The sequence below is a fragment of the Lonchura striata genome, chromosome 20, assembly GCF_046129695.1.
Source record: "Lonchura striata isolate bLonStr1 chromosome 20, bLonStr1.mat, whole genome shotgun sequence".
NCBI classification, from domain to species: domain Eukaryota; kingdom Metazoa; phylum Chordata; class Aves; order Passeriformes; family Estrildidae; genus Lonchura; species Lonchura striata.
In genome coordinates, this window is record NC_134622.1 from 7,521,990 (window position 1) to 7,778,992 (window position 257,003).

Below are 257,003 nucleotides of genomic sequence, written 5' to 3' on the forward strand. Positions count from 1 at the left end.
GTGCCTTCCCCACCCAGGTGTCGCCCCTAACCCCTCCTTGTCACCCCATTCCCACCGCCCTGGAGACGAGCAGAAGTTCCCAATTGTCCCCCTACCCCATCTTTGCTCCCCATTCCTGCTGCCCCAGAGAGGGATCGAGGGCTCCCAGTTGCCTCGCTACCACAGCCTGCCCCTAACCCCTCCTTTTACTCCAGACCCCCCATCTCAGAGCAGGACAGGGGTTCCCAAAACCCCCCCTTTGTCTCCCCAGTCCCACCGTCCCCGAGCAGAACAGCAGCTCCCAGGTGGTGGCACCTACCTGTGGGGGTGGCACTGGGGCTTTGTGGGGTGCTGGATCTGCACCCGCCTTATAAAACCTGCTCTGCCTCATCTGCATATCTCACATCTGCACTGCACAGCTGGATGGGGCCCTTAACCCCTTCATGCCCGGGGGGGGGCACCGCCCCGAGCAGCTCCCCCCCCCAGCCTGGCATTGTCCATGGGGGGATGTGGGGTTTGAAGGGGTCACCCCCTGCATCTTCTACTTCAGGGTGGCCTCACAAATGCCCCATCCTCCTGTGGTGAGCAGGATTATCCCTTCCCATAGTTGTGGGGACCCTGAGCTGGGAGCTCCCCACTGCAAACTGGTTCCTGGACAGTTGTTGGACAGTGGTGTTGGACAGGGCAGGGGATGGGGCCCAGGAGGGACATCTGGGAGTGGGTATCACCCTACACAGGTCACCCTTCACAGGCACCCTCAGGTGAGGCACAGGGTACACCTGTGTGCAGGGAGCCTGTGTCCCCTGGGGTCGGTGACTTCTCTAGTGCTGTGCCCTTGGCCATATTTGCTCTTCCGGGGGACATGACCCCTAGCAGTGTGTCCCCAAAAAAAGGATTTGCCCTCCTGCCTTTAGGGACACTTGAAACATATTCCCCCACCCACGGGGATGTGACCCTTTGAGGGATTTATCCCCCAGTTAGGTGTCCCCAGAGGACACGCTCCCCTGGCCATCTGTGTCCCCTGGAGGGGTGTAACCCTTGGCTGTGTCCCCCCGAGGGCCACATGTGTGCCCCTCCTGACCCCATGTGTCCCCAGGAAGGCTGTGTCCCCTCATTGCACATGACCCTGGCCATACTTGTCCCCTGACCACGCGTGTCCCCAAACGGCTCCACCCCCTGACCACGAGTGTCACCTGCCTGTGCATGACCCTGGTCACTTGTGTCCCCCAGCCCTGTCTGTCCCCACAGGGCCACATCCTGCAGCCAGCGCTGTCCCATTGTGCCGGGTTGTTTGCTCCAGGACAGGATGGCATTCCTGGAAATCGGCTGGGGGGAGGTGATAATCCCCTGCAGGCCGTGTGTGCTCAGGGTCCCGATAAGCAGCAGTCTCTGGCTATCAGGGACCCTGCCCTGCCACACAAGGTGTCCCTGGAGCCACTGTCCCCTCTGGGTGACAGGAGCAGGGGCAGCACGGCCCACCCTCCCCCTGGCCTGGACAGACCCTGGCAGGAGGGGACACAGGGTCAAGCCCTGCTCTGAGCCTGTCCCAGGGCATGCGGCTGCGGGGACTTGGGGCTGCATGGGACCCCCTGTTTTGGTCCCTCTTGTGACCCAGAGCGTCCTGGAGCCCCCAGCGTTCCCCAAACTGTGGCACAGGCACCCCAGCATGCAGAGCAGTGACACGGGCAAAGTGTCCCTGAGCCCCTCCAGTCCTGGCCAGCTCCAGGTGAGCCCCAGGGATTGTCCCTGTGGGATTATCTCCACGCTGGCTGCCAGCCCTGCTGCCTTGCTCAGCACTCCAGGGCAGCCCTGCCCTGTGGCCTTGTACCCCATAGTGGCAGAAGGGGCCTGAGTGTCCCCCAGGCTGGTACCACAGCTGCTGTGGGAACCCCCAGGTGCCACAGGAGACCCCCGAGTGCCACAGCCCTCCCAGCAGCCAGGCTGCCCCAGGGCAGCGTGCCTGCCTCCAGATAAGGAGGCACTGGGGCTGCAGAGCTGTCCCCACCCTGCCTATCTGCAGGGCCACCCTGCAGGACACATAGGACAGGGCCTGTTGTCCTGCCCTGGGTTTAAGGGGACACGGAGGGCACAAAGAAACCATTTTCCCCAGGGAGGGCAGTGCAGCAAAGCCCTCCATGCTGGCTGTCACTGGTCCTGCTTGCAGGGTCACCTCGAGCAGGACAGGTACCCCCAGAACCACCCTGCTATCCCTCGGGGCAGGGAAGGGTGTGTGGAGCTGGGAGAGGGCTCCGGTGGCAAGGCAGGGGGACATGAGCTGCTGCCACCAGCCTGGCTGCTGTGACACAGTGCCTTCAGCTCCTGCCAGCCCTTCTCCAGACCCCAGGGTGCCACTCTTTGGGGTGCCCTGCACAGGTCACCTCCTGGGCTCACACGGGCCCCGCAGCAGAGTTCACTCGGTGGCTCCACACTCATCCCTGTGGGCTCACGACAAGGCTCTATGCCGAGGAGTGCTGGGACACAGAGCCCACGGGGACACGGTGACCATGGGGAAGCCACCAGCTGCCAGGAGCCTTGGAGGAGCAGCGTGAGCTGGCACCCCACCTGCCCACGGGACCCCTCCCGGGCCAGCAGCCCCCAGCCAGCCCAAGCCACCCAGGGGAGCCAGGGCGGGACGGACTGGAGTGAAGGACGACACGAGCCCAGGCAGGAGGTGACAAGGGTTTATTATCTCGCAGCAGCGGGGTGGCGGCCACATGCAGATAGGGCCCGGCCCGGCCAGCGCCAGATCCGCGCCCGCCGCCCACGGGCCAGCGCAAGCCGGGGCCGATAACGCCGCTCCCCCGCCCCGGCGGCAGGGAGGGCGCAGGGGGGCCCCGCACACCCGCCATGGGTCACTCCTGGCCAAGGACAGCACCGGGAGGGACCTGCAGCCATCCCATGGCACGGGGTGGGGGCACTGAGCTGGGGGTGCAGGATGCCCCCGCTCCCAGCAGTGCCAGGCTGACTTCACACACTGAACTGTGCCAGCCACACTGAACACAGGCATTGAGACAGGCAGGGAAGGGGCACGGGCCAGCACAGGGCGCTGGTGGCACTGTGGGGAGGACTGGCACACACGGGGGACAATGTCTTTCACATTGTCACAAGGCAGCGAAGCCACTGGCCGTAAGAGGCAGGGGAAGGGAGGGAGGCTGGGGCAGCTGTACAGGCTGTGCTGGAGGAGCCTGTCCCCACCTCAGTGTCCAGCTGGTCCCCCACCCACCTCTGACCACCACTCTGCTCGAGTAGTTGTGGGTTGCGAAGTGTCACAGCACCTGGGGACAGCCACAGTGGCTTCACTGCCCTCTCAGGGGATGGGTGGCTTTGGCACAGTGCTACTTTTTGGTATTCGTGGCGGTGAGATGGCACCAGGCCTGAGCTGGGCTCCCTCTGACCCCTGGAGCTCTCCCTGCTTCAGATCCTATGAGGAGAAATCCCCAAGGGGAACCAGCACGGGAGAGAGCAGCACCCACTGCTATTGCTGGATTGTCACCTTCCTGGGGAGTTGACTGCCACCCACCCAGCCTAGGCAGGGCTGCTGGCACTGTGGGGGTCCTGAGGGTGAGGGACAGGGAGAGCCAGCCACAGGGACAGCTGTGGGCAGAGGCAGGGCTGGGACAGGGCCCAGGAGGGTCACTGAGAGAGGGCAAGCAGCCCAGGGGAGGGGGGTCCTGGTTCTCTTCCTAAAACTCCCCATCCCAAGCCTGTGCTCCACATCCCAGGTGTTCACCCCAGGGCAGAGAACAGCAAGGCACAGGGACTGCAACACCAGACAAGTTGCCAGTCACAACTGGGGATGGGATTGGCCTGAGACAACACAAAGTTAATTAGAAAATAAATCCTCTCTCAGCCTTGGAATAAAAAGAGCAGCAGACAGGACATGCATCTTTCTGGCCCTACAAAATAAGGCACCAGTTACAAACGAAACTCAGATTGTCTTTGATATAAAAGGAATTCCCATGTGTTGAAGGCAGTTGATGTCTGAGTGCATAACAGGGAGTGATATTCACGAGCTTTGGGTTGGCCAGCCTCATTCCTTGGCCTCGGTGGCTTTCTGGAACAGAGGAAGCTGCAGGAGGGGAAGAGAGAAGCTGTTAGGGCTGCAGGAGGGGGAGGCAGGGCACTGCCTGCACTCTGCGCTGGTCAGGGCTGGGGAAGGAGAGGCTCCCTGGGAGTCTGACAGCTTCCAGGCAAGTCCCTGTGCCCTAAGAGCAGCTGGCATTGCCAGCTGCCAGTGCCCAGCTCACCTTTGTGAGATCCACACCGGTGATGGCACGCACAGAGGTGGGGATCTCAGCCAGGAGACGGTTCACATCAGACATGGTGCTGCCTTTCTCTCCATTGAGAATAACGATCTCATCCACTCTGGAGAGGGGAGCAGACACTTTGGCAGCGATCTGGGGAAGCAGGGTGAGCAGAGAGTCAAGGAACTGCCCAGCAGCTCACTGGGAAAGGTCCCTACAGGGCCTTGCTGTGATCCCAGGACACCTAGCCCAGTCTGGGAAACCAGCCCACCAGGAGCAGGGGAAAGCTGCCCCCTCCTCACCTCAGGCAGTGCATCGAGCACAAGAGACAGCTGGGCAGCTTCTCCGTACTTCTGGAGTGCTTCTGCTTTCAGCTTCAACCCCTCAGCCTCCGCCATCCCGACGGCCTCGATCACAAAAGCCTCGGCCTCTCCGATCTTGCGGATCTTTTCCGCCTCTGCCTGAGCAAGGAGGATTTGCTTCACCCTGGAAAGGGAAACGCAGCCCTGCAGCAGCCTGGATCCCTGCAGAGAGCCCAGGAGCTGGGGCTGAGGGCAGCACTGCACTCCCTCCTGCCCAGCCCAGGGCAGGGGCTCACTCACTTCTCGCCCTCAGCGATCTGCTGGATGCGATAGGCTTCGGCCTCGGCCGGCTGCTTCACGGTGGCCACCAGCTCCTTCTCCATCCGGACCACCTCCTTCTCCTCCACCTCGATCTGCTTCTTGCGCTCCACCACCTCGATCTCGATCTCCTCCTGACGGATCTTCTGCTGCTCCCGGGCGCTCTGCAGCTCGTAGGCCAGCTGGGCCTCTGCAGTCTGCACGTGGGGGAGAGGGCAAGAGGGGTCAGGGCCACGAACTTGGGTACGCAGACATAAGGACCACAAAACCAGACACAACTCCTGCTATTGAACCTTTTCCCAGTGGTAACATCCCAATCCTCACTACTGCTCTTCCCACAGCACTTAAGCCCAATCAGGTCCAGGTTCAACTCTCCCCATCCTTTCCTCTTCTTCAAGTCCCACTGAATTGCTGCAAACAGGAGAGGAATCTGCTGCAAGGAGCTCGCAGTGACACAGACTTGGGCTCTCCACCCCCAGCTCTCCTAACAGATGCAGGAGGAGGAAGCTGACAAGTCCCAGAGTCAGCAACACCATCACAGACCCTCCAGGGAACAGCAATGGGCTGTGGGATACTCTCACCTTAATGTTGACCTCCTCAGTGAAGGCAGCTTTCTGCAACTCAAAAGACCGTTTGGAATCTGCTATTTTGGTATCTGCCAAGAACTTGACATCCAGCATTTCTTTCTTGCACTGTGCCTCCTGCAGAGAGGGAACAGAGAGCAGAGCTTCAGGGCATGCAGTTGGAGCAGAAAAGGCTGCTCCAGAGAAGCTCAGCACGTCTCCAGACTCACCCGAATGCCAGCATCCCGCTCGGCTTCTGCCACTCCAATGTCTGCATCCCTTTGGACAGCTGCAATCTGAGTCTTCCCCAGGGAGCTCAGGTAATCCACTTTATCATAGACATCCTGGGGAGGGGAGATAAGTCATAACCACTTCAAATGAGTGACTCCATCTTGCTCCCTTTCCCATTGAAGTTCAGAGTGGTCAGGCCAGGGTCAGAACGCGTCACGTCAGCTGCTCCAAACAAACAGGGAGGGCAGGGAGAAGGAGGCCATCCCGACATCTTCCCTCTCTCCCAGGAGGCTGGGTTATCAGCCAGCTCTCTCCACGAGCCTGTTTACAGAGGCAGCTACCCGGCTGCTCTTGGCCCAGCTGCCTGGATACAGGACATGCTGCGGCGGCTGTCATGGAAACTCCCGGAGGGCTGGACAGCCTGTCAGCCTCAGCCTTCCAGCTGCAGCAGGGGGGTCAGGGCCAGGCTCTCTCCATCTGCTCCTACAGCCCTGCCTAGAGCAATGCCCAGCATCTGGGTGTACCTTGATGGTAAAACTCAGGATCTCGATCCCCATGCGACCCACGTCGGGAGCTGCCACCTCCCGCACCAGCTTGGCAAACTGGTCTCTGTCCTGGTAGATCTGCTCCACTGTCAGGGTACCTGCAGAGGGGAGGAAGGTGAAGCACTTTATTTGGAACAGGTAACACACAAAAATGTGGGTCTAAGCTCAGCAACATCCTTGTTGTCCCTAATCTCTTCAGGCCTGGGCACAAGGGTGTAATCCTCTGCCACAGCAACATCTCAGTCTCACAAGTGCAACCACCACCCACATGTGCTACCTGTGGCCCTTGGGGACTCAGACATCTCTCTCTGCAGGCACCGAAAACTCATTTATCACAAGGCCCAGCCACGCAGAGGGAGCTGCTGGAGGGGAGATGCCACCTCTGCAGGCAGCACAGGAAGGTCCTGTGTGGCTGCGTGGGGGCAGCGATACTGCTGGGACCAGCCAGCTGAGAAGGGACAAAGCCACTCCAGATGCCTCCAGGGGATGAGCCCCTCCATACCTAGGATGGAGCGCAGGTGTCCCTCCAGAGTCTGCAGCACCACATTCTTCACATCCTGCACGTTCTTCCCCAAGAACTGCTCACAGGCCACAGCCAGGAGCTCCTTTTCGGTCATTATCTTCACCTAGAGACAGGAGACAGAACCAAGGGGACTGAGGTGCCTGTCCAGGAGGTGCAGGCACCCCACAGCAGCAGCAGCAGCAGCAGCAGCAGAAGCAGCAGTACCACCACCAGGCTGCCAGGCCCCCATGCTACTGATGTTCCAAAGGACCACACTGAGCTGTCACCAGGCTGAGCCAGGCCACTGGACCAGGCAGAGAGCCCCTGCTCTCTGTGCTGCTGTCCAAACCCTGACAGCAGCTCAGCGTGGAGGTGCTCAGCAGTGGGGACAGAGCCTGGCCCTACCAGTCCCAACTAACAAAAACCCTACAAAAAACCCTGAAACAGCAGTTTAGCCACTGCACCAACACCAGAGACAGAAGAAAGCTGGGTATTAACCACCTCTGGCCAAAACCCATTTTGTTACCTTCCTCTTCCTCCTCTTTCACTAGAATGAATTTTTCTGAGCCCAAAAAGACAAGAGAATAAGAAAGAGTCTGACATGCCCAAAAAGCAGCTTGGGAACAAGGGCTCCATTCAGTGTTCCCTGGAAGGAGAGATGAGAAAATAAGGCCACTGGTTTGTCCTGCCTGTAACTGGGAGCTCCCAGGCATCCTTTGCAATGACCCTAATGTGCCATGGTCAGGACTTGGCTCTTCTGCTCCACATGGTCAGTCTGGTGCCAATCCCCAGAGCTGGGACACAACCACCCCAGCAACGTTTTCACCTCTCTCACACCAGAGCCAGGCATAAAAGTGCCCCCATTCCAGCCAAGCCAGGGTCTTAGAATAGTCCTGCTGGTCACAGGGCTGCTTTTTAAAGGCAAAGTGAATTACAAATCCCTGTGGAGTGTGTTAGGCAGTGGGGATCTGTGCTCTACAACACCCAGCTATGAGGAGTGCAACCCACCAAGACAACAGCTCCTGGTGACCATGTCCAGTCTGAGGGCTCAGGCAAAGGCTGGGCACAGGGACATTCTGTGCCTGGCAGCACCAGAGGAGGAGCAGGTCCAGAGCAGCCACACAGCTTTCTGGATCCTAGAGCACCCTCTCATGGACACAACTGGCCTGGGCAGTGCCTCCTGTCCCACAAGGAGCTGGTGGCACCCTGAGTCCTGCCCCAAGGGCCTTGTCTGGACCTGGTTTCAAGTTTTCCAAATCACAGATGTTGTACAGGGGCCCTCTGAGGGTCCCAGTGCGCACGACTGAGGGATTCACAGGCTACAGCCCTCATCCTGATACCTTCTAGCACTTTCAGCTGCAAAAGCAACACAACTCTTTCTTGAGAGCCTTGTCTGACAGCCCACACACACAAAATGATCCCTCCAGAGCCAAACAGCAGCACGTGGCCCAGGCACTGCCAGAGAGCAGGACAGCTGGGACTGACTGTCATCTTCTAAGGAGACAGGAGGTGGACCATGCTAGAGAGAGTGAGCTGGCCAAAACTCACCTGCCACAACCCTGCCCCTTGTAACGTGAAGAAACAGCAACCCAGGCTGTTTCCTACTGCTGCTTCCCAGACTGGGTCTCCCAGTCAAAATGTCAAACAACTTCAGGCAAGTGTGGCAATCCTCTTCCGCATTGTCCCCACAGTCTCTTGGGGTCCTTTCAGGGCCAATTCTGCAGTAGTTTTTCTTGTCCTTACACCCCAGGCCAGCAGTGTGCTCCTCCCACACAAGGGGGAGTTGAGAGAGCTGCTCTGGAGCTGCACCCAGGAGTGTGAGCCCTGCACGAGGCTCCTCTCACAGCTAATAGGAGATTTTTGCAAGTATCAAAAGCAATTAGACTCAGCAGCGACATTTATGGTGAGCATCTGCCAGCAATTCCACCTCTTCAAACAATCCCCACCCTCGGGAGCTGTGGGAGGACAGAGCACAGGGCAGGATGTTCATTAGGAGAATCCCTGCAGTACTTAGGAGCAAGGAATGATTCAGCCTCTGGATAAAGCCAGGCAGCCTCCACTGGTGAGCTCTGGCCAGCCCACGGGAGCCTGGCTCTGCACGGAATACAGATCCCAACCTCCAAAGCAAAGGCTGCACAAAAGAAACCAGAGTTGAGCAATTTGTGCTCAGCGTGTTTTGCAGGGTTTCAGGCAGGGCACTGCGACACTCAAATGTCATTCCCATCAGAGGGAGAGCCCTCGGCTGGCAGGGGATCAGAGAGCTTCCATCCAGCAATCCCCTGTGCAGGATCGATGCCACCACACCCTGCTCCAGCCAGCTGCACTCGCAGTGAGGGGTGAGCACAGAGAATCCAATTAGCTGGAGGCTCAGGAAAATGCTACAGAAGGATATAGAGCCCAGCACATCCCAGCCGACATGGGAATGAGGCTACTGGTGAGCACTCATTACATCCCTCCTCAAGAAAAGAACAGCATCCTTATGCACATTAAGCACTTCTACCATTGCAGCAAACACTTAAAAATCTGTTTCTCTAGGAATAATTTGTTTGGGGTTTTTTTCCTTTTTTTTTTTTTTTTTCTCAAGCTCTTAACAGAAAAACGTTTGCCTCAAAAAGTACTTTGCAGAATTAAGGTAATCTCTGCCATGCACATCCCCAACAGCCTTGAGGCTGCCTTCTGTATGACAATTCCTTGGATCACAGCTTTAAAATTAACTGTCAGTGGAAAAAAAGAACAGTGAGAAGAGAGAATAACATGAATGAGATGAACTGGGGTCTGCATTTTCAAATCAAGGCACCTAGTGATCCAGCCCTCTGCTACCAGACCATTTTACAGGAAGGATTTCCCAAAACTAGGACAAAAGGGAATGCTGGCTTTAGAGAAATACCAAATACAGAAGGAAAAGCCTACAGATTTAGGAAAAGAGTGTGAAGGGAGAAATGGGTGCACACATTTTTGCTAACCGTGCAAAGACCATTGGGGCTATATGACACCTTAGCAGATAAATAGATATCAAGAAGTGGAAACTAAGTGAAAAATGGATATAGAGTATTGAAAAATCGAAACCAAGGGTGCTGAGTCCATGAGGGATTTTCACTCAACAGATCCCCTTGGCTCCAGAGCTCCAAACAGGGAATGTGGCAGCCACTTGTCCTGTGACAACACACCTGGACACACAGTGACCACAGCCTTGTGTGCACTGAGAGCCATTCCTGGTTTGCACACCCAACTGCAGAATCAGCTGTCAGGAGTAATTTTCAATCACAGCACCCAGCTGCCTATTTGAGGGACCAAATTCCCTCAAAAACTAGCATCCCCCTCCCAGCATTCTCTCCAGGGCAGGACCTGGCCCCAAGGACAGACTATACCAGGACAGCAGACCTCAGACTCCAAGAAGTGCAGGGTTTTGGTGTGCTGCCACAAGCAGCAAAAGCAGGTTCTTACATTTGAAAAAAGCTGTAGAGAATAAAAATTCAATTCCAGCCAAAAATTTCACATGCCAGTTTTAGTGCCTGGAGGGACTAAATTCTTTTTTTCAAGCTTTAACTTACCATGAAGAATTACAAGGCCCATGTGCTAACAATAATCCAAAGGAACAAAATGCTCGATACCATCTCAGGAGGTTATGGGTCAGTCCTGTGGGGTCACACACAGCTCCAAGGGCACCACAGCACATCAGCATTCCACAAACACATCAAGTCACCCCACACACCTCATTTGCCATGTGGACAAATGAGACACCAGAAAAAAATTAATTCTGGGGAGAGAAGGAGAAGTCACAACCCCCTTCACCAAATGGAACATGCTGGAGAGTGCTTGTACCAACAAGGACAATGTGATTTGGTACAAAGATTTATTCCAGAGCAGCTGGTTTCTCTCCCTGGACAACAGCAACCTCTTCAGAGGGAAAACCAGATGTAAGGTAGAGACATGCATTCCTGAAATGATGTTTTGGAGTTACTGTACCTGTGCCACACCTGTGACAGTTATAGCTACCCCCTCCGCCGTCTCTACGTCCTCACACCTGGGCTGTAACGTCATTATCTCTAGGGAAATCCTGCCAAAAAACGTAAAATATTTGCACGTTTCCACGTTACACACACTCAGCTCTTCCCTTTGCATCTCCTGCCCCGGGCTACCTGCTGCACTCATCACAGGTAATGCAAGGCAGGCACAGAATGCAGCCAAGGGACCACATCTGTGACTGGAGACAGACAGGGCATTGTGGCCAAGAAATAGATTTTCAGATAATGCTTAAAGGTAATTTATTATTGAAGGGTGGAATCCAGACTGGAAATTACCTCATGGCCCTTTCCCTCCTGCTGGGTTAGTGAGGAGCCAGAAGCTGCAGGGTTGGAACCCCAAAGGGCCCTCTGTCAGAGGCTCATTGTGCCATGCTGCCCAATGCCATGGCAGCACGGGGAGGTGTCACTGGTTTGAAAGCACAGCACAGAACTGGCATGCTCCCACCCACCTGACATGAATGCTGGTGCTTGGCAGAACCTGACACTGATTCTATAGAAGCCCGGGATTAACCCTGCCACAGACCTACCCCCTGATCTGGTTCACCTCTGGAAATGAGTCTCCAGCTCTTTATGGCCGCACCTGCAGAGTATCAGGTGCCCAGGAACAAATCCTGCAGCTCCAGAGCTCTCTCAGTCACTCAAGGTGGGCTCGAGGTACTTTGGTCAGTCCCAGCAATCTGCTGACAGGTCACAATTTGGTAAAACAAGAGACATCTTTGGCTGTGGCAGGCTCTACTCCAGGAAGCCAAGCCTGGCTCCTGTATAATGAGCCAGAGAGACGTTGGGAGTCAGGACAGGGAGCCATGGGGCAGAGAGTTTGTGTCAGTGAACATCAGGTCAAACATCTGAACCATGAAGGGGCTGCCCTGGGCTGCTGTGTGCACACTGAGTTGCTCTAGGATTGGCTGGAAGTGCTGAAACCTATCCCTGCAAGTTTGTGCCTGCCTTGGCCACTGTCCTAATTAAACTGGCACGCAAACTGAGAGCTGATAAAACACATCCTACTGTCCAGGACATGCACAGGCATTTTTTGCCATGTGTTCACAGCTTTAATCAGACACTGCAGGATTTCAGCCTTCTGAAGGCCTAATCTAGACTTGGGATTTAATTTCCAAACTGTGCTGCTTCTTAGTTCCGTTCACTGGGATATTTAGTCATTACTGGTTCATAATGCCAGTCTTGTTGTGGTGCAATTCATCTGAGGTCTCTGTGCTGTATTTTCAAAGGTGACAACATCCAAAATGGGCAGAGTCTCCATGTGGAGGAAGAAGGCCTGAGTGGGAATCCACAGCCAACACTGCAGAGCCAGACACATTTGCAATTTTGAAATGGCACAAAACCTGCCTTCCCACCTGTCCCAAATGCTGTACAGAATCCAACCTGGCCTGCCTGTGCCTCCACACAAAAGTGTGCCTCCAGATGCTCTTCTGCTCTCCCCCAAGCCCCCAGTGGAGACAGTGCTGGCAAGGAAAGGGTTACAGCAGGAGCAAATGTTAGGTACAGCAACGCTGAATTTGGAATTTGCCAGGAATGTACCTGTCTGCATTACCCATGAACTATGGAGTGCCACAGAGCAAGTGCTGGAGAAGGGGAAGGAGAGGAGACTATAGAGATTTCAGCTGTCCTGTTAGAAAACCATTGGTTTTTATGTTATGCTGCTGCTGCTGCTGCTGCTGCTCAAAACAGAGGGATAAAGAGTTAGACAGTGTTTTAGGAAGCTGGAGGATTATTACCTGTGCAACCCCTGTTACGTACAGTGGGACACCCTCCGACGTCTCAACATTCTCGCAGCGACAGAGGATGGTCAAAACCTCCAAAGACACTCTGAGCAGGGAGGAGTAAGGGTAGGACAGCAAATACACAGAGCAGTTACCAGAGAGTAAGACACTCGTTGCAAAGGACAGACGAGACTTTCAGGTTTCAGCTTTTCCCTGGTCAGTTTGCCTTTATCCCACTGCCTGCTCCCAGGGCTCCATAATCAGCTTCCCTGGTCACGGGAGGGAGTTTACAGCATCCAGCAGTTTCTTTTAATGAGGATAAACAGACTGGGGGCTCGTCCCCACCCTGCACACAAAACTGTGCCATCCTGGTGTCAGCTGGAGTTCTCTGTTGAAGTAATCTTTACACAAAGAAAAATTCCTTTTGGTAATAATTTAGATGCTTCCACGTCAGTATTTAAGAGAGGACAGATAAATGAAAACACCAGGGACCTGGCTACCCACCCCTGGCTAAGGCATTGAGGAGAGAAACCACTTCCAAGTGCTGTCCTGGGAAGCTGAATTAGCACCATTTGGCTTCCCCAGAGGCATATTAGACCACACTGTCTCTCTCACTGCTTTCATTTCTGACTCCTAAACAGGGACAGCATTTTTTCCCCTTGTTTTTCCCCAGTGCTCAAGGTTGCAGCAGGATAAGTGCCCAGCACCCTGCCAGTTCTAACTGTTCCTTTTGTTCCCAGGTTAATGCTACCTGGCGGGATGCCGCTGACAGCAACACAATTGCTCCTGTCTCTCTTGCTTGCAGCACTGGCAGTTCCAGAAAAAATGTCCTAATTTCAGAGAAGGAAATCTGTCTCACTCTTCATGTTAATGCAGCGGGCTCCATCTTGGGCACAGCTTATGGCATGTGACAAAGGAGACGTAAGCCCCACATCCCACGGCACGAACTGGTATGGATTTTAAAGTAGAATATTTGTTTGGATGCTGGAATTCCTGTCAAGAGTCCCACTTGCTAAATAATGCCCAGACCTCTATCATATAACAGCTCGTTCCTGGCAATCCAGTTCTTGGCCCTGGATTCAGCCTATCCTTAGCTTAACAAATCAGCCTCCCAAATGTGTCTGATCTTCTGCACTGGACAGGTCAAGGTCCTGTACTGCTCTTTGTGCTTCTCACAGAAGAAGAGAAGTGAGAATCATTTGTTCAATTAACAGTTCTCCCACCAAAATCTCACAAAAATTTGGGAATGAAGCTTGTCTGGCTCAAATGCAGCCTTTAAATACTGAGCCCACAAGCTGGGCTTTTCGTTCCTCTCCCACCTCCCATCATGTGCAGAGTGAGGGCAGCCACATGCTCACTTTGCTGGTGACAACACAGGTACAGGGAAAAGAGGTTGGAAGAGGCTGTAAGGGTTAACTACAACCTCTGGCCATCACTCAGTGTAAAACTCAAAAGTCACGTCTTTATCCTTTTCCCTCTTATTTTTTTTTTTTCACAGACAGGGGAAGCCTGTCAATGAGCATGAGGGATGTATTGGAGCATTCCTACAGATCCTAGAGACAAAGAGCTGTATTAGCAGGACAGCAGCACTACCACAGCATGTCAGCTCAGAGACCAGACTGTAAGCAGCAGCAAGCAAAATCCACAGCTGAGGAAAGGGAGAGAAAGGAAATCCCGTGGTTTTAAATTGGAACAGTCTGCTCCCAAGGTGACAGCAGTCAGCAGATCTTTACAAAGAGAGACTTGAGGAGCAGAGGGGGGCACTGGTGCACTGCAGGCCACGAACTGGTTTGTTACTGGGTGAGGGGTTGGGCCATACTGGGCAGAGCTTGGCTCCTCTTGTGGACAGAGGCTGCTGAAAAGCAATCCAGCTGAAAGCACGTGATTTCTTTTTTTGTGCGTGTCTTTTGCACTGTGGCACTCAGCTGTCCCCATGCCAACAGCCAGCAAAGAACTCCTGATGCTCATCCCTGGTTTCATACACAGTGCCTGATCCAGTGTTCCTAAAAATACTGCTGACAGCCCCACTGGCACTGGGATGATTTTGCCAAATTTCCACTCCAAAAGCCCACAAATAACAGGGGTCTCCTTACCTTTGGGTGTCAGTAATGCACCACCAAGCCCAGGCCCAGCCTCCATACACATATTGCTTCTCATCAGAGCCACAGCAGCCACCTGCAGCACAGCAGAGAACACAGAGACATCAGGATTACACACATGCACATGCTCTTGGCCAGGGAATAACTTACAAGCAGAGGAGTTCCTACTCTTCCTCCTCTCCATGGGCTTCACATGGCTGTTTTCCCAAGGCAACCTTTTTTGGAATTGTCTTATAAAGTTCAAAAATAGTATTTGTATAATTCACTATGACCAACAGTAACACGCAGAAATACCTGTTTGTCAAATCAGGGCTTTATTTTAGTTTTGTTAAGCCCTTTTAGCAGCCAGAATCAGTATCAGTATCTTCAACTGTGATGTTAATTGCTTTGGAAAGCCACATATGAAATCCACCTCCATTCCCTCACACCACCCTTAAATTCTCACAGAAGCTCTCAAATCAGCATTGGAAGAGAAAATAACCTTTGAGCTCCCAAAAAATACCTTCTAATTCTGGCTTATGCAAGTAGCACAGTGTTTAATGCTTTGATGGTCCATCTCAGAGTTGGATGTACCCAAGATTCAGACAGCCTCCAGAACTCTCCTGACACATTTAAGATTTGATCCCGGTGAAGCTGGAAGATGCTGCCTGGATTTTCATATCTTTGATTTAAGGAACAAGACACCTGCTGCCTTTCAAGAGAGCACCCTGCCAGTGATCAGATGAATGGCTGGGAAGGGAGGAACTCTGCAGCTCCCCGGCTCGGACCAGGGCTGGGAGCTGCTGACTCTCAGGCAGAGTGAGCCAGAATTCCCTCTCCCAGCTGCTCTCCATAATCACTCTTACTACAGCAGTGCCTGAGGCCCTCAGCAAGGCAAGTGTTGTACAAACAGAGCAGCAGACAGCTCCAGCCCTGCGGGATAGATCTATGCAGGCAAGACAGAGCCAGCATAGAGGAAGAGTAGGAATGCAGAAAACAGAGTGGCTCTGGGAGCTTTGGGCTGTGGGAGGGGAAAGGGACAAGGATGAAGCCAGCAGCCCTTCCAAGAGGAATGACCGGTATCGTTTGCATAAGTCAAAATGAAGAGCAGAAGCAGCACACATCCAGGCCAGTGTGCCTGCAGGGCTCTCCGACTGCAGGAGGGGACTCTGTTCTCCTTGTTCTCCTCTTCTTGCTCCAACCCCTCACATTTAGCCATCTTCTGCCTGCTTCCAGACACTGCCTGCTTCCAGACACTGGCCACACACTGCCTGCTTCGCTGGCTTCCATGCAGTGGCTGACAAACCAGCAGATCTGCCCATCTACAATTCTTCACCCTTGCATTTCAGTAAGAATTAAACGCAAACGGGAAAAGGCTTCACACACTTTTTCAGAACTCCTGTGCTGCATAGCCTGGAGGAATATTCTCCTGTCACCTCCGAGCTAGCCTTTGGGTAGCTTTTTCCCATAGCTGGAAGGCTATTTCAGCCAGGCAAACGTTACAGAAGCTGATGACACAACATCCTGCAGTAACCACAACGCCTTTAACATTTCTTGGAGGACGTCAGCCCGGTTAGCTCAGCCTTTCAGCCAGGCCCTGGTTTTCCAAGAACAGGAAGGGAGGTGTTCCTGGCACTCAGGAAAAGCAGCATCACATGGAAAGGTATTTTATTTCCCAGGGTCTATGCAGGCTTTACTGAACCTCTGTTAATTTTTTCTTAATAATATCCTGAGAAAGCTCGGCACCCGAAACCAACCATTGTTACAGGAAAGTGCCTCTCCACACAGATGCTCCTCTCCTTCTGTAGGAAATGCAAGGAAATACCTTATTTAGTAACACACACAAAATGAGCTCCACATTTGCTTCCCGGTGCTACACAACACAGCTGCAGAGTATGGTCTACTGAGCTAGATTATATGTCAAAAACTGTTCAAAGCCTAAAAAAAACAGGGAAAATGAACACATTAAGGAAGAGTGGGATGCCAGCCAGCTGCTTTCACACATGCTGGACGTCTGAGCGCAGCAGAGCTCCATCCTGGCAAGACTGAGGAGCTGAGGGCTCATTTTCCATGGCAGTCCTGCCACCTCTTTCTCAATTCTCAGGCTGCAAGTGAAAAAGGAACCAACAAAGCAAAATCTTTGCAAGGCTAAAGAATAAACCCTCTTGCACAATGAGATTTGGCAGAGAAATTGCCTTTCCCAGCTATAATACGCCCACTGTTCCAGCAGACTGGGTCTCACAGTCGCTTCCACAAACATCCAGCGTGCCTCTTCCGGGGCAGTGTGCAGGGCCACAAATGGAGGATTCATAGCCAGGGAGCTGCCAGCCAGCTTGGCCTCTTCCCAATGAAGGGGTCCCATGTTCAAGCAAGAATTCCCAGAGCCAGGAGAAAGTACGTTGTCTGTTGGGTTGGGGTTTTTTTATTATGAAATAAGATTAATCGCTTGGGAGTTGGTAGATAAAAGGAGCTCTCAGCAGATGCAGGAAGTGAGTGAGGAAGAACATGAGTCTCAACAGTTTTGGGGACACAGGGTTCAAAACATCAAAGCTGGGATGATCTGAACAAGCTCTGTGTTGTTTGCTCTCCCAGGTAACTCAGGCACTAAGTTACCTCTCTGGCAGGAAGTGGTGAGCTTTCCAAAATCAGGTCATGGTACACAGGCTGCTGAGGCCAGACAGACCAGGAAAAAGTTGGTAATTGAAAACAGTTACTGACAAAAGATAATGCAGAGATAGAGGAAGGCAAAAGCATGCATAAAGAAAATGATATCCTAGAGCAGTGCCCAGACTAAATTCAGTGTCTGGTTTTTAGGCCTCTCTGTGTGTATAAATTAGGCTTTGTTCATGTAGAAATGGTACAAGGTTAACAAAAATTAATTTAAAAAGATGCAGGGTTCTGAGTTGAATCCATAAAAGCCTCTGATGGTCACTGCAGCAGATGAAAGCAGATTACACTGGCTATCTTGTTCTGGATGTAATCTATATGAAAATGACTTAATGAGTAACAATGCTATAAAGTGAGTTTAAAAATACATTTAATAATTCATCTCGTAAACAACTAAGAGAAGCAACTCAGAAAAGACAAACAACAATGAAGCTACACAACAAAATCACTGAGATACTTCCCCAAAATTCCCTTGGGAAACCAAAAGGAAAGGTCTGAGGCTTTCCACCTCCTAAGAGGCTTTCCAAAGGGTAGTTTGCAAGTCCTGGAGATTTAACAAGCACATGACAAAGGAAACTTTGAGCCCTACCATGTGTGAAGAAGCACCTCCTGAGAAGGAAAGATCCCAGATGAGCTGCCCTTTTGAGGGGCCTTTTGAACACTCATGACCAGCTGCAATGCTGCACTCTGAGCAAACCCTGAGCATCACAAGCAGTGAGAAACCAACCACGGGGAAAGAGTTTTGGCTTGCCAAAATGACAAACCAAAATCTGCAGGAGCACTCAGTTAAACCTGGCAGGTGACCACCAGTGCCACTGCAAGCTTCCTGCATGGCTTGCCTGGTGCAAGAGGTGGAACCACAACCCTGGAAAACAGTTTGAACTGTATGAACATAGGGCAAAACCTCCTGAGACCCAGCTGAAGCTGCCTGCTCCTTCCCACGAGCTCCTATTTCTTTTGAGGCTGAAGAACTGGAATTACAGCATCAGTGTGAGGGTTCAGGTGGCTCTTGCTGCCCACTACATCTTTCCACAGGACATGGCCTGGACCTTCTCATTCCATTTTCATGCAATAGACTCTTCTCACCTAAATGTAACTTTTACATTTCTCCTTCCAGAACTGCACTGGGTTTTGTTCAGCTCATTGGGTCAATCTCCAGAGTTTGTTTTGATCCTGATCCAGCTCTTCAAAGCTCTCGAACCCACCCCCAGCTTAGTCTGCAAATTCAATAAGCACATTCTCGATTCCATTATCCAAGCCAAAACAAGGAACTTACTCGATAAATTCTTTCAGCTGAACAGTGAACTACTGTCAAGTTCCCTGGCAATGATCTTCCAGGAAGTTTCATATTAATTTCATAATATCTGAGAAACCAGTTCCTTCTTGCACTATGGACTGTAGGTCTCTTGCAGGAAGGGCTTCAAGAACCTCAAGAAATCCTTATTTCAGGCTTTCAATTAGAAAAGTAACATGAAAATAGCACATGAGCAGCTCTTGAAGGGGTAAGAGGGATGCAGTAACAGGATGGAAGAGCTTAGACCAGCTCTGGAAGGGTTACACACCCCTGACTGCTGGCATGCAGCAGGAAATGTCTACACAAGACTAGAATTAACTGCTAGTTCTTCCTTTACTTTGACAGACATCAAGAAGCCCCAGAGAGTGTTACACCAAACTAAAATTTAAGAAACTGGGCTGGAGCATATTTCTGAAGCTGATTTCAGCTCACCTTGGAGGAATCAGATTAGCTGAACATGGCAAATACTTCCACTTGTCTTCTTGTAGGTGTTACAAGCAACAAGCAACACACTTGTCTCAATAGTCTCCTAGGAGATAAAGATGGGTTGGCTGGGTTGCACTGCCCTGATTTTTTTCCTCCTTTCACTCCCTAAACTTCTGCTGTAGTAGCAGTTTGTTCTGACAGAACAGGGAGGGCTGTGCTCACTTCCCCCGTCATGTATTTCCAGGTGTTCCCCTCAGAGCTCCTCTGCTGCAGCCCTTGCCAGCCAGAAGGAAAATGCTTCAAGTGTAGAGATTTAAGCAACACTGTTTGGTAACTGTTAGCTGAATATGGCCACTATAAATGCAGATTTCCTTACTGTGACACTGTGGAAATATTATAGCGCTGTATTTAAAATCAGCAGATCAACTCTTAGCCACAAAAACTGCCTTTAACCAGATTGCAACCCAAACCCAGCATTTCACAGCCTATTTGGCTGGTGGGAACATTCAGATATGGCGATGAACAGGTACTCTGTGTACCTCCCTGAAAACTCCACCAGTTCCAGTTGTGCTCGGAGTGGGTTCAGTGATGTGCCAGGCCAAAACCTCCTCAGACCTTGCACCAAGGGAATCTCCCAGAAAAGTCAGGCCCACAATTTGGGGAGAGTCCTTACAAATCCTGGGCTCCACAATTCACAGATGGATCCATCAGCAGTGCAGTTTCTTAGAAGGAGGTCGGTGTTGCTCAGCAGGGGAAGGACAGCAGTGCCAGCAGAGTGCTGAGCTTCCCAAATAAGGCTACAGAGCTCCACGTTCCCAAGGCACAGCTGGCTGCTTCTTGAGCACTGGAGGAACTCGAGTGTCTCACAAGAAAGTGAAAAGAAAGAACAACCTTCCTCAGAAAAACCCACAGCCAGGGGAGGCCCAGGACTAAAGGCCTTGGGGCACAGGCTGAGTAAAGAAAATAAATAAAGAAAACCCTCCCACCAAGTGGGACAATTCAAGACTGAATGCCAAAGGCCTGCCTCTAATAATATTTGGTTTATTTAAATTAATTTAACTAAAATTTATTTAATATTATTTTGGCTTAATGGTAATTATTATTAGTTTCTACTTCATTTCCCCTCTCTCCCTAAATCCAGCTTAGTATCACACAAATTAATGCTGGGCCACGAGATCCTCCCTGCTTTTCCCTGAAGGAACATGGCTCAAGTTCCTGGAATTTCAATGTCTTGTAGCTACAACCTCTCACTAATGCCCCAGAGGAGCTGCAGGGCCCTGCAGAGCTCTGAGCTGGTGCCCTCAGGATTCAGCAAGTATGTGCAGACTACACTGGGCAGCAGCTGAGGAAAACCAGTCTGGTGGCAGCTCCAAACCCCATCCCAACTGACAGAACCCTGGGTGATCTCTGCTCCCTTCCCAAAACGCAGCTGCACGACGAGGAGTGTCCTGGGCTCGCTGCTCCTGGCTGTGGAAAAGCATCACGCCTGGAAATGCAAAGCAGATGCCACAAATTCCTGCTGGCTCATCCTGGAAGCTGTGTTTTGTAAACTCCAGAGCTGAACAGAAGCAAAACCAAGCTTTGAGACTGAAGGGCATCCCAGCACAGCTTCTCAGTCTTCCCATGAATGTGGCATTTCACCAAGCAGTGCCAGTTTTGACAGGGCTCCCTTTGGAGGGAAGCACAGCATCAGCTTAGGATCCCACTGGGAAGTGCAGACCAGGAAAACTGCAAGGAATACTGCTGCTCTGGGCAGCTGCTGGGTGGGGTTTGTAACTCCTTAGAAGGCACCAGCAGTGTGGGCATAATTGTTTCCAGAACTGCAGCCTGCTCCTGGCATCTCCTCAGGAATTCCCACAACAGGTCTGTCATCCAAGAGAGATGAACTGATAACAGATCAACCACAGCTTGCTGGAGGCTTTGGCTCCAAAACCACAATAACATAGTTGCAAGCGTGGCAAAGCTGTGACTAGAGGCACATCCTTTATGTTCACATGCATTTTCTGCTGGTGCTCATTACCTTGCAGCGGGCCTCAGTCTGTCACAGAGTGAAGCTCCCATCCTTCACATCACCTAACAATAATTAACTCATCTAACAAGAATGAATTAATAATAATCCTGCCCGCACAAAGCCTGGTCCATGCCAAAGTGCAGCCTGGAGCTGCAGCAGCTACAGGTTGAATCAGACATGGGGGATCTCACTGCTGGTTTGTTTAAACCTCAGCCAGAGGCTGGTGACATTCCCCATGTCCAGTGGGCATCACCTGCATCCAGTGGCAGCACCACTGAGCGTGCAGGTGTGTTGGTGAGGAAGCTGCAGCAGGATGTGGTGGATGAAGATGGGCACTGCAGGAACAAGCCTCAGCTCTGCCCCAGGGGGATGCTCACACCCAGCTCCCCTTCCCTGGCAGAGCCAACCTGTCTCCGGGAACAGGAGGGTTCCCTGGCAATGCCAGCCAAAGCCTGTTTGAGCTCTGCTGGTGCCAGTGCCTGACTTCACCTGGCATCAGCAGCACCCGAGGCGCCGCTGCTGTGGCCGGACCCACCCCGCAGCCTCAGCTCCATTACAGCATCCCCCATCTGTCTATTCCCAAATTTCTCAGGGCCCTCCTACCACAGGGATCCCTCCTAGAATCCCTTCGGAGCCCCCTCACAGCCAGCACCCCTCAATTCCCCCCTCCTTTCATAGCCCAGCACAGAGACCCCACAACTCCCACAGGTTCTCTCCATGACAGGGACTCCTCAAGCCCCTCAGAGTCCCCTCACAGCCAGGACCCTCCGACTCCCCTGTGCCATGAGGCTCCACCACGCAGACACCCCCCAGTGACCGCGACCCCTCAAATCGCAGGACCCCCAAAACCCCCTCCTAAGCACCCCGCATTAGAGACCCCCCCGCAATCCCTCAGGATCCTCCCGTGACAGCGACCACTCAAACCCCCGACAGTCCCCTCACAGCCAAGACCCCCACTCCCTCAGGGCGCCCTCCATGTCACGCCGCAGCCCCTCAGTCCCGGCCGTACCTGACACCACCAGCGCCTCGTTGGGCCCCACCGTGTGGCAGTTCCCCATGATGGCCCCGCCGCCGCCGCCGCCCCCACAACCGCCCGCGCCTGGCGGGGCGGGGGCGCGGCCGGCGGGCGCCGCCATCTTGGGGAGGTCGGCGCCGCGCCCGGGGGCGGGGCCGGGCGCGCCGCCATGTTGGGAGTCGCGCGCGGGGTAACTGGGGGGTGTGCGCATGCGCGGTGCGAGAGATATATCTATCTATCTATATATATATATGTGTGTGTGTGTGTGTGTGTGTGTGTGAGACAGTGTGTGTGTGCAAGGGATGTGTGTGTGTGTGACACTGTGTGTGTGCGAGGGATGTCTGTGTGTGACACTGTGTGTGCAAGGGATGTGTGTGTGTGTGACACTGTGTGTGTGTGACACTGTGTGTGTGACACTGTGTGTGTGACACTGTGTGTGCAAGGGATGCGTGTGTATGTGACACTGTGTGTGTGCAAGGGATGTCTGTGTGTGTGACACTGCATGGGTGTCCAAGGGATGTGTGTATGTGAGTGTGTGTGACACTTTATAGGTGTGCAAGGGGTGTGTGAGACACTGCACGGATGTGCAAGGCAGGCTGTGTGTCCTGCAGCGTGTGCGCAGAGCCGGCTGTGCTGCTGTGCACACCCACCCTGCACACCCCCACCCCCCTTGCACACTCACTCACTGTCCCCCTCCCAGCTCTGCTGCTCGTGGCGGGTGTACAAGCCGCGGTGCCCCTCGCTCGCCCCGTTCCACACGCACACGGCACCCCCGGCTCCCTGGCCGCCGCCATCGCCTTTATTGCGCCGTGAGAGCGGCAGGGCCCTGTGGACATCCCTGCCCGCATCCCTCACGCTGTCCCCCGGCCGTGCCCAGCCCCACCAGGCGCTCGCTGGCCTCCCAGAGCACCCGGGCCAGGCGGTCGTCGCGTGCCGCTGCCCACGGCAGCCGGGGCCCGCGGTGGGTGAAGTAGCGGCCGCTGAGGGGCTCGAGGCCGTCCCGCGTGGCGCAGTCCAGCACCGCCCGCGCGCCCTCGGACGCCTCCAGGAACAGCAGCCGGGCCAGCGGCAGCAGCAGCGGCTTCAGCCACAGCGGCGCGTGCCGGAACAGCGACGTGTTGACGAAGCCTGCGGGAGATTGGTGCATGTGGGGCATCCCCCTGTGTGTGCCGGGAGATGGCCGGGGTGGCCTTGGAGAAGTTGTCCCCCCCAGGTGCTGCCATGCTTGTCCTGCCTGTGCTGGGTGTGCCTCAGGTGCCACAGGTGCAAAGGGAGGTGCCATGCAGGTGAAAAAGGACAGGCTGTATAAAGGGATGTGTTGTGCACAGGGACGCTGTGAAAGGAACACGCCGTATCAGGGAACGCAGTGCAAGGGGACAAGGTCCAAAGGGACATGGCAAGATAAGGGACACGCTGTGAAAAGAGACACTGTGCACAGGGACACGTGCAGAGGGACCGACCGCATAAAGGGACACATGCAAAGGGCCACACCACATAAAGGGACACATGCAAAGCACCACACTGTGACGCTGACGGGGAGAGATGCTCCCCGTGCAGGAATTCCCTATGAAAAGGCCGCAAAGCAGGACGCCACCCTGCACAGAGGGCCGCCACGGGACACAAAGGTGTGCAGATCACAGACACCAAGGGTGACCCGGCTCCTACCTGGGTGCACGGCGTAGCAGGTGACCTGCGTGCCCTGCTCGCGCGTGGCCAGCTCGCGGGCGTGCAGCACGTTGGCCAGTTTGCTGTCACAGTAGTCCTGGAAGGTGGAGAAGAGCCCCGAGGGCGGCCGGCCCAGGGCCTCGGGGTGCAGGCGGCCGGCACAGTGGGCACTGGAGGCCACGATGACCACCCGGCTGGGAGCGCAGCTCCGCAGCCGCTCCAGCAGCAGCTGGGTCAGCAGGAAATGGCCCAGGTGGTTCACCTGGAAGGGGAGGCTGAAGCCATCCTCGGTCGTGCCCCCGGCGCTCACCCCTGCGGAGTGAGGAGGCAGTGGCAGCCTGTGGTGGTGCCCCAGGGGCGCACAGGGGATTTGGGGTCCCAGCACTCACCCGCGTTGTTGATGAGGAGGTGCAGCTGGGGCTCCTGGCGCAGGAAGGTGCTGGCAAAGGCTCTCACTGAGCGCAGGCTGGCCAGGTCCAGATGCATGAACAGCACCTCGTTGTTCCCAGTCTCCTGTGGGTGCAGGGGGGCTGGGGCAGGGCCAGGGGCCAAGCCGGGGGTGTGCCCTGCCCTGGGTGGGGGCTGGAGCCAGCCAGGGGCAGGGGGATGTTCTGGGGACTGGATCTGGCCCAAGGGCTACAGTGTGCTGGGACCCCCAGCATGGGAGGCTGTAGCCCCTCTGTGGTACAGTGTGCCCCAGAGAGTATGCCCCACCTTGGAGAATCTCGGGGTGCCTGGGGATGTCCTATGGGAGTGTCTGAGGGGTCATTCTTGGGGTGTGCCATGGGGCACCTGGATGTACCCATGGGCACGTTTTGGGGATAAATCATGTGATGCTTAGAGATGTTCCGTTGTGTGTTTTGGATGGTGTCCTCGGGGTGCACAGGGATGTCCTGGGGGGTCTCTTGTGGGCATCCCTGGGCTGCTGAGGGGATGCCATGGCAGTGTCCTCAGGGCACCCATGGAGATATCTGGGGGAGCTCATGTCATATCCACGGACACCCCGCGGGGGGGTGTCCTGGAGCTGCCCGCTGGGTGCCAGGGGTACCCTGGCGGTGCCATAGGGTTCGGGGATGTCCCGCGGCCGGGAATGCCGGGGGTTCCCCGGGGGTGCCGGTGCCGGCTCTCACCCTGCGGATGCGGCTGGCGGCGGCTTCTCCCCGCCGGGCGCTGCGGGTCGCCAGGATAACGCGGGCCCCGCACCGGGCGAGCTCCAGCGCCGTGGCCGCGCCGATGCCGCTGCTTCCCCCTGCGGAGCGGAGCGCGGGGGTGAGCGGCGGCCAGGGCCGCAGCGGGGCCCGTCCCGGTTCCCGGTTCCCGGTTGCCGGCGCTCACCGGTGACGATGGCGGTGCGGCCGCGCAGCTCGGGGCGGGCGCGGGGCCGCGGGGCGCTGCGCAGCCCGTGCCGGAGCAGCGCGCACAGCGCCAGCAGCAGCCCCACGCCCAGCAGCGCCCACCCCATCCCGCCGCCGCCGCCGTTCCGGGCAGCCCCGGCCCGCCCCGCCCCGTCTCCCCGCCCCGGCGGGACGGGCCCGCGGGCGGACGGCGCTGGGAGAGCCGGGCTCGTGGCGCCGGTGGGAGCAGGGATGGAGAGAAGGGTGAGTGCTGCCCCCCGATCAACGCCCCGAGGGGTGGGAGATCACGGAATATCGGGAATATCCGGTGGGAAGGGACCATCGGAGGTCATCTAGTCCAGCCCCCCCCACTCAAGCAGCGTCCTCTAGAGCACTGAGAACTATGCCTAGACAGCTGAATATCCCCAGGGATAGGCAATCTGCCACCTTTTGGGGCAGCCTGTTCCAGTGCATGGTAAAGGTCTTCCTCATGCTCAGGTGTAAGTTCTCTTGCTCCTATTTCTGCCCTTGCCTCTCCTTGTATTGCTCAGCACCCCTGGCTCTATCCCATCTGCTGACACCCCTCCTGCACATGGATGTATTTGCGAATAAGATCTCCTCAGTCTGCTCTTCCACAGGCTACCCAGGCCTCAGCTTTCCCTCATAAATGAGCTGTGCCAGTCCCTGATCTTCCAGGACACTTTCAGACTGTCGCTCCTGTCTTGAGGGGCCCAGAACTGGAAACATTTGAGGTGAGGTTGGGCCACAATGAGTTGAAGATGTCCTAGCACGTTGCAGGGGTTGGACCTTCAAGAGTCCCTCCTACCTCAACCAATTCCATGATTCCATCACCTTCCAGGCCTCACCCTCTTCCCACCAGCATGCTCCCACATCCCAGGCAGGACACCAGGGTCCTTCCATCCCACCCCAGCCTTGTCTCCCAGCTCAGGCTCCTCTGCAGTCAGACACTCTGGGGGAAGCTCCAGGTTGTGGTGACACGAGTGAAGACAGACAATCAAGAAAACAGAATGTGAAGTATTTTTTTTTTATATACAGAATACAGGAAAGTTTCTGTAAAGTCTAAAACGTTACAATTACTATGTACAGTGGAACTAGCTGTTCTGCTGCGGGGAGGTGGCAGAGAAACAAAAGAGACAGACAGGTTACGACAAAGGATCTGCTACAATAGACAATTTGAGGAACGTCATACCACATGTAGCACTGTACACAGCTTTAAAACATTGAAAAATGCCATCACTGATGTATTTACACAGAATCCAACACTTTTCCTTATCTGAAATAAAAAATAGGATGGACACCAGGAAAAGAACTCGTTTCTCACTTCCCATAATACACAGTAGCTACTTGTAGTGCAACCATAGCAGGGAGGGATGGGAAAAATAACTGCGGGAAGAAGAGCGCTTCTTTACATTAAATAAAACAATGATATTGTATAGATTTGCTGTATGAAAACTGTATTTCTCTTTTAATATAAAACTATTGTCACTGGCACAAAATAGAACAAGTTTCTGATTATTTTACAACTGCATGGGAACTATCTGTCAGAGAGAGTCCTCGAGTCAGACAGCGGTCACCCCTCGCTCTGACACGTCCTGCTCTCACTGCAGTTTTCCTTTTAAAATGAAATGTATAGTACAAATATATGTGCAAATGCCCCTAAAACTTGAGCAAAAAAGAAAAATTAAAAAAAGTTAAACGTTCTTTATTTCATGCAAACGGCGTGTGAACAGTCTCTGGGCCGACACAGAAAAATCCCACCTCGGTTTGTACATTTTTGCATTGTAAAGAGTCTGAGGGCGTTTTCCTTACTCCAAAAAGCTCTCTTCCTAAAAATTCCTAGGGAACTGAGTTGGACCGCAGCACGGGCACCTGGTGGGGTTTCAGAGAAAGCTTCTCCTCCAAGTCCATATCTTGTACTAAGGCAGTGTCCCCCTTGGGCTGTTTGGTCGCAAATTCGGTGATGCTGAAAACAAACTGCAGGCAGCCCAGCTTGATGTAACTGCCGTGGTGGAGCAGGGCCGTGCCCTCCCAGCCAGCCCCGCTGCCCCCGATCAAACTGGAGCTGCTGGCTTTGCAGTTACAGGGTTTTCGATGCTGCCCTTGTGCCTGTGAATTCATCACAGCAGCTTCTTCATGCGCCTCCTCTTCCTGTTTTCTGCTTTTATGTCGTTCTGGAAAAGAATAAAAAAAAAAAATGGTAAGGTTTGGGCAGGTCAGTAGCAGCTTGTTTTTATCAACAGGGGTTACTGCTGAGGTGCCTCATGGGTAAGATTCTCCAGCCATGAGGGATTTCAGTCTGCAGTGAGCAGCTGATCAAAGGGAAATGGGAATCTCCTCACAGCCCTGGAGAAGTTGAGGCATTTACATATCTATTTTGGCAGCCCAAGAAGAGGAAGCTGATCAGGTGGAGAGCAGGAGTGAGCCACGCAGGGACAGAATGCCTGCAGCACAGCCCAGACCATCTCACAGCCTGGGAAGGGAGGACATGCACAGGGAAATGCCTCAGGCCTGCTCCAAACTGGCTGCTCACTGGGACTGGAGCTTGGTAATTCCTGCACTGGAGGCTGGAGTAGGGTTTAGGTCAGAGCACAGAGCTCCCCAGGCTGTGGAGGAAGGTCTTGTGTAACCCCAACTGAGGGCTGTGGCAAGGCTCCCCTTTGAGCAAGGGGTGGACCAGCCTGTGCAGAACAAGGGGCATCAACAAGGAATTGGTTTCCACCTGCTCCTGCCCCCTCTCAATTAACTCCCTATGGTGGTGGTACAACACTCACTTATCACACTCTGCACTTTGGCAACAATACTGCTGGGAGGAGTGGGTGTCAACTTCTCCGAGAAGTCACATGAATACAGGACATTGTCCACAGTCGTCCCATGCTCACTGTAGTTCAACAGCTCGTAATGCTTCGTATTCTGAAAAGAAAGGGAAGAGGAGGGAATCAAGAGAGGAAGTTATAGAATAGTTTGGGTTGGAAGGAACCTTAAAGACCATCTTGTTTCAGCCCTGTGCCATGGGTAGGGACACCTTCCACTACACCAGGTTGCTCCAAGCCCCATCCAACCTGGCCTTGGATTGGGGCAGCCACAGCTTCTCTGTGCAGCTTGTCCCAGGGCCTCACCAGCCTCACAGGGAAACATTTCTTCCTAATATCCAATCTAACCCCACCCTCTGTCAGTCAGAAGTGCTTCTGCCCATACACACCTCTTTGGAGCACTGAAAGACAACCCCTTTTCCTTGTTGCCAGCAGTAGTCAAATAATAGGTGGTAAATATCTTCCAGCTTCAGAGACCACCAACCTGATCCCACAGCTCACAGAACAACCAGCAGAAGCTGCTTTCTGGCAGAGGTGGGCCAAAGCAAAGTAGGTTTTACCTACTGCACTTGAACCAACACATCTTTTGGGAACAGGATATTCAAGCTGATGCTCGCAAAAGCGAGCATTTTACAGGCCCACCTGATGCAAGCTTGGCTCGAGACCTGTGCCTAGCAGGAAGAGATGAGCTTTGGAAAACAAGCACAAGATGGCAAGAGGGATGCCATGTGCTGCAGCAGCCTCAGGACAGAGGCAGTCTGGGATTCACAGGCCCTGTGCAGGCTGAAATGCCAGCAGACATTACCGTGACATGCAGCGTTACACAAGCGGCGTCACGCTCAGCTGAGCTTTGTGCAGGATGTTGACAGAGCAGAGAAGATTTCAGGTTAGCTCACAGAAATCATCTGAGAGCTCAAGACCTCGTCCCTCAGGCACTACAAGGCTTTAATCAAGTTACAAAAACTCCATGTGCACATGGGAGTAGGTTTTGAAGTAACCTGCTAGACTGCAGCAGGAGAACCTGCAGAGAGAGCTCCAGGAAGGGGAATTCTCCCTCTCCAGAGTGACTACAGCCATAGGAGGGCCAAAGGTCAGTGCCTGGAGCCTGATTTATGACTGACCACTGTGAAGAGATGCTTCCACACAAATTTATGGTCAGAATCCCATTACTGAGTGTGTCTGGTAGCTTGCAGGGCACTGGAGGAACGGCCAAAGCTGGCTGTGGGTTAATCCTGGATCCTGCTCTGGAACTGGTTGACAAATGGTGATATAAAAGACTCGATCTTGCTTCAAAGACTGTTTCCATGCTAAGAGACATCTCCAGCAGTGCTGTTACTAGCAGGCCTGCTGGTCTGTTTACTTCAAGAACAAACTAATCTCTGGGCTGTAGCTAAGTAGAAACTGTAGGTTTCTGTTTATGCTGTGAGCTTAACTGAAGTTTTAGCTAAATACATAATTTATAGAGAACTGCAGATGCTATGAATGCTTTGCTCCCCCATCACCCTTGAAAACAAGGGACTCAGAGTAGTTCCTTGGTTTGTTCCAGCTGAGGTTCCATGTTGACACAAAGTTTAGCTTTTATTAACAACACATTTGGATCAAAAAGTATCAGACCACATCTATGTCCTTTTCTTTCCCTAGACACCAGCAGTGACAGCGCTGACTTGTGGCTAGTCCTTGCCCACAGGCAGTCAGGGAATCGTGCTGGCAGAGCTCTGTGTTTCAGAAAAGGGTTTGACAGAAAATGCTGACACAGCCTCCACTGGAGTGAAAAACAGCTCTTACTTTGTAGTCCACAAAAGGAGCACCACACAAAGACAACCTGCTGCCTGCATCTCCAACTCCCATTGCCATGCACACCAAAAATTAAAAATAATAATAATAATGAAAAAAAAAAAATCACTCAGGCACTCACCTCATCATAGAATATGCAGGCATGTTTGCCAGACACATAGTTACAGTGACCATAGCTTGTAAGGCACACATCCATATCAGCTCCTGTCATGGGGGAGGACAAAACAGGCTCAGTTTGTATTGGGGAAAAAAATCCAAACTGTCAGGCACCAGAGAACAACAGACAGAATTAAACTTCAATTAGCAAAACAACAGGGGAGCAACTGCTTTTGTCCTGCTCCCAGGACTGCATGAATAATGCTTCGATAAGCCACCAACAAAGTTTCAGTGGGGGAAGGGAGCCAACAGTTCCACAAAGGTTGAAGAGCATTGCACTGCTCCTGGGTCTACCCAGAGCACCAGAAGAATCTAAGCAACAAGAAACAAAACCTGCAAGCAAACCATAACTTTCCTCTCCATCAGTCAGGCATTAAAACTCCAAGACACCTGTTCTAGTTATGACACCAGGTGACAGAGCTGCCCCCCACACGGATTCGTGCAGATGGGGGATTTCCACACTTCTTGGTAGTGCAGAATCCCAGTGCAAGTGGCCACAGTGAGTCTGTTTCCTTTGACACCCACTTGGCAAAGACCTTAGGGAGGGTTCAGGGAGAACCATCCTGATTCTGAAAGGTTGGGGCAGGAAAAAGCAACTCACCTGTCCCAATGTAGAGGGTTCGATAGCACATATTGACTGCACCCCCCAAGCCCATCAGAGGATAGAACACTGCCCGGGCTTGCACTTCCTTTCTTTGCGCTGCAAGATAAAAAGAAATTACTTGAACAATGTTATCAGCTGGGAAAGCTGCTTGACCCCAGTGTCCCTAGCTCAGAAAGCACAGAACCTGAGGAGGATGCAGTCAGCTTTGGCCTAAGCACCAGTTCCCAACCCTCTAGGAATGTCTGTGCATTAATCCTCTTTTTGCCAGTCAGAGAAAATTGCTTTCTCATAACCCACACAAGCCATGCAAATGGGGAGCATTAACACTGAGTGTGCACAATGGAGCCACGCTGAGGAACACACAAGCCTTCTACCCCTGGCTTCTTTCCTAATCTCTTCTACTCTGGGTAATCGGAGAGCTCAGTCTTTTTTCTCTAAGTGTCACTTAAAAAGAATTGGTGCTGGTGAATTCACCAGCTTCACAGCAGTGATTTCATTTCTAGTGAAGCTGCAGGAAAAACACCTGGGCTGAATGGGGCTTGGCAGGGACAAACCCAGCTCCCAAGACAGGATGATTAACTGAGTGGACTCTTTTACCCTCAGGTCAGTCCCTATGGCACACTTGACAATGGCTGGTCCAAGGCTGAGCCTCCAGAGCAGTTCCAAGTTCAAATCACACACTCCATGTTAACTGGACAGAAAATCTTCTGTGGAACAGATATTGAACTCCATTGGGCTACACTGGCCTAGCCACGATTTCAGCACTGTCTTTTGGAGGAAAACCCCTTATACATAGAGTTTAAGCCTCTCCTGATATCTTATCTGCAGGATGGCGTTACCGCAAGAGGGTGAAATCAAAGAACAGAACATGAGGATTATGAAAGACTGCAGAGGTACCTACATCAGTAATAGTGGCCACACCAAGTGGCATCACAAGTTCCACCTCTGCCTGGCTGCCCTGCATGAATCCTTTCAGCTGCCTGGCTCTGCGGGGCTCACTAAGGGCTTTGGATCTAACATTTCATCAGCAATGCTAAGCAGCCAGTTGGATGCATCATTCCTGCCCAAAAAGGGTGATGGGTTAAGACAGAATCATTCTGCCTTGAGAAAGGCAGACTGCTGAAGAATTCCAGACCAGGAAGGCAGCTCATACCACAGCCTGCTGCTGTGTCCTGCAGCAGCCATCACAAGAAGACTGACAAAGCATTTGGGGAATGCTGTGATGCTAAAGCAGGCAAGCACAGAGCTTCAGAAAAAGATTACTGACTGACTTCCAAAGATCTTATCTGGGATATTTACCCCCAGGCCTGGCAGAGGGGGAGCAGAGAACTGCTTCCACAGCAAGGCTCTCCAGTTAGTGTTTGAAAGCAGATTAAACTGACTGGGGCATGCAGAGGAACACGTTCACCCTGCAGCTTTAGGTGATACCAGTGGTAATAAACAAAGCCAAACTCAGGAATCTGGAGATTTCCAACAGAAACTCCAGTTGTTTTCCATTACTGGCATTTGTAGTGGTTTCAGCTTGATACTGACATTCTGAACACGCAATGACAATGTCACACATATATTCTGTGCTCCAGTTTCTCCTGTTTTTGTGCTTTTATCACAACCAACTCCTCCAGAAAGACAGAGCAGGAATTCACAGATTTCTCTTGCCCATCTCAAAGGTAAAAGTGCAAAGAAAAGCCACCAAGCACCTGAGATGAACCTTCTCATCTACTGCTAATTCTAAGATGAATAAAACACAACTTCACTACACATTTCCAGTAGGAAGTATGAAGGTACTATAAGTATTCACATTGCTCAAATTTGTAAATAATTAAGTAGAGGATCCTGATGGAGTTTCTGGTCAGTGGATATCCAGAGCAGGGGATGAGAAGAAAGAAAAGTGAAAGGCAGCATCAGATACCAGAAGAAGAGGGAAATCTCCTTCAAAGAATAGGCAGTAGCAAATCTATGGCTCAACATAACCCAGCTATTCTAGGGCTGCTCTTACCTTCAATGTGGTTTCCCACAGGAGATTGCTGATGGGAATTGACACTGCTCACTAGAGACTGAGCTTTGGGAGGAAAGAGCTGATGTATTCTCTGCAAGGCCAGAAACTTGATCAGCTGCTCATCCAGCATATTTATCTCAATCTCTGTTAATAAACAAAAAGCAATTAGTAAGTTATTCAGGGAAAGAATGCAATCTGAGCTGCAGCGGATTTAGCTGTCCCACTTTCAAACCTGCTGTTTTCTTAAACAGCAAAGACTTGACCAATTCTGCAATATCAAGACTCCTACACATAGGTGAGCTATTATTTCACATCACTTCCTGTGAACAGAGTGTGAGGACAGTGCCAGCCACAGCTGGAGAGCTCCAGCTGAGGCAGCAAACAGAGGTTTGAGGGAACTAGGGTTGATAAAAGCTGAAAATCTGCTGTTTTGGCCCAGAATCAGCAGGTCAGTAGAGATGGCCATTGCACTCCTTTGGACAGCATATTGGGTCCTTCCTCTGAAGCTCTGCTACCTGGTTAGAAAGTCCAGCCCTGCATCACAGAGACCTGTAACCCCCTTTGAAGCTCCTGCAGGCTCAGTAATCTGCTAACAGGCACTCTGCTAACATTTGCCATCTCTTGCCAAATGCAACAAAAGGAAATAAAAACCAGGCCAGTCTAGGAGACTGACAGAAGCAGAAATTATAAAACTAACAGACCCACTGGAGCATCACCACTCAGGTGACTGCTCTACTACATGATCTATTGCTGCTGGACTTCACATCTGCCAGGAGCAGCTCTGGATTGCAGCTAGCACCACAACATGGCAGGGCTGCAGGTTTCTGCATGTGAATTCCACCTGGAAAGCAGCCCAGTTGTGATTCTTCCCCAGAAAAGCTTCAGGCAGAAACACTTTCATTGGCCTTGCTGCCTTGGCAACACTAGGAGCAGGGAAGCATGTGACATATTTAAGGTAATGTACACCCAGCCCCTCCCTCACCTGACTACAACCCTTCTTTATCTCTGGAACTTTCCCCTAAGCAGGGATGGAATGCTTTAGGGAAGCAAACACACATGGCTAACAGAGACTGGTGATGAATTAAATACTCACCCCCGTCCATGAACGCTTTCAGGGAACCAGTGAAGTCCAACATAGCTGCAGAGTTTGAAGTGAGTGATGAGGGTAGAGTTAAAGCGCTTCCTATGGATAAGGTGCTGGGACTGACCTTACCATCTACAGAGAGAGGTGATGGAGAGATGTCACTGTGACGTTCACCAGACATGCACCCAGCCCTCAGCCTGCCCTTGGCTGCCAAGCTACTCCAAAATGACTCATTTTGCTCATAGTCATACTTTGAAAAAGGCCTGAACTAGAGGCCAGGAGCTTTCTTCTGCTCATAGAAAGGCTTCTGTGTGCCTCCAACACAGAGCCAAATGTGACTTCTGCCTCGTCTCCAGCTGCTGGAGGAATTTTTGACCTATACATTTAATCTCCTACTCCCTGTGGTGACACTGGAAAGATGAGCACCAACTCCCCAGGAGCTTGAAGAATTTATTAAACATAAGAGACATTTGCCAAGAAGATTGTCTATGTTTTAACACGAATAAAAAGCACAACTGCCCTGTTTTTTTTTCTACACCGTTATAAAGTCTGGGGTGCACATCACTGTCCAGAAGGAATATGACAGTCATAAGCAGATTCTATTATTTACAAAATAAAATCCTCCTGCCTTGGAAGTGACCATGCAACTGAAAGAGGCAATGGCAAATGCCAGGAAACAAAAGCCCTGTAATGTGTTGTCAATACCAGATCTTCTTGAGCTGGTTTGCTTATAACTACTGAAATTTATGGCAAAAAGTCATGAGCAATTTGCATTTTTGTACTCAGCAGCAAAATTTCTGCACCACAATTTTTGTTATAAATATATAATCCATCGTGTTAGATGGAAAATTTAAATGTTTACACCTTTCCCGAGAGACAGTACAGCAAGTAATGATTTTGTAGAACACAAGCTTTGCACCAGATGCAATTATTTAACATCTTAAGTAACTGCAAAATTATGTAGCGTTTGAAGCGCTCTTCAAACCACAAGCACGAAGTTTTCTATAATACAGTCGCATTTCCTCCACCAGAACTTCTCCCAGCCTTGCATTTCTAAGCAGGGCATGGTCAAATCAGCAGCCTCAGAGTAACCAAGTTTATTCAGAAGGAGGCCAAATACCCTGAGGACTGCTTCCAAAGGCGAGGCAAAGCTTAGAAGTTACTCATTGAGAAATATTAGAAAGGATTATAAAAATATGTTGCTCTGTTGCTTTACAACCACCAGACCTGAGCCACTCCACACAAGCCTGACACTGAGCAGGTTGGAACTGCATGGGAAGTGACATACAGATATGTCACGTGCTTTTCAGTGACTGCTCCCACCCAACCTGCACAAAGGGTTTGCTGGTTTGAGTCTTGAGCTGCTGTGGGGAGAGGGAAAAGGAAGAGAATGCCATATATGAACATTTATTCTAGCAAAATTTGAGCTGTGGGCAGTTACTCCAGCATCCATCAACATCTCTGACTTTATGTTTCTACACTAAAAATGGGTATATACACTCTCTTGTATACCTTGCTATTATTTAGCAAGTTTTTTGGGTACAACTCAGGATCCCTGGCATATCCAAGTCCATAACTACCCTGTGTCAGACCAACAGATCCTAAGCAGACTACAGCTTCTCATGCCCACATTTCTCCAACACCAAGGCTGTGCACATGAAGACTCCAACAACACCTGTAGTAGGGGACACAACCACTGCCTGAACAGTTACTCTGGATTAGATCCCAGAGAGCTGCTCTTGTGAGAAGGACTGACTACCTTGCAATCCAAATGGCCATTTGAAACAAACCAGTGGTTTTACAGCAGCGCTGGGGTTTTAAAGCAGCAGCTGTTGAAACAACGAGACAGCAGCCAAGTGATATAAAGCTACTGTTGCTTTCAAGAATTCAACTGACCTACTATCCTGCTTGTCAGGACAGAAATCCCCCCTCAAATAGAGACAGCCAGCAAAAATACATTCCATGGCTCCCATAAAGAGACCTAAGACAGAGGAGACCTGAGAAACTTCAGCCGGCTCTCCACAGAAAGCCCAATTCCCAGTCAAACAAGGATACACTGCTACAGCCTTGAGATTTTGAATGAGGTTTAGCCTGAGCTTTTCTCAGCCCCAGGGCCAAGGTCAGTGGCTCAGCACGTACCTGAAGGTGGTGCTGGTGAACAGAATCTGTTTGTGGACCCAACAGCTGAGATGCCATCTCCTGCAGCCTGGGGAGGGGTGAGAGCCCGGGTGGCACTGAGCGGGGAGCCCCCGGCCCGCAGCTCTGCCGTCAGCGGCGGCCCGATCTGCGTCTGCACATTCTTCCTTTGCAAAGTGCTGGTGGTCTCCAGGCTGCCACAGGAGCTCGATATGGACGTAGGCAAACTCGTGACCGGCGCAGATCCCCTTTGTGCACAAGAAACGGGTCCTGCTACGTTCTCTGTTTTGACAATGGTTCCAATGGTGTGATTCAGAAGTCCGCAACTCGCTGGGGGCGTGAGGGGCCGAGGCCACGTTTGCCGATGAGACAAAACAGGTATTGTGTTCCCAGAGCCCGTGAGCCTCTGGGAGTCAGTCAACTGTGCTGAGGATTCGGATGAAACGCCGTAGAAATGAGGCCCGTTCACTTTAATGTCAGAGGCTGTCGGCCCGTTCGAAGTCCCGCAAGAAGACGCCTTCTTGGATTTATCTATACAAGAGCTGCAGTTAACATCTTCCTGTGACAAAGTCTGCTGGGATTGCGAGGAGCTCAAGGAATTCTGGGTGGTAATCCCTGAGGTGCAGGATGACATGGAATAGAGGGAAGGTGTGGGTGCCTTGTCAGCTGCCTGGTAAGGGTTGGCGAGTGAGCCATCTGCCACAATAACAGGCTTAATATCAGCCTTCTCTGTTTGTTCAGAGTCCCAAAGCGAAGTCATCTGCTTAGCAGATAAATGTTTCAATATGCTGCACTGGAGCGCAACAACACTACAGAGCCACTGGAAGGGAGAAAAAAGTGCAGGTTAGCTCTGGAGGCAGCAGTGCTCCAAACCTCTACAGTTGCTCCATCATTCACCCAGCTCGAGGAAATCCAGATGCTGACTGCTCAGATGCAGTGTGGAACTACAGCATCTGCTCTGGAGTTCATCTACAATTAAGAGAAAATTTTGTGCAGAGGTATGGAAGTGCAACCAAAATTATGTACTATTTATCTCTACGCTGGAGGTAGGACAGAGAGGGGCAGAGATTTAAGGAGGGAGAAGGCAGCATTTCCTCACCTCCAAACTCCTTCTCGTCTCTTGTTAAATGCTGCAACTCTTCAGGTTACAAACACACTTTTCACTAATTTGGGCTTCTAGCCAAACACAACCCTCCAACTTACTCTACAGCATGTTGGAAAGAAATGCTGCTCTACCTCAGATATAGGGAGTAGAAAGCTGGGAGTAAAAAACTTTTACATAAAGTGGAGGAAGAGCAAAAGATTTATTCTAAGTTTTAAGCTCCATGGTGGATATGCACCTGCCACATAAAATAAACTTGTCTGCACTAAAGGAAGGACTTGATTTCTCCACTGACTGCAACTTAACATGCCCTTACACTGTGGAATCTGGCCAGAAGTTTCATACAAGTTTTAAACACTCATTTGACCTTGATTTACATGTCCAATTCCATCCGCAATAAAAAATGACCCAGAAATGGGACGTTAACTTATAAATAAACGTGTCAGAGAGCAGCCTTACATAATCAAAGTGCAAAGTATTTCCCCTCAGTCACGAAATAAAGATGACTTCTAGACAGAAGGCCCTCGACTCCATTCTTAAGGCCAGAGGACTATAGCACCACTTCCCTGAAGTGTCAAATGAGGAATTTTACATCTCACCTGGAAAGTCAAAGTGAAGTTTTAATGCACAAGGGCGTCAGAGACAAGACAAGCTATCACCTTCACACACGAGCTTGAGATTGGTTTCCTAGACAACTGCTCCATCATGACTGAAGTGGAAGGGGATCTTTGTACCAAAGCAACTACACACACAGAGTCCAAGCATTTGACTTAATTTACCTCCTGTTGTTCTGTCTGGCTGGCTAAGTGCTCAGTGTTCAAAAGGTGCTTCTGCAAGGGTTCCTCAGGGATCCCGTTACAGATCAGCTCGCCATCTCTAATTGCTGCAGGCGCGAGTAACGGGGGTGGAAGCCGGTATTGGGACTTTATAGCATCAGGAACCTACATTGTGGAGAAAGAAGATCACACATGAGAACAATTACTCAAGAATGACTAGTTAAACCAAGTGCCTGATCAGCACTAAACTTTGCATTTGATGTTTTCTCACCCAAAGGAATCCTGCAGATACATTAGAAGTATCAAGGACTGAGTACTTTAAATTGATGTAGCCATGCTGAAATTAATAGGTTTTATTCCCTTAGTTCAGACATGACTTTGGTACAACATGGTGGCTACAGCATAAGAGAAGTCAAGAAAAAAACTGTATGGCAGTTTTCAGGCATCCTGGCAACAAACAGAGCCTCAAATCTGACTGTAGGGCCACCTTCAGGAAGTTTTGTGTTGTACATTCTATGCTTGTGCTAGATTTAAGTGCTTATTTACAATAATTGAGCCTTATAGTTGAAGGAAAGAGATCTTCTTAAATCCTACAGGTAGCGAGTGTTGACTCTCAGATCTCTCACCCACACAATTATTCAGACTGTCTTCTTCCTCCTGCCCCAAGGAGTACACTGGTTTCCCTTCCAAACTAAACCCCATACACAGGGGTCTTCACCCACCACTATTTGTTACACATACCTTCAGACCTTTCCTCTTCACTGACTGAAGAACTCTGCGATTCGGAGGGTGTTTCTTATGGATTCGGTTTAAGAAATCCACTTTGACAACATGCTGGGAGATGGTGTCCTGGAACCGGTCAAATACTCGGCACCGATTACTCAGGGTCAAATTCTTCTGGTTCAGCTGGGTGATCAGATAATGCCACAGGAGTTAGGGATCTGCAGGTCACTCTAAGGTACCCTAAGACTTTCATAATGCCTCGGAGCACTGGCAGTACAGCATCAGCTCAGCTTTAGACTATTTGTTTCCTGCAGCACTAACAATTTCTGTTAAAGGGCACATTGCTGGAGATGAATACAAAAGCATTTAGAGGCCGACTAAGCAGTATCAATGCTCTCAGAAGCAGTTTGTGTGGGGAAAAAACTCTTTGTTTCAGCCCCCTGTTTCCTGAGTATTTAAGTCTCAAGTACATTGCTTTTCCAAAAATGAAAACTCCCTCTTGGAATGAAACTTTTTTGGGTTAAGCATGCAAAGAATTACTTCCCCTATTTGTAGCACTGTGCTGCTTTGTATCCCAGTTCTGGAAGCTCATCTAGATCTTAAAGAGTCCAGTCAAAAACTAGACAAGCTGTCAGTGAGCCACAATCTGAGCTGTCAGCTTCAGTTACAGGAAGGAGTTCCCCCATCTTTATATCTTATTGCAGAGAGCAGCATCATATTCCTTTGGAGAGTGTGTTGCTTGCAGCAGGAGCTTTACAAGCGTTACAGGGAGCAATAAGAGCTCAGAAGCTGTTTTACATTTGTTGTGCCTTGTCCTTTAATAGACCTGCCAGGTTCCACTCCAGCATCCGGTTACCATACTGCAATCATAGTCAGTCCTGCTTACCACCACGTGTTCTATGTGATTTGGGCACATCCATCTACCCAGAGGCATGGCAGTAAGCGGTGGCTCCAGACAATCCATGTGGAACAGGAGTGGGCAATAATCACACTGGATTAGAGGTGCCACTCTGCAACTCCTGAGAAGAGAAAACCAAGTCTTATTCCCTGTAGAGAGTATAAGTAGAACATTCAGGCAAGCTTGGCTGACCACTTCAGTTTTTCCTCTACACTGTTGTTTGCACCAAAAAGCAGGATTTCTGATTTGTAACTTGATCTGTATAGACCTTCTTTAAGATCCACTCGAGGGAAAACCTTTATTTGAAGCAAAATTCAGAGATCAAAAGGAAATCTCAGATTTAAGTAATTACAAGTTTCCTTAGAGGAATCATGAGTGTCGCTGAGACGTGTACATCAACAAGGTGTTCTCGGAACAAGTCTCAAACTCCAGAAAATCAACTACATCTCAATCCCCAGGCTTTAAAAAAGCCTTTGCTCTTGACAAAGTCATCAGTTGTTCTCCACAAAAGTCCACCTGAATCCCCATTCCACATCAAGAAATTCACTCTGACTGAGTTTCTGAAATAAAGGTTTCATTTTCACTGACATTTTGAATTGGGGTTGATCTATGCATTTTTTAATGCAGTGTTACAAAACCCATCCGTATTTTGTACTGGTTTTCAGATTTACAATTTCAGCACAATATTCCTATTTGCCTTGGGCTTATAAATCTCTCAGTAGATTTCTATTTCCTAAAGGTCACCTCCTCACACACTTCCTTCACAAACCATAAACAAACATCACCATTTACTAAGCCACCATCACTTTAGAGTATTTCTTTGCAGAAAAACATTGAAGACAAGATGGCTCAATCTTGTCAATCTTCAGGCTACATTTCAGAATGTACAGCTGGACCTACACTTGCTGTGGTTAAACACCTGTTATTTAGCAAAGATGAATATTCTCCCATTTGTTTAGAGGATTGTAAGTAATGAAGGAGAATGGAAAAGGAAACAGGTAATCTACTTTTTTCAGCAAGAACTTGAACAAGTACCTGTTGCATGTGAAGCAGACCTTCACTGGCAAGGGAACCAAACCATTGTGGTCTAACTCGTGTTGTGCTTTCTTGACATTCTTTCCTGTGGTTTCTTCCTTTCTCCTCCTCTTACTAGTACCTGAAAAGGAAATTTTAAAAAGCTTTGTGTTATCCACATAGCAGAGGTTTGCCTTCTGGTAGATACATATAATCATCTCAGAAAAGTCAAAGACTGCTGCTTAAGGAACCTCCATCAACCACTAAATCTAGCCTTAAGTGACAGAGACTGTCTTTAAAGGCAGATATATTTCACACTTAGTAATTTCAGTGACACCCTACACATTTAGTCACTACTTTGTTACTATTATTGCATCATAAATCAAAAATCAAGTATTTTGACAACTGATTTTTTCATATTGATGATCTAGACCAAGGTGAGAACAACAAGCATCTATCACAAGTCCTCATGGACATGGTGTGTAGTTGCAGAGTCCCCACAGATTTGAAAGGCATCTGCTGCTAGGCAGCTGGAGGACAGCCAGAGGTACCTCTGTTTTCACCAGCATGCACCACTGCAGCCACAACTGTCAAAGAGTCAGGAGGGAAAAGAGGAAAGATGGCAGCAGGATGCAACTGCAGACATCTTCACTAACAGCAGACGAGGCCCCGCTCACCTGGAAGTGCTGTGGTGCAGGTCAGTTCATTCGGCAGCTGGAACTGCGTTGGGTTCCTTTCCATGGCAGCAGCAATAAGAAGCTCAAAGGGTCGCTTCAGCTGGGGCTGCCCACAGTCCATTTCTGCAATGGCAGAGTCATCATCCACGTCAATTATGTCCTCATCGACATCATTCTGCTCTGAGTTGGGGGTCTCGGTGCTGGCATTGGATGTGGGAGTGCCAGGCCGGCTCGCTCTCCTTTCCAAGATCCTGGCATGCGCATTAGCCCTGATGCTGCTGCTAGACCTGTCCAACAGGTCTGCGTCACTGGTGGGGGAGGTGGTCCTTTTCCCAGATTTGTCCACCAATCCATTTACCTGCCCCAGCTCTTTCTTCTGTTCTCGCTTCTGCACGACATGAATAGGCAGGCTTATCATGGAGGCCACAAACAAAGCACATCAACCTTGACAAATATGTGATTGAAGACAAACAGCATCTGAAAACGCTTGAGCCACGCACTACAACTTCCCCCTTGAAGTCATTAGAGCCTCGATCAAGAACAGTCTGATGGCACCTAAGGTACAGGTGACAGAACAGCTGAAGAGAACCAAGCATGGGGAAGAACATTACCATATGTCTCTCCTTTCAGGGTAGCTATACTTGAGTCCAGATCAGGGCAACATTTCACAGCATCTAGTCCTAAACATGTGACAAATCACACAACTGTTTACTTTGCTACCAACACTGAAAAACTTCACAGCAAACTGTTCACTGTTGATGCACTTTACTAACCCTGGCACTGCATACAAACCCATCAGGGGTTGAGAAGGTCAGCTTGAGAATACAAGCACAACATACAAACAACACTCTGCTATCTCCTGATGACAGGAATCTCGAACAAGGTGCAGCAAAGGAAACTATAGATTGCCAACACCACAAGATCCATTTTTCAATATAAGGAGATGCTGCATGGCATGGGGTGGGCAACTGTGCACGGTTTCAGTGCTTAAAGCACCACCCATATGGAGGAACCAATATACTCCATCACTAACATGGTCTGCAAAGGGAGCAAAGTGTTTTCAGGCAATTTTTAATATAGAAAAGTTGGGGATTTTCTCATTTTCTTTCTCTTTTTATTTTATTATTTGTTTTTCGATTTGTGACCTTCATTTCTATTGTTGGCAGATGGCTGAACAGTACCCTGGAAACCTAACAAGGCAATCACTTCAGGAACAAAAGGCTGAGCACACAGTTTTCTTCCAATCTGTTTTGGGTGTCACTTCAAGGGAACAGTTGCTAGATAGCTTGGTGCAGTTTCTAAACCCTCTGCTAAGCAGCCCTATGTGGTCACAGCAATAAGATGTTTACATTGTGCAAGACAGCTTCCTGGAGAAAGAGCATCAAGGCAAAAAAAAAAAAAAAGACAAGTTACAATATTGCCCAATCACCTCCTTCCTATCCTGTTCAACAGCTCAGGAAATCATAACTCACTGTGATTTCACCCTCTGCTGATGTACAACTGCTGTGAAGTCACTCTTCTAAAAAACACATATTAAGTAGAATCAGAGCCCTGATGGCAAAGCTGTATTAATGTGACTCCCATTCTGTCTGTAGACAGCTCACCTCCTCAAGCACAGGAGCCATTCCCATCTCCTCTGTGCCTCAGCTCTCCCTCCTTTCCAGAAAGGGGAAGGAAAACAGTTTAAAAGGCACAGATTGACAAGAAGGTATCAGGCCCTTCAGTTTTATTTCTTAGTGGTGATGTTAAAATATCGTGAGGGTCTCACCAAGACTCCTTCAGTTTCTTTAAGCCCTTTCCTAACAAAACCCTTTGCAAACGTGAGCACAAAGAAGCAGCTCTGGTTGTCTGAGTACACACGAAGGGAGAGGCAGGTATAAACCACAGGATTCAGGTTTCAAATGGCCATTTGGAAGGGCAGGGATTGTGTCTGTTCTGAGAGGCTTTACCTTGCGGCGCACGGTGCAGCGGTGGCACATCCACTCCCCCGGAGGCAGCATCTCCTCGCTGAGTGGAGGGTTGCTACAAGAGAAACACAAAGCAAAGCCTTACTGTTATTTACTGTCATTTCTGGAACTCTTCTCACGTACACAGCCAGAGTCAGGGCAGCTCTGCAGTTCCACTCCCAGGCACTTCCTTTAATTTATGGTGAAGCTCCCTGGATTCACTCTCCCATACATCCACTTAGCCAGACACCGCCAAGAAGCCAGTCTTCCATGACACCATCTCAGCTCCACGGTTTCAGAGCACCCTCAGACTCGAACAGCAAAGATAAATAGAAGATTCACTGGTGTGCCACACACATGCCTCCCCCCACCCAAACACCACACCTCCTTAAATAACTTGATTACTCCATGTGAGACCATAGAGATTTCCATGAAGCAAGCAAGCACAGTCAGTCATACATCCAGTCATTTCCATCCCTTGGATTTGCAGTGAGTCCAGCTGAACAAGCTGCCAGGAGGTCTACCCACCACCTCCCATGTACTCCATCCCTGGGCACACTTACTTAATGGTAGAAACCACTTTCTATCTTAAGACAACCCAAATACTCTTAAAAATGTCACCATATCCAGCTTGCCTTGGCTACGAAGCGCAGGATACATCCTACTCACAGGGATCTGCACTTACTATAAAAGCTGTATCACAGTGAAATGACATTCTCATTTTGATGCTAGAAATAAACCAAAGCAAATTAGAGTAAGGAAGACTATTTTGAGAAACACTTTTCCTCAGTAAAAGGCAGAGCAGCATATGTTAGATGATACACACTTTCCTTACAGATCCTACTACTAACTCAAGTACTTTCCAACACCTCTTTATCATTAAGATTTGTTATTTGAGCAAACTGCTGACTGTGGCAGGGAAAATGTACCTGCTGGCAAAAACCAGCCATTTACCATGCAGTGTGGCTTAAGATAATACTTTTAAAAGTTCTCCTGACTTTTGCTAGAGGCAGCTCTTAGCAAGTCTGCTCTCTTGTGTTGAACACACAGATGCACTACCACAGGCTCTGGAAGCTCCATTTCCTACTGACTGGGAAACATATTTCAAGGATCCACTGGGGCTGACTGGGTTACAAGGGGATCAAGAAGTACAGCAGCTTATAAGACTGGCCCAAGAAAGCCACACAAGCATGGGAAGCTAGATGTTGGTTCATGGCAGGAGTCTCTATACTGTTTATTGCACCTACAAATACCAAACCAAATCCAAGTTAAGCTTTCCAGTCTCCAGCCCTGACAAGCCAGGGAGGATAAGATACGTATTTGCTGGCCAGGAAGAGCTGTGCTTTGCAGCAAAGGGAGAGGCTGTCTTCCTCGAGAATCTTGCTCCTAGCACAGGGAAATGGCACAGGATCCCAGCCCAGGCTTGGGAGCCTGGACTGTGAAAACAAACACACTTCCTTTGTTTAAACAGAGTCCCTGCGAGCCTTGCCCCGAGCTCGCCTGTGTGCCAGCAACTGCCTCTGCAGGTACTGCAGCCATCCGGGGTCACACTCCCTCTTGCAACACTGTGCCTGCAAGACTGAAGGAAGAGCACAGCAAGAACCAAGCTGGTAATAACCTCAGCATTTCTGGTGTCAGGCTCTGGGGAATTCAGTAGAGCCAACACATCTGGCAGCCATTTTGAGGAGGAGTGCAGGGTTTCAGAGGCCTCCGTGTTCCAGGCGCTCCAGAAACGCAGCGCTCTGCATATATGCACTGACATACCTGCAGCTTATGTTTCTCATTTCCTGGAGGGCTTGGATGAACAAGAGATCAGGCTCTAGATGAGAGCACCAAAGCCTCCACTACTGGCTGCTTCACCTCAAATGCTTGGATGAAGCAGTAACTCCCTGCCCCAAACTAATCTTTTGCTAACAGAAGCAGTGAGGAGGGGGTGGAAGGAGGAGAGTAACAAATGATCCCCGTGTGCTTGCTGCAGCATAAATCCATGCTGAATCCTAACATGCATCCTGCAATAGCTCAGGTTTTACTCCTGCTAGAAAACGAGCTCTTAGATTCTCCATCTACAGCAAGTATGGATTCATGTGGCCCATTCCCCTCTCCCCTCCCAACACCCCAGGGCAAAAAAACCACAGACTTTGATTTGCTCCTAGTGAAATTTCACCCTCTGAAGCTCCCGACGAGCATGCCTGAACTGCTGGGAACACGTCTGCCCCATTCCGACGTGCGGCGTGCCAGGGATCCACACGCTGCCAGATGCCTCCGGTTATTTGTTTTAACTGTTACCTCAATCTTACACATTTTACAATGAAACAATTAATACCAAGGTGAACCTTGAGAGACGCCTGGAAGAGTCAGAACAGGTTTCTTCTGCGAGTGTGTATGTTATTGTCCCATTTGCTGGGTTTGAACCATGAAATCCTACATACACCATATTATTAAAGAAGCATTTTAATGAATGCTGCTACCCAAAGGCCTGTGGAAGGAGGGGGAAAGATTCGTTTCAGAGCAGCAGAAAGGTTTTAGTGCTCAGACAAGCCTCCTGAGGTTTTCTGCTCACTATCAGGGCCTAGCTGCGATAGCAAGTGTATTAAAAGACTGATTCTGCCTCTCCTGGTTAATGAACTGTTCATCAACGCAGCTCACCATGCTAACAAAGACTGATGAAGGCTGCTCCTGCACTGCTGGCCTCACAGCAAGCAGGGAGCACTGCCTGGGTCTCAGCAGAAAGCCAGGGAAGCGCTAAAGAATGCTGTTTTAATTGACTAGGTATGACCACATTCTTCAACCTTTTACTGTAAGCATAAAAGAAACTGATTTTTAAATCTGAGCAAGATACTTGATCTTCATAAGCAAGGTAAGAATTAGCACTTTGGCAGGAGCACCACGGCCCTTTTCTCCCTATCTTTCATGGGCTCATTAGCATGCACAGCTCCAGCCGCCAGTGTTTGCTGCCAACAGGACCTGGAATTGTACAGCTCCCACTTTATCTTCGGTTACAACACATCTCCTTTCAACCACACACCAGTCAGTTGCACTTTTCAGTACATTTTCACTAACCCTTCAATTCAGAAAGTTTCCCCTCCTGTCATCACAGACAAGAGTGGTGGCCTCTTGCTGCTTACCTGGGGGGTTTGGTGTGACCCAAATCAAACCTGCTCAGCAGAATGTGTTTCTGCATTTATAACAAAGACACCCCTGAAAAACACAGGCTGACTTAAAAACAACTGGAAGGCTAACTCATACAAAGCCTCTGAAAATTGAAGGAGATGTTTATCAATGCCTAGTTAAAAACCACTACACTGACTATGAAGTCACTTGCCATATAATATCTGTCTCATGGCTTTTTCTCAGAAAGTTAACTATCTCCTGAAATTCCTATCAGATGCATTGTCAAGCATTGCTTGGCCATGGCCAAAACACAATGCTCTAACCCTTAAATAAAACTTAAATGGCTATGACAAAAAAAAAAAAAATCTTCAAGAGCATATTAGGAGTTTTTATCAAGCAAACAATAGCATGAAGCCACTTAGCTTTTCAATTTCACACTCTGAAGCTCTCATACATCAGAAGCCTGTTGTCAAGTCTAAATCCTGTAATTACTCCTCACTTTGCTGACCTCAATAAATAGGTAAACAAGTGCTCCAAGGAATGGCACCTTCTCCAATACAAACTGGGCCGTAGCTCTCAAAGGAACCAGTTATAAGCAGACCTGAGGTTATTTACACACTGCATTCCTGCCCATCTTGCGTCAAAGGCACGTTGACACTACTTTTGGACCCACCAGGATACAGCCAGCTACCAGCTGAGATAATGGTGGCAGGAAAACAAACCAGTCCCTGGTGAAGCTTTCTTCAATAACTTCTCTTTCATGTCAGTTGTTTTCAACAATTGGACTTAAATATTTTTTTTTCTGTGCAGAGGAAAAATAGTAACACCAGGAAAAAATGTAGGCAAACACATTTTTTCCTTCTCAGGAAACTTGATTAACTGACCAAGACTCAGTGACAGGATGATAATGAAGGATGTTAGATATGTTTGCCAGATAAGGGAAGAAGGCTTTCAACTCTTCTATGGGACTCCTATTTATCCCTGTGATGGATAGAGCTACAGCTGTTCTACCAGCTTCATAAAGAACAAGGCTCCCTGGCTTCCTACAGCAGGGCCTCAATGGCAGCTAAAACAAACCAGGAAACCAACCTCACTGTCAGGGCATTACAAGAGCCCCATTGAGAAACAGGGAAAGTTGCATCATTTACAAATTCAGCTTTTTGGAACATTTTTACTGTGCCCAAGTTACATACTTCTGCTCACAGCTGCTCCTAAACCCGGCTGGAGGAGGACACCTGGAGCCCTGAGCCTCTACCTTAGACAGAATAAAACCACACCAAACAAGCCAACAGCTGCAGCCCGCGGCGAGTTCCTCCCCACTGCAACTCCTTTACCTTCCTCTTTTACTCTTGCATCAACACAAAGCTTCTGAAGACACAAGTCAGATTTCAGTTACCTCAGAGGTGGTTATTAGGAAAGCTATCAGCACCCTCCTCTCCTCCACTCTTATTCCTCAAATTATTCAGTGAAGTCTCCAAGTTCTGTTCATTAACATGGATAAATTGTGACACTCAGCTGTACAACAATAATATTCCTGAAAAAGCCAAATACTTCTCAAGTACCAATGCAGAGACCACCAAACTTCAGATTCATCTGGAATGCTGCATGTTCTTAGCGCACATCTTTCCAACAGCATGGCCAAAGCTGGAAATAAGGGTTCAGCAACAGACAGAAAACAGAAGCAGCATTGAAATACCATTATATGGGCAGACAGCAAGGAATAAGATGTATCCAGTGAAAAAATAAAGGTACACTACATTATCTACATGATGCTACAAGAGTGGAGGAAGACTTGAGCTCTTCGAGGTTTAAGCAGCAGCTTTGCTGGGTATGCCAGATCCCAAAATTTCCTTCACTGTGTGCTTATTTTTGCTATCTAGACCTGCCAGTGTTCAACATTTCAAGGGCTTGGCCAGCAGTCCAAGGCTCTGGCAGCAGCACCACTGTGCTCCTAAGAACCAGGTACCATTTAATGAGTGTATCATAAGTTTTGTGAGTAATGTGTGAATTTCAATGCCAGTGAACTAATTTACTTGAATCCATCAAACCACTCCTGCTAATCCCATCCTGGGAAGAGGACATCATGGAAGCAGGTGTTTATCTACCTTACCTCAGCTCCCTTCCTGCCTTCACTGGGGTCCTGCTTCCTCCCTATTCCCTCATGCACAGGCAATCCTCAAGTTCATGGAGAAGCAAAGAAGTATCCACCAAGGCACAAAGCAGAACTCTTTTGCCTCCAACCTGATGAGCAGGAGGGTCCAATAAACTGGATAAGCTGCATGTAAACATGTGATCACCTGATGTAATTAGTTACTTCTATTTATAGAAAGAACCTGGCCCACAGAGACCATTCCCTAGACAACCTGTTAGTTATTACCCTCATTAATGTCCAGCTGACAAAAAATTAAAGGAAGTATTGTGTTTAAGATACCAAACTTCCACATATAGGTAAACACATACATATATAAAAATAAATATGCATTAAAGAGTGTATAGTACCACCAGAACTGCAGTGAGGGTTTTTGATTCTTATTTTTTTATTAGTTTGACTGGTTATGAACTCTGATATTTGAATCCAGCTCTGTATTTATAATCAGAAACTATGGAAGTTGATGGAAGAATTGTTGACTTTGAAAAATGTGGGTCAGACACAGAAATTCAGACATTTTGCACATCCTGACTCCAGTTTCTTTCCCAGGCATCACTCATGCCTGTGCTGCAGACAATAGCAACAATAGCCTGAATTCAATGTCCAGGTTCATTATTAAGTGTTCAGGTCTTTATAGCACCATCTTCTTAACAGATTAGAAGTCATCTTCTCAAAGCAGGATGACACATAGGGCAGCATCAGGGAAAAGAAAGGAGGCTGAGGAACAACACAGCCCTGGTGAGAATCACTTCATCCAATTCTGTCTTTAAAGAACAATAAATGAAGAGACATCTCTGGTGGGAAAAAAAATAATCAAAACACAGGTCTGAGAGGTTTCTGAGAAGTGAACACATTCAGCCCTGGCCATACTGAATGTGTTCAAAGGAGACAGGGGTGAAAGGACAGCAGCAATAAGGTGGAAAAAAGGAAAGCAGCACATCAGAAGAGGATGAAGGGCAGACCCATAAAAGCAAAAGCATGATTTTGTCTTCACACAGGCACAAGTGAAGTGTAATTCTGACATCTACATGTGGACTAGGCTTTCCCAAGAACGCTGGGGAAGAGAGAAAAATGAGCAGAGACAGAAATATCCACCAAAAAAAAAAACCCAACAAAAAATCCTTAGAGCAGGGCATACATTCTTTTCTGCCTTTTCCAGATCACCTTCATATCTTGCTCCTGTTGCTATTCTAGACAGAGATCACTGGGAAGTTCACATGATGCCGTGCCCAAAGTCAGAGGCTGTACAGGCAGGTGTTTCACACCAATCACTAGTGCTTGCCAGAAATTCAGCATGGGGTTTTCAGCCTGCTAAATTGTATCCTCAGGCCAGTGCTTTCTGCAGGGTTCAAAGTCGGTAATCTCCAGCTCCATCTAGTTTGCTTCCAGTGATCATGCAGAGCAGACGTCAGCAGAAATGGGCTAGAGTTGGGTTCAGGCACTCGATTCCCCCCAGCTGGCTGAGATGCTCTTTGCCTTTTGTGCTCAAGATCTGCTACACCAACAGGAAGAATGATTTATACAACCTTTTTTTTTTTTTTCTTTCCCCCCCCCCTTCATTTTTGGCTACAGGAAGCATTTACTCCATACCCTAAAAAGGTATGTGGTTGCATTACAACTGGTATGTGTCAACCCCTTTATTAAAGGGAAGCTACAACACTATTTTTACTCAGCTTACAGAGTTACTGGATACTGCAGTGTTCCTTCGAGGAAGCTGGGCAGACATCTAGCGAGCAGTGGAGCTGGAGACAGCACAAATCGATTACTATAAGAAAGAAAAGCCAGCTCTGACAATCTGTGTCACAAAAATCACAAGTCTAGCCAGTAACCTGACGTGGCAAGATGCTTTTTGCTTGCACTCACTTCTTTCATACCCCTGTAACAAAGCCATGTTATATCCCCAGATACATTTGCATTTTCACAAGTCCAAAAGAACTTCCTGAGTGGTTTAAAAAAACAAAATGGGTACATCCTTCTCACATAATTTATATTCCAACAGACAGCACTTCCTAAATATTCAGACTGTCACACTTGCTTTCAGGGAGATATACCTCTTTCCTGCTCTGGAAGTAAATGCTCCCTTTCTCCACAACAGATTCCTGCTATTTGCTACTGACTCAAGGATTAAGAAAGGCTGCAGAGCACAGGAAAAACTCAAAAACCTGACACATACCAGTGAGTCAGTCTAGCAACAAAAGCAGTTTAACATCCACTGGTGTGTGGGTCAATAAATAGAAGAATTTATGTTAGTGTTGAAAAACTGTTTCAGTATCGATGTTACAATTGAAATTTCAAATTGACTCAATCTTACACAGGGAAACACAGGAGCAGTGCTCTCCTGCAGGTGTTCCTCACACCACCACAACAGCACCTACATCCCATAAAGGCCCTTTTTGGGAGGGATGAAATGCCTGTTTGGTCCTGATTCTTACTAAAAATACACAGTTCTGTCACTGACAACTGCACAGAGGCACTCCCCACCCGGGGTGTCCTTCACACCCATGGTAAGAGAAGTACAGCCGGATGTCAGACATGCCAATTACCACTGCTTCCCTTTTAGTACCCCACCTAAACAACACCGTGAAATGGAGAGAGAGAGAGGAAAGAATTATGAGCTTTATAAGATCTTGTGTAATAAACACAGTAGTCGCCCATTCCCAACTATCAGATCTGCTGGCGGCAGTACAATCTTAACAACGCTGAGCTTGTATGTGATAAAAAGACATAAGGCAGCTAAAGGAAGGTGAATATATTTACAAGATAGTGCCAAGATCTCCATAACAAACAGTCATTAGCAGATTAGTATTATGAATCTAATCCAATTAAGAATTTCCTTTGCAAATGCCTGGAGGAGCTGGAATTCCTCTGGGAAGACCTTTCTGTGTTGTGAAAGGCTCCCATGAGTCATGCCTGCAGGCTTACATACCAGGAAAGACCAGCTCTGGAGCAGCAGGAACAAAGCAGTGAACCCCACCTCGAAGCAAACCCTGCAGCCTCCTGCTCCTGAAGAGTCAACTCAAAAATGGACCTCACAGTGGCACAAAAAAAAGATTTCTCAGTTCCACAAGTCGTGGTCAACATAAAACTGGCACTTTCCCAAGCCAAGGTACGAAACCACGGAGAATTTTCCTTGTTCACAGTCTCCCACTGTGCCATTTTAAACAGCTTTGGAACAAAGCAGGTGTTTGATGAAACACCAGTCCATGCAGCAGCCACGTCTTGAAGGCAAAGCCTAAGTCAAGTTGCTAAACATCCCCCTCCTCAACTTTGAATCCTCGACTTTAGAATCCCAAAGCCATGCCCCTATCACTCCACACTGATGTTGGGAACTGCAGCAGAGACCCACGGTTCAATCCAAATCCCCAGTTCTTGCCCACAGTGCAAAATCTGCTCATGCGCAGTTTAACACGAGCAACATCCCCACACCCAGGTGAGAGTGGTGGCTTGCCAGTCACCCAATCACGAGTTCCTCAAATTCGTACTGTGAATGATTTGCTGAAGCCCCCAGCTGAAGTCCATAGATTTAGGCTGACCTTATCTGCCTTTGCACAGAGAGATTTAGGACAAAATAAGGAGAGTGAAAAATCTCACTGGTACAACTTTGCTGAGCAGAGCTGCCAAGACTGATCATGTTACCACATCTGCAGGCGCACACGCAGTGACCCTCTGCTGCCAGAAACTCAGCCAGGGCAATCACTTCCTCCTGCCTCAGGATCCAGCCTAGGCTGGCCCCAAGTCTCCCAAAATATCAGAACCAGCGACACATAAAAACAAAAGTCGGGGTTTTTTTAAAAGCACATACTTAAACCAATATTGTTTTAACAAAGTATCGGTGAAGATAGATACATTTAAATGTTGGGAACAGAACAGCTTACTCTGACCTTCAATATGCAATTACATAAACATTAAAGTAGGGGTTTGCCAATCATTTACTGTTAAAAAAACCCAAATAAACAGAAAGCCTCATAATAAAAGCTTCCTCCACTTAAAATGACAAGCTTTTTTGAAGCTGTGATGTAATTTGATGTACTGAAACCCGTTCCTAGGCACTATTAGGTAAGAAGTTTGCCTCTCCAGCATCTTCCTGGACATCCTGCTACTCCTTGCAGCAGGAGATGCCTCAGACCATTCTAAGATTCACCTGGAACACCTGAGGCAGGCCCAAGATGACCATTAATGGAAGGATTAACTGAGACAACAGACTGGCCATTGTTTTTCTCCACTCACAGATGGCATATTCATGTAAAAATCCAAAGCTGGAACAAGTCAACAGGGCATTTTAGGCCGAATAAGGTGAGGAAAGAGTTATTGATGCCCTACCAGCCAAACACAACTTTTTTCCATTCTTTGTTCGAAGCACTTAAAACAAGGTGACTCATAGAAAATACCAAAATGCTAGTTTAGCTTCCTCTGCTGCACTTTGCAGCTCTGTTACTCCTGTTCTTTGACACCAGCACTTGGGTGAAGACTGCCAAATCGGAGGGGAAATGAGCCAAACACTGCAAATATAAACACAAGGAGGTGCTGCAAAAAGTTTGATGGAGGTAGCAGGCCCTGGTACGGACAGAACACACTTCTCCCAGCACAGCAGTGAGGAAGCCCAGCTACAAGGAAACGTTTTGCTGAGCCGTGCCACAAAACTGGCACTGTCATTTACGTAACTGGTGAGCTTTAAGGGACTGAGGTCACTCTGCCATGCCAGCAGAGCTGCACAGCCAGCGGCATGAGATTTTTACAAGAGGGACTTGAACCGCAGCATTCAGCGAGGTTTGTGCTTTTGGGCTCCTCCAACCAGAAACTCAGGCAGGGAGACTTTTTAAAAAAACAAAAAGAGGGAGAAAAAAAAAAAAACAAACACAAAACTGTTCTGTGTTGGTTCTCCCTCCTGTTGTCACTCCCCTCCCCCAGCTTGTTAACTAAACTTTTCCTCTCCCGGGGATCTTTCTAATCCTTCGTAATGAATTTGCAACATCAGTCACTTTGCAAACCCACTTCAATGTGAATCAAGTTTACTACAAGCTCAAGAAAACATAGGGAATTCTAACAATCACATTGCCAGAAGGAGGATATAAATGGGAAAGAATAGAAGTAGCACTGGAAAATTGGTTTTCAATCATGTAAAGAAGGAGTATGCACCATTCCTGGGGGCCTGGGCTAAGGCAGAACATCAGGATGGAAATGCACTCTGCACTGTTACCCAAAGCAGCAGATTGTGGGCAAATAGCAGAACAAGACAACAACTTCAGAGCTAAAAATCCCATGTCCTGTTTTCAAGAATTCCTAGGGACCCAAAAAACCTTCCTCTGTAAATTCAAACTTGAAGAGAGTCACCTGACTGTGATATTAATCCAAGTATGTTGAAACTAAGTATCTGGCAGGGATTTCACACTTTCCTGTATCCCTCCCACCAAGCCAGTTTATCTCCAGCCAGGCTGGAGTCCTCTGGCTTCTCAGAGCACCCATAGCAGCTTTCCTGAACTAGTGACTCCAAAATGGAGTTGTGGGAAAAACTGACACCCCAACAGATGAATTGGGAAGTCACTTCCACCCACGTCAATTCAGGAGAGCAGTCGTTCCACAGTGTACCAACAACACTTGTTATTTACCATCTCAGATGTGTAATACTATCAGACTCCAAACGTTTCCGGAGTTTTGGCCTCTGCCTTCTGTTTTCCACAGAGGACAACGGGTTCAAGTGCTAAACTGAAGTTAAGGCAAACTGCTGAAGTTTGAGGGTCACACACCTAGCAAAGCCAACTTACTCACTATAGCCTTAAACATCTTGATACAGAAGAACCTTCTCTACACAGGAAGGAGCAACACAAGTTCCTGCGAAGCTGAGCTGGGTTTGTCTCCAGCTGACTGCATGACTTGAGCCAATCATACCCCTGAAAATCCTTTTCTTTTGTAATATGGCCTCTCCCAGACAGTTGAAATCAACTGCTCATATACCCTAGACCAATTAAAAGCTACTTTTTTTTGTTGTGCTATACTGATAATAAATTCAACTTGGTACTAAAGCTCACAATAAATATTCAGAGAACAGGTAAGTTGTTGACACGAATCAGTTAAGAGTGCTCCAGCAGGGCTATTCAAGTGACTTAAACCGAGCCTTCCAGTACAGCTACTATTCTTTAAATAAAAAAAAAAAAGGAGGCAGAAAGGAAGTTGCAAGAGCTGCCTTTCTTTATGCCTAAGTTTATATCCAGAATGGAAGTTTACTTTCAGCAAAGTGTAGGAGGTAATAGGAAGACACATGAAAACAAAACCTGAGCATTCCTTTGAGACAACCTAGGTCACCTGAAGGCCATAGCCAAGGGTCCAACAAAGGTTCAGGAGGAGGGAGGCAGAACCAGACCCAAGCTGGAGGCCTTTAGACAAAGCCTTTCCACACTGTGCCACCTCCCACAGCAGGGTCTGGGCTACTGTCAAAGGGATTGCTTGAGAAACCCCAGAAGAGGCAACAAATGGAGTGAAAGAGAGTATTTAGAATTGCTCTTTCACTTCTGTTCTGAAGAGTGACTAGTTAGCCAAAGATATATATATGTATTTTTTATACAATATTTTTATATAAATTCTTATACAATTATAATGCAACTAGCTCAGGTACAGTGAAAGCTTTTCAGGTATCTGATTTACCTGGTTGTTCCCTACTCACTAACTACAAAAACAACGCCAACTTAAGCCATGAAATTTAGGCAAAAAGTGGTGTCATTTATGGTCAGACTTAGCTAGGATTCAGAGTTAACTCTGCAGCCTTAGGCACAGCTCTTCCATCCCAAAATGGGAAGTTTCAGCCTCGCTAGGAGAACGCTCAGGACGCGTTTGGCTGCATCCAAAAACAACTACGCCCGGCAGAAGGAAAAAACCACCCTTAAATTAAAACTCATCAAGGACACTGGATGAAAAATAATGATAATTACTATCCTGCTAGGAAATATTAGAGGATCTGCACTACCACCAGTAGCACTTCCTCAGGGTAGGAGGGATGATGTCATGGCTGCATGCTACAGCATTGTCGGCTTTGCCTGGCTACATGCTGCTAACGGGACACTCCCTACAGGACTGTGACCGCACACTCAGCTTCCCTGCTATCAGCAACCAGTTTAGTAAGTGTTCTGAGACCCTCAATTAGCATAGAAATACAGAATAGCCAGCAAGCAAATGGAAATCAGAAAAAAAAAGCAAGGAAAAAAAAAAACAACAGAGAGAGGAAAAAAAGCGCAGAGGAGACAGCTGTAACAGGGTGGCAAACAAAGCTCCAAAGCATGAAAGAGAGAAAGGAATGTGGTTAAAAAATCTCCCCTAAGGAAGAATACTCTGTACTCCCAAGCTCCAGCTGTTTGACTTGCCCCGCTCCCTCCTCCACTCCATTATCCTCTCTGGCAGTGCTAATTTAACACAAACCGCCCGCCTCTGTCAACTGTTGAAAGGGGGGATTTCAGGATGCATCCAAGCTCCGGGTGCAGAAAAAGGAAAAACTTTGGGGCGGAAAGTTGAGGCGCTTTTGGCGTGGTGTCGCTTTGTGCGGGGAGAGCTTGGGAAGCTGTGAGGGAAGGCAGCAAGAGCCCATCCTGCTGCAGCCTCCAGCACCTCGAGCTCTGCCACCGCTTCCACACGCACCTCGATTCCCAGCCGGCAGCCAGATCTGCATGCAGAAAGCTCTGCCTTCATCAACAAAGCCACACAACTCCCAGCAAGAGCACCCGGCAGCCCCCCAGTTCACGGCAGACACCCCCACGGAGCAGGCAAGCAGGTCGGAAGAGCAAGGAGGAAGAGAAAAAAGGAGGGAAAGGAATAAACCCGGCCAACGTTAAAGCCTGGAGGCCTGGATTTCCACGGGGAAGGTATTTTCACGTTTGAGATACTGTGGGGAGTGTTGCGAGGGTTTGGAAGTCATATATGCAGCCAAAATGGCGCTGAGAATAAAAATATAATTTAAAGGAAGGTCGCCATATTGTAAACAGTGAGGCAGGGAGACACAGAGACAGCAACCTCCATTATTCCCAGCAGCTGCAGCAGCACGGAAGCGCTGGGAACGTCAGGCCTGGTGCGGAGACGCCACCAGGGTTTCCCCCTCTCCAGCTAGAGCCCTCCGGAGGGTCTCCCACAAGCCAGGCACCCTTGGAGAGGGGGGAGTGGGGAAGGTTCCCGCTGGGGAGGGCGGAAGGCCGGGCAGGGGCAGCAGCAAGGCAGCCAGGCCGCGCAGCCAGCGGCCTCGCTCCTCCTCCAGGCCTCTCGCCCGCTGCTCAGCACAAAAAGAAAGGAGGAGGGTGGACCCCCAACCCTCCAGAAAGCAGCCAGAGGAGGGTTCAGCTCGGCCGCCGTGGGTTAAGTCTGAGGAGGGATGGACCGAAGCGGGGTTTGCACCTCCTTTTTGTTCCTGTCTGCTCCAGCCGGCCCCACGTCCCCCCCCTCCCCGGGACCTAACGGGAAGCGGGAGCGGCCGGAGGGAAGGTGCTCTGGGCAGATCCGGAGGGAGAGAGCGCCAAGCCTTACCAGCACTGGAGGTGGAAAGCGGCGGGGCAGTGATCGCAGCACAGCAGATCCCCTCCTTCCTTGCAGCTATCGCAGCTATCGTGGTTAGTGGCCCTGCCACTTCGCCTGGGCTCCTTCTCGGGCCTCCTGCTCTTCTTCTCCCCATCTTCGCTCTTGGGGGGAGCCAGGAGGGCCTGGATTTGCTGCACATGCACACACAGACAGAGCGGGCTCTGAGGGGCTGCACGGACGCTGACCCAGCGCCCTTCTCCCCGAGCCCACCGGGGGGACAGCGACCCCGGGCCCTCCGGGAGGGGATCGCGGGGGGGACAGAGCCCCGGCCGGGCCCGCCCCGCCCGCCCAGTGTCCGGCAGGGCCTCTCCAGGGGCAGGGCGAGCTGCCTCCGTCCCTCCGCACTTCCTTCTAAGGCCACGGGGCTCCGGGCTGGGGGGGTTCCCTCGCCATCTGCCCCCCCGGCCCGGCTCCCCCCGCCGCGTCCCGGGCCTCACCTCCATCAGCCCCCCGGAGGTGTCCAGGTCGTAGACGATCGTCTTGGTCTCCATCTTCTCCCACATTCATCCAGCCCAGGAGCGGCCCCGAGAGCCCCCCCCGGGCGAGAGGGAGCGAGGCGGGGACGTGCGGCGGCCCCTCAGCGGCGGCTCCGCGTCGAGTCGGCGGCGGGGGGGGGGGGGGCGCGGCGCGGCGGGGGCGGGCGGGCGGCGGGGCCTATCCCACGGGCCGCTGCGGCTTGCGCGTCGCCCTCCTCCTCCTCCAGCCGTGCCCGGGGGCGGCCACGGGGGGCCCGACGCCCGCTGCCATTGCCGCGCAGGGGGTGGGTGTGTGAGGGAGGGAGGGGGCGGCGGCCCGGCGCCCGCCGCGGCCGCTCGCGCACCGCGCACGCCCCGCGCACAGGCGGCGCCGACGCTCCGGGCCCCGCGCGCACGCGCACTCCGCGCCCCCGCCCCGCCCGCCCCGCGCGCGCCTGCGCGCTCCGCTCCGCCTCCCGCGCGCGGACCTGGCGCGGCGGCGGCGGCGGCGGCGGCGGGGGGGCGGCGGGACGCACGCGCAGTGGCTCCGCCTCCCCGCGCGGCTCCGCCCCTCCCCGCCCCTTCCCCGCCCCCTTCTCGCGCAGGCGCGTGGCGGCCGTCACGTTCCAGCGAGTGGGCGGGGCCACCGGGGACGTCAGTGACGTAACGGCGCGGGGCGGGGCGGCGGGGCACGCGCCCGTCGGCAGGGGGCGCGCGGCGCGCGGCCTCTCTCGTGACGTCACCCCGGCAGAGACCACGCCTCTTAAAGCGGCAGTGCTCCCCTCCCGGAGCGCACCGGATAGGGGGCGTGGGGGTCGCGGTGTCATGGGGGTCGGGATGAGGTGGGCTCAGGGCCCACGCTGGGGTGGGGTGGGGGGGGTATGTGTGGGTGTATCCCCGTTCCAAGCTGCCCGGCCCCGCTGAAGAAGACGCCATCGCTTCTTCTAAAACACCATTTTTTATTAATGAAACAACCAAAAGATGGGGAGGGGGGCGGCGTCCCCTCCAGACCGAGGGGGCGGCGGGGGCCGGGGCCACCAGCCCGGGCGGGACGCGGCGGTGGGAGGCGGCACAGCCATGCCCGGTGTCCCTGCCCGCCCCGTCACTCCGGGTGCCGGGACGCGCCTTGGGGACACGCTGGTGGCGGAAGGGACCCCCCCGGTGAGGGCGAAGCAAGCGGGGGCCGGGGGGACACGCAGCATGCTGGGGACACGGGAGGGACACGTCCCTGCGTGGCGGCGCTGGGAGACACAGGGTCGTGGGGAGACCAGCCCTGTGTGCTGGGTGGGGGGCGGGGGGACACCCACATGGCCACCCAAGCCCCTCGGCCACCCCCGGGGCTTTGTCCCCTGCTCGCTGCAGCTCCGGGGAGCCCTGTCCTTACCTGTGGGTCCCCAGAGCGCCGCTCCCCCTGCCCGTGTCACTCCTCCGCCGCACGGACTGTGGGGCTGCTGCTTTCCCCCTGCGGGGTCTGGGGGAAGGATGGAGCCCGAAGGGCAGGGCAGGGTCCGGGGACCCCCGCTGGCTCAGGGGGCAGGATGGGATCCGGGGACCCCCGCTGGCTCAGGGGGCAGGATGGGATCCGGGGACCCCCGCTGGCTCAGGGGGCAGGATGGGGTCCGGGGACCCCCGCTGGCTCAGGGGGCAGGATGGGGTCCGGGGACCCCCGCTGGCTCAGCCTCTCACGAGCCCAGTGCGGGGGGCTGGGTGACAGTGGGGCTCGGGCAGATCCCACGGGGGTCTGGGTGAATTGGGGGTGGCAGGGGGGTGGCCGGTGCCCAGGTGGGTCCTGCCAAGCGCTCGGCTTGAGTCTCCTTGGGAGAGGTGTTCCCAGCCCGTGCCGGGGGCCGGTGGGCACGGGGGGGCCCGGGAGGGGTGGCTGCAGCGCCCAGCTCCACGCTGCCCACACCTAGATGGACACCTCATATTCCCTCGTGTCCTGCAAAGAAAACAGACTGCAAGGGGCTGGACACTCGGCAGTGCAACGGGGTGCCTGGGACAGGGATTGGGCATCTCCCATCCCGTAGAGACCTGGGGGCACATCCCAGACTACGACAGCCCTGGGGATGCATGTCCCATCCCATCCATGGGTCCTGGATCAGCGTCCATCCTGTACATGGTCCTTGGATGGATATCCCAGATAGTGTGTGTGATCCCTGGATGGTTGTCTGAACCAATGTGTGGTGCCTAGATGGATATCCCACCCCACATGTGGTCCCTGGGTTGATGTCCTGTCCTGTGTGTGGTCCCCAACTGGATGTCCATCCTGATATACATCATCCCATGGGTGGTCTCTGGGTGCATGTCCCATCCCCTGTGTTGTTCCTGGATGCGTCTCCTAAATAATGTGTGGTTCCTGGAACACATGACCCCATCCCACACCCGTCCCAGCCCATGCACAGCCCCTGGCACAGGTGGCCCATGCAGTGCAGGGTCCCCAGGGTGCCCAGCCCCAGACGGGGGGCGTGGAGGCCAGTACTTACTCCTGTCTCATAGGTGGGATTGTCAAAAGCCGACTCCACGGTGATATGGTCATAGGGGTGGGAGCCAGCAAGGGGCAGCTGCAGAGCCGGCTTCCCCTGGAGCCTGTGGGGAAAGGGCAGCTGGGGTGGGTAGTGGGGGGCCATGGGGCCGCATGGGGTGACAGGGGCCAGCGGGCCACTCACTTGGAGAAGTAGAGGTAAATGCCCCCGATGAGCAGGGCCACCACCAGCACGGGCAGGAAGACAGCGATGGCAACGTTGGTGCCCTCCAGCGTTGTCCCCGAGGGCACGGCCTTGGCCACAGCTGTCCGAAAGGGACATTTGGGGGCTCACCCAGGGGACACCCCACATCGGCCGCACCCTGGGTGCCCCTCCACGCTCTGGCACCCCAAAACACCCTCGCCCTTACCATCCAGGTTGCGGTTGCTGTAAAACTCATCGTAGGAGGCTGGAGGAGGCGGGAGAAAGAAACCAACACCAGGGGTGAGAAGTGGGGTGCTGAGCGGTGCCGGCGGGGTGCCGGGGTGGGGGGTGGTGGTCTCACCCGCCTTGCAGATGGGAGGGGAGCCGCTCCAGCGGGAGGGGTGTCCGGGCAGGCAGCGCAGGCTGCTCTCGCCCAGCAGCGCCCGGCCGGCGGTGCAGGAGAAGCGCAGGGTGGCTCCCGCCGGGTACAGCCGCCGCTCCGGGCTCTGCCGCCCGCCCGCCGGCACGCCGGGGTTGTGGCAGGGCTCGTAGGTCTCCGCTGCGAGGCAGGGGTACGGCGGCGTCAGCGCTCGACCTCGGCTCGGGGGATATGCCCGAGGAGGGGACACGCAACTCACGGATGCACTTGGGGAGGCGGTCGCTCCACTTGGGTCCCCCCGCAGCGCGGTCATGGCAGGTGAGGGTCCCAGCGCCCGCCAGGACGTAGCCCTTGTCACAGACGTACTGCACGGTGGCTCCCACCGGGAATTTAGGGTTGGAGACCACCCTGCGGCTGTGCTCAGCATCCCCAGGGTCCCGGCAGGTTGTCACTGCAGGCAGGAGTGACCGGTGGTGACAGCAGCTGGGGATGCGCTGCAGGGCAGGGGGTCACTGGTGGGCACCACTCACCCCGCTCGCAGGAGGGCAGGTCACCGCTCCACGTCAGGTCCCAGTGACACATCAGGAGGTCCGTGCCAGTCAGCTGGAAGCCGGGGTAGCAATGGAATGTAACCACAGTGCCATGGAGGAGCTCTGGCTGTGAGGACGTCTTCCAGCCATTTGCAATGTCTGGCAGCTCAGGGCAGGTGTCATTACGGGGAACCTCTGTGGGCATGGAAGGCTGAGCAGGGCAGTGGGGACACTGGGGACACCAGGGGTGTTGTCCCACCACGGGCCTCACCGGAGAAGTGGATGACAAAGCCCTGCCTATAGGCAAAGGCACCGGCACCGGGGTCGGACTGGAACTGGACGGTGACATCGGCAGTGGATGCGTAGAGCTTGAAGCGGCCACGGGCGCCCGTGTACTGGCCCAGGATGCGCGCCGTCAGGTCGTCCCCGTCGTAGAAGGTCAGCATGTCCCCCGAGCCCAGCCGCAGCCTGGGGCAGTGGGGCCGTGAGGGCAGGGAGTACACAGATCCACCATCCCACCATCCCCATCCCGGCCCATCCCAGCACTCACACGCGGACGTCCAGCATGATGCGCTTGTCCTCCTCCACGTGCAGCCCCCAGATGCAGTCCTGGCCCTTGCCGTATGCCTCTGGCCAGTTGGGTGACAGCACCACTCCAGCCGTGTCCGTCAGCTCCCCGCTGCACACCGCTGTGGGCACACACCGGGTTTGGCACCGCCACGGGGCACCTGCCACAGCACCCGCATCCCGCACCCACCATGTCCCTCAGCTCCATCACACTCAACAGCACGGTGGCTGCAGTATCTCTCATGCCCCTTACACAGCAACCCCCAGCACCTTCTAGCACCAGCACCCACCACGGCACGCTGGTTCTGTCTCGTTCCACTGTGGGTCACTGGGGTCGACGCACTCGATGATAGTGGAGCCCTGCTCCAGCGTGTAGCCAGGGTCGCAGCTGAACTCCACCGTGGTGCCCACGGGGTACCGGGGATCACTGGTCGTGAAGTTCCCATACTTGACGAAGGGCTCATAGCAATGCCCTTGCTCGAAGGCTGCGGGCACAGGGGCAAAGGTCTGCAGGAGCCAGGTGGGCACAGGGATGTTTGGGTCACCCGCTACACCCTTGGCCCCATACCCTCATAGCGCAGCGCCATGCCCGCAGCGGCCCCGCTGCTGTCAGTGGTGAGCTCCACGAAGAAGTGGCGCCCGGTGCTGAGCAGCCCCTCGATGGGCAGGTACTCCACCTCGTAGGAGTCATACACCGGCGGTGCCTCCACGTTGTTGCCGTTGCGGATGATGAGCCTGACAAGGCATGACAAGGCCAGGGTGCACTGCTGGCCATGGCCAGCAGCAGCCACACTTGGGCATGGATGGTAGCCTCCAACGCCAGCCATTCCCAACAGCACCATCCTTGGGTATGGCCAGAAGTTATCTTCCTTGAATGTGGCCAACAGCACCTTGACTATGGCCAGTGGCCAAAGGTAGCCACACTTGGCCATGGCAAGCAACACCCATCTTTAAATGTGACTAACGGCACCCATCCATGACAGATCCTATCTTAGGATAGGGCCAATGGCACCCATCCTTGGATATAGCCAAGAGCACTCATCCATGCACATGGCCCCGTGAGGGGCTGCCCCAGGGTGCCCCCACACCCCTAGCCCCCCCAGTCTGTGCCAAACCTGTCATCGTCCTCTGCCAGTGACACCTTTTCGAAGTGGAGGTGCAGGCGGTGGCCATCCGGCGCTTCCAGCAGCCAGTGGCAGGTCAGGTTGTTGCTGTAGTTCCCGGGAAAGCCGGGCGAGACAATGCGTCCCACCGTGGCATTCCGCACCACGCCGCCACACGCCGCTGGGGGAGAGGGACCATCAGCGGGTGATGCTGCCGTGCCAGCCGTCCCGTGTCCCCGTGGTGCCCGTGCTTACCGAGACAGAGGGGCTCACGGGCGCTCCAGAAGGGGCGAGTGGCGTTGCGGCAGACGAGCCGGCGGGCGCCCTGCAGCTGGTATCCCGTGGAGCAGCGGAAACGGGCGTCCCCGCCAGGGTGCAGGCTGCTGACCGAGACCTCCCCGAAAGCCGGCCGTGCTGGGAAGGGGCAGCTCAGCAGGTAGGCTGGGGGCAGGTGGTGGTGTTACCAAGGCTGAGGAGCAATGGAACCCCTCCCAGAACCCAGAAACTGCCTCCTCAGAGCCCTGGAAATGCCTGGGTGTGGCAGGGCTTGAGTGACACAGTGCCTATGGCTGCTGAGAATTATGCTCAATTAATCTATAACTGCTATGGCCAATTAGCTCTCCGTGAGCGTTCCTCACCTAGTCAGTGCCCACTTAAAACACAGATAAACTCCAGGTGCTTCTCCACAATCCAAATTAGCACCACGCTGGCAGGGAAGCTCCCAGAGGATACAGAGGGGCCTGAGCCCCATACCTTGGTAGTGAAAGTGGTAGGAACCAGGGCTGGGGGGCCGGGGGCTCTGGAAGCGGAGGGTGAGGAGGTTGGCTGGGCTGCGGATGACCTGGCCCCGCAGCAGGAAGGACTCGTTGGCCAGGAGGTTGGGCTCCAGGCCCCCCGCACTCTCCACTGTCAGTGTCTCCCCTTCTGCCAGGCTGATGTTCTCTACCTGCAGGGGACACAAGTGTCACCACCACAGCATCACCTGCCTTGGAGCTGGTCTTTGAGTGGCTTCTCTGCGGTCGATAGCCCACTGGAGCTTGTCTGTGCAGGGCAGCACCTTTCAAACATGGTTAGCAGTGCCATAAATCATCCCCCACGCCAAGAGCAGCAGGGCCCAGCCGGCGGCTCTGCCAGAGCACCACAGCACAGCCCTGCAGACAGCCAGCCTTGCCCTCTGGAGCAATTTGCTATTAATGATGCTAATTAAGCCGTGCTGCATGGTGAGGAGCAGCAGGACTGGTGAGTGCGGGCTGGAGCGGGGCTGGTGGTGGACGTGCTGCCTCTGGCTCACCACCAGCCACTGCCCTGCGGTGGCCTCAGCAGAGATGGGGACACGTGGCCATTTGCCACTGCCAGGAGCAGCACAAGGCCTCAGCACAGCAGGGTTTGCTGTCAGCCTCTGCTCCTGGCAGATGGGTGCTGGGTGTTCCTGACCCTGCAGCACAGCATGGCACCTGCTGGCACTGCTCACACCTTCTCCATTAGGGCTTCGTTAATTAAATCTCACAGCACTTCTTTGTGATGGGTGCCAGCCACAGCAGCTGGTGGGCACAGAGCATCCTGGGGCATCCCACCAGCTCATGTACCCACATCCCTGTGCCGGGGCCTGAGGGTAGGCAGTGTCCTGAGCCAGCTCTCTTGGCATGGGGACACAGGAATAGGGACAAGGACAGGGACAAGACCACGTGTTTGCTGCACCCTGCACAGACACACAGCCATGGCACAGAGTAGGGAGCACACCACACTTGTCTGTACTTGTCTGGCCCACCCTCAGCCCTCAGCTCACCTTGAGCTCCACACCATAGCCAGGGTAGACAGAGATGCTGTAGGTGCAGTCCAGGCTGCCATCATAGGGGACACCAGTTGGTTCTGGGGACACCAGCCAGCCCTCGGGACCCGCCAGCGTCCGGTTGCAGGGAGCTGGTGACAGAAGAAACCCCAGCTTAGCCTCACTTCACCCTGGTTCCACCTGACTCCCTCCCTGGCTCTCACCTGGCCCCTGCAGTGTGGTGACAGTGGTGGTGGTGATGGTGGAGGTGGTGGTGGTCCCCTCCTCATCCCCAGGCACCACGGTGGCCCCAGCTCGGGGTGCCAGGGATGTGCTGGCCGTGGTGGAGGCCTGGCTGGGGGATGCAGTGCTTGACTCTGGCACCCCAGACGGGGACCACGAGGGGTCTGCACCTGGCACAGCCCCCCACGCCTCCCCCCACGGCCCGGGGCGCCCCGCTGGCGTGGTCAGCGGGTCAGTGGGGAAGGCAGGCCGGGGCAGGGCAGGGGTGCGGGGTGAGGGCTCAGGTTCTGGGGGGCCGGGGGCAGGCTGGAGGGCGCCAGCAGGGAGGAGAGGGCCCGTTCCAGCAGGCAGGAATGGCGCCTGGGCCAGGTAGTCCTTCTTCAGGAAGGCTTCGTGCAGCAGGTCCTCCAGCAGCGGGTGGTGGTTGAGGATCTTGAGCGTGGGCGCCGTGCTCACGAAGCGAGCCTCTGCCTCCCGCTCCGCCGGCGTGGGCAGCGCCGTCGGCTCCACCTCAGCGCTCTCCCCTGTCTTCCTTGCCAGCCCATTGAAGCCTGGAGGGAGGAAAGAGTTTGGGATGCTGGGGAACATGTGGAGCGATGCTGTGCTGGGGACTGAGAGGGAACGGGGGACTGGTGATGCACCAGGGGGTGATGCTTCATCACAGACCAGCACTGTGCCCTCAGTGGCACCCGGGACCAGGGCCTGGACAGGGACTGGTGCTGTATCAGGTGTGGATGCAGCTCTGGGGAGTGATGTTGCTGCACTGCCACACACCTGTGCTGCTCTGGGGACCAACACTTCCCATGGGCCAGCCCTGCACCACAGCCCAGCGCTGCTCCAAGGGCCAACGCTTCCCTGCACACCAGTATTCCCCCAAAACCAGGCTGGCAAACAAATGCATCAACCACACACAGCGGGACTGCGACACCCTCTCCCCAGCATACCCTTCACTGGGGCAGCCCTAGCAATTAAGCCCCGGCTAATTAAGGCACATCTGCAGCATGTACCATGTGAAGGGCTGCCCACCCCGGATGGGGACAGCCCTGGGGCTGGGTATCCCTGGTCAGAGATTATCCTTCACCGCAGAAGTGGCCATCCCGTGCCAAGGTTCTCCTGGGTCTGCACATTCCCAAGGTGCAGATATGCAGGTGATTACCATGACCACATGTGCCAGGAATGTCTCGGGAGCCTGGACACTTGCACCCCTCTCCAGGCTGCCAGAGAGCTCAGCCTCTTCCCAGGCAGGCTGTCCCTGAGCAGTGTGGGTCTGTCGGGAGCCCCCCATCCCATCGATGCTCCCCCCTCTCCCACCCACAGCCATAGGGATTCCCCTGTCACCCCCGTGTCCCTCCCAGGCATTAGTCCCTGAACAAATCCCCAGCATGCCCAGCCCAGCAGCTTACGGCCTTTAGACCAAAAATAAAAGAATTTAATCAGCCCTAATGAGTCACCCAGCATCTCCCGCTCCTGGATCCGGCACAGCACCGTCCCCTCTCCTGCTGGGCACAGCTCAGTGCCACCGGGGTGCCATGGTGACACCCAGCATCCCTCTGAGGCCACGGTAGTGTGGGCACGTCTGACTACCGTGCACAGGCACTGATGACACGATACTGCCAATTACCGGGTAATTATCCCTATCCTTAGCAGGGCAGGGCCCCGCGAAGATTAATTACTCTGCGACTGCTGCTTTTAAGGGACTATTAAGAGACATTATCTTGGGTGTGCAGCGTAGTGGGGAGCTGCTGGGTGCTGGCAGGCATCCTCACACCGCTGCTACCCACCCCTTGTCCCCAGCACCCCCCTGCCATCGTGCCGGGACTATGATAATGCCCTGGGCACTGAGGCACAGCAGGGACACCTGCCCTCACCAGCTCCAAGGGGTTTGCTTGCACCCCAGCAAGGCCAGAATTATATTTTAATGGGTTCCGTTTATTAGAACATAAAAGTTAATGAGTTTATACTGAAGGGCACCAAAATCTCTGTTGGGCTTTAATAGCAGATCAGTGCTCAGGGCTGGGCCCTGCACCACCAGCACTGCCCTGTGTGGTGCAGGCTGGGCTAGAGGTGCCCACCCAACCCCTGGACACTCCTGTCCATGAGCATGAGTGCTGGGGGGCATGGTGGTTCCCATGGAGGCTACTGGCTAAGGTCAGCCTCACAGCAAGGACCCTACAACAGGTCCCACCTGGACACTGAGGGCCCTGGGCTGGGCAGTCTTGGCACCAGGCCCTGCCCTGGGCTCTGTGTGAGGCTCTGGGTACCGCAGGATGCTCTTGGCACCGAGGGGATGCTTGGGACTCTCGGTCCTCTGGGGATGCAGGATGCTCAGGACACCGTGGGAAGGCAGAGGGTGCCCAGCTGCTGCCACCCATGCCCCGTGAACACCACAGTCTTAGATCCTCCGCAGATGTCTCTAAGCAGCTTATCTCCAGTGCCACAGCTATGTTCCTCCCATGTCCCCAAGGTGACCAGGGACTGCTGACGTGGGGCTGGCTACCCAGCACACACCCCTCTGGGCCCTGCCCCCCAACAGCGACCCCGCTGAACTCGGGGTGGGCAAAGGGGCTGCCAAGCCCCCGGTAGCCATGTACCTGTTGGGGTCCCTCAACATGCTGGCCACGGTCACAGCCGGGATGGGTCCTAATCCCTCCCATTGGCTTTGGCGGGCAGGAGTTTATTAACAGCAGCCGGGAGATGCCAGAGACTAATCCGGCCCCCCCGGCGGGAATCGATGCTGCCTGCTGTCACAAATAAATAAATAAGGCGGCACGCGGCCGCCCAGGGAGCCCCGATCGATGCTGCCCGCCAAGACAGCAATAACAGAGTGCCCGACTCAGGGAGGAAACAGGGCAGGGCCCTTGCCGGCCCCAGGAGCATCACAGCACCCTGGCACAGCGGCGTTCCATGCCTCAGTTTCCCCATCTGTAGGAGGGGGCAGGTGGGAGGTGCAGGCAGGCGGGTGCCTGGCACGGGGTTGAGGGCAGGGCCTCACAAGATTCTAGGTTTATTTTCTAATTTAGAATCCAATCCAGCGTTGCCCCCATGGTCAGGGCCAGCAGCTGTGATGAATGAGCTGTCAGGCAGCCGACACCATGCTCCCGCACCCACAGCCTCCCCGTCCCACCGCCCCCGGCCCCCACAACAGCAACAGGAGAGGGAACACACCTTATTGATGTCAGATCCCTCTCTGCCCCCTGCCCTGGTGGCCCTGAGGACCTCGGGCAGGGAGCAGGGCTTGCTTCCAGGTGTGAAGGCAGCGTGGGCAGGAGCAGGCAGGGAATACGGGTGTGTGCAGGTGGTGGGAGGGCAGGTGTAGGCAGTGTGGGAATTCAGGCATTGTCGGGATGCAGGCGTGGGTGGGCGGATGCAGGCAGGGGCACACAGACCGTGTGAGGGCGAAGGCAGGGGCGGGTGGGCACGGGCAGGACAGTGCAGCAAGCTCCTCTGCCACCCTGCTGTCACCACGGACAAACCCATGGCACCGATGCTGACATCCACATCCTGCCACCCACCCCATGGCCACCTCCACGCTGGCGCCACCGCTGACCCCAGATGCCCACGACCAAGCTGGGACTGTTGGAGCAGCTGGAGCGGGGACCCAAGGGGCTGCCCCGGTGCCCGGGGACGCTGCTGGCGGGTGCGGCCGCCAGCCCTGGCAGCTATCGGAGGAGCTCAGCTTTAATATTCATGGCAGCGCTGGCGGGGAAGCGTTTGACCTTGTATGTTTTGCAATTCTCCTTGAATTGAACAGTCATTTACCCGCTGACACATGTCACATCACCGCAACTGGTTCCCTGGAGCATCGCGGCGGCCGAACGCCGGCTGACACGCGGAGCACCACCGGCACTGGCTGGGCACCGGGGCACCAGCTGGGTGCCCATCCCTGGGGCATTCCTCCCTTCCCACCTGGTGCATGCCAACGGTGCCCTTGTCCCCTCCTGGCCACGCACAGCCCATGTAATCCCCTTCCCCGCTCTCCCTGCGGAGCTAATGGGTTTCTACAGCAATTTCCCCGCGTGGCAGCAGCGGTGATAAATCGTGTGTCTGCTGCTATTTCAGACCCAAGCGCTGTGCGGTGCCATGTCCCCCTTCCCTGGGCTCACAGCACCTAAATCTGTCCCTCCAGCCCCTCCCCTGGCATTTCCTGTGATGAATACCCCACGGCTGGGCAGCACTTTTCTCTGTGCCACCCCGCAATGGCCATGATGTAGGTGCCAGGCCCCCATGGAGCTCTGTGCAAGCTCTGATCTCCCCCAGGACCCAGCACAGCTCATCCCTCTGAGCAGCAGAGGAGCACCCAACCCTCGGGGCACCCTTGGGTGCTGAGGACGCCTTCCCAGCATGGGCAGGAGTCAGGCAGGGTGAGCAGGGCCACACTGCCCACCCAGCTCCGTCTCCCCTTCCCTCCGCCCACTGCCGGAGACAGTAATTGAAATCGGTTGCGGGAGGCGAGCGAGAGCTGCTTGTCGGGCTCTGCGTTGGGTTGCTCAGCCATGTCATACTTCCTGCAGACACCATCCCCTCCCATCGCCGCCTGCTCCTGCCACAGCCAGCATTCCAGCTGCCCCCAGCACTGTCTCTTCAGCCAGCCCCACATCCTGCCGAAGCGCCGCTTTCCCTAGAGGATGAACCAGCCAGTTCTAGAAGCCATTCAGGCCTGATCTTACAGCCAACATTGCCCCTTGCTGCCACCCCCCAAAGGGTATCTGGGGACCACCAGAGCCTGCCCTGCCCAAGCATCACCTCTCTCACCACCCACCACTGGCTGATCTGGCATTTCAAGCACCTCTCTCCATTTTCACAGGGTCAGAGCAGCGCTCTTGCAGCTGATTAATATTTGATCCCTTCAGCACAGCTCGTTACTGCATTTAAATTATATATGTAATAATTCCTACTGGCACAGCGAGCGTGCAGGCTGGCTCCTGCCGCTTCCCCCGCAGGCTGGGGGCCGAGCAGATCCTGAGCCTTGGCCGATGGGACCCCCAGACACCTTGGAGGATGTGATGAGCAGTGGCAGGTCTCAGCACAGGGCAGGCTGGCAGCAAGCCAGGCAGATAGAGGCATACCCATCTGCCTCTGAGGGGTCCAGCCAACCCCTTCACCCACCCGAGGTTACTCGTGGTGGGAGCAGTGCTGGTCCTCCAGTTGTCCCCATCTCCCCAGCAGAAGGAGGAAGGGATGCTGCCACTCCCGAGCTCCTGCCTGTGACTGGAGGGAATCCATTACCTCCCTGGTTATAGGCAGCTTTCAGAGGCAATCTTTCAATTGTGCGCATTTAAAGAATTGATTGGAGGCGAAATTATCCTCTCCCGTCAGAGCCACTGGAGACACAACTTCATCTGCCTCCCCCGGGGGCTGTTGGTGCTCCCAGGGGACCCTACAGCCAGGTCAGCCTCAGCCCCCACCCCAGCAGGGGCTGCACACAGGGAGCGACGCTCCAGGAGCCCCGTGCCAGCCTGGGGGTCCCACCAGCAGCACAGGTAGGGGTGGGGGCTCTCTGCTGCTCCAAACCAGGCCTGGGGGTGCCCTTGTCATGTCCTTGCCCAAGCTTCTTTGCACCCCATTTCCCCAGTGCCTGGCAGCCCCGCCTGGCACAGCACCCTGCGCTGAATTCATCCCCGCCGCTGCAAACCCACGGACGATCCCTGCGGCAACCAGGCTGGCTCCCGGGCAGTGGTGGGGGTGCTCGGCTCAGCCTGCGCCCCACATCCCCTCGGGACAGCCCTGCCCTCCCGCTCCCTGGCTTAAGAGCATTATCCAGATAATCCCGGCCTGGCGGCACGGCAGCGTGGCGGTGACGAACTCCTCCGAGGCACGCAGGGCACGAGCACACGCGCCGGTAATTACTGGAGCAGGGTCTGCCTCCTTCCCCAGCCCCCTCCTCACACTGAGACCCCAGCCAGCCCCCACAACCCCAGGGACACCGTGTCCCCCAAAGGCATTACCCCTATGGGCACAGTGCATCTGGGTGATGCTGGATGCTGTGGCACAGCTCATGGGGGCACAGCCAGGCCCTGTGCCCCCTGCCACAGCCTGTGCTGCTTCCTAATGCCACAGGCTGACAGGACCCCAAATTACAAGAAGTTCCTTCCAGCGTGGTTAAGATGACCTTCACAAAAAATGCCTGGCCTGCCATAGCTTTGGAGAGCTGGGAAGAAGGGCTGCAGTGGGTCAGGATGGATGGAGCTATGCCTGGCACCGTACCCCTCAGCTTCACCAGTGCCTTGAGGTCCAGACCCCACTTTCTGCTGGGGCAAATCCCTGTGGACACCAGGGGCTGGTGGTGCCCCACAGTTGGGGCAGGAGAGACACAGGATCAGACCCTGCACTGCCACCTCTCAGATCACATCATAAAGCTCCCCAACCTGGAGGAGAGGTCCAAGACTCCCTGACCCCATGTCCCTCTGACCCACAGCTCATCCCCATCATGCACCAACCCATCGATGCCAAGTCAAGGCCACAGTGACACTGAGCATGGCACTGCTGCATGGAACCCCTGGGAGGATGGAGGGTTTGAGGCACGAACCACACAGGCAGCTCCCAGTACATGGTGAGGGGATACAGGGTGGACAGGACCCCATGGGTCCCAGCCCTGGGAAAAGCTCAGCATCTCCCAGGGCATCCCTACATTTAAGACTCTGGGAAATGCACATGCAGTGTTTAATTAACTTTATTGATATTCAGAAATTAGGGGACTGACTAGAGGTAATTGCTCATTAGAAATCATTAAACTGACACAGTAAGCACCAGCCTCCCTTGGGGGAAATCTACCCTACTCCCACGACAGAGCCAGCGGTATGGACCCCCCATTCCAGTTTTGCTGCCCCCCCAGCAGGGCAGGAGATGGGGGTGCCGTGGCTTTGCCCCACTTGCTGTCTCCATGCGCTCCCTTTCCCAAGAAAGAAGGCTGTGGCAGCAGCCCCAGGCGGCAGAGCGAGCTGGGAATAGCAGCGGGCGCGGGGCCACGGCGCCCTTCCCCGGCTGGGCTCCGCCGCCAGATGGGGAGTTTATGTAACTCCCGCACGGCTGCTGCCTGCAGCCGGTGCCCACATCCCGCATCCCACCGGGGCCAGCAGGGCTGGAGCACGACCCGCCCATCGCCCCATGCATGGCCACAGTGCTCCGGGGCACCCCAATCCCTGACACATGTCCCCAAGTCTTGGAGGGTCCCCGAGCCTATTTTTGGGGCAGCGGAGCCACGAGGCATCGAGACTGCCGGTGCCCCACGGGTGGCAGAGCCAAGGAGCCGAGCTGGGTGTTGGCTGCTCTCCTTGGCAAACCAGCACCCGCCACTCCTGCGTCCCCCGTGTCCCCCGCGGAGCTGGAGGGGTCACCCCAACAGGGGAGAGAGGAGGAAAGAACCAAATGCCCCCGGTGCCCCCCACGGGGCAGCGGGGACCGCACGGAGGGACCGGCTCACGGCATAGCCAGCTCGACGGTGGCTCGAAGGGCTCGGTGACCGCGGGAGCGGGTCCGCCGTGCCTGCCCAGCCCCCGGTGCAGCGATGCTCCCCCCGCCGGTAACACCGGCAGCGGGGCTGCCGCCGGAGCCTGCCGGGGGCGGCGTTGCACCAGCCCGGCTGCAAAGCGCTGTGCGCGTCCCCGGAGGGGCGGATAACGGAGCGGGGGTGGGGGGGGATTCTCGGTTCACCGGGGGAAAACGGGGGAGCGTCCCCTCCGCACCGGGGGGCGAGCACGAGTTGGCAAAGTTTGACGGCGACGGAGGCGGGTTGAGGCCACCCGGTAGCCAAGGGTGGTCGGTGTGCACGGCGGGGATGACCGGGGGTGTCGGTGGGCGCTTACCGTGTGCCGGGGCGCGGAGCAGCGCGGCGAGGAGCGGCAGGAGCAGCGCGGGCGGCGGGCCCATGGCCGGCGGCGGTCAGCACCGCGGACAGCTCCGCTGCGGGCGCGGCGGCGGCGGCGGCGGCGGCGGCGGCGCCCCGAGCGGCGCCCGCCGATACCGGGGACGGCGGAGGGGGGGGGCCGTAATGCTCCGAGCGCGGCGCACACCAATGCAAGGAGCGGGGGGGCTCTGCCCGCCTCCCTCTCAGCCCCCCCTCGCCGTAATGCTCCGAGCGCGGCGCACACCCAACGCCGGGGATGTGGGGAGGGGGGGGCTCTGCCCGCCTCCCCCTCTAATCCCCCCCCGCCGTAATGCTCCGAGCGAGGCGCTCGCCAATCCCAGGGACAGGGCGGGGGGCCGGCCGTAATGCTCCAAGTGAGGCGCTCGCTAATTCCAGGGATGAAAGGGGAGGGGGGGGCCTCCCCCACCCACCCCTCGCCGTAACTCTCCGAGCGAGGCGCCCTCCAATCCCGCAGGCTGGGAGGGGGGGGCTCCTCCCTGCTACCCCACCCCCACGCCGTAACTCTTCGAGTGCGGCGCCCGCGAAAGCTGGCGATGAAGGCTGGGGGAGGGGGATCGCCTAACCCCCTCTTCCTCCCCGAATCCCGGCAACCCTTCGGGACGGGAGGCACCCAGGCCTGTGGGAAACGTGCTCGGTGCCCACCTCACCATATCCTGCCTCCCCACCCTACAGCACTCTCAGCACAGCCACCTCCCTTCCCCCGGTCTCCTCTTCCACATCCCTAAATAGCCCAAATTAGGGCTGGGCTCATCATCCTCCAAGCAGAGACACCTGGACCCGGAACGGCACAGAGCGGGGTCGGTGTTCTTTATGGTGGGTACCAACAGCCCCTCCCCAGCCCGCTGCCTCGGGGTCCCGGAGGGCAGCCAGCCCTGCAATGGGCAGATGGTGTTGGCACCGGCACCGAGCAGCTCCGTGTTGGCTGATGGACGGCTCTTGCGGGTGTTAAAAATATACTAAAAAAAAAAAAAAAAAAATCTCTTTGTTTAATAACCCCCTCGCCATCCCTCCAAAAGCCCAGATGGCTTCGCCTCGCCGGATCCCCCGCAGCCCGGCCAGCCCCGCCGCACACACAGCCCACGCAGCCACCTCCGGCGGGGGTTTCATTTTAATCCCAGGTCCTGCTTTGCTGACATGCATCATTTCTGCCCTGGAGAATGGCATGGCTTGGCATGGGGAGCCGAGAGCAGAACGGCAGCCAGCCCCACGTCATGGGCTGCGTGCCACCAGACCTGTGGCACTGCTCATTGTGCCACCAGCCCCACGGCTGTGGTGGGAGCGGGTCTGGGAGCGATGTCGGGATCCTTCTCATCCCGGGGGTGCTTCCGGCTCTTCTGCAAAGCACTTTCAGCTCTAAACCCAAAACTTTGATCCGCCAGTAGAGCCATCAATGTTTAATGCAGCAAAGCCCTGGTAGGGCTCGGAAGATGAGCATTTTGAGGCCAAATTGAAGTTTCTAATATTATGATATTCAAATAATTTTAATCTGCCTGATGCATCCCCAGGCATGTACCTGGACTGCTAATGAGGGGCTGACTTCAGCCGCTGTTGCTTTTGACAGAAAACAAACAATTCTTTGCAGGTGCCATCAAAGGATTGGGAATGGAGAGGTCCGGGGAGGAAAATGGGGGTGAGCGTGCGTGGAGCCAAAATGTTGCAGCTGGGAGAGAAGGATGCCGTGTTTGCCTCGGCCCCCTGGGGAACAGCATTGCTCCCTAAATCTTTTTTAAGTGTTGGTTTGTGCTTGGTGAAAAATGAGGCCAGCATAGATGGATGATGGGATTTTGGGATACGTCTGTCCCACTGTACAGTGGATGAAAAGGGTGCAGTGGGTGCAGTCTAGCACCTTTCAAATTGCATCTGATCCTTGCCCAGCCTCGGCCAAAGTTCCTTGTTTCCCATTTTTCCAGTGCCACGTGAGTCTGAGCTCCACAGCCTGTGCCAGGCAATTTCCCAAGCCCCCATTTCCCCCTCCCCATGCCATTGCCAGCCCCGAGTTTTCCCATCCATCCACCCAGCCCATAAAGGGAATATTTCATTTTTACTGAGCTCTTCTGACCTACACCAGCTGTTTAGGGAAATGGATTTTTTGCTGCCACAAGCACTGCCTCCAGTCAGTATAAACCCAGGTGAAGAGGACATGGCAGGGATGATGGAGACCTTGGCACAGGGCTGGGGGGACCCCCCCAAAAATACACCCTAAGGCAAGTTGAGGTCCTGCAGCTGCTTTTGGTCTTTGGGGGTGCAGACCTCCCTGATGCCTGGGTTTAGCACTGGTTGGAGTCACCTGCAGAACAAAAGCAATGACTTGAGGGGACCCACAGAGCCCTGGGGATGGTGACTCGTGTCCCACCAAAGGTCTCACCTTCTCTGGAACCTCACAAGCAAGGCTTTTCCATCCGTTCTATTACCACACTGCTAAGGGGAGAGGAGTTCATTTTTACCATTTAACGTTTCACGGATAATTAATTATTCTCCATCTTTCCAGCAAAAAAGGAAGAGCAAGTACAGGGGCTATTCAAAGCAAAAAAAAAGTCAGCTGAAACCCAGGGAAATTGCTGAATTATTTGTAACATCAAAGGCGAGAGAGGATGTGCTGATTTAACGGGGCCCTCTGCGATGCAGAGCCCTGGGCATGGTGGTGATGCTGAGACTGGGATGCACTCACTGCAGCAGTGCTCACGGGCAGTGGGGTGGATGAGGGGTCTGGGGGGCACCCCAACCTCTGCCCGTGCTGCCCATCCTCCTCCTCTCACCTCCCCACCACTGCGAGCTGCCAGGTCTGCCTTTGCACAATGTTGGGGTGTCCCTGTGTCCTGGTGAGAGCCTCCAGTGCTCCCCAGTGCTTCATTCATCACCACAGGCAAGTGGCAAAATAAATAATGGTCTTTAGCATTTTGTAATAACGACAATTAACCAGTAAATAATGCCTTTTACACCGCAGAAGCCCGAGTAAATTAATTCCCCTAATTAGCTGTCAGGCAGCACGGGACAGTGGCAGCAGTGGGCAAAACTGGCAGCCCCTGCCTGGGTTATCCCCCACTCCAAGGCATTGTTCCCAAACCCCAGTCACACCCAAAATTTTACAGATTTGCAAAATCCACCATGCCATATCCTGGCAGCTCTGGTGAGCCCTAAATCACCCCTATCTCCCGTTAAAAAAATAACAACAAAAGATGGCGACAAAATGGTTTATGGCTGTAATAAATTGTGCTGGAGGGAAAAAAAGCCCTATTTGCCTGGAAGCAAGGGGGGGGTTCCCATTGGCACACAAATGGAAGCCCTGTGTCACACCACAGCTGGAGCCAGCAGTGGCCAGTGGAAAGGGCGAATTATTGGAAGTGGTTTTCTTCACATCTATGGCAGCTGAGCTGCCTGCCCTGGTGGGACCAGGGGTTAGCGTTGGTGGGGAATGAGAATATTCGTGGCTGGCCAGCCTCAAGGGGTAGGAAGAGCATGGCCCCTGTGTGTCCCCACAGAGCTGGCAGTGGCCACCCGCTCGGCTGGGCTGGACTCTGCCCCGTTCCTCCCCTTAGCTCAGCTCCCATCAGCCACAGAGACAGCAGCAGGGACAAGGACATGGCTGCCCCCAGCCAGCCCCAGAAGTCCACCTACGATGTCATTGTCATCGGGGCCGGCATCCAGGGCTCCTTCACTGCCTACCACCTGGCCCAGCGCCACAAGGACACTCTGCTGCTGGAGCAGGTATGGTGACCCCATTCTGCCACGTCCCCGTTCCCAACAGGCTGGGCCGGGTGCCTGCAGACCTGGCTGCCCTCCACCGCGGCACGGAGCAGAGCCACTGCCAGCACTGCAGTCCCCAGTGCCAGCAGCCCCTGTCCCTGGTGCCAAGACCCTCCTGTCCCCAGCGCCAGGATCCCCGTTCCCTGCTGTTTCCCGGTGCCGTGGTTGGCAGGATAGGCTGTGTCCCCAAGGTGCCCACTGCCGCAGGGCGCTGGTGCACGTGGTGGCGTTGAGGGTGGCAGTGTCTGTGGTCACACCCATGTCCTCTCTGCCTTACAGTTCCTCCTGCCCCACTCTCGGGGCAGCTCTCACGGGCAGAGCCGCATCATCCGCAGCGCCTACCCCCAGGAGTACTACTCCCGCATGATGCCCGACTGCTTCCGCCGCTGGCAGCAGCTGGAGGCCGAGACTGGCACCACCCTCTGCAGGTGATGGGGACAGGGACGGCACCACATTCTGCAGGTGATGGGGACAGGGACGGCACCACCCTCTGCAGGTGATGGGGACAGGGGCGGCACCACCTTCTGCAGGTGATGGGGACAGGGGCGGCACCATCCTCTGCAGGTGATGGGGACAGGGACGGCACCACCCTCTGCAGTTGATGGGGACAGGGACGGCACCACACTCTGCAGGTGATGGGGACAGGGGCGACACCAGCCTCTGCAGGTGATGGGGACAGGGACGCAGCCACTGCCGCACCGTCCCCTCCTCGCTCGACTGGAGGCGCTGACCTTTGGGTGGGATGCGGCTCCCTTGGCAGGCTGCTGCCAGTTCCTGGTAATTTACGGGGCTCCACGAAGGAAATGTCATTAAGGAAATGAACATCTAAATGAGCCTCCGGTGCCTGTGCCGGGGTCAGGGCTGATGGCGCTTGCTGTATTTAGGGGGCAGAGTGTGATGTCAGTGTCCACACCCTCCCCACGCATCTCACTCTGCCCTTGTCCCCTACAACCCACTGTGCAGCACCAGGGTGTAGCACATCCCACGCATCACCGTGCCTCAGTTTCCCCCAGGGGCAAAACAAGCTGGGGGTCCATGCAGGGAGGGGGAGCAGGATGAGCTGACCTGTCTGGTGGGATGCAGGCAGACGGGACTGGTGCTGCTGGGGCCGCCGGGAGCGCCGGAGCTGGAGGCCTGCAGGAGGAGCCTGGGTGTTGACGAGGTCCTTGACTCCGCGGCGCTGGCCCAGCGCTTCCCTGGCTTCCGGCTGCCAGCTGGCCAGGTGGCCCTGGTGGACAGCACTGCCGGGGTGCTCTTCGCTGGCCGGGCACTGCAGGCAGTGCAGGTAGGTGCTGCTGAGAGGCTGGAATGCTTTGGGATTGACATGGGATGGTTTGGGATGGGATGGGGGTCCCCTGGCTCTGTCCTCGCAGCCACCTCCTGTCACTCTCCCCACCCAGGATGTCTTTCGCCGACACGGGGGCACCCTGCGGGACGGGGAGAAGGTGCTGCACATCGAACCTGGGGCCACGGTCACTGTCACCACCACTGCTGGCGTGTACAAAGCCCCCCGGCTCATCATCACGGCTGGAGCGTGGACTGGTGCTTTCGTGGAACAGCTGGGTCTCCGCCTGCCACTGCAGGTAAAGGTTGGTGGCACAGGGGGTGGCAGCGTCGTGGCCAGAGCTAATGGAGTGATTCCAGCCCCTGCGCATCGATGTCTGCTACTGGAGGGAGAAGCAACCTGGGAGCGCCGGCTTGGGCAGTGTCAGTCCCTGCTTCTTGACCCTGGGGCTGAGCCAAGCCCCCCATGGCATCTACGGGCTGCCCTCCATTGAGTACCCAGGTCTGATGAAGGTGAGCAGGGCACAGCTGAAGGTGGGGGATTCCCTAACCAGCTCACCCTCACCAGTTGTCCTCCAGGTGTGCCACCACCATGGCAGCCCCACTGACCCAGAGAAGCGGGATCAGGCCCCCTCGAGTGCCCCCCACCCTGACATCGCCGTTCTGAGCAGCTTCATCAGCAGCTACCTGCCCGGGCTGGAGACCCAGCCAGCGGTGATGGAGACCTGCCTCTACACGGTGAGACCCTCCCCAGGGCTCAGATCCAGGCATTTGGGGTCCCGAGCCTTCCTCCACCCCAAGGTGGACCCCACCCTGTCCCCTCACCTTCACTCCCTGGCTCCCCAGAACACTCCAGATGAAGATTTCATCCTGGACCGGCACCCCAAGTTCAGCAACATTGTTATTGGTGCTGGCTTCTCAGGTAGGCGAGGGCAGCCACCCCCCCAGCCCAGCACCCCAGAGCTGTCCAGGGTCGTGGGGATGGTTGTGTCCCCACCTTCCCTCTCCTTCCCACAGGCCATGGGTTCAAGCTGGCACCAGTGGTGGGGAAGTTGCTGTGTGAGCTGAGCCTGGGCGAGGAGCCATCCTACAACATGGCTCACTTTGCCATCACTCGTTTCCCCGGTGTGCTTGGGGCTGCACAGTAGGCGTGGGGCTCCAGATGTGCCCCCATGGCATCACACTGGCCTGCAGCTGTGTCCCTGCATCCCAGTGTCCTCACACACAGTACACCTCCATCTCCATGTACCCCGGGAACTCCCAACATGCTGCATTCCTCCAACCCCACACCCCGGATGCCCTGCATTGCCATGTCCCCATATTCCACCATCCCAGCACCTCTGCATCCTTGCTTCCCCACATCCCTGCATCCTGGTACCCTGCCTCCCCGCATCGCAGCATCCCAGCACCCCCATGCCATGCGGTGCCAAGCCATCTCTACCAAGCACCCACTCCTGGGGAACAAATTAAGAAGCTTTGTCAGCCTCATGAAGATGGAGCAGGAGCAGCGCGGAGAGACACACTCGCTTAGGAGTCAAGTTAAATGTTTTAATGTTAAATGTGCCATTTTATTATCATTAGATCGCTCCCACTTAATGAAAGCGCATTAGTGCAGCGTGGCTTTATGGCAGCGAGCACCGGGCTTGGCCTGTGTGCTTCCAGGAGATAGTGGGGAAAGGGAAACAGCCTGCCAAGGAGGGAGGGGGGTCCCCAGGGTGCAGAGTGTCCCTGGGGCCAGGTGCAGGGCACAGCACGTGGCACGGGGACAGCACAGGGCCAGGGCTGAGGCTGCCTGCAGGCAGCCAGCAATGCACATCATCATCTCCTCCGCGTTAATTATTTAGCGCCAGCGGGCAGAGGCTCTGTCCCGCTGCTCATCTGCATATTTATGAAGATTGATAAATGATTCAGCACTGGCACCCAGGAGGGCTTCCCCCCACCCCACTCCCCTCCCCAGCACCCATGGGTGCAGCAGGCTCAGGGAAGAGGCCAGACTTGGCCCTTCCCTGAAGCCCTGAATCCTTGCTGGGGCTGGATGCATTCCATCAGACCCTTCCACCATGCAAACACCCCCCTCCCCCCAAAACGGGGAGACCCCCCAGGCACAGGGAGCAGGCGGCAGCCACTATCACCAGCCAGAAATGACGTTTATTTTCATACTGAAAGTAAAGGGGGTGGGGGAAGATGCACAGCTGGGCTAGTGCAAAACAGCCAGGCAGAGGTGGGGGGCTGGGGGGGTCACAAAAACCCAGGTGGGCACGTGGGGACCCTCTCCCCATGTCCCCTCCCCGGCTGCCAGGTGGCTGCTCCCCAGGGCCCGGCCAGCGAGAGACGTCTTTGGCTCAACTAAAAGGGGAGTAAGAGGACGGCAGGGCGCCGAAGGGGGGAGTTTAAGTTATAAAACAAGGTGCCAGCAGGCACTGAGGAATAAATCCCGGGTGCCGGAGCAGCCGACTCCGCCGCCAGGGACAGACAGGAGGTGGGAGGGTGGGGGGTGCAGCCAGCGAGCCGGCCGGGCTGCTCCTCCCATGGCTGGAGCCGGGGGGCGGCTGCGTGTGTCCCCCCCAACCCCGTGCAGAAGAAATACCGACTGTCCGGGGCGACCCCCGGAGCCGAGTGTTCCCGGGGCGGTGGAAGCGGTGGTGGGGGGCTAGGCGGGGGTCTCGGCAGCCCGGCTCTCCGCCTCGCTGGCACTGGGGGAGCTGCGGGAGGAGCGACGTGTGCTGTCCCCGGCGTCCTGCTCATCGTCCCATCTGTCGTAGGTGAAGGTGTGCCGGGAGCTCGTGGGGCTGTGGGAGAGAGCAGGGTCAGGGGGGTGATGAGGGGCTCCATGTTCCAGCATGGCTTGGCTGCTGAGCACAACTCCCCTCCGGCTGCAGCGGGAGCTGCGGTGAGCCAGCACGCTGGCAGCCAGCTGGATGGAGCCTTGATTGCCTCCTTTTTTATTCTTTCCGAGATATTTGGGACATGCGTCACTGCAAACAACTCCTCGCTGCGCTGAGCTGAGCCCCTGCTCTGCAGTGGGGCCGAGCTGAGCCTGCCCAAGAAAAGGCTGGTGGCCCTGAATGCCAACACCAGTTCTCCCAGACACCCTGAGGGTCCTGCCTGTACCCGAGCCCAGGGCTGGGAGTGTTGCTTCCCTTCCTCTGGGACAGACAGCCCAAGGCAACCACATTTCCAAAAGGCTTCTTTCCCTTCCTCCAGCCACTCTCCTATTCAGCCATCAGAAAGGACGAAGCCTGCTCTGAAATTGCTGCCAGCGAGCCCAAGCACACCCTCTCTGCATCAGTGTGCAGAGCTTCAGAGTCCTGCAGCTTGATGCACTCCAAATTCCCATCACAGGCACCCAACACAGGGCACAGGGCAACTCTGAGCTCCAGCAGCCCAGCCTTGGTCCCCCCAACCATGGCTGCTGCCTCCCCCCATGCTCACACACTTCATTGGGTGCATGTTAGTACCCATCCCACTCCCCTCTGCTCCTGGGGGCTGTACCCATCAAACCCTTAAACATTTCCTGAAGGAATAAATCCAGATGTGTCCCGGCCGATGGCTGGAGAGCCAGGAAGGGATTAGCACTTCCTGGTGTCTCGCAGTGCTAATCCTGACCACGCTGAGTCCTGGCAGCATGGGCAGCCGCCGGTCCCGCTGCGGCCATGCCGGGGATCTCCCCACGGATGGAGATGCCCAAAGCAGGGCTGCTGCAGGCACAGAGGGCTGCCCCATCCCGGGGCGCCCCATGCGGGCGGAGAACTCCGGAGTCAGGAGAGGGTTAGGGCGAGCGGTTAGTGGCACACGGGGAGGCTCATGCTGCACGGCACACACCGCTCCCACCTCCTGCCTCAGTCGCTCTCGGGACGGTACAGGTACTTCATCATCAGGTTGTCCACCTGCTTTTTCCGCTGCTTCTCCTCCTTCTTCCCGCGGGCAGGACGTGTCGGCTCCTCGCTCCCCGCCCCCCGCGGGCCCTTCTTGACACTGGAGGTGCTGCGGTAGGAGCTGGTGGAGCCGGAGGACGACTCGGAGGAGGAACTGGACTCGGATGAGGACTGCTGCTTCTTCTTCTTCTTCTTGGATTTCTTCTTGCTTTTCTTGGCGCGCTTCTTGGAGCTCTTCTTCTTCTGCTCCTCCTCTTCCTCCGAGGAGCCCGAGCTGCTGCGGCACCGGCAAGTGTGCCGGGAGAAGTCGAGGGCGGACGCGGAGCGGCGCAGGCTGCCGGAGGGGCGGTCAGCGGCGCCCAGGGGGGCCGCACTCCGGACACTCCGGACGCTGCGGACACTCCGGCCGTCGTCCCCCGAGTCGGGGCTGGAGTAGCCCCTGGCTTGCAGCGGGCGGTAGCTCAGCACCTCTTGGATGGCGGCTTCCAGGTCGGGGTCCAGGTAGGAGCGGTGCCGCACGGGATGGGCATCCCCAGGACCTTCCTCCTCGGAGGCCGCGCTGCGGGGCCGCGGGGGCACAGAGAAGCTGCGCCCCAAGAGCGGCTGCCCGCGGGACCCCTCGTCCGCCTCATCCAGGCGGCTGCGGGCCAGGGAGAGCCGCGACTCGGGGCGGCCCTCGGGGCCCCCGCGCCGGCTCCGCAAGCTGCCGGGGCTGGAGAGGGCGAAGCTCAGCACCGAGCATCCCTCGTCCCCATCATCGCCGTCCTCCAGCCCGCGCCAGGAGGCGGAGGAGACGCGGCTCACTGGGGCGGAGGCGACAGAGGCTTTCTCTACGTCGGTGGCCGAGAGGGACCACCGCTTGTCCAGCCCTTGGCGAGCCCGGCCGCTGGCGTCGGCGAAGGCGCGGGCGATGACGGCCGCCCGGTCCTGGGGCTCGCCGCCGCGGGCCGCCCGGCGCGGAGGGCGCTCGGGGGAAGGCGGCCGCTCGCCCAGGGCGCTGAACAGCGTCTGCTCATCCCCGAGGCCGCCTATGGAGTCCTTGAGGCCCGGCCGCTTCCTGTAGCTGAGGGAGCTCAACACCGACAGCGGCCGCTCCTCGGGCTCGGGGCCGTCCGGCGGGGCTGACCTGCGGCGCGGCGCCGCGGCCCGCACGCACCGGGGAGACAAGAGAGACACGGAGATGAGCGGGCGAAGGAGGGGCCGGCGAGGCGGCCTCGGCAATTTGCGTCAGCGGGAAATGGCATCGTGGAAAAAAATGTCATGTAAATGGGGGAATTGTTCTAGCCCAGCACTTTGATTCCCCTTAAAAGCGTTGCCTTCAATTTATTTCATTGTCGGCTACCTGGAGCCGCTGCGTTTGATTCCCGACTTCAGAAAAGGTGGAATTATCTCCAATAACAAAATGTTTTACATCTGCACCGCTGAATAAATTAAACCAATTAACAGAAACCAGCTCAGATCTTTCCCCCCTGCTCGGCAGAGGGAGGGAGTCCCCTGGGACTCCTGGAGCCCTGCTAGGAAATTGGGTTTGGATAAAAGCAATCTGCACTCAGCAGGAAAGCGTTTTCCTAGGGGGAGTGGGGCTGTGTGCCTCAGCCTCATGCCGTGGGTGCACCTGGGCACGTTCCCCACCTCTGCCAGCATTTTCTGAGAAGTGTGGGGAGGGATGGGGTGGGGCTGCAGAGGAGGGCAGGATGGAGCAGGGAATCGGTCCTGGAGAGATGGAGTGCTGCATAGAGCTAGAGCTAAAGGCCAGCACTGCAAGCCCTGGGGAGGCAGATGGGCTTGGGGCTGTGGATGCCCCATAGTCCTCCATGGTGGGATGAAGGAAGGGGGACCAGGGAGTTCCCCCTGGGTGGGGGGATTCGTGTCCCCAGTGAAGACTGAGCCGCTCACCAGCATTAACCCTTCCCTGGCCATCCACACAAGCACCACCTGGGAACACAGCATGAAATGCCACATCCCACAGGCACCCACCCAGCCCTATCCATGTCCCAGCACAGCTCAGCCTGTCCTCTGCCTGTCAGCCCCATGCCCAGCTCTGCACCCACCTGCTGCCCTTCAGGCTGCCATCATCTGAGAGCGCTTTGGAGGAGCCTTTGTTCTTGGAGAGCCAAGACTTCACCCCATCCACGCGCTCCTCCAGCTCCGAGTCCACATCTGAGTCACCATCACTGCCAGAGGAGTGGGTCAGGGTGGAAGAAAGCAAGGTCAGCAAAAGGCAGTGAGTTTTTGGGTGCTGGAGAGATGGAAGTGCACTGGAAGGCACTGAACCCCTCCAGCACCCACTGCCTGTGTACCCTGGCATGGGTGAAACCCCATCCTATGGTTTGCTCCATTTTTGAGACATAATCTGCACGCACATAGCTCAACCTGCAAGCCAGGGGCTCCCTGAAGCACCCCCAAACCACCCCTAAGGCTGCCCAAGAGGCTCCTGCACCCTCTGCCCAACATCTCCCTGTCACTGCACAGCTCCAGAGCTGGAGACAGCAAGGCCTGGCTTTGGGGCAGCAGGCAGGGCACAGCTCCAGAAACACAGGAGATTTCAGGCTCCGGGATCGGGAAGGAAATAAGTGGGTTCATTTTATAGGCTGCCGTGGAGCGCAGAATTACAGCAAGGAAGAGCAATGCTGATGGCCCCGGGTAAACAGGAGTTTAGCAGGCGGAACAGAAACGGCTCTGGCACGGCGGGCGCGGGAGCACAGCGGGCAGATTTACAGCCCTGCCGTGCCCGAGAGCCCCTGATTTACGTCTCGGCGTAAAAAAAGTCCTATCTGGCTTAAACCATCTAATTTATAACGGCCGTTCGTAACCATATTGATTGCCTTTAGAAAGAAGGTGCTGTCTGCATTGCAAAATCCATTCCTCCACGTTAAAAGCATCCCTGAATAAATCTCTCTTAATACCTCGCCGCTTACTGCTTTCATTAGGGCTATGGCAGCACCGTCGGGATCTATAGGGAAATTGAAGCAGTGTGGTCCCCTCTCGCCACCCCGCTCCCACCAGGCCACTCCAAGGAAGGGATGGGATGTATCATAGAATCTTAAATGGCCTTTTATCTGCCTGGTTCTGGGCTTATTCCCTGCCTGGGAATGAAGGCAAACAGCACCAGGGACAAGCCTGGATAGACCCTGTGTATGAATCCTTCTCTTTTTAAATTCAGAGCAACGAGCCGCTCTCCATCCTGCGCATCTCCCTCCCCTGCAATACATCCAGGCAACGCTGGGCTTGGGGGAAAAAAAACACCAACAAAAAAACCACAGAATGGCACCAAAAAAAAAAAACAACCCCAATGAGCCCCAAAAAACAAGCCCTAGGGGCAGCTAAGGTTTTCTAACCAATGGAATTAAGCTCCACATCAAACACAGTTTGTGTCCAGGCAAACGTGCCGTTAGTTAAGCAGGACCCGGGTCGTGGCAGCGACCATGGGTGGGGTATTAATTAGTGGCAGCAGGGCTCCATTGCTGCCACAAGCTGCCACATTTGTCATCAGCCACGGCAGAGCATCACCCCCCCACCCCATCCCAGGGGCTCATCCCGTCCCCATGCACGGGATGTGGTTATGTGCGTGCCGTGGGTGCTGTTAGGGCATGCAGAGTTGGGCCAGTGGCATGCGGGACCCCGGCCCCTGGGGGTGAGGTGGGGGTTAGGGGAGGGGAGGAAGGAAAGAGATGCTCCTCACATTTTACTCTTTCTTTTCTGATACTTTGCCACCATGTCCTGCAAACTGGGAGGGGTTGGAGGGGGCAGGGTCGGAGGGGGGAGAAACACAACAGAAAAGAAATTAAACGGAAGTAAAATTAAAAAAAAAAAAAAAAGACCAAGTGGGTGGGCAAATTAAATTATGGGGAAGGGTCTGGGGAGGGAGGTGAGGCTGCCCTGTGCCCCTGGAGTGGGATTGCACCCAGCTGGATCCCAGCATCCCAGGTTGGGTGCTGAAGCATATCCAAGGAAAGGCAACAAAGCTGAGGAATGGTCTGGAACACAAATCTGATGAGGAGCAATTGAGGGAGCTGGGGGGACTCAGCCTGGAGAAAAGGAGAATCACGGGGCACTTTTTCACTCCAGGGGGGTCAGGCACTACTCCCAAGGAAAAAGCGCTAAGACAAGAGGCCATGGCTTCAAGTTGTGCCATGGGAGGTTTAGATTGGATATTAGGGAAAATTTCTTCACCAAAAGGGTGGTCAGGCATTTTAACAGGTTGTCCAGGGAAGTGGTGGAGTCATTGCCTGGAAACATAAAAAAACATGTGTGGATGTGGCACTTGGGGACATGATTTAGTGCTAACATGGCAGTGCTGAGTTAATGGCTGGAGTCGATTATCTCAGAGGTCTTTCCCAACCTAAACAATTGTATGATTCTACAATTCTATCCTGGGCTGGGCTGGATCCCAGCATCCCAAACCTCCTGCCAGCTTGTGCTGCCCTGGCTCCTGGGGCTTCCTGGGCTGTTTCCAGCCAGCTGGCAGGATCCTGGATGCATTTCAGGCACCTCCACAAGTGGTTGAAGCTCATGGGGGCTGCGGGTGGACGGAGGGATGGATGCACAGATGCATGGACTGATGCCTGTGTGCACAGGTGCCCGATGCATGGACCGACAGACACAGGGGCATGGACAGATGCACGTGTGCACGATGCATGGATGGATGCACAGACAGCATCCTGCCAGGGCAGGCAGAGCCAAGGGGTCCCTGTGGCATTTCTGAAGTGGCAAGGGGAAGCGGTGACCCCCAGGGATGCAGGAGAGCCAGGCCTTGTCTCTCACCTATTGATGAGGTCCTCATTGCTGTCACTCTCCATCTCATCCTCGATGGCTGCCTGCAGGTCCCCGATGCGCTTGAAGGCCAGCTTCAGGTCTGACTGCAGGCTCTGGTTGGCAGCTTCCAGACTCTCCAGGTCCATCTCCTGCGGGGAGCAAGTGGGATGAGCCACATTCCTCAGGGAACATCCCCTTGTGCCCTGCCTGGCCCTATCACGGGTTCCTCACCAGCTCATGCTTCTTGCGGCTGGCTTCTGCCTCCTTCTTGGCCAGCTCGCCCATCTCCTCCTTGACATCACGGAGCTGCCGCTGCAGCCGCTTGTTCTGCTCCTTCTCCCGGTTCTCGGCGGCTGCGCGCTGATCCCGCTCCTCCGTCAGCTTCTCCATGTTCTCCTTCAGCCGCGTGGCCAGGCTCTGACGAGCAGCGGGGTCACCCCAAATCCCCCCCATGGACCTCTCACCCTGAAGATCCACCCTCACCCCAACACCGTCAGCATATGATGCAAGGATGGATCCCACTCCCATCGATTTACACAAGGAGATGGAGGAGAAACCACCCCCTCCCAGGGCCAGGGAAGGGGCAGAACAACAGCAAGGGCTTTGTTGAATTGGAAAAATAGATTTAACTGTGTGTGAAGTAATTAAAACATGTAACGTAGGGAAAAAATAGCTTCTGTTCTCCCCCAGCCACTGAGCCAGCCGCTGCATATTTATGGCCCCGGCAGAGAGAGTGGAGAAGGAAATAATAGCTTGGAAAATATGAAGAGGAGAGCTAAGCTGCCGCGCTCCCCGGCAGAGCTGCGGAGGCAGAATATAAAACAGGCTGCGTTCGCGGGACTGGGGAGTCTATAATTTCCCTAAGTCGATGCAGGGAAAGAGCAGCACTTTGCCGGGCTGGGCGGTGGATTACTGTTATCAGTGCTCGCAGGGAGCCTTCCCTGTGGAGACAGGGCTGGGCTGCCAGAGCGGGAGGGTTGTAGCGTGGGGGGTCGTGGGGAGGGGAGGCACTCAGAAAACTCTCAGGCAGCTTCGTTATGGTCCTGCTGCACCCCTGTCCCGGCTGGAGCAGAGGGAAAGCCCCATGACTACCTCTAGGCGCTTGACTTGAGTCCTCTCAAACTCCAGCCTGGTCTCCAGCTCGCGGATCTTGGCCTCCTGCCGGCTCACCAGCGACTTGTCCACCATGGATTGCTCCAGGAACTCCAGCTGGCTCTGCAGACCTTGCAGCTGCGGGGAGGGCACAGCCTCAGCCTCAACCACAATCATCCTGCCCCCACTGCCACGCTGTCCTGGAGGAGAGCTGCTGGCCATGCTGCTCCCATCCTGATGGAGAGCTTCCCACTGGACTGCTCTGCACCCCCATGGTGCAGGGCACTCCCACATGGTGTGGGCAGCAGGTGTCCGGTGCCCCCCATTGTCCCAGGGTGCATCCTCACCTTCTCCTGCAGCTCCTGCTTCTCCTTGCTGACCTCCTCCAGCTGTGCCTGGAGGTCATTCATCTGTGCCAGGTCCCGGGATGCCTGCAGGACACATCAAGGCCATAAGTGGGGATCCCACTGCACTGGCTTTAAGAGAGACATCTTGAGGGGGTGGGGTTGGGTGCAGCTGCTGTTCCCACTTCACCTGGGCCACAGCTGCCTTGTGCTTCTTCATCAGCTCATTCATGTCCTCCTGGTCCTCCTCCAGCCGGCTCTGCACTTCGTTCTTTTCCCGTTGCAGACGGCTCAGCTGCTCCTCCAGCTGCAGGGAGAACACACACGTCTCCCACTGCATCCCAAAAATGGGGCACTCGCCCTCCAAACCCACTCCAAACAGCGTGGGGCCACCCTGAGTGCAAATGGGGCATGGTCCCACCATGGTTCATCACAACTCAAACCCACTCACCGCTGCCTTGGCCTTGGCAAGGTCATCGATCTGCAGATGGAGGTCCTCGATCTCCACCTCCATGGATTTGCGGGCCTTGACAGCAGCTGCACAAGTGAACTCCGACTCTTCCAGCTGCAGGGATATAGCTCAGTGCCTGGCCAGGGAACAGGGAACACCCTGTGTCCCTCAAAGCCTGCAGGACGAGGAGTGTCTAGATGCACACCTGATTCTTGAGCTGGGTGATCTCCCTCTTGCTGGGTGCATTGTTTTTCAGGTGGTCCAGCATGATCTGAGCATCAGCCAGCAATGCCTTTGTTCTCTTCAGGTCTCGGCGCAGGCGCTTTTCCGTCTCAAAGTCCCGCTGGTTGGCCTGTGGCAGGGGAAACTTTGCCACCGTTCCACACCAGAGGGGTGCCCAGCCCACCACAGCCACCTCAGGGTCCCCAAAGCAAGGCAGGTGCCCAGCTGCCCTTCACCCCACCTGCTCGCTGACAGCAGATAACTTGCTCTCCAGCTCCCGCTTCTCTCTCAGCACCTTCTGCTTGTCCTCGTACTCCTCCTCCAGCTGCACCTCCATCTGCTTCAGCTGGGGGACAGCCAGGGGGCAGGTGGTCAGGGCAGCGGGGAGGGGTCATGACCCCCTCCTCACGTGTCCCCACACCCTGGAGACACTGTGTGACCCCACCAGCTGGGTGTTTGCGCAACCAGAGGCACCAAGCCCGGCGTGCGCCGGCCCGGGCAGCAGCAGGACTGGTCGGACCCGCCGGGCCGGTGGAGCCGGGCTGTGGTCGCTGTGTGGGAGCCGTGTGCTGCATGACGGTGCCCAGCTGGCAGCTCCTAGCACCCAGCCAGGGCATGGGGATGCATCCCAGGCCCTCCTGGGCAGAGGGGGTCACAGCCGAGCCCTACCTTCTTCTGGCAGGACTGCCGGATCTCCTCCACCTCCTCATCACGGCTCTCCACCTCCTTGGCGTGGGTCTGCCGCAGCCGCTCCATCTCCATCTCCAGCCGCAGCTTCGCCTGCAAATGGTGGGGATGTGGTCAGAGTGAAGGGGATGTGGGGACCCCTCCATGCCACTCTCCAGGCACCACTCACCCTGAAAACCCCCCGGTCTGAGGCCAGCTGGGCTGCCCGCCCCATGGTGACCTGCCGGGCCATGGCACGGAGGGCCAGGAGCCGTGTTGGCCGCGGCGATGCCTGGCCTGACGCCGGGCTCAGGGCGACCGCCTCCTCTTCCCAGGCAAGCCCGGCCCAGGTAATAACAGCCCTGAAACCACCCCACCCAGAAACCTCGCTCCTCCCCGCTGTACCTGCTCCAGCATCTGGATGGTCCCAGCCTGCTCATCCAGTTCCTCTTCCTGGTCTTTGACCTTCGCCTCCAGGTCCCTCAGCTGTTTCTTCACCTTGGCCAGGGAGGCTTCATCCTTTGACTCCTGGGAGGAGATGTCCTGCAGCTCTGCCTCCAGCGCCTCCGCCTTCTGTGTCAGCCCTGCGATGTCCGAGTCCCTGTCCTGCGAGAGACAGGGTCACCATCAGATCGGGGCACCCATGACTGGGAGGCTGGGGAGGGTCTGGGGGCTACTCACCTCCAGCAGCTGCTTGAGGCCAAAGACCTCGGCCACCAACACATCCTTCTCCCGGCTCAGCTTCTCCCGCTGCATCCGCTCCCGCTGCGCCTCCTCATGCGCCTGTGAGAGCTCGCTGTCAAACCTGCATGGGGAGAGTGGGGTGAGCACTCAGCACCCCGGGGACTGACCCTCAGCCCTGTGCCAGGGGCACTGCACTGAGCATCCCCTTCCCTCAGCAGCAAGCACTGGGAAGGGTGGTGTGCTGCTGAGTGCTTGTTTGGAACACACTGTTGATGAGTCTTTAATTGCCAGCATGGTGGCACAGAGTCACTCAGACACTCCTCCTGACGCCTTCACTCCATGCTAAAGGGGAGTGCAGCACCTGCAGCACCAACTCCAGCAGCAGCTCAGTTGTTTTCCAGGGACAGCATGTGCCCGTAGCTGCCAGTGGCAGGGGTTTGGCTACTCCAAAGCAGCTGGGGTCACCAAACCTGCCAAGCAGGACATGGAGGGGTCTCTAGGAGAGATGGGCTCTTGTGGTACCTCGGCTCCCACAGCTGCATCCCAGTGTGGGGGTTCCACAGGACATGGCACCAGTCCCATCCCCAAAGGGGATACGTGATCCCCCAGAGGGGACACAAGCTCCTGTTGAAGGAGTGCTTAGCACAGCCTGTAGCCAGGCAGCAACATAGCAATCTCCTCCAGTGCCCCTGGGACGGGATCAGCTGGGTTTGCTCCAAAATCACTGCCTTTGGGGCTTGGAAAACAACCCTGAGCTTGAGTTTGTGACCTGCGTTAAACACCTCGGCAGCTAATCCCCATTTTTCCCTGCGCTGGGTAATAAACAGCTGCATTAGCACAGACTCCAATCCGCGGAAATTGAAATTAATTAGATTGGATTCTCTCGCTGTATTTGTGTGTGCGATCATTACCATAATGAGATGAAAGCGTCCCTGCTGCTTAATAACGTTAGCAAACTTTGGGGCTGGGAGAGGGGACGGGATGGCAGCGTGTGCCGAGTGGAGATGCAGAGCACCAGCAGCGTCCACCACAGGGCAGGACCCCACATGGATGGGATCACTCAGTTCTGGGCCCCCCAAAAGGGCATGGGGATCCCCCCACAACAAACACATCCAACTCGGGCAGCCCCATCCCACTGGAGACACCTCGGCCAAGTAGGAGCTGGTGAGGTGCCCAGATCCCTGCTAAAATGGTAATGCCACTTCGCCAGAGGCATGTCCCCCACGTCCCCCCCCACCGCCAGCGCACAGTCCCCACCTCCGCTGCTTCTTCTCCAGGTCATGGTTGCGTCCCTGCTGTCCCTCAAGGTGCAGCTTGGTGTCCTGCAGCTCAGCAGCCAGGCGCTGGCACTTCTTCTTCAGCTGCTGCAGCGCCCGCTGGCTCTCCTCGCTGTCTGCCTGCAGGTCTGCCAGCTGTGGGCAGAGGTGGGCAGGCAGTGAGGGCTCTGGGATGCCACCGTGTCCCTGCTGTCCTAGCCATGCTGAGGGGACCAGAGAGTCCCCAGAGCTGAACCGCCACTCACCTTGCGCTCCAGCTGCCTCTTGCCCTGCTGCTCCACCTCCAGCTTGTCCTCCAGCTCCTGCTGCAGCCGTTTCTTGGTGAAGTCGATCTCCCGCACTGCTCGCTCGTATTTCAGCCGCCATTCGCCACCTGCGTGGGGCAATGTGGTCACCAAGGAGCCGTGGGGGTGGCACAGGGAGAAGGGGACACTGCAGGGTGTGCCAGCAGCCAGCACTGGAGTCAGGACAGTACCTGAATCATCATCGTCGAGCTCCCCATTGAGCTCGGCCGCCCGGATGAGCCGAGCCTCCATCACCTCCATCTCCATCGACTCCATCTGCTTCTTCAGGGCATCGTACTTGGCCTGGGAGGGGATGTGGCCGTGGTGAGCACTTGAGGGGGACACAAGACACTGCGAGGCCGGGGAGGGGCACATTTACCTGCAGGTCCTTCATCTCCTTCTCAGCCCGCAGCCTCTCGGCCGTCTCAGCGTCCAGCAGCTGGGAGGCCGACTCGCCGGTGTTCCGCTCGTCCGTCAGCTCCGACGTCAGTTCTGTGATCTGGGGGTGGCAGGGGGAATGGGACCGTGGGCTGGGGCCGGCTGGCAGGGCACCGTACCCCATCCCAGCAGTGGCAAAGACCTACCCTGCTCTCCAGGCGGTCGCTGTTGAGCCGCAGCTCGTTACGCTCCTTCTCTACCTTCTCAAGTTTGCTCTTCAGCTGCTGGATCTCTTCCTGCAACAGAGCGGGCGGTGAGGGAGGGGGCAGGCGCAGGGAAGAGGCTGGCGGGTAGGAGGCTGGCAGCTCTCTGCCCCTCCCCAGCACTCCCCCAGCACAGGATGAGCAGGGTGGGGGCTCCCCGGGGCTGCTCTCCCCTGCCAAGGGCTGGGCAGGGACTTTCCCCAACCCGCTCCGCCGTCGTGCCGACTCCAACCCCATAAATGGTGTCGAAATGCCAGGCAGTCCTAGAAAAGCTCCAGTGGGGTACCCACGTTCCCCGGGAGAGGAGGTGGGAGCAAATCCACACATCAGCAGCTTGCTGAAGGGTTTGGGTGTACCCAGCCCAGATAGGGAGGGAGGGGGCCCACCAGGATACCCAGGGACCACCAGGCAGTGCTGTGGAAGCATGTCTGGCTGCTAACATCATCCTCTCTCTTCCTCTAGTCCCAGCACAGGCTGGGGGTGCAGCAGGGGGGCCAGGTGCCCCTGCCCAGGTGCCCCCACCCAGTTGTCTGTCCCCAGCAGGTCAGGGTGAAAGCTGAGCCAGGCAGCAGCTCCGTGCTCGCCGGGTGCACCAGTGTCTGGTTGCCAGTGCGAGCGGAGCCCCCACATTTGCCTCTCGGCGCACGGTTTCATTTCCATTCTCCACGCTTGTAATTGGGCTCAAGCAACAGCCGGCTCTCGGGATGCTAATGACATGCTGATTCGCAAATTAGGGAGCAATTCGAGCCTGGCGCTGACGGGGCGCAGGCAAACGTGGTCCTGCATCTCACCCCACCATGGGCTCCCACATCCCAACCCACAGCGGGATCCTGTATCCTAATCCACCACAGGATCCTGCATCCCACCCCTCCCTGGGTTTCACTTCCCACCCCACTGCGGGCTCCTGCATCCCACCTCACCATTAGCTTCTGCATGTGACCCCACCATGGCATCCTGCATCCCATCCCACTATGGGGCCCTGCCCAGGGCCAACGCTCCCCCAAGCCCTCCCTGCTCCATCCAGCAGCCCCCGGCATGGATACCCACGTCTTTGCCGCGGATCTGGTCCTCGGTGAGCTGCACCTCGATGAGGGGCCGCACCGTGGTGAAGAGCTTCCACCAGGGCCAATCCTTCACCCCTTTGTTCTTCTTGATGTTCTTCTGCACGCAGCGGATGGCCAAATCCTGGATCTGTGCAGGGCATGGGGTCAGCACGGGGTGTGGGGTCGGTACAGGGCCACCAGGAGGGCAAAGCAGGGCGTGTGGGTGCTCAGCAGCCCTGCCAGCACCCCGGCACGCTTCCCTTTGTTAGCATTTGGGCTAATTGCACCAGCAAATTTGCTGTTTGGTCCTCTCCAGCCCCTCTAAATGCTAATCCCAGGAAGATGAGGCACTGTAAGATGCCTATTTTACACCTCCTCTAATGATAAAAGTAGGAGCTGAAGCGTGGCTTCATCCTTTGGCGGCGATGCCCAGCAGCCTCCCTGCCGGTTCCCCCTGGCCCCCCGGTTCCCCCTGGCCCCCCACGGCTCCGGGGGAGGCGGGAGGAGGAGGTGCTGGCCCAGGAGGCGCAGAAAGGCTGCACTGCCCATTTTAGGCGAAATTGTGCAGCAGAGCGGGGAGGGGAGAGTCGCTGGGACGAACCTTTCTCTTCTTGAAGTGCTGCCGTGCCAGGAAGCCCCTGCACGCAGCTTGGAAGAGGGTGATGTTCCTGCTGGTCTGTCTGTCCCGCTGCTCCTCCAGCCTGGCCAGCGATCCAGCCCGGAAAAACACCTGTGGGAGGGGAGCAGGACAGCGATGGGTGCCGGCATCCCTCCGGCCACACCGTGCCACCCTCCCGCTGGTGGGAATGCATCTCTCCCCTCCACAGCCACTGCTCCTGTCCCACCATGGGGTTTTATTCCCCAGGCATGAGGAATGCCGTGGGTGGGAGTGAACAGCGCTGCCCTTTTGCTGTCCCACCGTGCCGTGACGCACAGCCCTGCCCACACCCACTGGTGTCAGGCACCATACCCGGCTCAAGCCCATGTGGTAGCTGCTCTTCTCCAGGTCCAGTGATTCCAGGAGCTCCTCCACCGCCTGCAGGGAGGGAAAGGTGTCAGGGGCAGGCCCTTTGAGGTGCAGGGGACACTGGACCACAGCGTGGGTCTGCCATGGGACACATACCCGCTTCTCATCCACCACAATGTAGTTGCGCCCATGCTTTTTGGTCAGGTGTGGGGCCAGGACATCAAAGCGCCGCCTGAACTCCGCAAACACCATGTGGTCAGGGTAACCTGGGGAAGCAAGGGAGACTGGGGCTCTGTGGATGCCCAGGGGATGGCCAGGAACAGCCCCATGTGCCCTGACATGCTGGGGCTCATGTTTTGGGTTGCCCCACGTGACACAAGCTCCCCATGGGGTCAGGCATAGCTGGAATGCCCTCAGCCTCCCTGGGAAGTTTTATTTGGCTGCAACCTCCAGCAGATTTGGCTGGGATCTGAGGAGAAAGTGGCCAGATCCCTCCTCGGGTGGAGAGCAGCAACATGTGTTGCCTGTGCAAGTCCTGCTCTGGCTCCACTCTCAGCCACAGCCAACTCCTGCATCAGGCTCCAGCACCGAGCCTCCATATCTTAATTAACGATGAGGTATTGATGGGAACATTGACCCCGGCACGGCCGGCTGGCCACGGCTATCGATCCAGGAGGTGTGCAGGTGGCATTGATTTCCAATCATGGCAGGAAGGGTCTGGCCTCCAAGCAATAAATGCTCGGCCGGGTGGCTGCCCAGCCAATGTATCGATAAATGCTTTGCTGAGCAGAGGCTCTCATTCCAGTGGGACAGGGGCTGGATGCCAACAGGATTGCTGCCAGGAACCAGCGGCACCAGGGGAGACACCCAATTAAGGCCATGCCTGTCCCCAGTGCAGATAACAGCCCAGCAGGGGAGGGGGGACAGGGACGGGACCGCCCTGGGGAGAGACTCCAGAGTTCAGAACACGGGCACGTGCTGAGGGGACTCCTGGGGGTGTTTGGCTCTCCAGTGCGAAGATGCAGCTGGGACCTCCGTGCTGTCCATCCCCCGGTGCTGGCGCTCACCTTGGCGGTACATGCGGAGGGCGTCGAGCAGGCGGGAGCCGCGGAGCTGGGCGCGCAGGAGGGGCACGTCCAGCTGCATCAGCCCGGCCTCGCAGTGCTCCGCCGGCAGCTCCAGCTCGCTGCCGCTCACCCGCCGGCACGGCACAGCCAGGGGGTCCCCGCCGCCCCCCGCCTTGGGCAGGAAGCAGTGCACAAAGTGCAGCTTGGACTTCTTGATGCTGTCGATGAGGGCGTCCTGCGGGTGTGGCGGAGCAGGGTGAGCGGTGACGTGCGGCGGTGCCCCAGCCAGACGCGGGGGATCCCCCTTGGCACCCCCCTCACTCACCACTTGCAGCTTGATCTGGATGCAGAGGGATTTCTTCTTGACGGCAGCCACGCCGGTGGTGAAGGTCTTGCGCATGCTGGTGGCCCGGCGCAGGGCCAGCTGGGAGCCCCCCTCCAGCCCCGCCACCGAGCCCGACAGCACCAGCGCCGACCCGCCGCGCCCGGCAAACAGGCTGCTGATCACCTTCCTGCGGGGCACGGGGGGCACGTCAACCCCCAGCGTCACCTCTCCCCCCTGCCATGCTCCCACCCCAGGACCCTTGCTCACTTTTGGGACTCCTGCAACAGGACAGAGGCGTTTTGGGAGGCCGGGTTGTGCTTGACGTAGTTGAGCCATCCTGTAGCATCGTACTCCACCCAGTTGGTCCCCGAGCTGTGTCCCAGGAGGAAGTGTCGGGGCTTGTCACTGGGGAGCAGCGGGTTGTGCCCTGCAGGGAAACACAGAACCAGTGGGCACAGCCCTGGGGACCGGTGTTTCACTGGGGCATGTCACAGAATACCAGAACGGCTTGGGTTAGAAGGCACCCTAAAGATCATCTCATTCCACCATGGGCAGGGACATCTTCCACTAGAAAGGTCCTTTCTGGTCTAGTGGACACATCCCCATGGTTCCAGGCCCCACTCCATACCTTTTTTGCTCCCTTCCTGAGGGCCATAGTACGAGAAGAGCTGCTCCAGCAAGGTGTCCTCGCTGCCGCCCGGCTGCAGAGCCTCCTCCTCCAGAAGCCACAGCAGCCCCCGCGCCTCGTCCGTGCGGGCCAGAGACCGGACCTGCAGGGTCACCACGCTGGCAGCTGGTCTGGCACACCAGGGTCCCCCCAGGGCAGGGACATGGGGTGACACAGGGCACCCGGGCCACTCAGGGAGTAAGGAACCTCACACCGTGTGAGAGGGCTCCTGATTAATGGAGACCCAGAAGGGAAAGGGTCCATATGGGACACTCTGGCAGCACATTTCACTGAGGTGGGAAATGCAGTGCTGGGCTGAAACCCAGCACAGGGATGGTGCCAGCAGCCTCCTCCAGCAGAGACTGGAGCACCTCACAGACTGGAGAACCTTGGGGACCCACAGACACAAGGAACCTGAGCACCCTGGGGACCAGAGCATCCCAGGAACCAGAGCACATAGAGGACTGGAGCAACCCAGCAATCACACACAGCCTCCAGGCCCCTTGCCCACAGCAAAGGCAGCTCACAGGACAAGAGGGGAAAACCATGCTGGAGGATGCACTAGGTATGCGGGCTGCACTTACACTTGCACCCATCCTCTCATGGCCAACAGCCCCTTTCCTTGCCCTCTACCACCAAAGTGCCAAAAAGCCGCCCACCTGCTGCCACGATGTGGCTAGAAGGAAAGTGCTTACCAGTGCCTGGTGTGAGGACTGGTCCACAGCAGCTATGGAGCCAGAGGAGCTGGGCTCAGCATCAGCCAGGGTAAGCTCTATGTTCTCCTGGTGAGGGGGAACAGAGGAACAGAGGCAGGTGAGCACCCACACTGCAGAAGCAGTGATAGGGAGTGCGAGCCCATCACGGTGTTGGTCTTGATGGGGTTTAGAGTGATGTGGAATGCTAAGGGAGGACCAGGACACATGGGCTGTCAGTGCTGAGATGGAGAAGAAGCAGTGACCACCATCATCACCACCCACAGCCACTCCAGCACCTCCCAGCCCAACCCTTCTGCGCTGTACTCCACAGCCAGCACAGCAGCCCTGGGCACTAAGCATCGTGTCAGAGCTGCTTTGGCTGGACTGGTCCAGCGATCACTGGGTAAGAAATCATGAGATTGTTCATGTGGGTATGGGAGGGCAGGAGTGGAGGAGGCAGTGGCAGCCCTGGGTGTCCCTGGTACCTCCTTGTATCGCTCCAGCTCACGGGCAAAGGTGCGCTGGTGGAAGAGCTGCTGCAGGCGCTCCTGGGCGTAGTTGTGGCAAAGCTCCTCGAAGGTGGCCCCCCGGCTTTGCCCCGCCAGCTTGGGGTTCTGTGCCCCAGGGGTGTCCACCACCGTCACGGAGCACACCGAGTGCTGGCTCGACTTCAGTGCCCTGGGGGAAGCACAAAGGGACACAGTGGGGTCAGTGGGTGCAGCCAGGCACCCCCCGCTCTCCTGCTGCCCCTCCCCAGCACGTACCTGTTGAGGAGGGAGATGAGGAGTGTGAAGAGCTCGGAGTACAAGCCGGCTGCCATACCCTCCAGGCACTCCAACGCCGTCAGCTTGGGACCTGGCCAAAGCAAGCCTGAGTGTCCCCACCCTGGCATCTCCTGGGGCTATCCGCTGTCTCCCCCATACCTCACCCTACCTGTGCCACTGTCCCCCAGGGGAGACTCATCGGGGCCCTGGCGGAAGGAGGTGGAGCGCTGCAGGGTGCCCTTGGGCTGGTGCTTGAAGATGGCAGAGGAGAGCTCCTCCAGGCTGCAGCCCAGCAGGTAGGCGGCTTTCTGAGCCCACTCGTGCCGTGCAAACTGCTTCCTCCCAGCTGAAGGGTGGAGAAGGGGGTTTTCAGAGCCAGGCAGGGCACTCTAAAAATGGGGAGCATTTCCAAACAGGCCTGGGATGATCTTAGGGACCCACAGAGTAGGTTAGGGATGATGGGAACAGTGTTAGGGATGATGAGCACGTGTTTTGGGGTTTGAGGAGACACAGATGTTTGGGGTCTAAGAGGAGCTAGGGGTGAATGGCTTTGTGCTGCTGCAGGCTGAGCTTGGAGCCACACTGGTGTGGAGCACAGAGCCCTTGCCACCAGCACCCAGGGACCTCTGAGGCTCTGAGCCACCCCGCACGGGGACATGTCCCTGCTGGGTGACACAGCCACACCGCAGCCAGACAGACGCAGAGACACACTGGGAGCAGGTTAATGGTGACACACAGGGACACGGAAGCGGGATGAGGGTGGCACTGGGGAGGGGGAAGCCAGGGACACGCGCGGAGAACGGGACTTTACCTTCGTTGGCGTCTGCATTGCAAAGGGCAGCATGCACCATGCGAACAGAGACACGGGTTAGGAACACCGGCACACGGCGGCACGGGGACGCCCTCCTGCCACCACGCCACGCACGTGCCACGCCTGCCCCCTCCCCAGGCACTGCTGCAGTGACAAACCGTGACCAGCGTGGGGGGGGTCCCTTCCCTTAGAGCCCCCCGCACCATGGGCACCACTGGGGAGCAGCTCAGCTCTACCCCAGCTCATGGGGAGCCGCTTTGGGATCCAGCCCGGCGACAAGGAAATTGTGGGGCTGCTGCAGCTCAGCTCTGAGCACTCCCAGCATCCACGAGGTGCAGGGGAGGCTCCAGCAGCAGCAGCAGTGGGATGCCCACCCCGAGCAGGACTCAGCCATGCTCCCCTCCAGCAGGATCTTGGATTCCCCCCACAGCAGGCTCGCATGGAGAGGCTCCGGAGTTGCCTGAGCATCCCGCTGTGGTGGCTGCAGCAGGGCCCTGCTGCCCTCTAGTGCCCTGAGAGCACCCCATGGGCCAGCCCTGCACCCCAGCGTGCACCCAGACCCCTCTGCTCTCTCCTTCTTCATCCCCAGATCATCTCTCCCCCCAGGGTTGCAAATTCCCTGGGTGCAGCCACCAGCTCCAGGTGCCCATTTTGGGGGTGACATGCCCAGCTCTCCCGCCAGCATGCAGCACCACAAGGGCTTCCAGCACAACAGGCAGAAAGAGAAAGCCCCAGGGAGAGAAGAGCAGCCTCCAAACCCAAATTTGACACCCCCAGGAATGGAGAGCAAAGCTGGTGCTGTGGGAGACTCACACCCACGGTGAGCACTGTGTGCCAGGGCAGCCCTGACCTGCACCACCAATGGTGCTGACAGGACTGGGCTGGGACTCCTCATGAGCAGCAGGCAAATTTGGGGCTGCCAGGACCCAGCCAGGGTCAGGGTTGGTCCCAGAACACCAGCAGCAACCCAAGCACCCATTTCAGCCCCCCAAATTTGCCTTGCGTGGCACCCACCAGAGCAGAGCCCTCCCCACTCCCATTACCAGCTCCATCTGCCAGCGGGTCTGCAAGGAGGATGGAGGGAAAGGTGTTACACTGGGAATGGGGGACACCCCCTCAGCTGCCTCAGCCCCACCCAGGCCCCCATTCCCTCAAGTTGGCAGGGGCCAGCCCAGGATCTGGGCATGTTCAATTCCCACCCCGACCATGGGGACAAAGCTGGGTGCCCCAGAGCACTCAGGGTGGCAGGGCCCTGCTCTTCAGCTGTCACAGCCTCCCACCCTCTCCCCCAGGGCTTGGCTGCACTGCAGGCTGTTTGCAAGGTGTCTCTGGAACCCCTCACATCCTCCAGTCTCAAATCTCCCCTCGTTAATGGCTCCCAGCTCGTTACCTTTGGTTGCCCCGGCGGCTCCCAGATGGTAGATGGCCCCCAGGATGAGCCAGAAGGCTTTCTGCTCATCTCCTGAGATGCCCATCACCTTCATGGCTGTCAGGAGCTTGCTGAACTGCTGGCTTGCCTTCTGCTTTTCCTCTGGCTGTGGAAAACAACAGGAGCCATTGGTCTGGGAGCCCAGCTCTGCCTCCCCCTACCCTCAAATGGGCTTGAGACCCTCATCTTGTCCTAGAGCCCCCCATGGCAACAACCTTGGAGGGAGGCACGATGCCGAAGATATTGTTCTCTGCCAGGTGGTTGAAGTGAAGCTCAGTCCTGCAGGGAGAAACACCACGATTGGCCCCATGGGCGAGGTCCAAGACCCCCCCCCACGATGGAGGCCATGCCCACCCCTCCAGCTCACCTTAGGGTGCTGTCAGAGCAGGCCAGCAGGTAGTAGAAGACATTGAAGGTGGCCTCGTTGGCCGGGTGCCGGGCCACACGCAGCTTCTCCAGCAGCAGTGTCTGGCAGAGGTGGAACAGTTAGGAACTGTCCCCAAGTGCCCCTCTCCCACTGAGACCTCCCCAACCCATCCCAGTGTCATCCTTGCTGCCTGCCCAGGGTCCCCACGGAGTTGTGAGGCTCTCCCTCCCACTGCAGGGCACCATGTGAATGCAAACACCACCCAAGCAGCTCATGGGCATCTCTCCTCGGTGAATGTTACTACAAGAGCACGGAGTACATCTCCTGGATTTTAAGGGCACTGCTGTTATCACAAGAGCATTTTGGGACTAACTCAGCAAGGACAGGGAATCCATCTGATCTGGGTGTGAAGAAGGATGAGAGCAGGATTCCAGACTGCTGAGTGCTGCAAGCATGGCCAGGGATCTGCGGCAGAGCTTGCAGTGGAGGAAACACCAGGAGAGTCATGGATTGGTTTGGATTGGAAGGGACCTGAAAGATCAGCGAGTTCCAAAACCCCTGCCATGGGCAAGGACAATTTCCCCTATCCCAGGTTGCTCCAAGTCGTGTCCAACCTGGCCTTGAACACTGCCACAGGGCATGGGGCAGTTACAGCTTCTCTGGACTCTGTTCTCCTGTGAGAACAGACTGGCTTTCACACCACAGGGAGCCACACTGGCAAGGATGGACCAACTCCCATGCTTGGGGGGCCACCCTGGTCCCCTCACCTGTACAGAGGCAGATGCCACCTGCCCAGCCTGGTCGAAGTCCAGAGAGATGATCTGGGAGAAGCGAGTGGCGTTGCCGTTCATGCTGGTGCTGCTATTGCCAAAAGCCTCCAGGATGGTGTAGAGAGCCTGCCACTTCTCCACTGCGGGAAAAGAAGCGGGGCGGTGCAGGGGCTGTGCAGTGGGCAGGGGGCCGGAGCTGGCCAGACGGGTGCTGCTGCTGCTCCCTGGCACCACAGCAGCCCCCAGGAGCACGGCAAAGGCAGCGGCGTGACAGTGAGAGCCCCGTGACACAGTGACAGCCCCGTGACACAGTGAGAGCCCCGTGACACAGTGACAGCCCGTTTGGCGCGTGCCCGGTGCGCGGGGCCGTGACCGCAAAGCAAGGGGCGTGCGCAGGCAGGACGAAGGGACTCCACGCCCGCAGAGGGACTCACCAGAGAAGACCTTGCCAGTGCTGCCGGCGATGGTGGCGAGGTACTGCACCAGGTGCTGGCAGTTGGTGGTTTTGCCGCTGGCGCTGGCGCCCAGCAGGACGATGGCCTGGTCCTGGCGGCTCATCAGCATGCTGCGGTACGCGGCCTGCGCCACCGCGTAGATGTGCGGGGACGTGTCCTCCCTGCGGCACCCCTTGAACATGTGCATCACCTGGCGGGGACAGGGAGGGGAAGCGGGCAAGGGTCAGCACCACCCTGCCACCCCCACCGCTCCCTCTGCGTGGTTCCAGCTGTTCGTCCCCTCCGGCGTTCCCCCCGCCACGGCAGCGTCACCTTCTCAGAGTACACGGAGGGGGAGCTCAGCGGGTTGATGATGACCATGGTGGGCCCGGCGTAGGTGTGCAGGAGGTTGCCGCCGTAGCGCTGGCGCAGCGTGTGCAGCGTGCTGGACTCGTTGAGGTAGAGGAGGCTGGCGAGGTCCTCCACACGGTCGCAGGACGGGGGGTTTGCCTGGCAGCGAGGTTGAGATGGGGCGGGTCAAGGCAGGGAATGGGGATCTGCCCCACCGGCCCCTGTCCCACAGCCCTACCTTCTCCACATCGTCCTCCTCCACCTCTAGGATGGCTCCATCGTGGTCCAACTTCACCTTCACTTTGCCCTCGGGCAGGGGACTGCCCGCCTCCGGCCGCAGCTGGCTGCCTGTGAGGGGCACAGGGCACTCAGAGGGGCCGTGCTGGCAGCCCCCAGGGACACCGCAGTGGGGTCAGGGGGGCTCTCTGCGCCGCGGGAAGGATGGGGTGCTGTCCCAGCAGTGCTCACCCAAGGAGAAGCCATCCCTGTGCACCAGCCACACCTTCTCAGTCTCGTACCAGGCCTCCTCAGCTGCTATCTGCTCCTCCGTCTTGGCCTGTGGGATAGCAGATGTGGAGAGGCTGTGGTCACCTGCCCCCTGCCCTGCCTCGCCCCTCCCCTCATCCCTGGGGCTGGAGGGAGCAGGGCTGACTGGCCACAGGGCCATGTGCTGGACAGCCAGACCACCTCCACAAGCCACAAGCCCTCCCAGCACATGTCCCCAGGTTGCCTGCTGGGGACCCCAGAGACCACCAGGACCCTGCCACAGCTTGGGGCAGACATAAAGACACACTGACCCACAGGCACATTCACTATGGCCACCTCGGGCGAGCCTGGAGGGGCCAAGCTCCCAGACAATAGCCCTGAGAGCAGGCACCCACACCAGCCACATGTCAGGATGCAGGGACACCAGACATGCTATGGGGACATGGGACATGCTGCAGGGACATGCTGTAGGGACACAGGACACACTGAGGCACATAATGGAGGGATTCAGGACATGGCACAGGACTCTGACATGGGAAATGCCAGGCTGGTGGCCAGCACAGTGGGGATGTCCCTGGCACAAGGAGAGCAGGATGAGCTCCAAAGCCAAACCTGAGCTGCAGCAGGGACGGGGCCGAGGGGAGCTGCCGGCGCATCGTCCGCTGGACCCTGGCGAGGCCGAGAGACGGCGGTGAAGGTGAGAAGGGCTCAGCCCTGCCCCGCACACAGCACGGAAAGAGGGGAAGGGGAGCGAGCGGGGGCAAAGCACCGCTGTGCCAAACCCTGCGGGCACTCCTCCTGCCACAGCCACCACTGTGGACAGCAGGGTGGCAAGCCCAGTGCAGTGTTGGACACACACACAGACACAGAGCTGGCAAGGACACTGGCCACAAGGCCGTGCTGCCAAAGCCCTGGGGCTGGGGGGGTCACTCCACCGACCCCACTTTGAGCTCTGCCAGCACCACGTGCCACAGCTGCTTCGACACGAGCCATGCATCCTGCCTATGGCAGCACTGTCCCTTCACACCCTGCTCCACATCCCTGCCCGCCCCAGCTATGCCACCTGCACTGAGGGCACCCTCCTGGCACCTTCCCGACACGACCTCGCCGGGGAGGGGACAGGCACCCAGCCCCGGCTGCCCCGGCACCCGCCGGCCCCATGGCAGCCCACGGAGCAGGGGGGATGGGGAAAGCCTTACGCTCCAGCACGAGGCGCGGGCGCAGACGCCAGCCCAGCGGCAGACAGAGGATGGCGGGGGGTCGCTGGTGGAGGCACAGGGCTCCTGAGGACAGGGGTACAGTACCTGGCTGGGTGCCGAGGCGGAGGCGGCGGGGTCCAGCTAACGGCAGCAAGGAAGGAGGAGAGAAAGAAGAGAGGGGGTGAGAGGCAGAGAGCAGAAGCAGCACCCTGACAAGCTACAGGGCCCCAGCATGGCCATGTTCACACAGCACCACCAGGATATCATCCATCCCAGCCACCACAGTGTGCCTGGGCCCCTGCAGGGATGCAGGCAGTTCCCCATCCCCAGCACACTAGCCTGGGCAATGATCCCCAAGCCCACCGACAGCCCTGGTCATTGGTTCCCTGCTGCCAGTGTCACCCACAGATGGACCATGGGGTTGGCAGGGGTACAGTCACTGTGTGCAGAGCACACGGCACCTCTGGGGCAGCCACACGCTGCCCATGCCTCCCCATCCCTGGGAAGGTGACACGCAAGCACCAACACCTCTGGAGTTACAGAAGTGGTGAAGATCCTCTCCAGCCGGAGCTGCGCCTCCTCAGATGGGCTCAGCACGCACGGGGAAGCAGGGCCAGGGGCAGCCTAGAGGCAGAGCACCATTAGCTCCAGGCCAGCTGCTCCACAGCCCTCACAGCCCTGGCACATGGGCACCAGCAGGGCCATTGCAAAGGCTTTCCCAGCCCTGCAGCCCATCAGCGCAGGTCCCAGGGTGAAGGCACAGCTGGGTATCAGTGCGTACCCACAGTGTCCAGGGACCTGGGTCACCACTCCTACACACCTGCTGGGGGGCAGCCGGGGCATTTTTCACAGGGGTTGGCCGCTTCTCACTGGTCTGCAGCTTCTTCTCCACATGAAATGGAGGGGAGACAAGGGGCAGCATGATGGAGAGGCCACAGCACACACGACTGCCCCAAACCAGTGACTCCCACCCACACCACTGCAAACCATGCAGGTGAGCTCACAGCATGCTGCACTGGGGGCACAACCCGCCGCTGGGTCAGAGCATCCCCTGCCATGCACACACCGGTACCTTGTGCCTCTCCAGGGCCGTGGGTTTCAGAGCAGACGCCTTTGCCGGCTCCGCTTTCCCTCCTGAAAGCTCCACTGGTGGCTCTGGTTTGGCTTCGGCGCCCGGGGACAGCTTTGTGTCCCCACCAGCCGGCTCACGGGACTTCTCCTGCCTGTCCCCCGGCCGGAGCCGTGGCCGGTGCTCCTTGGTTTTGCCCTTTGCCATGAGGGTTTTGAGCCCCTCTGAGATCTCATCCTTGGGTTCCGGCTTGGCAAGGGCTGAAGGCGCCGCAGGAGGGGGAGGTGGCGGGGCTGGGGGAGCTGGGGCAGCAGTGCGGCCTGTTTCCTCCTTCCTTGGGGGTGGTACTGGCTCAGGAGACTTGGCATCTCGGCCTGGCTCCTTGGCACCGCCAGCGTCCTCCCCTGGCAGAACTTTGCGGACCACCTTGCGCACCACCCGGACCACCTTGCGGCGGGACAGGCCCTGGCCATCATCTCCCTGCGCCTCGGCGGCGGGGCCCTCCAGCCCATTCTCAGCCGTCCCGTTCAGCACTGGCTCGGGGCTCTTCGTGGGTTCGGGGCTCTTCACAGGCTCAGCTTTTGGGGGCTCAGCTTTTGGGGGCTCAGCTTTCGGGGGCTCAGCTTTCGGAGGCTCAGCTTTCGGGGGTGCAGATGCTGCATCCTTCGGGCTCTCTGACTGCAGCCACAATGACAGCGGTGTGAGTGGAGGTCCAGCCTCCACTGCTGTTTGGGACATGATGGTGCCCAGGGCTCTGCCCTGCCACGGAGCACAGCTCCTGGCCAAATACAGCATCCTGCCCCACCAACCTACAGCCCCACAGTGGATCCCAGGGCAGGGAGCAGTGGTGAGCTCCCTGTCCCACAGACAGTGACCATTCAACCCTCAGACTGACAGCATGGGGGTAAAACTCAGTACTCAGGGCATCACTAAGCCCATGAGCCTGCATGGTGTGCCCAGGCCCTGTCACAGGGGCTGTTCCCACCAAGGACAAACCCCAGCCCCAAAAGCTCCACCCTGCCCGTGCCCTGTGACACTTACAGCCCCGTCCTCCTTCACGGGTCTTTTCACAGCTAAAGATTTGTCCTCGTCCTTGACCTGAGGGTCAGACAAACAAGAGGAGCATGTTCCAGCCCACTGTGGGGCCTTGCTGCTAGAAAACCTGGGACCATCACTCCATGCCAGCCCAAATTTGCAGCCCACGCAGGGACAAGGACGTGTGTCCTTTCAGGCTTCCCATCAGCCAAAAAAATGGGGGTGAAGCACAGAGATGCACCCTAGGCATAGCAAACCCCAAAGGTGGGAGAGGTAAATGCTCTGCCTGCCTGGCCTGGGCCCTCTCATCATGTACAGCCAGTGAGGGAGGTGGTTCAGAGTACCACCACCCCTCCTGCAGGATTCTGTCATTCTACACGTCACCCCCCCCCCGGTGTCACAGCACGTTTTAAGTGTCACCAGCTAATCTCTGCAGCAGCCGCACGTGGGACATGCCAGATCCCTGCTGACCCAGGGAAACCAGGGGCCTCTCGGGGGGGTGGGCAGCCAAACCCTGCCCTGAGCCATGTCCCTGAGTGCCAGGACTGGGCTGTGACACTGCAGTGGCAGCGTGTGGCACATCCTGTGGGCAACACCCCCCGACTCGCCCGCACACAGCAGCTCCCGGGTGGCAGGTGGCACTGGGGTGGCTCACACTGTGTTAGGGGCTGCACCAGACACTCGCAAAGCCGTTAGTGATGGTGTTAGTGACCACATGCATGGCTGTGCTGGTGCCACCAGCCCTGGCCAAGCTCCCCACTGCCCAGCACAGCCCCCGTCATGGCAGCACAGTGAGGCTGGGAGTGCTGCTCCAAACGTGGTGCCAGCCCTGGGCAAACTGGGGGAGCTGGTCAGCAGCGTGACCCAAACATGGGGTGCAGGCAAACATGCAAGAGAGACTTCCCTTCTGCTCCCAGAACGCAAACCGGGATGAGAACGCCATGGTGATGTCTCATGGAGCTGCAGCCCTGGCTGGGGAGAGAGGGAGAGGTGAGACTGACTGGGACAGCACACAGAATGCCAAACATGGCACAGGGTAAGGCACGTGCCCTTCCCCACCTCAATTCTCAAGATTTGGGGGTCTGAGCCCACCTGGACCTGCTCAGCATACAAGCAGTGCCCACAGGAGGGGCTCTGGGGACAGACAGGCGACCAGTGTGAGACCCAGCAAAACTCACTGTGTAAAAAAAACCCTTTTAGTCAGGCTGCAGGACCGTGGCCCCACTCCCCCAAGCAGGCCAGCCCGCTGTGCTAAGCAAATGCCAGGGTGAGGGAAGGGATATTTTCTGCCCGAGCTCCCTGCTTGCCCTGACAGCCTGGGTTTATTCTGAGCCTGACCCCATGCCAGCAGCCAGGCAGCTCTGGTGGGACCTGCTGCCCTGGATGGCACCCAGTCTCCAGCCCCAGGTTGTGCCTGGGGCCCCTGGGCAGAAGCCCCCTCTGAGTGCCAGGCCTGGCACAGGGGAGCACCTGGCCATCAAAGCAACCAGCAGTGTGGAAGCACATCCCCGTGGCATCCCCTGTCCCCCTAGATTGTCACCACGGTGTGAAACGCACAGGCTGAGCACAGGAGTCTGAGATGAACCCACCCGTGCGTTAGAACCCCCAAACCCTCTGCCCACAGCGCTCCCACCTCCCAGCAGCAACAGAGGACTCCAGAGAGCACCAGCCACGAGGTCCCCACAACAAACAGCCCCAAAGCGCCCCAGGGGTGGGCTCAGCCTCGCGATCCCCGATCCCAGCAGCGGGACTGTGGCCCACGTACCCCCCTGGTGCTGCCCCAAGCCGTGCTGGCCACGCCGTGCTCCCCACCTTACCAGAGGGAGCAGGAGAAGGGTTTCCGCCGGGGCGAGCGCGGCGCCGCGCGGGAGAGGCACTGGTGGGGCGGCAGCCGGCAGCGGGGACAGCTGGGCTGAGAGGGCCACCCTAAAAATAGCCCAGGAATGCGAGGGGCCCGCAGCAGCAGCCGGAGGGAGAGCTGGGGGGGGACAGGCGGGCAGTGGGGCCTCGCCACCAGCACCGTCACCGTCACCGCTGCCAGAGGAAGTGATGTGGGCTCCGCCGCGGGGGGAACTGCCCGGCCTCCGGCCACCGTCCGCCCCCAGCGAGTGGGAGAGACCCCCCCGAGCCAAGTGCAGCTGTGGGGATGGGGGGGCCAGGGAGGGCTCTGTGCCCCGAAGGATGGGGGTGCACACCCCACAGCCCGGCGTGCCCGGTGTCGTGCCAGGCGGTGCAACCCTGACGCTTCTTGCTCCTTCTCTGGCTTTCCCATCAACACAAGATTCCCCCAGAATGTTACTGGGGACAGATAACATCCCGCCAACCCACGGTAAAGATGTTTTCATGGCCAAGCTGCCTCTGGAAGTCCAAGGTGTCCCTGGAAAGAGTGGGAGTGGGGCAGCGGACAAGTGGATGAGGGTCAGGGGCCTCCCTGTGCTGGCAGGAGTTGGTGGCAGAGAGCCAGGCATGCTGGTGGCATGGAGGAGCAGCGGTGACACCGGCATGGCACACTGGCACCCCAGCTGGCAGCTGAGCAGGTCCCTGCCCTACAGAAGGGAGACAGATGTGCCCTGAGCAAAAAAAATATTCCCAGAGGAAGCAGAGGGTCCCAGCCTGGTACACCCCACTGCACAAGGGACAGGCCACATCAAACACCCTTGGCAGGGCTGGCATAACACAGCAGAAAGTGTCTGCAGTGACACGGGGGTCCCCAGGGAGCACAGGCATGCAGCCACCTCCACTGGGATGCCCAGCCCAGCTGTTTGGTGACAGCAGCATTTCTGCCTGGCCAGCATATTTCTCTCATTCCTGAGCCAGGAAATTCAGCAGACACACACTGGCCCATGGCTGAGCCCACTGGATACAAGCCCCCTCCCAAGACCCCCCCACACTGGGACACTGCAGCAGCACCAACCCCTCAGTGAGAGCAGGAAAAGAGCCAAACCAAGAATTGACAAGCACGGAAAAATGACAGAAGTGCCTCCAACACGATGAGAGTGCCACACTCCCACCCTGGTTGGACACGGGGAGCCCAGCCATGCCATGGCACAGTGGCCTTGCACCCTGGGGACAGTGACCTGCAGGGATGCCTGTGGCCCTGCTGAAGCACTGCAGTGGTCAGAAGCGTTTCTGGAATATTTCTGCTGGGCCGGCGCACGCCTGGGCCCTGCCTGAGGAATTTAGCCGGTAAATAAATAAATACAAGCGTGGAGCTGAGCCAGCCCAGCTGCCCCACACTGGGAGCAAGGCTGGGACATGGAGGGGGTTTCACCCCAGCCCCAATGCCCGGCCATGCTGTGCCACTGGCTGTCCCCTGTCACCCCACAGCACTGACAGCCCCCCAAGGTGCAGAGGGTGCTGGCACTGCCCAGCTGGGTCTGTGGGGACAAGGGCGACTCAGCACAGACCCAGTGAGGGGTTTAAACCCCCCATGGTGCACAGAGAGCCCAGCACCATCCCGCTCCAGCCAGGGAGGGGCTTCCAGAGCAACAGCCCAAAATATGTCTATAATTTCCTGTTTCAAAAAGGATCATTTCTATTTAAATTAGGACCAGAAACATTCCAGGGAGCTTAGTGGGGCCTGGGGGAGAGCCGGGCCTCCCTGTGTGCCAGCACCTCGTGTGAGGGACCCCTTGCTGCACCCAGCACCCCAGCCTGGGCTCCCTAGCACCGGCAAAGCCAGAGTGTGTCACTCTGGTGCACCACGCAGGAGGAGGAGGAGGAAGCATCCTGTACCAGTGCTGTGGTGGCAACCCCACAGCACAGTCACTGCCAGCCCACTGGCCAGCTCCCACCGGCTGATGCCGTCAAACCACACCATGTTCCAGCACAAGGCTGCACGTTGCAGCCTCTCCCATGCAGCCCCAAGGGCTCCGGCGTCTCCTCTCCCTCTTCCCAGCCCATCCCTGCACTCCTGGAAGGCACAGGCACCTCGCTGGCCCCCTGTGTGCTGACATCCAACCCACATGTGCCTCCGTGCCACGGCGCTGCGACACGGTCACAGCCGTGCCCCGTGTCCACGCAGGTTATCCCACCAGGGGTTATCCAGGCAGCAGAGCCTGCAGGGCTTGGCGAGGAGCTGCAGGAAACCACCGCTCTGCCTCGGCGCAGACTCCACCCCGCAGAGCCAGCATCTGCTCAAGAAGCACACGGAGCCCCGTGCTCACCCTCACTCTATCCTGGCCACCACCCCAAAGGCACAGTGTGGCTCTCTCCAGTGCAGGCAACCTGCTCTGCAAGCACAGGCAGCCTTCTCCCCCAAGGAAGGCTTAAAAATACACCGAACAAGTCCAGTTACACGCTAAACAACACCACTCTGCTGCACCCCCTGCCACCGTGGAGGGGGTGCAGCCCTGCAGGATGCTGGCGTTTGGGGGGCTCTGCTGGGGTGCCAGCTGGCCAGGATGCTGGTTAGCCTGTGGCAGGGTCAGCAGTGTTGGGCAGCAGAAGTGAGGGATGTGGGTCACCCAGCCATTAAGTTTCTATTTATACAGCAGCAGCAGCAGCCCTGCGCACGCCGGCAGCAGCTCCCGGCCCCTGGCACACTGTGTGCCTGCCCCAGTCCCCGGGGAGGATCCCAGTGGGGGACGCCAGCGTGGGCAGTGGAGCAGGCAGCGTCCTTCTGCAAAGTAGCCTTTGGAATTTCCTGGCAGTGAGGAGCAAAGCTCCCTTCTCAGCTGGACTGTGCTCCGTCAGCAAAGAGATGGGGACAGACTTCCTGCAGGCAACACAGAGCTGGGCTCTCCTGCCCAGCTGGCAGGAGGAAAACCCAACCCAACAGCACCCTGAGCGGCAAAACCCACTGGTGATGATTTGCAAGACTTGATGCATCACAGCCACAACCTCTCACTCCTCCCTGTGCATCGCTCCTGGCTGGAGCATCCCCGGCACCCGCTGCTTCCCACGGCCCCTGCCAACCCAAACACCCCCGCGAGGACGCTGGCAGAACCCGGGCCCGGCAGTGCCCGCGGCGGGGCCGGCGTTACTCACATCCCAGGCAGCACGGCGTGTCCCCTGGCCGCCCCGCAGCCAGCAGCGGCTCAGCTCGCTCAGCTCCAGGATGGGCTGCACCTTCAGCTGCACCGTCTCCCCCGACTGCCGGATCATCTCCACGATCTCATCCCGGGATTTGTTCTCCACGTTCTGCCCGTTGATCTCCACCAGCCGGTCGCCCGGCACCAAGCCCAAGGCCAAGTCTTTGGTGCCGGCTCCGGGCTCGGCGAAGTGCACGATGCGCCGGTACACCTGCCCGTCGGGGCCCCGGTCCAGCATGGTGGTGCGGCGCAGGGAGAAGCCGAAATCGCCGGTGTTGCGCCTCTGCAGCTCCAGCTGCCGTGGGGTGGGGGGCTGGGGGGGCACCAGGGCGGGCAGCCGCAGCTCGGCAGGGAACCTCTTGCCAACGAGCTCCGGCACCCTGGGGCGCAGGGAGGCGGCGGGAGGGGTGCAGGGCTGTCCGGGGGGAACCCCCTGCTTGTTGAGCGGGGTCTCCAGCATGCGCACCTCCACCTGCGGGGAGGGGGCTGCCGAGTGCTCAGAGGGCGTGGAGGTCTCTGAGGTGCTCTCATCCCGGCTTTTCTGGGAGAAGGAGAAGCGTTTGACAATCACCTGGGAATTCTGCTTGGCCAAGGAGCCAAACTTGGCTGCCCGCTGCAGCACCGAGCCCTTGAAGTTGGTATCGTCCGCCTTGAGATCGTCGCTGGAGCTGGCCGTGCTCAGGTGGCCCGAGTCCAAGATGACGCTGCCCCGGTTGCTGTCAGAGTCAATATCTGTGAGGTGCAGCTCAGAGCCACTGGCCACTTTAATGGGGATGGGGTTGGAGATCTCCAGGCGGGTCTTGGAGTCCCGCTTGGAGGCACGGTTGAGGTTGAAGAAGCCCCGGCGCATGCTCATCTCCTCCAGGCTCTTGAGTTCAGCTGCTGACATTCGCTCCTTTTTCTCCTTCTTCTTCTCCTTCCGGGCCCCATCCTTCTCTTTGTCCTTCTTCATCAGGTTGAACATGGTGGATGGGGGCTCGGGGCACTCTTGCCCTCACGGCAGGGCACTGGGCTGGGGCGCCGGTCACAGCACAGCCGCCTGTGCAGAAGGACAGACAGGAAGGGTGCCATCAGAGAGCAGCATGCCCAACACCCACCCGCCACCCCTCCATCCACTGGTCACCCCAGCTGCCACCCCCAGCCCCTGAGCTGAGTATGTTCCAGCATTCCCACTCTCCCTGGGGACTGCAGCATCACAGGGCTCAGACTGCCCCAGTCCATGTGTCCTCGCCCTGGCTGGGCATCAAGCCCCAGGGATGCAACAAGGATGGCCCTGTACCCCCAGGGTTGCCCCAAAAGAAGCCCAGAAGCCTGGCAGTGCCTGGCAGTAGAGCTGACTGCAGGCAAGACCCTCAGCACCTCAAGAGCTCTTTTGGAGCAGCTTGGGTGGGCAGGGAAGAAAATATCCTGGTGGCTTTTGCAGCAGTTTCTGCTGGCAGGGACACTCCCCAGGGTAAAACCCCCATCCAATCCAACCACCAACGTCCTGCCTGCTGTTCAAAAGCCCCTTGTTGAGGAAACAGAGGCCTTTCTGCTGCTCATCCCAGCTCTGGCCACCGCAAACCACAGGGGCTGCCGTGGGCAGTGTCCCCACCAGGGAGGAGCCGGAAACACGGCCTGGAGCGAAGGTTGCTCTAATAAACAGGAACCTGTAAAATCACATCCCTCCCAACACTGATAAGTGTCTAATTTTAGCCAGGGCGACGCAGAGGCTCGTGACGCTGCCGGCGACCTCCAGGAACAGTGGCTCTTTCATTTGGGCATCCTGCGCAGAGCGGGGGGGAGCACCCAGTGCCAGTGGGAAAACCATGGCTGGGCAGAAAACACAGCTCCCTCCTGGAAAACCCCATGTGCACCCAGTGCTTGGGGACACCCCGTGCCTGGGGGCACCCACAGCCTCACCCTGCATGGGGTGTTACAGCACTCCTCTGTCCCTGGGGTAACAGGCAGCCCCCCCCAGCCTCCATCGAACGCTTGGGCTGTGGATAAACAACTCCAAAGTGGAGCAGGCGGCTGGCAGCACCCGCAGGACGGGCTGACAGCTATATATAACAGGGCAGGAAACTGCACAGGAACTTAACCTCAGCACAAAGGACAACAGGAAAGCTCCCCACGTTTGAAGCATCTGCTTTAGAGCTCTCCGACGGGTGTGGGGATGAGGTTTGGGCAGCCACAGGGATGAGCAGCGCTGCCCACGGTGGCAGTGCAGGCTCTGCCCGGGTTGCATGGATGTGCTGTTCTGTGCCAAGCTGCACCTTGGCTCCAGCACAGCATCAGTACTGCATCACCATCACTGCCTGGACCATCTCCTTGCAAGGGCACATGGTCTCCACTGTCCTTGAACACACCCAGTGGGACAAGGGAAACCCATTTTCCCCTTGACAAAGCCACACGGGGATGGCAGGGAACTCCCTGCCCCTCGGGGCTGGGACAGAAGCACATGTGCCCGAGAGAGGCCTGGCCACAGGGCAGGTGAGGACAGAGCCCTGCAAGCCATGGCACAGTGTTGGGTGTGTGATACCTCTGAGGCAGTGAGGGGAAGCAGCCTGAGGGACAAGGTCAGGCTTGCAGCTGCAAGGCTCCTGGCCATGGCCAGAAGGGCTGCCACAGTTGTGCCACACCACCCAGCCCCAGGGCTCTGGCTGCTCTGCCCTCCCTGCAGCAACTGGGGCTTGACTCAGACCCACAGCAGGACCTGGGAAGGGCAGAGCCCCAAAACATGAAAACAACCCGTTTCCTTTCTCCTCTCCCAGAACTGCTGGCAGTGGGGTGATCCCTGACCCGAACCAGGGGACAGGACAGCTCCTTCTCAAGACCCACATCAGGTGCTGCCACAAAGGGCACCATGGCTGTGCCATGCTGGGGGCTGCTCCCCTGTGCCAGGGCCTCAGCACAGACAATGGCAAGGAGGAAACAACCTGCACCTGCTCCTGTCCCCCCGCATGACACGTGCCACCACTCCCATAGCTGCTTGGGCATCCTTGAAGCTGTACAAAAGGGCTGCACCCCTGGGAGCACCCAGTGCTCACCCCACGGCAGGGAGGGGGCTGCTGGGATCCTTCTGGGGGTCCCTTGGAGCAGAGGCCCTCGCCAGGCAGGTGCTGGTTAGAGCCACGGCGCCAGGAGACAGGCGGCCAGCACGCTCTTTGTCCTCGGTGGTTTCTCTCCCAGCACACAGGCTGCCTCCCAGCCTTTGTACGCTCAACAAAAAGGGGGAACAGCGTTCCCAGCCGCATCGCTAATCAGGCAGCGCTGGCGGCCACTGCCGCAGCCACGTGTGCCCCACGCAGGGCCACAATGGGCAGCAGTGGGGCAGGGAGACTTGTGTGGGCTGGGGAAAGGACCGCAGCATCCGCCCTGCACCCATGTCCCCAGCCCGTGTGGAATGCCGTTGTGGTTTGCTCCCTTTTCCCCAAGAAGCCTCCCGCCACGGATGGGTGCAGCCCGATGCCGTGAGCAGGAGGTGGCTGCCGAGCGTCTCCTCGCTCTGATTCAGACCCAACTCGCCTTCCCTGACTCAGCCCGGGCTTGCTCCGGGACTCCCCTTGGCCAGGCGTGTTTGGGGCAGCGGCGTGCATGAGCCGTGACAGGGAAGGGAGAGGCACCCGCCGGCGCCGGCTGCGCTCCGGGATCGCACGCGAGGATGCTGCTGTGCCACTGGGCTGGCAAAAGACGAGGACGTCACCTTGGAAGGGCCAGATGGCAGAAATGGAGACACATCTCAACGCTCCCCGAGCCAAAAGTCCCCTCTGAGCCGCCCAAGCAGGAGCTGGATGCACCTTCCCCCATGTCCCCCCAAACAGCCGTGAGCCCCTGTGTCCCTGCCAGGGCGCCGGGGTGTTCCAGGCAGGGAGGAAGGCGTTCACTGAAACTCCCAGCCACTCCTTCCCTCCTCGAGACGCAATCTCGTCCGACACGCTCCCGCGCAGGGACCTGCACGGCAAGTTTCACGGTCGCCTGACCTCCCCGCTCTGCTCCCTGATGCTGGCAGCAGTAGAGCTGTGCTCCCACACCACTTTGGCTGTCCCCTCCTTGGGCACACCATGCTGGGGTACCTCATGCCCTGGCTATGCCCAGCCAGGAAGGGATGATGCCATGCCAGGGAGCGGGAGCTGCTGGCAGCGATTCCGAGCAGCCAGGCCAGCTCCTACGCAGGGCAAATGGGAGCTGACCTGCATGATGGCTCCTTACTGGACACAAGTTTTCCACAGAACAAGGAAATTTAGGGGGTTTCCAAATCTCTCTGCCTTCCCTTATGGACAACGCTGCAATGTGTCAAGAGGAAAACAATCCCGGATCTACCCGAGTCACAGCCAGGATGTGCCACCAGCTCTCCCCAGAGCAGGACTTCAGGCCCTCCTGCTGCAGGAACCCATGTCCAACAGCAAAGGGGACCCACACTGGTTACGAGGGGTCACCCCAGGCCAAGAGGGTGCATGGGGCGCAAGCACCTACCTTGCCCCAAAGCTGGGCAATGACACAGCTCAAGAGGTCTTACAGGGTAGACCCAGAGGTAGTGGGGCAGGATCTTGGCAGGGCTGCCAGGTGAGATATGGTTCCATAACCAGCTGGAGGGGTCAGGTGGGTTGCAGCCGCCTCAGCACAGCTGCCTCATCACCCTTATCTGGCCCCAAATTCACAGCCTGGCTCCCTGCGTGGCCCAGCCCACGGCAAAGGTGAAGGGCCGAGCCACAGCTCGTCAGTGAGCAAAGTCCAGGGCTGATGCAGGTGCTGTGGGAACACCCAGCTCTGGATGGCAGCTGAGATGGGACAGTGGGCAGTGGTCCCCCAGTGCCAGAGTGCCAGGGCCAGCCTTGGGGTGTAGGAATACACTGCCATGTGCCCACACTTTCCTGTAATTGCCCTAAGTTTAGCTCTGGCAATCGCTGACCAGACAATTTGCATTTCACAGGCCGGCTGGAAACCACACGATTTAGGGACGCGCGTCCCAGCCCTCGCCCGATGCTCCGTATATTCCTCTCCGGGAAAATTAACAGGCACTGGGGTGGGCACAGCCTTGAGAGCCGCCACCACCCCCAGCACAGCAGCTTGCCGAGTGCCACCCACCCCTGTCACTCTAAAAAGGTGGCTCAGGTGCCAGCGGCACCGGGGGATGCGGTTAGCGGCGAGCCGGGCTAATGGCTTGGGATGCAATTCCCCGGCGGTGTGGGAAAGGCCCAGGCCAGCGGCTTCTCCTGGAAGCGGGGCTGGCCCTGGGGACTCCTGCAGCGGGTGCTGGGCTACCCAGCGCGGAGCACCTGGCGCGGGGCCACCGCACGCAGAAGCACACCCTGCACAAGGTGACACACGCACACACACGCACGCAAACGCGAGTGACACCGGGGGCTGCACGGGCGCTGCCAGACAAGAGCGGGCCATGCGCACACCCACGCCCGCAACCGGGGGGCGGCACCGAGGGCTCCGCACCCACCCCGCCACCCACCTCCAGTTGTGCAACCGCGGGGGCACGGCGCAGCTCGGCCCGGCCCGGCCCGGCCCGCCGGGGGGGCGATGCCGCCGCGGCCCGCCCCGCGCCGGGCGGTGGTGCCGGTGCGGGCGGCCGGGGCCGGTCCCGGTGGCGTGGCGGCGGGTACTCACCCGGGGCGGCGGCGGAGCGGGGCCCGGTGGCGGCGGCGGCGGTGCCGGGCCCCGGCGGCGGCGCGGGGCGGGGCGGGGCGGGGCGGCCCCGCACCGGGGCGGGCACTGCCGGCTCTGCGCGCGCCGCCCGCCGCGCCGGGCGCGGCTCCGCTCGCCGCGGGGAGAAGCGGAGCGGAGAGGCGGTGCTGCCCACCCGGGAGCCCCGCTGAACCCCCTAGCCCGGCTGTAGCCACCGCACGGACCGGCGCCCGCAGCCCGGCGCGCAGCCGGTATCGCCGCAACCGCCCGCGCACACCGGGGGTGGCCCCGCAGCCCCCCGCAGACGCACAGACGGTGTGTGCGCTCCCCCGGTGTGACTCGGTGACACTCCGTCCATCCCGCACTCCCCGCACTCACACCCCCCGCCCCCCGATACACTCACATGTTGTGAGCTCGCCCTGGTGCTCACGCAGCCCCATCGCACAATGCACACACGCACTCCTGGGGTTCTCCTGTTCGGAAGAATCCCATCAGGAACAGCGCTGGATCCAGGCAGGGAAGGCTCCAGGCTGCCGGCTGGAGCAGGGTGATGGGTGCCTGCTGGCCCCAGTGCACGGAATACAAAGCTGGCCATGGCAGAGCTGGCTGTGGAGCCATTCTGCAGCTTCTCCCGCAGCACCTGTCCCCAGCGAGGGCTGTCACACTGACTGTGAGGACAGTGGCTGCTCTGCCCAGGAGACAGCCCAGGGTTAACAATGAGCATCTCCCAGCACAGCCAGCAGCGAGGGCAGCACAGTCTTTGTTACACCCCTTCCACTGGTGTCCAGCTTTGGGACGTCACGCCGTGGTTGGTCACGTACAGTGAGAATCCTGGGACAGATGATTTCAGGATAAGCTCTGCCATATGAGTGCTGGGACAACCTCCCTTCCTATGGGGTGTGGGAGCAACTGGGCCCAGGGAAGCTGGAGTGGAGCTTTGGGAACAGGGAACCCCGAGAGAGGTATCCACAAGCACTTTCCAAAAGCAATTTTCAGGCAGTGCTCAATCTCTGTTTGGGAAGCTCAGGGAGATTACAGGGACAGTCCCCTGCCCAAGGGGACTCTCTCCAAACCCCTGCTGCAATCCTACCGTTGCTGGCTGAGTTGTATGGTCCTGGCTCTCCTACCATCAGGCTGTGAGCCACTCTTGGGACACGCCTGTCTGGGTCTCACAAGCCCCACTCGCTCACAGAGGTAAAGCTGGCTGTGATTTCCAGCCCACAGCCCATGCCCAGGACACGGTCCCACAGCAGCAGCAGAGCAGGACACATGGGGCAGGGCAGAGCAAGCTGGCAGCTCAGCAAGGAGCACTGTGCTGGGCCCCGGCCCGAGGGATGCAGTGGTGGAGGAGATGCAGCCCTTGCAGGGGCGGAGGAAGGCGGCAGTGAGCACAGCCGCCTGCTTTTGTCACACTGTCCTTTGTCCCAGGCACGTGGCACCAAGTGCAGGGAGCCGCAGCCATGCGGAGAGCAGGGATGGGGTCGAGTGATCTGGAAGGGCAGCAGAGCCCGCCTGAGCTTTCAGGAGGGTTTTCCAGCTGCGGTGGCGAGGGGACACGCTGTGTGGCTGTACGTCTGCCCTGCTGCCCGTCACAGGCGGGTGAACAGCCACGTACAGCCTGTGGCAGCTCCTGCTTCCTTATCACGCTGGGCAGGTGGTGATGGGCTGATGCCGGTTGGAACTGCCGAGCTGTGGGACAGCACAGGGTCCCCAGAGCCACACAGCCCTGCCACCAGCAGCCACCCACTGGGGCCACTCTCCTGCCGCATCCCCAGAGCTAAACACCCTGTGTTTTCCAGCAAACTGACCAGCTGTTCCTGTCCACATGATCCCATCTGACTTTGTCAGAAACAGGTTGGGTCGCCCTGAGCAGCTCTCCCTGGCAGAGAGTTCCCCAGGCACCAGCAAATCCCACATCCAAGGAAATTCTCTGTGTTGCCCAGGGTTTTCTATGGAGAAGCAGGACAGAGCTCTGGTGCCAGTGGTATTTTGTGTACCCCTGGCAGGCGCACATGGCTGGCCAGGACAAGGGCCTGGAGCCGGGCTGGGAGGGGAAGCATCTGTTTTGCAGCACCGCGGGGTTCCCTAAATAGGTCACTGCATTTTTATAGTCTCTTGGATCTAGAAAAACCAGTTGTTCTGGACAACCTGTGGACCCGCCAGCATCACTGGCTCCCCAGGCACTTGCTGCTGTGCTCCCAGGTCCTTGGTGGGGACACCTGCCCCACCAGCAGGGTGAGGGGTTGGGGGGTCTGCAACAGCTTGGGCCATACTGGGGTCCTGTTGTCTGCATCCCCAGCCGTGAGCAGAGTTGGGCTGTGCAGGGGGGGCTTTCCCCCCACCTTGCCACTGTTTTGGGGTGGCTGCCAGCTCCAGGCTTTGCTCTGGGGTGTTTTTCAGCCAGAGACGGCTTTCCTGTTGCAAGGGGAGGCAGGTGTCTGTGCGGGGCGCAGAGGGGTGTGCAGTGCCACACACCCACCGTACAGCCGCTGGTGACCCATCCTGCTCGGGCTGAGCTCTCCCTCTAGTGGCACCAGGCTCCGGGCAAAGCCTCCACACAGCCGTGACCAGGGCATGTCCGAGGGGCTGGAGTGAGCTCCAAGCTGACCTCTCCCCTCGCCAGGATGCCCCCGGCAGGTGCACAGGGACTGTGCTGGGTAGGCTTCGCAGGAGCATCCCACCACCAACCCCCCACTTTGGCATCCTTGCAGAGGACAGGAGGTTCCGCCCTTCCCCTTCCCTGACCCAAATTTGCTGGGATGTGCTGGTACTGTCAGCTGGCGTGCCAGTGGTGCAGCCGCACGGCTCCGTGTCACAGTGATCCCCCCAGTGACACCGATCCCACCTACCCCCATCCCAGCGATGGGGGGAAGGACCCCACAAACCCCAGCTTCCCCATCAGGACAGCATCCTGCCCACAGCAGGGTCCCCCAGGAGCCCGCTGAGCCCCACCAGGCCTGTCTGGGTGGGTGCCACCTCGCCGTGTGCCCCCACAGGGTCCCCCGGGCCGGGCGCCAGGCCGCGGCGCTGACGGGGCGCTTTGTTTTGTGCGGCCGCGCCTGCCCAGCGGTGAGACAAAAGGGGCAGTCAGACGAGGGCGAGCATTGTGCTGGCAGCCATGCGCTGAGGCAGCAGCCCGCGCCGCCACGCTCGCCTCGTGACCCCCGACGGCCCGGGCTGTGCCCGCCGTGCTGCCCCGGGCTGCAGCGCCCGCCCCACGGGAGCCCCGCAGGACGAGGGGCCTGTGGGGCTGCTGGCTGTGGGGTGACCGCAGGGCCGAGGCCTCCCCAAGGCCACGGCGTGTCCACACGTGTCCATGTGTGGGGTTGTGGTGGTGGCAGTGCTGTGTGGAGCCTTGTGGCCGTGGGGACATGCCAGTTCTCACCTCCTTGCCCGTGATGGAGGAGGGTGCCCGTGGCCGCAGGGTGACAGGGAACATGCTTTGGCTGGTGAAGTGAAGTGCCTGGTAGACACCCTGCTGTGCCCACCACACGCAGGGTCTCACGGGGAGGTGTCCCCGCTGTCCCCACGGTGCCAACTGGCGCCAGGGCCAGGCCAGCCCCCAGGCTCACCCCGTGACGGCGCGGTGCATTGCCCGTGGAAAATGCCAGCGCTGTCAAATCGTTGAGTCATTTGTGCCCAAGATTATCTGTGCAAACAGCCGCCTCGATTATTTTTTTTTTTTTATTATTATCAAATTTTTTTTCTTTTTCCCTAAGAATGTGGTTCAGACCATGGGGATGAGCAGCTGAAATCTCCGGGGATCAGCAGGACAATGCCAGAGCAAGCATTGTGCTGACGGCTCTGCAAATGCTGGCACCGGTTCCCGGCCAGCAGTACCCTATAAAAGCTGAGCCGCTGAAGTAGGCAAACATTACATGGGCGAAGCAGCAGTACCCGCCTGAGCTAGGTGAGTCCTGGACCGATGCGCACCTCTCCCACCTCACCCCTGTGCTGCCAGACGGCCGGGCAGACACCCTTCCTCCCGCCTGGTGGCAGGAGGGACGCCCAGAGGGACCGTCGCTGTTTTCCGTGGCATAAGACAGGCTCACATGTCCCCACTGGCAGCCGGGGGGGCTGGGAGCCCCTCTGCAGCAGGGCACCCCACTCCTGGCACCCACTGGCACGGCACGCCGGTTGGCATCTCCCACCATTAGCCAGGGCTGTCCATGGGAGCCCACCGTGCCTCCCAGGGGACACCGGGCAGGGAGAGGGGATCAGGTGGGTCTGTTGGACACTGCCAGGCACAGGGCAGACCGTGCCCACCGAAGCCCCCTGCTCTGGCTCAGGGGTGTTTTTCCTAGCTGTGGTCTGACCTCAGGGAAGGAGAAAGGGGGATTGGGTGCTATGGCCTGGTGGGTGCACAGGCTCCATGCCACGGCAGGGAGGAGGGAAGGGGCACTGCAGCAGTGAGAAGGGGGCACCTTGCTCTGGATGTGTCCCACAGCCCCCTACCATGTCCCATTCCCCATCCTGGGCTGGCAAGAGGGTCTTGTGACTGGTGTGGCTGGTCCCCAGCAGTGGGGCAGCTGTTCTCGAACAGGCGCTGTGGGTGGGTGGCACAGAGTGCCCCCAGCCTCACGAGTGGGCAGCAGGGATGCACAGGGACATGCTGCAGTAAAAATGGCTTTTCCTTCCTTCTCCAGACACCGATCCAGCAGCAAAGATGGCTCAGACAAACCCTCTGCCTGTTCCCATGGGCCCGTGGAAGGTATGATCTCACATTCCCTGTATTTCACCTTTCCCTGTGTGCAGGTAGGGAACAGAAAGAAGGGCAAAGCCCATCCTCCGGGGCCAGGAAAGCTGCACAGCAGGCAGTAACACAGGGACGAGCACAGGAAACAGGCACCCCTGTCCTCTGCCCATGCGAATGTGCCTCCTGCCTGCTCAAATACCTCCCGGGTGTTTTTCATAAGGCTCTCCACAGCACCCCGGGCCAGCTCTTACCAGCCATCCCGTGACAGGCAGTTGCAGAACCCCCAAAAGCCACCGGCTGTTGTTTGCCCTCCCCTGTCCGTGCAGACAGGGTGAGCATGGACAGTGGGCACTGCGGAGCAAAGTGGGGAGCAGCCCCAAGGGGTCTGGCAATAGCCCCAGGGCTACTGGCAAGGGAGGGAGCTGAGAGGGAAAGGAGAAACACGTGCACAAGCGAGGAGCATCCCGTCGAAGCCTGGAGCTGTCGCGGGAGAGGAAAGCATCAACCGCAGCCCCCCAGGGAGGTGCCCCTCGCCCCTTCCCCCGTTAATCCTCTTTGCCCTAGAGCGTTCGGAGCAGAGGCCGGGAGAACCGCCAGCCACAGCCCTGCCACCCGCCCGTCCCAGAACGGCTCCGCTCCTCTCTCCGGACGGCAGCGCTGCCCCGGGAACTGATCTCCGCAGGGGTGAGCAGGAGAGCGGAGCGGGGGCCAGCCTGCGGCTCCCCGACACCAAGGCAGGCGTGGCGGGGCCAGCAGTGCAGGGACGCGGAGGCGTGCGGGGCTGTGCCCAGCCCAGAGGGGTGCCCGGTGCAGCCTCCGCTGGCTCTCTCCCTCACCGAGCCTCCCTCCGAGAGGCGCTGAAATGCCTGGGGCCGCTGCTGGGCAGTTTCCAACTCGGCAGCTCGCTCTCCGTTCCAGATCACCGTGTACGACCAAGAAAACTTCCAGGGCAAGAGGATGGAGTTCACTTCGGCCTGTCCGAACATCATGGAATGTGGCTTCGACAACATCCGCTCCCTGAAGGTGGAATGTGGCGCGTGAGTACCCAGCTGCCAGCGGACTGGGTGCTTCCCCAGGCGGGCTGGCTGGAAAAGGGGTGCCCAACTGTCCCTGCTGGAGCCAAGCATCACAGCCAAGGGAAGGCAGGCATGGGGGGATCCCACCGTGCCAGGGTAGTGCAGCCCACCCCAAGCAGCACTGATACAGAGAGAGGGCCAGAGGACAGTGGTAACACCTTTGGCATCACCCAAAAAATGCCTCCTGCAGTGTTGGACCAGTCAGGTTTGGGGCAGGGTTGCTGCCCAAAGATACAGAGAGGGTCAGTGCTCAGTGAGTGGCCTGGCTCAGCCTGGTCCCCGTCCTGAAGCACCTCTTGGCCAAGCCCCAGCCCTGCTCTGTCCTGGGCTTTCCCTGCCACCACACAGCTTCCTAGACCAGGGCAGAACCTTTCCTTCTCCGGTCCTGAGGGGGTAGGGAGCAGAGCTGGGCTTCTCCCTGCTCGTGGGAATCTTCCCTGGCACAGGCAAGGCACCTCCCGAGCAGCTCGGACCAGCACAGTCCCCGCGGTGCGCATCCCACCGGGGCGGGGAGCAGACGAGACAGATTTGTGCTGCTATCTTTAGGACATGTAATGCTAATGGGATTACAGCAGCGTGATCAGCTCCCTGCTCCAGTTGACGTGCTCCTAATCAGGCTGCTCCCCTTGCACAGGGCGGGCTGGCTGCAGGACATGGCACTGGGGCTTGGTTTGGGTCAGTGGCAGAAAACACTTAACCCCCTCAGCATCCTTTGTACCCCATCAGTAGGGGATCTATGCACTGCACAGCCCGTGCCACACACCTTCCAACCCCCAGCCTAGGCTCTTCTCCCTGCTCTGCCTGTGGTTCTGTCCTGTCTCCTTAAGGGGACATCCCCACCCTGGGGACAGGCAGGTGCTCTGTGGGCAGCACCAGGGCTTGCAAAATGTGTCCTGCAGGGTGCAGGCATCCCACTCACCTCTCCTCGTTTGTTTTCAGCAAGAGGGGGAGGCAGCAAGGGGAAAGGCTATAGGCCCCTGCTCTCTGCTCAGAGCCAGATGGGTTCTGCCTGCTTTGGGCATCAGGAATTCAGGTCCAACAGTGTCAGGTTGTAATTGGGAAACAAGTAAGAAATGAGGCCTTTGGGAGAAAAGGCCAGCTGGGGCATCCTGAAGTGATGCTGGTCTGCATAAATGATGACAGAGCAGCCAGGGGGAAGAGCCACCTGTGCAGGATGGGCCCCCAGATCTCCCACTGCAGCCAGGGACGCTCTGTGGGTGCCTCTGCAGCACCAGATAGTTTCCCACTCCCTGGGTTCTCTGCCCACATCCAGCACCGCTTCCTCTCCTCCCAACCTGTGGGCAGAGGCCAGACCCCAACCTCCTCCTTGCACCTACATCCTGCCCTTAATGCCAGCTCCCAGCAGGATGCCCCGAGCTGCTGCAGGAAGCCCTGGCAGCCCTGGCTCTGTTTTTGCAGCTGGGTCGGTTACGAGCACACCGGCTTCTGCGGGCAGCAGTTCATCCTGGAGAGGGGCGAGTACCCGCGCTGGGACGCCTGGAGTGGCAGCAACGCCTACCACATCGAGCGCCTGATGTCCTTCCGCCCCGTCTGCTCCGCTGTGAGTGTCCCACGCAGCTCTGATCCCCTTCAAATGCCCCAGGCCACGGCAGGGAGGTTAGGAAAGGAAAACACAGCTACGCCAGGGGCAGGCTCAGCACTTCCCCCTGCAAGCCTAGCAGGATTTGCTCTTTCTCTCCTGTTTTTGAAAGCTTTGGAGGGAATTTCTGGGCAAGCTGTAGATGACTAGAGCTAAGGGACAGCCAGCCTGAAACAGGAGCTGTGTTATAGCTGATAGCTCCCAGCCACCCAGAAAACTCAAACCAACCAGGGTCTGAACATCTTCCTCTCCAGGAACCCTCTGAGTAATGCCATGGGGAGTGACAGCCCTGCCATTCCCACCCACGCTGGGGAGGGAACACCACCTCCCCCTCACCCCCTGCTCTCCCCCACAGAATCACAAGGAATCCAAGATCACCATTTTTGAGAAAGACAACTTCATCGGCCGCCAGTGGGAGATTGCTGACGACTACCCCTCGCTGCAGGCCATGGGCTGGGCCAACAACGAAGTGGGCTCCATGAAGATCCAGTGTGGCGCGTAAGTGACGGAGCACGACGAGGACAGGAACAGCAGGGACAATCTGCTGCCATCACTGTGCCACCGCGGTGGGAGGGGGACGCCCTGTAACCCCCTGCTTACCTCTTTGTCCTCTTCTTCCAGCTGGGTGTGCTACCAGTATCCCGGCTACCGTGGCTACCAGTACGTCCTGGAGTTTGACCACCACGGTGGAGACTACAAGCACTGGAGAGAGTGGGGCTCACACGCCCAGACCTCCCAGATCCAATCCATCAGGCGTGTCCAGCAGTAGCTCCCCACTTCCCAGTACATCTCTGCAAGGTTTCCAAAGCTCACCGGCTCCCTCTTGGTGCTAATACTCCCCTCCCAAAATTAACCACCCCCTCTCGTACTGCCACTGCTTATGGAACAACACTCCCAAAACGGTACCGACCGCCACAACTGCCAATAAATGTGACTGAAAGAAAAAGATAAATCAGCTTGGTGTGTGCTTGGGACTGAGGTTGCACATCCCCATCCCAGGAACTGGGACCAGACTCTTTCCTACTTATTTTAAGCTGGGCTGAAGCGAGGTGGAGCTCACACTGAGGAAGGTTCAGACACCCACTGTTGAACAAAAACCCTTGTTTTTTTTCCCTCCCTGCCCTCTCCTTCCCCAGACAAAGTAAAGGACACCTGGATCCACCCCCCCAGCATACACACAGCTCATGGGCTCTATAGCCAGCACTGCCAGGCTTCTGTGTTCTAAACCCAGGCTGCTCCCTGAAAATGAAAAAAAGGAAGTCACACTGACACCCGCAAACTTTAAAATTTTTATTCAACAATTTACATCACTTATTGTCTGTCTTAACGTATTCGATCTACACAAATTTCTTTTTTTTTCCTGATAAAATAATAAAATTTGGATAAATTTTGAAGACCTGTTGGTGCAGAATAAACAAAATTTCAGGTAAGGTTTTTTTTTTTTTCTTTTTTTTTTTTTAATATTTTTTTAAACATTTAGTGTGAAGTATGACATCATTGGTAAAGATACATCATGCCATTACAGCTCATGGACATTACCTATCCTTACAGTCCGTGACATCACCCACACCAGCGCAAGGGGCTGCGCCAGACACAGCTACAGCAGGTTTTACACTAAACTCCTCTAGCCACCCTCTCACCACTGGGAAAACGCCTACGCTTTTCCAGCTGGGCACACAGAGTGCATGAACCTAATCAGAAATTACCGGGGAGGGGAGAAGGAAACAAAGACTACCTTTACTGATCCGTGTGGTCGCACACTACAACATCGACACCAAAGAGGGGCTGCCCCTCTCCGCAGGTCAGAGGTAATTCAGCTCCTGAGCAGGTAGAGCACAACCCCTCGCAGCGATTTGAATACAAACCAGGAAGGAAATGAGAACTTATCGATGGGGAAGGGGGGCAGGAGAGGAGACAGAGCCTGCCCGGCTCTGCCCGCAGGGATCTCTCCAGCCCCAGCTCGCGGTTGTTTCGCACCGCCCTTAACACTGAAATATTCAGGGAAGGGGGAGAGAGGGGCATCAGTCCCCCCAGTAAACAAGTTGAGGACCTTCAGCAGCTGGGAAGCTGCTGAAGGTGTCTAAGTACACGTGTGATGGTAGATAGAAAAGCAGCCCTGTTCTGTATGAAAAAAAGCTGTCAAGTTAGTACAAATTTCTGCCATGGCAAAGGGAACAGGAGGAGAAAGCTGTCAGGGTCCTTCTCCCGCCACAAAACCCCAAATCTCCCGCACACAGGCTCTGGGCTAAGCAACATGTTTCCAAAGGTGGTACCTGCAACCCAATGCACCTAACGCATGAAAACGAAACCAAAATAAAGCTCTCACCCCTGAGGCTGGAGGGAACCCAGTCCCCACTCCAGCCTCGCAGCAGGATAGTGAAGAACCCCGTCCCTCCTGCCTCACAGTGGGAACACACAGCAGTAGGATTCCTCTTGGTTCATTTTGTCATTAGAAGCCTCGAGTTTGCCCACGCCACTGGCCCGCAGCGCAGTGGACTGGTCTCCATCCCCTCTCAAAAACTGCTTTGCGTGGGGGCTTCCCTGTCCCCATGGGGACACCAGTGGGTGCCACCACCACGCTCTCCCTGGAGACAAAAAGGGCACTGGGTTCATCCGACAGCACAAAGTGTATCTGAAACACAAGCCAGCACACCCCGCTCCCTCCGATTCAATTACTAAAGTAGGCTCTTTAAAATAAAAAAATAATATATATATTTATATAGCTATACAGAGAGATACAGAGAAAGCAAAGGAGAGAGAAAGGCTACTGAAAAACTCAAGAAGCGCCAGTTTTCTGCTACAGCTGTCAGCAAAGAACTGTCACCTTACATCATACCCTCCGAGATGGTGAAGAGAATGGAGGCAATGACAGCACAGGAATGCAAAAGAGGGCAGATAAGTCACTTCTGGTAATGAGACACAAATTAAACTTTCAAAACATGTGCATAGCTTTATTCATCTGCTTCAAACTAACCTTTTCACGGAGCTTCAGCGAAACTCGAGTGTGCAAAATGCATTTCTAAAAAATAATGCAAGCAAGCTTTCACATTTACTGTGGCAGAAGTACAGAAAGACTCGGACAGAATCATCACACGCTGGGGCGGGAGATGGAGAACCCAGAATTGCACAGCTTGGAGTTCTGAGTCACTGACTGCAAACACAAGCGTTTGGATTTCTTAACTTCAGCAAGGCGTGTTGCCTCCTCCTTTACAAAAAAATCTTGTAAACCCCACAGAAACAAGAACCACAACCTAGCAGGGAATAAATCCCCTGGATAATGGGATCATGGTGCCACAGAGAGCCTGAACTCCAGCAAAGCCGGTTCCAGACCTCGGCTTGTTTTGGCTCTGCAGACAAACCGTGGCAATGCTGATTTTTTGTCCACAGAAGAGCGAAGCAGCTTTTCTTTCTCTCCCTCCCACTCCCCTCTGAAGTCACAGGTGCTGCTGCACAGGACATCATCCCCAAAGTAAGACAGCCACTACACAGGCTGGAGTCCAGGTCTCATTTTGATCCCGAGGGTCACTGGGACACTAAGGAACCCTTGCCTGTGGATGGGGAGTGGCCCTTGCAGCCACGTCCCCAGCCCACACCTCACCACCTCTCTCCAGAAAGACTAAGCACACATGCAAGGCACATTGAGTCAGATGTACACACACACCTCGGTGTGCAAAAGAGCAAACGCTGTCTGAAAAAGAAATAAACGGATGCTGGGAAAACTAACTAAACAGGCAGAAAGCTCTGGCCTATGTATTTGTAGACTATTTTCCAGGCAGTTGTAATCCCCAAGTGTTTTTCCTACACGACTTTAGACCTTCCTTACTCTTCCTCCACTTTGCAGAGAGGTACTTTATATTCCTAGAGGATCTTCTATAAATAGTCAAGTAAAATCCCTTTTTTCCCTCCAGTAAACTCCTCCTCCAAGGTACACATCCCCCTCCATGGTCCAGGTGTGGCCCATAAAGAGAAGAGGTTCTGGACCTGCCTGTGCCTCACGGCAGTGCCTTGATGCAGTGAGACATCACTCCACTGCTCCCTAAGCCTTCTACTGGCAGGTTTTGGCTGGGTGGATGGCTTCACCTGACTTTTTTCTTGGAAAACATCTGAGCCCAGGCACTGAGTGTTCCCCAGGTAGAGAAGGAGCTGGTGGGTCGCCAGCACTGGGATAAGGGCAGGACAAGAGGCCATGCAATCCTTAATACTGCTGGTTAACTTCACATTGAGATAAAGCATTCAAAAGATCTTTTTTTAGAGATGAGCAATTTCCTTCTATAGATAAATTCAAATAGAAAACAAATATATTGAAACCAGAGATGAGACAAGAGCTGACTGAGGTTCTTCTACCTTACAAGTTACTCAGGCACCTTTCCTGCACCACCAGCCATGGAGGAAGAAGCTGAAAACCTCAGGGATTTGCACTACCCTTCCAATAGCAGCTTGAGAAAAGGAAGGAGAGAAAAAGAAAAAAAAAAAAAAACCAAAAGAAATAATAAAAATTTAAAAAGCACAGTGTTCTCTCAAGTTAAAGAGTTCTCCTTTGCTTGCGTTTGCATAGAAATTCCCATAGGTCAGCACCAAAATCAGGTCCACCCCTGTCCTACACCCCAGCTCTCCCCCAGTTCCTACGCTCCCCCAGTTAGTGGCTGTGTTACAGGAGGGTTCAGCTATCTGCAGAGGAACTACATGGTCATATTAAAAAAAAAAAAACCAAAACAACAAAAACGAAAAACAAAAGTGCATCACACATTCTTGATTTTCAGGGTTACTTATAGCAGCAGCATCAGCATTAATCCAAGACAATGAACAGTTGTAGATTCGTTCTTAAATGCAGCAACACTTAATGAAATGTCTTCGGGGAAGGGCATAAGAGGGTCCTTCTCAAAAATGAAAATTAGACTATTCAATATGGACAAAAAGGAGATAAAAATTAAAGACACAATCTTATTTACATTAAAAAAAAAATTCTTGTTAAAATATCTTTACAACACCTAAGCAAAAAAATATGTATTTTAAGAATAAAGCAGAAACTCCTAAAGCAGTATCCATTTTTGGAACCCTTATTTAGCACCTGAGGAAAGACCGTATGGAAAGCAGACAGGCTGGGGATTTTTTTTTTTTTTTTTTTTTTTTTTAAGAAAAATGTAAGTTGTATTTTTGCTAAATGTTCAGAAGATCATAGTACACAAGTTTCATACCACAGAAAGAAATGAGCACATTTTTTTGTTTGTTTGTTTTCTCCTTTTAAAGATCTTCTACTCTTTAATAAGGCTGTAGAAAAGGGACACTGCTATCTTACAAAATGGCTTTAGAGCTCTGGACACTATGAAGCTCTGGACACGTTGTATGAAGCTTTCTGATTAACAGTCAAGATAAATCCAGCTCAGCATCCCCTGGTGAGGGCACAGGCAGGACTCTTGCTCCAGTCCCAGCACAGGGAGTGGGCTCATGCCCAGGACACGAGGCCACCACAGGGCTCTTTCATCTCCCCAGACATCCACAGCTCCACTCTCCTGCTGCTTTAGAGGACCTGGGGCAGGACAGAGGAGCCAGCCTGATCCTGGGGTATAACATGTACTGGGCAAACCTCTGAAGCTCTGTAATCCCTGGAAGGCAGCACATGGAGATCTCCTTCCCACCAGCCCTGGTTCCTGCTTCCCAGCTGTGTGCACTAGGGTTTTCCCACATGGAAAAACACTCTGGTGGTGCCCAATGCCAGAATTACTCTGGCTTTCTTGGCTACTCCACCACACCAGCCCTTCTCCTGCCTTACACACCAGTGTGAAAACGTGCAGCAGCTTTAAAGTGGGTGAATCCTTGTTCTCTCCCCTCCCAACCTCAACCAGCTCCCTTGTAAACAGCCTCTGTAAGAAAAACAAATCACCGTGGATGGACGGACAGAAAAGTCTTCTAGGGATGAGAGGGTCAGACTCCTGAAAGCTTGGGACACCATAGCAATTTACTGAATCAAGATCAAAACCTGGACACACAGGAAAACAATCAGCGGTTCTGGCTTGTGAACGCCATCACTCCCAGATGTCCCTGAGGTCACCCACTGGCCACTTGGGAAAGGACACTATGGTGTTATTGTAACACTCCCTTGAAGGTGAAAGCACTAATTACACACACAGCTGGGAGCACAACTTCCAGCTCTTTTTTTCCCCTATTTTTTTTTCCTAGCAAGAAGCAATTTTCCTTTCCATTTAGCTAGCTGGTTCACCCATCACCCGCTCCCAGCCGCCGGACTCACAAGCTAGTGAGAATTGGGTTTCTTTCCACGTTTCAAAGAAGTTCACAGCAGCTACGAAAGGCAAAAAGTGGGATTTACTAGCTCAGAAAGGTTTGAAGTGGGTTGGTGACAGAATCCAAGCCCTGGAGGTACCCACTGCTCAGAGGCAGAGGATTTCTACCAGGTTTCACAGAGCACTGAGGTGGCCTTAAACCAAAACCAAACTCCAAGCAAAGCTTGAAAGCCATTGCTTTGCCAATCCACCAAATGGGTGGAGTGGGAGAGAGCAGAGACTGAAGGTCCCAGAGCACTGTCATGGAGCAGTTGTGAAAGCACCTCTTGGAGCACACAAACACTCCATGATCCACCAAAAAAAAGCAAGCAGATGCCAAGCTGGAGCTGGCTGGCAATCCATGCTCCAGTCTCTGTTACACAAGACCCTGTACGAGAGACACCCAAAAGAACTTGCTGGCAGAGGAGAGGTGGGGAATGACCAGAGGAGAAAGGAGACAGCCCCTGCCTGTGCAGGAATCCTCACTCCAATAAACAGCTTGGAAAGGGAACCAGACAAGAGGGACTCACAATGGGAACAGAAACAAGAGAGAAGCCTTAACCTGAATTAGTATCTTCATAGCTAATAAAAAAATAGGTCATGATCTCACCCTTAGTGCCGCTTTCTGATACTAGACGTACTGAAGGGGTTTTGTTTTAAAACTTTCTTTACTCAGTGTAATGGAAACAATGGCACAAATAAATACACGCTCGCTCTCCTCACAAGTCAGATGCTCGCACATGCGCCGCCGGCTCCTCGCCCCCACAGACACCCTTGGGTGCACACCCAGGACAGGAGGCTGCTGCTCCCCTTCCCAGGCTGTATTTGGTTTATGCTACAGTACTAATACTCTGAGTCAAACAAAACAAAACATGAGACTTATCAGTAACACCTTATCGTTATTTCAATGTGCTAAATTAGTCACAGCTCAATTTCAGTTTGTTTTTTTTTTCCTTTTTTTCTTTTTTTTTTTTTATAAGTTTACACAAAAATAATCAGAAAACAGATTAAATCTTAAGATATTTTTAATAAGTGCTCAGTTAAGAATTGTGTGAGGACTTGGGGAGGACTGCAGACAGCGACAGGGTGAGTTACACGACAGCACGAGGAAGTTCCTTCCATGGTCCTGCCTGGCTCTAGGCAATAGTCTATCCCAGAAATACCAGGGAGCCGGAGCTACAGGAGCTCAGAGAGAGGAATTCCTAACTGCTTAGCGCTGAGCACACGCCGTGGAGCTCATGGAGACAGACAGACAGACAGACATCTGGACAGAGGATGGTCAGAAATACAGCAGAGAAGGTGCTGCCGAGGGTGTTTCTGGATGGGTCCCGCTGGCGAGGCAAAGCCACAGAGATGAGCATCAGGGGAATCCAGCCCAACCCATGGCGTGAACCGAGCTCCTCTCAGCATTTCTTTTGCTATTGAGGTGAGAGACTGGACTAGGCCAAGATGAGAGTCCTCAAATATTCAGCACGATTCAGACCTTCCTAGAGGCGCAGGGTCAGTGCTGCTCAACTCCTGCATCACCCCAAGCACGGACTTGGGGCAGGGGTACAGGACAGCACAGACCCCAAGGAAGCAAAACAGGGTGGTTTTGTCTTTTTTTTTTCTTTTTTTTTTATGGAACCCAGCCCTTAAGGCGACAAGTGACTACACAAGGCAAATAAATACACAGCAGAGCCTTAAAGCCAGTAAAACAAACTGGAAACTTTGCTATTAGCCTTCAACTTTTTGAAAATAATAATAATAATAAAGGAAAAAGAACGTTTCTTCCACCTTCATTTTCCCAGCCCCATTATCCAGTTTGTTCAACACTTTAAAGCTCAGGAATGCCCCAGTTCTTCAGCAGTGGAGCTGGAGGCAATTCCAACTTTTGGCAAGCAATTGGGAGACTCAACAGAATTAAAAATAGGAACATCAGAGGACTAGATGTTGGGCACATCTGTAAACATGTTATGCATCTCAAAGTTACACACACCTGCAGAGGTGGTACAAGTTTATAGGTGAAACAGAACTATTTGTGACTGGCCAAGAACACATTTCTGAACCTGGACTGATACAATACATGATGACTATATAGTATCACACTCAGTATTATACTATATAGCTTTGGATACATCAAATGGAGTAGGCAATCCATAGTCAAATGTTTAAGCGTGGCAGAAAAGCGAGCGTCTTACACAAGGTACAGAATTTCAGTTTCATTGTCCCACCATGAACTCAAGTGTCTCATTCAGGAACAATCCTATTAAAAGTTTAAAAACAATTTAAAAAAACCACATGCTACATACTCCTACAAAAAAAAAAAAAAAAAAAAAAAAAAAAAAAAAAAAAAGAAAGAAAGAAAGCGATAGAATAATAGAATATTCTGAGTTGGAAGAGACCCATCAGGATCATCAAGTCCAACTGCTGGCCCTGTGCAGGACACCCCAAGAATCCCACCCTGTGCCTGAAAGCATTGTCCAAACTCAAGTTTGGTGCTGTGACCACTTCCTTGGGGAGCCTGTTCCAGTGCTCAACCACCCTCTGGGTGAAGAACCTTTCCCTGCTATCCAGCCCAACCCCGCCCTGACTCAGCTCCAGGCTATTCCCTGCCACTGGTCACAAGGGTGAAGAGATTGGTACCTGCCTCCCTGCTGCCCCTTGGGAGGATGCTGAAGACCACGAGGTCTCCCCTCAGTCTCCTTTTCTCCAGCTGAACAAACCAAGTGATCTCATAAGGCTTCCCCTCCAGACCCTTCCCCATCCTCATGCCTCCTTGGCATGCTCTCTAACTGAGGGTCTTTTTTATATTCTGGTGCCCAGAACGGCCCCAAGAACTCGAGGTGAGGCTGCACCAGTGCAGAGCAGAGCAGGACAGGCCATGCTGGGCCTGGTGCCCCCCAGGACATTGCTGAGCCCCCTGGCTGCCAGGGCACTGCTGACCCAGATCCAACGGGCCATGGACCAGGACCCCCAGCTCCCTTTCCATGGTGCTGCTCTCCAGCCTCCCAGTGCATCCAGGGCTGCCCATCCCAGGTGCAGAATCCAACACTGGCCCTTGTTAAACTTCATACAGCTGGTGATTGCCCAGCTCTAATTTGTTGAGGGCTCTCTGCCCTTGAGGGTGTCACCAGTTCCTCCCACTTTAGCACGTCAGCAAAATTAGTATCTCTTTGAGTCCTGAACCCAGGTTGTTAATGAGATGTTGGAGAGAAATGGGCTGAGGATGGACCCTGTGGGACCCTCTGGTGACTGGACAACACAGAGGGTATTCTAAAGTTTGGGGTTTATCTATTCCTCACAATGCCCCAGAGGGTCCAGTCTCATTTTAGGAGACACCAACTGCTGCCAATTTGGGGAGCCAGGATTAGGCCACCAACACCCATGATGAGCACTGGCTACATGGGGAGCTGGGGCTGGTCAACAAACCCATTCCTGCTTTATTTATTTCTTGCTCTTGCACTGGACCATGTGAACTCTCCAGCTCTAAAAAAATCCAGAAAAGCTACCCGACCCCCAGATGATTGGGACACATTACACAAGCTGCAATGGGACAGAGGGGTTACACAGCTGGAGCCTGCACTCTGCTCAGCCTTCCCTACCACTGGTAGGAAGCTTTCCTTTCCCTGGGATTATTTTTTTTTAAATTATTATTTTCATTCCTAAGTCCTCCATTTTTTTTTTTTTGTAATAAAATATATTTTTATTAAGAGATAATTAGAAGCAGAGCCCAGAAATACACAGACTGCATTAAAATATAAAAGAGCATTTCCAAGGGGCAGGAAGCCCAGCCATTGGCGTTCTATGGACAAATTGAAAAGGATTCAAATTCCCATTTTTTTTCTTTTTTTTTTAAACTTTTTAATTTTTTTTTTGTTATTTTGAAATTTTTTTAAAGAGAAAAAATAATTCAAGAAGGGTGAAAGTTAGCAGAACTCAATTCCTCTTCAGTTTTCCAATGAAAATGGGAAAAAAATCCAGCACATTTAGTGTTAGGAGACAGACAGAGCAAATATGAAGCACCTACAGTTGAAAGCAGAAGATACTTTTTTTTTGTCTTTTTTTTTTTTCTTGCTCCCAGTAATACAATGGCATTAAACGGTGGGAACAGTGGAGGTGGTTTTTTTTGGTTTTTTTTTTTTTTTTTTTCTTTTCTCCATATTAAATGCCTAAACAGATTGCTTATTTTTCCATGTTGTCTTGTAAAATGAAATAACTCTTCAGTTGCAATAGTCCAACATGTAACAGGAGCCAGGTCAACTGTGTGACTTCACCATGCATCCTAGAACTGCAATATTACCATCTTTCCCTCAGCAGAATGATCCTTTTAAGACAATATCACCAGCATAGGATTGCTGCTTTACTCCTGGCAAAACATGCGGATTATAATTCTCTGGAAAAAAAAAAAAAAAAGAAACTCTGCAAACTTCAAGGCGTTTCTCCAGCATTCAAGGGGAAAAAAATCAGGAAAAAAACCAAAAAACAAAAACGAAACCAAACAGGGGAGGTGGAAGGGAAAGAGGAGATGAAGGATGGTGAATCATCCTGATTTCCCTGTGATTAGTGTGTCACTACAGTCACAGAACAAGAAACAGAAACCTTGTCAAGTGGAAATGCCTCTCCAGTGGGTTGCTGTTGCCCATGTAGACGACAGCAGGAACTTTGAAACTGGGCTTGTAATTGAGTCTGTATTCCTTAATCACTTGCATTCACTCTTTAAACAAAAACAAAACAAAACAAAAATGAAAAAAAAAATCTATTCAGTACCGGAGATTAAATAATCACGTGTGTAGTCTCGTTGAAATAAATTTTCAGATTCCTTAAGAAGTCTAATTACTTTCAGTTGCCATTTTTAAATAACTATATATATATTTGTATATATTATCCTGTGATTCTAGTTATGGTTCCTCTGCTGCACTGAAGATTTAGAAGGAGCATAAAGCCTTTTTGTCCCCCACGAACAGCACAAATGCTGCAGAAAGGTTATAACAGGCAGTCTTGTCTTGCTACCTTCATTGATCCGGGCGATCCATGGCTTCATCATAAGTGATTATCCTTTTGGGATCTGGAAAGAAAGCAGAATCGTAAGTTTTGGACAAGCTACTTTCATCAGGCCCTGTGGCTGAAAATAAACATAAGGTACTTGGCTGTTAACAGACTTTTCCTTCAGGTGCCCCCCTCCTGCCAAGCCACCCCAAGGCCAGGTTGGCTCCCCCAGAGCAGAGCCTGCTCCCCACTTACTTTCTTTTACACACACCATATACAGCTCTTCCCTCATAAAATCTCCTCTCAGGTGACTGGTGGGGATACACCAGAATTTAAAACTTATTATTGGATGCGACACCCAACACCAGGAATAGAAAGCAATTTTGTGTACACGTAAGGAAGAGTCATTAAATCTAATTTGACACTGGATTTATTGCTCTTTTAGAGACTCTGCTTCCCTCCAAGCAGCTCACCATCATAGCAAAGCTTATTGTCCTGACTTTCAGTGATCTGAAACAGAGATAAATCCAAACCACAAACCCAGGCATCTCCAGACACAGCGACAGTCCACTCTCATTCCTCCCCCTCCCAACACACAGAGCAATTTGGTTCATTTATTCCTTCCAACATCCTTACCTTGCTTCTGCAAATTCCAAACCGCTTCCATTTCTGTGAAGGCAAAAGGAGATCACTGTTATTATGCAGATTGATGCTGCCATTAGAGACCACTCGAAACACATTTCAATTTTCCAAGTGTGGTGGTTGTGCTGGGGCTTTCAAACAGAGCCAACCTCCTCCCACCCAGCAGCACAGCCCCAGCCCAGCCCACAGGACTACACAAATTTGACATGAATAATCCAGCAATAAAAGGCAAAGGGATACTGTAAGATGGTCTTAAGGGTCAGAGAGCCAAGCTGAGCATCAGAAATGTCATCACCATTCACCAGTCCTACATATCACAATCTAACTTCAGGCTTTACTACTCTGACTCCAATGCTGCTTTGCACATTACAGCCTCAACAAGGAGCCTGGAGAGATGATTTTTACAAGTTGATGCTTAGTGAGTGTGAAATGAGAAGCACTGGACACAGCAAGCAGCATGAGTGTGCTGAGGCACCAGGCAAGGGCTGTGAACATCTCTCCAGAGCTGCTGCCAAATGCACTGTCCAGGAGCAAGGTGTGATGTGCCAAACACCTGGCCTGCAGTTCTTCTCACAGTTTACCTCTACAACACACTTGTAGGCTAAAGAGAAACTCTTCCCAATTCTCCCTGGACATGCACATACTTTTGTTTACCTAAGAAATAACAGCAAAATTAAATGTTCATTTCATTAACACTGAGAAACAGAAGGCTCTTCCCTTTAAAATATCCCCCAAACAAAGATGCATCTTTAGAGAACCATTCAAAATAACTACTTTGAGCTGCTATCACATTGGAATTTTGTGAGCTAGAATATTTTTTAAGATCCTGACTGTACCCTGGGCCCAAGTTCAATAGATAAAATTACAGAAAATGAGTATTAGTTGGAACACAATCTTCCAAGAACCACTTTCAGGTCTCTTTTCTGCGAGAAAGGGTGACAGGACCTTGGCAGGGGCTAGGAAAAGGGAATGGCAAGAGATTATCAGGCAGCAAGGGATGTGCAATAAAGCACAAAATAAGGCAGTAAGTAAACTAACCAGCATAGGAAAGGAAGAAGAAAAAGCCCTACAAAACCCACGGCCTCAGCACGATGTGTGCCAAGTGTCACTTCCATCAATCGCTTCCCTTCTCCAACCCTTCATCTGTCCTTTGTCCCCTACAATCTCCAGCTCCCTGGGGCAGGAAATTGCATGCAAATAAATATTGCCAGCCCTCCTTGCACAATTAAGCCTTTTGTAAGGAAGGCCCCCCGACAAAATTTTACGAGGTCTGTTATTTTTGCTTCAGGATAGTAACAGCACTTTGCACTTCTATTGGGGAGCCCTAAGTGCTTTGGGAATAGTAGCAAGCCTCTAACACCCCAGGGACAGAAGCAGGCTGGCAAGGGACTGCCTTCCTCATCTGCCAGATGCAGATTCCCCTGAAGTAAAATGAACCAGCTACTAAAATTACCTCCCGTGGAGCGAGTTTTCCATTCAGTGCAGTTTGATGCATCATTTCCTAGCAGCTAAAGAACATCTCCCATTTTAACAGCTTTCCCCAAAGGCAGGGGGCAGAAAACTACTCTCAAGTTGTTGGTTCCTGCACACTAGAGCAATGCTTGAGCATGAAATACAAGGCAGAGCTGAAGCACCACCCATCACTATATGCCCATGCACAGAGCATTGTCTTGTCCACTTAATTTGGCTTTAACTGCTCTGGACACCACAAGAATGTGAACTCCATGTATTAAGAATACCTAACAGTAAGACAAACAGATATACAGACAGAGATACTGCTAAGAACACACCAAAAATCTACTAAGTTGACAAAACTCTGAAGGCTGAAAAGGCTTAGGTTTGTTAGACTTTTTTGGAACAATCTCCCTTCTCCTCCTTCAGAAAGGGAGGGTGGTGTAAAGCATCCTGGAAATCCCAGACACCTGGACACACTGGCTGGCAGATGCTCAGCAGGACCAAGCCACAAAACCAAAGACCATCAGCAAACAGTGCAATAACAGCTCTTACTAAATATCACCTGCCATCAGCAGAGCAAGGTCCTCCCCTCCAACTGGCAGCACGGGGACAGGGGACAGCACAGGTTAAGCACACTGACAAAGTGAAACAACTTCACAAGGGAAAAGAAAGTAAGCCTTTGGCTAACTGCAACACAAAACTAAGGAAAAGGGGATTTTTTTCTATCTTAAAATGGAATTGTATTATTTATTCTGCTTTACTTGGTAATACAGTTAAGTTTTCCTGCCAGCTCGGAGGCTGTGAGCACTGTGCCTGACAAAAGGCAGTGACAAATGCATGGCCACTGTCACAGGGTCACTTGGTGACTGATCTGGTGGACAGGCAGCTCAGCAGAGCCACTGCTGCCCAATGCCTGGCTCCAGCCAAGTAGAAGGAAAGACAGCCCCCAAGAACTGGGCATGCAAGAGGCCCCAAGCCTGCTTTCAGCCCTCCCTCTTTGGGCTCAAAGAGCTCTTTTCTTGAGCCTCTTTTCCCTGGATAAAGCTTCCAGAGCGAATTTAAGCAAAGGACTCCTACAGCTGCTCAGCCTGCATGAGAAAAAGGGGTATCCTCACCACCAGCCCAAGTCCAGGCTCTTAGATACTGCCCCAAAACTGCTGCTTTCCAAAGACCTGCCCAACAGGAGCCACCATTCCCAGAACCAGGCATGTGGCTGAGGAAACAGCAAACTTTCTTCTCAAGTGGACTCCAACCCAGCTGGAGGAAATGCCATCAACAAACCCCTTGCACAACTCAGCATCAAAGCCAGCCCTGCTCCAAGCCAGGGGCAGAACTGGGTCACCTCCTGTGCCCCTTCCAACCTCTCGTTTTCCAGGATATTATTTTTTTTACAATTAGCTTTTGGCTTCTCCACAGCCCTTTGGCTCGTGGTTTGCTGAGAAACTGCTTGGGGCAGACAGTCCCAGCCACATCCACCTACACCACTTTTTCTGGGGACTATCACTGAAACAAAGGGTCACTGGAGGAAAGCTTTGATGTCAGGAACAGACTAAGGCACACTCTGGTGAATTGTGTTGGGATTCCTCATAGGTCAATAAACTTTACAGCAGGACTGGTACATAACCTTGGAGGGGAAAGAAGTGTTTCTGTAATAACTTGCTAAGACACGTTTACACACATTTTCCTTTCTAGAGAGGCAGACCCAGCTAACAGAAGTGTCTGCACAATGTCATGCTACTATTTCACTGTCCTTATAAATCCCAAAATTGTCCCTAAAATACAACAGTAAAGAAATAACAAGAAGGGACCATTCTTGTCTGATGCTTGCTGTTTGTATCTGCAGGACAATGATTAAGTATAGGGATTGCCCTGGAAACAAAGCAAAGAATAAGTATTCCATGCTGTGGAGACTCATGGCTGTAACAGCATACACTGTACTCATCCTGACAACTGGAAAGAGCATGGACTGGAAGGAGAATTAAATCAGCTTTTGCCCCACAGCTCAAGCCCCACAAGACCATAACCAACAGAGCGAGCTCTAACCCCTTCCCACCATGGGGGGGGATGGGAAACCAAGGCTTTTTTTTTCCCCCTCTCCTGATGTAAAGGATGAAAATTGCTGAATTCACAGCTCTGCTATTTCTTCTGACCCAGTTCACCATTCCAGCAAATGCCACTCCTGGCTGGCCCACGCTGCCTCGCTCTATTTTCCATGCTGCTCTCCTGCTTCTTCACGCGAGCAGAGATGCTGCTGCAAACAAGATGCTGAGGAGGAAACAAAGCAGCAGCACAGGCAGAAATTCAGGGGCAAGAACAAGGGAAACCCTGCAGTTCCCTCTCCTCCACCCATGTGGTCTTCGCTGCTGTGCAGCTGAGCTGGAGGCCTCAATTATTTGCTTTTTAGCTCAGGACAAGCAAATTACTGAGCTTCCCACCACAAAGCTTGCCATCTAGAGCTCAATGTTAGTGACAGCTTGGCCTGGGAGACTGCAATTGCCTGAACATGACAAAATTTTCCAAAGTGTTGACAATTATTCTGATATGAAGTGCTTCATCCAGCTGTCTTTAAAAGAAGGACTAAAGCAGTAACAAGATGCTGGTTTTGATGCAAGTAAAGATGACATAACACTCAACCTCCGTATCTGAAAGACCAAAATATCTGCAAGAATCAGTTTTACCTCAAAAAGATACAGATTTTGGCAATGCCACACCATTGCAGAAGTTCAATTTCTAACCTAGACAGGGGACAATGACTTGAAATGAGAGCACTACTCCTTCCTGGGCCTTCCAGTCGCCCATGTGAAGCCCATCCCTGTCTCCAAGCACACCCAGAGCAGGCCCACCAGTGCTGAGCTAAATCAGATCTCCCTTGGTAAATCAGATCTGTCACTCGTGAGTGTTTCAAGGCACCATCACAACCTCCAAGCAGCACAGGCTGTCGGTGAAAGCAGCCACATTGAAGGATCATGTTTTACACTCAGGCACATCAGATGATCAAGGGAGTCTTTCTGTCCTTTGAACAGAGGCGGGGAAAAAAGGAAAGAAGCAAGGCATGAAGCAGGGCTACAAGGAAACCAAGAGGAAAAGCTTCCAAGAAGAACAAGAGAGTGCAACATCATCCTTGCCTAAATGTTCCCAGTGCTGTGACTTCTGGAGAAAAGGCAGCCAGGGTACAGGCAAAAGAACAGAAGAATCATCCACCAGAACCTCGCTGTGTCCTGCAGCCACCCAGCCTCGCCAGCACTGGGGACACTGGTGAGCTACAGGAGCACTGTAGCAGAGCCAGTTCTCTCTGGGTGCCACCTCCTCTATCATCTTCCACAGGGAAGCTGTGAAGCAATTACAGTTTATAATGTCCTGTGCAGTTGCTGGGCAAACCACGCACAGGAAAGCCTGGTTTGCTGGAACAAAGCTACTGAGTAAGCTGGAGGCTTTCCCAGAGAAATTTACAGTCCAGGATGAGGATCCACACAACCTGGTCACAATTGCAGGCACAAACAGTGCAAGAAAGAATGCACATTTGTGACATTCAAAGCACTGCAACCACTCACATTACAGCTCATTCTTTTCTGCAGCCCCCAGAGCTTCATCCTTGCCTTAAAACACTGCACATGGAGCTCAGGGTAGGGAACACACCAAGACCCCACAGTGCTTCACACTCACCCCTGTCCTTTTTTCGTTTCTCTTTGTGTTCATAACCCCAAGGGCAGGGCAGATGCAAAGATCAAACTACGGAGACTTTGCTCAGCAGCAAACAGATCAATCTGAGAGGGAGAAGTTCATGTGACTCTCAAACTCAAAACCAAACAGTCTGAGGACCCGACTGCCTGGAATGCCCTAACACCAACCCAGGCAAACCCACACGCTTGCCCGAGCAAAAGAGGAAAAGGCAGCTTGTGAAAAGGAACCGAGTGAAATCGCTCTTTTCCTACTGCAGAGGAACTGGCTGGCTTGGAGTTGGACCTCAGGAAAACAGCCCAAGATAAACGGAGAGCTCAGTGTGGGAATTAACCCCCGCGCCGCTGTCCTGCAAACACAGCCCGCAGCTCTCGTTCTGATGCGGGCTCTGCTGCAGGACCTTGGCCATGAAGAGAGGACAGGAGACACAGTCACTCCAAACATCCCTTAACCCAACTCATCCCAAGGATGAAATGCAACACCCACCACCATTATGGTAGTACTAAGAGCTGGACTGATTTCTCGCTTTGTAAAGCAGCAATAGCTTTTGAACACTGAACAGGAGAAAGACAAGCCCAAGGTGTTTGGAGCACCTCATCACTGCATTAATGACAAAGCTGATTAGAAAGAGCCATCATCTTTTACCCCTAAGTAACATCCTGAAGATGGCACATACATAACGTGAAAAAGAAATAAGCAGAGATGAGTGCTGGGGCAGGACCGGGTATCCCCAGGCTATCACGAGGGTGTTTGCTCAGGATGCTGAAAGCAAGGCCATTCACATGCAGAAGAAGAGCAGAGAACAGTATTTTAACGGGTGCTTTAAGTGGCCATTCTTGCCAACAAATGTAATTAACTCCTGTGTTTAGAAGAGCTCAAGGCAGCCAGGCTTTGAAGTTAACACCTCCTCGAGAGGACATGGGATGGGAGTGTTCTTTATTTTCCTGTTGTTTCTATTGTTTCACTGAGGTCTGCCTTTCACAGCAAGTGAGAATGGGAGAGCTGATGATCCTTGCTGGCAGCACAATTGCTTCTCCACAAGTACAGGCTGACAACAGAGAGGCAAACAGAAGTCTAGGGAATATTTGCAAAATTAAGAAAAATATCACCGAGGGTTTTCTTCCATGTTATGTTTTCTGATGGGAAGCTGGGATTTAAGCAGCAAGAAGACAAAAAATGAGTCTAGAAAGCCTGTTTTAATGCTGGAATAAACTGAGCAGAAGGGAGAGGACCCAGATAAAATCAACTGATGAACACTGTTCTCAAGAATACTAGAGCTTGAAATGTTAACATCTTGAGAGGGAGATGACCTGGAAAAAATATTTGGAGTTATTATTTTTAAATGACTGGACTTGTTATTATTACAGGAAGGCATTCGAGTTTATGCCATACAGAGTTTGTGAAGTGGTAATTCAAGAACTTTGCAGTGGGTGAAAACAGCAAATTTGCCAAAGCCAAGTAAGCCACCCTCTGCAGAGGGGAGCAAGACATTGTCCCCATATGCACGTGGAATACTAAAGGAAAAAGGATGATCACATTGTTCCCTTCAGGCTAGAGGGGCACAGGGAGAGGGAAGGGGGTCAAAATAAGGAACTGCCCTAGTGCTGGTCAAGAGTGAGTAAATAACACTGTGACAAAAGGGAACACACAACCAGGCCCCTGCTAACACTGAGCCAGCACCAAAAGCCAAAAACTGCCTCAAGTCCTCAGAGCTTCTGGGGCTGAGGCTAAAGCAGAAAGCAAGCCGTGCCACAGGCTTCCTTCTCTTCGTTCCCATTTTAAAGAGTCTGTGTCGTGTTTGAGTCATTTCAATCTCAAGAAAAAAAAAAAAAAAAAAACACAGGAAAAAAAGGGAGCTGGACTACAAAGGACTCCATGAAAGCAACAAAATCATCTGAAAGATGTGGCCTACAAAGACAAGGAGAGAATTCAATCTGCAGCTCACAGAGGAGCTGATAAGAAAAGATTGGTCTTGCTGTTGCCATAATACTCAAGGGCAGGAAAAAGTGTGTGTGGGGCACACTTAAAAAATAAATCACACCTACAGTTGTAGGAATAATTTTTTCTTCCTTCAAAGCCATGATTTCACGGTCTGATCTGCCCAGGGGAGAAGCTGCAACACTTTGGTGGCAGAGGTGTGAGTACAGACTATGAAGTCTTCACAGCGATAGAATATCACCTGGTACAGCTGGAACAGAGCAGCTGAACCTACACATTTAACTCCTTCCAATGCCAGTGGCTCACGAGGACCTGCTAAGTATCATCTCTCTTAACATCACTCATGCTTGTCCACGGGAACAGGGAAACAAATACCTCTTAACATTAATTAAACAACCCTTTGAGTAACTTCCCCAGACCGTTATTGCCATGGGAGGATATGCAAGCAAAGAAAAGGGTCATTTTAAAAGCAATTAGAATTGCTGGAAGGAACATACCATGTTAGAATATTGCACTACTAAAAATAAAATAAAAAAAAAAAAAAAAGAGAACGCCCTTAGGCAGCAAGTTAAGCCATTACCTTTAGTGTGATATAGAATAGCAGCCCTCAGGTCAAAAGAACCCCAGCTATCTTTCCTTTCTAGGCCTCTCTGGTACCTCTGTTCTTTGGCGGAGGCTAGCAAATTGTTCGTAGGAGAGGCCAGAGGATTCTCTACTTCATAGTCTTTTGAAAGAAACACTAAAGCACCTTGGCTACCGGTGTCTGCCTTTTGTAGGTCACCTGTGTGATGCGACTCCAAAGCTAAGACACCGCCCTCAACAGCAGTCCCAGGCTTAAGAACAGCACTAAGAATTTGAGGGCTAGTCCGTTTATCCAGCTCATAAGCCTTAGGAAACACAGGTTGTTCAGTTCCTGAGGGAATGATTTCAGCACACTGTGAAACCAAAGTGGCAGGATATTCCCCTTGAAATGTCACTTCCATTAACTGATTATCCGCAGATTTCCCCACAACGGTTTCAGGTCCAGCACTGGGCTCGTTTATGAAAGACAAGCCCCACTGATTCTGGAAGATATCCCCCAGGTTCTGCTGATTCGTCTGGGAAGGGAAATCGACTTGCGCTGTCCCCAGGAGCACAGTTTGCATATTTGAAGGGTAGATAAAAAGGCCAGATTTCTTTTGTTCGAGGGCTGTCGAAGCTGTACTCATGTCCTGGGGTACTGACTCGGAGGAGGAGGTCGATGGGACAGTACTAGCAGCAGTGGAGAGCAGTGGCTGGGCCCCTGGGGAATACACACTTCCATCGGTCCCCGCGAGGATCGGCCCGTTCGAGAAGCTGGCAGAAGTGACAGATTTCATAGCAGACATGGGGACTTGGGACAGCCGACTTGATGTTTGGGCCTGAGTTTCCCCAGCAGATGATGAAGACGATGAGGATGATGTGGATGACGTGGATGGGGTCTGAGCTGCTTTGTTGAGGTTTTCTTTAACTTTACTTGCATAACTAATTTTGGGAACAATTTTAGCACTGCTATTGTCCACTGGAAAAACTGGGGGTGGTTTAAATAAGGTCCATGAATCCTCTTTAGATGTAGCCGACGATGCATGCTTCCCTTTGGGCCGGTCATCAAACTTCTTGCTGCTAATCCCAGGTTTGGCATCAGAGTTTTTCCTCGGTACATCCCCGAGCCCAGGCTTTCCTCGGCCTGCTCCACCAGCCCCAGCCTCATATTTCCAAACAGGCTTCGTATTTTCAATTCGGTTCCCCTTTTGTTCACTATAATCAGGCTTGAAACTCTCAAGTTCCTGTTTCAAGGCTGGTGCGCTGACCTCCTGCTGCATTATTTTGTCCTGTACTAGATTCAAGTTCTCACAACCCTTGGCACTGTTGCGCCTGCCTTTCCGTTTTTTAGGTGTAGTATATCCACTCTCGGAGCCACTACCATCGTTATCGGCCCCTTTGCCTACGTAGCCATTTGTGATGTAGCTGGAATTATTGGTTACCACGCCGTTTGGAATAGACACTCCCTCTGGCTTGTCCGAGGTCTGGTTTTCTCTGTGTTTGTTTTCATAGGACTTTTCATTCTTTTTGTCCATGCTATTTTTCTGAATGAAGTTCTTGGTTTTGATTCCAGCTTTCCCCAAAGCACTGGCCTTCACAGTCTGCTTTGGGGTGACATTAGAATCTACAAGCTGCTGGCTGCCATTGGGTACCCTGGATCCTGGGGCGGTGGCTTCATCAGAGCACAGGCCCTTTAGTGACACTTCTCGTTCTCCTGCGTTACCATTTAGCTCTCCGTAGCCTAGAGGGAAGCCAAAAACAGCAAAAGGCAAGAATTAGAATGTGAAATGTTAGACTTGTCATTGCAGAAAGCTGTAGTCAGCCCCAAACATATCCAGTTTCCTCACGCAGACATTTTAAAATAGGAAAATATCTAGTCTCTGAGGTAAAGCTGCATAAATTTATTTGCTGGAACCCACAGCAAGAAGGGTTAAAAAAGAAGGACCAGCCATGACTGATTCTCGCATAACTGAGTGACATACAGATAACATAACAAAGCAAAAGAAAATACAGATACTATGCCAGAAAAATATACTGTACTGAAAATCACTGGCAAGCTGGAGAGTTATTTCATCAGCTACTATTTCCAGGTCAGAGAGAGGAAAAAATTAATTCCCAGGATGCTTCAAGACAGCGGGATCCACTGCCTTTCTGACAAGATCTGTGGAGGTTCAGGATACACACTGTGAACAAGGGACAACTCCTACCATCTCCATCACCTCCTGGGCCCACGACACCAGCAGTCCTCCTTCCCACCCTCCTCCCAAATGCCATCTCAGTCAAGGGATGGGAAAAAAAAAACAAGCACAGTATTTGCAAAAGGACCCGTGCAAGTTCAGCTGGAAGATGGAGGAAAGAAAATGTGGCCACATCTCCTCCCTGCATTTTAAGATAGCGACCAGCACCTCCCTACACATGTTCCTTGGCACTGAAAAGTGACAGAAGTAAGAAATGCATCCCTGCAAGTGCCCTTCTGCTGCCACCACCAATGGATCTCTTGGCCACTGAAAAAACTTGTATTTCAGAGTCCCCAGGAGAGCTGGTATGAGCCTGAGACCCAAGAAATATAGCACCTGCTGAGGGCTCCAACTCACAAAGCCATGAGATTGTGCTGCAGACTGAGCTTTACTCTTCCCTTCTGAAGTTCACTTCCAGGCCTCATGGTTCTGGAGAGTGCAATTCAAGCAGAGCTGGAAGCCCAGGACAGTCCACACTGAACCACCCCAACTTCCTCTTTGCTTTCTCCTTTTCAAGCATCTCTGGCCAGAGGCCTGCTGCTTTCGAGGACCCTGGCTAAAACCCCAAGGGAAGCCCTGGAGCCCCAGTGGGACACAGGGAGAGCACACCGTGCCCTGCTCGACAAATACACTCCAGCTGCAGAGGGATTCCTCCTGCACCCGCCGCTCCTCTGACTCATTCCTCCTTCCGAGGCTGGAAAGCCTCACATCCACATCCCCCACAACCACTGACCCACCTAAGGCTCCATCTGCAGCCACGGTGGCACCGAGTCAGCACAGAGAGGGAGTCCCTCAACAACTGGAGCGGGCAAAACTCCAGCTTGGAAGAAGAATGTTTTTGTTGTTTGCTGATGTTGTTGAAATTAACTGCTGTAACTAAAAATCGTTGTTACCCTCACATCCTGGAGCCTCAGATGTCTGGCAGATGTAACAGCTCAAGTTCTGTGCAAGTCGGGAACACAAGAATCCTTGTAGGAATCTTTACAGAAATTCCACAACTGAGTTTGCCGAGGGGGATCAAAAAGGATTTTACTACATGCAAGTATCTGTAACCACCACAACTTCCACTATAACTTTCAAATATGTTGTTAAGAAAATTAACTGCAAATACTTCGCCCCAGAGAGAACTAGAACGGCGGGATCCTCTAAAAAATTAGTATTTCAGAATAGCATGAAGAGGAAGCCCTCTCAAGAACAGTGTTACAGCTGACCTTGTATGACTCAAGACTTCTGACACCACTTGTTAATGAAACAAAACAATAAAGAGTGGTCATAAGACCACTGCAGATGAGGAGTGAAAGAATAAAATGAAGAACAAAATCCATTTCACTAAGTCAGTGTGTCAGCAGTTTCTAGTTCCAATTCTCAAGCATTCACAGCTCAGCTGCCTGAGTTTTCTCCAAATCAACATTTGGCACAGCTGGCCTTGGCCTGGACACGGAGGTGCAGCAACCAAAATTCAGGGGAGAGGAAAAAATCCAGGATGGTAAGAAGAACAGGTGAAGAGGATCTGGCAAGCTCACAAACCGTTTCAGAGCTGGAAAGGGAGGGGTGCCAGCCTAGGCACATATTAAAACCCTGGGCACGCTGCAAACAGTGAAATGACTTCTCAACTTATTTTTGCTCGGTAACTTATTTTGGCGTGTGCCCCATCAGGTCCCTCCCTGCCTGCCCAGGCTGCACATGGGGCACTGCTGACCCCGCTCCGCTGCTACCAGGCCCCCTCCCACCTCCCGCCTCGTTATGTAAAAGAAAAATTCAAGGGAAATAAAAAAAAAAAAAATTGTACGCGGCACTCCGGCCGGCTGGTGGCCACGCACTCGCCTTGACCCCGCACAAACCCCCCCAGAGGGACTGCTGGAGCCGGGGAGCCCGCAGGAACGCGGCGGGGGCTCGGCCCTGCCAGGGACCGGCTCCCCCCGCGCCGCTAACCGGACACCGCCTCTGCGGCGGCCCGGCACGGCCCGGGGGCCGCAGCCCCGGCCCGGCGGGGAGGAGGCGGCCGAGCGCCCGGGCCGGGCAGGGCCGCGCCGCCTCCCGCCGGCGGCGCCGGGCCGGGCCGCGCCGCCGGCTCTGACGGATCGATCCCGGCGCTCCCCCATCGCCCGGCCGCCCCCGCGGCCCCGGGCCCGGCCGGCGGCGGCGGCGCGGCCCGGCCCCACGTGCCGGCGGGCGGCGGTGCCGGCGGGCCCGCGGCTCCGCAGCCCCAACATGGCGGACAGGAAGCGGCCCCAGCGCGGCGGAGAAGCTTCGAGCCGGGCCGGGGGAGGCGGCGGCGGAGGAGGAGGAGGAGAGGGGGCCCCCGCCGCCGCCCCGCGAAGGTCACGGGCCCCGTCCCGCTGCCCGCTCCAACCTGGTCTCCGCTTCGGCGCCTCCGTGTGCTGCGGGCCGCCGTGCTTGTGCTCGTGGCGGAGCGGCGGCTTAGGCTGGGCTCGGCCGTCGGGCGGCGGCAGGTAGGCGCTCTGCGGGTGGTGGTGGTGGTGCCCGTAGTAGTAATAGTGGTGGTGGTGATGGTGGTGGTGGGGCTGCTCCTCCATGGGGGGCGGCTGGCGGGGCCGGGCCGGGCTGGGCGCTCGCTGCTGGGCCGTGCGGCTCCGGCGCGGGGACGCGGCTGGCGCGGGGGAGGCGGCGGACTGGCAGCGCCCGCCCTGCAATCAGCGAGCGGCGCCGCCGCGCCCGCCCCCCGCCCCGCCCCGCCGCACCGCGGCCGGGGGAGAGCCGGCCCGGCCAGCGCGGGCCCGCCCGGCCGCCCCCTCCCCGGGCCGGCGGCAGGTGAGGCTGCCGGGGGCGGGCGCGCTTCGCCCCCTCCCCGTGCTAGCGCGGCGGAGCCAGAGTGAGCGGCCGCGGCGGGGTCGCCGCCGTCCCCGGTCCTCGCCGTTGGAGCGGAGGGGAGCGGCGTGCGGCCCCGGGGGGGTTTCACCGCAGGGTCACCGGCAGGACGGCGGCCCGGGATGCCGCCAAGCCGCGTTTTGCCGTCATGAAGCGGGTGAACCCCCCACCCGGGGCAGGCGGAGAGGGCTGGAACAGCCCCAGCGGAGGGGAGCTGGGCAGGGATGTGAACACCGTGAGCAGCCGGGCTCCCAGCAGCAGCCGCGGGAAGCGCGGAGCCCGGCAGCAGCAGCGCCCCGAATCGCTGCCGGGCCGAGCTGCAGCGCTCCCGCGGCAGCCGGAGCTCACCCGGCTCCAGGGCTCCACCCGCAGCCAAGCGGGCGGACCCGCCGCTCCCCGCACGGACCCACCACCGGCCGTGCCCAGCACCCGGCCAGCCCGAGAAAGGTGGGCTCAACAAATGCGCCTGTCCAGCTCCGAGGGAAGCACCGGAGATTTAACTGATGCTTAACAAAAATCAAAGGTTGATGGGGAAGCCCGAGAGTGTAAGGAGGAGAACTCTTGAAACTTGACAGAATTTGCAACAGATTTCATACCATTTCAATCTCTGATTATCCTCACTTGAGCATGTTCGGCAGGGGGTGATGACAGCTAAATGACCTGAACTCCCACCTCTGCTCCAGCCAGCCTCCACTGCAGGGAGAGCAAGACATTCAAATGCTGTTCCCGGATTCCTCCTCAACACCAAGGCCCAATTCTCCAGATACCACTGAGACAAAGGGGTTTGGGTTGTATGGATCAGTGAGGAACTGAGACAGGAGTTAATTAGGAATGTAGGAAAAGGGCAGAGGGAATGGAGAGACCCACAACTGACACGGGCTGGAGACAGAGGCGGAGTCCTGCTCCAAGTTATTTGCTACTCTGGTGTGATTAATGGCCCCCAAATAGTCCCAATAGTGTGCACTGCAGCAAACAGGGAGGAAAAGTGACAAAATAAAATGTGTTCATGTAATTAAAGACTGTCACAATTAATGTGTGTAATATAAATGGGCTCCACAAATAGTCCTGAAAATAGTATGGACTCGCTTCTCAAGTCTTTTCCTTGCAGCTTAATGCTCTGTTCTATTTTTTCACTATTCTAATGAGCAAAATTAATAAAGTTCATGTGTCTAGAAAAGCCCTGTCAGACTTTGGCACTGTACAAGAGCCCTCGTCTGGAGATTTTACAGTTCCCAAGCCTTATTTTAAGAGAACACAGTTGAAAGTTTATGCCTCAAACAGAACTTCCCACTTCACGCTCCTCTTTACTACATAGGAGGTAAAGCTTTTCCTTACCAGAAATACCAACTTCAACATTAATACAGAGGGTTTTTTCAAGATTTGAGGTGCCTGAAATATCACAAGCTCTCTGCCAAATCATTCCTGCAGTTTACATTTCTTTCAGCACAATGCAAAGCCATTTAAAACTGATGAAACTATTTAAGCAAGCAATGATGAACTTTGGGCTTTACTCAAACAATAACGGTCCTGGTCCTTTCAAACGCTGACTCATTCAGTGACCTCAGAGTGCTTAAGAGACAAGTCTTAAAATGAGGAGTCAGGCTTTAATCACAGATGACATTTTATTGGTGGCTTGGAAGAATTTATTTTTAATATAGGGAGCTGGCTTGAAGATTTAAACTTCAAAAGACTCTGAGGAAAGCAAACAATTATGGACAAATCATCTCCACACACACAGACCAGAAATCTGAATACAGAGGAAGGTGGGCTGTCTCTTTGTGAAAGACAAAGCTACTATGTCACTGCTTAGAAGTATCATGTTATCAGTATTATATTATCTAAAGCTTGCAGAAGAGAGAAAAATAATCCAAAATAATACAGCCTGGGGTTCATCACCTGGCACCCCAACATGGTGTGTCCACACACAGTGGGCCTGCCCCACTTCCACTGATTCCACAAGGATGCATTTTAAAGGTAAGAGCAGTTCCAGCAGGCAGTGTTGCCCTGTGGCCATGCTGGGACACATCCCCTCCAGAAGCAGTAGTTTCTGTTAATCCCAGTGTTTGCCCATTGTTGCACCAGTTGTAATGTGTATTAATATTCAACAGTTCTTCAGGATGTGTTCTCTGGAAAGGGAAGCTGGAGATTTCCGTGTCTGCTCATTTGCAGCAGTTTTCCTTCTTACTGCTCTTTGGCAAGCCAGCAAAGAGGCAATTTTCCTTGGAATTCCACACCCAGTGCCAAGTATTCCCACATCCAGGCACAAAGCTGGGCACAGCCAGTATAATTTCTAACTCAGTAATTTATTCAAAGCTCTGTTTTATGAAGCTTTGAAGTGGATGGCTTTGCAGAGAACCTGCCATTTAAAGCTGGAAAATTAAGGCAGCAAGGAATGAATCAACTGCTACAAGAATCATGAGAAAGTTTTCCTGCAGAGTCTGACCCGGGATAAATTTTGTGTTCATATTAAAATGCAGTTAAACTGAGAAGCTATTGAAGTTATTTTTTCAAGAACAATTTATTTCCTTTCAAAGGCAAACCTCTTTTAAAAACTACATTTAGTTCCCATTAATTATTTTCAGGTAAATTAGAACTGAAATTATAAAATTAATCCATGAAAAAAATAAAATGCTTGCTTTGTAGTATTTCATGTGTCTGTCTCCTGTTTAAAACTCAGAATTGGGAAACACCAAAATTACCATATTTATAGATATTGGGATGGGCTCTTACACAAAGTATGTGTGGCATTTATTTACATTTTTTGCCACAGTGTTTTCATTTATAGCAGGGGTTCAGACTTGCAAAATTCTCCATATTCCAACACATCCAACTTAAAGCACTCCAGCAGACCTTTAGTTCCAAGCAGGATTACAACCACACTGTTTAAAACCTTGCCACGTTTGGCTGCTGGCAAATAATGTGTTTCAGTACAAGGCAGTTGGGATTTACCAGTTGATATTCAAGTGTTGGAATCTCAGAATTAGTTCTCAGAAGCAGTTTAGTCAAGATGGATGACAGGGTAGGAGAGCTGCTCACAGCCTGACCACAGCTATTCTCACAGAGCTGCTGCAGTTACATTCAGGTAAGGAGGAGCTTCTCCTTGACTCCATTTTTGTACTCTGCTGTGTACATTATTTATAGGTACAAAGCTGGTCTCTTTAAAGACTTCTCTCTCTAGAGGCAGCTGGATAGTAGGCATTGGGTTAGAGGTCTTAAAAAGCAGCAAAACCCAAAAAATTATAAAAGGATTTAACCTCCTAGCTGAATTGTAAAAATTGTAAAAAATTCACATTTTACTCATCCTTCCCTTCCTTAGCAATTTAAGCATTTCCACCTCAGCACATGCTGAATTATGATTTTTTTCCTAAAAGCTTAGTTTCCAAATGTCATAAGCACACTATGCTAATCCTTCATTCACTCTCCAGAAAATTAAGGCAATCCAGCACCAAAAATAACCATAGGGTATAGTTTTGTGAGGCAGCAAAACTGACGTAATGGCTGCTCCCAAAAGGGAAGGTCATCTCTCCCTGCCCTGCCCTCACAGCAACGCTGCTGCTTCTCAGAGCCCATTTGAGAAATTAAACTAAAAAGTAATTCTTCAGATGGAAAAGTGCACATTTTTATTCTGGTTAAGCTTCCTAAACTGTTTCACAGAGGAGCCAGACAAATTTTAACACCCTGAAGAATGGGCTGTCACTACAGCAGCTCAGGAGTTGCCTTCCACAGCCAGCCTGGCTGCAGGGATGACCTTCTGGGAATTGGGCAGCGGGGACACAGCTGGGGTTGCAGCCACTTAAGCCATCTAATTTTATTTTGCTCGTATTTGTGAGTCAATCCCCTTGAGTGGCCAAAGAAGGATGGCGTGACCATCCTTCAAAGTGTTTTGAGCAAGCTGTAACAGAATGGCTGTAACCAGTGGGACTTCTGGTGGGTTCATCCATTGTTTAACAAGACTCAATCCAAGGATCATCCCTGTTGTAAAAACACTGAAGTGTTCACACAGGCATGAGTAACATCTGCTGCCCATATCTGCATGCAAAATTGTTTACTAGAGTGCAACAGTATAAACTGGAGACAGCTTCTTGGACACATACAAGAAGCAGAATGGGAAGCAGGCTAGCAGGCTGGCCTCAGCCACAACTCTTATCATTACTTCTCTGGGATTTCAGAGAATCCTGGCTCTCAGACAATTCTGGATCTCCTCCTGCTTCCTAGGATCATCACAGGGACCACAGAGAAATCCAGACAAATACCTACCAAGGTGCTCTTGCACAAACTCCCCTGCTGTTAGAACCTGAGGCACAGGCAGTCCAGCCTGACTTACACAGGGAATTGTATCGGTCACTGCTTGCAGTGGACTTTGACCTCTGGAAGACAAATGAAAAAAAGCTCAATCCACAAATCCCAAGCACTTTTTATCTTGTTATACAACACAACAGTCACAAGGCTGCTAGTCACATTTCATTCTCATTCCATTTGGACACCAAACAGTTATTTTGAAACAGGAAATTAAAAAAAAATAGTTTTTAAATGTGGGTTGGCTATGTCTGCATTTGGTATATGGGGACTCCTCTGCTTGTGTTTGCACCCAGGATCTCCAATTTAACAATGCTCAGCACTGACAGAACACCAGATCTGGAGCAGTTATTGTTTGAGTTATTACTGTGACTGCTGCTTCATTATGTGACACAGGGTAATGATGGTTGACTACAAGATTAGGGATTGGGAAGAGCCCTTGTCTGAAGGAAATTTAAAGACTGGGACCATTCACCTCAGAGGGAGTGAATCAGAAAGAACACAGTGAAGGTATTGCAGAATGCATAGCTTAGAGATAGCAGCTGGAGAACTTTTGTTCACCTTATCTCAAAACATAGGAATGCAGGAACATGAAGGGGGAAAAAAGGTAAATTAAAAGATAAGCAACAACCTTTTAATGTTTTGCATAAAATATATATCAGGATTCACTGATAAGCTACATTGTGAAGAGCAAAGTATTATTAGTTTTCCAATGAATGGGCATAATTCAGCTAAAAGTAAATATTTGACATCTAAAATAGAGATTTTGTTAGGATTACTATTCTTTGGAGCACAAGTGAGCTTATACCTCTTGGGATTTAAGAGGCTATTTCTGCAGATATCCAGGGCCTGGGGAACTCAAATAGAAGCAGGGTGAAGAACTTACTTTTGAAAACCCATCTCCTCTGGAGAACTCATGGTCTGAGTACATATGAGACAGCTGATAGCTCTAGTTGGGGAGGAAAACAGACTGGCTGGCAGGGCAAGCAATGGGCACTGTGCAGCAGATGCCTGTTAAAATCCAGATTCCACAGAGGAGTTCCTGCATGCTCAGCTTACTGGATCTGTGTTCTATTTTACACAATACAGGTATTTTTGTTACTAAGTGAGGACACTGCAGGAGTCAAAGGCTAACCCTTGCCTGTACTTAGCCCTACTTCCTTATCTTGGAATCTGGTCCACAGTGCCACTCTCCTTCTCCCACGCAGCTTCTGTACTTCATTGCTTACCTGCTCATGAGGACTGAATTCCAGGACAAAGGCTGCTGTTCACAGCAAAGGTTTATGGAACAGCTATTCTGGCATAGCTCCCCAGGTGGAGATACAGTTCATATAGGCAAAAGAACTTACTAAATCATCTCCTTAAAAGGCAAGCTACACCATCAGAATAAATCATCTCCACATCTTTGGTTTTTGCATGCCATTACTGCTGCAGGGTTAAGTCTGGGATTTTTACATTCCAAGCTGCATAACTATTCTGGCAAAACTAGTAGTTTCTTGACCAGGAAAGGCCAAATGCACCAGGAAACAAAATAAAACAACAACAACTACCAAACAAACAAAACACAGCAATAAAAAAGATATTGTCTTATTTTCATGACTGCATTTTTTGTAGGTATTGAAAAGAATGAAGGAATGAGGTATGAGCACTGGCTCTGTTAACAATGGGAAGGGGAACTGTGTCCAAAAGTCACCTCTGGGGTGGAGAAAAGCAGTGGAGCAGCAGTACACAGCAACCCTTACAAAAGGGTTTATTTACTACATGTATGAAACAAAAATATGATGTCCTAATGAAGCTATACTGGAACCCAAGTAAAATCTAAAGACATATAACTGAACCAGAATTCTAGACATAAGCCCCCCCCGCCACTACCAATTCATTAATCAAGTCCAATTAATAATATTCACTCTTCATTATCATCTTTTCACTGCAATAGACCTCATGTCAGCCCCAGGAAAGGATATGAGTCAATCCTTGACTAAATGCCTCTGATTCACTAAGGAACCAACACATATAAAATCACTTAAGATTAAAAAATGCTAAGGTTTGCCTCACTGATAATTTATCTAATGGCTGCTAAGATTGGGTTAATGGGAGAAAGATGAGAGAGAACAGCACTACATCGCTATGGAAACTAGAATTTTCAAAATAAACACCTTTGCAGAACTGAGGTTGCAGATCTAAAATATCTTGGTTTTGATGTCACCTCCCTTTACCATGAGACCCAGCCAGGCTGACCAGTCAGGCATAGGGAAAAAGCTTGCATGTGGTGACAGAAGATATCCTATGGCTTATGTGCCTTGTTCCAGTGTAGGTACGGGCCCTGAATGGAAACTTCAGTGATTGATTTGTTACCTGAACACTTCTGGGGCCTTTCTGCCCCACAGCCTGTCTGGCCAGGCCAATGCAAAATGATCCATACCACTTCAGATGGGAAGTGTCACCTTTATCCCACTGTACTGATAATCCTAAGTATTTGCAGTCTTTTTTTTAATATGTAAATATATATATATATATAAAATGAACTATGACAACACGATATTTACAGCTTTGTGAAGTTCAATTCCCTTACTCACACTAGGAAACTCCTTACCCTGGAAATGGCTCCACTGCAATTACTGTTTAGGGTATCCAGTCCTTTGCTTCCTGTTAGTCACAAATGGCAAATACAGTTAGTAACTTCTTCACTTGTGCCTGGGCAAAGGGTTTCTCATTTTAGACACAAACATACCTCCACACCCCACCTACCTTATACCATCTCACTGATTGGTGCTGTAAACAAGTCAAGGCTCTAGAAATGCTGACTCACTGTGCTAAGACTATGGAAAATATTTAGAGCTGTAAAGAAGCAAAGCCCAGCAGGTTTCCTGCCCTTCCTCCTTATCTGCAAGCCCCTTGCCATGACAGGCTGTAATGAAGGACCTTGCTTCCTGACGGGAGGCAAAGAGTAGGTACTTGCTTCCTAGAGATAGCCCAGATTCCTTTGAATTCCCAGTTGTTAGCTAGTAATTGCAGGCAGGGGAGGACAACCCCCAGTGCTTACAACCACAGGGCTACAGATGTTGAGAGATTAATGGCTTCTGGGTAGGCTTTCTTACCCAATGCAGCATTGCTCACTTCAGTGCACTTCCTGGGACAGAGTCAAGTTCCTTTAAAATGCCTCAGTATCTGCAACAGAAGGTTGTTCCTTACCTATGGACTCTACTGAACCGGATTTATTACTGATTCCTGCCTTCAGCACAGCTGAGTCAGTGCAGACAGGCAAATCAGTGTTTGCTTTGGGAGGGCATGGGCAAGCAGCATGGGGTGAAAATTCTGTTTCCTTGTGGGCGTGCCAGCACAGGCAGGGAGAGGGACAGGGACCGGTGCTCACATTGAGCCGGGGGCTGTGGACAGAGGTGGAGAGAGTGGGGAGATTTGGGCTACCTCGACAGGATCCAGTCCGGGTGCATTCTGCCTGTGTTAGCACACTGCTGCGCCCAAACTAATCGCCTCTGGATCTTATCCAAACAACAAGCTGAGTGCCTACTGCATCAACAGCCTGTTTTCCCCACTGGGAAATGACCTGTTGCAAAAGGCAGAGCATTTAAGGAAACAAAGTTTTATACCCACACGATTCATGGGCCAAATAACTTCAGAAAGCCTGAGGAGCATGGAGCCTTTATGACCGGCTGGGGATGGGCAGGTTGCAGTGCTGCTGCCTCCTCCTCCTCCCATTACCTACACAGCTCATTTACAAAGAAGCAGAGACTGATGAGCTACATTTACACGCTGGGCAGGGCAGACCAAGGAACAGCTCTCACTGAAGGGAAGGAGCAGGCTGAGGTGAGAAATTGCAGTGCTCAGAAATGACTGTACTAACTGGTCATGATGATGGTATTGAGCTGATTTTACTTATAACCTGTTCTAACTGCAGTCTGCAATTAATGTGGCCTGTAGCATCTAAATGCATTAGAAGCACACAAGTTGGGATGCAGAGCTCCTTTTTCTATTGGCAGCTGACTTCCAGCTGCACATCAAATGAAATTCTTAGCAAGCTGATCATGCGCATAATTCTCTCTATACTTGTCAATATGGAGATGTATTTGGCTGAAGTCTCCCTCTTGTGAGGCAACAGGAGCCATTTTAAATAGGAGGGGACAGAGGCTGGTCCTACAAGACTCACACTAGTTCAAGAGAACAGTAACTATAGTGCTTTCACCCTATTTATAGTGCTTACTCAAAGCAAACCTGAAGTCTTATCAGTCTTTCTGATAGTTACAGTGAAGGTGGCTCAGTGTGAAGATGGCCCTGTATGAAGAATAGATTGGATCATAAATGCAGAACAGCTGCTTAAGCAGAACACCAGGAAAAGAAGCAATGATGTTGCTGGGCAGAGAAAAGCACTGCAGGAGCACACACATAGCCTCCTTCCTCCAAAGGCACATGCGCACTGCTATCACTCAGTCACATTTCTCTCAAGCTTCCTGGTAGCAGCATCAGCAAGTGCACTCTGTCACATCTGACTGGCTAAGGACTCTGTCCTCATCTGACAGTAATGACCTGGCCTCGATTCTTCACATTTTTGCTGCCTCCTTCCCCTCTTTCAGCACTGTGAAAGCACCAAGCATGAAACCTGCAGCACAAAGGAAATTCTCACTGGCACAGCCTGCTGCAGTACACTTACCTCAGCAGCACAGGAGCTGCAGGCATGGCAAACCTCACATAACCTACATTAGATTCCCATAATGTTCCAAATCAGGCACTTAGCTTCCAGACTTGGCTGAGACTCATCTCCATGGCCAGACTTAGTATACACAAGAGAGACTAAAACTCTGAGGATCATGGTGTACAGCTTTGCTCCTTTGGTAAAATGTAATGCTCTACAAAAACAGACAGTTCGACCCCATAAAAACAGCTTATTTTTGGCCCAAGAACAAATACTGAAATCCCCGTAGAATTAAGGGCCATCCAGATTTCTCCACATGCAAATTGCACTGTAAAAGATCAGCTCTCTGGTTGAATGGCCACAGCAAAACACACTTGACATTGCCATGGCCTAGCCTCTGATCTGCCGCTGGCCAGAGGTGATGTCATGGGCTGTGTTCACCGTCTGGAAATGAGGAGCAAGAAACGCTGCATTGGCTGGCCAGCCCATCCAGTGACACATCCTGACATGGGCCACAAGGAGACAGGAACAGACTGATAACTCTCAAACATCATGGAAACAAAACCCCAGGGAGAAGTTGTCTGGGTATGAGCACATTAACTTGGCCAGCAGCAGTGGGTCCGCCCGGGCCATTGACACTTTAGCCCATCTTTCCCTAGTCACTTCCCATCTCTCATTGGCTCTCTTTCCTCAAAGCTGTTAAGCTAAACTGCTGCTGTCCCCGCTTTGTTTACCCAGTTCTACCTGCACTGAACAGGAGCAAAAGTGCTCTCCCCCTGATGTCACCACCACCTTCGAGAAAAAAGCTGACCTGCAAGCTATTTTTAGCCACACTGAAAAGTTGTGAAGCTATTTTGGTCACATCTCTGTATGAAAGCTGCAGGACACTGACAGGCTCAATGATTGCCTAGGGCAACAGGGGCTTTAACTGGGAACAGGCACAGCCTGCAACTCTGCATTAAAGCATCTGTGCCCTTCCCATGCCATAGGACTCTTTAGACTAAGACTTCATTTCCCTTCCTTTTAGGAAAGAGTAACATGCCTTCCTGAATTCTGCTGGATACCAGAAGCTCTGTAAGGCCTTTGCAGTGATGGCCTCCAGCTTCCACTATCTCCAGTTCTGCAGAAGGTACTATTTATTCTGTGGGCTCCCTCAGTCCCATTTGCTTCATTCCCTAGGAGGAGGTAGGTGCAATTATGAGATCACAAAAACACCGGACAAGATTTTATCAATCTTCCTTTGAATTAGACCTCTGTAAAAAAATCAATAAACATTAGGCTAGTGCCTGCTGAGGAGTGGGGTGCACATAAATCTGTGGAGGTAAGAGGAAGAACAGAAAGGAATCATTTGCATAGCAACATATTGTTCTGAATACAGAGTAATGCCTGGGAGCTCTGGGGTATGTCCAGGGCATCGGGCAGAAGGTGCCTGGTCTAGACAGTTGTTTTCTCTGGAGTGCCCAAGGGTTGGCTGCCAAGTTTGCTGGAGCTCTGTAGCAAGTGCAAAGCACAGGCAAAGTAAAAGTCAAAGCAACTGGATTTAACAGAAGTAAGCCCAGAGATACAAAAGGAATCTTGAAGGATATGAGATACAAGGTAAATGAGAGAAGAGAAAAAAAAAAAACAAACTGAAACTGGTGTTTAGGACAGGGACAAATGAGACAGATCTATGAAGAAGGAACAAGAGAGTAACTATACAAAAGTTTATGAACAGCTGTCATCCAACTCTCCCTAGCAAACTTGCCTTAGGACTACTGCTGTCTGCAGCTACAGTGCATGTTTTCCCAAGACACTTCAGCAGGGTTAACAATTCTGCACCTTCCCCATTTGGAAAAAGCCCCTGATGCAGCAAGAAGAATCAGAAGTCCATCAAGTTAGATTTCAAAGTCTCTCTTCTGTATTTTTTCTCCCAACTTTCTTCTGATGGTGGTTTGTTAACAGTTCTTACAGTAAAACCTACATCCTGCTTCTAAGGTGAGCCACTCCTTACTTCACTGATGCAACTTGCACCTGCTTTCATGAGTCAGCACAAGCCACATATCTCCTCTACAGCCAGATTAGTGCCTGTAACAGGATGAACCATCCCAGGCAAACTCTGGTGACCTGTTGCAAACAGATTTGATATGCAGACCATCACTGTATTTCACTGGCTATTTCAGCAGAAGGAGCTGGTTTAACTAATTTGGTCCCACACAAGCACTAATCTGTGTTATACACTTTGCAATCTTCATGCCAGGAAAATCAGCTGACCATTAACTAATATCTTATGACATGTAAATTAAAACTAGCTTAATAAGAATTTAACTTTTTAGTCAATAGGTGGAAATGGCATGGACAGAATAGTATTGTTTAATATGCTGTTATTTTAGCAGGACAGAATGGAACTCTCACAGTTCAGATCAGACACAGATGTGTCCAGCAGCAATATGTCAAGACCTGTTGGATCAAAAAGCTCAATGAAGTGTTTTATGTTTCAGCTTCCCCCAGGGCTATGCACAAGACTAGCAGCAAGCATTACACAGTGAAAACGTTTAGGTCAGATGAAATAACAGCAACGTGTTGCATTATTTCCCTGATGAGCTTAAGCAGCCTTTCTTTGGGATACTGCACAAGCAGGATAGCAAACACAGCACAAGAGCATCTGACAGAACAGATAATCTGTCAGCTCCTGCATGGTGGATCCATGCTCCCGGTAGCAGAACTTCACCAGTGTAGGGAGTAACTACTTCACCTTTCATCATCTCTACAGATTCTTCATCTTCATCCATTATCACACAATCTTGCTGTGAGAGCATTACTGGCATCCTCACTTGTCTCAACTGATTATTTAATGGAGACATCCTATCACCATCTCCACAATGCTGATATTTTTCTAGTAAATCTCAAGAAATTTAATTTTTTTTTTTCAAAATATTCTTACACCTGTTTCATTTTCCGGTGTGGAAACACCAAGCATACAGTAACAAATCACAAGCAGCTCACCCCATAGACGTAGACAGGGATTGTCCACCAATTGTGTGGATCCTGGCAAGTGCACACACCACGCTGGAGCTGACGACTGCAGTTGTTCCCAATCTCCTCTAGGGAGTGCAGTCGGAAAGGAAGAGATGGAACTGCAGTGCACATGGCCAGCTGGGAATCGGTGACTCAGGATATTCAGTCACAAATTGTGTCTGCCCATTTCCAGCTGAAGGCAGGGAGGAGCAATGAGGTTTGGGCTTGACCTAAGAGCAGAATTCTACCAGAACCCCAGGTATACTTTACTGTGTGACAGAAAGGTCTGCCAAGATACTAAAAACCAAGATGTAAATCAAGCAATAGGACTTCAAATACTAGATCAATCATTTAAGCCAATATCCCCACAGCTGAATGCAGCATGGACAACACTTTTGTGAGGCTTCTATCTCCTATGCCCTAGTACATCACTATGTACATCCATCAGATCATTGAGCAAAGGTATGCCTAGTCTCCAAACATCATCCAGGCCTTGGTCTCTGCACAAAGAACATCAGAGACATTTTTTAGAACTCGATGTATTTTATGTGCATATGCACAGTTCTCACTACTAGAAACTGGGCAGACCCATCAACTTATTCCCCCAAGGATTCACAAAACAGCTAAGGAGATATAGCACCTCTCTGATCTCTGTGGTAAAAAATAATGGATAAAAAGGCCTAAGGTTGCCTATTTTTTTCCTTACAAATGATATGCATGCAGTGATTCTGTGACCTGCTACACCTTCCTTAAAGAAGGACCAGAATGTAAAATATATCTACTCAGAACAGGATTTTTGCCCTCTTCTCCTATCCCAAAATAATAACGATCTATGTTCCCAGACTCAAGATAAAAAAACTCTTAAGAAACACAGAAGTCATACTACCATCTACCTAAGGCAAAGTGTAAGAGAAAAAACTCACCAGGTAAGAGTCTGGATGGGTAAAGCAGATCTGCAGGAGGGACATACCTACATTTAGACAGATGCCAGAGTTGATCCCAAGTACAGCAGCAGATGCAGTGAGTTCTGTGAAGTTACTGACACTCTGTGACAAAGCGGGTCTGTGGAACCACTGAGGAGCTGCAGCTTTGAGAAACTAAGGGACAGTAACTGTTGCTGCCTACGGACAAAGCTTCCTGGCTGGCACAGACAACTTTGCCACTTCCAGAAATTACCTACAGCAAAACAGGAGCAGACATTCACATGTCCCAAGGACAGCAACCAGACCAACAGCTAGGGATTTCACTTTCCGTTCCAGTAGCAGCAGATACCTGTGTACCAGAAGCCTCATTACTGACATAGGGGAAAAAAAAAAAAAAAAGAACAAAAGCATATAGAAGCTGTCATACATAAAAAGGAACCATCAGCTCTTTCTTGTCCTTGCAAATAGCAGAGCATCTCCTCCTTGACATGTCCCATTCACTCTTAAATTTTCCTACCAGCATTGATTTCTGTTGCTGTCTTGAATAATACAGGTGGTTTTTTAAATAAAAGCAGGGAAAGGCAGGCTTAGCACCAAGAGATCTCAGAAATCTGTAATATTTCTGGTGAGGGCATAATTGATTTCCAGGGAGATGTTTATGATATATGCATTATCACAATCTCAGAACTTCATTCCCCACCTATTTAGGATTCCCACACTGGATTACAACCTGCCTTCACATAAGAGATGTTGAAGCTTTCAATGAGGTCACGCCAGACTCTGACAAGCACTGATGGGTGAGTCATGCTGCAGTAGCCAGAGATACAAGCAATACATTTGTTAATCTGTATGCAGTCTAACTCTTTTTTTGGTCTAGAATCTTATTCAAGGGTGAAATACAATGTCTCAGAGATAGGTGACTGCAGAATTGCTGAAGAGCAAGGCCACAGTTTTACTGTGGTTTATGGATTATAAGAATCGGTGCCTGGAAGCAAGTTCACAGCAATGTAAAATGTTGTTTTATCTATAAAATCTATAAAACAGGAGACCAAGATCCAGACAGGGTCAACAGCAGAGCTGTTAATTGCAGATCACTGGAAAAGCCACCATGCTAATATGGAATCTAGGAGTTCTCAGAAGAGTTCCACCACCTTTTGTCCAGCAGTTCCAGTCATACTCTCTAGCCAACTCTCTTCCAGAGGTTACTTCCCTGTACCACGGTGTAAATACACATCCCTACACCAGCCAGTCTAGGACAAAGGCCAGGGTAGTCACAGCACTGTCGGGCTGGGGTCTGAGCGGAGACAGGCAGCACTAACCCAGCAGGGTCAGGCACAGAACACTCTCTTCTGCTGACTCAGCTGTGAGGGAAAACCTGTGGAGAAGGATTAGATCAGACAACAGCAACTTCTTGAACCACCATGTCAAAATTCTCCATGGAAGCTTTGTAAATGTGGCAAAAAGGACACAAAAAACCATGGAACAAGTGAGATATGGGGAATGAGTGCATGACAGCAGAAAAAAGTTTCTTCATCTTGCCTTAACTACTGGACAGCCAGGAAAAAGAACCAGTAATAAAGGGAAAATCTAAAAGAAATCCTGCAGATGGAGAACAAAGAAATTAAATGCTGTTGTATTTTCATTGCTATGAAGCTAAATTAAGCTTCCTAAGGCAAGCAGAGAAATAATTGCTTTAGATTTCTATTCAGAAGACAGCAAGAGCAGCAAGTGCCAGTGGAACAACTAACAAAAGGTGTCTTCCTTCAGAGAAAGCAAGCCAGAAGGTTGCATAACTGAAATGTGTTTCCTCCCAGTTTCACATTATTAGTCACCTTTCTCCCTTCTCTGCCAAAGGCCTCTTCTTGCCCATCCAGCCAAGGACCAGAGCCAAGGCCTTTCCTGTGCTGCTTCTTTCTACCAGTCACTCTTCAAGATCAAGGACTCCATAATACTTGTCCTTGTAGCCATTGCAGGTATTCTGAACCAACACCAGAGTAAAACCCCCTTCAGCCCTGCTGTTGGGAAAAAATTGGAGATACCTGAAAAGACTCTCCTTGTACTCAGCTGTCATGGCCTAAAAAAACAGTTCTGAAATTCTGAAAAGATTTCAAAGGAAATTTATTGCAAAGACCCATTGAAGAGCCCTCACTAGAGCAGAAGACATGCTACCTAGAGTCCCTTGGAAACCTGTTTGACTCAGGTGGAAATGACCTACTGGCATTTATTTTTAATTGCCCAGCATGGCAGTGGTTGAGGAAGGAAAAGCTGTTGAGTCACACTGCAAGCCACTTTTCCACTTTTGTCTGGTTTCCCAGAGGGTAGAGTCAGTCAATCTCAGTCTCAGGAGGCTGAGATTCTGTTTATGTCTCTGCCACTCATTCCCCATATGACTTTGGCAAGTACTTCTCCTTGTGCCACCATTTCCCCATTTCTTAATAGCTTAAACCACTCAACTCATGGAACAATCGTAAGTGCATAGCAAGGAGCAGCTAATAAAAAGTAAGAAAAGAGTGAAGTATTATAATTTTTGTCATAGAACACAAAAGCAGTTACGTAATAATGTCAGTATTGCTTCATTTTTGTCCTTACAACAAGAACTGTCAGAGGGACACTGTCTGACACAGTATCTTCATCCCAGTGAATGTATCCAAGCATTTACATCACTGATACAAAACCAGATTGTTGTAATCTGGAAGACTCTACCTCGTTTATTTTGACCAGCGTTTCTCTAGAACATGTTTTTCCTGTATAGCCTCATAACCCATAATAATGGCCCAAACTGCACTATAGGAATGATGGCAGCTTTCATGTGCTGGCAAAATCAAAACAATTCCTCACTTGTGCATTGCACAACTAGTCACTCACTAAAACACACAAGTGCTTATCTTCTCTGGAAGCAGAAAACAAGCCGAAAGTTAGTTTCTAAGTTAGTACATCATATATACAAAGAACACTTTCTAAAAATCTCAATGGCATGAAATAATTAAATTGGCTAAATTACATTCTGCTTGTATGACAACAAGTTTCCTAAGAAAAAGCACTGATAACTCCTGTTCACAGCTGCTACATAACTACAGATTTCTCTGCTTCAGGTTTTATGATTGCTTCTAAAATTTACCATTGTTTGCTTAAAAATGGCCAGATTCAAGCAGCATTTGGACTAAAGGCTGAGGAAGGCATGGCTGTAATTGCAGCACCTGAAACTGTGCCCTAATCACACTCTTATCTTTCTTATCTACTGCAAGTATTTATAAAGCAATGATTACCTTACTAGGCCCCATCACTGCTCTGAGTTAGTTCTGAACCAGCACCTTCATATTGCTGTAAGAAGTTTACACTGTTTGAACTGGTGTCATTCTGCTGAGACATAAAGCCAAGCTTTTCATCACTTAAAGTCATAAAAATAATAAACTATGACACCTCTACAGGAGCAGGGGCGTTAACCCCAATGTCCTGGGCAAACTCCTTGCTCGAGTAATTACAACGTGCCTTGAATAAATTCTTGCCACAGTTTCCGGTGGACTTAGTATAGTTCTCTACTTCCTCTTCTACAAAATCATGGAGAGCTGGTGCATGGTTTTAAAGGTCCTGTCCATGTTGGAATGTTGTATGGGTCTACTCCAGGGCCAGCTCTGCAGCAGCACATTGGGAACAATGTGTTGAAACCAGTTCTACCTGTCAGCTGAACCGCTAGGCAATTTGTAATATTTATTTATTGATGTTCTGGCACCTCCTTCAGAACGAATTAACTTTGGGTATAGCTATCTGACAGATAGCCTGGTGCAAATCCCAGGCAGACATATATAAACCTGTTTAGTTCTTTTCTTAAGTGGACTAAATTTGCATCAGGAAATTAGCAATTGAAGCTGAACTAACTTTCTAGATGCTTACTACGGTCTTTTGAGAAGGCAGCAAGAACACAGCTAATGCAATGGGCTAGGAAAGCTAAATGTGCTGTTTAGTTCAGCTGGCGACAATAAACATAATTTTCATAGTGGCTTCAGAATTTCAGTGAACTTTTTCCAAACAGTCTGTTCACAGACTATACCATATATTTTTGAAGCAGTCACTGAATACATATCAAATGCAGATCTAGCATTTCAAGTAAAATACTTGATAGTTAAGGGCAAAGCATTATTCACATTTTTCCGCAGCCACTGTTAAGAGACTCTAAGGATTTTTACCTAGACCTCTCATTATCTTTCACATGTGTAACACTAAGAGCTGAGGCCCAGACTCTCTGCTGGCATTTGCTGGGTTAGCTCCATGGACCTCACTAGCTCTCATAATTCATGAGCTTTCCAGGCAATTTGTCTGCAGGAAGAAGTACAAGATCAAGATTCAGAAGAACCTGATTCCTAATTCCACCTCTTGACCCCGTGGGCGGATCACTCTTTCTTACTGCTCCATTTTGTTCTCCCATCTCCAAAAGTAAATGACACCCACTAATTTGACAAAACAAGTACAAAACCAGTGCTGAGCAGATTCGCATTAAAGACCATTCTTCCAACATTTGAAAACACAAATGTTTACCTTTCAAACATGCCCTTAATTCCCCCAGAAGCATGCCTCCCGTATTATTTCAGAAGACAGAAACTGTAGTTTCAGAAAGTGGATAGTTTTATTTTTGTGTCATTACAAAAATGCCTTTTAACTTGTCAAATGATACACTACAAATATCTTTGGCAGATGAATGAAACCAAGTTTCCTGTCAAAGCTGCCAACTTCAAGGTTGAGATCATCAGATAAACCTTTAGTGTGCCTCTCCCAATACCCACAACAACATATGTTTGAAGTGATCCACATTTGTCTCACTTTTCCTATAGGGATTTGAAAAGGCGAGGTATCAGACAGCTTTGGTACAAGTTCACAAAACTCCAGTTGTGGTCCACAATTGTTATGGACAACAACATTCCTCAGGTGTCCCCCCATCCCAGATCAAACTCCCCAGTAGCTCTGCCTGTCTAAAGGTAAGTGCAAAATTCACCTAAACTGTAGCCAGATCACCTCAACACCTGCTGGATACAAAAGCTTTCTGCTAGATTATGTAGAAAATAGGAAGGAAGTTTGTTTCATCCATTTTATTTCAGCAGTGGCAGTAATACTGGATTTACAGAGTTGTATTATTTCATACTGGGGACATCTCAAAACTGAGTATTTGCAGCGCACTATGCCTGCAGTGTAATTCTGAAGTCAAAAGCGGAAGCCATCCCTACAAACACACCTTTGACAAACTTTGTGTCTTATGTAACTGTTTCTATTAATTTATTATCAGGATGTCAGTACAAATTGTTATTTTGATGATTCCTTGCCCCCATACTTCTGAAAGGGAAAGCAATGATAAACACGAGGGAGACTGACCTCAGTGATTTCCTCCGTTCAGACGGGAGCACAATGCACTCAAACACCATGACAAGGAGAAGTGGACTGTTTAGAATTCCTCCAGCTGTAATCTATAGTAAAAACAAATAAACAAATACATGACTACAAGATGTGATAATTAATCCCTGCATGAAGCCAACTGTTATCTCTGCTTCATAGATGGAGATACCAAAGCACACAAAGGCTCAACCTACCAAGTTCAACACCCACCACTGAGAGCCAAGAGTACAGTTTAGGAGACCATGTGCTCAGCCCATGAGATTTTTTTTTCCCCTCTTCTGGCCACAACCCAGACACAGCTCGGCCAAGGGCAGGCTGAAATACACCCATTTGGTGAGGGCAGCTGCACTAGAGCAGTCACCTACCACTTCCTGGGACTGTCACAGCCTGTAGATGAGCTGCCCCTGGCCAGAGAGGCAGCTCCACTTGGATCCATGTCCTCACCACAGACCGCTTACCCCAAACCTACTGTCCTCTTCCACATTGTCCCCAAAAAGTTCCCATCTGTGCCAGACCTCTCCCCTACACATGTCCAGGCCCCAAGTACCTCCTTGCTGAGGTCTGCCCCACACCTTTCCTCAGTTTCCTCATTCTCCCTCAGGCCTGCTGCTCCTCAAAATGCTGTCTGAGCTCAAATGGCCTCAGCAGCAGCCCCCCATCATCTTCTCCCTCAGGCCCCTCTCCCCACTCAGTGTCCCCACATGGGGCTTCCACAAATTATTTCCCAAACTTCTCTCAGCACCCCCACATGCCAGCTCTCTCCTATTCTCCTATCCCTCAGCAGCTCCTCTCTTATCCCCTAAAACTGCTCCTCACACAACCCCTCACAGCTGGTTACTCTCTCCGCACACCCCCAAAAGTCCCTCACACAACCCTTCCCACCCGGCCGCCCCCTCCTCACGAGAACCCACCGGACCAACGCCCTCTCCCCACAGAGACCCTCAGACCAACGCCCCCTCACAGCGGGACCCCCCGCCCCTCACAGCCGGGACCCCTCGGACCGCCGCCCGCCCCTCCGCCGCCCCGCCCCCGCTCCCCCCGCCGCCCCCAGCCCCTCCCGCCGGCCGCGGTGCTGGGGGGGGAGGAGAGGGCGGCGAAGTCTCGCGAGAGGGGCGGGCGGGGGCCGCTGGCTGCGGGCAGCGCGGAGCGGCGGCGGCGGCGCAGCCGGAGCCCGAGCGGCGCTGAGGGGAGGTGGCGGCGGGGCGGCGGCAGCGATCGCGGCCCGGCACACGGACCCGCTCCGCCGCGGCGGCGGCACGGCCGGCGCCGCCCGCCCTCCCGCACGCCGCGCCTCCGCGGCGCGGCCTGGCCGCGGCTCGGCGAGCGGGGCCCAGGCAGCAGCGGCGGCGGCGGCGGTGGTAGCGGCGGTGGCGGCGGCTGAGCGCTCCGCCGCGCCCGCCCTGCCATCTTAGGTGCCGTGCCCCGCCGCCTTTGTGCCCGCCGCGCCCGGGCACCCGCGGGGGCCGGGCCCGACGCCCCTCCGGGGGCGCCTCCCCCCGCGGGGCCGCCGCCCCTTGCCCCGCTCCTCCTCCTCCTTCTCCTCCTCCTCCTCCTCCTCCTCCTCCGCGGGGGGCCGACCGGCGCTCCCAGCCCGGCTGCGGCGGAGGGTAAGGCAGGCAGCGCGGCGGGGGGCTCGGCCGGGGCGGCCCCGGGAGGGTGCGGGAGGAGGTGGGTGGCGGGGGCGGCCCGGTGGGGCCGGCGCCTCCCCCGCCGCGCTCTGCGGCAGTGCCGCAGGGTCGGGGCCGCCGCCGCCGAGCCCCGGCGGGGGAGCGGGCGGCGAAATGGCGCTTCCCGCGGAGGGGCGGCCGCGGGCGGAGGGGTGTTCCCCGCTGTCAGGGGCCGCCGGAGGCCCAGGGCTGGGGCCGGGGCCGGCCCCGCGGCCAGGCGTGCCCAGCGCCGCGGCCCTTTTTGTCTGCGGCTCCCCCGGGGGCTCCGCCGGCCGAGCCCCGACCCCAGAGGGGCTTTGGGGTCCCTCGGAGACCCGCGCGGATTTATGCCCTTTTATTTTTTTCATACCTTTTTTTTTTTTTTTTTTTTTTCCTCCCTCCTCCATGCCCCTCGCTCCTCCCCAAGCGGTGAGTTTTCAGTGTATATACCATTTTGTTCGGTGCTGGTGTGGGATTTGGCTGAAAGTGACCTATTTTAAAGACCTTTTATTGCTTTCCCCTCAGCAATGCATGTTGCGGCCGATTCCGTTACCCAAATAGCGTTTCCCAACCATTTTAATTTGTCAGATTAAAACATCTCATGGAGGCTGGATTTCTGTAACCAGCGTGTGGGTATGTCGTTAGAAATACCTCTCACCCTGCTTTGCTGCAAGCATCTTTGGAGCATCAGAGTTGACCTTTGTCACTGTGAAAGCAGAAATAAATACCAAGGCGATACCTGGGAGATGCAGTTGTACCATTGTGTTGGGCGCGGTACAAGAAATGGGGTGGGGGGAAGAGAATCAGAGATTAAAATGGTTGTTGTCAAATGTAGATCTTTACATGCCTTCGGAAAAAAATATGACAGATCGGTAACAGCCCTGAGGACTTCTAATATATTTTCTTAGAAAAACGTTTCATGTTTATCATGCTTGTCTCTGCTGCTTATCATGGTACGGAGTATTTCATTAGGTGGCATTTTAGTGGCTCTGTTGGTTAAATAGCAGTTGCATTAACTAGTTGAACAAATTGTGTCCTTCACCTTTGACTATTGCATTTTGAGAGCCGTTACAGCAGTGTGCCCATGCATGCCAAGGGCGGATTAATAAGATGTTACCTAAAGGTTTGGATGTTATTGATTCCTTACTATTAATGCTATTTATAGTGCATCTGACATGGCTCTTGTTTTATGTATTTGGATAAAGGTTATCTGCTTGGAATGCTTCAGATGAAACGTTTCAAAAATACCACCCCAAATATATATATATTTATATATATATATATATATATATATTTGAACAATATAGTTCAGATTCATAGTGTCTGAAAAACAGCTTTAGGAGATAGCACATAATATTGAAAACTGTGAAAAACAGATAAATTTTGACACTAGGGAAGGTTTGTTTTCATATTTCAGGATTACAGAATAACAACTTCTGTTGCAATAAATACAGGTTTTGGTGTGCTTTTCTTGAGCTTATATTTTCCTTGCCTTTGTGCCTCCTCATAGTTAGTGTGCCATAGTTTCTGCTGCTTATGTCCAAGGGCAAACCTAATCAACGTTTGGCTTGAGCCTTCATATTAGGTTCTCCACAACATTGGCCTAGTTCTGACTGGTATGTTTGCCATTTTTAGGACTCCTCTTCCTTTTATCCATAGGCTGAAATACATTGATAAACTTGAACCTCAGTTTGTCCTTTGAATTTGAGAGAATGTTTTTCTCCTCTGTTAACAATATCTCAGTGAAGAGAAGGTGGTTCTGATAGAACAGCCCAACTTTAAGTTTAATCCTGCTGAAATACAACTACCTGAAGTAAAAACTCTTTGGATAGTTGGATATTACTTTTCTTTTTAAGTAGACTGAATTAATTGTTCCCTGTACAGGACCAGATGTTGGCACTAAAATTATGTACAGATAAGGTGGCTTAGGCCTCAAATTAGTCTATTTGAAAAAGTTATCTATGTTCTGCTGTTAAATTCTGGTGTAAGGTAAACTGAAGAACTTTAAATGTTTACTTCCAGCTAAATAACATTTCCAATTGTGCAGTTTTCATCTCTAGTTCTATTCCCCAGTTCTTGTCTCCAGAATAACACGTTTTTAATGACTAGTAGGACAGTCTCAGGTTTTATGTGTGGTGAGATTCATTAGAAGAGAAGCAAATATCCCACTAATAATTACATCTTCAGATGTATCCTAGTAGTGGATTTCCTGTAATGAGGATGTTTTGTAGAGAACAATAGATATGGCAGCAATTTCAGAGATTTGTTTTAAAGATGTTGTAGGTAGCTGACTCTGCAGTAGTGAGTTCCACTTCGACACAACCCTTGCATACTCAACAGAACTTCAGGTGGTTTCCAGGTACTTGGTTTTCAGGTGTAATTTCCTTTCTAGCAAAGACAGACTGGATATCTGGATATACTGCTGCTGTTGTGTCTCATGTCTGTCACTTCTGCAAGGATATACTTCTGATCTAACTTAGTAGGGAGTAAGGTCATTTGCAAAATATGCCTCATAGAAGTTTTTTTGATGGTACAGGTATTTTGTCAAGTGAGAAGATAATTAGGGTTGATCTGGCTTTCTTTGTGATCCAGAAGTGGTGAGGAAGCTACGGTAAATACCACTTGTCTTATTCCATTCTCAGTGTGTTTTGGAGAACACTCCCATAATCACTAAGATCCTATCTTAGAAGCATTTTCTGTTGTGTTCCTGTTCATATTAAAATCATGTGAACAACCTACTGTTAGGTTGAAGTGCATACTAAAAATTATAGAAATCTTTGGTGTTACCAGGGCTGAGCCACGCTCTTGTCTTCTGAATGGCAGTGGTGCTGGGTGGCCATTACCTTTTTCCTGTTCAAGTATGCTTTGTGGTGTCAAAGATTTTACTTTTATTTCCTTTTGTGAACCTGGACAAAGGGAAGAGCTGAACTTCAACCCTGGACTGGAGTCATGTCTGAACTGGAAAGTTTCCTGGGTCTGACAGCAAGGTTTCAGTCCTGTCCTCTTCTGGTTAACCATGCTTGGGACAAGCTTGCCTGTAACAGCACAGAGTAGGGTGATTTAATACTCTCTGAGACCCAGATCTCTCTTCTATAATATTGAGTGTGTCCTACTCTTCTCCACAAAGTGCTCATTCTGGATGGACTCAGTGCAGGATGAAGCCCTGGTATGGCGGCCTGGTGCTCTCTGGCAAGTTCCTGTTTCGCTGGAAGTTGACTGAGGTGTGCAGTCCTGTCCTCCACCTGCTTCTCCAAGTGTCATTCCATTGGCTGTGGTCGTTGATCCTGCACCAGCAGAAAGCTAACCTAAGGAATAATACAGTTTTGTGTCAGCTTGGTGATCTGAAATGGCTCAGTGCACAGTGAGGTGAGGTTAGAGACACCCCCGGGGATTGGGCTGCACCACCACAGCCAGCAATGAGGTTTAAAGACAGAGGTGGCTGGTGGCACTTTTTGCTAAACTTGTAGTGGTTAGGTTTCAGGATTCTTTGTTTTTACTGTCCTTTAACATGCTGAAGCATTGGTGATTATACATTGATTTCTCTGTGGAGAAGAGACTGAAAAAAATTCAATGGACAAAGGGTCAGAAAATCACTAATCCCTTCATGTGAAGTTCCAGAGGGAGAGTCCTTCCTGTTAAAAAATTTAAAATATAAAAACATGAAATCAGAGGTGAAATGAAAGTGTCTGAGGGGAAGAAGTGTGCAGAAAATAGTAGGAAAAGATAGAGAGCTGTTTAAAAGCAGAGTTGGCTTTTACACACTATTCCTTCCTCTTTGCCTAAGTGCTCATTTACAGTACAGAACATGGAGGAGAGAATACTTTCAGAAGGCCCTTAGAAACACAATGGACATTAGCCAGCACAGTGGGGGCTCCAAACGTGGTTTTTAAAGCAATTTTAGAACAAATACTTGGTGGTCATCGGAATTACAGTATTTTTTTAATTGTGAAAAGGAAGCCATTAGGAACTTCTAACACTTGATCAGAAATCAGTGCATTATTACTCTTGATTTTTTTTTCACATTCTGCTAAATCTTTGTTTCTTTGCCAGAAGAAAAGGCAAGGTAGCCACTGTATAAACAAAACATGAAATTGCCAAAGCAGCAGTAAGTTTTGTCTAAACAGAGGAGTTTCTCCAGTTTAATCAGAGCTTGCTGAGGACATATCTACAGCATTAGTTACACACCTATAGCTTGGAGGTGAGGTTTTCTTTCTCTTAGGGGTTGATGAAGACAGTCCAACATGAGTTAGAATGATGATGACTTCTTAATACAATTGGACAGTAGCTCGTAGTTTTGCCTGCTGTATTGCTTGGCTGGAAGGAATTTTAATTTTTCTTTAGAGGTCAGGATGGGGTGACAGCATGAGATTTACATATTGAGTATTGTCCTTAGGAAGGAAAAGGCTTGAAATGTTTTGTTTGGGGGAAAAGTTAGATTTTGAGGAAAAAAAGTAAAAGTCACAGAACTCTGAAGCTGGCAGGCTCTTTAGTTTTCTGTGCCTGTGATCTTCCAATGACCCTTATTACACCCCTGGCTACAGCCATACAAATATTTTCTTTAGAGTGAGATGTAATTTTATAAAAACAGTTTTCTCCTACAATCATTGAGTTCAGCATGTTTACAGGGCAGCTTCCTATCAGAATGTGGAGGAACAGTGCCTATGAGTTTCGTTGGAAGCTTTTATTTCATGCCAGCTTTATCAATCCATATTTGAAAGGAAAATTTTTGGAGTTTACTGTTAATCTCAGAAATTTTTGCTAGCGCTTTAGACTGAAAGCCAATATATGTATTGCACTTGATTTCTTAAAATGTGAATAAAGTTGCTTTCAACCTTTCATTTAGTTCACCTAAACTTTAAAACTTTTTTTATTTCCCTTTAGCCTTCTGCCATTAGTTGAGCACTACTAGACACAGATTTTGAGGGCTTAGGTCCTTAGGATCTGTCCTTCCCTTTTCCTTGCTGGTTCAGCTTCAGTTCATTCCAGTCTGGCTGATTTCTAATGCTTAGAAAGCTTTGGGGTCCAGGAGCATGGGAAAGAGGAATATACAAGTGCAATATGTTGAAAGTGTAGGGATCATTTTTTATAACACTTCTGGCTTGCTCCCCATCCATGTGTTCAATCTGTTTTCAAGCACCCAGAATCCTTCCTCTTCCCTGACATTCCACTGCTCAAGGGCAGTAACAGACCCATGAGCCCAAGCCCAGAGAAGAAATGTACTGAGATTTCTTGGAAAGAATCCCATGTGCTATTGCACATGTTTGTTATTTTTGCCTCCTTCTCCATTCTTAATATGCAATCCTCATTTCCCACCTCAGTCCCCTTTTAATTGGTGACTGTCCCTCCCTCCCCAGCTGAGATGAGAGGTTATTTTTGCTAGTGCTGTTTCTCAAATAGGCCACGGGTATCCAGTAAGTAGTGCAGTAGCTTTCTCCATCAGTTATTAGGATTTCTCAAGCTGTGTCCCGGTGGCAGTGCAACATGTTTCTCCTTTAGTTCTGGCTTGCAGTTGTCACTAACATTAACTCCTCCCAGTTCCCACTTCCTTGTAACCCAATCTGAATAAAGATCATGGGATTTGAATGTGCCTTGCTTTGCTGCTGCTGCTCTGAATGTTTGGGTTGTCTCTGTGTTCTTTGTAAACTGTGATCTTCTTTTTGGCTTTGCCTGTTTCAAGGAGCAGTTGACAGTTGTTAAAATCAGTTCTGGGCCAGCTGTGATTTGATGCGATTAAACTGTGTTAAATGTGTTCCAGAACTGTTTCCTGGCCTAGATAGCAAACTAGTTAAACCCTGGGTTTGGAATCTATTTTGGTATGATTTCGCCCTGTACCCCTAGGTAAGCTGTGTCCCTCTTTGAGGGTCAAACAGAACACAGGGTCTGTGCACAGCACATGATCTTCTGCCTTTAATCATCACTCTCCTATGTCTCCTTGGGCTTTCTAAATTAGTCTTTGCATATTGAAGTCTTGTTTTGAGAATTATGTGCAGGACTGACTGCAGTAGTGTGGTTTTGCCACCCCTAAAGACTAAGGTGCAGTGATCTGATTTTCGCTGGCATCAGCTGAGCTGGTACAAACCCCCCTTTATACTTGCTTGGTACGTCCGGGTATGCAGCCAAGGCTCTTAGATTGGGGTTTTTATGAAGGCTTGCAACTTAACTTTAAAAAGAGGGTAACCTTGGCCTTGACAAAAATTCCTGCTGTCTCCTAGAAGTGCATGTCAGAGTTGGGAAGGAAATAATGATACATTTCAGAGGCAGTGCCTTGCAAAGAATGCCAAGCTCCATTTTTATTATGGGTTAATTGCCATACAGGCAAACCCTGAACTCTTACCTGTGTTTTTGGCTTAATTTTCCCTCTTCCCTTTCCACACAAACCCCCCTCAACACATGCTTTGAAGTGTTTAAAACTAGGTTAGTCTCTGGCTGGAGGTGTGTGGTAGAACCTCCTTTTAATTCTTGCTGGGACCTGCCCGTTTTGCAGCAAGAATGCAGGCGAACCCATCTGAATGCTGATCATCTGTCCTTTGTAAGTGATGGAAGGTTATTTTTCCCTTCATTTGAAACAATACATGGGCAAGAAAATCGAAGAGCATCTCCATTCTAGAAGCCACCTTGAGTGGCTGGATCTGTGCAAGCTGGAGTGCTCATGGAGGTGGGAGAAGAGGGCTTAGTGAGGATGCTGGGGCTGAATTTAGGTGATTGCATGACAATCATTGGAGATATTTCCTTCTCCTGTTCTCAGAAGTTGTTGCTGTCAGCTGCTAGTTCAGTAGTTGACCACATTCTTAGCAGATCAGCCTACACATATGTCCTGAACTGACCAGAGAATTCAACATTTCATTGCTGATTGGAAGGACAGAGCACAGGGAGCCAAACACTAAGATAATCTGTACTTAAGAAGACGTCTGAATACATGGTTTTTTATCCAAAATAAAATGTTATGGAAGAAGGAAGTCTTCATCCTTACCTTTGCTTTGATTTCATTACAATACTGATGATGTAAATTTATTTGCAAAAACAAGACTGGGCAAAAGATTTGTTCCTGATTTGACAATAACATGCAGAGTGCTTTGAATACTAGACTAACGTGAAAATAGTTTACTTATAAAGTACATGTTTTACCATCAGTAGCTCATAATTAGTCACAAAAACATAAAGAACATATAAAGAATTGTTTGCTACTTTATTGAATAAAAATTTGACATGGAATTTTTGATGCCCAGTTATAAAAAATATTTTTAAACACCCCTAAATTTTCCCAAATATTTTAGTGCTTTTTCTTGTATGACCCTTATATGCTGGAAATACTAATTAGCACATTATTTTAAGTCTCTTATGTTTTCCTCATTGTTGGAATTGGTAATTGTGGACCACTGTGCAGGTGGGCCATCACATTGGGCTCTGGAGTTTCTCCACAGTGGCTGGGCCAGCACCAGGGTGTGTGATTCTCATTTGAACAGTCTTCCCATTGCTGTGGGAATCTCTGGAACTGAAAATTAATTACTCTAGTGACTATAAATTGGTATAATCACAATGTTTTTCTGTAGGTAGTACAAATATTTTATGTTTAAATAGAAATAGTTATAATTAATATTAATATGAGAAATGAAATGTTAACACACAAATAGAAATTTAAGCTACAGCAAAGAAATATTATCTTACGTATGTGATGGTTTTATACTTTTCTCTGAATTAGCAGGATAATAATAGTAATTCTGTGCTCTGAATTTCATCCACAAATCTCAAGATATTTCAAATGGATGATAAAGGCATATTTTCCACATTTATGAGGTGGGGATGTGGAAGTGCAGGTGGAGAAATGAGTAATTTGCTCAGCATGGCTGGTGGTGATGGGATAGAAGAAGTTGTCTCCTTGGTTTGCATCAGCACCTCCCAGGTTGTAGGTGGGAGCAGCAGTGCAGGAGATGTGGAGTGTGGTGGAGTACCTCAAAGTTCAGCAGTGCCTCTGTCTCAGATCTCCCTCTGAAAGTCTGCCTGAGCTGCTGAAAATGCAGGGGATGGGGTTTCTTGTTCCATCATAGGAGCACTGTGTAGGTTTTTCTTACCATAATGGCAATTTAATGCTGGTCGTGAATAAGCTGGCTAAAGTTTGAAATTTTTAATATTCTTTGTTATTATGATGTGACTTTTTGCTGATTTTTATCTTTACATAAATCTGAAAAGGGCTTTTAATGCATTGTAAATCAGTCCATGAACTTGATGACCAACAAATTAAGTTTTTTCATTTTTGGAAGTCAGTTGTGCACAGGGATAACTGGCTACTGCCCATCTAAGTATAAAATATTCCTGTGCATATAAAATTGAAAGGTTTGGGTATTGTCTGGACATTTTTATGGAGATCTGTGGAGACGGAGTGTATCTTTTCACCCTGTTTGTGCAGTCTCTGCTGCAGCTGAATCTCACCTTTTCTTCAGGGTCTAGTTATTGTGTAATGCAAATGCACACTGCTGTAAAAAGCTGAAAGGGCTTTCACCTGATGCCCTGGGAAGGAAGAGGAGCTTCCAGCCCCTGTGCCTGTTGGGAATCCATAAGCATTGCAGAGTGTGCCATTGCTCAGCTTATCACCAGTAACTTTATCTGTTCTAGATTCTACTGTATCTGTCTTTGCAGTGTGGGAATTCATTTAAGGCATATCTATGAGTAAAATAGCTGGAGCTTACCTGGAAATAATATGAAGAATTTTGTTGCTTCAGTCATTCTTTTAAAACTAGAATAACCCCCAAAAAGCATTAAAACCTTGAAGCCTGAGTACCTGTGTGAAAGTGGGACCTTGTTTTTCTGAGGGATTTTTGTTCCGTGTTGCCACAGACATGGAGTGTGAAATTTAGCAAGTTTTCTCCAAAAGCTGCTTTCAGCTTTGAAACTAATGTTACCTGTGCTGGTTTGAAGTAGTTCATACTTGTTTATTATGCCTGTTGCAAAATCTACCTACCTATTTACATAGGTGTTGGGGAAGCAAGGATGATATGGAGCAGCATGAGTGGAAGGAGAGGATGGTGTGAGTTGTGATTCTACTTGTCTGCTTATTTTCTGGTTTGGAGGCAGTGAGCACCTGCTGATTTAGGGGTTTTCTGTATGTGATTTCTTGCCTGTGATTAACATTTCTAAGGACATGACACATACGGTCTCACCACTTAAATACATTCTGTAAATATGTAAACAGAAAATTACAGAGATGGTCATTGTCCGACTGTCCTGACTGGTCTCCAGAGTCAACCCAACAGGACCCAGCACGCTCCATTGTGCCTATCCAAGACAACAGAGCTCAGACTTCAAACTTAGAAGCAGAATTCCATCTTGGATTGGAGTTACCACCTGTTTTTGATGCTTCCTTAGAAGCAGTTGCTTGTTTCATTTTTTTTTCCTATTAATTGCTGGGGCAGGAGATTGAGATCTTCAGATAGACACTGGAATGTACTTTACTGTTTTGCTGTTGGAAGTCAAATTCTATAGAAAACATCAGCTGCTTTACAGAAATCTAATTGCATTTGATCTGAAATCATCCATTTGTTAATCAGAAATCAGCCATTGTTGTGAGAGGATTTCTCAGGGTGGGCAATCACAGAATGTTCTGAGTTGAAAGGGACCCACAAGGATCATCAAAGTCCAACTCCTGTGCCCCAGAGAATCCCACCATGTGCCTGAGATCTTTGTTTTAACACTTCTTGAACTCTCTACCTGTGATTGCTTCCCTGGAGAGCTTGTTCCAGTGCCCAGACACCCTCTGGATGAAGAACCTTTTCTTAGTATTTAATGTACAATAATAACATGACATTTGAGTTCTGGGGAGGAATGTGAGATTCTCTGTGAGGGCATATTTAAAAAATATTTTTGGATACAAAATTTGAGAATAACCCCTGGTTAACTGATGTTCCTGTTGGAGCATTGTTCCTATGTTAATAGCAAATCTAGGTTTGTTTTGCTGCTTTGAGAAATTATTGGTGTTCTATCTGAACTGAGCTTGTACGTAAGGTAGAGCTGGCAGTCTTAGTTTCATGTTCAATTACCAAAAAATCACAGCAAAAGCAATCAAATGCTCTGTCACCATTGTGCTGTTCAGTAGGTATAAGTTGAACCATGTGTCCACTGAATATTTAGTAACTTTCACTTCTGTAATTCTCTTTGTTTCTTTCCTACTTTTTGTTGTTGTTGTGAAAATTATGTCATAAATAGGTAGAAGCAAGGAGAGTGGTCATGTGCTGTCTAGTTTGGTGTCTTAAATGGAGATTTTCTTCCAAGATTTGGCAGATATTTCTCACTTAAAACTTGTTATTTCTGAGCTTGCCAATCATGTCAGTGTGTTGGGTTCAGGTATTACATGAAGGGTAAATCTCCTTGTGACTTGGAGCAGTGAGTTCACGTGTTCTGGCAAGGGCCTTTCCTGAGTTTTAATAAATACAGACAAGGCATGAACACCTTTTCACCACAAGAGGTGTGTTTTTATCCTGTGCAGGTGCTGCACTCTGCATGCATGCACACCTAGCAGTTCCTGGTGCAGCATGGCTCCTTGCTCTGCAGGAAGGATGCTGCTCAGAATACCTGCCTCATACAGAAAAAATAACTTATAAAGTATTCCAGAAAGAGCAGCTTCCAATTTAGTGAGCGACTTAAAACATGCTGTACTTTGCTTTATTTCACCATGGTGAAAGCCACTTGCCTGTGTAACTCCTAATCAACAATAAAACATGTATAAACAGGCAGAAAACAATATAGTGTTCAAGGCATCTCTAGAGGGGAGCAGTAGCTAAACACTTTTTTACTTGATTTTGCCTGGTCTGGAAAGGAGCAGGACTGCCCCTTCCCCATTTTCATGGGCTGCTCACATGGGCCAGGGGTCTGAAGGAAATATTTGGTTACCCTCAGGCCCACTGAGTTTGAATTATCCAGAAGGCACCAGCCAGGAGCAGAGCTGGTGTTCTGAGCTCGTTTGAGGGAGAGCTGCTTCCCTCCTGTTTGGGTTTTTATTTTTTTGTGGATGTGATGTCATCATTCTGCGAGGTCTGCGCCGCCGCGTCCTCCAGGAAAACAAAACGGGGTGACGAGACCTGAATGTCAAATGCAAAAACAAGCAGATCTGATTCTTCCTATCCTCCCTCCCCCTTTTTATTTGAAAGGAGCTTTCAAACTGACTTTATACAACAGGAATTAGCTTAATAGAAAGAGAGTGAGAGAAGCAGAGTTATTTCTTTTCATTTCTTACTATGAAGTTCTCAGAAATAACTCCTTCCTGCCTTGCTGGAGGATGGGATGTATGTTTTGTGCCAGATGCAAATATAGAGGCACTTTATGAATATCCAAATAGTCCTTGTTTCAGAGATCTTTTATCTTTTAATATGATCTTTCTCTGTTTTTGATTATTTTGTAGATATTTAAATGAGCACTGCACTGTGTCTTCTTACCATGCTTATGTGAATTTCTGTCGGGGAACTGTTTGTGTAGATATCAAGGTAGTACTAGCAGCAGCCTTCCACCAAGATTACTTTTGGGCCCTGGCCAGGGTCAGGGGAGCAGCCAAAACCAACTGCTGGGCTGATATAACCAGGATGATTTTTATTCAAGCCTTTGGAATTATATTAATATAAGAATGTATTGGAATTTTTCCTTCTTTCTGGGAGGCCTTTTGTGGCCTGGCAGCAGTTGGCTCTCATGCAGCTTGTTAGCATACTGAGCAATACAGTTCCTGTAAACATGGATAGGTTTATTCTTTTTCAGGCTAGAGCTTTAGATATTCTCTCATTCAGAATGACTTTGCAAAATAACCTGCAGAGAGGAATTTTGAGGCTTTTGGAGGCTCTAAACTGAGTATTGATAGAGGTTGGGCTGGTGATCTCTGAGAAGCTGTCCAGATGTAGTAGGAACTTCTGGGCAGTGAGCAACACTGGAGCTGATATTTTGTGCCCTTTTATGTTCAAGAACCTTAATTATTTCTTGGTTGTTCTTTATAGGTTGTGTCCAAAAAGTAAATAGTGTTTTCTGGTATGTCCTGTTGAGCTCTCAGTAGCTCCCTGTCCAGCTGGGCTGCTCGGGTGTACTGCATGCATTATGAGGGAGCAGTTTTTGCTTTTTGCTGGTTGGGTTGTTAGGGATGTATCTGCCCAAGGTATCAGGAGGTTGTCCTACTTTCCCAGTTCAAAAATCCAAGATTGTTAGAATTTATAAAATGGACACCTGATGTTCCCTTTGTTTATTAGCCAACAGGAACAGTCAGAAAATAGCTCTTCTTCTAATACAGCAATTGTTGCTTGAAACTTTGCAGTGGGTTTTTTTCCCCTTATTTGTCTGTTCCTACTGACAAACAAAAGGCATAATCCATTATTCCCAACTGCTGAAAGAGGCTTCAAATTGCCAGGTATGAAATTATGCTGCTTGTTCCGTTACCAGTAGGAAATGGCATGTGAGATGTTTCAAAACCTACAAAGGAGAAAGTTCTTTGTATGTGTGAATTTAGTATTCACAAAAGGTGTCAGATTGACAGCCATGGAGATTGTGGAGATCGGAATTTTATTTATCCCCAGAGAAGGTGCAGTGCAGACTGCAGTAGTGCAAAAAATTCCTGTATTATTCTGCTGTTCCACCTTACCTGTGCCCTTCACAGGCAACCTCTTGGGGTGAGGAGCTCCTCCTTTCTCTGCACCCCTTCAGGGAGCTGGTTGACAAAAGGATGTGAGGGTGGTTTTTTTGTATGTGATGTGGGTGCTTGTCTCCTGAAATCTAAACAGATGTGGAAGGAATTTGATAACATCTACCTCTAAACAGCCGCTGGAGCAGAGACAACCTTTGCCCCCCATGTTCTCTGACTGGAGGCAGGAGATGTTAGTGGTCATGATTCTGTTATTCACCAACTCAGCTGTTCTTCTGCAAAGATTTATCACTCTAGTATTGAAACTCTAATGCAGCCAACTTCTTCTGCTTTGTCTAAAAACATTTGATAAATTCTCCAGGGGAATGGGAGGTTCTCTAGGAGGTGTCAAGTAAGAGGAGTGTGGTGTGAGTTGTCAATTTGCCAAAATGAAAATGGAGAAAGAATATCAAACCCCAAACAAACATAAACCAAACACCACAACAAACCAGCAGGTGACCGATATCTGAAAATTTCTAACACCTCTCTGGCAAAATCCCTTGTACCACTGCTCTCTTGGAACTGTTCTTGTGACTGTCCTTGTTCCCTGATGCTTTGTTTCTTCATGTCTTGCTAGAGCCAGGCCACTCCTGTCACATAATTGCAGACCATTTTAAGGAGGCCCTTCAGACCATAGAGCTCAGTCCTGCTCCAGCTGTGCTGTGTGGTAGTAGCTTTAATCATCTCCAGCTCCCATCCTTCATTGGATGGCATGATTGTGTAGCTTTGAGCAGCGTGGTTTAGCTTGGACAGAATCACTGATTGCCTTCAGATCAGCCAGCGTGTCTGTCCAGCATGGCCCAGGCCAGGCCACAGCCTTCTAGCCCACTCCCTGCCAGCAGGAATGCTTAAAGAGAGAAATAAGATCAGTTTAATTGGCCTTTTGTTTGCAATGCTACTCCTTTATGTCTCCTGAAGATCAGTTCAGTCTTGGAAAAGTGACCTGTTGGAAGCTCCCTGCCTCACTTCCTTAAAAAGCTGAGGCCAAAGTCCTTGAAACAGGCAAGACAACCTTGTTTTGAGGAAGTCCAAGTGTGAGAGCTGGTTCCACCATATCTCAATTAACCTTCTGTTTAAATGCATAGAAAATAGTTTTGTCCATTGACTGAAGCAGTCAAATTATTGTTCCCCTTAGTTAAAGGGTAGGAGTGGAAATGGTTGCTAATTATTTCTTTTTCATTCATTTGCTTTTGTGAATGATTGCTGAGAACAGTTGGATTAAGTGGCTTTATGTGTGAGCACACAAAGAACCTGTGAAATATAGAGGTGTTTGGATTTGTGCTGTTGAAATAGACCAATTTCTGATTACAGTTTTCTGTCAAATTTAGGATGGATGTGTTTCTACATGAGCTGAAATTGCCATCCCAGCCTTAAAATGTTGTAGCACTTAGCAGATACATACAAGTGGCTTAAGCTCTTTCCTCCTCTGTTCAGACCAAAAAAAAGTGCTGCATTTTTTACTTGAGGGCTGAAGAGTTGGTGTACCAGAGAAAAAATTTTTAAAATACTTATAGTAAGAGTTAACCCAGGTAGAATGAATCTTGGGCATTAAACCTGCTTTGTGGGCTGTGTTTATGAATTGTTGTTCCAAGTATTTGCTTCAGGTGCAGATATTGACCTACCTCTTTCATCCCTTGTGTTCAGGACAGTTAGTAATACTGCCAAACCAGAAAAGATACAAATAATTTTTTTTAAAGCATGTTCTTGGAGAAAAGATGTAGTCATTTACCTTCTGTGTGTGCACTTTTTCTCTAGTGGAGAGGCAGTCATGCACAAGGATGTCTAAATCCATGGTTTGATGGACTTTTTAGGAAGCCTGTAAGGAGAGATGTGCTGAATGTGCTGGGTGTGTTCAACTGCAGTGGATTCAACTCCTGACTCCACAGTGCTTGCAGGTGCTGGTGTTCAGGGAAAACAACAGCACTTAAGCATTCTGTGCATGTGTCCTCCTCCTAGCAATATATTTATGTGAATAAAATAATACTATAGGCAGGTAAAGTATAAAGGTTAATTTGTTTATTTAAGTTCCATCAAGATGGAGACTGTATTTGCCAAGCACTTCCTTAAATGGGGGCATATTCCCTAGTGGGATCCATCTTTGCAGTGCAGTGGCAATAAGAGGGTGAACCAGCACTGAGTGTTTTTTTTTTGCTGAGGCATTTTGCAGCTCCTAGTGCTGGAGCAGGCAGTGATCCCTGGAGAGCAGCAGAAGATGCTCCAGCCCTGGACTCTGAGAGGTCAGAAGGACTTTTTCCTGCAAGAGAGGCTCCTCTTGTTTCCAGTTCCTGGACTGTCAGGAATCTGTCCTGTGTTCAGTGAATCATTCCTGGAGAGCACTCAGGCAGTGTGGAGGAGGAAAATGCCTAGTGTGAATGCAGGAGGTATAAAAGTCAGATGAGAGGGGAGAGATAAGAATATGTCAGGACAGAGTACAGTGAAACTGGGACTGCAGAGGGGTCAGAGAGAAAGGAGCTGGAGCTGATGGAGAACTGGAGCTGCAGGTTTGCAGGAGAGGTGACTTGGGAGCCTGGGAGATGGGGAGGGAGGCAGCAAAAGAAGATGGGTTGGCAAGGGAGATGGCAGTCTGAATTCTGACACTTTCTAATTTTGGAATGCTTGCCTTTGTAACCTTAATAATTTTGTTCTAATACACCAGATACAAAAATTGCATTATATGTTCTGAGGAATTTGGTTACTATGGTAATGGGTATATAAGTACATAAGAGATGAGATGTCAGCAGTCAGAACAGCTGTAATGTAGCACGCAAACCTGTGACTACCAGAATTTGGGAAGCAGGCCCTTACAAACTTCTCCTGCTTCAGTATCATTTCTCACTGCCAGGATGTGTTCCTGTGTGAATGTGGCATCAGAGCCTCTACAACAAATCTTGCGGGGCTTTGGAATTTCAGCAGACATGCCCAAAAATTCTGGGTAGACAGACCACGTACCTCCTTTCTGTGGCAGGATGGGGAGGTCTCTGTTCCCACCCAGCTGCTGGAAATACAGGACAGATACTGGCTGGACAGACCATGAGCATGTGGGGTGGGAGCAGGCTGCTGCTGCCCTCTGCTCTGGCTCCTGTCTCCCTCCTTGCTCAAAGGCCAGGACTGGCTGAACCATGGATGTGGGACTCATTCCCACCATCACACAACCAGCTTTCCCCTCCCCACTGCTGGTGCCTTGTCTAGGTGGATTTGGGGCAGTGCAGCTGGCACCTGGTAAAGTCTGTGCCAGAACTGTTGTGTTTGTTACTGCAGCTTGGTGAGGGTGAGGTCTTGCCCAGCCATAGCAGCTGGGGAAGGTGATGGGGGAGCAAGAACATCCTTGGGAGTGTCATACAGGAATGTGGGGCAGCTGTTGACACAGGAGTGGAAAGGATTGTGGTTTTTGCACACTTCTGATCCCCTCCTCCATCTGCAGCAAGGATATGTTTCCCATGCCCAGCCACGTGTCTGATTGAAAAGCCATTTCTGCAGTGTTTCCCATGGTTGGGGACAGGTGGGTTATGAGGATTATCCTCAACAGGACGTGGTTGCTGGAGAGCTGATGGAACAAGCAGTGTCCAGGCTGGATGAGTACTGCAAGTACAGTCCATCCCATGGAGGTGTGGGTCAGGACACCACAGGGCACAGCGGCATGATGAGATTTCTTAAAGCCAAGCATAGTGTTAAGGTGTAAGGTCCCAGTGAGGAAATGTGAGCTGCAGGGAAGCTGCTGGTAACTTTTCAAGGTCCAGTCTTCAGACAATTTTAAGTGGTATTTTAGTCTTGATGTACATGTGAAAGGACTTTGTTAATGGAATTTGCTGTGCAGAGCTGGGGGATGTTGTCCAGAGGAGGACTGGAGTCTGTGGCAGGAATGAACGAGCTGGAGGATTTGCAGTATGGAGACCTAAATGGAATAGTGCAAAGTGAATGGTCATGCAGTAGCAAGTGTATAATAGCATACAGAATATATAAAGATACATTATCACATAAAAAGATACAAAATATCAAAATATGGTTTATTGGTTAGAAATGGAAAGATGCAAAAGACTTGAATATATCCCTTGATACCATGGTGATTTTTAAACTTTAGTGCTATATATCTAGGAGATAAACAGATGTGGAAAATGGGGGTGGAGGATTTAAAAAAAAAAAAAAATCTTCATTTGGGACAGATGTGAGGAAGGGCTGTTAAGATGGTCTGGGAAGTCAGTTCTCTCTCCTGCGTCATAAAGGGAGACAAAACTGGCTTTTTTCAGCTAACAGGCTTAAGGGGACAGTGTTCTATCTCTCCTTGTGCTGATCCCTCAGTATTGAAAAGGGACGAAAACTCTTTTAAACACTAACGCCAGTGTGGGAGAAAGAGTAAGGCAGTGTAAACATACAATAATAAACCTGTAAATCAGTCTTAATCAGTTCTTAATCTTAAATTGGTTCCTAATCAAAATAGGAGTGGGGTTCTGGAGCAGCCTTGTAATAAGAGTAGTGGTTTCAAGAAGTTCTCAGGAGTTGGTTATTATTTGATGATTGGATTCTATTATAAAGTTGCTTAAAATAGTAGGAGCAGGACTTAATTGGACCTTCAGTTTAGTGATCTTAACAATTCAATTGAGACATACTCTGTATCTCTGAGCCACAAATTGTTTTGTGTATTAGTTTAAATGAGCATTTTCCTCAAGAAAGCAGATATAACTTATCATATTAAAAGGTTATGCTTGTTATCTTAATACATTCTGTAAACTATTTTTTAAGTGAAAACCATAAAGAGAAGGGATTCAGACCTTGCAGAAACCAGTGGTGAGGCATTTCTTCTAGTAGGTAGAATAGTAAAAAAAGGGGATTTAAAATAATTTGGTTTTGTTTAGTTTTGGTTGTTTGCCTCTTCCCCTTGTTGTATGGTGGGTAGGAAATGGTTCTGCTTAATCATGTGAAGACTGGGAAAAAAAAATAACCTGAGCTGGAGTAAAGCAAATTGCCATGACTTTGGGGAATTCCAGCAGGAAAGGAGGTGCTCACAGGCTCTAGAAACGTGTGACATAATTGCTCATTAAAGCTACCCCATTTATGGGTACAGATAATCTGGTAGCACAGAATTAAGAGCTGTAAAAGGTTTTAAACTCTTTTGAAGCTGAAATATGGTTGAACCCCTTTTTGAATGTGCTTTAAGTTACAAACATAGCTAAGCAGCTATAAATCCTTGCTGCACTGCCAGTGTCTATGTGCTGCAATGGTTACTCCTAAAGAACAGAATAATGTTTCACTGGTCATCTGCTCTGACAGGGCTTCTCTGCCTGTGCCCAGTGCTGAAGGGCCATCGCATACATGCACCTTCCTAGAACCTCTCCTTATTTCCCTGCAGCCTTTCAATAAACCTTTTTTCTATTTATGATAGTAAGCCTGTATTTTATAAAATCCTATGTTAAAAGAACCGTACCTATTTCATAGCAAGGTGTGTTTTGATGGTGCTTGTTTGACCCTAGAAGAATAGCAACATCAAAATTGTCATTCAGGTTCTGATTCCTCACCTGTCTGGTCCTATCTGCTGTCCCTGGCAGTGGTGACAACGTGGGCGCTTCGGGAGCGGTGCCAGGAGCATCCAGGAATACCTTAGCTGACCTGGCTGGGGATGTTCATGTAAATGTCTGGTTTGAACAGCAGTGTTTCCATCTCCTGGGCTCAGTGCCTCACAGTCATTTCTGCAGGTTAATTTTGCTGTTTATACCTTGATTGGTTGAATTTCTTCACTCAACATGTTATAAACATGTTGCTCTTACAGTTTATGGTCTCTCCCTTTGTTTTTGAAGTCTGAGCACTTACCATGACCTTCTTATTTATGTTTTTTAACTGCTCTTACACCTTTCTGCTCAAGCTTAGTTTGTCTTTTTGGCATTTACAACTTCCTATTTCTAAGGCTTTTTTTACTGTACTTCCATTTTACTTCTATATGTGAATGAAGTATAATCTCCAGCCATGGCAAAGACTTCAAGTACTGCCAGAATTTCTGTATTATTTTTCTGATGGATTCTTCATCTTGTTTTTTAAAAAAAACCTAGTCTGACATTGTCTTTGGCATAATGATGCAATATTTTCTGCTGAGTTTTCTGCAGCAGGCTCAGCTCCTGAGTTATGTTTAGTTTAAAAGTAGATGTTTGCTTTATGGTTCTTTACTTTTTTGACCTTTAATCGCCTGTCTTATTGCTCATTCATACTCTTTTTTAAGGTTCCTCTGTACTTTTTGATGCTGTCAGTTGCCCTAAATAAAACTTGTCATGTACCTTTCCCTCCCATCCAGATCTTAAATGCAGATATTATGCTGGATTCACACATTCTCTGTGGTCACTCTGGTTGCAGGAGTCTTTTCTCTTGTTCAAAATATAATGTAATTATTATCTGACCTCTTGCTTTTTTTAGTTTCATATCAATTCAGAGGTGATGATTCTGTTCTCCACCTATGACTAATGCTCACAGTAATTTTGTGCACTTTTCCCACTTCTTTTTCAATATCCTTTTGAGTTGTTCTGTTCTTTTAATGACATATAGTCTAGTGCATAAATGGTTCGTTTTCTACTTCTTAGTGTAGCGCAGTCACCAAGTGATTAGCATGCTGCTCCCACTAATTAATAGTTCAGTTAATTCTTCTGTTCAGTTTGGCTGCAGCCGTTGTAGGGAGCTTCTGGAGCAGCTGCTGGAAGGGGACAGCAGCTGTGACAAAAGCTGTACGTCACTCTGGAGCTACGTCAGATTTTAGGGCAGCTGCTTACTCGTCCCTCTAGGTCAGTAATGTTTAATTTGAGTCTTTATGGAGGGACCAACTGTCTTGGTCTGTGACACCTTACCTTATACCCAGTTCTCTTCTTTGTGCAGGTTATTTACTTTCTCTCCTGTTCCCTTGTTCTCCTGTGTGGCTTTTTGTCAGGCTGGGTGACCGCCCGAGGCTTCTCGCTGTTGGTTTGTAAGATTGTTCCTACAGAATCTCACAGAGTTCTCATGGATTTTTTCTCTTTGTGTTTGGCTTTATTTTCTGCTACAGATTCTTCCTACTGGCATCAGTTTTGCCAGGTTTTTACTTGCTCAAATAAGAATCTGAGCTGTGGACTGGAGGGTTGGACACAGCTTCTTGCAGGAGTGGGAGTGTTCTTCTGCACTCCAGGGAATTCATTTGCAAGCTCAATTTAAACATTTTTTCTTCTTTCTTTTTTTTTTTACTGATTGACCAGAAAGACTCTGAATTGCTTTCTTTCAGGCTTCTTTTCTAAAACTATGGTGATACTGCCACTTTTTAATTACTTCTTTTCTCAAGGGTAATTATCTATGTTGTGAGCTTTAGTAGCTTATTTCTGAGTTATTTATGCTGAATCCAAAATAGCTAATTTGCTTACGTTTACTTTATTTGTTGTTCTGGGACAGAATTGCTTAAGGGTCAAGAAAAGGTTTCTTTAAACTCAAGTCCCATTAGGATATCTGACTATTTTTTCTTTATGGGCAGCTGGAGTTTCCCAGTATTTTTGCCTCTAGACTTAATTGACTCTCATCAAGTGGCCTCTTGCTAACCTCTTCCTGGCCAGTGTGCTGCCAGCACAGCATCTCCCACACTGGATTCCTTATAACATGTGCTCCTTGGTTGGAGAGATGTGGCCATGGAGAGCTGGCTGTAGGTGATGCACTCACAGAATGTTTCTTAATGTGATGCTTTACATTAATAAAGGAAGAGAGCTGGCAACAGCTGTGAACTTACTGAATTGCAAAAGAAGGGGGACAGAAGATTTCATTTCTTCCAGTTGCCTTCCTCATAGCTTTGCTAGCCTAAGGAATCACTAATTTTAGAGCTGACCTTCTTAATAAATGTACCAGAACTATCACAAGCAAAGACATCCAGGAAACGTTAGTGTTGAACATGTCAAGGAATGGTGAGCACTTGATCTCATGGGATATTCTGCTTTAAATAGTAGGGGGGGAAAAAAGCAAGATGCTTTTTTGCATTAATTTTCCTCAACTGCATTAGTATTGTTTTTCATATGTGTTGTTTAAGTCAGTAGGATCTGTGGTAGATTTGGTGTGAATGGCATTGTAAATTGCCAGTTAACAAAACTAGTATTTTCAAGAGTACAGGTAGTGTTAGGAATGTTTGTGTTTGCTTATAACTGACATATGAAACCTGTCAAAAGAGATTTAGTTTGTTCAGAATATCTTGTCTTCAACACAAGAACACACCCAGTTAGTTATCTTTTAAATTCTTAGAAAACTTGAAAGATTGTGGAAATAATTTAAAATAAATATTTACACCACTCCAGAAACACAGATCCTGGGCTTGTCAGAGAAGGTTTGGGAAATCTAACTTTCTGACCCTTTTGTTAGTGACATTCCTGGAAAGTAAACACCCAAGCAGAACAGCTCAGTGGGATCAGAAAGTGTGCTGGGATAAGTAATTCAAGGAGTTGATGATGGACATTTTAGTGTCAGAATCTTGAGAGGAAATCAAAGTAAGGCACAGAGTCTACAAGTACACGTATAAGAGAAATGCAAGCAGTGCTCGAACATAAAAGTATCTTCCTGAGGCTATTCTGTGAAAAAGTATAATGAAAGAAAAAAACAGAGGTAGAAAAGCAGAGAGAAAAAGAAAAAAAAAAACTGCAAAGAGGTTTTTCAGGATAGAGCCATTCCTCAAAAATCTTTTAAAACTAAATTGAAAAGGGAATCTTTTAGGAATGGTAGGCTTGTTCCTTGTCAGGTGAAGAAAGGAGAACTGAGTGGGGAAGAAAAGCCTGTTTGAACATAGATGCTCACACAGACAAAAAATTGCAAGAATTCACTGTAATATCCAGGTGCAGATTCATCTTATCCTTCTAATCTATTCCTTCTAGAAATACCTAGGTGAGGGAATGTGAAAGATGAAGGGGACAGCATTTCATGCCTGTTCTTTGCTGAACTCCTATGGAGAAGGATCTCTGTTCCTGTGCAGGAAGCAGAACTTTGTTACAGAGATGCACATAGGGTTTAGTGCCCTTGCTGCTGTAAGGCATGGTGAAGTGCCATGCTGCTGCAAGGATGGAAGTATGGAAGTGTCCAGCATGGCTCTAAGATCTCACCTGCTTCAGGCTTTGGCAGCAGAATGGTCTCCTCACTTGGAGATGAAATGATTCTGTCTTTTCCCTTCCCCTGGAGACTGGCAGAAAGGAGAATCTCATGTACATGAGCTTGGAGTGAAAACCAATGGGGAAAAGAATCTCAGTGGGGCTTCCCATGCTCCACAGGTACCTTCCACAATCCAGTTTACTCATCCCATTCCAGGTGGTTTTGTTCTGCTTGTAGTTGGCATTATTTTAGGGTGATCAGTTTGGTGACAGCTTTTGGATATTTTTCTGAGTATTTAACATTTTTCTAACAGTTTCGTGTAGAATGTCATTCATCTGCACCTCTCTTTTCCTTAATGACTGACAGCCCTGGTGGATCCAGTATAGAGAACAAGTGTACTGAAAAGAATGATTTTAAAATCATTAAGAGAAAGGCAAGTTCATTACTTTGTCAGCATTTTTTTGTCTGAGCTGCAGCTCACGACTAAGTGGTAAAAGTTAAGTTAGCTGGATCCCATGGGGGATGTTCCTCAGTGCCCTTTGTCCCCTTTGCAGGCCATGAGAGAAGTTAAATGCCCCTTGCTGCATCTCCAGCCTTTTCTTGTTTCATTACTGGGGTTTTCTGGTTTTTTGGTTTTTTTTGGTTGGTGCTGTTTGTTTGTTTGTGGGATTTTTTTTTTTCTTTTTTTTTTTTTTTTCCCTTAATTGCCACTCTAGGAAGAATTCCAAATTGCAGAACTGGGAGGAGAAAAAATAACATGTTGTTAGCTTGGTGGGAGAGGTTTAGCCAAGTGCACAAGGAGTCTGTGATACAGGGTTTTGCATGAGTCAAGGAACTACGATTCCTGTCTGTTCTGGGAGGTTTGAGGTGCTGATGGACCTTCCATTGTGACAGTCACTGGAACACAACTGTCTTGATGCCATCTGCCTGGGGTCACTGAGGGTGGACAGGAAGCTGATTCTTAGCTATTCAAGGAAACAACCACCTTCTGCTGTGAGCAGAGTAACTCCTCTTCCATGTGTTCAGAGCATGTTAAGGCCCTTGAGAATTACTCTGCTTTTGTCAGAACAGGAAAAAAAAAGGCTGACTGGGTGGAGCAGAGCCTGGGTTAAAAGAGGTTTGCAGAAATGCAAAGCAATAAAACCCAGTGTATATAGTTTTGACAAGTTTACTGGAAGGAGGAATGTGGTGCAGTGATCAGGAATGTGCTTTCCCAGGAACCATGAAGAACCTGATGAACTTGAGTCCCTCTGTGTTTGCTGAGCTATGCAGAATGATGGGTACAATCTTGAATCTGACAGTATCACACTGGCTGCAGATTCCCTGAATTTCAGAGAAGCCAGCAGAACTCTGTCTGTGCCCTTGTGGAAAGGCCCCACAACTGGCTGGCACCTGGCTTTTGGGAAAGTAAATAAAGTGATAAGACCTGTAATGGGTCATTCCTGCCCTTTATCTTTCTGGGTAAGGTAACTCCATGCATATAATTTGTCAGGCTAAAATTTTAAAGGCTGATTTAAGTGCAGATCATAAAATTAAGGCAAGGGTAAGTGGCATAATTACTGAAGTCACATATATCAGCACTGCCTGATGGTTGTTCATGTCTTCTCATGCTGGACCTTCATCATCTTTTCTGCTGTGTTCCCATGAACTGTCCAGCCCTTCCACTTCCGATTCCAGGTTAAATTCTTACTTTTCTTAGAGTGCTTTCATCTTTTTTATCTTGCAAGCTTTTATTCAGAGTTTATAGAAATGGAGAGTGATTTGTCTGCTGCTTCTAAAAGAATTTGTGCTTTCAGGTCAAGTATTCAATACTACAGAGAAACTTTAAAAATTCTTTATTTTAAGCATTCTTAAAATCTAATCATTCCTTAGGCATGCTTACCATCTAGCTCTTACTTCAGGCATAATTGCAAGTAAAAGAAAAAAATTTGAAAGTCAGTTCTTTTCAATAGTTTCAGTTTATCATATTTAGGATACTTGTGGAAATTTTCAGTGTCAGCTGGAAGCCATTCAGGAAATTTTTAATAGTGTGTTGAGAGGGTAATTTAATCTCAGCTTCATACACTCCCTGGATCTGACCCATATGCAAGTAAGAGAAAATCCCTTTTCCCATTTTTGATAGTTGCATGATGACACTCATTCCCCATCTTACTTGATGCTTGTGCATTAGATCATCCCAGAGAAAATTACACTAAGATTTAGCAACTGTTTGCACTACCAGCAATGCAGATTCTTAAGAAAATCTAAATATCATTTTCTAAATGAAGTTATATTGTGGTGGGGAGTTGTTTTTTTTTAGTGGTGTGAAGGGTGTTTTTGTTGCTTGTTTTATTACTTTGAGTAAGAAGACCTACAAAGAACCAGTAGTTTTTTGTGTTGAATATTCACTTTTTAGTCTTTGCTGTTAGTGTCAGCTGTGAAGATCATAGGGGCTGTAACTGGTCTCCTGCTTGGTTTGTTTGTTTTTAAAGTGTCATATATATTCTGTCAGGGAAAAACACACAATGTAGCTATTTTGACAGCAAAGAGAAGTTTTTATAGATGTTACTGTGCTAAGTGTATGGGATACCAGATGACTATAACATAAAACAAGATTTATGTCTGGAATTGTAAATAACTTTGTTTATAGTTCAGTAATAGAGGACAGCTTTCCTGTTGGCCTCCACAGCCATTGTGGAAGTTTGTGTGGCTCGTGTTCCCAGTGAAATGGGGAGACACGGGATGATGGATGCAGAAATCTGTTTGTTGTTTCCATTTTGTGCTCGCATGGTATTTGTTTAGCTCTGGTTCTCATATTCTTGTTGCATGTGTTAGTTCCTTGAAATGTCATTTGTAGGGACAAAGCATGCTGCTCTTCAATGCTAATCATCTACAAGCAAGTGTGTGGTGTAATTTGGTTTCTGCAAACTTTTGAACTGTCTTAAGGAACTAAAAATGCTTTATTGTATCTCATGGTTAATGTAACCAAGTACCTTTTAGTAACTGTCAGTCACTGAGTTGGTCTGAATGGGAACTGGAGCAATAGTATGGACAGGTGATAATCTTAGTGTGTGATTCCCTTCTCTTCTGCAGGGAAAGCCAAGCACATACTCTTAGTACATTGGTGTATATTACCTGAAAATGGTTATCTGTGACACTGACAGCTGTCAGAGAGTTTAGTGTAGTGTGGACAGATTTTAATTTCTCTGAGGTCTCTGTAGCATAAGGCTGAAATACACACTTTAATTATGGCAACTGACCATTTTGAACTTTGCTTGTTCTGCTCTGCAGCATCCCAGGGGATGTTAGTCACAGGGGTGGGTCTTAACTTGATCTTGAGATGACATGGCAGAGAACAGGTCTTATCCCGTCCTCATCTTCAGCTTTTCTTGTGTCAGAGGTTCAAGGGGTGTGTGTGTACCTTTTAATATAACCATGATTACAGGGATGTAACATCTTATCGATTCATAGACTTTTGTGGATGTGTGCATGCGGTTTCTGCTAACTGATAGTTGTTCAGATGAAAGTAATTTGATAAAACATTTTGGCCTGTAGTCAGTGTCATTTACACCAGTAATGGTAGCCACTAAGTGTAGTGAGTTCAGACTACTGTGTGGAAATAGAGCTGAGTCAGTCCTGTGTCTTGGTCATTCCCTGGTTTGCTTTGAATCTTTCTCATGTTCCTACAACACTTTATTGGTTAAGAGTGAAGTCCTAGTAATTGTGTTTATGCAGGCAACATTCTCTCTTCATATGAGTAACACCTAGGAAAAAATGTGGGTTTATTTTTTTCTAATTTTAGCAGCCTGCGAGGTGGCCTGTAGGTAGTCACACAAAGTCAGAGGGTGCCGTGTCCTGTTTGCAGTGCCTGTCCCTTGGCCAGAGCCAGGATCCAGCCACCTGATCTGATCTAAAGTGAGGTGATCAGTCCCATCCACTGGGAACAATTGTATTTAACAGTATAGCTGCACCAATCCAAAAAACCTGTCGTGAATTGACTGCACTGGTGGAAGAATGTAAAATACCCAAGTGCAGCTTGACTATACTTTAGAAAACCAGCTGCCTGCTGGTCTGTGATTTAATTTTCAGATTTAATTTTCAGTGCAGTTCAGTTGTAGGGTTGATTATTTTGTTTTAATCCTAAGTCTCGCCTGTATTTTTAATACAGTTAAAATAATGCAATGGCTGCTTTGTGTGCCACTTCTCCTGCTTTCCGTTTCCCCACAGAATTCAGGTGTCATTACTGCAAGGCAGGAGGCAGAGCTCTGCTGCTGGCACTGCTGGGCTTTGGCAGGCAGTGCCTGTTGTCTGGGTAAAAAGAAGAGGGAATTTAATATTGTAGCATCCATAAAAATGGGAGCATTTCATTAAGTGAGACTATGTAAAGCTTTCTTATGGATGGAATTTACATTAATGCATTTTACTGCTCCATATGAGGAGATCAAATGATAAGCAGTGTCATGTACACGTTTGCAACTATTCTGTTAAATAGATTTTAATACTTAATCGTTTTTTTTTCTCATGCATTTCAAAGCAGCAATTATTTCCAAGGATAAAGATAATGAAATTTTTCTTGATGTTCTCAGGAATAAAGGGGAAAAAAGTGTATTTTAAGGTGTATCACAGGAGGTGAGGAGCTCTGCTCTGTCCCGTCCCACGCCTGTGTGTGTTGTCAGTGGGCCTGGTAGGAGTTTCAGCTGCAGGAAGAAATGTTCCTGTTGATGACATTTCAGAGGCACGCTCAGAAAGGATGCCAAGAAGGAGTCTGGTGGCTGGTTTGGCATGGGGGGTCGGTGGGGAGGGGGAGAAGGCTGTAATCCATCTCAGCTGCGAGCGCAGGGTTTCCCCTCGCGCTGGCTCTCACACGCACGCCCGCTCACGGCGACATGTGACTTCTGGCCATATTAGCAGGTTTATCCAAGCCTAGCCCCTCTGACTAACAGATGTAGGGAAAAGGGCATTCTGGGATTGCAGCAGTTGCTTTTGAACAACAATGTCCTTTTTGTAAGAATCTGATGCTTCTTAAAAGATGGAACATGACATCATTACTGTCGATCCAAGAAACATTCCTTCAATAATACTGAGTGTGCTCTGGTTATCAGCTCCCTTCCCCCAGCTCCTTTCTCTTGCTTTTCTGACATGCTTTTTGTCTATTGTTTTGTTGGGGGCTGTAAATGTGAAACAGTTGTCTTTCAGTGTTATGTGCTTGCTAGAGCTGGAATCAAGTGGAATATTGTTGATATATGAAAAAGAAGGAAAAATAACCAAAACCCCACTTTTCCTCCAGCTTTCATAAATGTAGTGTGCTTCAGGTATGGGCTCAGCTAGAGCTAATTATTTCCCTTCCCACACGGTATTAGTTATGGTGTTATGCAAGGGAAGGTGGGGATGTCTCAGTCCCATTCCTGTGCATCCCACTCGGCCTCACTGGCAGCTGTGTGCAGATGCTGGTTGTTCCAAGGCTCCTGCAGTGATCCTGCATCGATAGGAAATGTGTGAGTGCTCAGCAGTGCAGTGGGGCAGAGTTGTGAGCAGCTGCATATTTTCTGTTTGTGTGTATATGTTCTTCTGCTTAGTCCACCACTGGGATTTCAGTGTCAGCTTTTCCTTATCCCCTGAGAGCGGGCTATCATGGAAACACATTCTGGGTTGCATTATAAATATTTTTGAATGCTGACTGCTTGGAGGAAAATACTGGATTTTGCTTCCCTTCTGTGCTTTCTCTCTCCCATGCATGTCTTCCTCAGAAAAACTGGAGACTCCTGAGGAGTTTACAGCCAGGTACATCTTGGCTGTGAAACATAGCCAGGCTCTGCAGCAATGCTGGGAGGTCTCTAACAAGGAGCAGGCAGGCTGTGGCACTTCCACATGCTGCAGCTCTCCAGAGAAGAGAACCACTGAGCACAAACATGCAGGAATATGTCTTTTTCCATCCTTGCAGGAATTGCTCTGCAGGGACTGGAAAACAAATGATTCATTGATGGTCTAGAGGCTTGGAGAAAGGTGGAGTTTACAGTGTCCAGAAGGGGAGGAGAAATGGACAGGGCCTTCTGATGTGTTGTTTAAACTCAGGTTTGTTGTCTTTCACATCTTCATAATAGAAATAAACCTCAGACTTCTTTAAAAAACAAATTTGAGATACGAAATAGAAATTTAAAAAGTGCAAGTCTTAGCCAGAGGATTTTTTGGAAAGAAGCGAGATGTGTGATTAACTGTTTGCCAGTGACAGAATTGTTTTTATTAGTGATAATTTACAGGGATTTGATAGGAAATCCTTTAACAGGAAAAGAAAAGGGCTTTTTATTTGTAGTGGTTTTTTGGCATCACCTGTTCCAATGATATAGTAAGATTTTAGTACAACTTAACAGTATAGTTTTACTTTGGATAAATTCCAAGACACAAAGCTTGTAGTAAATGAAACTGAACTCATGGTGCAGACAGAAAGAATTTCATACATTCCCAGTTGTGTCTGAAGTTGCAAGTTCCTCTGAAGAAAGTGTTTGCCAATGGCCTATTGTCCATTGTCTCATATGCCAATCACAATTTAAATGTTTGCCTCTGCTGAAGTGGAGCAGAAGGAGGAGCATCCATCGGGTGTCTCCTGTTCTGGATGCTGTTTCTCTGAAGAAAATGCTTGCAAGTAAATCTCCAAAGAACAGGCTCTTTGTGATAGACATCACGAAATCCAAGCAGTTTTTTGGGACACAGTGGGTGTAACTCTTCAGAGGGAAGGTGTCACGGTAATGTGCACTCACTGGTGATGAACTGCTTCTTGCTGTAGGTCACACTGCTCTGCAGGTGATTGAGCAGATGTTGGAGCATGGAATGTGCCTCATTTTGTGTCTTGATTTTGGTTTCTGTCCTAGGTGAAGTGCTTGACTGGTGTCACAGTGGGGCTGTGACATTATCCCAGCACACAGGGTGTGCTGCTTCACGCACCAGGGCTGCTTGCTCTGGAGGAGGTGGAAGCTGCTTTGCTGAACCTTGTTTCAGGCTCTTTGAGCAGAGGATAATCAGTGAAGGATTGCAATCTTTTTCTTGCAGTAATCCATGCTGAAGAGGCTCCATTCATACAGATGAGCCAAGGGTTGAAGCAGCACTTTAAACCCAGATAGTCGGTCGGCTGACTGCCCAGCAGGATGCCATCAACCAGCCGAGCGGGCAGCCTGAAGGACCCTGAAATTGCAGAGCTCTTCTTCAAAGAAGATCCAGAAAAGCTCTTCACAGATCTCCGAGAGATTGGCCATGGAAGCTTCGGAGCAGTTTATTTTGTAAGTAGCACCGTGACTTGTGAATTTTAGCTGTGTTTCTTTTTAAACTGGGGGTGTAGGCTTTTTTGAGCATAATAAGGAAAATAAACTACTATGACTCTTTTTTTGTGTGGTGTTTGGGGCAGAGATGTCATCTTGTGTGTCTGTATGGTCTCAGTCCTTTCACAAACTTGTAGTCTCTACAAGGTGTTTGCATACAAAAAAAGCCCTAGAAACTTGGTCCTTGCCCTTTAGGTGCATCATTATGTTGCAAGCAGGGATTTATGTGCAAATTAAAACATGGACTTCTGCTCCATCAATTCTGACTGGCAGTGCACTTCTCTTGGTCTGATCATCTCCTTATCACCTCTTGTTCCTTGAGAGAAATTGAGTTCTCTTCCCCTTTGTGCATACCCTGAGGCTCCCTTAAAGCCATTCTTTATGTTTGACACCTGAGTGTTGGTGCTTTTGTTGTCATTTGTCCTGTCACATCCATTCCTACTGCAGGCAAGAATCCCAGTATCCATCTGCATAATACTTACTTGACATGAACAGGATCCTCATGGCAACCTCAGTGCAGCTTGCTGTGTGTTAACCAAATATTGTGGGGCCTTCATTAAAAAACACTTTCCTCAGAAAACCTTTTCACGTTTATAATTATAGGAGGTGTGGCCAAACCTGCCAGTTTTCCTTCAGAAAGCCATTTGTGTCACTATTTTATGAGATGCCTATTCAGTGTTAATAATTGCAGCAGACCATGTTGGGAACCTTCCAGCACAAATTTAATGCAGCACAGATGAACTAATTAGGAAAAGCTTCTTAATTTTGTTCTCTGCCTAAAACTATGAGCCACCACTGTCTGGGAACAGATCTGGGGGAGGAACTGTTTCCTAACGAAACAATACTCACCTGTGGCCTCAAATTCACCTCATTTATTCACTTTGGTTAAAGAGTGAATATCAAGGGAGGGAACTGACAAATCTGTCTTTCTGCTGTGTGGAAATATTGCTGAAGAAACATTATGGAAGTTTTTTGGGAACACTATCTTTCAGGGGCATACATGGACCACACAGATATGGAAACCCACAATGCAGCTGCAGATAGCCTGTGAGCTGGAAGCAAGCAGCATTCCCAAACACCAGCAGGAAGCTGCCATGGGGTATTTGTAGCCTGCATGAACTTTGTCCTTGTGGTAGGGGCTGATGGCCCATTACCAGCTCAGAGGCCATTAATTTCTAGCCATTCTTTCTCTTTTCCCCCACCATTTTAAATCACCAGTTCATTATAGATCAGTATTTACTCACTATAGAGTGCAATTACTTGCTGGCATTTGGATTGTGCTTCTTTGTCAGAAAGTACCTCTGATTTGGCACTTGCATAAAGACTAGTCTAAGCAGTGCATCACACAACCCTAACCCATGTAGGGGCTTCATTTTTGTCAAGAGAGGGTTTCTGATAAAGACACTCTATTGCTGTTTCTGTGTTGGGAAGTTTAAACCTGTAAATTTTGTGTTGTGTCTTTTTTTACTACTAATGGTTCTGAGATGATGAATCTGAAACTGTTGCGTATTTATGTGCCCCATCCTTCAAATAGAAGCCCAAAAGATCAGAGAGACAACAGGGAGAGGGAAATTTAATGTGAATTAAATAAGCCTGAAGAACTAAAACATAGGGGAGTCTATCTCTTGGGTACTATACTCCCCTGTAAAACTAGAATTAAAACTTCTTAACTTTCTTAACAAAGTTTTGATTCTGCTACTGAAAACAATTAAACTTTCTCTAATTAATATAATACTGGATTATAGTTAATAATTGCTTTAAAAGATATTACTGAAGCCAGTGGCATACTCCACTTTTTCTTTGTGCATACTTTGCCTGTATCAATGCTGAAGTTACTCTGGTCACCAGATGTTGATCCTTTGTGTGGAGTTTTTGGAGGAAAGCAGGATATATGTGCATACATGTCTGCCATAAAACAAGCCTTGCTCATTTGGATGGTTAAAGGGAGCTGGCCTTGCACATCCTCCTGGCTTTTTTTTTTTTGTCTAGGAACTGTTTTTCAATTATCCAAGATCACAGGAAAACTAAAAAAAAAACAAATGAAACTCTGTGATTTTAATATTTCTGGGGTGTCAGCCAGAACTGTTCTCCCTCTCTAGAACTATAGGACAGCAAAAACTCTGTCAGGTGGTGTTTGCTTGGGTTTTCTAATGCAAAGCATCCTCTCTTCAGGCAGCTTTCATGGCATACAGCCTGCACCAAAAAATGGGGTTGATAAATAGATGTGGGGGTAATTACCCAGTAGAAAATCCATATAATCCTGAAATCTCCCCTACTTTATTTAAAATAGAATTTAGTGTTTCATTGTTGGTTGTACCCATCTTCCTTCCCTTTAGCAGTGATCCCATCAATGGGTGTGATATATATTGATCTTACTCCTGTCTCTTTGTTTCTGTTGCATCCTTCATAGCAGAAAGATCCTTTTTTTTTTTTTTCTTTTATAATTGATAAGAATTTTGCTGGTTCACCTCATGGTTTTAGTTTCTTAGAAACTGCAAGTCTGGCACCTCTGAATCATTTTTGGTATTATCCTTACCCTACTCCCTGTTCTGCAGTGTAATAATAGCTTTTGCTTGACACAGGAAACATACTACACTGGAACACTGCAGATGGAGCAGAAGAATAACCCACTCTCTTTTGTTAGAGCTGGGTTCCTTCTGCTTTACTGTAGTATTTTGCTTCCTTGCTTTATTGGCAGTTCTTCACACAGTTGAATGTTTCAGAGATTGTCTCTAGTCAGTAAATATCATGCAGTCAGAATTTTATTCTAACTTTTTTGTCTCAAACAACAAAAATAGTCACTCCCCCCTACCCAACTTTACAAGTACTATCAGTGAGAGGATCCCTTCGAACAGAAAGAAAAGTAAAAATAGTATTGGTTCAAGCTTATCATATCCAGTTGAAATAAAGACTGACAGAGAATTCTGGGAATCCCTTTAATGAACAGCAGAATTAAAACATGACTGAAAAACCTTTTTACAAAAGGCAGAGCCCTAGTACTTAATTAATCTATGTTCTGGTAGGCTGTGCTTGATAGTACAAATATATTAAAAATCAACATTTTCATCAGTCATCTATGAATGCTGTGGTGCACATTATTCTGATTTATATCATTTGGCTTCATGTCCAAGTTGATTATTATTATCAGAGAGACTCAGAGGTCTTTTCCTCCACCACCCTCCTGTGCTGCTGAAATCTCTTAACAGAGGAAATCTGGGGTCTTATCTGGAGCCATCCTTCCTGCAAGGTGCTGCCTCTTCTCCTGCTGTGGAGAATGAGCCCTTGCTTTGTTGCTGAATTAAACAAAACATCTCCTCTAATCCTTGCCTTGCATTGTTGCTGTCTGAAGTCAGGAAGTTTGCCTTTGAAGTGTGAAAAACTATGTACATTTATGGTGCAGTGTAAATAACAATACTATGAAACTGAGAAGTCTCATCTGAAGATGTGTCACTTGGATTGCTGCCATGTCTCTCTGTATCATCTGTCTTCCTTTAAGACACAAAAGCTAATTTTTGGGAGTACTGGGGAGAAATCTGCTCCAGACACTGGTGGCTATCTCCAGTGCATCATGGGACATCTTTCCATATGGTTTGAATGGAACTGGGTGGCTGAGCCTTGCTTCTGTTTTATGTGGACTAGACCTGGGCAGGGGGACAAATTGATTTAGGGAAAATCCCTTCTGCTTGAATCAGAGCTGCTTGTTAGTTTAAGTCACAATGCTTGACTTGCAGAGACTTGGTAGATGCTGAGCATGGAAAAATGTCACACCTTGTCTCCCAGACAGGAGGGTGATCTTTCACTATGGAAAGAAATTTCTAATTCTTGCAGCAGACACATCACTTGGAAGATATTTTAGTTTAATGCTCTGCAAAAGTTAAGTAAGAATAGAGATTATTTTATGAATGTGTGTGGTTTACATCTTATGGAAAGCTGGGGCCTGAAGCAACTGATGGATTGTGTTTTCCTGTTACAGGCACGTGATGTGCGCACCAATGAAGTGGTGGCCATCAAGAAAATGTCATATAGTGGGAAGCAGTCCAATGAGGTATGTAGAACATGGTGTATATCAAACCTTAATCATTGCAAATAATTTCTCTATGGGATGTTTTTAGTTAGCTTGAGTTCCTACAGGAGAAATATTTTCTGTAACTCTAAAGGTGAATAAGAGCACTGTGTAAACGAAATAAATCAGTTTACTGTTTAGTGTAATTCTGTGTAATCTGCTTGTGAAAAAAGAGGGGTAGAACTCTCTTATTTCAGATACAATGGGCTTTTTTTGGGACCACAGAAATGTGTAGCCAGAAAAAAGAAAATTTTAAATGATGAGTGTGTATGTTGGTGTCTTACTGCCCTTAAATGTTCCATTTTAAATACCTTTCCAAAAAACCATGATGCTTCCTGGACGAATGAATGATAGGAATGGATGCAGTGGTGAGAGCTTCCTAGGGAGCCTTGCTTGTACCAAGTAGTGAAGCAGAACATATCCCTCCCTGGAATGACTATGCTCATGAGCAGCTGAAACAAAGGCAAAAGAGTGGTGAATGAATGAGTGTGAAAATCTGAACAGCAGCATAATTCCAGAAGAATTGCCAGGGTCAGGGATTAGGACAGTTTTGCTGAAGGGTCTGTAGAAGTGGGCCTCTGAGATTAGACATTAAGTGTTTTCATGGCCACCCCAGATGTGTCTCCTTTCCCTAGGATGCTTAGCAGGGAGAGCTGATGTTATACTTGAAACATTTAAGTGCTAATACAGATTCTTGAAAAGCCCAAGATGACACAAGCAGCTAATTTGATATTATTTCTGGTAAATAACATCTATCAAATCATGGCATGATTTTTCAGCAGAAGTATTTCTCATAACCATGTTGTCCAAAGCATTTATGGTTCCCTCCCTCCATTCTCTATATTCCAATATAACCAGCAGTCTTGCTCTGATGTGTTCAGCTAACAGCTCATTGCTTTCTGTGCCTGCCTTTTGTGTATTGATCATCTGCACTCCAAGGAGCTGAACTATTCCTTCCTCTGTGTGTGTGTGTGTCTGTGTAGGAGGTAGAGGTGGCAGTGTCTCTCCAGCAGTCCTGAATTCTAGCTTCAGAGTTAAATTTGCTATGCCTGTTTCTGTTTTGTCGCTGCGGTGACTTGTTTAACTGTGTACTGATGAAAGAATAATTTGTACTTGCTACTTGTCCTACTGTTTTAATTACTGTGAGCTATAAATACTCTATTCACATGAATGAAACAAACTGTGCATGCTTCAGAAATAGCTTTTGTTTGTCTTCAATGCATATGTTTCTTTATTTTGAAGAAAGTAATAAGACCAGGATTAAAACACTTTCTATTTTACATCCCTATTTATTTGTTTTGTTCAGAAGTTCACTAAGTTATGATTGAGGCTATGTAAAGAAAATTGATAAGGGCATTCTGATATCTTTTGGTTTCATAATAAGATTTTATCATTGGTGGGAACAATTCACTCAAATAAGGTCATATTTTATACTAAAAATAGGTTTAAAACCTTTGAAAAATGTAGTACTGTGCTCTTAATGTGTTCTAGGAGCTTTTTTTTTTGTGCAGGAAATCACGAATACTTCTTGACTAATACATCACTTCTCTCTTCCCAGTGTAGAAGTTTAGCATGGTGCTTTCTTGGTTGGCTTTTATTGCTTAGTACCTCAAGGCCTTGGAGGCTGAAGGTAAAAGGCAACTAAGTCACTCCAGTGTCAGTGAGAGAGTTTATGTTATAACTGCACTGTGTCATTCTATAGCAATTCTGCTGTTGAGAAATGCTTAATGTAGTCAATCAGCTGCCTGGGTTGTGGGCTTCTGTGTTCTCTGGTTTCTGTGTTTCTCTAACCCTAAAATTTTTATTGAGGTTTGGCACATGTTTTCCAAAGTCTCAGGGTAGATGGGCCCTCTGTCCCTCTGTGAATACTACCCACATACCAACACGTGAGGAAGAGTGTGCTGAGAGATTAACAGGACCTGGAAAACAGCTTTTGAGCCTTTTGGTGTTGGGTTCCTCTCCCTCTGGTTAGCTTCAGGACTGATACTCTTGCTCAAAAACATTTGCAGTGTCAACACTCTTACATGGATGGCTGCATACTTAAATGGTTTCAGCTACTACTATTTGGTATTGAAGGTACTTTCTGTGGTTTTAGTTTTGCTGTTGCACTGTCAGACTTTTGCCTTTCTTGCCTGAGGAGATGTGGATGTGCAGTATCATTGGTGCAGCAATGTCAGTGTCTAGGCACACACTGGAACTTGACATTTTGGCTTCTTCTGTGCTTTAAAATTGCACTAACAGAGCTCCCCTTACTATAAACATGGCTTTGTTTTATCTGTTTATATTTTTTCTCCAGCAGAACCTACCTTTATCTAGTAGATAACTCATTTTAAATTGGCCCCTGTAAAGATTAAACTAGTAATAGAGAAACATTATCAAGAATGTAGTCAGATAGTTGGCAGCTGATAAAGGGAGCCTCAGCCAGTGTAATATAGTGACTAGTAGGGACAGGTCTTTATAATAACAAGAGTTGAGAGAGGCAGCTGATCTTGCTGAAGGACACTTATCACCCAAATCTCTTTCAGATCAGGGTGTGTGTTTGATTTGACAACAGAATTGGTATCCCTTAGTAGAGGATCACTTCTTTTTTGAGGACTTGCTCAGATATTGTGTTTACCAGTATATCCTGTGCACACATATAAATACAAAGCATTATATTGATGAGAGATCCTTGCATACAGCCTAACTGATCAGCAACTTATTTTGTAGGTCTGCTGAGGAGTTAAGCAGTGAATATCATAGTATTGATACAAACTTATTTGGACTTGAACCTTGAGATAGTTTTGCCTCTTAAAATAATTAAATGACATAATAACAACAACAACAAAAAGGTAACAGTTCTAAAAAGTCTTTCTGTTCATTTTATTCCCGACAGAAATGGCAGGATATTATTAAGGAAGTCAAGTTCCTCCAAAGAATAAAACACCCTAACAGTATAGAATACAAAGGCTGCTATCTGCGGGAGCATACAGCATGGGTAAGCATCTACTTCTCTTGCCTTGGTTAAAGGTGTTTTGAAATCACTCCAGCTGGATTTTGGTAGGCACCTGAGCACTGGTGTTGTACAGACTGAGATGAGCATAGCCAAGGGCCTTACACGTGCTCAACAAACTGAATGTACTTTCTGGAGCCAAGATTTAAGGAAAATTTCCTTTTTGCTTAGATTAAATGTTGCTGTTCTAGTGTATTTAGCTTGATAAATTGAGTATTTGAAATAATGTACACCCATCGCTAATATACTAAAGAAATCATATTATTGAACTAATAGTTTAAATTGTAAGTACTGTTTTGTGAATTAGCTTCAATAAATCTGTAGGGCAAAGTTTTAGTTTCTCTTTTTGAAATCTGACTGGGACAGAATCTTAAGTAAATCCCTAAATAGCCCTTTAATACTCTGATAAGCTTGTTAAGTGCAGTTTAACATTCCTTTTAAGTATGTGCATATAAAATACGATATGTAATACAATACCTAACTGGTTATGAATGTGCTTTGGCCTTCCTTACAAGTGGTGTTGCTTGCTATCTTACACAGGGGGGTTATGCTTAATTCCAGTTAGAGCTGTACTTGTGGGAGGGGTCAGTGTGACAGTGCTGGGATGGATTTTATGGTACAAGCAATACTTGCTTTGTTATGGCAGCCTGCACTGTGTGCTCCTGGAATTAGTTCTAGATTTCTCCATACAAGTCTAGAGAACATATATTTACTATTGCAGATTTTCTAACTACTTTGATTTCTTCCTGTAACAGCTTGTTATGGAATATTGTTTAGGATCAGCATCAGACTTACTAGAAGGTGAGTCACACATGTTTATTTGATGAAAAGTCAGAAGTAGAGTACTAAACTAGGGGGTTACAGCATCACAGAATTTTCCTTGAATTTATAGTTTTGTTTGGGGCCAGACTGTGTATGAATAGGCACAGTTTATCAAATTCTTGCATAGCTGAGGACATTTTTCTGTAGAATACTGGCTTTCCCAGGTGCTTAGTTTTTCCTTGGTTCATATTATTTTAAAGTTGCCAGTCAGCTATTTGTTTGCTTCTGAGTTTTAAGTTCTCCTGCCATGACAATTCAAGATTTACTTCTGAAAACCCTTGCTGTTGATCCTAGTGCTTACTAACAACTGTAGGGCTGTTGACTAGAATAGCAGTACAGCAGTGTTAGGGTTGTGCTTGATGAGGTCTTTCATTAAATAGTCATTTTTTCTATCAGGCTTCTTATAGTGAACTGTCTTTGAAGAGATGTGTGTGGCCAGGAAGTTGTTCCTTTCCTTGCCAGAAGCATTTCAGGACCAAAAGCTGAGCTGCCAGAATCTCATCTGTGTTGCTACAATTTATTTGTGTGTGAATTGCTGTAAATTTCTGGGGTTTGGAGTATCACTTCATTAATGGAAAACTGGATATTGAGTCTCAAGTCTTCACTTGGGAGAATAGTCACATAACTGACAGGAATGTAGTTTATGGTTGGAGAGTGGTCTCTTTGGTAGTAAATAGCTGCTGGTTTACAGTTAGAAGATTAGATCTGATTATAGAATGTACTCAGGGAACTATTTTTATATTTGCTTCTCATACTGAATCTAGTGAAAATGAACTTTTACTATTTCTGTTTACATTGTTAACAGTACTGGCTTGCATGCTGCAAACTGTATTGTTTTCTGTAATACTGAATTTCACATAAATTCTTTTCTTAAGTTCATAAAAAGCCATTGCAAGAAGTGGAAATAGCAGCAATTACCCATGGTGCTCTCCAGGGATTAGCATACTTGCATTCTCACAATATGATCCATAGGTAAGTAGTCACATTTTGCTGTCTCATACACAGTTACATGTGATGTGTTTTGTTGACTGTATCCTGTCCGTCCCAAATTCAACATTGTAAGCAGAGATTTTCTTTTCACAGTATCCATATGCTCCCAAACAAGTGATTTATAGTAGTCTAAACACTAGCAAGCTCTGTCTCTGTACATGAACTGTCTCTTACTGCTGGTGTTCATAATTTCTACAGAATTCCTTCAAATCTGCTAAACTTTTCAGTGTTGATTGTCCCTGAAGCAGTGAATAGCAAGTGCACCCAGAGAGTTTGTAGGAACTGCAAGGCCAAGAGTGCTGGGGCAGGGAGAGCACTAATTCTTGAAAAATTAGTTTTACACAAACACACATGTTGAGAAGCACACAGTAACTTTGAGATGCAATATTCTTTGTGTTTAAAGTAGCTTCTACATTTTAGTAGGATGAAGAATTTGAATGGTTACATTATTAAGTAATTTAAAAAAAACTTTGCTAAAGGATGTAATTGATTCAGAACGTTTTGCTGGGTTGTATGTGAAGCTTATCCTGTTATGCCATTTAAAATTCTTTTTTAAGACAGAAATTAAGACTAACATGTAAGACAAAAGAATCCAAAATCAAGGGCCACTTTAAGCAATTAAACCTACTGGTTAAAGAGTTTGTGTTTGGAGGAAATTGAGAATATTTTGCAGCTTGAACATGTGACTACTGGTGTGTCATAGTCTGTCCAATAGGAAGTTTTCTTCTTTAGAGAGGAGTAATACTGACACTTGTATTCTATCACCAGAGATATCAAGGCAGGGAACATCCTGCTGACAGAGCCAGGACAGGTGAAACTTGCTGACTTTGGGTCTGCTTCCATAGCATCTCCTGCCAACTCATTTGTGGGGACGCCATATTGGTAAGCCAGGAGTTTTACTTATTTCTGCCTTTGTGAAGTGAAAGGATCCTGTATTGGCTATTTAATATACTTGGGCTTATTGGAGCTAGCTTTGTAATCTTGCAGTTGTGGTGGAGATAAAATGTACTTTGTTAGGGAAAAAAGTTTCAATAGTAAGTAGGCTCTGAGTTCCAAGAAATTGTGTATCCCTTTGTTTGTAGTTCACAAAAAGCAATAAAGATATTTTGCTGTTCTGCTTAGACTGACCTAAAGTGGTAGAGGTGGGATTGAATCATCTGTAATATATTTTAATCACTCCCCCCAGTGGTTTAAACAATTCATGTATTCTCATCGTGTCTGGTTGTTGAAATAACTGAAGTGTTTTTTCTTTCATAGGAAAGGCCAGGTTCACTGAACCAACCCCTTTGCAGATCCCTTGTATGCTTTTGATCTCTTACACCTAATCTGTGGTGTTTACTCAACTGCATGTTATAATTTCACCACAGTTGGTCAGCCAGCTAAACTATTGGAAATGTGGGAGGGGTGAGAAGGTTATGATACTCATAAATGGAAAGCTGGGCAAAGCACAGGAGAACATCACACAGCCTCTGCAGACCTGCACTAGTGTGGGTGCCTGGTCTTTGTTCCCAGTGTCCCATGCCTGATAGCTTGGGGAATTATTTGTTTATGGTAGCTGAAATCAGGGAAACAGCCTGTTTCATACTGATGAAGATAATGTGTTCCATTGTCTATTTTGAGCACCAATTTCTTTTCTTAGGATGGCCCCAGAAGTGATTTTAGCCATGGATGAAGGGCAGTATGATGGCAAAGTAGATGTTTGGTCTCTTGGAATTACCTGTATTGAGTTAGGTAAGTTACTTCCTTTGGAAAAAAAAAAAAAAAATTAGTTATTTAATAGCTGGAACTTACTCAGTTGAATCACAGTGCAGAAGATTAATGCTGTCTTTCTTGTCCTGGTTGTCCTGAGTTTTAGAGAAAAGAGCAACATGTGCTTTCTAGAATTCCAGATAAAGTCTCCAGTTTGATGTTTATGGAGCTAGTGTTTTCATTACCTGAAGAAAGAGAGTTATATAGACAAAGACAGTGGCCAAGAGATATCACTAAGGGTGTTCACATTCTGTGGGAGTGGCAATTAACTTCTGAACTGAAAAACAGTCAATTGCTGGGCAGCTTTAGAAGTGAACCATTAAAAGTACCAATGTGAAGATATATTTATTACTATAAGTTGATATTGTTTCTGTGAAAATTTAACATATATTAACAAATTCTGCAGTGATGAAGTTCTGGAGAAGTTGACAACTTCAAAGCTGTGTTCAGTGTGTGTTGTCACTTCTGAATAGACTTTTTTTTTTTTCCTTAAACAAAAAGATATGAAATAATCCAATTTTGAAGTGGTAACATGAAACTCAAAGCCTAAAGAAATGATGGCACTGCCATTAGAACAGACCCTTTAAAGCAGAATGTGAGTTTAAAGGGACTCTGTTAGTATGGCATTCTGTTTAAATTTAACATGTCATGTTTTCTTGGAACAAAAATTCCCTGGCTGAAGCACACCATGCACACCACTGCTGCCATGCACCTGAGGCTGTCCTCCCATCCTTGTCAGATCTGATTGCTCATGCTCCAACCCAACCTCCATGGAGGAGCAGCCCAGCCAGGATGTGTGAGCTCTCATGAACACACTAATCCATGTGAACTGCACAGTTTAGCTAAAAATGCTGTCTGGCATTCCAAACTGTCAACTTCATTTTCTTCCAGGACGCGAAATAGATTCTTTCTTCAGAGCAGATTTTTTTTTGTTGTTGTTGCCAATATAAAGCCAGTTGAAGGGGTGTGACTGTCATGACAGAATCCTGCTCTGAGTAGAGTAAGGAGACTTGGCTGGCTGCAGGGCTCCAGGAATGCAGTGAGCTCATGGCCACCACACCCCCGGGAGTCCTGCACGCCGCGTTCTTGCAGGATGAAGCGTGTTGGGCTTCATCTACGGCTGCTGGCGTGGTGGGAGGTGAGACTAGGTCAGGACAGCAGAGCATGTAGGCTGGGTCCGTGTGCCTGCCTCATTTGTGTTGCTTTGAGTAAGCATGGGAAGGGAAGACAGCAGGGAAATGAGATGTCTGGTAGTCTTCTCAAATTATCACTTAGTCTTAGGAGTGGTCTTATGGAAGGTTTGGTTTCAGGGTTTCCAGAAGAATTCTATTTTATTCCGGTGAGCTAAGAAGAAAAAAGGTAGAGGGAACAGTCAGATAAAATAGTTTAATGAATAATCTGTCTGATCCTTGACAGCAGAAACTAGTTATCTGACAGATTAGAGGAGGTAAAGTGGTAAATTTGAGGATGGACTTAAGTCCTCAATTTACCCATTCTGAGGAATTTGTAGGGTTTAGTCCATCCTGCTATATCCATGAGTGAACCATGATCTCTGGTCCATAGTTCAGTGCTACTATTCCACTCAGAACTGAGGAGCAGACTAAGAAAAGTAGCATTATTTTTCCCTTGTTTATTTTTTTGAGGAAGGAAAGTTTTCTGTTGTGTTTTCAGCAGTGTAGGAACATCCTCATGGCCTGACCAGCTTCTCTGGAATGTCTATGGTGAGGCTGAGCTTTATAAAGTTTGTCCCATAAACATTCTGATGAAGCTTCAATTTTGTTGTTACAGTGAGATCATCTCCTTCCTCATTAAGCTTTCATGCTGTGTCAGTCTATAAGAGTAATACAAGCTTAAAAGAGAGAAGAGCCAAACAGAGAAGGCAACTCTCAAAATAGTATAAAGAGTTGGCCTGTTGCTGACTTCCTGCTCATGTGCTTAGTCAGTTAAGTGTGATTTGATGGTTCTTGTAACCAGCTTATTCTTCATCACTGCTGTCCTGCTAGAAATAAATATTTCTTAGCTTTTTAGCAACTGTAGATTAAAAAAAAACAGATGGGGGGGGGTGTATGAAGCCAAGAATGCTTAGTGGCTAAACACCCAGTATAGAGCTTACTGTTAACTTACTCCTATTTTAGTACATTACAATGAGTCAGAGAAGTCAACTATGATAAACCACGTAATTTAAAAGCTTGAGAGGACAAGGCATTTGATCTTCAAAGGGCTTTCATCTTCTGCAATGGCACAGGACGTATGCCAACATATCTGTCTGATTGCAGGGTAGGGTTGGTTTGGGGTTCCATGTTCAGGCAGTAGGGATTTTGCTGATGTGGTTTTCTTTTTAAAGGGATGTAAACTGTAAAAAAAAAAAAAAAAATGGAGCAACAACATGAGACTATCTCCCTGTATAAAAACTTCTTTTCTCTTGTGTGCAGCGGAAAGGAAGCCTCCTTTGTTTAACATGAACGCAATGAGTGCCTTATATCACATAGCGCAGAATGAATCCCCTACACTACAGTCTAATGAATGGTGAGTATTGCTGAGGGAGGAATGTTGTAGGGGATCTCTGTAAATGGAGTGCTTTGTCATGCTGAGTTCTTGAAATGGCTGGAGTCCTGTTGGGAGGATGTGAGCTGGAAGGTTCTCATTAGATTCACTATACATTTCATACACAAAATTGACCAATTACTAAATATATGTTTGAGAGTCTTCACTGTACTAGGAACAGGACAGGCTGCTGGAAGTACTTAAAATCCTGTAAAAAATTCTGTTCATGGGTCAATAAACTTTTGAAGCTCCCTAGCTAGCCAAAATTCTGCGGTTTAGTGTTTTTTTAATCACAAACCACACTGTCAATTCCTAAGTCCTGTTTTGCTGAAATACTGCTTTGCAAGATGAAGACACAGCTTGTGTGTGCCAAGTGTCTGTTGCATAAACTTCAGAAGAATAAAGCACAGTAGTAACATTTTGTGCCTCCCAGCTTCAACAACTGTCTTTTGAAAACAGCAAATACAGTAAACTAATTTCAAAAGTTAAAAACTTCCTTATTATGGTTTACTGAACCATAGACAAGCATCCAGATGTGAAGATTTGACTCCTTAATGAATTAAACTGGGTTGTTAACTTAGTTGGATTTTTTTTTTCCTTGACACAGGTCTGATTATTTTCGAAACTTCGTAGATTCTTGCCTCCAGAAAATTCCTCAAGACAGGCCTACATCAGAGGAGCTTCTGAAGGTTGGCTTGCTTGTCCTTTCTGTTTTCCATGTGGTATTAAAAGGGGCTGTGCCCTGTGATGATGATCTGTCTCACCTACTGTACAAGGTTATGGTTAATGATGCTCAAACACCTTTGAGCTGGGAGTGCTGTGGGGTGTACTGAGCTGGCAGCCCTGGCTTCACTGCCTGTCTGCAGTGCCTCAGTGTTCCCCAGGTGACTTTCCAAGCCAGCCTTGGAGTTCTCATCATAAAAGGTCACTCCACCAAGTGACACTGGGTGTCCATCAACTTGTCAAGGGTTTTAGTTGGTAAACTCAGTCATTCCAGTGATTGTAGTTAATCGTGATAGAGCTTCTGTGCATTAGCTAACAAATACCTTTTGTTGCTTCCCTCTGTGTTCTGTGCTATAGAACACTCCAATGTGCTTTACACAGTACCTGAAATCCACTGTTGGGGAAAAGGGGGGCAAAAAAAGCAGTTTTTCTTTCCTCACTGTATTTTTCCTTGGCATGAAGAAGCCTCAACAGTCTGCAGGCCTTCTCTTGCTTTATTTCTTAGCTTCTTTTTTAATTCTTCATTTGTGCTCCAGAATGCTGCAGGTCTTGGCTTTGCTCACTGTAGTCTGGAGACAAAGCCAGTGGGGTAGATTGTTGCAAAAGGCTGACATGTGAACAGAACTCACAGGGAAGTTGGGTGTTGGAGCTATTTTGTGTGACTTTGATGGATTTCCTTTGTGGCATCAGGTGGCATTCAGAATTTTGCTAACTTGTCATTCTCTTTACAGTGCTTCTGACATTTTGGGTTTCTTTTTGTCCTGGCCCTGCTTCTGCTAACAGTGTTTTTCCAAATTTTTTGCATTGCAGGGAAATGGATGCTATTTATGAAGGTTTTATCAGCACCTTTTTGAATGTTTTCACCTAAAAATGGCTCTGAGGACTTGTGCCTCTTTGAAAACTGTCTATTCAGAAAGTAAATGCAATTATCCAGGAAAGGTTTTGGTGTGGGTGTGTAGTCCTGCCATTTCAGAATTCTACAGATTGGTTTTATTTTGAGCAATGTGCTGCAATTAAAGAGAACATTGATGGAAATGAAACATTTGGGAACATATTCCTTCCATAACTATAGTCTGAAACAGCTGCATGCCACTTTACAGGGACAGGTAGGGAATGTGCCATGTTGGAAACAGCATTGCAGTTCTCCAAAGGAACAAAATGAAAGTAGTGGTGGTGTTAATAATGACTCATGCTTGCACAGCACATTGCATCTGGAGACTGCAAAAGCTGCTTCTGACATACATAGACAGTTCTTGCTTTACCTATGGGTAAAATACAGCCACCTTTGCACAGAAATGTGGTGAATATCTCCAAGAGAAGAGCAGAACATGGGGAACTGTTCCAGGACCAGGCTCTAAGGTTCACAGCCTATTTTATGACTCAGAGCTGTATGATGAATATTTGATTCCCAGGCTTTTCTAAACAAGGAAAAGGGTTTTATACTGAGAGTTAGCTGATGAGTTAATTAACATTTGGTTAAAGATACTAGCCAGTCTAGCACATATAGCTTTTATTTGGTATTTGTTACTCTTCCCTCACTAAGTCACTAGCAGATAATAATGTCTCTGAAGTCTAGGTTTATAATGACCAAGTATTCATGGCATGCAAAATGCTATTTCTGGGTTTTTACACCTTTATTTTTTGGTACAGTCATTCTAAAATCTATCTGGATTGTGAAGTCTAAAATTAATGCCAGTGTTAGCTGTGAAGGTGTTCTCCTCCTGTGCAGGGAAGAGGGCTAATAAACCCATCTAGAGTTCATCACTGTGTCCTCAAAGCATGTGCCTTGGAGGCATGAGAGGCCACTCACCTATTTGTGTGTTCTACAGCACATGTTTGTTCTTCGAGAGCGGCCCGAAACAGTGTTAATAGATCTGATTCAGAGAACAAAGGATGCAGTGAGAGAACTGGACAACCTGCAGTATCGTAAAATGAAGAAACTCCTCTTCCAGGAGGCCCACAATGGCCCTGCAGTGGAAACACAGGAGGAGGAGGAGGTGAGAAAAATGCTGGATTTCATCACTGAGCCAAAGAGAATGAGACTATCATTTAAATAACCACAATTCAGATATTGCTGAAATGAAGGGAGGCTGTTTACACACCTGGCTGTAAATACTGTCTCCCTCTTTGTGCTTGGAATAAAACTACCTCAAGGCACAAGCAAGGACAAATAGGATAGATGCCTAGTGCTGGCAAGAAGCTGTGCCATGTGTTCATGCTTGAACAGTCAGCTTCCAGTCCTGTAAATTCTCAGTTTCTTTGCCTGTTTATGAGGCTTCATGAGAGCTCTTTAGCAACTGCAGTTAACCTCTGTTTTGACAGAGAATGTTGTTCTAAATCTAAGGCATTGAGGTTTTTACTTTACTTAAAACAAAAAAAAAGAAGAAAAGAAAAACAGGTCATTAGGGAAATTGATTTCTCTTTTTTGGGTTGAGTGCTGCAGTCATCATGCAGAGAAGGAGACTCTGAATTCCAGTTCTCCTGTGCAGAATAAAGCCTGCAAGGTGCAGGGTCCTAGCTGAGCACTCAGGTGATGCAGGTGTCACAGCAGTTTCTGGTGACACGTTGTGGTTGATACATGATAGAGTTCAGCTTGTTAAGAGGCTCGCTGTTGAAAAGAATCTGATATCAGCCAGTTAATCTTGACAGGGCTGACTCTTTCCCCAACATCCCACAAGAAAAATGTTTCATGGCAATGCCTGGAGGGTGGAAAGTGCCATGACGTGTCAGGTGGATGCCTTTAGAGAGAAATTGAATGAATGTTCCATTTGGTAATGTCCGCAGGTACCACTGGGATGGGTTTGAATTTTCTTTCTAATTCCTTTCTCTTAGGAACAAGATCATGGTGTGGGCAGGACGGGAACAGTGAACAGTGTCGGAAGTAATCAGTCCATTCCTAGTATGTCTATCAGTGCCAGTAGCCAAAGCAGTAGTGTTAACAGTCTTCCAGATGCCTCGGATGATAAGAGCGAGCTGGATATGATGGAGGGGGACCACACCGTGATGTCAAATAGCTCTGTCATTCATCTAAAGCCGGTAAGCACTGGGTTCTTACTGGAGAACTTGGAAGGTGTAGAGTGGGAGAGAATTCGTTTGGCATAAAGTCAGCTGTTTCCATTCCCAAGTCATTATCTCTAATTTATATTAGTGTGTCCTAAATATATATATGAGTGTGCACTGGAGACTTGGGAAAGTGGCTGTGAAGATGATATATTTTTGTTGATTCACTAAAAATTATTTTATTAATGGAATTGTTTCAAAAGCAGTTTGCTTTATCAGGAAGAGTTGAAATGGGAGGTTGGCTATCCTTAACATGCATAGCACTGCCTTGTGGGACAACAGGATGTGTGACTTCCCCTTTTTACCTCCTCATTAGATAATTCTTAAAGTCAGGACCTACAGTAGAAGCTGAAATCAGTTCTGCAGCACCCATCTTCCCAGCACTTGATTTGAATATTTTGTTAATGAATAAACTGTAGGGAAAGAAAATACAGCAGAAACCAGTTTCCCTCTGCCAGATGAAGGGTGGGCTGGGGAGTGCCCTCTGAGCCAGGCTGCTCTTGCCATGGAGGGGTTATCACTCCTTTTGCTCAAAGCACTACCGTTTCTGTGGCTAATGAGAGGTGTGGCTAGAATGTCTTGTTCTTTGCCCAGATGCGCAGCAAAGACACAGGTATTTCCTCAGGGAGTTAATTAGTATATCATATCTAACTAGTAATCGCTCTGTGATAAATGACAAACTCAAAATAAGAATGTGGAATACACCATGACAAATTAAAAAATTTTCTTTAAGGTATTTCTGCAGTGGGTGTAATGAAAATCTTCCTCTGTCTTTGAGAGCTACAAAGATGTTGTTTTTGTCTTTCAGACTCGATAAAATCTACTTTATAGCTTTTATGTTTTGTTGCAGTAAACTGTTTAACTCAGCTTTCAGTTTTCCATTATTTTTCCTCATTTTCTGCTTTGGTTAGTAATCTTCCTCTTAGTAATAAAAATTCAGTATGAAATTTCTGAAAGCAAAGATCGTAGATCAGAACTCCTTTTGCAGTGTATACCTTCATTGGCAGGAGGATCTTTCAGGGCTGATGAATATAAAACGCTTTTTTTCTTCTTTTTAAATAAAAAGACGAAAATTAAAAATCTTTAGTAACACAATTTCTCTTTATTCTCTGACATCAATATTTGCTGATAAGGAGGAAGAGAACTACAGAGAGGAGTCGGATCCACGGACAAGGGCATCAGAACCCCAGTCTCCTCCCCAAGTATCTCGCCACAAGTCTCATTATCGCAACCGAGAGCACTTTGCTACCATACGCACAGCGTCGCTGGTACGTGGAGGCTTGGTTTGGGAAGAGCTCTGCAGGAGGGGATGCTCTGAACACAGCTCTGTAGAACTTCTCAGAGCTTTCAGAATACCACCACAATACGAGCTATCTTCATTGACTGAGATACTGAAATAATTTAGCATCACTTAATAAAAGCTTTAGTTAGATACCTAGGCAAATGTAATTTGTGTATATTAAATATTTTAAGTCTCAAATCCAATGTGTTCCATGGAATATAGGAAAGCATTTATAATAATAAGCTGGTTTTTATTTTCATATGCATATTATGAATATTTGTGGGTGTGTGTATGTATCCACCCTCATTGTATTAGGCTAAAAGGCCGTTATTTAGTACCAGCTTTTTAACAATTGTACTGTTTTTCTGCTGGAGCCCATGTGAGCTTATCTCCTACAGCAGAATTGAGTTTTTAATCTGCTCTGCTGCCATTAGGATGTGTGCTTTTCTTTACAACAAAAATCATATTTCTTAACTAAATCGTTTTCTTTTGTGAAGACTGTTGAAAAGCAGATTAAGCAGCATTAACTTCCTCTGGCCCGATGTGGTTATCTTCCTAGGTGACAAGGCAAATGCAGGAACATGAGCAAGACTCTGAGCTCCGAGAGCAGATGTCTGGCTACAAACGTATGAGAAGACAGCACCAGAAGCAACTGATGGCATTAGAGAATAAACTGAAGGCAGAGATGGATGAGCACCGCCTCAGGTTGGACAAAGATCTCGAAACACAGCGTAACAATTTTGCTGCAGAAATGGAAAAGCTAATTAAAAAGCACCAAGCAGCCATGGAAAAAGAGGTAGGAGGTTATGGTTTATCAGACCAACCCGTGTTTGTTAATTACATTGAATTGTCCACTTCCCCTTACTGATGCAAAGATGACAGTGTGGACTCTGAGATGTCTTGTTTTCAGAAGCTGAGCAAATTGCTAATTAGAAAAAGGTGAATACATCACCTCCTTACACTAAGGGGTTATGTAACTAGAGAAAAGGTATGTCCTTCACAGCAGTGGGTTATACTGAATGTTAGAATCCTGACTCCAGAAAAAATACTGAGGGCTTTCCTCTCTCTTGCCATGTCTATTCTGTCAATAATTGCCTGCCATTGAGTGTTGTGGAGGCAGATTAGCCTGCAGAGAAATGTACCAGCTACACTTAAATGTTCACTGTCTAGTTGTGTATGGATATGGGGGGGCTGTGCTTTTAAATAATTGATAATGAAGTGGTGCTGCCTACAGCAATTATTATTGATTTTTGTTCATCTCTGATCTCTCAGTGGAATGCTGAGGATATAGTTTATCATAAAGCTTTGACTTTTTTAAGCAAGATTAGCTGAACAATAGGGCTGAGGGAATGTGGCAGTGGAGGAGGACTCTGCTGGGTGCCTTGATGGGATGGGAAATGAGGAGAGAGTGAGGACGAGCTCCTCTGACTTGGACTTGTCCAGAGGTGTGGTGAATATTGTAGTGACTGCCATGAGTTCTGGGTCTTGAGACTGAAATTGGACATGAGCTATAATCCATTGGGACTCAGACTGACTTGCTGCTGGATTTGCTGTAGGCTAAAGTGATGGCAAATGAAGAGAAGAAGTTCCAGCAGCATATTCAGGCCCAACAGAAAAAAGAATTGAACAGTTTCCTGGAGTCCCAGAAGAGAGAATATAAACTCCGTAAAGAGCAGCTGAAAGAGGTAACTCTTCTCCAATGAGAAGTCTGTGATACAGTGTGAGAGTAGTGAACATGTGAAAATAAGTGACACTGCACCACAGATCTTCCACAGGATTGCAGCAAGTTCTGCATTTCATGAGCAGAGTCCTGTGTGTACTATATTTGTTTCATATCTATGACCTTTGAGTAAGAAAAATTTTTTTTTTAGTTAGTTCTTGGTAACTGTGTGTTTATCTTGTGAAAGTACAAACTTCTCCATTGTTAAATACTGCTTTTTAGCCAGAAACATGCAAATTTGGCAATCCCAAGGCACGAGAAAAGTTTACGAAAGGTCATGAAGATTTTTCTCACACATTGTTGCAGGTAGTGGCCATTCCGTGCAGCAGTTAGTGAAATTTCTTATCACTTAATGATATTCCTGTACAGGAGCAAGAGAACAGAGCAGTAAAGATGATCTGCATTTTTTGTAAGGAAAATACCTGTAAAGCACTATTAATTTTAATGGAGAAAGCTGTGTAATTATTTAATAATCATTGCATTTTAGTGAAAATCAAGTTCTGTGAAGTGCAGAGAAACTGTAGAATCAAACTTCCTGATTCTTTTTGTGGAGTGACTGAAACCTTAAGCACTATAAATAATTTTTTTGAAAGAACCATTTAATGCTCAACCATACACTTCTGTGACACAACTTTGGAACTTGCTCCAAAGGGAAATATCCCAAACATAGGCATTTCCCAGGAGAAAAAAAGGGCTGAAGAGCAGCAGAGCCAAGAAAGATCTAACAAAAAATACAGTAGCGTGGGCTCTTTATAATAACATAGAATCTTTCTCTAAGTGGGCAGTAGATCACAGAGCACCAAGGAACACTGATGAAATACAGAGGAGTTCTGTCTTATACTTCAGTTGAAATGTATCACAACAAGTCTTAATTACTGCATGGGCATCTCTAGTATGCAATTCAAGCAAGCACAGTCTTTTGCCAAAGATACTTTATGCTGTGTAGTACAAATGTGGAAACTCATTTTAAGTTTTACCTGTGAACTTTGTTACATTGTTTTTGTGAGTTACGGCATCTCAGTGAGCAGCTCTGCCTTGATGAGTTACTGTAAAATGGGGATGTGCTCTGATCAAGCAAGACACAAAAGAAATTCTGATGTGCTTCATGTGTCTGGAGTTCTGTTTGAACAACAGGACATGAACACGTTTCTTCTCTTAAGTCCTTTGGAAACCTGTAAAAATTGTTTACCAGGCGGCATGGCAGTACCTCCAAGTGTTTTCAGTGGCAACTTCTCATTTTGAAATTTTCAGCTGATATGTAGGTCTGGAAACTGTGGACATAAACCAGTATTTTGGCCAGTGGTAAAAAAATCAAAAAAAAAAACTGTAGTTGAATCTGTTTCACTGTGATTTGTCTCCTGGTATTTCCTTCTTGTTACTTATGTGATATGATGCATTTTGAAGAGGCTGAGATGGCACCAACCTTGAGAAGAGCGAGTAGAACATAGTGCAGTAGTTTATTAGTCAGATCTGTTCAGTTCATGGCCAAAGAACTTAATGTAACTATTCCACAATTAATCACCTTGTGATTATTAGGAGCTGAATGAAAACCAGAGCACTCCAAAGAAGGAGAAGCAGGAGTGGCTCTCTAAGCAGAAGGAGAACATCCAGCATTTCCAGGCAGAAGAAGAGGCCAACTTACTGAGGCGTCAGAGGCAGTACTTGGAGCTGGAGTGCCGACGCTTCAAGAGACGGATGCTCCTGGGCCGCCATAACCTGGAGCAGGACCTGGTTCGGGAGGTAAGGGAACAGGCAGAGATGAGGCCTGGATGCAGCTGTGTGAAGTGCATCTCACAGGAGCACCTGCAATCCAACTCAAATCAAGCACATCCAAAGTGTTCTGGTAGAACAATGGTTGGATGCTTTGCAGTGCCATCTGGTAGTCCCTGAGACGTCCAATGTACAGATTAATGTCCTATTGCAGGAGAATCTTTAGGTCCAAAAAGTCATCAGACACAACAGTTAACAGAAAATGCTTACTGTGAATCCTGTTGAGCATCTAGAACAGGAAGGAGAAAAGTGAAATGAGGAAGGAAAAATTACCGGTGGCGTTGCTGTCTGATGCTGATAAGACCAAGAAATTCTGTGGTCTGTCCTCAGATGCCTTGGAAAGAGAAATGCCCTTGTGAACAAAGCAAAATGTCACTTTGTCAACGGAAATCCAAGTAAGTACAAAGAACCTAATAACTCCCTCTGTCCTCCTGCTAGGAGCTAAACAAAAGGCAGACACAGAAGGACCTGGAGCACGCCATGCTGCTGCGTCAGCACGAGTCCATGCAGGAGCTGGAGTTCCGCCATCTCAGCACCATCCAGAAGATGCGCTGCGAGCTGATCCGGCTCCAGCACCAGACCGAGCTCACCAACCAGCTGGAGTACAACAAGCGCCGGGAGCGGGAGCTGCGGCGCAAGCACGTCATGGAGGTCCGGCAGCAGCCCAAGAGCCTGAAGGTACTAAGAGATGTAGGAGCTCTGAAGGTACTAAGGGATGTAGGAGCTCTGAAGGTACTAAGGGATGTAGGAGCCCTGAAGGTACTAAGAGATGTAGGAGCTCTGAAGGTACTAAGGGATGTAGGAGCTCTGAAGGTACTAAGGGATGTAGGAGCTCCCTTAGGTTAAAAGGTTAAAAGGTGCAAGCTGGTGGTAGTGGAAACATGGTCCATGGAAAAGCCCTTTTACAGTGCAGGCAAGGCCAAGGTGATTTGAAGCTCATTAACTTGAAGAGCACCATAGCGGTGATCAGCTTACAGGATATTGCAGGCAGGCCACAGCAGCACTAGTCCCTCCTCTTCTTTGAAAAGCTCTTCTCAGTAATGTCCCTTCCTTTCTGGTGTAGTTTTAAATGCATTTAATATTTGCAGTGTGCTTTTTTTTCCTCCTCCTACACCATTTTCTGATCCTTCTCTCCCCCATATACAAAAATAAAATCAGTATTTCTGTAATGAAGCAGTGTATTTTAAAAACAAAACCCAAAAGCTTTGTGTTGCTGTGTGTATCAAAATGAACTTCACTCTCAGTCTTGGCTAACTCACCTGGTTAGTGTTTTTCTATTAAAGCTGGCATGGTGGCAAGTGGGGAGGGGGAAGAGAGAGACACCAGCCAAGTGCAGTGTCCTCAGGAAGCTCCTGGCACTGACCTTTGCTGTTTGTCTCTCCTGGGTTTTTCATGCTGCCCTTGTAGCTCTGGTGGCTGACCAGAATTATGGGGCCTCTGTGATTGAGGCTTTTAGTGTTTTTGTTTAAGCCTTCACTTCATCCAAAGTCCAGTGGTTTATTTTGAAGTGTCTGAGAAGGGTGTATAAGGCCTTTCACAAAGCTGCCTGGTACATTTCCTTTGAGGAGGCAGACTTCTTCTCTCCACCCAGTGTTCAGCTGTGCCAGTAACAAAATGAGTGCATGGCATACTGAGCATGGGGTTTCTTTGTTGTTCTTCATCTTTCCTCTTCATGATATTTTCCATCTGACTTAGTTTTCACCACCTGCAAGTTATCTTCTTACAGAGAAAATAACCAACTTGAAAACACAACTTCAGAAAAGAAAAAATGATACCTGATTTGTCATTATTAGAATAATATTAAAGAGTGAAAACCTGGCTTGTGAGAACAAGGGACCATCTGATCACTGTTGAGAATCTCCAAGGATATAGTGTATAAATAGCAGATGACTTCACAGGGAAGCTGTGCTGCACTCTGAGCTGAATAAAACTGAAGCAGCTGTATTAGGTTGATCCTTCTGAGATTAGCATGAATGAGTTCTGCCTCCCCAAGGTGACGTGGTGCAAACAGGAGTGGGCAGCAGGATCTGTGATGCTTCTGTGCTGCAGGGGCTTGGCTGCCCTCTCACCTCTGCAAGACTCTCCAGCCCCTTCCCTTTTCCAGGGAGGAGAGGGCTGGAGCCTTTTGCAGGGAGCATGGAAAGCTTGCACTTTGCTTTGCATGGCTGTTCTGTGATTAGTGAAGGATTTCAGGCTTGAGCTGTCAGTCCTGCACCTTTGCGTACACGCAGTGCTAACAGTGCAGCCCGTGGACAACCGTTGGGTTTGTAGCACAATCCCCTCTTTATCGAGGCTGTTCTCTAGCATTAACTCCTTCTCCTGCCTCTGACTAATGCAGGCAAGTATTTTTAATTGAATAGATAATTTGACCATTTGTTCAGTTTCTCTCCCCAGCAACGTTTTCCCTCAAGGGCACATTTCAGGCTTTCCCTTTGTTATTTAGTGAGGCCCTTTGTCCTGGAAGCAGGTTTTTAACGGTCAGTGTCTGTTCTATGACAGCACCAGAAGGACCCATAACTAGAATTCACCCTTCAGTGAAAACGGCTGTTATTATTTCGAGTGTGTTAATTGTGATGCAAATACCCTCTTGCTGGTATTTCACAATACTAGGTCAAAATGATCTTGTCAGAAGTCTGACTGGAAATCTTACCCCTCCCTTCTGTTTCCTGTTGTTAAAGCCTTTGGATTGGGAGCCTGTAAACAGTCTGATGTCCAAGCAAGACTTCACAAAAAATGAGGACAAAATAGGTTGATAGTGCTTTCCTGTGACCAGATCCCTGATGGGAATGTGTAACCTGCTAACACTTCCCTTAAGAGCAGTGAGAAACAGCTGTAAAGGTTTCCTGGAAGGAAATAACTTTCTGTGAAATTTAGAAAGGTTAAAAGCGATGCATTCCTCTTCATGACACATGCTTTGATTTGAATGAAACCCATCTTTGTCCTGTTCTCTGCATCAGGTTAGCAAAGTGTTACTGTTTTATGCAGCAAAATGTGCTTGGGCTGGGTGTGTTGTCTGATCCCACTGCACCTTTTGTGGTGGCTGCAAGTGCTGTGCTTATCACCTGCCCTGCTGAGCCCTGAGTTAGCGCCAGGAGCAGGGAGTGGAGGGGCTGATTTGGCCATGCACAGAGATCTGCCTCACTGGTTCAGATCCCAGAGCTCTTCCAACTTACTCTAACAGGAGTCTGGTCCTGTGCTCTGTTTGTGTCTCTAGTGCTTCAGTATTTGGCATGGTGCCTAACAATGAGAAGCCCCTCATGTATGATTTTAGTGATTTGTGTTTATTTATTTATTTATTTGTTTATTCTTACCATGGTGAACTTGACCATCTGTCAATTAACCATCATCATTCATCACATCTGGGTTTTGCTTTGTTAGTAGTATCCCTGCCAGCCATCCCATAGAAAGGTACAGAGAACCCTAGAACACCCTCCTTTTCAGGATCTTGAAACACTTAGCAGATGTTAAGTCTCACAAGCTGCTCTCAAGGCAGGTAAAAGGAAAAAAAGTAATTTCTTCAAGGTCATAGAGCAAAGCTGGATCCCAATATCTTTTCCGGGATTGGTGTCCCCCAACCCTGTGAATCACAGCTATGTCTCTAAACAATACAGAGATGTTAGCAAGTGCAAAGGGAGGAAAACTCCATTTCCAGTAAGCCTCCAGTGAGAATGGGGAATTGTTTTGTTTGCTAGACCAACACAATATACTGTTTTGTGGTGTACATTTAAAACATCTAGTCTTTTTTGGGTTTCTTTATGAAAACCAGGCTCATAAAATCCAGGGTTAGAACACATCTTATATTCATCAAACCCTCAATGGAAAAAGCATTGCTCTTTTTTCCTGTCCTTTCCCATACACCAGATCTGCTTCTTTTCACAACATTAAGTGCTGTTCATATATATGTGCCATACAACCACAGTCATGTAAGTATGGCTTTTGGTGCTAACAAATATTAGTCCTGTCCCTCAAGAACTTTTCTTGAAAAGCAACACCCAGGACTGGATTCAGTCCAGTGACAAATGTGAGGCTCTTTGTTCAGAGACAGCTGTATTTAGGCTGGAGCTTTGTTATAAAAGTGTCTGTATTGTAATTGTTTTGCACAGTAGCAGTGTCAAAGCAGCTGCAGCAATAGTCATTGCCTCTTGTGTATTTTGCTTCCCTCCTTGCACTGTAGATGTTAATATACATTTGTGGATTCTTGAACTCATATCCTTAATGTAATCCTAAATATCCATTTGAATGGATATTTTGCTCATTTGAAACATGCTGGTTTTTTCTTTGTGTCCCCTCCATCTTTCCAGTCAAAAGAACTACAGATAAAGAAGCAGTTTCAGGATACATGCAAGATCCAAACCAGACAGTACAAAGCACTGAGAAACCATCTGCTGGAGACCACGCCAAAGAGTGAACATAAAGCTGTCCTCAAACGGCTCAAGGAGGAGCAGACCCGGAAGCTGGCTATCCTGGCTGAGCAGTATGATCACAGCATTAATGAAATGCTCTCTACACAAGCTGTGAGTCGCCTCCGAGGGACCCAGGGTTCCTCAGCCAAAGAGGGATGTTTGCATTTTAACCTCTCTGTATCCTGACAGCAGGCTTTCTGCTTCCTTGCTGCACATGCCATTCCCTGCACAGTCCTTCCTCTGTGTTCAGAAAGCAGAGTTCAAACGCAGAGGAAAGACCTACCACCCCCTCCAGGCAGGCTGAAGCTGAAGCTGCTGTTGTAGAGATGCAAAGTGATGCATCTGTGTGACCAGTGGACTGCTTTTGCATGAAATGTGGCAACATAAACATCCCTGTTAGAGCATCATTGCATAGTATGCAACTGGCTGTCTTAACTCATTTAGATTTTGATTTGTTGATGATACCAACCCAAGCATGTCCCACCAGTGGAAGATGCTCATTGAGTCATGGAGGAGGAGTCCACAGTTTTGACTGTAAATCTGAGGTCAAAGTGTTGTGAAAATTCTCTGATTCCTTCTTTAAGAGATTCCTTCTTTAAGGAATGACCACATGAGCAATGCTTCAAATCCTTGCTACAGCTTAATGTGCACTTTTCTTTGCAATTCTTGCATATCATCCTGCTCACATCACTTTGTACACAAATTTAACACTGTGAGGCAGGGTAGCTGGCTTCATTTATGACGGGAAGGTTAAAAGTTCAGTATCGTGTTGCTTTTAGGTTTATTTCATTATATCCTCGTGCCCAAAGTCCTGCATTGGCAGGGCTCTGGACTTAAGTCTCCTGGGTGTAGAGGTAATTGGTTAATCCAGTTGAATAGAGCAAGAGAGCTTCTCTTTGCCTCTAGCGAAAGGAGAGTTGAGGATGTTTGCACCTCCAGCAGTCTGGTCTCTGCAGTGTGGATCGTGGTTCCTGAGGCGCCACTGCTCATCAGCATCACTTGCATCAGTGCTGTGGGCTCACTGTCACCAGTCTTTGTCACTATAGGTCCTCTGTTCAGCGAAGCGAAGTACAATAGAGACCAATTGTATTGCTAAGAAAACAATGTCCCAGCCCATTCTCCCCCTCACCGCGGTCCTCCCCTGGAGTGTCAGCAGTGGTTACCCCATGGTGAAACGTCTCTATTGTCTGTCTTTCCCAGCTGCGTTTGGATGAGGCACAGGAAGCAGAGTGCCAGGTTTTGAAGATGCAGCTGCAGCAAGAATTGGAGCTGCTGAACGCATATCAGAGTAAAATCAAGATGCAGGCAGAAGCCCAGCATGATCGGGAGCTGCGTGATCTTGAGCAGAGGGTGTCCCTCCGCCGGGCCCTCCTGGAGCAGAAGGTAAAGTGGGCATGAGAGCATCCTAAGCACACTCCATATTTCACTGATAAGTGGATCTTAAATTCCACTTATCAGTGAAAGATAAACTGCTCTTACTTTGCTGTATATAGTAACACAAATCATTTGGGTGTTTGTCTCTCTGGGGTTGAAAGCTCAGTGACACATAGACTAAACTTTCTGCCAGCTCAGCCCTCCTGTGTGAGCAGCTTCTGGCTGGGATAGAGCTGCCTGAAGTGTGCCAGAGGGGGTTGTACCTCTCTGGGCAGAAGGGAAAGAGAATTGTTCTCTCTGTCTCTGAGCTGGACATTGGTTTCCCTGGCCCATCAGAGAGCAGACAGTAACAACCTAAGGCTGGGGGCTGCAGTTTCCCTATGAAATTACGTGTCCTACAAGCAAACTCAAGTAGCCAAAGCCACAGGTATGGTGCATCTCCTTCTCCCCAGATCTCAGCTGGTACTTGGCTACATGTTTTCAGGTGGTGCTTATTGAAATTTGCTTTTATGTGCAGTACTGGATGTGTGTGTGTAGAATTGTGAGGGGCCTACACAGACCAAGGGAACGGAAATGCACCAAAAACTGGTGCAAGGAGATAAACTGTCAGCCCTCCTCCTGCAGTTGTTTTCCCTTTGGACTTGCCCTGTGGGTGTCAGCCACTGCCATTCACACAACATTTCCCAGTTTTGTTCATCAGTGTGTCATAAATTAGGGCAATCACTCTGTGGCCTCGAGGCTCTTTACACTGAAATTCTTCCAGGGGCTAATGGATGGATGCTGGGATAGTCCACAGAGCACTGCTCCACCTCACGGCCAGCTGAGGGAGCACCCCCAAGGAAGCAGCACACCCCTGCTGGGCTTTGGTCTCTGCAAGGAGGCAATTGCTCTCAGAAAATAGATTCATTTATGAAAGCAGAGTTCCTGTGTGTCATTTGTGTGCAGTAGCTGTCTTTAGACGCCACTGCTAGTTATTTTGGTCCCAGCTCCCGTCACAGCCTGGCACAGTATGGATTTATCTGGAGGTGCATTGCCCTCTGGTGGCATGAGCTGCTTGGGGAGGAAGTGCCACAGTGAGCCAGTGCTCCCTGCTCTGTGGGAGCAGCATATATTGCAGATAGTGTTAGAAGCTGCAGTGAGGCCAGTGACTCAAAGAAACCCACATCAACCAATGATGTTGTAGAAGTCTTCCATTGTGTGCCACAATTGAAGTCCCTGTGCACAGAAAACCCCCTGTAAAGGATTTGGCATCAGTAATGGGGATAGGAGGCTTACCAATACGATTTCATAGAGAGAAAAATGGATAAAAATACCACCTAGCATAATTTTCTATATGTTTGTGTCCCTCTATTGCCTTAAAATAGCAAAAAAATTGATGGTGCTTCAGCTTTCATAAGTTCCTGTAGCAATATGTGCAGTCTTGGCACATGAAAATCACAGGTCATGCACCAGCAGTGAGACCTTGGTGGGGTTCCAGTCACTTGGCAGTGACTCAAGGGCAAACATGTGGGTCCAGAGGCAGACACATCATTCTTTTGCAGGGGTATTTTTTGGGAGGAGAGGTGATGTTCTGTTTTTGTAAGAACTAAGAGTTGCAAGTTTTCTGGTGTGGGTCCCTCAGCGATGTCACCTGGTGTTTGCTGGCATGTGCTAACTGAAGCTGGCAGCCAGAGAAAGGGCAGGTATGTGCACAAGATGAATGTCTGCATTTATATGCAGAAATAAATGTGTAGCCTGTGGCAAAGTCAGTCCCTGGTGTTCAGTAATAAACCAGATTCCAGAAGTTAGTGTATGCATAGAAATCTGGTTCCTCTTCAGCAGGCTGCCCTTTACTTTTGGTGGTGCCCCTCACCAGAGCATGTGTGTCATGTCCAACCCTGGAGTAAGGAGGGAGTAGCCAAGCCCCATTGATGTGAAATGTTGTTTGTATTGCACAAGCAATGAGCATGTCCCAAGAGTGTCTTTAAAAGAGTTCAGATTTAGTAATTTCCTTCCCACATGCCTCAGACACTTCATTTTCAGAGTGGTTTCAGTGATGTCACTTTAACAAAGTGTCAGGCCTTTCAGTGCAGTTCAGTTGCACCAAGTCCTGTGTGTTACACTGTCACTGAGACTGAAAATGGTGACATGCTGAAGACATTGAGAAAGGAGGATTCTACTTAGATAGCAGGACAGGAAAAAAACAAGTAGAGCATTTTAAAGAGCTAATGTTAGAGAAGGCACCTTCTTCCTCTGCTGCCTTTGTGGCTTTCAGCAGGAATAGTGAGCAGGGCTGCTCAGTGCACAGTCTGTCACTCACCTAGAGTAACAGGCAAGTGGAGAAGGAGTTTCTGAAAGCCCCAAATGGCTCAGGAGATGACTCATGCTGGAGCAGATTGTTTCCTCAATTCCAGATGAAATTGCTTTGCATATTCCCTGACTCAGGCAAGAGAGTGCTTACAAGTACAAGGCTCTGCCTGGTGCCTTCAGCACAGACCCAGATAACACCTCTTGGCCATGTTGCTGCTGACAGCAGGGAGATGCCAGTGAGCTGTGCTGAAAGTCTTGGCTCCTGCTTTTTTCCCATTTGGTCTTTTTCACTGAGGCCAAAAGAAGCTTTTTCAGTGCTGGCAAGAAGATAATGGGTTTTGGTTCTCCACCTGACTGCAGAGATTTCAATAAGAAAGGCTTTCATCCCTGTCTGATGTGTGTCAGGAGGCCATAGTCCTGTGTTTTCAGTACTTAATAGTGCTGATCCCAGGGCCCCTACCAAAGTAGTCTTGGAAACCAATTTGGAACAGTGTTATGGTGGAGAAATTGGAGTTGCCAGCTTGCATATCATCTAGCTAATAATCTGCCACACAACTCAAACAGCACTGCCTATGTCCTTCAGCCACACACCCTGGAAAAAGTACCAGGGCAGTGAAATATGAGAAAACCAAATCAGGAAAGGGGTAGATAGGAGGTGATAAATACATGAGCTAAGAAAATCTGGCCAGTGAACATTAGAGAGGAAGCTGAATGTGGGCTTGTGCCTTGAATCCTAGAGAAAACAGCAGTCATTATCATAATCATCATTAGATTCAGCTACAGTGAAGGTCACCATAAACTGTTTTGGCAGACTGTACCTGAAGGTGCTTTCCCAGTGGGCGTCTATGGAAGCTGTAGACTTTGCTGTATCTCAGAAGATTAATCTATGTCAAGGTCTTGGTATCAGTGCAGACTTTAGATTTGCATCCCTCAAATTTCATGTATTCACCAAGGAACAGGAATAAACACCCTCCAACTGGTGTTCACCATGCTTTGGCCTGTGTGGGTCTTTGAGACTTAACCCTTAAAAAATCCACCCTTTTATATTCAGAACAGACTGTGTGTCCATGGACATCTGATCTAGAGCTAGTTTCCTGCACAAATGCAGGGAAAAGTCCCTCAGTAGCTGTTAGAGGTCCTCCAGAGGCTGTGCCAGTCCTGCTGCTACAGACTGTCTTTTTTTCCTTCCTAGATTGAGGAGGAGATGCTGGCGTTGCAGAACGAGCGCACCGAGCGGATACGAAGCCTGCTGGAGCGTCAAGCTCGCGAGATCGAAGCCTTTGACTCAGAAAGCATGAGGCTAGGTTTTAGTAATATGGTTCTTTCTAATCTCTCCCCCGAGGCGTTCAGCCACAGCTACCCGGGAGCTTCTGGCTGGTCCCACAATCCTACTGGGGGTGCAGGACCTCACTGGGGTCATCCCATGGGTGGCCCACCGCAAGCTTGGGGCCATCCAATGCAAGGTGGACCTCAGCCATGGGGTCACCCCTCGGGGCCCATGCAGGGGGTACCTCGAAGTAGTGCTATAGGGGTCCGCAACAGCCCCCAGGCTCTGAGGCGGACAGCTTCTGGGGGACGGACGGAGCAGGGCATGAGCAGGAGCACAAGTGTTACTTCACAAATATCCAATGGTTCACACATGTCTTATACATAACTTAAACAATAACTGAGGGTGGCAATTCCACTGGAGCTGTCTGCCAACAGAAACTGCCTACAGACACCAGCCCAGCAGCCTCCTCAGTGCGGTGCTGACGTGTGGAAGCTGGGTGCACATGGAATATTGTATTCATTTTGTAAAGCATTACGTTTTGTGTTTACTAACTGGGATGTCATAGTATTTGGCTGCAGGGTTTTGGGGGGTGGATTTTGGGTTTTTTTTTGTTTTGTTGCTGGTTTCTTGTTTCTTTTTTTTCTTTTTTTTTTTAACTTTTTGGAGGGGTCTTGGGAGGGCATCTGAGAAATATATGCAATTAGTCAGAAGAATTGGCTGGTGGTCATGACACTGACAGGACAGAAGGGCCTCAGACTGCCCTCATCGTGCCATCCATGTAGGAAGTCTGAGGGAGAATGGAGACCTCTTCCCATGTCCGTGAATTTCGATCTGCCACCCTGCAAAAACCGGGCAAGCTGCCTTTAAACCATATCCAGGGGAGGAACAGCTGGATCTTCTGTTCCATTTTTATTGGTCATTAAATTGGATACATTTCTAGGGTATTGCCTCTGCCAGGAGGCATTTTCAAAGAGTTATAGGTGAGGAAGAAGGTGAGAAGAGAGGCCAAGAGATACCAGGGCTCTTCTGCCCAAGTGTGCGCTCCGTGTCGTGTAAGAAGTGATGTTCTCCTAGAAGGCACTGGTCAGCTTCCCGAGAACTCTGTAGGTAAATCTGTCTGGGGGGAACAGGCTAGGAATGTTTGAAATGGTCTGTCTGCTTTGGCACTCCCTGACTGTGCTGCTGGTAGCTCAGATGAGGTTGGGCGGAGGAGCGTAAGTAATGCACTTGTACAGCTAATACTGTGACATCTCATTTTAGCTAAGCATCAGAATAATTCTTGGAGCCCACCATAGTCCTTTTTGCTCCATTCAGAAATGTTTAGACTTTCAGCCAATCAGTCTCAAATGCCAGAGGTGTTTTAAAGGATGCCATAGTCACAAAATGCCATTGATCGGGTTTTTCATCATTACACTACATCCACCAATTTATTACCTATTTGGCTTGTTGCAATTTTCTGTTTACATGTAGCGTGTAGCCAACTGTTGAAATGTTTAGTTGCCATGGTGTACCAGGAGGAGCTGAGCCAATGACTCTTTCCCAGCTGATTACTAACCCACATCACCACTGTAGATCTTGCTGCATGTGAGGCTCCTTTTTTATTACTTTCATTGCTGCAATACTTCACAACTTTTACAGTCCCTTGAGATGCTGTGATATTTTGGCAGCGTATCACACCATGTGAGAAGGCACTACTTCCAGAGGGCTCACTGGAGCTGCTGTACTACTGAAAGGAAGCAAAGGAGGTTGTGAAATCTATACAGTGATAAAAGGTCAGGGAGTCTTAGAACAACTTCGTTGGCACCATGTCATCCCTTACTGCTGGGAACCAGAGATGCCCCCATGCTCTCGTGCCAGTGCCAGGACGGTCTCGGTCAGCCAGGACTGTGGGAAGAACAGGTAGATGAAGTTTGGTTTGAGGCAAAGGTTTCTGTCTTGGGGACTGACCAGCCAGGGTTCTTTGTAAATGTTTTTCCTTGCACACTAATCATCTTGAAGAAAACACTAGCTGCTAACTCTAGGATTTGCCTTTAATATGTTTATAGGGCTCAAAAGCGAGGTTTTCCGAATGTGTTTGTCCATGTGACATATTTATATAGTAAATAGTGTCTCGCTGCTGTTCAGTACCCGACAGGGCAGCGTTCTTTCGTTAGCTAAATTAACATCCACTCCCAATCCTTAACTCTCTGCCAGTGTCTGGTGAATCCAGCTGGGATTTCTAGCATTGTGATGTAGCGTATCACTCTAATTGAAGATGGAAACTCTACCAAAACATGTTTGAGCAGCCCCTTTGTAAGGAGTTTTGTTGTACTAACAGTTGACAGAAGCCTGGGAGGAGGTGTGGGTCCCATGGAGGTGCCTCTGGATGCTCCTGGGGGCATGCGGTGACTGTGAATTGTCTTGTCCTTTCCTCTGCTATGTTTTTATGTGGAATTGGATGTTTTGGGGTCAGTCTTTTGCATTGCAGTGTTGTTGAAATTAAGCAAAACTCATTTAGGAAAGGTACCTGTGTTTTCCTAGGTTTGGAAGGAGAGACAAAACCAAAATGAAAGGCCAAATTTGTATTGGGGTTCACCATGTGATTGTGGAGGGTGTGCCCAGAGCATGGTGCTAACACAGCATTTTGAGTTCAGCTCCTCAATCCCAAACAGCAGCAGCTACAGTGGGGACAGGCTATACCTGCAAGTTCAGTGGGTTCATTCTTCTGCTTCTGTTATGGTTTGAATTTGGTCAAAGTCTCTGGCTTAAATTGAGCTACTTCAACAGAATTCTCTCAACACATCTATTTGTGTAATGTCAAGCATGACTGAATGCTGAATCGAAATGATGCCTATCCCATATTGGCTTTTTTGTATTCAAAAAAAATTGTGTAGTAACCATTTTTACATGTATATCATGTGCAGACCTGGACTATTCCAACAAGTTAATATTTTAATTAAAATAGTTTGCAAAAACTGATTCAGATCAACTGGTCTAAATGTGTGTGTCGCTGTGTGTACGTGGGGGAAGAAAAGCTGTCCCAAAACTGCCTGATCTCAAGAGGAAGCACCTCATTACACAGCTGTAGCCAGAGGAACTCAGGGTCAGGCTGTACCTTGGAGGTATTTGAGGAGACCCTTGGTGTTAAGAATTTTAATGTATCTCAGGTTTATTTCTGAGATGCATGAACAACTGTGCACTAGAGAGATGCAAACACTCTCTGAATCAGTTTGCAAACTCTTATTTTAAAAAGTAAAGCATTTTAAAAAGTAAGGCAAATTGCTCCATGTTGTGCTCATTGCAGTCATGCCCTAACTTCCATTTTAAAATTACTGTAATCTGTAAATTGGAAACTACTCCAGTACCTCAGCAAAGATGTTCTCTTGCATCTCTTACATTTATATTTAACACTGGGGAGCTCTTCTGTGTGGACTACTTGCAAATTTTATTGCGGTATTTTTAAATCACCAGCTTGACCCCTGAAATCTCTTTTCTGTGGTTATTTTTCTCTCCCCTCTGCAAAGAGCTGAAGTTGTGGTGTAGCTTAGCCCAGAGATGGAAAAAACAGACTAGCCAGCATTTTTACCTCTTTCTGATTCAAATTTCCTTTGTTTTTATTTAAAATCAGTGAAAGGGACCACATTTTCCATGTTTTCCATGGTCCCAGGGAGCCAGCAGCCACCTCTCCCTTCCATGTTGAACATTACATGCTTTCTTCCTTGGATGCAGCACTGAAATGGAGGCCACAGCTCTGTTTCACCTGCATTACCTCCAAGCCTGTGAACTTCAAAGAGGTTGAACAACTAAATAAGTGGTGTGATAGCAAACTTTCCACAGAAAAGTTCCCTGCAGCCATTACTTGCCTGGCTTGGGGCCAGGCTGGCATCGCCCTGTGTCCCACCCAGCCCTCCTGCGCCAGAAGAACGGGCACTGCACACTCGCTGTGACCTGCACAGGGGTGCAGCCAGGGCAATCCTGGGGCTGTGCTGTTGTTTAAACCCCCAGGACCCCTCGCCTCCAGGCTCCCAGCCCCTCAACCCTGCTTACGTGCCATTTCTTGAGAGGCAATAAATCCTATCGTACCACTGTCTACCATTACCCTGTTGAATACGCACATCTCTCTGGATATATATATGGTATCTCATTTGTATATATTTATATACTCTGTATGTACGTGTGTGTGGGTATAGGTGCACACACACCTCATGCTGTGCATTTCTGTCAGGGCACTTCAGTTCTGCTGTTCTTTAGCGCTCCTGTTTGTGAGCAAAAGCAACCCCTCAGCAGGGCTCTCGGGGCGAGGGCACAGACGTGGCACAGGCTGTGCTAGGGCTGAACCCTCGCTGAAGTGCAGCCCTGGTAATTGCAGCTTGCTTTTTCTGGGGCATGAGAGGGTAGGTAGCTGCTGCGGGTGTGCTTTGAAGGAGAGAAGGGAGCTTCCTGAGGGTACCAGAAAGTCACAAGGCAGCAGAGAAGAAAACAAGATGGTTTAGCAATAGGCAGGCAGTGGAGGCAGTGTAGGGATCTGCTGGGGAGGCGGCGAGTGGGCCGGTGAAGTGCTCAGCAGGCTGAGCTCAGAGTCCCCAGCTGCGTCTCACCACGAAAGATCACAAGCCCGGCACGGTCTTGGCTCACTGCGCCCGCACTGGCTTTTGGCATTCCTGAGGTGGAGCTGCTGCTAGCTCTGAACACTGACTGCCTTGGCATGTGGCTGATACCTGGAGGTTCTTAGCTTGTGTGAAGGGGCAAAAGAGAAGCTAAATTGGAAGATTTTAAGTACACGTGTGTGTACTTATAGACTTAAGGTCTATACATCCGTGTATACACACAGAGATGCTCATGGTCCATTCTTTATTCTCCTTAGGACTGTGTGTTTCATCACTCAAGTCCAGCCAGCAGCAGACAGCCTCGTTCCTCTCCTGGGTGCTTGCTCTGCAGTTCTAGTAAATCTTGCCCTGGTCTTTCTCATAGTAGAGGGGCGAGTGCCATGCTGGACACCACCAGCTCCTCAAGCTGTGAAGACCCTTCTGACCTTCTCCTTTGTCCTCTACAGACCCCATCTTAGGGAGGCATTTGACAGTTCAGGGGATGAGCAGGTCTTGCATGTGTCAGGTCATGCATTTCCCCCAAGGATGCCCCTCCAGCTCAGCAGAATGCCAACCCTGGGCTCTCTTTGTGCTACCAGAGAACTTGGAGGCAATATTCCCCCTGTCCCTTATGGAAGGTTTCTTGCAAGTTTTTTAGGAGAGACTCAGTTTTGGTTGGGTCATTGTTACCCTTTCCCAAGGAGTAGTGTTGTCTTTACCTGTGCTCCTGCCTGTAGAATGTTCCCACCCCAGTGCTGGCCCGCAGTGAGCCCGGAACCACGTGCCAAGGACAGAGGAGCAGTGGATACCCAGGCAGGGATGTTGGTCACTGTCCCTCTGCTGTGGTTGTTTGAGTTTGCACTTTTACAAGTCAACTGAGCTGAAGTCTTTTGATTAATATATGTCAGGCGCTTTGGAGGGTTGGGGCTTGATGTTTACAGCCAGAAAATAAGAAAACCTGATAGATCTAGTGGTTTTAGTAAACATCACCCCACCAGGGAGCAGTGGCAGCAGATAACCCAGGTTCCTGTTGCACAATGAGGTTCAGCCAGCTGGGGCTGTGATGCTGCCTGCTGCATCCCTGCCCCCTTCTCCGGGGGAAGGAGAGCTCTTTGTCAGCTAGAGAGGGACTTAGTAAATCGGATTTGCCAGCAAACAAGCACCTTAACCACTGAGCTGTGGGTCTCGATACTTGCACTTCACCTGAAGGCTCCCTGGAGGGGAGAAGGCAATTTGGTTCATGACCATTGGCTCTGCACCTGCCTGGCATCCTCAGAACATCCTTAAGCCATGTCCTAGGGAAAATAAGACCCCAATATCAGCTCCCGCTCTCCTTGCTTTCTCTGAGTGCACACAGTGAGACCAGGAACCAGGAGGGCCGAGCTTTGCCCCCATGGATGTGAACAAACCCTGGGGGGAAACTTCTCCCCACCTTGCCCCTCTGGCCCCCTGCCCCGCTCCCCACCCTTGAGTACGGGTACCTCAGAACATGCACAGTTTGAATTTTCACTGACAATTAGTTTAATTATTGTCACTGAAAAGAATTGTAATTATCTGTAAATATGTAGTTAACAAATTGACCTAGTTTCTGTATTTTTTAAGTTTTTGTACTAAAATTTATAGATACAGTATGTGCCAGCTAGCAAAAAGCTACTGTAATTGCCAGTCGTAGTTCAGCATGCACCTAATCCCCGAGACTTGTCCAGTGATGCTGTGAGGAATTTGTGCTTAAATATTGCGAGCTGGGGAGGCCAACAGCCGCTGGCCTGGGGCTTTCAGCTCCCAGCCTCTGGCTGGGTTTTCCCTGATGGCTGTGTGGGATCTCCTTCCCTTGGGCGTTGTGTACCGCACGGAGGGCAGTGCGAGGGACAGCCGTGGCTTTGAGCTTGCTCTGGAGCTGAACTCAATGGGAACCAAGTTCAGGTTCTTTGCTGCAGTTTAATACCGGCTTGTGGTAATGTTTTTCAATCTCTCTAGAAATGATCTGTTTTTCCCCTTCCAACTGTTTTTGTCTTAAGCCCGAGTTCATCTAAATCTACTGGAGGAAAAAAAAAAAAAAAAACAACAAAACAAAAAAAGACTTTGATTTGAGGTCGTTGCCTGCTTTTAGTGCCAGGATCACACATTTCTATGGCAACTCTGAGCTCAGCAGAGTGCAGAAATCAGCGCAGGGTTGTTGACAAGCTGAAGTCGGCGGCCGCTGCCTCTGCACGGCTCCGGCACAGCCCGACTGTGGCTGGTGGCAGCTGCCAAGGGCAAGTTTGGGGGTGCAGTGTGGTGGCTTGTGGGGGTCCTGGTGTCCCCGCCCCACTTCAGCTGGCTTGCCCTGCAAGACCTGCTGCAGAGTGAGGGGTGGGCTCCTAGGTATGGTCAGGGTCTGTGCTCCGTGTCCTGTGGCAGAGGCAAGCCTGAGAGTCAATAGCAGTGCTGAGCATCCCGGGAAGCTGCGAGCAGAGGAGTCTGAGCGCCAGTGAGGCCGTGCTCTCCGGGTCTGGTTGTCCTGGAGGCTGTAGGGAATGGGAGCTTGTAAGGGTTCAAGGATCAGAGAAGGAGAGGCAGACGTGCGTGTACGGGTTTGGCTTTGGCAAGCAAACCACCCGCTTCCTTTCTTCAGCTTTTCTTCCCTCCTAACCCCCTGCAGCTCTTCCCCCTGCTTGCTTGGAACAGGAACATTTTTTTTACCTGCCTAGAAACAGCTAAAAGATTGGGGGGGGGGGGAGGGCAGCCCTGATGTAAATAATTAACGTTGCAAAGTGAAGTGTGTATAACATAAAAGGCTACAGCCCTTTGGTGACTTGTAAATGCTTTGAGAAGGTTGTGGTAAGATGTGGAGGGGCCAAGCGACCTGCCCGGCCCCGCAGCCATCGCTGCCCCACCGCCACCGCGGGGCCGGGGGGACAGGATGGGGGGACACCCCGGGCCCCTCGGCCATGGGACCCCCCCTCGGTGTAGGGATGGGAGGGTAGCGTAACGTGTGTAATATGGATAGGAGAAGCTGTGTGAGGTGTGTATAGTGTATATTTTTTAAAAATAGCTTGCTTGTGTTGTGAAGATTTTAAAGACAAACTTGAGAATTCTAGCCTAACTATTAACACAAGTTTAACATCAGTTACCCCACTGGGTTCAGAGCCTCTTGAATGTATATTCCTTTTTGTAACCTAAATGACCTATTCTTCTACCAGTCAGCCAGACATCCTATTTATATTTTTAATTTTATATATTACTTTCCATTTGTTTTCATTATTTCCAGCATGTTTCTGGGTTTGGGTTTTTTGTTTGTTTGGGGGGGGGGGGGGGGTGTTTCTTTTTGCACAAGAGTTGTGTGAAGTCAAGGAAATGTTAACTCAAACCTGGTATTTTCCAACCTGTTCCCCCTCCCCTTTCTCTCCTCCACCCCTGTTGTGGTTTTTTTTTTTTCTTTCTTCCACCAACAGTTTGGGATTTTTCTGGGCTGGGATGCAGCGGGTGGGAGGAGGGGATGGCTCTTTTCCATTTGCAGCTTTTGTGCAAATGCCAGGTCTTTTTGCCAGTCAACTAAAAAAATGCTTCACTTGCTGGTTGCTTTAAAAAGGAAAAAAAAAAAAATTAAATAAAAAACAAAAATGTAACCTTATCAGTGCGATGTAGACCCCGGCGGGAGGAGGGGAAGTGCACACCTGTAGCCACACACCTCTGGCTTTGGCTGCAAAACAAAAGCAAACCTTTCCTGGTGAGGAGGTGACCACAGGGCAGCTGCTGCCCGACCCCGTGCAGGGTTTGCCGGGCACGAGCTCCGTGTGCGGCCGGGCTCGGAGCCGTGCCGGGAGCGCCAGGCCTTGGGCTCGCTCTTCCCCCTCGGCGACCGCCTGTTCATGTGCACAAACCCAAGAGCTGCCTGCTGATGACAGCAAAGCTGTTGCTGCTTTTCCTCTCCTCCTCCTCTTCCTCCTCTCCCCCTCCCCAAGGAGGTCCAGCTCCCCAGCAAGAGCTCACCCAGCGCCCGGCCCCAGCGCCATGGCCGTTTGCTCTGGGGCATCATCCAGGTATGGCCAAGCCCGGCCGGTGCCGTGCTGTGCCACAGAGCATTAGATAGAAAAAAAACACACACATATCTGCTGTTTTACTATGAACACTGGTCTGAGGTTTCCAGGCTCAGCACCACGGTGATGGGCCACGAAGGATTTAACCAGGGGAATTAAACTCCTTCTTGCTTCCGTGTCTGGTAGCACCAGCTGGTATGAGTGAATCTACAGGTGTGCGTTTTCCTTCTTGTAGAAAATGCCACGAGCACTAACTGGTAAGGCTTAATGTACAGTATATTGTCAGTATTCTGGTATTCTTCTGGTTCAACATACATTATAGCTCATATATAACCTGTATTAATTGTATAGATTGTGCATTTAAAGCTGTTACCAAGTTGTCAGAAAATAAGAGAAGAGAAAAAAAAAATAAGGTCATATGTAATATTTTGTTTGTAAGTATCCTTTGTATCATAGCAAAGGAAATGTTAAAAAAAAAAATCAACTGTAATAAAGTAATTTTAGTACACGGAGTGTCTGCCTGCCTTTGTGAGACCCTGCCCTAGGGGGGCTACCGCGTGTAGGACCTCTGCCAGGTGAACACGGGGGGCTCAGCTGGGGGACCCCCACACCTGCGGGGCCGCGGCAGCCCCTTCCTCCTCTCCTCCATCCGCAGGAACTCGGCCATGGCCCTGAAATACTCCAGCACGGCCTCGTGGGCCCAGCAGCGCCCCGGCCCCCGGCGGGGGAAGCCGCAGTGCCCCCCGAGCGGGGTCAGCAGCAGGAAGAAGTAGGGGCTGCTGCGGAAGAGCTCCCGGGGCAGGCTGCGGGCCGGGGCGCCGCGCACGGGGTCATCGGCGCTGCAGAGGCACAGCACCGGCACCGCCGCCTCGTCCGCGTCGCGCAGGGGCTCGTTGCGCTCCCAGTAGCTCTCCCAGCTGCTGGGGCGGCTCCGGGTCCGGCAGAAGAGGGTTTCCTCCAGCTCCCGCAGCGAGCGGCTGCCCAGGAGCCTGTCCGTGTCCACCACCTCGGCCAGAGCCCCCGCGTACCTGCGGGGATGGGGCGGCCGCCGTGGGCTTGGAGGTGCAGGGCTGCTGCCGTGGGCTGGGGGCAATGGGGGCACTGCTGGGGACTTCAGGGATGTTGCCGTGGGTGGGGAGGACATGGGGATGCTGCCTGGGATAGGGGCCACAGAGAATGTTGGCAGGGGCTGGGGCGTGCTGCCGTGGGGGTGGAGGGTCATAGGGGCGCCACGTGGAGTTGGGGGCTACAGGGATGTTGCCATAGGGGTGCCACCAGCTTGTGTGCCCATGGGCTGCTCGACAGTCCTGGCCCTGCACGCAGAGGAATAGGAGTAACCTATTCTGCCCCAACCCCAGAGTGGCTTAGGAGGCCCATCCCAGCCCCTTGCCAGGGATCCTGGAGGGTCCCCACAGCACAGCCTGGGTGCCATGACAACGGAAGACGGCCGGCACTCCTGCTTCGTTACCGTGACAGCAGCATTTGCAGAGGGAATCAGAAAATAGGGAGGGGGGAGATTCTCTGCTGCCTACCCCCCAGTACCCCATCCCTGCAGTAAGCACAGCTCCTTGCTGCACCCATCTGAGATTTGCTGCAGCTTCACCCGGCACCTGTTTGTCCCTATGTTTGGGGTTTTTCCGCATTTTTTTGACTCCCATCTGCCCACCTGCGGAGTCCCCTTTGCCCCCACAAGCTCTCAGCACTCCCTGGGGAAGTGCCCACTTGCTCAAGGCCTTGGACCAGGGCAGTTTGTCTCCTTTCTCAGCCAGTGTTTGGTCCACTCGAGCCTGGCTGTGTTGTGCAATAGGGAACCCAGACCCCTGGGGAAGGGACAGCAGCACTCCAGCGCCCAGCCCAGCTGTGGGTTGGCATCACAGTCCCACCCCAGGACCAACAGGAGGGTCAGGTGCAGGGAGAAGGCCAGCCCCACTCACCCCTCAGGATCCAAATCCAAACGAGCACTTCACCAGCTCCTCCCAGGAAGAGTTGTGAGACCCTGCCCCACACCTCCCAGCTCAGGAACCCCAAGATGCTGCCGCAGCCCCAGCCCCAGCCAGGCTGGGGACACGTGGTGGCCCAGCTGGCCCCATAGCAGCCAGCTCCAGGCTGGTGTTCATTAACCAGCACATTTTGCTGCCCTCAGCACCTCTGCCCCTGCACTGGGGCTCCCGGTGTCAGCAGCAGCACCCACCCCATGCACACCCCCAAGGATGACCGAGGGGTTCCCAGGGTACCCCCTCCACCTCCCCAAACCCAAAGGACTGCACTGACCTGCTCAATCCCTGCTTGAGATGGAGGAGCAGCGGCCACTCGTAAAGCCAGGGCATGCTGGCCTCAAACCAGTCCCGGCCACGGAAGATGGGGGAGAGGCAGGCAGCAGCGGCCAGGCGGCTGGAGGAGCCGCTCTCGCCCAGGTAGGCGAGCAGCAGCCCCGAGCCCGAGCCCTCGCTGACGGCCAGCAGAGAGGCAGAGGGGTGCCGGCACCGCAGGTAGGTCACAGCCTCCCGCAAGTCCCCGGGATCCCCGAAGGGCTGGAGCCGGGGGGTGGTGAGGGGGCAGCCGTTGTGGCCCCGGCGGTTGAAGATGACGGGGATGAAGCCCCGCTCCAGCGCCCGCAGCCCCAGCTGCAGCAGCCCCCCCGTCACCTTCCCAGCAGCGTTGGGGATGAGCAGCAGCACAGGGCTGGAGACCACCCCCCCGCCACCCGCAGCCCCCCACGGCCCCACCAGCCAGTCCAGGGCCACCAGCCCAGCATCAGACAGCTGCAGGAGCTCACGAGCCACCACCGGCTCCGGCTCAGGTGGCTGCAGGAGCTGCCACAGCATCTGGAGCTGGGGCCAGCACGGCCACTGCCAGTGTCCCCCCCGCAGCGCCGCTGACCGCCCCAAGCTCCGCACCAGGTGCTGGGCCAGAGCCGAGGGCTTGCACAGCAGCCGGCAGTGCCCTGAGCCCTCCTCGGTCATGAAGGGTATCCCCTCCTCCTCCTCCTCCTCCTCTCCCACGTCTCCAGGCACCTCCAGCCTCCCTGCCCAAAGGCACCAAGCTAGAAGGCCCAGCCCCACGAGCACCGCGGCTGCGGCCACCAAACCCTCCGGGGACAGCATGGAGGCGGCAGGAGCCTCAGCCAGCAGCCCCGATGGTCGGCGGTTCGCAGAGTGATGGCGGGGCCGTGCTGGGAAAGCCCAGCCCCGGGGCTGGGCAAACAGCAGGGCTGTGCCGGGGATGGCCGCCAGCAGGGCCAAGGGGACTGGGTGAAACGGGAGGGACACGTGGCCAAGCCCTGCCTGTCGCCGCAGCCACGGACCCTCCATGGGCGCAGGAGCCAGGGGCAGGATGCCCGTGCATTGCTCACACCTTTATTGATACAAATGTACAAGGACACATCTTACAGTGGGGAGCGCGGCCCCGGCACGGGGCAGGACGCCCGGGGAGGGGTTCAGGACGCCCGGGGAGGGGGGACCCACGGGCGCCCCAGTCCAGTGTAATGCCATGGGAGGCCTCGGGGGTACCGGCCACCCAGAGAGGGGCTTTGTGGGGAGTGGGGGTACAAAGGCCACCGCCGCCACGGACAGCTACAGAGGCTATGTACAGGATAAGTTAGGCGCGTGCCGCGGGGCGGGCAGGGGGCTGTACAGGGGGATGCAGGCACCTACCCCGCAGGCTGAGCACCAGCTCCTTGATGGCGCAGGGGGCACGAGGAACCCCGCACCTCGGATCCCCAGAACGGCCACGCGCAGCCACGCTCGCCCCAGGTGCCGGCTGCTGCCGGAGGGAAGGGAGGCATGGAGAGTGCGGGGGCCTGGGGCCATGGGGGGACGCGGGCTGGCGCTCACTGCTTCTTCTCACGCGTGGTGATGGTGACCAGCTGCTTGGCGGCCTTGGCGATGTCGTAGGCACACTGGATGACCTGCTGGGTGAGGAGCTGGTAGTCCACGGTGGCGCCGGGCTCAGGGGGCACAGTCTTGCGGCACTCGCTCTGCAGTCGGTAGGCGCTGGCGTTGAGCAGCCGCAGGGAGCTCCGCACCGTCTCCAGTGCTGGTTTCTGCGGCAGAGCACAGGACCAGTGTCAGAACCCATGCTCAGGGGGCTGACAGTGTCTGGTGGGGACCACAACCACCCCAGGGACACACTGCTCCTCCTACCTTAGGGAAGAGTGATGCCATCTCTGTCACAGCCGAGTGGATCTTCTCTGAGCAGGGCACAAAGCTGGGGGCAAGGACAAAGGGTGAACAACACGGAGGACAGTGGCTCCCGACCATGCAGGCTGACAAGGAGTGGCCCCAACCCTGGTCAGGGTGTCCAGAAGGACCCTGAGGCTGTGCCCCAGTCCTACCTATCATGCTTGGACTCTTGTGCTGCCCGCAGCAGCTCCTGGATGTTCTTGGTGACCTGCTCAGTTTTGAGGATGACATCCTCTGTGCTGGGCAGGCCAGGGTCCAGCTCCCCGTCCAGCGGGTCCAGCTCGTGGGGGAAATCCTCATCCTTGCTCAGCTCCACATACCGCTTCCCCTCCATGCTGCAGGGACCAGGCAACCGCCCTGGGTCAGTATCAGCCCCCTGTCCCTGTGTCCCCACGTACCCTGGGGCAGCTTCCCCCCCAGCCCTAGCACTCACCTGATCAGAACCTCACCAGCCTGTGTGTTGTCGTAGTCACTGTCAGTGCCGCTCCCATGCCGGTCCAGCTTGCTCTGGAGAGGAGAGGAGCAGTGTCAAGCCCTGCCCAGCCCCATCCCCACATAGGGTCAGGAGTCTCCCCAACCCAAGAGTTGCTCCCCCTCCCTGATACATCACCATGTGTCGGGCACCATCAGGCGGGCAGGAGAGCAGCGGGGAGGATGGAGGGAAGGGCACCGAGGAGGCAGATGGACCTTTCCGGATCTGGAGGGGGAAAAGAGGGGAAGCCCATGCTGAATGGGGTGCAAAAGGGCATGGAGCCAACCCCGCTGATGTGCAGGGGAGGACAAGCACAGGGGACACCGCCACCCTGCATGCAGGAACATTCCGCAGCTGCCGTCCCTTGGGGAGGTCCCCGGCCTGACCCAGGGGGGTGCAGGGCGGTGGGGGGACAGGACATCCCAAAGGCCACATCCTGGGCAGGCGACAGCCACCATGTCCCATGCAGGAGCCGCCCCCGCTGCGGCCCCCTTACCCGGTACACGCTGGCTGGGATGTGCATGGAGTACAGAGCCTCGTCCTCCACCTCCTGGCGACACACGAAAGGTTACGGCCCCGCGGGGAGGGGACCCAGCACCGCGTGGGGCTGGGGGGACTGCTGCACCCCAAAACCATCCCACCCACCCCAGCACACTCACGCTGGGGCTGAAGGGCTGGAGCCGGGTCACCAGCTCCTCCACTGGCTGCCCGAAGGGTTTCAGCGCCGAGCCCGGCTCGTACATGGAGAAGGCCTGGCGGTCCCGGCGGTGCGGGGGGGCCGTGCCCGGGGGGTGCCCGTGCTCTGGCCGCTCGCTGGGGGCCGGGGTTGGATGTGCAGGACCAGTCTGCTGCCGGATCTGCGTGTTCTCTGCCTGCAGCTTGTGGATCTGCAGCCAGAAGGGGGAAGGCATCAGTGAGGAGGGGAGGGTACGCTGAGGAGGGGAGTCTCACTGGCCCCACACCCACCTCGCGCTGCAGCCGGCGCAGCTCATCGCTCAGGCTGTTGTTCACCTTCATCAGCTGCTGCACCTTGGCCTCAGAGGCAGCCAGAGCCTTCTTCACCTCCAGGTACTCCTGCAGCGTGATGGGGCCATCCGACAGGTCGGAGGAGTCCATGCTCTGCAGAGAGAGGAGCTCAGCGCTAGGATCCCAGAGGTGGGGGTGTGGGTGGGGGTCCGGGCCGGGGCTGGGCTCACCCTGGCACGGTTGTTGCGGGAGGCGTTGCGCAGCAGCTCCTGGTCCGTGTCCTCGTCAGAGGCGACGCTGTCGTAGTCGTGCTGATCGTCCAGGTCACTCTGGCTCCGCAGCGAGTAGTCGAGGGCGTCTGGGCAGGGCAGGGCGGGTGCTGAGCACAGGGCAGGGGGGAGTGCTCAGCCCCACCTCACTGCCCTCCGTGCCTTACCTGTGGGGCTGAGCAGACTCTTCCCTTGCTGCCGGCGCTTGGCTTCCCCAAGGATGTCGATGAGCAAAGTGGCAAACTCCCTAGCATTGAACCTGGCCAGTTTTTGCCGGCCCTGGGGGAAGGAGGAGGAAAAAGGGGGTGAGCAGAGGTGTGAGTGCACAGGGAGGTCCATGTGGCCTGGAGGGGGACTCACCTGGTTGCGCGTGGCTGAGTACTCGGGGTTGACGGGGAGGAAGGGGACGGCGCTGCGCTCTGTCACCAGCGTGCTGTGGTTCTGCGTCGTCAGCCACACTGCAGGAAGGCAGCTGGTGTCAGACCCCGGGGCACAGGGCTGGACCCCCGGACACGCAGGCTGCAGGGCTCAGAGCCGCAGGACGCAGGCGCGGGCGCAGGGCCAGCCTGCTGGGGCTGGGAGCAGAGCCTGGCCAGGCTGACGGGAATCACCTCCCCCAGCCACCCAGCAGGGCTGGGGTCCCCCGTAACCCACGAACAGGACCCCCCCCCATGCTCTTCACCCTTTCAGGCACCAGCTCAGCACCCTCTAGCTGGTGGGAAGATGGTTTTACACGTCTGTCTGTCAGCACCCGCCCTGCCACGCGAATGGGACTGCCCCCACCCTGCCAGCCCCCAGATCAGGGGCACCACTGCAGGCTGACCCCCATCCCTGGGGGATCCCAGCACCCACCTCCGGCAGCACCCCAGCCCTGGCACCCAGCGGCGGCCCCTTGCGCTGAGCAAACCTTCCCGGCCGGAGGAATGAAGAAGGAGGGGCCTGCGGTCCCGGCGGATCGGGGGGAGCGCAGGGCTCGGCCGCGGCCCCGCTGCTGCTCCTCCCCCGCGCCGTGACTCCCGCCCCGGCCCCGGGGGGCTGCACCCCGCACCCCCCGCTCACCCGCGTCGTTCTCCCGACGGTCCACCTCGTCGTACACGTCCATGGCCAGCTCCTCGAAGAGCCGGTTGCTGAGCTGCAGCAGTACAGGGGACAGTGTCAGGCAGGATGAGAGGGGCAGGACACCCCCCAGCCCTGCCCTGGCCCCCACTCACCGCCTGCAGCTTCTTCTTGGCTGCCTTGGCCAGTTCAGAGAGGTCCAGGCTGGGGGGTACGGGCAGGGGGGAAACAAAAAGTGGGGGTTATTCCTGGCCTGTTCCCACCAAAACAGTCCCCCAGCTGCACCCCACCAAGACAGGGCACCCCCCCCTCAGGCATTGGGGGCTTCACCAAGCAGGGCTGGCAGGCAGGCACAGAAGGATGAAGTGGCAGGGGGCGAGCAGGACCCCCCTCCCCGAGTGCCCCCCAGGTGCTGGGCTGGGCCGAGCAGCCAGGGCTGCAGGGGGGCCCATGCCAGCAGCATGGGGGGCCCCCGGAGCCAGAGCCGAGCGGACAATACCTCTGTGCCATGCACTTTGGGCGCACCCTGCGCTCCGGAGAAGGCAGCGGAGGGAAGAACAGGACAAAGGCGGATGTTAAACGCGCGGGCACGCTGACCCCCCCACCCCCCAGGGATGCTCCAGTGACCAGGGTCCCCCCTCAGCCCAGCGGGGACGCTGGGGGGGACGTGGGACAGGGCAGCGGGGCCACAGGTGCCAGGCACTCACCTGTCAGCCATCTGCGGGATGATGTAGTGCCCGTTCTTGTGGTCTGCACAAAGAGAGGGGTGGTGAGCAGGGCCACGTGCTCCCTCCAGGGTGACCCCCTCACCCCAGGACCCCCTCTCTCACCCGGCTTCCTGCCGCAGAGGTAGAAGGCCAGCCGGTCGGTCAGCTCGTACTGGCACTCCACCAGCCGCTCCGCCAGCTCGTGCTGGGCTGCCTGCCTGTGGGAGGGCCGGCAGGGGTGATGCCCACCCTAGGTGGGGGTGCAGGCAGGGGTCACCCCCTTCCCTGCCCTCACCTGGCATAGTCAATGGGCGTCCGGCCGTTCACATCGGGCGCCCCAGGGTCGGCACCGTAGACCACCAGCAGCTCTGCCTGCAGGATCTGCCCGGCCTTGGCGGCCACGTGTAGCGGTGTGGTGCCCTTCTCCTGCGGGCATGGGCAGCCTCAGCCCTGCAGCCTGCACGTGGCGTGAGGCTCCAGGACCCCCCTGGGCCCCACTCCACCTCTGGGGTCCCTGGGCCCCACCAGAGCTCACCGGGTGGAAGAAGTTGGCCTGGGCACCCAGCGAGAGCAGGCGCAAGCAGGTCTCCAGGTTACCCGTCCGCACGCTCGAGTGCAATTGCTGCAGAGGAGAGAGCTGGTAATGGGGGGATCTGTCCTCACTGCCATAGTGGGGGTCCCTGAGCCGCCACTCCACCTTGCTGAGGTCCTTGGCAGTGACACCGTCATCATCCCGGCAGGGCAGCTTGTGGACGAAGGCCAGCATCTGGTACTTGGCACGGATGAACTCCGACTTGGTGGGGCTGGGTGTGAGCAGTGGGTTTTGGGTGAGGAGGGGGCTTGCAGCCAGTGCTGACCCCCTCCCCACAGCACAGGGGACACTTACTGCACTTTGTCCTGGGGGTTTGCCTTCCGGCGCCCGCTCTGCACCTGCGCTGGATCCAGCAGCGAGTGCTCCCAGATGGAGTTGGCCCCGTTGCTCGCCAAGGTGTGCACCATCTGCAGGGGACAGGCAGGGCCCAGTGGGCGGGGGGGGGGGTCCCAGTGCGCATCTCCCCCCGTTCCAGTGTCCCCAGCACCCACCTGGAGCAGGGTGGCGGGCCAGGGGCTGTGGCGCAGGTGCTTGACGATGGAGATGTGGCGGCCCAGGCTGCGGTGCACGCTGCAGCACTCGTCGCAGATGAGCACCCCGCGGTTGATCGACGCCCAGCCAGGGTCTGGGGGTGGCATGGGGGTGTCAGCGGGTGTCCCCTCCCCGTGCGGTCCCCTCCTCATGCATCCATCCAGCAGGGGGGATGCGTTGCCACAGCAACCATTTCCCGGGAGATGGAGAGGGGCTCGGCCCATCACCAGGGGAAACCCACGGGTTTCCCATAGCAACCGCCAGCCAAAAGGGGGGCAGGGTTTGGCCCCCCACCATCAGGAGGACAGCTGGTGGCAGGGATGATGCCAGCACACTCTGATCAGGGGCACCCTGGCTCACTGCGAGGTCACTCACCCCCGGAGCCCCTGGCTGGGTGTTGGGGGGTCCTGGATGGGGGCAGTGTGTCCCACAAGGGGTGGGCACCCCCAGTCCATGGGCTCCTAGGTAGGGTGGTCACCAGCTCTGCACCCTCAGCTCCGCAGCGCAGCCAGCCCACAGGACACCCCAGCCCCGGGGCAGGTGCCATGGCCCCCCAGGCTGCCGTGCCCCTCCAGCCCCGCCGCTGGCCCCGGCCGGCTGGACTGGAGCCCTTTGTGTCCCCGCTGGGAACAAAGGATCGTTTGAGCAGCCGCGCTGGCCCCGCGCTGGCACCAGCCCCGGCACCCGCGGGGGCACCGCTCCCGGCCAGGCAGCGGCTCCCCACGCCTGCACCCCAAAAACAGGTCCTGGGGACGAGGGGGCCTGGCCCCGTGGTGTGGCCGTTGAGCTGCAGCTGTTCACAGCAGCATGAGGACAGGATTTGGGGACCCCCGCTGGGTCACAGCCCCTCTCCCCCCCGGGAAAGGCAGCCAGGCACGGATGCTGAATCGCTGAATCGTTCCCAGGTGTCCCCTCCGCCAGGCACGACGGGGCAGTCCTGCCACCCTCTGCCCAGCCCCACCCCATCCCCTCGTTTCTGTAGGTCCTACACAAACGCCACACTGTCCCACGGCGGGGGGCAGCCCCACGCCCGGGGATACAGGGCCTGGGGAGGTGACCACACTGACCTGCCCGATGGCCCTGAGCCCCCAGTGGCCCCACGACCTCACAGAGAGAGGAAGGCAGGCAAGCAGCCAAGCCTCCCCCACTTCCTTCCTCCCTGCAGGGTCCCGGACCCCTCCCCACGCACCCCCCCAGAGCCCTGAGGACACCGTGCTGGGGGGCACGGCATCCTGCCATGCTGCAGTGCCCCGGGGCCGGGGTGGGGTGGCCCGGGGGGAGCGGTGGCCCCCCCAGCCTGGCAGCCCCTCGCACGCAGATGGCAGCGCCTTGGCAGCCGGTGCGGCGGCATCTGCGCCTTCGCACCCGCTGCCCACGGCCACCGCCGGGAACAGGACGCTCCGTGCGGGGGGAGCCGGCCCCTCCAAGCGGGTGGATCCAGAATATCCCTGGGGCAACAGCCCCTCCCACCCTAAAACCGCTGGGATGTGGTGGGATGCGGGCGGGCACTGCAGCAGATCGTGGAGTGCTCGCACAGGGACACTCCAAACCCTGGCAGGATCCTGGAGTCCAAGGGAGCTCGCAGCACCTCGATCCCCGCATCGGGATGTGCGCTGGCACCGGGACCGCCAGCGCTCGGCCCCGCACTGGCGATGGCAGGGCTGGGGCCAGCCGGCATCCCTGCGTGGGGCCGAGGGAGGCCGGGCACAGGGACCAGCGCATCCCACGGGCACCTCCCCACGCAGGGCCAGGCAGCGCATCCCCGGCAGCGACAGCGGGTGCTCCCAGCGCGCTAGGAAACGGCCTCTGGACTTTATAACTCATTTCCTCCCATGGCTGCCAGGCGATAAGAGATTGGAAGAGACTGGTTTCCATTTCCCCTGGCCGCAGAAGGGAGCCCCGGCACCGCCCCGGGAACCCCTGGCCCCCCGCTCGCCCGCCGGCACGGGGGATGCCAGGAGGCAGGGCAGCCTTTCGCCCACGCGTGCCGACAGCTCTCCTGGCAGGATCCGGCCATTGGCACGTGGCCGGAATAATTTCGGCACAGCCTTGGCCCGCGGGCAGCTTTCCGGGGCCGGCTCGGAGACCCGTTCATTCATTGCCGTGGGGCCACCTGCACCGGCTACGGGCAGGTTTGGGGTCCGGCCCTACCGTGGGCAGGGTTTGGGGGGCCAAACCCTCCGCGCGTGCCCAGCGTGGGGGCTGTGGGCACGGGCACCGCCGGGGATGGGAATGGTCTTGCCCAGGCTCGGCTCCGGCTTGCAGCGCGGCGGCCGCCGGGCTCACCCAACCGGCACCGCCAAGCCCGGATCCGGCTGGGGTGGGTGCCGGCTGTGGGGTGCAGGGTGTCCCCCATCATCCTGCCATTTACAGGGTCACCAGCGCTGCTGGCACCGACCGGCGCGCCCCCAGCCTGTGCCAGCAGCCCCCGCGCTGGGGTGAGAACGCCGTGGGTGGTGCAGGGGGGCGTGGGGCACACGGGGCGCGCTGGAGCGGCACGGAGGAGGGCATGCGGGGGTATCGGGGCTGCGTCTCGGGTGTATTCGGGCATTCCAGGAGGCTAAAAGGGGGTGCACCAACGGGGTCATGGGTTTCATCAAAGCGTTTCACTGGGGGCACATCAGAGGGCTCCTGGGGGGAAGGAGGGGGACTCCATGGGGCTCCCTCGGGTGCGCAGAGTGGGGCGCAGAAAGGAATCACCAGGGCGACCCTGGGGGCACTCAGGGAGGTGCAAAGGGGTCTCGATGTGGGGTGTAGAAGGAGATGCAAAAGGGGTCACGGGGAGCAGTCCGGGGGCAAGCACCCCGGGGTGCAGCGGGGGCTGGCGGGGCTGCGGGGCCGCCCCGGGGGCTCTCGGCGGCGCGGGGGGAGCGCAGGGCAGGCTCCGGGGGGCAGCAGGAGGCGCGGGGGGGCTGGCGGGGCCGTGCCGGTGCCGATGCGGGGGGGCCCTTACCTGGGGCGCTGCAGTCGGCGCACACCTCTGCCCGCGGCGCCTTCCGGGACATCCTCAGCGGCGAGGCGGGCCCGGGCCCGGGCCTCTGCGCCAGCGTGGGGCGGCGGCGGCGCCCCCGGGCCCGCCGGGGGAGCGGCGGCGGGGAAGGGGTGGGGGGGGCCGGGCAGCGGGGAGGGGGCGGCGGGGCCCGGGCGGCGGGGCCGGGGGCTGCCGGCTGCTCCCAGCGCCCGGCGGCTCCGCAGGAAGCGGCGCAGGCCCGGCCCCGGCGGAGGAGGGGCCGCACCGCCCCCGCCCCGCCACCGGCAGCGCCGCCGCGGCCGCCCCGCACCGGCACCGGCACCGCCCCGCACTCGCAGCCGCACCCGAACCCGCACCGGCGCCGGCACCGCCCCGCACCGGGACACGCACCGGGACCGCCCCCGCCCCGCACACGGACCCGGACGCGCACAAGAATTCGTGCGGACACCGGCACCGCTGCACACACCCGCACCGGCGCCGCCCCCGACCCGCACCCGCACCTGCAAACGCCCCCCGGACAGCCCGGTCCCGGACCGGGGCACCTCACCTGCTCCTGGGCGTCAGCACTGCCCTTGCTCTGATCCCGGGCATCCCCTAGCCCTGACCCCGTGCCCGTCCTCGGTGCACTCCCGGTCCCATTTTCATTTTGTCCTGGTCCTCCTCCCCGCCCTTGTCCTGTTTATCCTGGAGGGGTGGCACTGATCTCATTCCTGTACCGGGTCCCGTGTACCCCCAGTCCCAGCCCAGGGCACCCCCAAATTGCTGCAGTCCTGCTCTGGACACTTGTTCTGGATCCAGCCGCAGTCCTGGGGCAGCCCCAGCCCTCTTCCCCATGCCACCTCTGACGCTGTGTACCCCACTCCCGGACACACCCCTTCTCCAGGACACTGGGTTGGGCCACACACCCCTTTATGGTGCTCCACTGGGGATTTTGGGGGTGGGTGGGGAGGACTGGGGACTGTATGGGGTCTGCTCCCTCCTGCGACCCTTTAGGTACCAGAGGGGACACCGATGGGTGCCCCACAGCCAGCCGGGGGGGTCAGACCCCAGCAGGAGCGGGGTCGCATGGTGTCCCCCCGCCGTGGGGCAGGCGGGGTGGCCTCACCGCGGGCTGCTCACGACATCATGGGGCAGCGGGGACGGGGGATGCTGTGCGGGGACAGGGGCGGGGGGATGCGACCACCGCCACGGCCGAGCAGAGAACAACAGCGGGGGGCTCCTCCCATGGCAGGGTGGGGAGCAGCGGGGTGCGGGGCCGGGAGCGTGGCGCCGGCGGAGGCCGGGGCGGCCGCAGAGGCCCAGCCTTGCATTGTTCTCGGGCGGCAGCCGGAAAACGCGACGCCCGCCCGGGAGAGACGCGGGCGGAAAAGGAAACGGGGCTGGGGCCCCCGTGCCTGGTGCTGCGGGGCCGGGAGTCGGGGTCCCCCCACCTGGTCCCCACCTGCCGCCTTCACCCCTGCCCCACCATATGCCCGGGTCCGCTGCCCCACCGGGGGAGCGGAGATCAGCTGGGAAGGGGAAGATCAGCCTGGGAAAGGGGGCAATGTGGGGAGGATGCTAATCGCCAATGGGGCGCCCCTTCGCAGGTCCCCCCCGCGGGATCGGAAGCCGCGGTGATGGACTGAGCGGTGCGGGAGGGGGGGGCGAGGAAAGAGGAGGATGAAGATGAGGAAGGAGAAGGGGGCGATGCCGGGCAGGGCAACTACAAGTCCCATGAGGCCGGGCGGTGCGGGGGGGCCGGGGAAGCACCGGGCGGGAGGTGGTGGCCCGCCCCGCCCCGCGCCCCCCCGCCCCGCGCCGCGCCGCCCCGCGCCGCGCCCGCCGCGCCGCTCCAGCATGCACGGAGGATGCTCGCGTCTTGCTCGGGCAGGAAGGGGCCGGAGGGCAGGTACCCGCTGCACTACCTCGTCTGGCACAACCGCGCCCGTGACCTGGACCGGGAGCTCAGCGCCAAGCAGGTGGGGCGGCGCGGGGACACTCCCGGCACGGCCCGGCCCGGCCCGGCTCCGCTCGGGCTGATGCAATGCTCGGGGCCGGGGTGAGGATGAGGATGGAGATGAGGGGGGTGATAAGGATGGGGTCGCTCTCTGCGCTGGCGGGGCTCTGGGGGTGCGCTGTGTGTCCCCACCCGCACCCCGGGACTGTGCCCGCTGTCCCCGGGGCTGCCAGGGAGCGGTGGGTGCCACCCGCGGGTCCCCTGCATCCTCCAGCACACGCAGCCCCGAGCAGCCCTCCGCACGTGTCCCCGGCTCCCTGCTAGGCCTCTGCAGACCCCCGGCCCGCACCCCGCTTCTCAGGGTATTGCCAGCCCCCTGGGGGTGCAGCATCAGCTCCGCACCCTCAGGCTGAGCCCCTGGGGGCGGGGGGACAAGGGCCCTGATGCTGTCGGGGCGCAGCCCCCCAGCCCCACAAGGGTTCTCCTCATGGTGAGGGGACCCACTTTGTCCCTCAGCCAGGGAACCTCCCAGCCGCCTGGTGATGGAGCGGGGTGTGGGTGCTTCCCCGGCGGGTTCCCAGCCTCCCTCTCCCCCGTGGCGATGCAATTCAGGTAATTAAAACCCAACCCCGAAGACGCAGGAAACCGCAGGCGCTGGAGGGAGGCTGGCGGGGAAGCTGTGCTGAGCATCCCCAGTCTCTCGGCCCGGGTTCCCAAACCCCAAGGCACCGAGGGCCGTGCTGGATGGACCCTGGTGATGCGTGAAACGGGGGTCATTGTGCCGCGAAGCTCCCGCCGGGATGCAGGCGATGGCTCCCGCCACACCCGTCTCTATTGTGGGGTCCAGCCGGAGGCTGCGCCAGCATCGCCCCGGTCTCCCACCCCATGGCCAGTGTTTTTATTTTCGTGCTAATTTGGGGTCAGTCTTCCCGGGAGCTCAGCGCGGGCGGAGATCAAAGCTGGGCTCGGCAGCTGGGGAGGTGGAGGGGCTGCGGGGGGGCTCTGACCCGCTCGCTGCAGGGAGAATCCAACCCTCCAGCCTGGCTCTGCCCTGGCCCCCGCTGGCATTTGCTGGGTGAGAGCAAAGCCAGCCATGTGTGCACCCCAGGGGTGAGGGGGAGGAGGGGGGGAGCGTGGGTGCTGCAGGCCAGACTCTGGGGCAGGTGGGGGCTTGGGGGAAGGAGGTGAGGGCCAGCCCAGGCTCCCTGCTCTGTCCAGGGCATCCAGGGACACAGCTCAGCCCTTATCCCTGCCAGAGCATCCCCCGGGTGAGGGGCTGGGGCTGATGCTGTGTGAAATGCTGGAGGCTGGGTGCCCCCCTACCCAGGGCTCTTCCCTTCCTCTGTCCTGGTGACCCCCACAGGGCAGTGGCTCCACGTGCTGCCCCTCCCCAGTGCAGGTGTTTGGGGTTGGGAAGCACTGGGGCAGCTGACAGCATTGTTCCTTTCCTTGTCCTCATAAGGGTTCTATGTCTGTCACCCCCAAATTGTCACCATGGGCTCCCATCCACACTTGCCTCAACAAGGGAGCAAGGGTCAGTGGGTCCCCTTGACAGGGACATCACGAGGATGTGGCAGGCAGTGCCATGGAGCCTGTTGTGCCAGGACACCCCTCACCACAGCCTGCCCCCTCAGGCGTGACAGGGACCCGGGGCTGAACGGGGACACCAGTGCCTGGCACCATCTCTGCGTGCTGGCTCGTGTCCCCTGTTGCTGCCCAGGAGCAGGAGCTGGGGTTCTCCAACCCAGGAACAGCCCCAGTGGAGGAACGTGCTGTGCCACGTGCCCGGCTGGCACAGGAGGAGCGACTGAGCTGCGGTTCTGCACTGCACCGCTGCCACCCCAAAGCCACCCCTCCCTGTCCTCATCCCCGGTGGCTGTCACGGCCCCAGGATGGGCAGCACCTGGAGGTCTGTGCTGTGTTCCCCAAGCTGGAGCCAGCCCAAGAGCAGGGCTCAGAACTGAGCTCTTGCTGGCAAAATCTGGGTCACGCCAATGTCCCCTGGGGTGGCTCCAGCACCGTGTCCCCACACTGGGGACCCTCATCCTGCCCAGTGCTGGGGCAGGGCGGCAGCTGGGGAGCCCCACTGAGCCTGCTGCCCCCGCCCACAGCTGGGGGGTGATTGCCTTAATTAGAGCAGTTTCATTAGTGCAATTAAGAAGCAGCAGTCGCCTGGAGAGCATTGGAGCGATACGTTGCCTCCCAGGGAACTGGGGGGCTGTTTTACTCCAGTGGTGTGGGCAGACTGGGGGGGTCCCCCTACCTGGTGAGTCCCTGGGGATGAGGGACACGGGAATGCACAGCCTGGGCAGGGACAGGAACATCCCTGAGCAGCAGCAATGCAGGACATGCCCAGAGCAAGGCAGGGATGTGCTGCAGGTGAGACTTTGGGGTACCAGGGAGCCCGTGCTCCACCTCTGCCCATGTCCAAACATCTCTGCCTTCCTGGTCCCAGCTGGCACCTATGGGTCCTGCACCCCACCTTTGTTCTCCTGTGGGTGGCCTCCCCAAAACCAATTATTTGGGCACTGCCCCACTACCTCCTGCCGTGGCTCTGGGCACTTCTACTCCAGCTTGCTGCTGGGGGCACAGAGGGTGCCCACCCTTCCTGAGCCATATCCCCAGCTGGGCATGGGTGTGACGCTGCTTCCCACATGGGCAGCAGGGCCCGGGGGTGCCGGGGTGCCCACCCGCCGCCGCACCAGGGATTCCTCAGGGCTGGCTGGGTGCCAGGCTCCGGGTTTGGCACAAACAGCGGCGGCTCCCCAGGGCCCCGGGGATCCTCGGAGCCGCCCGCCCCCGGCTCAGGCAGGGGAACACGTGCGCCCACCGCAGCCGCATCGCCCCCCGCGCTCCCGCCCTGCCGGAGGGGGCTGCCGGCAGCTGCTGCCTGGCAACTGGGCACAGCCCCCTCCACATCCCAGAGGTGGGGGCTTTGCTGGAGCGTGCAGCTGCATGGAAATGTGCAGAGCTGCGTGCACTGTGCCAGGGGCATCTGTGCCCCCCACTGCCATGGCGTGCTCCTGCTCTGTGCCCTCCTGGTGGGTGCAGCCCAGACTGGCTGTGATGAGGTGTGCTGGGTGCTGGCAGCCACCGTTGTGCTTTTCATGCTCTCTCCATGGGTCTGGCAGTGGCAGCAGGGAGGTACCTCTCTTGGGAGAGGTCAGGGTGGGGCTGCTCTCCTATACTGTCAAATGTTGGCTGCTTTCTGTGTCTGGGAGCTGTACATCTGTGGGAGAGCACTGAGGAGGAAGGTCTGGCCACCCCAGTGATCTCAAAGCCTCATTCCTTCCTGGCAGGCCGACATCGAGCAGCTGGACCCCCGAGGACGCACTCCCCTGCACCTGGCCACCACGCTGGGCCACCTCGAGTGTGCCAGAGTGCTGCTGAAGCATGGCGCCGACGTGGGCAAGGAGAACCGCAGCGGATGGACAGGTGAGCGGGTGGCTGCTGCCCTCCATCCTCCTTCAAGCTGCCCCGATGCAGGCGTGGGCATGGAGATGGGCGTGGGCATGAGCATGGACACAGATGTGGACATGGACATGGGCATGAACATGGGCACAGGCATGGCCATGGTGCTGCAGCTCCCCAGGGCGCTGCTGCTGTGGTGCTCCTGTGCAGCGCCCAGCTCTGCAGTGCCATGCTGTGCCATGCTGTGCCACGGCCCTGGACACTGCCCCTTTGCCCCACAGTCCTGCAGGAGGCTGTGAGCACCCGTGACCTGGAGCTGGTGCAGCTGGTCCTGCGCTACCGTGACTACCAGAGGGCCATCAAGCGCCTGGCGGGGATCCCTGTCCTGCTGGAGAAGCTGCGCAAGGTACCTCCCTCGGCAGGGCGGCGGGGCCGCGGCCACGGCGTCCCCCTGACCCCTCTGCGCTCCCCACAGGCCCAGGACTTCTACGTGGAGATGAAGTGGGAGTTCACCAGCTGGGGTGAGCTCGGGGCACAGCATGGCTGTGGGGGGAGTGGGAATTTCCCAGTGAAATCCTCCAGCCCCAGCATCCATCCCCATCCCGAGGCTGAGGGTCACCTGCTCCCTTGCCCCCTGACACCCCAAGCTTGCAGACCCCCATCCTGCCAAGGCATCGCGTTCCCCAGGTGCATCCCCCACCCAGCTCAGTGCTGGCAGCCCCCTCAGGGCTGCAGGTGTCCCCATCCCCGGCTGGGCTATCGGCATCTCTCCCCAGTGCCCCTGGTGTCCAAAATCTGCCCCAGCGACACCTACAAGGTGTGGAAGAGCGGCCAGAACCTGCGGGTGGACACCACACTGCTGGGCTTCGACCATATGACCTGGCAGCGGGGCAACCGCAGCTTCGTCTTTCGGGGACAAGGTGAGGGGACACCGCCACGTGCCCCTCACTGGGGAGTGGTGCCGGGTGACACGGTGGGGACCGTGGTTGTCCTGCCCCCATTCCCTGCAGACAGCAGTGCGGTGGTGATGGAGATTGACCATGACAGGCGGGTGGTCTACTCGGAGACGCTGGCCCTGGCCGGCCACGACCAGGAGGTGCTGCTGGCTGCTGTGCAGCCCACCGAGGAGCAGGTGATGGGGCGGCTGACGGCCCCCGTGGTCACCACCCAGCTCGACACCAAGAACATCGCCTTCGAGAGGTGGGCTGGAGTGGCATCGAGCTCACCCCTGGGGTGCTGGCACCCCGGGCTGTCCAAGCAAGTTCATGGTGCCGTGTCACCCTAGGAACAAGTCCGGGATCCTGGGCTGGAGGAGCGAGAAGACGGAAATGGTGAATGGGTACGAGGCGAAGGTGAGGGGCAGGGAGTTGAGCTGCCCAGGGCGCTGTGGTTGGTTGCAGCTGTGAGGTGCCCACCTCTGCCATTCCCCATCCTCGGCCAGGTCTATGGCGCTTCCAACGTGGAGCTGATCACACGGACACGGACCGAGCACCTCTCAGACCAGCACAAGGGCAAGAGCAAAGGTGGAGCCGGCACGGGCTGGGGGGGCAGGGCTCCCCCGGCTCTGCCCTCACCCCCTCCTCTCCCACAGGCTGTAAGACCCCCCTGCAGTCCTTCCTGGGCATCGCTGAGCAGCACGTGGGGCCCAACAACGGGGTGAGTGTCTCGGGTCGGAGGGGGTGGCCCAGCAGTCAGACCTCCCCTCTCACCCCACGGGGCTGTCCCCTCATGCAGACGCTGATCACACAGACACTGAGCCACGCCAACCCCACTGCCATCACCCCTGAGGAGTACTTCAACCCCAACTTCGAGCTGGGCAACCGCGACATGGGGCGGCCCATGGAGCTCACCACCAAGACACAGAAGTGAGATGGGGAGGAGCAGACAGGGACTCCCTGTGTCCCCACCTCCACTGGGGACAGGTGGGGGTCCCCAGCCCAACACCTGTCCCTGGCAGGTTCAAGGCGAAGCTGTGGCTGTGTGAGGACCACCCGCTGTCCCTGTGTGAGCAGGTTGCCCCCATCATCGACCTCATGGCAATAAGCAACGCGCTCTTCGCCAAACTGCGGGACTTCATCACCCTGCGGCTCCCCCCGGGCTTCCCCGTCAAGATTGGTATGGACTGGGCTCTGCTGCTGACCTGGGTGGCACAGCCAGCTTCCCTCCTCGTCCTTTTTTCCCCTTTTTCTTGCAGAAATCCCCATCTTCCATATCCTCAATGCCCGAATAACCTTCGGCAACCTCAATGGGTGTGACGAGCCGGTCAGCTCCCTGCGGCACAGCCCCAGCAGCGAGGCGCCCTCGCCCAGCAGCGACTCCTCCAGCGTCAGCAGCTCCAGCTCCCTCAGTACGTGGGGTGGACATGGTGAGGTGGGATGGGAAGGGGTCCCAGTGGGGCACAGCTGGTGGAGTGGGTCACAGCAGGGTAAGGGACACACAACTGGTGGGGTGGAGCAGGAAGGGGACCCCACGGGTGCCCAGCCAGGCGGGCTCTGGTCTCCCCACAGCCTCGTGCCGAGCGTGTGAGATGGACCCGGCGCTGTTCGAGGTGCCGCGGGGGTACAGCGTGGTGGGCACCCACCAGGACGCCCTGCGGGAGGACGAGGATGACCTGCTGCAGTTCGCCATCCAGCAGAGCCTGCTGGAAGCGGGCAGCGAGTACGACCAGGTGGGCACTGCCACCCCTTCGCCTCCTCCTGGCTGAGAGACCCCACTGCCCATCCCCACTCACCCCGCCTCTCTCCATCCCTTTATCCCATGGCGGCGGGTCAGAGTCCATGCTGGGGGAGCTGTTTTTTGGGGTGCCACCCTCCAAGCCCCCCTCTTTCACCGGCCACAGGTGACCATTTGGGAAGCACTGACCAACAGCAAGCCGGGCACCCACCCCATGTCGCACGAGGGCCGCCGGGGAGACAGGTTGGTAAGGTCTGGCCAGCCGTGCTGGGGGGAGCGGGCATGGGTGCCGGCCCCACGGGGACCCCACTGAGCCCCTGCTGCCCCCCAGGACTCCCCAGCACACGGCAGCCCCGCGTCCCCCCGTGGCGCCGGGGCCGGGGGGCGGCCGGGGCCCGGGCGCGCTGTTCCCCAGCTACGCCGAGCAGCTGCGCCTGGCCATGGCGCTGTCGGCGCGGGAGCAGGAGGAAGCGGAGCGCCGGACGCGCCAGGAGGAGGAGGATCTGCAGCGGATCCTGCAGCTCTCTCTGACGGAGAAGTGACCCCACAGCCCCACTGAGCCCCTCGCCCACCCCACTGGGGATGGGGACGTGGCTGGGGGCACAGAGGGGGAGCGGTGTGGGGGGAGCCAGTCCAGGAACTGCGGAGGGCAAATGGGGAAGAGGGGGAGCAGGATTTTGGCCCTGGGAGAACGTCCCCAGAGCTGGGGCAATACTGGGGTGAGGTGGGGGCACCCCACAGCAGCACAGGGTTGGGGTGGGTGTTAACCCTACACGTGGGGTGGCAGGGACCAGGGAGGGCAACTCCACGGACTGTACCCCTTCTCCAGGACACCCCTACTCCCCCAGCCGCCCTACGGGGTGCTGCTCAGCCCCTCACCCCAGGAAGGCGGTGGGGGGCACATCCTGCCCCGATGGGTGGGCTGCCAGTTGCGGGGGGTCCCGGGGTGCCCCAGAGCCAGGGGGCTCTGCCCAGCTCTCTCTTCCACCCCTGCCCAGGCGCTACCAAGTGCACTTACCCGGGAGCTGCTCTGCCTGCCAGCAGGGGTGGGGGCTCGGCCCTATTGCACCCCACAGCCAGCGTGGGGCTGCACAGCCGCCCCCCATGGCATGGGGACTGCTGGGGCAGCTGAAGGGGTGCCTGTGAAAGGCGGCCCAGTGTCACCCCCCTTACCCCTGCTCGCACCCCTCCACCCTGCTCGGATGCCCCCCCTTGGCAGCGCTGCACCCCCTCATCCCGGGCACTGACCCCGAGAGAAACCTTTTGTCAAATGGTGCTAAC

At 52.0% G+C, this 257,003-nt stretch overlaps 12 protein-coding genes and 1 long non-coding RNA gene across 25 annotated transcripts; 4 read left to right on the top strand and 9 right to left on the bottom strand.

The window, feature by feature from the left end:
- Window positions 1-2,646: 2,646 nt before the first annotated feature.
- On the bottom strand, window positions 2,647-22,043 carry FLOT2 (flotillin 2). 5 transcript variants are annotated; one of them, XM_077787522.1, is made up of 12 exons: window positions 21,913-22,043; window positions 14,521-14,602; window positions 12,465-12,533; window positions 10,651-10,741; window positions 6,685-6,808; window positions 6,162-6,280; window positions 5,637-5,750; window positions 5,425-5,544; window positions 4,826-5,040; window positions 4,526-4,709; window positions 4,227-4,376; window positions 2,647-4,048 (listed from the first exon to the last, which is right to left on the bottom strand). In XM_077787522.1, exons 1-12 carry the CDS (start codon window positions 22,037-22,039, stop codon window positions 4,010-4,012), a joined length of 1,434 nt encoding a protein of 477 aa, XP_077643648.1. In that variant the 5' UTR covers window positions 22,040-22,043; the 3' UTR covers window positions 2,647-4,009. The 5 variants fall into 5 exon arrangements, with proteins under 5 accessions (XP_077643648.1, XP_021406615.2, XP_021406617.2 ...); XM_021550940.2 differs by lacking the exon at window positions 12,465-12,533; XM_021550942.2 differs by lacking the exon at window positions 10,651-10,741 and having other exon boundaries at window positions 12,443-12,533.
- Window positions 22,044-22,695: 652 nt separating this feature from the next.
- Window positions 22,696-25,045, bottom strand: DHRS13 (dehydrogenase/reductase 13). Its single transcript, XM_021550856.2, has 5 exons — window positions 24,919-25,045; window positions 24,714-24,832; window positions 23,973-24,096; window positions 23,584-23,895; window positions 22,696-23,046 (listed from the first exon to the last, which is right to left on the bottom strand). The coding sequence occupies exons 1-5, from the start codon at window positions 25,043-25,045 to the stop codon at window positions 22,718-22,720; spliced, it is 1,011 nt and encodes a 336-aa protein (XP_021406531.2). The 3' UTR covers window positions 22,696-22,717.
- Window positions 25,046-25,946: 901 nt separating this feature from the next.
- On the bottom strand, window positions 25,947-57,076 carry PHF12 (PHD finger protein 12). The gene is made up of 15 exons (XM_021550860.2): window positions 56,902-57,076; window positions 56,414-56,595; window positions 42,658-42,730; window positions 40,709-41,096; window positions 40,053-40,173; window positions 39,006-39,138; window positions 38,138-38,302; window positions 37,400-37,561; window positions 35,522-36,338; window positions 33,392-33,514; window positions 32,299-32,442; window positions 30,300-30,398; window positions 29,664-29,746; window positions 27,710-27,848; window positions 25,947-27,109 (listed from the first exon to the last, which is right to left on the bottom strand). The coding sequence occupies exons 1-15, from the start codon at window positions 56,965-56,967 to the stop codon at window positions 26,775-26,777; spliced, it is 3,030 nt and encodes a 1,009-aa protein (XP_021406535.2). The 5' UTR covers window positions 56,968-57,076; the 3' UTR covers window positions 25,947-26,774.
- A 782-nt stretch (window positions 57,077-57,858) lies between these two features.
- On the bottom strand, window positions 57,859-72,089 carry SEZ6 (seizure related 6 homolog). 3 transcript variants are annotated; one of them, XM_021550932.2, is made up of 17 exons: window positions 71,978-72,089; window positions 64,157-64,726; window positions 63,951-64,084; window positions 62,918-63,110; window positions 62,420-62,605; window positions 62,177-62,345; window positions 61,630-61,796; window positions 61,352-61,546; window positions 61,045-61,183; window positions 60,766-60,962; window positions 60,495-60,689; window positions 60,224-60,415; window positions 59,947-60,144; window positions 59,812-59,850; window positions 59,586-59,706; window positions 59,403-59,505; window positions 57,859-58,858 (listed from the first exon to the last, which is right to left on the bottom strand). In XM_021550932.2, the coding sequence occupies exons 1-17, from the start codon at window positions 72,039-72,041 to the stop codon at window positions 58,829-58,831; spliced, it is 2,892 nt and encodes a 963-aa protein (XP_021406607.1). In that variant the 5' UTR covers window positions 72,042-72,089; the 3' UTR covers window positions 57,859-58,828. The 3 variants fall into 3 exon arrangements, with proteins under 3 accessions (XP_021406607.1, XP_021406606.1, XP_077643649.1); XM_021550931.2 differs by having other exon boundaries at window positions 57,859-58,874; XM_077787523.1 differs by lacking the exon at window positions 71,978-72,089 and adding an exon at window positions 69,071-69,280 and having other exon boundaries at window positions 57,859-58,874.
- Window positions 72,090-75,618: 3,529 nt separating this feature from the next.
- On the top strand, window positions 75,619-78,668 carry PIPOX (pipecolic acid and sarcosine oxidase). Its single transcript, XM_021550908.3, has 8 exons — window positions 75,619-75,744; window positions 76,063-76,211; window positions 76,867-77,068; window positions 77,184-77,366; window positions 77,428-77,580; window positions 77,647-77,805; window positions 77,914-77,989; window positions 78,085-78,668. Exons 1-8 carry the CDS (start codon window positions 75,619-75,621, stop codon window positions 78,213-78,215), a joined length of 1,179 nt encoding a protein of 392 aa, XP_021406583.3. The 3' UTR covers window positions 78,216-78,668.
- A 522-nt stretch (window positions 78,669-79,190) lies between these two features.
- MYO18A (myosin XVIIIA) lies at window positions 79,191-115,518 on the bottom strand. Of its 2 annotated transcripts, XM_021550879.2 has the most exons (44): window positions 115,469-115,518; window positions 109,827-110,909; window positions 102,839-102,874; window positions 102,147-102,203; window positions 101,517-101,604; window positions 101,287-101,396; window positions 101,031-101,207; window positions 100,698-100,908; window positions 100,261-100,403; window positions 99,494-99,594; window positions 99,342-99,405; window positions 99,088-99,232; window positions 97,698-97,709; window positions 97,056-97,232; window positions 96,887-96,977; window positions 96,608-96,800; window positions 96,123-96,209; window positions 95,389-95,530; window positions 95,028-95,187; window positions 94,761-94,947; window positions 94,436-94,670; window positions 93,525-93,634; window positions 93,372-93,437; window positions 93,003-93,131; window positions 92,406-92,549; window positions 91,302-91,391; window positions 91,097-91,216; window positions 90,909-91,020; window positions 90,679-90,806; window positions 90,414-90,568; window positions 89,154-89,277; window positions 88,878-89,078; window positions 88,476-88,586; window positions 88,048-88,152; window positions 87,790-87,936; window positions 87,585-87,698; window positions 87,324-87,440; window positions 87,137-87,220; window positions 86,790-86,927; window positions 85,929-86,114; window positions 85,707-85,846; window positions 84,625-84,669; window positions 82,994-83,116; window positions 79,191-79,856 (listed from the first exon to the last, which is right to left on the bottom strand). In XM_021550879.2, exons 2-44 carry the CDS (start codon window positions 110,832-110,834, stop codon window positions 79,718-79,720), a joined length of 6,252 nt encoding a protein of 2,083 aa, XP_021406554.2. In that variant the 5' UTR covers window positions 110,835-110,909; window positions 115,469-115,518; the 3' UTR covers window positions 79,191-79,717. The 2 variants fall into 2 exon arrangements, with proteins under 2 accessions (XP_021406554.2, XP_077643650.1); XM_077787524.1 differs by lacking the exons at window positions 84,625-84,669; window positions 102,147-102,203; window positions 102,839-102,874.
- On the top strand, window positions 115,248-123,803 carry CRYBA1 (crystallin beta A1). Its single transcript, XM_077787648.1, has 8 exons — window positions 115,248-115,460; window positions 115,687-115,737; window positions 118,483-118,555; window positions 120,133-120,197; window positions 121,101-121,219; window positions 122,678-122,819; window positions 123,214-123,356; window positions 123,480-123,803. The coding sequence occupies exons 1-8, from the start codon at window positions 115,248-115,250 to the stop codon at window positions 123,625-123,627; spliced, it is 954 nt and encodes a 317-aa protein (XP_077643774.1). The 3' UTR covers window positions 123,628-123,803.
- A 9,031-nt stretch (window positions 123,804-132,834) lies between these two features.
- On the bottom strand, window positions 132,835-147,229 carry NUFIP2 (nuclear FMR1 interacting protein 2). 2 transcript variants are annotated; one of them, XM_021550949.3, is made up of 5 exons: window positions 146,969-147,229; window positions 142,398-144,119; window positions 134,741-134,773; window positions 134,129-134,183; window positions 132,835-133,511 (listed from the first exon to the last, which is right to left on the bottom strand). In XM_021550949.3, exons 1-4 carry the CDS (start codon window positions 147,150-147,152, stop codon window positions 134,131-134,133), a joined length of 1,992 nt encoding a protein of 663 aa, XP_021406624.1. In that variant the 5' UTR covers window positions 147,153-147,229; the 3' UTR covers window positions 132,835-133,511; window positions 134,129-134,130. The 2 variants fall into 2 exon arrangements, with proteins under 2 accessions (XP_021406624.1, XP_021406625.1); XM_021550950.2 differs by lacking the exon at window positions 132,835-133,511 and adding an exon at window positions 133,518-133,832.
- An 11,489-nt stretch (window positions 147,230-158,718) lies between these two features.
- On the bottom strand, window positions 158,719-166,689 carry LOC110482010 (uncharacterized). Of its 2 annotated transcripts, XR_013340978.1 has the most exons (3): window positions 166,053-166,689; window positions 165,667-165,758; window positions 158,719-161,680 (listed from the first exon to the last, which is right to left on the bottom strand). It is a non-coding gene; the product is annotated as an uncharacterized LOC110482010 (long non-coding RNA). The 2 variants fall into 2 exon arrangements; XR_004149070.2 differs by having other exon boundaries at window positions 165,667-166,689.
- Window positions 166,690-167,159: 470 nt separating this feature from the next.
- On the top strand, window positions 167,160-236,465 carry TAOK1 (TAO kinase 1). The gene is made up of 20 exons (XM_021550961.3): window positions 167,160-167,294; window positions 196,057-196,283; window positions 200,296-200,367; window positions 203,261-203,362; window positions 204,133-204,178; window positions 205,075-205,171; window positions 205,958-206,071; window positions 206,829-206,920; window positions 209,371-209,464; window positions 210,090-210,171; window positions 212,035-212,202; window positions 213,038-213,241; window positions 214,399-214,533; window positions 215,107-215,343; window positions 216,104-216,232; window positions 217,804-218,007; window positions 218,476-218,715; window positions 222,339-222,551; window positions 223,641-223,823; window positions 227,296-236,465. The coding sequence occupies exons 2-20, from the start codon at window positions 196,152-196,154 to the stop codon at window positions 227,755-227,757; spliced, it is 3,006 nt and encodes a 1,001-aa protein (XP_021406636.1). The 5' UTR covers window positions 167,160-167,294; window positions 196,057-196,151; the 3' UTR covers window positions 227,758-236,465.
- A 14-nt stretch (window positions 236,466-236,479) lies between these two features.
- Window positions 236,480-239,121, bottom strand: ABHD15 (abhydrolase domain containing 15). The gene is made up of 2 exons (XM_021550857.3): window positions 238,229-239,121; window positions 236,480-236,985 (listed from the first exon to the last, which is right to left on the bottom strand). The coding sequence occupies exons 1-2, from the start codon at window positions 239,059-239,061 to the stop codon at window positions 236,508-236,510; spliced, it is 1,311 nt and encodes a 436-aa protein (XP_021406532.3). The 5' UTR covers window positions 239,062-239,121; the 3' UTR covers window positions 236,480-236,507.
- Window positions 239,122-239,297: 176 nt separating this feature from the next.
- GIT1 (GIT ArfGAP 1) lies at window positions 239,298-247,792 on the bottom strand. Of its 4 annotated transcripts, XM_021550963.2 has the most exons (22): window positions 247,685-247,790; window positions 244,692-244,825; window positions 244,495-244,607; window positions 244,306-244,411; window positions 244,144-244,230; window positions 243,904-244,034; window positions 243,732-243,826; window positions 243,609-243,651; window positions 243,401-243,427; window positions 243,057-243,105; window positions 242,905-242,977; window positions 242,206-242,303; window positions 242,013-242,124; window positions 241,807-241,934; window positions 241,577-241,729; window positions 241,270-241,497; window positions 241,107-241,160; window positions 240,749-240,835; window positions 240,572-240,645; window positions 240,291-240,473; window positions 240,100-240,163; window positions 239,298-239,999 (listed from the first exon to the last, which is right to left on the bottom strand). In XM_021550963.2, the coding sequence occupies exons 1-22, from the start codon at window positions 247,734-247,736 to the stop codon at window positions 239,787-239,789; spliced, it is 2,304 nt and encodes a 767-aa protein (XP_021406638.1). In that variant the 5' UTR covers window positions 247,737-247,790; the 3' UTR covers window positions 239,298-239,786. The 4 variants fall into 4 exon arrangements, with proteins under 4 accessions (XP_021406638.1, XP_021406639.1, XP_021406640.1 ...); XM_021550964.2 differs by lacking the exon at window positions 243,401-243,427 and having other exon boundaries at window positions 247,685-247,792; XM_021550965.2 differs by lacking the exon at window positions 241,107-241,160 and having other exon boundaries at window positions 247,685-247,792.
- Window positions 247,793-249,143: 1,351 nt separating this feature from the next.
- ANKRD13B (ankyrin repeat domain 13B) lies at window positions 249,144-256,264 on the top strand. Its single transcript, XM_077787525.1, is given in 17 exon segments — window positions 249,144-249,338; window positions 249,341-249,490; window positions 249,493-249,660; window positions 252,938-253,073; window positions 253,331-253,455; window positions 253,525-253,570; window positions 253,826-253,969; window positions 254,060-254,249; window positions 254,335-254,401; window positions 254,491-254,572; window positions 254,641-254,705; window positions 254,784-254,914; window positions 255,007-255,164; window positions 255,244-255,396; window positions 255,557-255,717; window positions 255,889-255,980; window positions 255,982-256,264. Coding segments are annotated over 17 exon segments (2,220 nt in total). The 5' UTR covers window positions 249,144-249,269.
- Window positions 256,265-257,003: the final 739 nt, after the last annotated feature.

Bases quoted from the DNA above. Each gene is read 5' to 3' on its own strand.
- FLOT2 (XM_077787522.1), bottom strand. From the start codon at position 22,039: ATGGCGGCGCCCGCCGGCCGCGCCCCCGCCCCGCCAGGCGCGGGCGGT. The intron at 10,742-12,464 runs GTACGTAACAGG...GTTTTTTGGCAG, and splicing joins ACGTCGGAGGGTGTCCCACT to GATTTCCCTAGAGATAATGA. The intron at 5,751-6,161 runs GTACACCCAGAT...TCCCCTCCCCAG, and splicing joins TCCTGAGTTTTACCATCAAG to GATGTCTATGATAAAGTGGA.
- DHRS13 (XM_021550856.2), bottom strand. From the start codon at position 25,045: ATGGGGTGGGCGCTGCTGGGCGTGGGGCTGCTGCTGGCGCTGTGCGCG. The intron at 24,097-24,713 runs GTGAGAGCCGGC...CTGCACCCACAG, and splicing joins CCGCCAGCCGCATCCGCAGG to GAGACTGGGAACAACGAGGT. The intron at 23,047-23,583 runs GTAGGAGCCGGG...AATCTCCCGCAG, and splicing joins CTGCTACGCCGTGCACCCAG to GCTTCGTCAACACGTCGCTG.
- PHF12 (XM_021550860.2), bottom strand. From the start codon at position 56,967: ATGTGGGAGAAGATGGAGACCAAGACGATCGTCTACGACCTGGACACC. The intron at 40,174-40,708 runs GTGAGCGGGGCC...TTTCCTTTTCAG, and splicing joins CTGCACCACAGCACTTCCAG to GTACTAGTAAGAGGAGGAGA. The intron at 39,139-40,052 runs GTACTTGTTCAA...TTCTCTTCTCAG, and splicing joins GTCTGCTTCACATGCAACAG to GAGTTGCAGAGTGGCACCTC.
- SEZ6 (XM_077787523.1), bottom strand. From the start codon at position 69,245: ATGGGTATGCCTCTATCTGCCTGGCTTGCTGCCAGCCTGCCCTGTGCT. The intron at 60,963-61,044 runs GTGAGTGCTGGG...CCACTGCCCCAG, and splicing joins ATCATGCTGGACGTCCGCGT to GCTGCGGCTGGGCTCGGGGG. The intron at 58,875-59,402 runs GTAAGTACTGGC...AGCCCCTTGCAG, and splicing joins ATCCCACCTATGAGACAGGA to TCTGTTTTCTTTGCAGGACA.
- PIPOX (XM_021550908.3), top strand. From the start codon at position 75,619: ATGGCTGCCCCCAGCCAGCCCCAGAAGTCCACCTACGATGTCATTGTC. The intron at 76,212-76,866 runs GTGATGGGGACA...GGTGGGATGCAG, and splicing joins ACTGGCACCACCCTCTGCAG to GCAGACGGGACTGGTGCTGC. The intron at 77,581-77,646 runs GTGAGCAGGGCA...GTTGTCCTCCAG, and splicing joins AGTACCCAGGTCTGATGAAG to GTGTGCCACCACCATGGCAG.
- MYO18A (XM_021550879.2), bottom strand. From the start codon at position 110,834: ATGTTCAACCTGATGAAGAAGGACAAAGAGAAGGATGGGGCCCGGAAG. The intron at 94,671-94,760 runs GTGAGTGAGGGG...CCACACCCGCAG, and splicing joins TCCAGATCAAGCTGCAAGTG to GACGCCCTCATCGACAGCAT. The intron at 79,857-82,993 runs GTGGGTGCAGAG...TCTCTCCCACAG, and splicing joins GGCAGCCTGAAGGGCAGCAG to CCCCACGAGCTCCCGGCACA.
- CRYBA1 (XM_077787648.1), top strand. From the start codon at position 115,248: ATGCGCACACCCACGCCCGCAACCGGGGGGCGGCACCGAGGGCTCCGC. The intron at 115,738-118,482 runs GTATCGCCGCAA...GTGCCCCCACAG, and splicing joins CGCAGCCCGGCGCGCAGCCG to GGTCCCCCGGGCCGGGCGCC. The intron at 118,556-120,132 runs GTGAGACAAAAG...TTCCTTCTCCAG, and splicing joins GCGGCCGCGCCTGCCCAGCG to ACACCGATCCAGCAGCAAAG.
- NUFIP2 (XM_021550949.3), bottom strand. From the start codon at position 147,152: ATGGAGGAGCAGCCCCACCACCACCATCACCACCACCACTATTACTAC. The intron at 134,774-142,397 runs GTAATGGCTTAA...TTGCCTTCACAG, and splicing joins TATTCTATATCACACTAAAG to AAATGGAAGCGGTTTGGAAT. The intron at 134,184-134,740 runs GTAAGGATGTTG...CTTTCTTTCCAG, and splicing joins TTGGAATTTGCAGAAGCAAG to ATCCCAAAAGGATAATCACT.
- TAOK1 (XM_021550961.3), top strand. From the start codon at position 196,152: ATGCCATCAACCAGCCGAGCGGGCAGCCTGAAGGACCCTGAAATTGCA. The intron at 205,172-205,957 runs GTAAGTAGTCAC...TTCTATCACCAG, and splicing joins TCTCACAATATGATCCATAG to AGATATCAAGGCAGGGAACA. The intron at 218,716-222,338 runs GTACTAAGAGAT...CCATCTTTCCAG, and splicing joins AGCAGCCCAAGAGCCTGAAG to TCAAAAGAACTACAGATAAA.
- ABHD15 (XM_021550857.3), bottom strand. From the start codon at position 239,061: ATGCTGTCCCCGGAGGGTTTGGTGGCCGCAGCCGCGGTGCTCGTGGGG. The intron at 236,986-238,228 runs GTCAGTGCAGTC...CCATCCCCGCAG, and splicing joins CTCAAGCAGGGATTGAGCAG to GTACGCGGGGGCTCTGGCCG.
- GIT1 (XM_021550963.2), bottom strand. From the start codon at position 247,736: ATGTCCCGGAAGGCGCCGCGGGCAGAGGTGTGCGCCGACTGCAGCGCC. The intron at 244,412-244,494 runs GTAAGTGTCCCC...GCTCACACCCAG, and splicing joins AACCCCCAGGACAAAGTGCA to CCCCACCAAGTCGGAGTTCA. The intron at 240,164-240,290 runs GTAGGACTGGGG...CCTTGCCCCCAG, and splicing joins CAAGAGTCCAAGCATGATAG to CTTTGTGCCCTGCTCAGAGA.